The following is a 243,793-nucleotide window of genomic DNA, read 5'->3' as shown; positions in this document are numbered from 1 at the left end:
GCAATGTGGTTTTCATTGGTAAGACGGGAACCTCTGCAGGGGGGAGCTGGGATGCTAATAGTTTTACATTTTTAGGACCCTTGGGATCTATGATTACTTGTCCTGGGGTCCTAGCTGTAAGCCTCCCTGACTTCTGCTTCTGTGGGATACCATGGGCCTTCTATGCAACGTATGACGTCTGACTTCTGGATCTTTCCACTCTCCTTTTTAGATACTTACCTAGTGCCCGTATTTTTCTTTCTTTTATTCCAGCAGCTGCTATTTAAAGTTTTTTACCTGTGTAGAATTCTATTTCCCACTTATACTTGGGATATGTATATAGGTTTTTATACAATTTTTGTTCTTTCCTTTAGGTTATGTATTATTTTGGCACTTAGTGACATGCATTTATGCAGTATTCCTGATGGCTTAATTTTTCGTAAGCTTCTGAGTGCCTTTCTGAGGTGGTCTCCCTTCGGTTTCCGCTTTAGCTAGTTCTACCTCATGCCCGATTTGCAAATGGGTAAGCCAGACTAAGGGCTTCCACTGCCAACTACTCCCTGCGTAGAGCTGGTCTGTTTGGTCCTCCTGTTCTAATACCTTAGGATCTTGCTCCAAGCAAGACATGCGGAAAGTCTATATTCATAACAAATTCATCCCCCAGCTTATTGGTTTTAATTCTGCTGTAGTCAATTCCAGCAAGACTCAAGAAGGGTTTTGTTGGTTTTTTCACCCCAATTTTCCCAAATTTTCTAAAAGCACCTAGTGAGTCAGTGACATGGAATCCTGCCGACTAAGCCAACTTTTGCGGGCGCGCTATAAAGCCGGTACACAAGTGGTGTCTTTCCACAGTGTCAGCTTTATTCAGCCGCAGAGCAAGGTTGACATGATTGTGAAGCAGGTTCAGGCTTCCAAACTCCGTGACATTTCACTGTGCATTTAACTGGGCTTCATACACGTCGCACGAGACAAGCTATAATACAAAGTCACACCACAAACAAGACACCACAAAGGCAAGAAGTTAATGAACCAAAGCGAAGTCAGTTGCTGGGCACCACGGAGGGGAGGCCTCTGCCTGGTCCGGGTCAGCCCTCCGTGGTCCCGCTGGCTGTGATCACACCGCGGGGGATCTCTGTTCTGCTCAGAGACCCAGCAGCCCGAGCCTGCCGGGGCAGCGGCCTCTCCTGCGGGGTCAGACGGGGAAGGTCAGCGGCTGGAGAGTCCGACAGATCGCTGCACAGGTCCTCCCTTCTTGAAGGAGTTCGATCAGTCGTGGGCCTTTGCAGGCCTCTTCTGGTTCCAGTGATTATCAACTCCGGGTTCTTCCAGGTGCTGTGGCCTCACCGATGGTCAGTCCTTGGTGCTGCCGGTCAGTGCCGGTTGGGGTGAGAGCTAGGGTCAGCTGCGGGGCCCTTGGCGGCTCTCCCGATTAGCTCGCTGCTTGACACGAGTGACTCCATCTTGTTCTCTCCTCAAGGCCGTTGGGATCGGGAAGCCATTGCTCCCCTCCGCTCTGGCTGTTGACTTGCACTCAGTTTACTCAGCGGGGAGCACAACCCGCCCAACATTGGTCCCCGCCGGAGCAGAGGTCCCCCTGCGGACGACTCGGGCCCTGCTAGGGGGGCGCGGAGTTATTACCGAGCCCGGAACACTGGGCACCAGAAACTTCAGCCGCCGCCCACCGCGCGGTCTCGAGACCCCGTCGGGCCGCTCCTTCAGGCGGGGGGACGCAGGCGAGTCCTCAGGGCCCTTGAAGTTTTCCCGCGGGCAGCCACGCGGGGCGCCGACCCCGGCCCGGCCGCCTCCCGGGACGCGGCGGGCGCCGGAACAAAGGGCGCCCGGCGGCAGCGGCGACGGCGGCGGCGGCGCGGGCCGGGGCGGAGGCTCGGGGCGGGGGCGGAAAGTGGGAGAGGAGGCCGGGCCGGCCGAGGGCACCGGGCGCGCTTCCGCCGGCCGCGCCGCGCACGCCGCGGTAAATGGGAGGCTCGGCCGGCAGGGGCGGGGGCCGCGCAGCCGGGGAGTTTCAGGAACTGGAGAAGCGGGCGGCGGCCGGAGTCGCCGAGCGCTCAGCGGCGGGGCCTGAGCGCCGAGACTCGGGGCCGAGGCGGAGCCGCCGCCGCCGCCGCCGCCGCCACCGCCACCGCGCCGGGGCCCAGCCGTAGCCGCCGCCGCCGCCGCCCTCGCCCGCCTGGGGCCGACAGCCGCGGCGCCGGAGAGGAGCCGGCCGTCCCGGGCCGCGGGAGCCGCCCGCCATGGCCACCAAGGTGAGGGGCTCGCGGCGCAGGCCCGGTCGGCCGCTCGGGCCCGCGGCAGCGCGGGGTGGGTCGGGGCCGGGCCGGGGGCGCGGGCGGCGGCGGCGGCGGCGCCGGCGGGGCCCAGCCAGAGCCCGCCGGACCGGTCCCAGGGGCTGGGCTCTCGGGGGCTCGGCTCGCGGCGCGGGAGGGTCTCGGGGCGGGACCCCCGGACGCCCGCCGCGCCGTCTGCGAAGTTTGCGCCGGGGCGCGGGCTGCGGCCGGGCCGGAGCGAGGGAAAGTTCCCGCAGCCCGGGAGCCCGCTCGGGACAGCCACCCGGCCCCCGGGATCCCCGGGTCCTGCCCCGAGTGGCGGCCACTGCCCGCCGCCGCCGCGGGGAGCGCCCCTCCCTCCGCCGGAGGGTGGGACCCCGGCCGCGCCGGCCGCTTTGGGGGGGACCTGAGCCCCGCCGGGGAGCACGGGGCATTTCGCGGGACGGCCCGCGGGCTCGCGCTCCCGCTGGGGGGACGAGGCCGACTGAACGCCCCGCGCCTCCACTTCCCTCATTTTTCGTGTGTGTGTGTTTTTTCTTTCTTTTGTTTTGCTACCTTTTCGGTTTGAATGGCATTTCCAGCGTGAAAAAAATACAAAGAGGGAAATGACTGTGCTTTCAGTAACGAGTTCGCTTGAAAAAAGGCGCAGGCCCCGGTTACGTGGTGGAACTTTGACTCGAGCTTGGTAATTGGCCAGAAGTGGTGGTTTGCTTCTCTTAGGGTATTGTTCGGGGCCGGAGCGGTCAGGCTTTGCTACCTGAGCGTCCAGGAGTCTCCCTCCCCGCCTGCCTTTCCTGGGGCGTTTTCTTTAGTTCCTCCTGCAAAGTGGTTAACTGGGAAAGTCAGTCGCCGGGGACTCCTAGTGGGAGACCCCTCCTAGAGCTAGCGATGTGGTTTGAGAAATGGCTTGACTTTAGCAAATAGTTTCTGTGATGTCGCCTTTTTTTCCGCGCTGGCACCCTCTCCCATGTTTATGTTTGAAATCTCTGAGCCTTTGGGTTGGGTAAAACCTAATTTGTTGTTGTTGGGTTTTTGTTTTGGGATCCGGGGTAATTTAGGAAAGGATATGCAGTTTGAAATCCCTTTGAAAGATCAGATTGTCTTATGTTATTTCAGCCTGTTAAAATTTGTGCTTCCGAATCTGCCGAGGTGCAGCGTTTTGTTTGTTTGTTTGTTTTAAATGGAGATTTTCCTCCAGGGAACCTGTCCTCCGCTCTTACTGAAATAATTACCTGCTTGTTAATACATTAATGGCTGTGCTCTTCCTTAGTTTTGTAAGATGTGGTCCAACTCGGTAACTTTTTAACCTAGATAATTTTGTGTTGATCTTTTTAAGAACAAAACTGGAGTCAAGGATCTCGAAGGAAATTGATTTTGAGGTTTGTTGCCAAACATTCCAGAAATGACCAATTACACGTCCTGTTTTGCACTCATCTTGCAGCCTTAAAAGCTGTTTGGGGTAATGTGTGTTCAGTGGAGGTCAGTGTTGTGGTGTTTTGCACTCTGATCTCATGGCTTGTCCTGGGTCCTTTCAGTAGGGCTAGGGTTAGGGTTAGGCACGAGTGAGGGAGGTATGCATAATGAAAACTTGATAGTTAAAACCGAACTTAGTTTTCCTGTAAAGGTGAAAAGAACAGTGATCCTTGTACTAAACTTGAATTGCCTGTGTCCTCCCTAAACCAAGCCTTAAAGCACGTGTCAGCCCTTCCTACCTTATTACCTACACCACCCTGGAGGTAAATTCCTGTGATTCCAAGTCTGTCTGTCTCCTTTCTAATCACTCTGCCCCATGGGATTCATCTCCATATTCACAGGATGGCAAGCCACTTCCAACTTAAAAAGCAAAGGAAGAGCAGAGAAGCATGTGTTAAAAGAGGACCCTAACTCTGATTTCTGGTCTTCCTACTTCCTGGTGATCCTTGTGTCAAACACGTCTGTCTCTGTCTCTGTCTCTCTCTTTTTTTTTTCTTCCCATTGTTACCAGGGAGTAGAGTTGTCCCTGTTTTCCTCCCCCCTGCAACCACACCCCTGCCTTTGCTGACATCTGAGTAGTTTGGGGTTTTTCCTTTCCTCGATTTAGTTGGGTCGGTGGTGAGAACGCACTCAGTAATAACTTCTTACTTTTTATGAAATTTCAGCTTTCTGTGGCACTTGAACTCTGGCTGTAAGCCTCAAGTGATGAAAAACACACACAGTATCTGGCTGGGTTGGGTGGTGTGAGTTTCCCTTTGAATTTACCAGAGAATGGCCTCTGTTCTTTCCAGAAACGAATTTTCTTATGTATTGCTCTGATGTATTTTTTACAAAGATGCAGTTATCTTTGAACTGTCGTGAATTTTAAAATCTGGCATGTTCACAATGGAAAGAAATTATCTTTTAGAAAAAAACTTTAATTGGGCAGTTCTTCTCTGCCAACGAAAGTTAATCAGTAACCGCACATTTTAAAGGGATTATCTTCTTTGTTTCTAATCGCTACTCTGGAGGATGCTGAATTCAGTTGTAAGCAGGTACTTTATTCTCACTCCAATCTTATCTCCCGTAACAAATACTGTGCGGGGCTAACATTAGCCCGTGAAGTCTTGGCTTCTACTGAAAACCTCAGAAGGTCGTATTTTAATCACAATCCCATGTGGATTTGGGAGTAAGTTAAGTCTTATTTATTAAATCTTGGGAAAGAAAAAAAAAATTTTTTTTGGCCTACATATATCAAAAGGAGCATGAAAATAGTTAATGGAAGTTAATCCATGGCTGTATAATTTAGCTGTAATTTCCATGTCAGAGTTAACCTTTGGTAACTAAGTTGGTTCCTTTTGTGCTTACATAGTCACTTTCAGGAGTAATCATTTTAACCAGACTCTGGGAGTCCCGGATGCACTTTTTTTCTTTTCTTTCTATCTCCAGCATCTGAAGTGAAATATTTGTGGTTGTGCTTGGTTGAATTGAGTGGATGTGGAGTATTGAAAATACTGGTAGGAAATGAGTGAATTGCTCAGGTGTGTTCAATGATACACATTAGTGAGAACAGTAAAAAGCATCTTTTGTAGTCTCTCCTGAGCAAAAACCTCTTAATTTGAGTGACAGAATAGAATTCTTTCTATTCAAATTTAATGTTAAGCCTTAAGGATTAATGGTGGATTTGATCCTTTTTTAAAAAACACTGTAGAAAATGCTAATTATTCAATTTTGTATAAAAGTAAGTTTTAAATGTCCCCACTGTGCAAGGGACCCTGATGTGGGTCTCAGTCCCAGGACCTTGAGATCATGACCTGAGCTGAAGACACACCTTTAACTGACTGAGCCACCCAGGCGCCCATAATCGTGTGTTAGCAGACTTTTCCTTTTTAAGTATCCATGCACAATGGAAAATACACATCTATAGTTCAGGTATTAGAAATCTTTTTAAAATCTAACAATTCAGTTTTACTAATGAGGAGTTGGTTCTTCTGTTTTCAGGTACTTAAAACAGACCTCATACTTCTGAGACTGTAACCCATGGTGGTTATAAGTGTGTTTGATTTCCAAAAGTAGAGGGTGTTCCTATTTGTCTTTTTGTTAATGATTTCTAACTTAACTGCATAGTGAACAGGGAATCTGATTGATAGTCATACTATAACTGAAAATTTGTTGAGGCTAACTTTGTACCTGTCCTATGGTCTCCTTCATAAATGTGCCACTTGTTCGTAAAAAGAATACGTATATCCACTACTCAATGTGTGTGTTCTGTGTATGACCATTAGATTGGATTTATTGACTGTGTTGTTCACATCTGTATCCTTACAAACTCTACGTGATCTGTTGTATCTAGCTGATCTTTTGTCTACTTGATGGAGATGTTAATTAAGATAGTGTTCTAAAAAATCTCTAAGTTTAGAGATTAAACTGGGTGGCTCAGTCCATTATGTGTCTGCCCTCAGCTCAGGTCACGATCTCAAGGTCCTGGGATCAAGCCCTGCATCAGGCTCCTGCTCAGTGGGGAGCCTGCTTCTCCCTCTCCCTCTTTCTCTCTCTCTCCCACTGCACAACCTCGTGCTCTCCCTCTCAAATACATAAAATCTTCAAAAAATATTTCTCTGAGTTTGAAAGTAGTATTATCTTCCAGGTGAATTGAGTTTTTTTCAGTGCGTAGGGACCCTCTTTATCTTCAATGTGTTTTTTCCTAAGGACAGTTTGTCTAAAGTTAATGTAGTTTCACTAGCTTTCTTTCTTTCTTTTTTTTTTTTTTTAACATTATTTATTTATTTGACAGACAGAGATCACAAGTAGGCATAGAGGCAGGCAGAAAGAGAGAGGGGGAAGCAGGCTCCCTGCTGAGCAGAGAGCCCGATGTGGGGGTGGATCCCAGGACCCTGAGATCATGACCTGAGCCGAAGGCAGAGGCTTTAACCCACTGAGCCACCCAGGCGCCCCTCACTAACTTTCTTTTGGTAAGTATTTGCCTGGTATATAAGAGCCTATGGCTGAATTTAACCTCTGTCTCTGGTCTGGTGACTAGAGAGTTTTGTCTGTTTTTACTTGTGTTCACTGATGTGTTTGGGTTTCTGGCTCCCATCTTCTGGACTAAATGAGGATTTTTTTCCCTCTTCCTTTTATTCTACCTGTCCCCTCCCCAGCTGTTTGGAAGATTTGTCCTATCTGTCAGTTTTTTTCCAGTGATTATCATAAGCATGTATGTTACCGTTTCTAAGTTAAAGTTGGAAGTTACTCACCATCATTACCCTTCTAAATTACAAAAAGGTCTTCAGATACATAACTCTGATCATGTGTCCCAGTATGGTCAGTTACTGCCAGTATTAGAATTCTGTCTTTTCCCTCAGAAATTAGACATTCTTTTCATTTTTTTATAGAGCTAATGTTTATTTAGATTTAATTGGATTTTACCATATCTTTGGTTATTATTTCTGTTTACATTCCAGTCCTCCTTTCTGGGATAATTTTCCTTCTGGTTAAAGTGGATTCTTTGGAATTTCCATTGGGGACGATTTGTTGTTGGTAATCTTTTGTGTGTGGAAATGTATTTTTGCCTTATCCTTGAAAGATAGGTTTCTTAGGTTGACGGTGTTTTCTCTCAGCCTATTTGCAGGTGGTGGTCCCCTGTCTTCCTTGGGCTCTCCAAGTTACTCCTAAGAAGTTAGCAGTCTCATGTTGTTTCTTTAAGATGGCCTGACTCCTCTCTCTGCCTGTTTTCAAGACTTTCTGGGTAGCATTCCTACCTTGCAGTGTTACCGCAGTCCATCCTTGTGTGGATGGTGTTGATATCATATGAACTTTATTGGGTATGTTGGCTCTGAGGATGGGAATTTCAGTGGTTCTAGGATAGTGCAGAACTTTTCTAGAACTTTCTGGAACTCATGGAACTTTCCATGACCATGGAAATATTCTACGTTTGTGCAGTCCCACATGGCAGCTGCCTGACATGTGTGGCTAACGAGAATTTGAAATGTGGTTAGTGTGACTGAGGAACTGTTGTAAATTTTAACCCAAATAGCTACACATGGGTAATGTAGCCATTGTAGAGAGTTCCCAGAAATGATTATTCCACGAACATGCCTTGTCCCCGTTCTTTCTTGCTGGAACTTGAATTAGCATGACAGTGTCCAGCAGACCTCTAACTTGGTACTTCAGCGTGCCATGTTCTTTCTCTTTGTGCTGCCTTCTGGATCATTTCTGTGGCTCTTACCTTTGGTTCAGTACTCTCTCTTTCTTTGGGCCTCATCTGCTCTTTTATCCACTACTTTTATTTCAGTTCTCTTCTGTTTTTAGAAATTACATTTGGTTCTCTTTCAAATGTGCTTGGTCATTTATAGTCTTATGCTTGGCTCATACATTTAAGCTTCTGTTAAGCATCTTAAACATTTATGGTTTGTGTCTGTTCTGGTGTCTGCAGTCTAACCCAGCCATCTGTGTCTGTTCACTCTTACTCATGGTGCCTTGTTTTCTTGTGTGTCTTGTATGTTTGTGTTTTTTGTTGTTTTTGTTTTGTTTTGGTTTTTTTCTCCTGTGAGTTGCTCATTTTCCTTGGAACCTCATCTGAGGGAGTTCTGATACCCAGATTGAAGTCCTAGTCTTCCAGGGGGAATTTGTCTTTGCTTATGCTGGTCTCCTGGGGACACTACATTCTTGTGGCCACTTGAATTCCTGTATTCTGGTAGAATGGATGTCAGGGAGAAATTTCCCTTGTTCCTCTACTGATAAAACAATTTTCCTTGCTGCCCACTTTGGAATGACAGATTTTCTCTGTTCCCCTTATACCAAAGTCCTTTTTTTTTTTTTTTAAATTTATGTATTTGACAGAGATCACAAGTAGGCAGACAGAGAAGGGGGGAAGCAGGCTCCTGCTGAGCAGAGAGCCTGATGTGGGGCTGGATCCCAGGACCCTGGAATCATGACCTGAGCCAAAGGTAGAGGTTTTAACTCCCTGAGCCACCCAGGCGCCCCATACCGAAGTCCTTTTAGGGTGCCAGTGTCTAGCTTAACATAGGCATCTCTCTCTTATACCTGTCCTAGTATGCCTTCTGCATACGGACTTCAACTCAGGGTCTCTGGGGTCTCAGGGTCTGGAGGAGACTCCTAGAGTGGAATCCTGTCTCAGCACATACTTTTCTCCAAGGGTTTCTGCTCTGTTCCTCTGTGACCTCTCTAGAGGGCTTTCTTTTTGTGCTGACTCAGCAATGTGTTTTAAAGGGTGTTTGTTTGTGTGTGTTTGTGTGTCTTTTGATTTTATATTTTATTCAGCACTTTAGTGTTTAGTCTGGTAGTGGTTCGGGGTGTTGGCCTGCCATGTGTGCTGGAACAAAATCCAAGTCACGTTTTTTTTGTTTTGTTTTGTTTTGTTTTAGATTTGTTTATTTGCGAGAGTGCGCGCATGGGGGGAGGGACAGAGGGAGAGAGGATCTTCTAGCAGTGCCCCCACTTAGTGCAGAGCTCACTGTGGGGCTCCAGCTCAGGACTCTGAGATCATGACCTGAGCCAAAATCAAGAGTCAGACGCTTAAAGGACTGAGCCGTCCAGGCTCTCTCCCAAGTCATAGCATTCTCTTTTTAATTTTTAAAAGATTTTTATTTATTTATTTATTTATTTATTTATTTACTTGATGAGAGAGGGAGAGAATGAGAGCGAGTGAGCACAAGCAGGGGGAGCAGCGGGGAGAGGGAGAGGGAGGAGCAGGCTCCCCACCAGGCAGGAGGCCCCAGGTGGGGCTCCATCCCAGGACGCTGGGATCATGACCTAAACTGAACACAGACGCTTCACCACCTGAACCAGCCAGGTGGCCCAAGTCACAGCACTCTTTGTAACAGGCCACAGAGTGAAGGAAGGGAATGTGCACACAGAGTCAGTCTCCTCGTTGGAGGGAAAAATGTGAAAAAGCAAGGTAGTTAACACATTTTAGGGGAAACCAGACCTTAAGTCAAGCGATCAAAATAACAGACTGTGGGCATATTTGACTTTCCAGTCAGGGTTTCTTTTCTTTCCCCTCCCCTTGTTGACTATTAAGAGCACATGATGGGTTTAGCCCTGCTTATTCATTTTTCGATACTGTAAATACAGTGCCTGAGGATGTTACTCAGTATGACTCAATTCTTCTAAGCTATTTTTAGTCTCTGAAAGTGACGTCCTGTAGTATCATTACCTGCAGAGGCAGGAGGCAAATCACCTGTTGGTGGTGGTTCTTGATGTCCGATAGACTTGGAAACTTCAGGGGTGAAAAATGCCCCATTCATCTGGGAGCTCTTACCTGTCCTCATTCCAGGCCTCCTTCCTGTGACCTCTGGACGAGCTCAGTCCCAGGCCCTCCACCACACTTGGGATGACCGCTTGGGATGATCGCGTGTATCACCTGGTCCTAGCCTCAGAGAGAACTTCCCAGAGTTTCCGGCTCCTGGACCGCAGGCTTTCTCCCCGCACAGTGGCGGCTCCTGTGCAGCCGTTCCAGCCCACAGGGCTTTCTAAGGGACCATGTCTCGAAATGCTTGGTTTTTTTCTTTAGTTTGAGGAGTCAGTTTTTACCCTTATCTGTCACATCGGTCACTTTGAAGATAGGTCTGTGACACATCTTGGCGGTGCGCGTGACCAGATTCTGCTGTAGGGTCCAAGCCGCCCAGTTCAGCAGATACTCCATAGCCTCCCTGTGCCTCCCTGTGCTGGGAGGAGGGCTGCTAACATCTGGATCCTTGCCTGAGAGGGTGGACAGTCAAAAACTAACGAGCTGTTTGAAACGCAGCAGTTAAATGTCAGCGTAAGTGTATTCTCTAACCCAAAATCACAGAAGAGGGCTGGAGAATGCGGATCTTCGTGTTAATGCAGTTTGTCGCTTTCATGGTGGCTGCACTCAGGACCTTCCTTTTCATCTTTCAACCTGTTTTGAATTCTCAAGATTTTGAGTTGTGAGTATTTGTTGCTTTTGTAATGAGGAAGAAACCAAGTTCATTTCCACCCCCCCCCCCATTTAAAAGCTTATTGTCTTTAACCGGGCCCTGAACACAGATTTCCAGACTTACCCACCTTCTGTTAATTTGCTTTGAATTATACTAAGATGAAAAAAGTGTTTTTAACTAATGCTTATAAATAGTAAGTGGCACTTCAGTAGAAAAATGCTAATGCATGCAGGATTACAAATGGAAACTTAAAATTTTATTTTACTTTCTGAAGGACCATTTTTTTCTTCTTTCATAGGGGAGAAAGTATGGTTTTTAAATTTTTTAAAAATAACTAAAAACTTACTAAAAACCAGCACTGAACCGAAGTTCTCACAGAATTGCTGCTTTATACATACTTTTGTAATTTTCTCCAGCCTGACTGTACCCTTTCCTTCAGGAGCTTGAAGGAAGCACAGCCACTCGCTGTCAATGGGCCAGCCTGGGTTTTCATCACTTCCTACATTCCCCATCTTCGTAAGATTTTGGAACCAAGAGTTAAATTGAAGATTTTATAGCCTGTTTATTGATGTGTCAGATTTTGTTTTGTGATTTGCCCTGCCCAGTAAGTAAAATACATTCAGTGTCCTCAAACCACCTCCCCAATTTAGAAAGCCCAATAGCTTCTAGATTACTGAGATCTGTAGTTACCTTATATTGATTTGTCTTAATCATTTAAAGCCAAGAGGATACCAAAGAGCATGGAGATTGTGTCTTAAAATTCTGGTTTCTAAACTGCCCCTAGTATTGACTGCTGTATTTATAACATTTTAAAAACCATTCCCCTTTTTGATAAGTAAAAATATCCCATTCTGTTTCTGTAGTTTGTATTATGAAAATAACAGGTAGGTCTCTAAAATGCAAGTAGTACTGTTCCTCAAACTCCCCTCTTCTCTGACCCATTAGCAATCTCTGCTGTAAAGGAAGATGATGGCAGTGGTAATAAGCATCCTTTTGAGACAGAAATTGGACTCTTACCAAAGTGCCTGGATGTTTTATGAGCTATGATCGTGTCTCCGAGGCTTCAGGCACTGGTGGTAGAGCTGTGGTACCCCAGCTGCATCGCGCCCTGCCCCCCACCCCAGCCCCCGAGCTTGTTAAATCGCAGATCCCTGGGCTCCATCCCCCCCCACCCCCCCACCCCCACCCTCGGTCCCCCACCTCAAGTTTGGGATTCAGGAGGTGGGGCCCAGAACGTGCATTTCTCCCAGTTCCCAGGTGATACTGATGTTGCTAGTTTGGGACCACACTTTGAGAACCACCCTATGGAAGATGGAAAAAGAAGAGCTAGAATCTGAGTTCTGTTCTTGGTTCATCCTGAAAACCTCCTGTGGGCTCTTAACATGGGGGGGGGCACCCACACTAGCCTGCCTGTGAGCAGTGAGGATGGTTTCTTGTTTCAAGGACTTTAACTGCATTCAGTGATGCTGAAAATCAAAAGATTGTTATTCTCAAGGAAAGGCTGGTTTCTGGTCAACTTGTGGTTTTCAGTAACTTTTCAGGGTCCTATTGCTGGGTCATTTGTATTCTATGCAAATGGGTGTCTGATTATTATGGTGGCAAGGTGGCTGCAGCTGGTTATTAACTATTTCCTGTTGCTTTTAAGACCTTATTTCTTTCACAGAGACAGGGAGAGAGGGAACACAAGCAGGGGGAGTGGGTGAGAGAGAAGCAGGCTCCCCACCAAACAAGACCCTAGAATCATGACCTGAGCCAAAGGCAGACGCTTAACAACTGAGCCATACAGTTGTGTGTATCATTAGAGTTCACAGTAATCAGCCTTCATTTATTTGCTTTGTGTAGTGTGTTCCTAATGTGGTTGTGTAATGATAACACTTTCTAATTCATGGGAGGGGGTGTTACTGTGTGAAAAATCCCATTTTTAAATTATTTTAGAAATCAGATAATCTATGATATTTGCATAAATCGAAGCTTTAAAAAAATCTTATTTGTGTAGTATGTGCCTGTTAATTTTGGTGAATTCAAATTGCATCAGGTTTAGTTTTCCTATTTTCCGTTGAGGAACTCTACCTCTCCAGGTTCCTCTGAGGCCCCTGAAAAAGCGTTAAAAAAAATAGAATTTTGTTAAAGAATTTATTAAAGCGAAAGAAAAGGATGAGTGCAATCCCTGAACTAGAAAGTCCACCTTTGAATAATTGATTGGTCTTGGACCCATGCATGAAGGAAAAAAAGGTGTGCTTTGGAGGCTAGCTTTGTGAGTGAGAGCCTGCCTTTGTTCCCATAACTTGCCTGCAGTATCTCAGAATTACCCCCCGTCTAAATCAGACTGGTGCAGACAGCTACTTTAAAATCTTTGTCGGCATTTACGCCATTCAGAGTCTTTCGTTAGATCTGTAAACATTACATACTATTATGGAAGGAATACATTTAATTTTCACTGTCTAATGTTAACATTTAAATATTATACATATAAATATGTATGAGAATTGTTAAGTATGCCAACAAAAATCAAATGCATGGGTTGTCATTTCATTTGTTTCATTCATCAGCCTTTACCCAGAACTTACAAATTCTGTAAGTGCCCATGCATGTATATCTTTGTACTCTGGAAGAACTTACAGACTAATGGGGAAGACACTTCAGTGTGTTTAAATGTTCCGGGTGCTGCTGTAGAGGTACATGCCATGTACAGTGATGGCACAGTATCTGGAGTCAGAAATGAAACCCTCCACATTTCTGCATTGACTTTCATTGGAAACTTAAGAGTAAACATGAATTTATGTCAATAAAGAGACGATAGTTTGAAAAGTTTGTGTAAAAATGGAAAGCATTAGGGGCGCCTGGGTGGCTCAGTTGTTAAGCATCTGCCTTTGGCTCAGGTCATGGTCCCAGGGTCCTGGGATCAAGACCCGCATGGCATCATGGTCCTTGCTCGGCAGGAAGCCTGCTTCTCCCTCTCCCCTGCTTGTGTTCCCTCTCTTGCTGCGTGTCTCTCTGTCAAATAAATAAATAAAATCTTTAAAAAATAATAAAAGCATTAAGTACTCTAACACACATTAGTCATAATAATTCAGAGGAGGATCGTTTCTCTGCTGGAGGATTGGGGAGCGGCGTTGGATAAATGAGGACACGTACTCAGTCCGAGGTCTCTTTTAAAGTGTTCTTTATTAGCGGCTGCCCTTACAGGACAGAAAGTACATTTCACAGAAAGCAGATGGTTTCTGCTTTCTCCCAGAAAGTCTCCCTGGTTGTGGTCTAAAATTTCGTCTTGAGACTGACCACACTAAGCCACTTTCAGGAATCCGTGAGTGGCACGTGCCACACAGAATCCGGTGTGGCTCTTCCCAAAACCCTGTGGTTGTGAACATAGCCTCACGGTGGTTCCAACAGATCTCCTTTTGATCTCCAGGTTAGCAGTTTAATTACAAGGTCTGGAATGTTTGATGTGCCTGGTTCATAGTACCTCTGTTTTATTCTGGGTTTAGGGATTCCTGGCTTCAGGGGATCAGACACGGTCATAGACTGTGTGTCTTCTTCACTTTTGCTGGTTCTGTTTTAAAAATATATGTCCAGTTTTGTTATTAATTAAATATGGATACATTTAAAAATGTTAACGTGGGGCGCATGGGTGGCTCAGTGGGTTAAAGTGTCTGCCTTCGGCTCAGGTTATGATCTCAGGGTCCTGGGATCAAGCCCCTGCTGAGCAGAGAGCCTGCTTCCCCGTGTGTCTCTCTCTGCCTGCCTCTCTGCCTACTAGTGATCTCTGTCAAATAAATAAATAAATAAAATCTTTAAAAAAAGTTAACAACTTCATGGTACTTTTTTGACATTATGTACTTCTTAGCAAATTATAGTGTTATATAATTATTGTTACTTGTGGGGTGATGTATTAATTTTGAGGGGCACCTGGGTGGTGCGGTTGGTTAAGCCTCTGCCTTCAGCTCAGGTCAAGATCTCAGCGACCTGGGCTCAAGCCCCGTGTAGGGCTTCCTCATTAGCAGGGAGTCTGCGTCTCCTGTTCCCTCTGCCCCTCCCCTCAACGTGCACATGTGCATGTGTTCTTTCTCGCTCTGTCTCTCAAATAAATAAATACATAAATCTTTTAAAAAATAATTTTGAGGTTGTTGGCATCCCTCTATGATTCAAGGTTGTTATTGCATAAAAGCCCATTTTCCTTGTTAGTATTTGCTTTACCTTAACTTTTCTATTTAGGAGAGAGATATTGTTGGTTTTTTTGTTAGAGGTGCAATGAACAAATAAAGTCAGTTTCATGTGATTGTGAGGTTCATGTGTTTCAGTGCAGTGGTGCTGGTATAGCACAGAAATGGCAAGTCTGGGCTCAAATCCCAGTCAAATCCAGCTACATTACTTTGGAAAGTTACCTAATGCTTCAGGTTCCTCATCTGTAAAATGCAAGTAATAATATGAACTCAAGTGTGAATTCCACAGTCCAGGTGGGTTTAAAAAAAAAAACAAAAACAACTTTATTTTCCATTAATAATTGACAGCAAATTATGTCCCCATCCTACCGGGGAAGTAGAACTTGAATCTGGGAGTTCAGGGACCTCCTCATCTTGCCTAAGCTTGGGTCTGATTTGAGGATGGGGATCCCCTCCTGATGTCATGGCCTGGGGGGACCCCATCTCGCCCTCCCATCACCTCTCCCTCTCTGCGCAGCGGGAGGCCTTGCTCTTACAGTCTGGGCCCTCCGTGAGGTAGTGCTCTCCACACTTTCTTGCTGTGCCCAAGGGAATGGGAGCCGTTTTGCTGTTACCACGCTCTAGTGGGACCCAGATCTCTGCAGAGCTCAGACACTTTCTGTCCTAAAGCAGTAAATAGCTGTTGCTTCCCCTCTGGTCGATTTGCGTTTCCCTGGGGGCTCTGGTTCCCTGGTGCGGGCCCTGTGCAGGGCTCACCATCGCTTCTGGACTCGCTTCTGGACTTCGCTGCCGTGTCTGCCCCAGGCTTTGGAAGGTGGAGGTGGCAGTGGTAGAAATGGAGGCCTTGCCTCATCTCTCCTGTGCAGTGTCTCTTACAGCTGTGTTCTCTGTGCAGACCTAGTGTTCCCACTGTTCTTAGGGCCTTTGAAACTTCCAGCCAAGAAGGCCGCAGTGTTCTGCCATGCCCTGTCGCTCTCCTGAGGCAGTGGGCACTGCTGGTTTGGGTTGGGGAGGTGGGAGTAAAGACAAAGGAAACGAAAACCCCAAGGATGAAAAATGACATTTCAAAAACCACTGTCTCTACCAAATTATCTCAAGAATTAAGTAAAAATTCATGTAAAGGGCTTACCAAGTGTCTGGCTTATAGCAACGGAGAGTTGTTATGGTCGAGTGGTATTATTCATATTATTGCAAAAATAAACTATAAACTAAGACCTGTTAGACCCCAAGATCAAGAATCCACCTTAACTGTATTCAGGGAGCTGAAACAAATCTCTCTGATTTCATGTGACACTCGTGGAGGCAATCAGCCTGTCTGCTTCATATTTATCCAGAACTTTGGATAAATTTCCCAGATTGCAGTGTCTGACAGTTTGAGTTTGATTCTTTTGCCATGGCGTGCCTTATTAATTCTGGTAATTTGCCTTCCATACATCAAAACAAGATAGAAATGAGGCCAAACACTAGAGGCAGGGAGGACAGAAGTGTGAGTGAGACCATGGAGTGTGCTGTCCCAGCCCGAGTGAGTCGAGCACATCCGTTCACTGAGGTCTCAGATGGCACATCTTGCCGGATCCTTCCAGTGGCGGGTCACCACGTCACCCTGTTCCTTCCGTACATTGTGGAGCCCCTGCCGTGGGCCAGAAACCATTGGGACAGTAGGGATACAACATTGAAGGAAAGAATTAAAAATCCCTGCTCTGGTGAACCTTCCTTTCTGGTGGAGGAGGTGGCAGGAATCTATCCAGTAGAACTTCCCGGATGTCTCCTGGTTATACTGAGATACGTAGACCTGTCAGTCCACTTGCTTATTTGGAGGAGAGGATAGTTGGTTTGGCTGTCATCATCCTATTGGCTTAATGAGTGTTCACCCAGACAATAAGTAAAATATTTCCAGACTGACAGGTTTTAAACAGATATGAAAATATTTATTATCAGTTACCCAACATCATTCTTCCTCTAACTAGAATCACTGCTTGCTAACGCAGTAAACTTTCTGAAGCTTCAGCAATTTTGAGAACAGTAGTGTAAGAAACCAACGGGAACACCGAGAATTGGGTCAGAATGTTCTCACAAGCTTAGAAGAAATGGCACCATCCTGGCTTAGGATTTTGAGATTCAATGAATCTTTATTCTTTTCCTGGTTCTGTGAGTGATTATTCTTCTGCGGGGGCGGGGGGGGTATATGAAATATATTAGGGAAGTTTCATATTATTTATGCTTTAAAACTTCATGTCTGTGATTTTTAGGGTTTTGTCTAAGCAGTTTGGCCTGATGCAGTATTTTTAACTTTTTATTTATAAAAATTCCGAACATAGACAAAAGAAGACTAATGCAGTGAACCCCTCAGTACATACCCATCACCAGCCTCAACAGCTCCCAACTCCTGACCGTGTTCTTTCCTCAGAACTTCCTCTCCCATTTCCCTTCTTTTATTATTTTGAAGCAGATTCCAGATGTGTTATTTCATGATAAATATTTCTGGTATAGAGGCACCTGGGTGGCTCAGTCCAGCTTGATTTTAGCTCAGGTTATGATCTCAGGGTCATGGGATCGAGCCCTGCATCAGGCTCCACACTCAGCATGGAGTCTGCTTGTCCCTCTCCCTCTGCTTCTCCCCCTGCTCTTGTTCTTTCTCTCAAATAAATAAAATATATTTTTAAAAAAATGCTGCAGTATTTATAGCCTCCCCAAATAAGACTTTTTAAAAATATAGCAATGATTCCTATCATACTTAAAAATTGAGAATGAATCCTTAATATCTTGAAATACCCAGTCTGATGGTAAGCAGGCTTGTAAACATTTTCATTAGTTAATAATTCACTGTATTTATATGGCTTGATATGCATTAAGATAAAGACCCTGCCATCTGGTTAACTAGATGCTTAGGCGATGGTTAAAATGATTATTGATGGCATTTGTGTGTCTCTGCCAGTGTGAATCGAAGCAGATTTGACTGTAGGTAGGGTGTTTGCAGCAAACATACCACAGGTTTTAGACTCTGAGCGTTGCTTTCCTCTAGTCAACTCACTGCCCTTATCAGAGTCCTCAGCAGACAAGGCCCTTTGAAAGCCTTTTCGTGCAGTTTTAGGTGGTGCCAGCAATGGGTGAATGGTAGGATTAGGGGAAAATGGGATTATATAGTCATTTATTACATCAAACGTGACCTCCAAGTTATATCTGTAGTTGGTTAAACAGTTGATGAAAGTGTTGAATGAAAATACCATCTTATTTTAACTTAAGAATCCGTAAATATACCATTATTTACCAATCCTGTGATAGAAAGCCAAGGCCTGATTGGAGTTCTAAGTAATCCATCTTGTATAATCTCAGAATGCATTGCTAATGATTTCCATTTTTAGTTTCTTGTAAAGAGCTTTAAGAATTTAAAAGCAGTTTCAAAGCACTGTAAATACAGAATTCTAGATTTTTAAAAATGATGATTTCCCATTTGTCTTAACTGTTGTCTCAGCTATATTTACTTTGACAGTAAACTTTTTAGCAGCTTACTTTTTGTCAAGGTTCCTCCAAACACTCAGTTTATTTTCTTAGAAACAATGACTCCTTTTTCACAGTCTTGTGTGAAAGACAATGATATTTCAGTTGCTCAGCTGCAGCCACCAGTACAACTACATAAACAGGGTTCAGAACCCTTGCGGTATGGATAAAAGGGAGTAGCGCACTAAATGCAAAAGTTACACAGGCTGTGCTTTTTGCGCGGAGCACGTGGGCGAATCCGGGAAGGTGATCCTAGGAGGTACAGGCTGAATGACCCTCTCGTCGTTGACGTTTGTGGCTGGCTTCTTGAGGTTGCTTGGCTTGGACTGGTTCTCCTGGACCCATGGGCTTTGAGGAGAGTTGATGGGACATGCCGGATTCAGTGTTTCTCCCTTACTCTTGTTACCTTGGCCAGCTGCCTTGAGTAAATCCCTGTCCCAGCAGGCCTGTATCATGATTTAAACAATGATCAGAAGTGCTTTTGTGACGTTTTCAGTGAAAATGGTTTTAGGCAATTACCTGAAAAACAACAGAATGTAGTTTACATTCTGTAAACTACAGAATGTAGTTTACATTTAGAAAGTAAGGGAGTACCATTTTCTTTTCCCGTTTTGCAGACGAGAACGGTATAGTAGCTCTTTAAATTTAGAGACCGTACAGACCTTGATTGTTACCATTTCTGCAGTAGTCTTGCCTTCTGCCCTAGAAGTAAGGGTGGACTTAATCCTATGACAAAATGTATCTTCTCCTTGTGGTGATGGCACGTAATCGTTCTCCACATTTCAGTTTAGCCTATGTTCCTTGCTTTCTAGAATTTGCAACTTTAGCAACTAGGTGTACCTTAGAGGCTATAAAAAAAGTAAAGTCAACATAGTCTCTGTCCTTGAGGACCTTATGGTTTTAGTGTTGTCAAAAACAAACAAAGAACAGTGGCCCAAGACCACACTCAACATGAAAGTGAAAGACAGACCACCTCCCTGAGGCTGGGAGGACCGTCTCTCCTGCTGCTTCCTCTGCTTTGTGTCCTCCCTGCTAGCCACCCTCCCTGCCTATGGGCGCCTCTGTTTTACTAGTACCTTCTCTTGATCACACTGTGTGTCTTTCCCATTAGTCTTGGAAGATGATGACTCTTCCTTGCTCCTTTGCGTATCCTTGTGGAGTGGTAAGGAGTAGATACTCAGTAAATGATTTTGAGTAGGAGCCAGGAGTCCCTTGGGGGTGCCAGAAAGGCCAGACTTTGCATCAGACATCCCTGGCTGGAGATCCGGGCTTCACCTCTTTCTTGCTCTTTGAGCGCAGGCCACCAGGCAGTCACTGTAGGCTAGGGTTCCTCGTCTGTAACTGTGCAGGCATGTTAAACTTCTCATGTGCCCTGAAGGTCTCAAAGATTATGCAGAATCGTCCTCCCCTTGCCCCAGTACAAGTTGCGTCACCACTAGGAGACCCTGGCCTGGCCTAGATCAGTCCCTAGGGTAGACAGGGGGTCACCTCACCTGACTCACAAGAGGGAGGGACGAAAACCTTAACAAAAGGGGGAGGGGCATGGTCCAGTGAAGAGGGAAGAAGAGGGCATGAATGTCGTGGATCCTGAAGGTGTCTTACTGAGTGAGAAAGAGTCATGGGCGCAGGGGAGATTTTTAGATTATCAAGGATCTTGAATGCCAGGGAATGAAATCGAGCGTGATCACAGGTGATGGGGTGTCATTAGAAGTTTTTGATGTGTGAGTGATGCCTGTGTGATCAAGGGAGCTTTGCAGCAGCATGCGGAGGTGGCAGAGTGAGACGGAAGGTCACAGCAGGAAGGTCAGTGCAGGAGCTCCGATAGCGCGGAGGGTGCAGGGTAGAGACTGGGTGGCACTTCTTCCACTTACTGGTCATTTGACCTCAAGGCCAGCTACTGAGTGTGTGTGATTGGTGTGAGCCGCTGTTCCTCTGGCGAAGCCCAGTCATTTGCTCCCGCAGGGCTGTTTTGAAAATAAAGGACATGTGTGACTGCCTCAGTCCTGGGGATGCTGGTCCAACTGACCTTTCCTCATCCACTTGGTTTTCCCTCTTGGTCATGTTACTGATTTGCGGGAAGGACCAACAGGAAGAGGAGAAAGAGGAAGCTGGCAGAAGTCTGTTTAGGGGTACATGCCATGCTTTGTAGAAGTGCCTTGTTGGGACCTGGCCACGGAGCTTTCCTGTCTGCCCAATCTTCACGGTCTTCCTGTCTCTCGGTTGCTGCAGAGTCTAAATCTCTTCATGTGACCGCACGCGATTCGTTCTTCTGTTCTCGGCTTAAGAAACTTCAAGTTCACTCTTGGCATTGTGCTTTATTTTGCAAGCTCTGGCAGTCTTATTTTACTACCTCAGCCTTGTGATACAGTAAAAACCTGCTCTAGTTCTGTGGTTTTCTGTTAGCTGTAAAAATCTAGAAGAGAAATTGTCCTCAAGAAGAACCACTGTTAAAAATAAGTCCTGGTTCAGAGCGCCGCTGTCCATCCAGGTAGCAGCTGGGAGCAGACACCCACGGTCCTCGTGTGACCTGGCTGTGTGTGTGTGTGTGTGTGTGTGTGTGTGTGGTGTTGAAGGAAGAGCGTCATTTTGAGTCGTTTAATTTTAAAGATCTGTATAGTTCACTTAACTATAGTAGTGTTCTTGAAATACTTTAATATAAAGATTTTTTTTTTTTCATTTAAGGCAGGGGATACTTAATTCAAACCTGTCAGAGTAATGGACGGTAATTGTATATGAGAATATTTATGATTGTATATTGTAATCGTATACGAGGAAAGGTCGGTAATTGTATATGAGAGTGTGCGCTGCTACAGACAGATTAACTTGAGAGCACAGGGCAGAGCTCAGTATCCCCTCCTTCCTCACCCTCCCCTGCAGCAATGCACACCATCCTCTTCACGGCCCTTCTCTGGGGCATCCATGTCCTCGCAGGCCCCAGAAAACCCTCCTTCCCCCATGGCCTCCCCCACGTACCAGTGAACAAAGGCCCGCGTGGCGTCCATCGGGTGAAACTTGGGTCGCGGCGAGCCCGGGTCTCAGCGATGGCCGTGCCCGCACGCTCATAGCTGGCCGGGCTTCGCCCAGGTCTCCACCAGGTCCCCCAGTGGGGCCTGGTAATTACGCCGCCTTTGAAGCCAGCAAGGCCCTGGTCCACAAACTGGATGGGGCTCTTGGCCTTGACGGTGGCAGTGACCATGCCAACATCCTCGGGAACCGTGCCGCCGCAGTACAGCAGGGAGCGGGCCGTGTGTTTGCCACGCGGAGGGTCCCGTGTCCCCCTCCAGCTGGCTTGGCCTGCACACCGGTGAGCGCTGCTGGAAAGCTGTCCGTAGGAGGCTTTCTCAGAGATGACAGAGTCTGTGGCCAGAGGGAAGTGTGTGCGGGGCTGGGGCACCAGGCTGGTCTGGAATTCTGGGCCCCGGGCGCTCTGAGGGGGGCAGTGACGGAGGACACAGCTTGACCTTTCAGCCTGTTCAGGTCAGTGTAGGGTCGGCGTTCAGTGTGGGGGTTTCCACATGTCAGAGATGGACTCGCTGGCCACCCTGAAGGCAAGTCTGAGCACTCTGGGGTGGGGTGGGTGGTGAGGGCGGGGTCGTGGGGCGCAGCTGCAGCTGGGGGGACCCGGGCTGGGGTGGTGGGCACACGGAGACCTCCAGCATGGACCGCTCGCCGTGAGCGACAGACCTCCTATCAGCAGGGAGGCGAACCTGGAACCAGTCCCCCTTCTAAAGCCGTGGAAAACCAGGGAGCCCCGAAAACCTGTGCGATGTCCTTGCCGATGGCGTCATTACCAGCAGCATCTTCTTGCCTGTGATGAGCTCGCAGGGCGGAAGAGCTGGCGGCAGGCGCCAGTGCGAACTTCGTCGCTGACCGTCGGTCCCAGGTCTACAGATGCCGCCCCCAAAGCTGCTCGCCAGCCCCCGTCTCACTGAAGACCGCGTCGAAGGCGTCCTCTCCTCCCCCAGTGGGCTTGTCACTTGGCATCTGACCGTCAGGCTGGACGCCGCGTTCCAGGGAACGGAGCTCCCAGTAGCTGTTGTGGATCCGGACCCCTGCCTGGCCGGCGCGGATGCACGAGAGCCTGCCAGTGTAAAATATTTCACTGAAATTCTTCATATAGGCCCAAAGGGACTTGCAGGTCATCTAGTCTAACCCTATCGTTTTTTATGTTTGAAAGCTGAGGCCTAGGAGCTCAGTATTTGGCGTCTTTTACTTTATACAATAATCATGGCTATGATGAGGACCTGGCGTTAAGACTTTCTTTGATGAGTTATACTTGCAGGGCAATCTTTTTGAAACCAGGAAAATATGTAATACTTACCAAAGAAGGACCATGAAATATAGATATTTTAAAAATTCCATCCATTTTGATGAGCTTTGCAGACAGAGAGGGCAGGCAGGAGGGAGCTGGGAGGGCATTGCTGAGGACAGAGGCCACACACAGGCTCTGCTGGACAGTCGTGATCTATGCCCGGGCCCAGGAAGGAGCCGGGAGCGATGTGGCTGGTGGGCCAGCGTCTTCCGTTCTGGTTAGTCCTGCTTGATTCCTGTAATCTGCTCTTGGGTATGTTTTATTCGTAGGTTATATACATGGTATCCCCTTTTTCCTTCTGAATGCTAGTGGGTTTTTTTGTCTTTTGGGTTTTTATTTTGTTTCTTGGTTTGTTTTTTATTTTTTTGCATAGAAATGTCAAGGAAGTCGTGCTAAAATAAGGTGTTGTTTTTTTTTTTTTTTTAAGATTTTATTTATTTATTTATTTATTTGACAGATCAGAAGTAGCCAGAGAGGCAGAGAGAGAGAGAGAGGAGGAAGCAGGCTCCCTGCCGAACAGAGCGCCCAAAGCGGGGCTCGATCCCAGAACCCCTAAGGTGTTGATTTTAAAAACTTTTGTAAACGTACCTTTGTGTTACTTGCCCTCTGGTATGTTTCCACTTGGCAGGAAGAGCCCTTCGCTGGGATGTTTGCCGCGGTGCTCCTTCCTGCCGTACCCGGCCTTGACGTCCTTCTCCATCCTGCTTCGTCCCAAGCCAGCTCCCTCATTCTTTCGCTCTCAAAGTGACCTTCCCCGGATCCCTTAAAGTAGCCCTCCACCAGCCCGTGACTCGGTCCCATCTTCTCTCCTTGTCCTTACCACCAGCTGGCATTGGCCTGTGTGTTGAGTGACTGTCTCCTCCTGCTAACAGGCCCTGAGGGAGGGCGGATGCGATGTCACGCTTTTCACCACTGTATCTCCCTGAACGGGGCCAGCAGTGGTGACCGCCCGCGACATTTGATGACCACAGGAACGCCTGTCCACTGTCTAGCTTCAGTCTGGTTGTCCGCCATCCGTTCCAGTGATTGCCCTGTGTCCCCGGAGAATTGCCACTGATGGCATTAAGCTGGAAGGCTAGGATCTGGGGGGAAATTCTTCACCAAAACTGTGGTAGAGTTTTAGGAAAGTCATTAAGAAGTGACAGGGGCTAGCATTGACATTTTGCAAGGTAATGTTTCATGTATATACTTGAGGGATTTATGATTGCCTGTTCAAGGATTGTATTTGGTTCTTGGAGCTGAGTCAGTAAACCTGGACTAATGAAGTTTTTCATCTCAAGAAAAGCGCACCCCTGTAATCTCATCACTGAAAGAGGGCGGTTGGATTTTTTTGGAAATGGCACAGAATTCATTAGCTCGAACACGTGAACACCTGCGAGGTGGTGGCTGCCGTGCTGTGTGGTGAATGGATTACTGACTCATCCAGCCAGCAGCATGTGTTTGAGTGACTGCCGTCAGGCGTCGTGCCGAACAAGATAGAGAAGGAACTGGCAGTGTAGTAGAGGATCGGGTAAGTTAATCAGCAAAAAGTGCGGTATAAATACAGGGATGGGGAGGCACCTGTAGGCCCAGCAGCGGTCCGCAGGAGGGGCGTGTAACAGACCGCGGAGATCTGAGGGCGCTTCCTGTAAGTGGAGTCTAAGCTGGGACCCGAGAGGTGAATGGGACTTAGGTAAAGCAAGAGGGAAGGTCTATACACATTTGGACTTCATCAGTAAACGGATGGCGGATGACATTGTCGGGGTGGGTATAGGATAAGGAGAGCATGGGGCCGGAGGAGCACACACATTTATGGGGGGCTTGGCTCCAAAGGGAGCCAGAGAGAGGACAGGCAGCAGAAAGAGAGGAAGTAGCAGGCACATGTGCAAAGCCAGAGGGAGGAGGAAGTTTAGGGAAGGAAGGAGTAGACAGCAGAGTCAAGTGCAGCCAGAAGGCCTGCAGAGAGGAGGGCACAGGGGGTCAGCGGTTCGAAGGTTGCCGGTGTCCTCGGCCAGAGCCATGCTGGGGGCACCAGCTGGCAAAGCTTGCCTCCCGAGGCTTGAAGAGCAAGGAGCAGGTGCAGCCAGGCTCCCTGAACATGGACCGCTCTTCTTAAAACTGTCATTGCCTAGACTAAGAGAAACATTGGTCAAAGGAGTGCTTGGAGATGAGTGAGGATGATGGAAGGAGATGGGAGAGGGCCTGGAAAGCGGAACTTGGGGAATGTTGTCCCTGTGGGCCTGGGGGTCCGGTGCAGATGATTGCTGTAGTTCCCGAAGAGACTTTTTTTCTTTTCTTCCCCCCTTTTTTTTTTTTAATTTTATTTTATTGGGCACCTGGGTGGCTCAGCTGGTGAAGTATCTGCCTTTGGTTCAAGTCAGGATCCCAGTGGGCGTCCTGGGATCCAGTCCCGCCTTGGGCTCCCTGCTCACTGGAGAGTCGGCTTCCCCTCTCCCTCTGCTTCTGCTCTCTCTCTGTCAAATAAGTAAATCTTTTAAAAAAAAATACGTACTTTATTTATTTGAGAGGGAGGAACAGAAAGGGGGAGAGACTCCTAAGCTGGCTGCCCACTGAGCACAGAGCCCAACTCTAGGCTTGATCCCAGGCCCCTGAGCCAATATCAAGAGTCTGACCCTCAACTGACTGAGCCCCCCAGGAATTCCCCCAGGGAGTTTTCTCCCAGCCTCTCATAATTCTTCCTTCCTTTCTTTGTCTTCTGTCTTCTGAAGTCGGAGCCCGGGCTTACAGGTGGCTCCCGCAGAGGCACTATAGCAGACATCGACAGGGAAGCTTATCACATCTGCTTTACAGTGCTTGGTGAAAGTATGCAAAGTATTTTACTCTGCTTTAAGGCTTCTGTCGACCTCTCTGGGAGCCTGACTTTGTTTCTGTGACTTTTCCAGTCCCAGCAGTGCTAGCCGTCGGCAGTGATAACCCCAACCGTCAGCTACAGAAGATTAATCTGCAGAAGGCAGAAAAGTGCGATTAGGGGGCCATGCGTTTCCCTCACCCCCAAATTGTACATTTTTATTGCAGGCTCCAAAATTGGGGTAAAATATCCATAAAATTTACCATTTTAACCATTTTTAAGTGTGTGATTCAGCAGCCTCAGTACAGTCACAGTGTTGCATAACCATCAATAATTTCCGAGTGGGAACTCCGCACTGGAACTAAACAGTAGCTCAGCCTCTCCCCTCCCAGCCCGTGGTAGCCCCTGTGCTCTTCTCCGTCTCTCCACATTTGCCTATTCGAGGTGCCTCTTGGAAGTAGAGTCCGGCGATGCTCGTCCTTTGCTATCTGGCTTCCTTCACTTGGCATGACGTCTTCTAAGTTCATCCGTGTCTAAGACTGTCATTCCTTTGTGTGGCTGAATAGTCCGCTGTGCTGGTTTCCTCACTGTTGACGGATACTTGATTTGGCTGTTGTGAATAACTGCTGTAGCAGTGTTCAGATAATGTGAAATTAATGTTTAGTTTTTAATGTGTATTTGTTGCAATAACTGACTTAATGCTTAATGTTAGCTGAGTCACAGATGATGGAACTTGTTGATTTCCATCGATTTCCTCTCTTCATTGGGGTCTAGTTTCCTGCTTGGTAATTTTTGGTGGGACGCCAGACTTGGTGAATTTTACCTTGGTGGGTGCTAGATAATTGCCTGTTTTTCAAAACTTTCTTGAGCCGTTTTCCAAAATAGAGTGAAGTTCCTTGCAAACAGTTGGACCCCTCTGCTGCTTGCTGTAAGTTTTGCAGGATGGGATGGGGATACTTGTCTAAATAATTATCCAGCGTCCTGTGTCACAAGCCTTTTCCACTATGGTCGGTGGGAACCCTCGTTGTGCCCCCCCCCAGAGCGAACTTTGGAGATGGTTCACTTCTGTGGTTCTTCCCTGTTCGGGCGGTTTTCTTGGTGCACGGGCTGACCAGTGCTCAGCTGGAGACTCAGAGGAAGGGGCCTCTGCAGATCTCCAGAGCACAGTCTCTGTGCAGCTGTTTCCGCTCCCTCTTTGCCACCCACCCTCCGCCAATGTTGTCTTCCCGTCCTCAGTGCAGAGATGACAGGCTTTGCCCGGGTTCCTTCCAGCCTGTGGCCTGCAGTCCCCGTGGCCGCTTAATCTTGTCTCGCCTCTCAGAGAGCACTGTCCGGGGCTGCCTGTTGTCCACCGCCTGAAAACTGCTGCTTCACTTACTCTGTTCTCTGTCTGAGTTGGGAAAGATGGGAGGCTGGATCCAGGACCTGATATTCCAGCTTCTAGGGAGCGGAAGTTGTCCCCTATTTATTACGACATTCTAAAGTACATTTTGTCAGATTGGCCTTTACGCAGGACCGATTATCTTCAGAGAAAGGGGGCCCTGGTGTCCCCCTTCCCTCCTCCCTGCTCACCTTACCCGTGTCCGCGTAGCCCTTCTGCAGGGACCCCTGCCTGCCTGCTGCTTCCACGCACAGCCCGAGTCTGGTGCCCCAGGCGTGCGTGGATCCGGAGCTCTGGTGGGCTCAGGCGCGTGTCTGATGCGGCTTCCCGGCCTTATCGGCTGGCGGAGGGAGTCTGTCCTGGCGGGCCGTCTGCATCCACTTCTTCTGCCCCTCCCTCGCCCGCATCCTGATGCGAGCTGGGGCCCTACAGCAGCAAGGACCTCTGTTCGCAGCTTCGTTCTTTTACTCCTCGGTCTTCTGTTCTGTTGGTTTCCAGGCAGTTCTGTCTGTAGCCAGCGTGTCGTCTGGGTCTTGCTCTGTTATCATTCGACAGTGTCTCATAATCCGAGTTGGGACCCCTCACATTCTATGCGATGATTGCCTTGCTGTGACTCACGTGTACCGTCTTGCTGTTTCTTCATTTGCTACATGTACCTTTTGTTTCCATTTCTTCTTTTCCTTTTAAAGATTATTTAATCTTTAAATCTCCTTTTTATCTTTATCGTTGGCTTATTAGCTGTTTATTCATACATGTTTCTTTTTCTCCTTTTTTTCCTTTCTTCCTCTGCTTCCAGGCTTGCAGTATGCACCTGTGCCTTACACGCTCTGACTCCACCATCTGGTGTCACATAGAGGAATGCGGTCGCGGGGTACTCCCACTTCTCCCTCCTGTCCCTTATCTGGTTGTCTCGGACGTTGTATTTCTTGATACTGTAAACCCCCCAATACGCTGGCATTGTTCTTGGTTTAAAGATCGGCACCTCTGGGCGGCTCCGTCGGGTACACATCCCACTCTTGGTTTTGGCTCACGTTGTGATCCTGTGGGTCTTGGGATCAAGCCGTGGTGGCCTCCGCACTCGGTGGGGATTCTGGGGATTCTCTCCCTCTGCCTCTCTCCCCACTTCCTCTCTCTCTGTCTCTCTCAAATAAAGAAATCTTAAAATAAGTCAGTCATCTTTTAAAAGTCAGTTATCTTTTAGGGAAAGTAAACAATGAATTTTTTTTTTAAGATTTTATTTTTTTTATTCAACAGAGCAAGAGGGAGATCACAAGTAGGCAGAGAGGCAGGCAGAGAGAGGAGGAAGCAGGCTCCCTGCTGATCAGAGAGCCCAACTCGGGGCTCGATCCCAGGACCCTGGGATCATGACCTGAGCCGAAGACAGAGGCTTAACCCACTGAGCCACCCAGGTGCCCCAATGAGACTTTTTCTTACATGACCTATATATTTACCATTTCTGATGGGGGGGAGGTGTGCGCGTGCGCGAACACATGTGCATTCAGGTTTCTATCCAGTATCATTCTCCTTCTGCGGAAGAGCTTCCCTTAAGATTTCTAGCAGTGTCAATTTGTGGTATAAATTCTCTCAGCTTTTGTTTGTCTGAAAATGGCTGTATTTCACCAGTTTTTGCTATATACAGAATTCCAGGTTGATAGTCTTTGTTATTTTTCAGCACTTGAGAGATGGATGTTGACTTGTGTTGTTTCTGGTCGCTCTCTGTCCCTTTGTAGGTCATGTATCTCTTTTTTTCCTGTGGTTGCTTTTAGGACCTTCCTCTTCATTGCTGATGTTCTTTGATTTGATTATAATGTCTCTTTCTGTGGTTCTGTGTGTGTGAATGTGTGTGTGTGTTTGTGGGATTTACTCGGGTCCTTGAACTTGCAGGTTATTATTTTCATCAAATTTGGAGATTTTTTTGCCATTACATCTTCAGAAATTTCCATATACCTCGCTGCCTCTCTGGGATTCCAGTCATATGTGTGTTAGACTGTGTGGGGCTGTCTCATGGGCCACGAAGGCTCTACCCGGGTTCCAAAGCCTCTTTTCATCCTATTGCTGTTTCTTCAAGTTCACTGATCTTTTCTTCTGGAATGTCTAATTATCTGTCGAGCCCATGTGATAAATTTTTATTTTTCAGAAATTGCATTTTACAACTGTAGTCATTCCATTTGGATCTTTTTTTTTTAACATCCATTTTTCTCATTATAATCATATGTTCCTTTAAGTCCTTAAACATATTTATAGTAGCTGTTCTAAAGTGTCTGCCAATTTTATTATGTCTGTCATTTCCTGATATGTTTCTGGTGACTGATGTTCTTGTCCTAGGTCACATTTTTCTCTTTCTTGGCTTGTCTATTGATTTCTTACTGGATCGTGGACATTGTGTTAGCGTGTTGCTGAGTGTCTGGATTGTGTGTTCTCCCTTTAAAGAGTGTCCAGGTGTGTTTGGTAGGCACTTGAGTTACTTGTCAATTAGTCCAGTTCTTTCAATTTTGTCCAGAGTAACTTTTTCCTAAGGTGACTTGAGCCCCCCTAGCCCTGTTGGGGTCTCTACGGTGAATGCTTTGGGTGCATTCAGTGAAGCTACCCCCTCCCCCACGGCTCCTTGCAGCCCCCAGCTCTGCCAGACCTCTGAGCATTTTCTCAGCCCACAGCTCCCCTGTATTTGTTGTGTGCTTGGTCTTAAAGACTTTACCCTGGGCGCCTGGGTGGCTCAGTGGGTTAAGCCGCTGCCTTCGGCTCAGGTCATGATCTCAGGGTCCTGGGATCGAGTCCCGCATCGGGCTCTCTGCTCAGCGGGGAGCCTGCTTCCTCCTCTCTCTCTCTCTGCCTGCCTCTCTGCCTACTTGTGATCTCTCTCTGTCAAATAAATAAATAAAATCTTTAAAAAAAAAAGACTTTACCCTGTTGCGTGCCACTTAGTATTCATGGGCAGGCCCCAGGACACCTCTCTGCGGCTCTCTGCAGCTTTTTCTCGGAGTAGCGGCTTTCAGAGTCTGTCCTCAGTTGCTGAGCCTCCCGGAATTCTGGTCTTGGTGGCCCTTCACCTTCGCAGGACTGTGTTTTCTGCCTGGGGTTCTTCTCTTGGACTCTTCCCATAGTGTTTGGGTCAGAAGGTCTCTCCAGGCAGAAAGCTGGAGGCGTCCCGGGGTTCACCCCACGGCTTCCCTTCTCGCACAGTTCACTGTCCCCTGCTGCCCTGTTGCTCAACATCTGGAAACTGTTGTTTCATGTGTTTTGACCAGTTTTCTAGCTGTATATGGTAAGATGGAAAGTTGAGTACCTGTCACTCCACTGTGGCCTTCTCCTTGATTTTGATTAATTTTGTTATTTTAACTGCTAAAGTTTGGTGTGTGACTTACTCATTTAATGGACTAGTCTTGCTCTTCTGTATTTTATTTGGTCTGTACTATAGCCTCTTTCATTTCGCTTTCAGTAGTTGAATCCTTCTGAGGCCCTCAGTGGATGCAGGTTATCCCAGGGAAATGATGCTGAAGTTCTAGGGCACGCGACTGATTATTTCTACCACCTTGCTTAGACGCAGTGTCTCCAGGGTTACCTGCAGCGTCTCCCTTCAGGTCTCCAGTGACCGGGAACGCTGCACGTTAGCTCAGATCAACCCTCACCTGGACCTTTCCCTGGCGCACAAGCGAGCCCTCTGGGAGTCTTTGTATTAAGAAATACTGATTTTAGGGGAAATTTCAGTTCACTGAGGAACTGAAGGCATGGAAAATAGTACAATATTTTGACAGATTCCTTTGTGATGACTTTTTCTCTTAACTTTCATGAGATAATGGATTTTTTTCCCAAGTGGGATTGTTGGAGTCTTAGCACAAAGTAATCAGTACAGTAAAGGGCTAAGTAGTACGTGCACTGGATAGAAGGGGCTAACAGCTGAAACAGGAGTTTATCTTACAGGACAGTTTAATCTGAACTAAGTATTTACTCTCATGGGGAAAATAAATATATCAAGGTACTTATGCCCTTTTGGAAACTGTGCTGAATTTGTGTTAAAGAGCTGTATGAAGTGTTGACAGACTTAAACATGGTCCTTGCTTTTGTTTGTGGCTTTAAAGTGCTGAAAACAAGGTGTTGTCACTCTGTATTTCTGAAGTCATAGTGTGTTTCGGGTGCCGTTTGTAAAGTGATCACAGTGTGTTTAGGGTGAGTTTATTTGTAATTTCTCCCCAAATATCCCCTTGGGATTTTGGATGAAACCGCAGTGTACATGTAGACTGACATCTTGATGGGGTCATGCCTTTGTCTCAGGTACATGATGTGTTTCACTGATGGGACTTTCTTCCCTAAGGTTCTTCATTCCTGTGGTTCTCTCTCTTGTGCTTTGTAGTTTGGTTTTTGTGACTTTTGGGAATACCCTCCCAGTTGTATTTTTATCAAGTTATTTACAGAGAAACTATTGTCCTTTGCCCGTTTATCTTAGAATTGGTTTTCTTATTAATTTTTCATTATTCTATTATTTTTGCAAATGATCGGGGTTGACCATCCTCAGCATTGCCCTAATATCCCTACCTGCATGTGGTACTGTGGAGACACGGGGTGAGGGGGCGGCATGTGTTGTGCTGGGAGGTGGGGCTGGTCCTCGCAACACCTGGTGACATAACAGATGACAGCAGGACCTTTTGTGGGAGTAAGGAACCCGGTCCTCAGCTCTGTCTTGAAGCCCAAGTCTGGTTCAGAATACTTGGTGGGCTGGAGAGAGGACGCAGTTACACAACAACTTTTAGCCCAAAACAGAATGTGTGTATAATGTTCAAAAAACCCAAAGGTCATAATAACTGACATTTATTGGGCCCTTGGTACCAGTCACTGTTCTAAGCACTTTGCATTTATGACTTCATTTATCATTCGTGTCACGAGGCATATGCTGTTATCCTTAACTTATTCTGGAGGAATTTGAGGCAGACTGGACGGAATTTGGCCAAGTTCAGAAAGCTGTTGAAATGGTAGAGTAGGGAGTTGTCCCTGCGTGGTCTGGCTCCAAAGTCCACTCATCACCATGGTGTTGTCAGTGACTGCATTTCCTCTCCGTTTCGTGGGGGGAATGAGAACATTCTCAACACGGTGCTGGGGCCCCAGGGGAGGGGGGCACAGACCCTAGACCCTGTTACTGGGAGTGTGTGAGTTTCCCAGTCATCTTTGGAGTTTCCCAGTCATCTTTGGAATTTGGGGTACGGCTTTCTTTTATACTTTTCTGTCCCTTTTTTGCTACAAGGCACGTGACCTTTAACAATCAGGAAAACCATAAAACTTAATTTGGGGTGGGGTGAAGTTACCTTCCTAACCACAGCTAGGTCAGCTCTCATACGCCTTGCCCTGGAGGTTGCCGAGTGGGTCAGTAACCTTGCAGCTGCCCTAGAGGACAAGGTAGACGTGCCAGTACGAACAGTCCCAAGATTAAATAAAACATGGAGCGGAGAGGAACATAGGCACTGTGGTGCTAGTTGGTTCTCACGTGTGCAAACACGTGTGCCAAATGCATGACGTCTTTGAAGGCTACTTTCACATCTCTTAGCACTTTGTGCCCTTTCAGGAGCAGGAGGAGATTTTTGAACTTTTCGTTTTTTAAACTTCATTGTACTGCTTTGTAAAATGTATTATGTATACGTCTTTGTGGGGTGAAAGTCACCGGACTCAGAGCTCCAGGACGATGTAGCCAGTCCTCTCCTAAATTGCACTTTGGAGCCTTTTGGGTTTGTTACAACCGAGAAAGCCTTCCTTCCTGGACCCTGGGATTTTCAGCAGCATTCCGAGCCTTCTAGGGGGAGGTACAGAGCAGTGCTTTCCATTTTTAATTTTGTTGACCAGGCAGTAGCTTTATGTTAAATAAACAACAACAACAACCTGCTAAGAGGTGCAGCAGAGATGAGGCTGGAAATCCTCTCCTGTCTGTCTCCTCCCCCAGCCCGCCAGCTTCTCTCCTAGGGACGAGTGTTCCCTGTTTGTTCTGTCCGTCCAGAGATATTCCGTGCACAGACACGCAGGGGCGTCTTCCCCTCTTTCACACAAATGGTACACTTGCTTTATTTTCGTATTTAACATATTCATTAGAGATAATTGCACCGCTGGTTCTTGCCTGCCCTAGCGGGTGCTCCTTTTGGCAGTGCTGGGACGCTCGCTGCTGTGAACTGCGCGGTGGTGACTACACTTTTAGGCCCGTCACTGTGCAAACGTGTGAGTATTTCTGGAGGATAAATTCCTAGAAGGGGAATTTCTGAGTAAGAGAGGTTGTGTGTGTTATTTTTGAGAGACATGCCGTGCGCTGCCTCTCACTTCCGTCCGGGGATGGGAGTAACCTGCTTCCCTGGACCTACGCCTTCATCACCGTGATGCTGTTCGGAGTTTCATTTTAGGAGTTTCATTTTTGTTTCCCAGCCATGCTGATTGGTGAAAAATAATACTGTTTAGTTTTGTAAGTGAGGTTTTACATTTTTTAGAGCCATCCTTTTTTAACTGACTTGGAGGTGTCCTCTGTAGAGTAGGGGAACTACCCTTTAGTCTGTGATAGGAATTGCAAATATTCTTTTCCGCGTTTGTCATTTAGTTTTTATCTTATTTATATTGGCTTTTGCCAGGCAAGGCAGGTATGTTTTACTTGGGCGAAGAGAAATGTCTCCCTCCTTGCCTTTGGAGGACTTAAGGATTTGTGTTTCACATCAAAGTCCTCCTCTACCGCAGGGTTCTTTTTCACATTCTCCTAAAATTTCATTCGGTACTTTTTACAGTTTCCTGAAAAGCCTTTTCTGTTATGGAGAATGTCAAACATACTCAAGAACAGAGAATAGCATAATGAGGCCGAAGTGCCCATTCCCTAGCTTCACCAACTGTCAGCTCATCTTGTACCGTCCAGACTGCTTCCATTTCCCTGCTCTTACACAATTTCCGAAGAAATCCCAGATCCTTTATCACTTCATCCATAAATATTTTAGAGTCTGTTTCTAAAGATGGGTAGTCCTTTAAAAGTATAACCACAGGGGTGCCTGGGTTGCACAGTCCGTTAGGTCTCAGACTCGATTTCCCCTCGGGTTGTGATCTCTGGGTTGTGAGATCGAGCCCCACGTCTGGCTCCTCGCTCGGCACGGAGTCTGCGCAGCTTTCTCCCTCTTCCCTGTGCACATGCACCCCACACTCCCTTCCTCTCTTTCTCTCCAATAAACGAATCTTCTAAAACAATGATTTTTTTAAAAAACAAAAATAAAAATATACCCACAATACCATGTTGATAGCTAAAAATTGAATACTTCTAAATATCACATACCTCTTGAGTGGTCAGCGTTTTGGTTGCCATATCATAATCTTTTTGCATTTTGTTGGACTCTGAATCTAAATAAAGTCTGTGTATATTGCATTGGGGATCAGTCTCGTGAATCTCTTAATTTATGGGTTCCCCTATTCCATCCCCTCCCCCGACAGGCTTGCTTTGTCTTTGAGATTTGTTAGAGAAAATGGATTCTACAACTTCCTAAACCTGGATTTTCTTACATCCTCATTGCACAGTTGAATATATTCCTGTATATTTCCTATAAGTTGGTATGAGGATTTAGAGCAGCAGTAAGACATAAATTGCTTTTTCAAGTATATTTTGTAACTGGCAGTACTGGCAGTTCTAGTTCTGTTATTCCTTTTTCATTTATTTCGTTTATTACTTGTCCTCAAGTTTCATCCACATTTATGCATGTTACAGAATTTCCGTCCTTTTGGGCACCTGGGTGGCACAGTTGGTTAAGCAACTGCCTTCGGCTTGGGTCATGATCCTGGAGTCCCTGAATCTAGTCCCACATCGGACTCCCTGCTCAGCAGGGAGTCTGCTTCTCCCTCTGACCCTCTCCCCTCTCATGCTCTTTCTCTCTCTCAAATAAATAAATAAAATCTTTTTCAAAAAAATCATTTCCTTCCTTTCCAAAGCTGAATAAAGCACCATCATATATGTATGTATATCACATTTTCCTCACCCATTCATCTGTCAAAGGACACTTAGGTTGTTTCCGTACTTTGGCTATTATCAGTAATGCTATAGTGAACATGGGAGTGCTGATAGTTCTTTGAGATCCAGATTCCAGTTCTTGCGGATAAATCCCCAGAAGTAGAATTATTGGAACATATGGTAGTTCGGGTTTTAATAGTGTAAGACATTCTGTGCACCCCCCCACCCCCCAAAAAGAAATTTCCACATTGATTTCCATAGTGGCTGCACCATTTTGCATTAGCTGGATTGTTTTTATAGAGGGAAACTTCCTATCTGTTACTTGATCAGTTAATGCTACAGTTTGTAAAGGAGGGGCAGGATAAATGCCTCGTTTTTTTCACCTGTATTTACCAGTTTTCAAAATGCATTGGTTCCCTATATCCTTTAATGGTGACCAATTATTTTTATCATTTTGAGCTCACATATTTAAATAAATAAAAATATTAAATATATTTAAATAAATATACCGCAGTCCTTGTCCCTGCTGTGGCTCGTACTGTCCCTTATTTGGACAGCAAGCTCCTTTGCGAGTTGGAGCTTTGTGTCCTTTTGATTAGGTCGTAGCAGGTTTGCTAGTGTCTTTGATAACAGGTAGGAAAAGATGTTCCAGGCCCATCTTTGTATATTGTTATGGGTTTTGTTCTTGTTTGTTTGTTTTTTCTCTTTGAAACCTGAAATCAGCCATTTCTTTATGTAAATCTGATTCCTTTTAATGAAAAATTCTATTTGAAAATTGTATTCTGGGCACTTGCTCTGGGATTCCTCCTTCCCTCCCCTTTGTGTAAGTATTTGGTCCATCTTGGAATTTATTTTGGGATAAGGCATGAGGTAGGGATTCACTTTGGTTTGTTTTTTTGTTTTTGTTTTTAAAATCTTAAAGATTTTATCTATTTATTTGACAGATCACAAGTAGGCAGAGAGGCAGGCAGAGAGAGCGGGGGAAGCAGGCTCCCTGCTGAGATCATGACCAGAGCCCAAGGCAGAGGCTTTAACCTACTGAGCCACCCAGGCGTCCCACTTTGGTTTTTTGAGAGAGATCTATTTGTTGCTGTGTAACAGTATAATATCCTCATAGTACTTTGTTATACTACTGCATAAGCACTGTTATACATGTCTTTGGGACTAGTTGTGGACTTTCTACTTTTTCTAGTCTCTGCTTGTTTTCTTGCTGATTTTTTTTTTCTAGTGTATTTATATGGCCAAACAAATGTTAGGATCAGCTTGTTCTGTTTCAGGGGGAAAAAATCTGTTCACATTTTTATTAAAATCAGTGAAAAAATTGGAGTTGCTATCTCGCTAATCCTGGGGCTTCTCATCTAAAAACATGAGAGGGTTCTTGTATGTGTTAAATTTTTGTTGCATAAGAAAGTACACCCCTCCCCCCAAACTCAGTAACTTAAGACAACTTTCTTTAGTTCTGTAGGTAGGCGGTGGGTGGGTCCAGTAATTTGGAAAGCCTGGCTGGGGCTGGAGAAGCTCTGAGTGGCCCCCCCCACAGCACTGGGCTCTCCTCGGGGCCACTGGGCTGGCCGGGGTGGGATGGCCTCGTCTGCAGAGGCCAACCTGGGCTGGATCAGCGATCGCTGAGGTGGGCAAGACTCCGTGGGCAAGTGCTTATCATGCCTTCTTCGGTCATATTTGTTGTTACTCTGTTGGCCAAGGCAAGCACGTGAACAAGACCAGAGTCAAGAGGTGGTAAAATAGCCTTCACTTCCTCACGTGCTGGAGGACTGGAAGTCACGTGGCAGAAGTGGTGTCCCAGCAGGGCAAGGAGGATTTATTGTGGCCACTTCTGCAAATAATCTGCTGTACTGCCCAGTTCTTCCAATTGTCTGTCTTTCAGGAATATCGTAAAGCTTTTTCCAGGTCGCTTTCTGCTTTCTGCTCCTACTGGAAATGGTGTCTCCCTCCTCCCATTTTAATCTAGAATTCTTGGGCGGGTGGTACATGTACACAGTTAAAAATGGAAATGACATGGGGCGCCTGGGTGGCTCAGTGGGTTAAGCTGCTGCCTTCCGCTCAGGTCATGATCCCAGGGTCCTGGGGTCAAGTCCCATGTTGGGCTCCGTGCTCAGCAGGGAGTCTGCTTCTCTCTCTCTTTCTTTCTCTCTCTCTGCCTGCCTCTCTGTCTGCTTGTGCACTCTCTCTGACAAATAAATAATAAAATCTTTTTTAAAAAATGGAAATGATGTGAAAAGAAATCCACTGAGTGATGCACTCCTCTCCACTCCCATCTCTGTAGGTAACCAGTTTTAAAATAATCTGTTCCTCTAGTGCTTTTTGGTGGAAATGCTGCCAAATACAAATACCCTTCTGCCTAGGAGCAGCAGTGCTGTTCTGTGTGCTCGTTCCGTGGTGGCTGTCCTCTCTCGGTGCCGGTCTCCTTGCAGGCCAGCACCTGCGGACTGTTCCAGTTCTCTGCTGCTGCCTGATAATCCCTTGTGGTGACAGACCGTGGTTCGCTTCACCAGTTCCTTGTGACTAGACGCTGGGGTCGTGTACGGCGCCATCTGTCATAAATACCCTGTGGACAGAAGTGCGTCTAGGGAGGGAAGTCCCAAAATGAGATTTTTAGTCAAAGGATCAATTTATCTCTGCAACTGTCTTGAGATAGCATGTCTCCCTCCCTGGTTTGGCAGAAAATCCAAACATTGGGTAATTTATTCTGTCTGTGAAGCTACAGAGAACCATTACTCATATATATATACACATACATTCATGGCTGGCAGTAATGTAAATGGTACAGCCCCTAATGGAAATCTGGCAGTATCTTCCGAATTAATTTATTTTTCTTTATGTGTGAAATTGAGCTTTTTCTTTTTCATAGTGTAAGTACCATTTATATTTTTCTATGAACTGTTTGTTCCTCTGCCCGTTTTTTTGGGTTGCTGGTCTTTTTTGAAGTTCTAGAAGCTCTCTATATTAGAAAGAGTAACCCTTTGTGATGTGAATTACAGAGATTCTTTCCTTTATATGCTGTGCGATATATGTTAGTGATTTTTTATAACTCTGTTCCTACCCATGTTACAGGGATCAGCAGATTATGGCTCAGGAGCAAGATCTGGCCTGCCGTGTGTTTTCTGTAAATAAAGTTTTATTGGCATGCAGCTACACTCATTTGCATAATGTGTCTGGTAGCTTTTGCACTAGGGCCGCAGAGACAGATTGTATCAGTTGGAAAACCTAAAATGTTTAGTATCGTGCCCTTTACAGTAAAAGGTTAATCAACCCCAATTTAAAGCAACTACATCAAATTGTTTAGTATGATGCAGCCATTTTGATACGGCCTTAAAAATAAAAAAAATATCCAGTTAACTTTTCATGTGTATGTGCAATTATGAAGGACCTGTGGGCAGAATGGGCAGTCACATGTGGGTATCAGAAATGGCTGTTTTGCCACGTTACTTGATCATAGTGATGTTACACACACACACACACCACACATGATATGTGATATGGCCAGTTTGCTGTCACCTAACCAAATAACTATTAAAACACCTTTGTCCAATTGTTCTTATACACAGCACATAAAGAAGCTTTAGTCTGGGTGAGTTTGGGTAGAAAGTCTCTTAAAATCATCCCAGTCTCTAGCAGTTTGCTTTGGTTGCAAGGATTTCCTTGGTCCCAGAGCTTTCCAGAACCATGCTTCATGCACGGGATACAGGGAGAAAGGAAATAGTGTGGAAGTGGATCGTACAATGTGATTTATTTATGATGGCTCCTCAGAACTTTTCTCTTCCTCTTGTGATTGTATAATTGCCCTTTGTTACAGTCAGATTTAAGATTATTCTAAATATGTCTTGGAAGTTTATATTCCTATACTCAGTGAATTTCTATTTATATTTCTGTTTGTCTTGGAAATTTCCCTAATTCCTCATCGAATTGATCACTAGTGAAAAAATTCCTCTAAGTGCATCATATTTCAGGAAAACAGATATAAGCCCAGTTTAGGAAAAAACATTTAAAGAACATAACAATTTCACTGGTAGTTTTGAAATTTTTGCATAAGAAAAGTTTTCAGCCATTCTTTATGGCTGCTACAGTTCTTTGAGAAATTTCTTCTTTTGGGAGATCTTTTACTAGAGCAGCTATTAAAATAAAACTTTAACAGAACTTTATCATCCTGACTGTATTCTTGAATAGATAGTAAACACATTGTTTGTGAATACTTAAGGAGACATTTTTTAAAAAATTTATTTGGGAGAGGGAGCATGTGTGTGCATGCACATGCACAAATTGGTGGGGGGGAGTCAGAGAGAGAGAACCTCAAGCAGACTCCCCGCTGAGAGTGGAGCCAGATGTGGGGCTTGGTTCTAGGACTCTGGGATCATAACCTGAGCCAAAATTACGATGCTTAACAGACTGAGCCACCCAGATGCCCCAGGCTATTTCCTTTGTAAGGGAGAATTCTGTCCCTTCAAGGGTCCTTCTAGCTGTACTAAGAACCAAATTGACCTGAGAATAGATTAACAAGAGGAAATCTAATTTAATAGCATACACCCGGGGGAGTCCACACAGACGTGGAAATTCCAGTGACAGGCAAAATGAAGGGTATGTGCGCTTCTGAGCTAAGGAGAGGGGGGTAGGGGTCTGGGACTTCCAGCAAAGGAATGCTCTTCCCAGGGCTTGAGAAGTTGTATAGATGCTTGGTGATTAGATTGTTGCCTGGCGGTACCGATTGGTCACTCAGATAAAATTTATCTCAACAGATAAACCACATTCTGGGAAAGACCCCCAACTGGATTCTTCTATGTAGTTAATGGAGGGGCAGAACTTTCTCTTGAGCCCTCAGGGCCTCAGTTCCCTTTAGCTCAGAATAATCCAAGTGCCAGAGTGGCCCATTTCGGGGTGGCCTGCCCCCAGCCCTTACAGTTCCTCCTCTGAAACTTCCTGCAGTTTCACACATTAAAAGTTGATACAGGGAGTGCCCAGGTGGCCCAGTAAGCATCCATCTCTTGATCTCAGCTCAGAGCTTGATCTCGGGGCCATGAGTTCAAGCCCTGTGTTGGGCTCCACGCTGGACATGGAACCTAGTTAGAAAGTATTGAGCTGGTAGGTTGTTAGTCCTGACAGTAGGTCAGTTGGTACAAAGTCATCTTGAGAGGTGGTGAGGCAGGTATGTTATCAAAGGTAAGCCTATGGTAGTCAGGCTCCTAGCGACTCTGTAAGCAATGTACCCGGCTGCTGTGTCCAGTAGAGCTTGATTGGATACAGAAAGTCAGTGTTGGTTCCCTAAAACTGTCTGGTTTAATCTGCGTCTATGCATGTTTCTCTCAAATATGGCATTCCAGTCTGGACTTTGGTAATACAGTCAGTGTTTCCAGTGGTGTCTTGTCATAAGGAGAACAGATTATTACTGAACCTATGCAAATAGATTGCTATGAACATATAAGAATACTCACTAAGTTTCTGAATTCTGGAGGGTTTAGCTAAGGAGAAAGTATAAATGTTTCCATTTGTACAAAAAGGTGTGTTTTATCAAATAACAATGAGTTGGTTTAAGAGAAAAAGTTTTCTTAAATCTGGGAAAAACAAAACATTTATAAAAAGTCAGCAGTGGTCCAAACAAAAAGTCATAAAGAGTGCCATTATATTCCTCAACTTAATTCAGTTCCACATGATTAATTTGTCTTCTCAGATCCCCAGAAATTTTTACCTAGTACTGTTTTAGGAGCTGAAGGTTACCAGATTACCGTGGCTCAGCTTTTTCCATGCGTCTCATCAAAGATGCAGCACTTTTGCAGGAACTTCCTATAGAGGTATCTGAGTTACCAAGTACAACTGTCTGTAAATGATGAGAAACTTAAAAATGGCCATGGTTGAAGATCTGATTATAATTCATTACTGTGCAGTTGACAGGGAAATTTGATTATTTTCGTGACATGCTTCAAGATAATAATGTATCAGGGCATTGTATTTCTAGGAGTTTCATATAATTTTTAAAACACATGTTATTTTTTAATAACATGTCTATGTAAGTGCAATGCAGCAAGGTTGAATATCATTTGTTTGACAGTGCTTCCCATTTAATTTAACATACCAAATAAACCTGATTACTTTAATTTCTAAAAAAAAAAATCTTTGAAACATTCTGTGGGCCCTTTGGAACACCTCAGATTATGTGGTCAAAAGACTTTATTTTAGAAATTGTTTTGAGGAAGTATGTCAGAAGTATCCAAAGGTTTGGACAGCTAAATAGAATCACAAGTCATTATGAAGCCATAATTATCCATTTAACCACAATGAGAGTACAAGATTTCAGAGGAGAATACAGGTTCATAGTTGTGAGCAAAATTTAGATCTTTTCCTGTTAAGACTCTGTTTTCTTAAGTAATCAAAGAGCTGATAAGCATAGGAAATTATTTTGGCAAACAATAGTTTCTTATGCAGGTAAACTTAATAGGTAAAGAAAAACCTTTGTTAACATCTTATGGAGAGCAGACCAATAGTTCAAGAGAACTTTGTACTTTTAACAAAGAAAAAAAGAAGTACCAGGGTACTTTTGATACTAAAACTCATTTACTTATTTAAATTTTTTCCTCATCTCAACCAGTACTGACCACAAATAAAGTTCCTTCTGAAGACTGTTTTTTCATAAACCTTCTACAAGTTCATTTTCCCTCTTTAAATAACCAGCTCCACCCGAGGACAAAATTATTTTCTTTTTCCCCAAAAAATATGTATTTTCATTCCTTATATTTTTTCTTACGAAAAGCACTTCCCATTTTCCTTGCTTACCAAGTTGTTTCCCTTGTTGTTTCCAGTGATCTTGATTATATTTTTTAGAATTCTTGATGCTTAGCAATCTTAATTTCTAGTGGAAACTAAGTAGTACTCAATTGTGAATTGTCATGCCAGAATTCTTTAGATTGGCGGATTTATTTTTTTTTAAATGTAGTTTTTTTTTTCATAATAGTCTTTCAGTAAAGCATGAAGTATGATTACTAGCAGACCCAAATTTATCCTTAGTTTCTGCGTTGTAAGACAGAAGTAGATAAGCCATGTTCATTACTGAATGTTTCCTTATTTTATCTTATTGGAAATGATCTTAGATAATCAGTGAACTTAACTCATCATTGAACTTATTAGCAATTCTTTGAAATTTTTAGGTGATGGAAGATTTTGGAAGCTATTTAAAAGTTTACATACAAATCTTTTTGTTTTATTGATATCTGTTTAATTTACTTGTTCTCAACAGTTATGCTTAAACTGCCCATAAAACTTGATGAGGCAGCAGACAAAGTCAGCCGTTATTCTAAGTATTTTTTTCCCTCTGGGAGATTTTGCAACAGAGATACCATGAACTTACTTGACTTGTAGTAAACTAGTAAACAAGCAGAATAAACGTTTTATATTTAACTCTAAATGCATATCTGCTTTAATTAAACCAGCAACCTTCAGTTAGTTTTAATACCAAATATTGCCCCAGATCACTTGAACTTGAAAAATATTTGGCTTAGTTTCTTTTTTTAGTTTTTTTTTTTTTTAAGATTTCTTTTATTTATTTGACAGAGATCACAAGTAGGCAGAGAGGCAGGCAGAGAGAGAAGGGGAAACAGGCTCCCTGCTGAGCAGAGAGCCCGATGTGGGGCTTGATCCCAGAACCCTGAGATCATGACCCCAGCCGAAGGCAGAGGCTTAACCCACTGAGCTACCCAGGAGCACTGGGTTAGTTTCCATCTTAGCTTTAGGATGGCCAGTCCTTACAGGTGCTTGACTCCAAATCAACTAAAGCTCTTTTATAGGCTCGTTTTAGCAATACCATCCAGAGATAGAGAAAATATCTCACATTTACCATGTATGTGTACATGTACACACAGAAAAATACACAGACAAGATACGAACAGCATCTTAATTTTATTTCCACTATTTGTGGAGAGGACATTACAGGCCCAATTTTTAAATATTTCTCTTTTTTTTTTCCTTCAGTCTCAGGAGATTGTGTTTACATTTCAAAGACATGATAAGAGTTAGAATTTCAAGGGATAGAGAAAGAATGTTAAAAAAATTTTTTTTCTTAGACTTTCAGGGTAATTGCTGTTAATTGCTATTTAAAACATTTATATTTTTTAGGTATAGAACAACTAACTACGTTCCAATATCTTGATCTTTTATAATATGTACAAACATTTTTAGAGGACTAGGTGAGGCTTGGGGATTGGTAAAGATTGGTGAGCTTTAACGTGTTTCTAGAGTTGCTGTTCTGATTTTGTACAGATTTATCTATGAAAGACAGTGGTTCCTAATTCCCCAAAGACCTGGATTATAACCTGACACTGTCAAGGGATTGGACCATATTTTAACTAAATTTGCTTGTTTAGCAAAAAATTTACCCTTGGCTTCAGTTAATCTCCAGACACTGGCCTTTCACAGATCATTTGTATAACAGCCAAGGAGAAATTTTGGTTGTCAGTTTCCTCAGTGAAGGCTAAGTTGTCAATATAGTCAAGTAATCTATCTAATTACGTTCTAAATTGGGTAGGGTCTTTTGAAAGTAGAGGTAAAAGGATTTTATAATATAAAAGATCTGCAGCTGTCCAGGGGATGCGAATTCTTTCCCAGCAGGGTCGTCTAGGAGACAGCTGCAGAAAAGGACGTTGTACCAGAATGCCCAAAGCAGGCCGAGGGGTCCCAGAGCCCAGGGGGAGGAGGAGTCAGCAGCCTCGGTGCCTCGGTGCCAGTCTCGGGCGCTTCTGTTAGATTTCTCTTCCGGCTTTCAGCTTTTACATGAGCAGCCCAGATGCTGAGAGCCTAGAGATTAGACCAGAATGATCCCCGTAAACCTTGTAGGGAAAGGGAAGTTAAAACAGGCAGATGAGCCTGGATTTTAAGAAGGGGAATTTACTTTGGGTGTAGACATTTATTTTTAAGTCTTAAGGCTAATTTCTGTTCTTTTTATCTTGTCAGGGAAGTCCCTGAGGCTGGCCATTATACTGATAACACCACCGAGAGCTCTCTCTCCCTCTCTCTCTCTCTCTTTTTTAATATAGTCAATTTTAAGAATCCATTGTCTGGCCACTGGTGAGTAGGATCTATTAATAGCAACTCAAATTAATAAGCCTTTTAGTGGCTTAAGCAAAGTTACAAGAGGTTTCCAGAGAAGCGCATAGGTGATGCGGACCCCGTGATCCAAAAGCTTTACTCCTGAAACTAGTATGAGAAAGCAGAGGCACAGGCAGTAAGGATGGTGCGTGTCTCCGGTGTCCCCCGAGAATGGGAGATGTCTCCCGTCACAGGCCTGCTATCTGGAACACCAGGCAGGTGCTTCTGGAATGGGGCTCTCAAGCCCTGATCAAGCAGCGGCGGTTGAGATGACAAAAGTTCCTCTGGGCTGCAACCTCTCAGGACAGTCACCCCGAAGCGGGCACAGCTGGAGAGAAAGAGCGACTCGGATCCCCAGTCAGTTTGACTGGCCTCCAAGGTGCATGCTCTGGATGGTGGAGACCAAAGAGAATATTCCCACTGGTATAAAGCCAAGCTTTTGGGACACGGAGCAGATGAAAGGAAAACTCTAACAGCTTTATGTAAGCCTTGGGTCTCCCGGAGCCACGCTGATCCCTGCGGGGGACGTGCTGTGCCCTTGGGGACCCTGTGTTGTCTTACAGCATACCTCATTGCGCAGAAGCTTCCTTGAAGTCGGCAGGTGACCTAGTGTCAGTCTACCCGGTTCTGGGACCAACTTCTATCACGGAGTCTTCTTGAGGGGCCAGTGCTTCAGCAGCTTTTACGTGCTCGACCCCTGCCCACTCGTTTTGTGCTTGGGCTTCCAAGATGTCTGTTGGCAACAGATGATGAGAAGCAAAGGAGAACAGAGACCATCTCTGGGAGGAAATAGATCAGGAACCAACTAGACCCAGAGTCACTAAGCCCAAAGAACTAGTTCCACAAACATTTTCTCCTGCTAATCTAAGTTTAGAAAGTAAGAAAAGGGCTCTCACCAGCCTTCCTCCAACAATTCTGCAGGTAAAGATTCCGGGAGGCTGACATGGTTAAGAAATGTCACCCTTCTGTGGCTGCTGGTCACGTGTCCCAGGATCTCCCAGCTGCAGCTGTGTCCAGGGCGCGAGGTGGCCAGCGAGTAAAGTATCCTGCCAACTATGCCCGCTGTCCCAGAGCAAGAATTCCCGTCCCTTTCTAGGGACATTCCTGTCCTTCTAGCTGGACTGGAAGAGGGAGTAACAAGAGAAAATGAAATTTAGTAGCATCCGTACAGGGAATCCACACAGGCAAAATGAGGCATCTGTGTAGCTGGGGTACAGGGGTGCCAGACAGACTGGGTTTGGCCATTCGCCACCGACAGAATCCGCAGGCAGAGAAAGGAGCCGAGGTAAAAACAAGGGATTGGTTTCACTGAGCGCCCCCAACCAGGAAGACGACACCCTAGCATCTGAATGTCGGTCTCCAAAGTGCAGAAAGTACTTCCAGGTTTATAGAAGGAAACTGGGGGGCAAAGGTGGCTGGGCCGGTGCAGGTGGGCCGTGAAGGCCCCACATGTTGGGGCCAGGCATGTGGGGTCTTACTGGCTCAGGGCAGACCTTATTGCTGAAGGGAGTAGTTGTGGTTCTCATCATGCTTTGCCCACAGGGTTTTTTTTTGTTTTGGTTTTTGGTGGGGTTTTTTTGTTTGTTTTGTTTTGTTTTGTTTTTGCCTGAGCTAAGAGATAAGCTGGGCAGAAGAACTTAATCAGTTAGAAAGTTTGAGGTCAAAATGCAGGTGGTTGAAGTTCTCCTTCAAATAGATTGTTGCGGCCTAAGGAGACGGGGTCAGGGGTCTGGGGCTTCAGGGGAAAGAAATTTACTTCCCAGGGCATGAGAAGAGTGGATAACCTCGTAATTAGATGGTTGCCCTGCTGTCCGGGTGGGTCATTCAGATAAAATTTATCTCTGCTGATAACCCTCCTTCTGGGAAAGACCCCCAACGTGGATTCTTCTCGGAAGTTAAGGGAAGGGCAGACCGTTCTCTCGAGCTGCCGGGCCTTAATTACCTTCAGCTCAGAATAATCTTCACGCTCACGAGGTCCATCTTGGGGGCGGCCTGTCCTTGGCCCCTGCATTCTTCGGAAATTTTAAGAGCCACCTACCCAAAATGAGATAATTGATCCGAGTCCTCTGGGAAGGAGTTTCTTAGCGTGGTTGGCCGTCTGGGACCTCAGCCGTGCCCTACTTTAACAGTTCTAGTAATGACCCAGGGGGAGCTGTGGACAGCATGCATTATCAGGCTCTCTGAGGACCGTGGGCGGGAAGGGAGAAGCAGTAGTTGGGTATAGTTGATGATGGCTTCAGAATTCAGAAAACTTAGTAGGTTGGAGCAGTGGCTAAATCTAACAGGATATTTTAGAGGGGTAATTTAAATAAGATTCTCTGATGCAAATTAACAACTGAGCAATTACAGGCCAGGATTGAACTGAAATCACAGATTGTTGTAAACTGAAAAGCATTTAAGTCTTAATTATTTACAATAAGGACAAATACATCTGCGTATATTAAGGCTATAATAATACTCTGAGTCTAAAAAAATAAAATAAAATAATATTCTGAGTCTATTAAATGAAGTTCTTTTTCTTCTGATGGTCTGGATAGTTGTGTAAAAACAAGATAGAGGAAGGCATTAACTGTATACTGTAAAGTTTTTTTCCGGCGAGATAAACACAATACCAGGCAAAGTGGGTGCAAAGCAAGATTTATTAAAAACACTCTCCGGCGAAGTTTCAGGGCTCAGGAGAAGGGGAGCCGAGAAAGTTGCACCGGGAGGAGGTGGGCACCCTCGGGCGAGGTTCGGCGACTCTGGAAAGCAGACTGGCGGAAGTCGCGCCCAGGGCAGGGAGCTTCTTGGAGGAAGCTCAGGAGTCTTTTGGAAGTTTCCCTTATTTGGATATCTCGCCTGCTCGTCGGGATCCCATTGGTCCACAGGAGCCCGGGGCGGGGGTCTCAGATTCCTGCTTGGGCCTTTGTTCTCCTGTCCGAGTTCAGGTCATGTGGTGGGAACTTTTCGCCATCTTGGACCTTTGTTCTTCAGTCCGAGTTCAGGTCTTGTGGCGGGAACTTTTCGCCATCTTTAGTAGCCCTTCCTGCCAGCCCAATATTCCGACCTTTTGCTTAAGATAATGGTGTCAGGGGCGTCCACTGGGTTCTGGCTACTTCCTGCTGATACGGGGCGACATCATAGGGGTAGTCAGAAGTGGGCAGGCGAGAGTAGGGCTGGAGGAGGAGTTGATTGACAAACACTCGGGCAAGTTCTTGTAAGCGACCCTGCAAGTATCGGAAAAGACAGGGAGCAACTGAGATTAGAAGGAGGATTATGCATACAGGTCCCGCCACAAGGAGCAGCCAGGTTACCCAGTTGTAGGGGTCCAGGCCCCAGGAGGACGTGTCTCGCTGCCGTGTTTGGATCCGATCCCTGAGTTCTTTGATCCTGAAGGTAACTATACCTGATTGGTTAACAAAGTAACAACATTCTTCATTTAAGAATAGGCAGGTCCCCCCTTTTTCGGCAGTCAGAAGGTCTAAGGCCCGTCCGTTTTCTGTAGAGCTAAGGCTGCCAGGCTGGTGATTTGCATCTGTAGCACTGTGAGGGAGTCAGCAACCTGTTCCGTGTCATCATTCAGGGCTTGGGAGAGTTCGTCAAGAAAGTCTATGGAAGTCCCTATCTCCGCTGTTCCAGTTGCCACCCCTGTGGCTACTCCTGCCGTTATGAATGGGAGGAAGGCAGCCCTTCCTGCACGGTGTTGGGGGAATAGGATGGATAGCAGCTGGGATTCAGAGTAGATGGTGGTAGAAGGAGATAGTAGAATGAATATACAGCCCAGGGAGTCATTAGTGGTCAGGCAGCGATAGGTTCCCTGAGGGCACGAGAGAAATATTCCCGAGGGAGTACAGTACAGGAGGGAGGAGTTATTGATATGGCAGCTGCTGTGGTAAGGGGGGAGGACACATTAATTAATAATAGGTATGATTCCCCCATAGGACCAATATGGACCCTATTATTTGTGGCCCTGAAGTTGGGGAGCGGCCAGTCAATAGGGAGGGGTATCCCGACGATGTAGGGTGAGGTAAGGTAGATAGGATAAAAGAGGTGGGGAAATGGCCGGAAGGCTATGATTTATAAGAAAGGGCCGGCTGAATAGTAATTCAAATGGGCTTAAGCCCGAAGACCCGCGGGGCGTAGCCAGGAGTCTGGTGAGAGCAATAGGCAGAAGTGTAGGCCAGGAAAGACGGGTTTCTAGGGTAGGTTTGGTGAGTTGGGCTTTGAGCAGCCTGTTGACCTTTTCTACCTTACCGATGACTGTGGGTGGTATGGGATGTGAAGTGTCCAGGTTATGTTGAGGCTCTCAGCTACCTGTTGGGTTACACTGGAGATGAAGGTGGGTCCGTTGTCCGACTGGAGGGTCCGGGGCAATCCAAACCTCGGGATGATGTGCTCGATGAGTATTGGAGCCACCACGTCCGCTGTTTCGATCCAGCCTGTGAATGTATCAACCATGGTTAATAGTTGGTGATAGGTTTTATGGCAAGGAGTCTGAGTGAAGTCCAGTTGCCAGTCTTCCCCCGGCTGATGACCTCGGAGCTGATGGTTAGGTCCTGGTCTGCAGATTCACGGAGGAACAGGTTTTGCAAGCCCTGTGGACAACTTTAATTACCTTAGATAAGGAAGGATGATAGAACAATGGCTGAAGAAATTAGTGGAGAGTCTGTGGGCCACTATGGAGGGATCGGTGGATGTCAGTAGTCAAGGTGTGCACCAGATTGCCTGGCAGGGCAGTCCTGTCCTGAATGTAGATCCACCCCTTATCTGGCAAGGGTGTAGGCAGTAAAGTTGCAGGGTTTAAGCAGGGGGGAGGTAGAGAGAGAGAGATGCGAGTTTTCTAGGAATAGCAGATGGAATAGCTGGAGACGAGGAGGAGTCAGATGGGCCAGGGATCGGTGGCTAAGGTCTGTGAGTCGGCAGGAGAGTAGACCGTGATGGGCTGCCCTAAGGTCATGTTGAGGGCCTTAGAGGGGGTGACTTGATATCCCTTGGCCCCCAGAAAGTTAAGTAGGGTGGAGGTGTCGTCTTGGGAGACCAAGAGGGAGGGGCTACAGAGGAGGAGGTCATCCACATATTGTAGTAGAGTACTGGCCTTAAGGATGCACTGCTGTAAGTCTGTAGTCAAGGCCTGGCTGAAAATGTGAGGGCTGTCCCTGAACCCCTGGGGTAGAACAGTCCAAGTTAGTTGTCCAGAAGTGTGCGTGTCACGATCCTCCCAGGTGAAGGCAAAAAGAAAATGGGAATCAGGGTGCAAGGGGACGGTGAAAAGGGTGTCCTTTAAGTCCAGTACAGTCAAGTGAGAGGTGTTTGGGGGAACGTGAGACAGTAGGGTTAGGAATGACTGGGTGGAGGGGGACCATGGCCTCATTGATAAGCCTAAGGTCTTGTACCAGTCGATAAGCACCTGAGGGCTTGTGTACTGGGAGGATGGGGTGTTACAGGGGGAAATGATGGGGATCAGGAGTCCCTGACGTTAAAGCCGTTCTATGATAGGTTTCAGGCCCCGGCAGTGGGCTAAGGAAATAGGAAACTGAGCTCAAGAGGGAAACTTATAGAGTTATCCTTAAGCTGTACTTTAACTGGGGTAAGGTGGGAAGCAATGATGGGCTCTGAGATGTCCCACACCTGAGGATCTACAGTAGGTAGGTCATCTGGAGCAGGGGTCGAGGGAGTGGAGAGGTGTAGGATGAAACAGGTTGAGGTGGATAGAGGGGAGGTAGGGGAGAAGTAGATAGTTGCCCTTAGTTTCTGGAGAATTGTCCCTACCCAGTAGAGGGACCGGGCAGGAAGGAATCATAGGAACGAGTGGGGGAAGGGGAACCCATCCAGGCTACAGGTAAGGGGAAGGGTCACCCTAGGATTGGAGGAGGTCCCCCATAACAGTAATTGGTGAGGTTCGAGTAAGTACCGAGTAGGAAGGCAGAACAGAGTAGGTAGCCCCCATGTCCAGCAAAAAGGAGATGGACTTACCCACTACCTGGAGCGTAACCCTGGGCTTGGCCGGGGTGAGAGGGGTGGCCGAGTCTGGGCTTCGTCAGTCGTCCTCCAATCCAAGCAGTTGAAAGGCCGGACTTACTGTCTCGGGGGGTCCCCCACGTTGAGGCGCCGAAGATACCCCGAGGTTAGGGCAGTCGGATTTCCAGTGGCCCATCAAATGGCATTGAGGGCAAGGCCGAGTTGGCGTCTTTGGATTGGGGCACTGGCGAGCCCAATGTCCCTTGGCCCCGCATTCGAAACAGGCCCCCGGGGGGTGCGATTGGTTGCCCCTCTCTGCTGGCTCCCGGAGCCGGCCGGCCGCAGGGCTGCTACCAAGGCTTGGGTCTGCAACTGAACCTTTTGCTGGAATCTGGCTTGTCGTTTAAGCTCAGCCGCCTTCTCACGGGAATTAAAGACCTTAAATGCCATTTTCACCAAGTCAGAAATGGGGGTCTGAGGGCCCTCCTCAGCTTTCTTGAACTTTCTCTGTATATCCGGTGCCGATTGAGAGATAAAATGAGTAGCCAGTACCATGGCCCCTGCAGGAGAGGTGGGGTCCAAGCGAGTGTCCTGAACTAAAGCCCCAGTCAATTGGTTAAGAAACATGGTGGGGTTTTCGTCAGGGGCCTGGACAATCTCCCTAATCTTGTCGTAATTAACGGCCTTATTAGAGGCTGCCTGCATGCTGGCTATGAGACATTGGACCGTGCGGTCACGGCGCCGGCGGCCATCGTGGCCATCCTGATAATCCCAACCTGGTTCTACAGCTGGGACTGCCTGGGCTCCAACTGGCATGGCAGCATCAGTGAGCTGGACCTGATCATCGTGCTCCCGGGCAGCAGCCTGGATGTGTTCCCTCTCCTCTGTGGTGAGGGTGGTGGTCTGGACCACATGTAAATCATGCCAGGTGAGGTCATAGGCTTGGGCCAGATATTGGAATTCTTTGATATAGTTATCAGGATCGGCCGAAAAGGAGCCCAAATGTTTCTCAATTTGGGAAAGGTCTTGTACAGAGAAGGGCGGGCGCATGAACTTCCTCAACTCCAGCAACCTCCCTTAGGGGGCAGACTAACTCAGGGGTGGGGGGCTTTCGAGCCCTAGTGTGGGTGGAGCCATACAGACACATTCACGCAGTCAGGCACTCTTCAGATTCAAACATATTGGACACCCTCCTCTTTGGGTATTTCTGGCTAATGGGAGGTGATCAGTCTCCCCTTCCATTCTCTAGCTCAAACAGTAGCCCTGCGGCTGTTACAACAGAATTCAATTAAGTACAAAAGATGTTTACCAACAGATTTCAAAAGCGTAAACCTAGTTCTGGTGACCAGCGCTCTGGTATTTTATCCCATTTGGTTAACGGTTACCAAAGACTTTGAAAGCTACCTTAAGAATTACCCATTAAAACTCTGAGACACACAATTAACCATCAGTTCTAGGCATCTCTTTGCTAGCAGATTTTAACAAATAACAAGAGTCTATTTGACCTTCAGTAAACTTTGGTTGGAGTTTCCCGTTTACTGCGGATAAATTTGTCAGGAGTTCGGAAAGGAGTGGGGAAGGAGAGGAGGAGGGGGTAGACGAGGGCGCCGGTTCAGAAATCCTGAACTTAAGAGACCTTGGGGTAAGGATCATGGTAAGGAGGAGGAGGAGGAGGAACCAGGGGCCCTCTTGTCAGTGGTGGGTGAAGCTCTCCAGGGGTTCAGAGAGAGGAGACAGGGAGGAGAGGTCCGAGTCTTTGGGAGCAGTGGGTGGCAGGGGAAGGGGAGGGGAGCGGGCCAAGAGGACCTGTGAGGTGGAGCAGTGAGAGCAGAGGAAGGGGCGAGAGCGCAGAGTCCAGAAAGCCTGGACATAAGGGACCTTGGCCCATCTGCCTTGGTGTCTGCCGAGGTTATTTAAGTCCATGAAAATCTGATAGTTAAATGTGCCTTCCGGAGGCCATTGGGACTGATTGTCTAATCGGTATTGTGGCCAAGCGACAGTACAATAACGTCGTTTTCGCAGGTCCTGGTCCAGTTCCAGGGTTTTAAGATTGGCCAGCAGGCCTAAAACACCCCCGGGATGTTTTAGGGTCGAATTTGGATTGGGAGGTCCCCACGATTCGTTGCCGGGCAACCCGAGGGTTGGAGGAAGGCGTCCCCTCGTCCACCACTGGGTTGCGGAAAAACTGTGTCGACTGCCATAGAGGTTAGGACGTCTCCTAGCCTCTCGGAGTCACGGAGGTCACCTGCTGACCGGCGGGGTCCACCCTGATGCGGCCGCGATTAGGGCAGGGCTTTCCGGAAGGAGGCGCGGAATCAGGGGAAACTCACCACAGCTTCAGAAGTGGCGTTCAGAAAGGCAGGTCCGGTTTGGCCAGGGAAAGGAGAGAGCCTCCCCACTGTGTGGGGGCTCAATCACTTCCCGGGTTTCGGCACCAAATGTAAAGTTTTTTTCCAGCGAGATAAACACAACAAACACCAGGCAAAGTGGGTGCAAGGCAAGATTTATTAAAAACACTCTCCGGCGAAGTTTCAGGGCTCAGGAGAAGGGGAGCCGAGAAAGTTGCACCGGGAGGAGGTGGGCACCCTCGGGCGAGGTTCCGCAACTCTGGAAAGCAGACTGGCGGAAGTCGCGCCCAAGGCAGGGAGGAGGGGGCTTTTAAGGGGTCTTGGAGGAAGCTCAGGAGTCTTTTGGAAGTTTCCCTTATTTGGATATCTCGCCTGCTCGTCGGGATCCCATTGGTCCACAGGAGCCCGGGGCGGGGGTCTCAGATTCCTGCTTGGGCCTTTGTTCTCCTGTCCGAGTTCAGGTCATGTGGCGGGAACTTTTCGCCATCTTGGACCTTTGTTCTTCAGTCCGAGTTCAGGTCTTGTGGCGGGAACTTTTCGCCATCTTTAGTAGCCCTTCCTGCCAGCCCAACATATACGATTTCACAGAAAGCAAACAGCATGCTTAAGTAAAACGTACTTAGCATTTGAGGGGCACCTGGGTGGCTCAGTTGGTTAAGTCTCTGCCTTTGGCTCAGGTCATGATCCCAGGATCCTGGATTTGAGTCCTGCAATGGGCCTCCCTGCTCAGTGAGGAGTCTGCTCCCCCCACTTTCCCTCGGGCCCTCCCCTGTCATGCTCCCGTGCACATGCGTGCTCTCTCTCAAATAAATAAATTAAAAATCTTTTTTTTTTTTTTTTAAAGCAAGCTTGGCATCTGAAAAGGTGAACTAGTTACATAGAAATATCACATGCAAAACTTCAGTTGTCAGGGGATCTATCCATCCCTTGAAATTTTTCAATTTAATTTTTGAGTGTCTATGTTTTTGAAGTGAGAGGGCTACATTGCTGAAGATTTACTGCTTTTCCCCAAGATTTGATTGTGATTTATGTAAACCCAGAGAAGCAGATGCTTAAGGATGAGGACCTGTCCTCTATATTCTGACCCCCACAGGAACTTTCTGCTGCCAGGTTTTTTGTCATTTTGAACTGTTTAATTCTCTTGTTCATTTTAGGTTCTAAGTGTTTTGTTTTGCAGAATTGGAAACATAGTAGTGTACTTACTATATCCAGTGTTTCTCTTTATTGAAAATGTCTTTTATTTTTTTCTTTAAAGACTTTATATATTAGAGATCACAAGCAGGCAGAGAGGTAGGCAGAGAGAGAGGGTGGGGGAAGCAGGCTCCCTGCTGAGCAGAGAGCCCGATGCGGGGCTCGATCCCAGAACCCTGGGATCATGACCTGAGCCAAAGGCAGAGGCTTTAACCCACTGAGTCACCCAGGCGCCCCTGAAAATGTCTTCTTAATAAATTCTTTGGTTTGGGACTATTGGTTTGTATCAACTTGGACTCCCTCTGTTGTGCGTTATGCGGTAAAATCTGAACTCAGCTTAGGCATGAAAGAAAGGAGAGCCATTGACTCTTGTGTCTGAGAGCAGGAGAGCAGCCTCAGGCTTCCTCAGCGATCTCCACAGGATTGCCATTCCACTCCACCAAAGGTGGACTTTCTCCATACCTCCGCTGGTTAGCCACTGGCAGCATCTTCAGGGGAAAAGACTCATGTTCCCCAGCATCTGTATCATTTTCTGGGAAAAAGTTCTGATTATCCCTGTTTGGGTTATATGCTTACCAATGGCTTGGAGTCAAGCAGGAAGTTTCCAGAAGGAAGGGATATGGAGCAGACAGATGTTTACAATGTGGTCAAGGAGATTGAATACTTTGGGAAATATGTGTTGAGGGTGATGGGAGTATTCACACACCAGGTCTCTTCCAGTGCCTGGGACATGGACAGCTTTGGATCTGCTGATGTCTGTTTTACTGTAGCTAAATAGTGGAACTTGGGTTTAAGATTGCTGTCTATTACTCCTTCACCTTTGTCTGTAAGACTTTTTGGTATTGGCATTGAAGAGATTGCTGTTGACAGTATGTGTGCAGAGAGTTAGCTCCTGAAAACACTTGAGTCATTTCTTAAAGTGTAGCCAACACAGGGGAAAGCAGTATCAAAAAATGGACCTTTTCTCAAGGCCATATGAAGCATAGGGGAACTGATGGGGGACCAGAAATGCAGGTAAAGGGAGATAACGCCCCAAGGATTTCCATTCTAGAGGCTTCCAGGCTAAGCTTGGCACAAGTGGTTGCTCAAATTTGTTTTCTGTTGACATGTTACACTCATTTGGGGATATGCTTTTTAACATTTTTTGTTCTCTAAAATTTCTCTCAATTCTAATTTTTAAGAAGCCTCTCTAGGTTTCTTTTTAAGGCTTAAATCAATGTTTACACAAACCTACAATGTTTATATACATTTTAACGTGGCTGAAGTTCAGTAATATTTAAATGTGGAAGGGAGTTTCCAGTTTTAGTTTTTATCTTGTTCCATCAAGTTGTGCATTTGGCACACAAGAAGACTTAGAAATCTGTAGTGGTCTTTAGTTGGATTTAGCTGCATTTTAAAAACAAATTGTTAGCCAGAATCCCTAAGGAGCAATAACCAAACGACAGGTTACTCATCTGGCCCTTGTGTGCACACCAGGCCCTTCCCAGGAAGTCTGCAGTCCTGGGGGCCTGCCTGGCCCAGGGACCCTCCTCACCCGCCTCGTGCATTTATCTGCATCTGCCCTCCATGCATGAGATTTGAGATTTGGGTGATGTGGTTTTTTAAAAATACCCCACAACGTGTCCAGCAGAATTGTATCAACTTTTTCAGCAGTAGGAGAAAGGCCCGTGTGCTGACCCCTGGAGTTCTCCATGCCTGCAGCCTACCCCCTCCTCCCCCTTCCCAGCCTCTCAGGACGAAGTCCCGGAAGGCCAGGAGCGATGATGCCCTTCTGTGACTGACGGACCGGACCATTTGTTTCTTTCTAACATTTTGTTTCAGAAAAAACCTCAAACATGTAGAAAACTCAAAATCATTTTCCATTGAACACCATCAACCTATACCGCCTAGTGCCTGTAAACAACATCTCACTCTCCCTTCTTTGTTGCACATTCATCCTATAGTCTGTCTTCTTATTTTTGATGTATATCAAAATAAATTAGTATTTGGAGGTTTTGGGGTTTTTTTCTTAACCTTTTTCCAGTAGCTATGAATTCTTCCTCGTTCTGAGGATTTCAGGCATCCTTAAGCAAGTGTGGGGCGAGTGCACTGGCAGGCAGGAAGGCCTCCAGTCCTGACCGTGTGGTGGGTGTTCAGTAAATATTTGTTAAATGAGTGCAGGTCCATTGGTCCTATTTGACTAGCTCTGTGATATGCCTGAACTTGCCACTTAAGGACAGTTATATTTCAAATAAATCGTCGGTTTCCTAGGTACATGTTACCTCCATTGGGTAAGATGGACCTTCTCTAATGAGGTAGTTCAATGAAAGACAATTATTTAGAATTTGAAATGGATTAAAAATTATATTAAGTACTATACATAAAAATTTTAGTTATTTTTGTGAGAAAGTGAGCACGAGTTGGGGAGGGAGGGCCAGAGGGAGAAGCAGACTCTTCCCTGAGCAGGGAGTCCAATGTGGGACTCGATCCCAGGACCCTGGGATCATGACCCAAAAGCACCAAAGGCAGGTGCTTATTGGACTGAGCCACCCGGGTGCTCACAGCAGCGATCGTCTTGGAATACGCACGTAGTGGTGTTTGTGGGAATCATGTGTCCGGGTTGAGGCACTCCATGAGGAGCCTCTTGAGGAAGAGGCTAAAGGAGCAGCCCCACCTCCCGTCACCCAGAGCAGCTTCCCTTTAGTCTGTTTTCCACGGAATTAAGATTTTATTGTAGGAAAAGTTTGAAAATCCCAGCTGTTAGGCTAGCTGACCAGTGCGCACAGCCATGTAGGCCATTGTAGAGTGGGTAGTATTCTAGCAGAAGAACCTAAGTATATCTTGCTCCCTGGATCTTATATTCTGAGGTGAGTTGGCTGGGGGTACAGCTCTGTTAAATCCATCCCAGTGGCTCTAGGTAATAGTGAGCATTCTCACAGCCAGGGAGTCATCGGAACACGTGTGCATCTTACATGAGTGTACGCATGAGTGCATCCGTGGGTTCCTTCAGTCCCTGCGTGTGAGTGTGCCTGGAATGAATGATCTCTGCTTTCACTTCTGACCTCTGTAAGGAACGGTGTTGGGGCGCTTAGCTCAGCGTCTGACTCTTGGTCTGGGCTCAGGTCGTGATCTCATGGTCTTGAGGTCTGACCCTGTGTTGGGCTCGGCACTTGGGGTGGATCTGCTCGCAATTCTCTCCCCCCTTCCCCTGGCCTCCCACCTCTCAAATAAATAAATCTCTAAAAAAAAAAAGAAACAAACAAAAGTCACACTTCCTCCCCCCCCCGCCCCCACCTTGGTGAAGTGGGTGTGTTTTGAGACCATTTTGAGAGCTGATCTCTGAAGGTGGTGTGGGCAGAAACCTTCCCCCCGTTTCCACAACAGAGTGGGGGGCTCTCACTGTTGGTGTCTTCTTTCCTCACAATAGGGCTGATGAATCATTTTGGTAATATGTCTTCCTTTATTTCAAAACAACCACAGCCGCAGTCATGAGCATGTTTACAAAGTGTATGATAGAGATTGTTTGGTTTTTTTACTGTTGAAGTTTACATTTGTAACTTCCTCTGTTCGTCTCTATTCCCAATAGGCGCGGGTTATGTATGATTTTGCTGCTGAGCCCGGAAATAATGAACTGACCGTTAATGAAGGAGAAATCATCACAATTACAAATCCGGTAAGAGGTTTTAAAAAAATTCGATGGTCTCTTAAGGACTCATTTTTAGGATTTTATTTTTTTTTTAATAAGTTGATCTTAAAACCCGCACAGATTTTTGCCCTGTTGTTTATGAAGTACTGATGGTAAATAAAAGTTAAGCCCCCAAAAGGTAGTCGGATAGGGTTCCATCAGGCAGAAATGGAAAGAGATGTCCCAGTCAGGTCCCAGCCTGATCACAGGTGGCGAGATGGGAACACATTCTGTGTTTCTGGGAAGTCGCAGCTGTGGCTGACGAACAACAGCCTGTGAGCCGGGTGTACAGCTGAGCCCTTCTCCCGTATTCTTGGTGTGTTTTCTGCATGACCTCTTCGAGCTAGGGCCTCCTAACCTGTGCTGTACAGATGAGGGTAATGAGACCTAGAGGGCAAGCACGCTTGCCCACGATCATTCTGTCTGTAAGTGGCAGAGCAAGGACACATCTGTTTGACCTCTGAGCCTCTGCTCGACCTCTGAGCCTCTGCTTTTTCTCTCTGCTGGGAACACGGCATGTAAACAGGCATCCCGGGGTACAGGGCGCATCTGGGCCAGTAGCAGACAGCCTAAGAAAACTGGCTGTCCAAGTCCAGTCAGACAGAACCTGTGGGCCAGGATGTAGACCTTGGATTTCATTTGTAAGTAGCGGATTCATTTAAGGGTGTTCTCGTTGATGTTAGGCTGTAACGTCCCCTTGATGTAAGGGCACATCTCATTGGTGTGGTGAGACTTGCATTTCCGGATTACTCTGGCGCACGGTATCGAATGGACTGGTGTGGCTGGGGATGCCCCTTGGGGTCATAGCTATAGGAATTGAAAAAGCGGAATACAGGAGGCCTTGCCGAGTCTGGCCTGGAGGACTCGATGCCAGATTAGATACTGTTGGAGAGAAAAGAGGCAAGGATCCCGGAGATTTGGGACTTTGGCCTGAGTGAATGGTGGATGTATTAAAGTGCGGGAGTCAGGGAGAAAAGCTTCTCTGGAAAGATTAAATGAGTTTACTGTTACGTGAAGAACGGTAAATAATGAACTCTTCCCTACAGCTTTGTATCCGTTTAAAATGGAAATGCGGAGCTGGAGGCAAGGGCTGGGCCTAGGCTGCCTCTGGGACTCCTCTGAGAGTAGCATGTGGAGAAGGTTCTGGGGACAGCGGGGCATGGGGGGAAGGGAAGGAGGTGATGCAGGGGTTCTTCCAGGTGGGGGGGGGACAGGGAGCTGGGCCAGTGCAGAGACCGGGGAGGGAGAGTGGGAAGCGACCAAGAGAGGGTGGAAGCTTTTTGATATTGGAAGTATTTTCAAAACCTTTTTTATATGTTTTAGATATAAAAAAGAATTACTGGGTAAGAAAAGTATATATAGTTTTAGATAATATGCTAGATGTGTGTTAGTAAATAGGTTGTATTTTTAATCATAAGAGAGATTAAAGATTCTTTATCCCTATGACTTTTTTAAATGAAGAAATAGTCTTCATTTCTTGGTAGAATAGTATTGTCTTTAAGTTGCTGGTATGCACAAAAATGGACAAAGTTGGGGCTTGAAGTGATTTTTATTTTTATTATTTAAAAAAAAAGATTTTACTCATTTGAGATAGAGACAGCATGAGCAAGGGGAGAGACACAGGGAGAGAGACCAGCAGACTCCCCACTGAGCTGGGAGCCTGACTCGGGGCTCAGTCCCAGGACCTGGAGATCATGACCTGAGCCGAGGCAGACAGCCAACCATCTGACACCCAGATGCCCCTTAAAATGATTTTTTAAAAAGAATATGTTATCGGGGCACCTGGGTGGCTCAGTCAGTTAAGCATCCGACTCTTAGTTTAGGCTCTGGTCACGATCTCAGGTTCATGGAATCAAGCCCCATGCCAGGCTCCCAGCTGAGTCAGCGTAAGATTCTGTTTTCCTCTCCCTCTGCCCCTTCTCCTGCATGCCTGTTTGCTCTCTAAATAAATAAATAATAAAATCTTCCAAAAAAAAAAAAGTGTTATCTAGATTCAGGTAATTGAGACATGATTTATGAACTTAAGACAACTCTTATTTTAAGGTGAAAAAGTAGAACTTTGTAGAGATAATAGATTGAAAAGTGGGAATTCCAGTATTTTATAATTGAACATTGTTTATCCAGAAGATCAAAGGAACCATGGATGAGTTCGCTTTCCCTAGGGGAACAGGCAGTCCTTAGAAGAACAACCATTTGTTGTCTCGCTCAGGAACCTCTGGGTTGGCGGGATGGTTCCACTGACTCGCGCTCCCTCCTGCGCCTGCAGTCAGCTCTTGGGCAGCTGGGCGTCGAGTGCTTTCACACGTGCTACTCAGGTGTCTGGCAGGTCCCCTGCTGGGGGTTGGCTGGCCTGGGGTGGGGTGTTCAGGAGATGGGGCCTTGTCTCTGTCTTCTGCAACCCACGTTGTTCAACAGCTCTTTTGGAAAAAGTATGCAAAGCCTCTTGAGGCCAGACTCAATTCACCCCATATTATTTCCACCTCACCTCATTCTGTTGGCCACAGGGGTCACAAAGGACAACACAGATTCACCCCACAGAAATGGGGGTGTCATTCTACTTCTTGACAGTTGGGGCTGCAAGCCTTTTTGTCATCTGCCCCCACCCAGTGGATGGAGAGGAATTGCACGTGGACGGCACTCTTGTCTATTGAATGGGCTACTTTTCAGTCTTTGATCGCTTGTTTGATTTTTCTTCTTTTTAGATGATGGCATTTTCTGGAGTAAAGAGAAGCCTTAATTATTTATAACTTTGAGGGCACCTGGGTGCCTTAGCAGTCCGTTAAGCATCCAACTCTCAATTTGGCCCGGGCTGTGATCTCGGGGTTGTGAGATCGAGCCCCGTGTCAGGCTCTGTGCTCACTCACCCTCCCTCCCACACTTCCTCTCTCTCAAATAAACCTTTTAAAAAAGTGTTTATAACTTTGAACAGTGTTATCTCTGCAGTAATAAAGAGCTTAACATTAATTACTTTTCATGTATAAAAAAGTAAAATTCCTGCAGGAAATTTCAACTATAATGTTATCTTTTTTTTTCTTTTTTTTTTTTTTATTAGGATGTTGGTGGAGGGTGGCTGGAAGGAAGAAACAGCAAAGGAGAACGCGGGCTTGTTCCCACAGACTATGTTGAAGTAAGAACTTACTGTCTTACAGTAATTAAACCTGGTCTTTCAGACATGTTTTTATGAATTATGGAAAGTAGCAACTTCATTTTTAATAAAAAAATTTACGCTGTTAAAGTAATATGTGCTCATTATGTAAAGTGTGGAAAATATATTGAAGTAGAACTAAGAAAAAAAATGTTACCTGTAGAATCAAGCTCCAAGGAGTGACTCCAGGTACGTAGATTAAGTTCTTCTGTTATTCTGAATAAATGTCCGTATTTTTTCTCTTTATATTGTGTAATCGCTGCTGCCAATAATACTGTTTATATTACAGGATTCATTTACAAAGTTTAAAAAGATTTCTTTTGAAGTAGCCCCCCTTTTCTTTGCTGGTTTAGGCCCCATCCCTCAACTCCTCGTATCCCCATAGAGGGTCTTGGATGAGTTAGTTCCCTGGGAGCTGCTGCCTGGCTTAAGCTCTGTGCCCCTATAGGCCAAGCAAGGCTAGTGTACCCGCCCCTGGAAGGAGCCTCCCACCTGGGACACACCCACTCAGCTGACAACCCCACTGTGAGCCAATCTCCCGGCGCCCCCTGCTGTTTGCCCGTAGGTCGCTCAAACTCCATGCTGGGTCAGCTTGCCTCTCCCACTTTAGGTGACCAACCAAAACCAAGGTTGCCTGGTGCCCTGTGAGTGAAACAGGAGTGAGATCAGGAACAAGGTGCCTCTGGTTCCCGTCCAGCAGAGGGGAATGTTGCCCAGGGCGGGTATTGACCTGGGCGCTGTCTGCCTGTTGTTCCTGATGGAGACGAGGGGTGGGGAGTTTTGAGCCCTCTGGAGAATCTGATGAAACTGTGGCCCTTCTTCTCAGAAATCTGTGTGTGTGCCTGCATTCCGAGCTCGCCTGTGCAGTTCCAGAGGGCGCACAGGCACCTGGACTCAGCCCACCGCTCGTAGGTTTATGTCATGTTTTACCTCTGTGCACTGTGTAGGCAGGATCCTAAAAATGGACAAGAAAGAGAGAAATCTGAGGGTTTAAGTTGGTGCTAGCATTAATTGCATTTCCTAGAACTCTGCATGCTTCTGGAAGGGAACATTTAATAGAGATGTTCAAAGGCTTACTTACCTTTTAAGAACATAAACCCCTTTTCCGTCGTAGATCACAATTTTTGCTTGTCTTTAGAGGCTCTAACTCTGAAATGCTCCTAATCTATGAAAAATCTATGTCCTTTCTAATATTCAGATTTTACCCAGTGATGGAAAAGACCCATTTTCTTGTGGAAATTCAGTGGCTGACCAAGCCTTCCTCGATTCTCTCTCAGCAAGTACAGCTCAAGCCAATTCATCAGCTGCCAACAGTAACAACCAGGTGAGCCTCCTGTCTTCTGGCTGGACTGAGAGCAGCACATCTGTGAGGGCTTGTGGTGCGTTCTTGCCGGTGCCATTCCCTGACAGCGTAAAGTAGCTGGTAGAGGTCTGTGTGGCATTGCTGTGGGGCATTAACAAAGAACTTGCCTGTTACACTGGCTAACGCCTGTTTCTAAAGCTGATTATGAGAGAATGCAGGGTGTTCATTGAGAGCTGCTTCTAGAAGTCTGGCATGATATGAACATAGACACTATGAGGCCAAGCAGGGGGAGGAAAGGCAGGGTCCCATACTCCCGCGATGAGTGTCAGAGCTCCGGCTGAAACAGGAAATGACTTCTCTGACCTTGGCATGTTTCCTACACTCTCACAGTCGCAGGGCAGGTGCACATGGCCGCAGATCTGGCGCTCAGTGCTCAGTACTGCCATTGTGTTGCCTCTAGGAAATTCACAATTGTGGAACGATTTGAGAAGAATACACTGAAATTCGGCATTAATTTTAATGAGAGTCTGACCAGCTTAGATGACTTTACCTAGTTCAGTTATTGTTAAGTGATTACCTTGGGTGAGCGGCAACAAGGAAAGTCAGAAGATAGAGAGCAAAATGTTACCACTTCCTGCATCTTCAGAAACAAATGGGCTTTAGGGGATGTTATTTCTTGATATTCTTTAACTACATAGAAGGTTTTAAATTATGTGAAGCCTCACGGTCCTATCACTTAGTAATTATTTGCTTACAGAATGTTTATATTTTAACCATCCAAGAGAGTTTATCCAAGTGCTTTTACCATATATTAACTGCAGATTTTATACATTTTTATTTATTTTTTTTTAAAGATTTTATTTATTTGAGAGAGACAGTGAGCATGAGTGGGGGGAGAGGCAGAAGGAGACAGAGAAAACACTCCCCGCTGAGCAGGGAGCTCTGACGTGGTGGGGGGTGGGGGGACCCAGTCCCCGAATCCCAAGATCATGATCTGAGCTGAAATCAGATGCCTAACCAACTGAGCCACCCACGCGCCCCGACTTTATACATTTTTAAATAGCTTTTGGTGGACATTAGAATAGAATAAGCAAAGGAATCAGCAGAGGCAAGAGGTGGAAGAACACTCATCCTATCTTAACTCAGGGACCTACACCTGCCACTGTCCAGGATGGACCGAACCACTCTGACCACAAGTTCACCGTCCGGCTCTAGTCTTGGTCTGTTACGAAGCAGCTTCCTCGGCATTTAAACGTAGCAGCAGGGACCGAGTAACTTAAGTCAAAATGTGTTTTCTTCCAGGTTATTTAGAAAAAAATAAAACGAACTTTTTGAAGGTGGATTTTACTAATCCATTCTAATGTTAAATCTAACCAGATCCTTTAAAAGCAAAGAAAAAGTGAACTAAAACTAGAACTAACAAAATAGAGAAAGCATGACCATAATTAATTAACTGAGCATTTGGATTTAATTTAAATCAAGTAAAAAAAAATTTTTTTTTGAGCAAGAGTAGGTGGGGAGAGGCCGGGGGAGGGAGAAAGAATCCTGAGCAGGCTCCACACCCAGCGCAGAGCCCTGTGTCCCACAGCCCTGACATCATGACCTGAGCCAGATCAAGAGTCGGGCGCTCAACCGACTGAGCTATCCAGGGGCCCCCTTCTCAAGTAAAAACAATTTTAATAGCCATCTGTGCTTTCAGTAATTTGGGATAGAAGAAAAATTTAAATAGGCCAAAATGGTGATATGTTTATAAATACCATGAAAAATGTCACGAATGAGAAGCCAGGCAGGCATTTTTAATTGGTGGCTTTTCAAAATTTTGCTGTCAGGTTTACTCATTCTTTCATTCTCCCAATGTCAATAGGAAAATGCTATTTTTGTTCCAGAGATCTGCCTCTTGGGATTTTCTCATTGCCCCGGCAGTATGTTCTCTCCCAGATGTCAGTTTTACTCGGAGGGCAAGTGTGTCAGCAGGACCCGCTCTGGCCCTCCCGGGTCAGGCCCCGCAGGGCGCACCCCCTTGCCCCGCGGTGCGCCGCTCACTCGGAATCAGCGCGCCTGCTCGCCCAGCGCCGGTTTTCCTGAATCTGGCCTTCTCCCCGCACAGGCAAGCTGCAAACAGCCAATACACATAAGAAAAGACTCATTTGTAGAGGCCACTGTTAAATGGCCAGAGAATTAAATTGTTTTAAGGCCGAGTTGTGAGGGAAGGCACGTGCAGGTAGCGCTCCGTCGCGAAGCTGGGGGAAGGATGAGTTGACGAAGCTTCTGGAAGGCAGTCTGATAACGGGTGTTCGTACTGAAAACGCGCACACTCTCTGACCCAGCAGTGGCTCGCGGAGCTGGGAACACAGCCTCGCGGGCAGAAGCTTCGCCGCGTGCGGTTCCGGCAGCGGGAGGCTGGGACACGCGGGTCACACAGAGGGGCCTGGCCAGGCAGACCCCGGGGCCGCCACGCAGTGGGGAGGCAGCTTCCTGGGATGCAGCGATGTGGGCGTGTGGTGGTTTCCAGAGGCACAGCACTAGGGATCGTGTTACCTCTCCCGGACTGGAGCATACACACGCCACAGACGCCAACTGCAGAATATTCAGGAACGAATCATCGAATTCTCAGTGTTTTCTTACTCAAATACAGATTCTGAGTTGCACGAGGACCGCCCCCGCTGCGCCTTTAGAAAGGCAGAATCGTCTCTAGTGGTTCGCGTTGGCTTCCCTGTTCCTTCTCTGTCCGGGGTTTTAGAGCCTCAGGGGTGACCCACGTGGGCGGCAGGGCGACCAGCTCCTTCAGGGACGTGTGGACAGTTGTCCCTGTCTGGATTTGTGCCCGGTTCCCCGTATTGAAATCACGCCATCGCCTTTGTTCTGAAAAGCAGCTCACGGTAGATCTTTCCAAACCTCCTCCGTGGCTGCCCCCAGATTGTGCGTTAATGGAAGGTTCTGGGAACCCAGACGTTTCCTCTGGAGGTTTGGGAGAGGCTTTTTCTGTCTTCATCAGATGCCGCAGGAACCCCCGAGCCGGCACCAGCTGCTGCTCTGTGCCCCGCGCCGCATCCCCGTTCCCTGGGAGGCTCGGGTCTCGGGCTTGCAGCGTCCTCACCCCGAGCTGCGCGCTCTGCCCTAGGGCCGGACGGGGTCACGGGCCTGAGCCTGGGGGTCACATGTGGGGGGACAGGCCGGCTCCTCTGTCCCAGCCTCTGGAATGGGAGAATTGGACCCCTCGTAGGAAGTGCTGTCAGCACACGAGAGACCTTCCGTAGATACTTCCCCTTCCGGCCTCCCCGCCGCCCTTCTCCAAGGGGGTCTTCCCGAGGCCTTAGCTGGGTTCGCTGCAGCCTTTCTCCCTCTCCCCCAGCCACAAAGACGTCTCTCCAGTTTGCTGCATTCCTGGCTTCTTGTTCTGGCCTTTCCCCCACAAAACTGGCTTCTCTTTCTCACCTTCCCGTGTCATTTCTCTGGAATGTTCTTGCCGCCCTGCTCTCGTTCCTCTGTGAGACCCTCATGGGGACGGTTTCTCACGGACCTGGCCTACGTTCCACAGATGGGGAAGGGCAGGGAAGCATGGCTTCTCGAGCCAGGACTCCCGCTTCCGTGTGACTCGTCGGGCCCCGTCACTTCTGTGCCTGCAGGTCCTCATCTGGAAACTTCCACAGGGCGGCAGGAACACACAGATGGAGAGACGGCTCCGGAGTGTAGGGAGCAGTACTGGGTACTCAGCAGGGCTTCGTAACTGTTTGGTTTGGTATCCTAGATGCCACTGCCTCTAAAACAAGACATTCAGTGTGTCAGCTGTTTGCTTGAGAAACTCTTGGGGCTGCCCCATTGCCTCCCGAACCAAGTGACCAATTGCACATGTCCAGGGAGCGACCTGTGGGATAGGTCATCGTCCTGTCAGTGATCGGGCAGACCTGGCCACGGTGCATGGTGGGGAAATCATGTAAGAAATTCAGCTGCACTTGTGTGACTGATACTTTCCCAACCTCGGTGGTATTGCTCTGACTTCCCAGCATGGCCCCATCCTTCTGCGTTGGGCTCCAGCCAGACGGGCCCTTCTCCAAACGTGCCCCGTGCTAGCCGCCCTTGACTTTGCATCTCTTGCTCTCTCCTCCAAGAAGAACGGAATGACTCGTTCTGCCTTTCAAGTCTGCACAGCCCCCAAGGTTCAGCTCCAATACTGCGCCCCTTATGAAGCCTCGTTTGGTCTTTCCTTCTCTCGATTCCCTTAGCGCTATTTCTGACTCTTCCAGCAAATTGTTTGTGAACTTGCCAGCTTGGTGAGAAGCAGAGATTTTTGTCTTATTTTTCCCATTCCCATAACCCGTAAGAGGCGTCGCACCTAATCGTGTTCTGCACACGTTGGAATGGTGTGATGGTGTCGTTCTTTCCTAAATCCAGCAAAAGTATATCATGGTGGAAAATATTACAAGATGTAGCTTTATGTCCCAAACAGGACTTCGTGCTATTTTAAGACTTCGTGCTAACAAAATAAGTCAGCGCTCTAATACAAATATTTCCCACTTTTTAGGACAAATTAATAAAATAAGTTTTCATTCCCTGTATTTAATTCATTCAGCCTGAATTCTGTCAGGAGAGGTAGTGTTGTTCTCAACATCGGCCTAGGGCTAGGAACCGTCTTAACACCACTTCTGCCGTCTGCTGGTTTACCCAGTCAGAAGTGGTTCATTCCCTTACAGGAAATCCACTGGGATTGCTAATTATTTTAAACCATTTAGATATTAAACAAATGCTCAAAGCTAAGTGGGTATTTAGGGAAATTACATCTTTTTATTCAGAGATTTTCAGTGTAATGATATTTGTTATGAAGGACTTTTAATTGGTTAAGGGGTAAAGAAGGCAACAGTAATTTTACGTTGGAACTACATTTTGCTTTCTCATTTCTAAAAAAAAAAAAAAAAAACATTTTTAGGCCACTTTAAGGCTGTCGTGTAATTCATTTAAAAATAAATCAGCAAAGGAATGCTTTACATGGGTATTAAGTTTGCTTGTTATTTCATTATCTCAGATAAGATCTGTAATGCCGTAGACTTCTCACGATTGCTTGTTGAGATTTCCTCTTTACAAAGGCCTGTTGGAAAGGTTCTCTCTTTGTCCGCACCCCCCAGACGAACCCCTTTTAAAGGGTTACAGGGCTTTGTAAGGAAGGCTGTAGACCTCTGTCTAAAGGATTTGCTGACATTTTTCTCTAGAACTGCATCAGGCTAGTGATACTAACTTTCCATGCTTTTTAATCCGGGTTCCTTGCTTTGAATAAGACTGCTTTATGCGTCTAGGGAACCTTTCCAACCTTTTGGTACACAGCATGTACCAAAAGTACATGCTGTGACGTTCATTGTTGAGGGTGGTTTGTCATTGTTGTTTGTTTTTGTCTAACAGGAAACAAATGACAAAAGGGAGGGTTTGTTGTGTTTTTTACCTGAATATTGCTTTGATGAAGGGCCAGTGAGCATTGTTACAACACAGCCTGTCATCAGAGATGTCCATACGCCCATCTCGTGGCCTTTTATTAGACCCATCTGGAAGCTGCTCGTAGCATCTTCCTGTTTGGGACATAAAGCTACCTATTTTAAGACTTTGTGCTAACAAAGTAAGTCAACACTCTAATACAAATATTTCCCACTTCTTAGGACAAATTAATAAAATAAGTTTTCATTTCCTGTATTTAAAAAATAGATACCTGCGGTTGACACCGATGGGTTCAGAATGTGAGTTAACAAAGGGTTTGTTAAACCAGTTAAGCTTTTTGGGTCATTTCCAGTCAGCACAAACAGGTTTAATTGGTTCTTATGATCTAGACTCATTTTTTTAAAGAAAGTACAAGTTTTATATTCTGACCAGTGGTTTTGTGAAGATAGTACAGGTTCATCTGAATTAAATGAATTACAGTTAGATAATACCCTTTGAGCAAAAGATCTGTAAAGAACAAAACAGGAAATTTTGCATATTCTTCTACAGTCTAAGTGGAGATGGCTGGGCTCTCTACATAAGAGAATTTTGTGCTGTCTGTGGGCCCTTTTGAGGAAGAGTTCAGTGTTTGTCAGGAACTGTTGAATGTTCTTGGGCATCACAGTATTTGCTTTCTGCCCCTACCTTCTGACACATTTGGCACGTGGCCATTACGTGTCTGATGGAAAAATGTCAGCTAAAGACTTTGATGCCCAGTCATGCAGATGAGTTGTCAGAACAAAAGAAGAAAAAAAAACATAAATCACCTCAGTCTTCACAGAGCATGCAACTTTCTTTTCATTCCTGTAGCAAATTCCTGGACAAAGTCTTGCCCTGGAAGGGAGGAAATTTGTGGCTAGAAGCTTCCATCTGTGCTTCCAAGCAGGGAACCGTTCATGAGGGTGTAGTGGAAAGAGAGGCCGTGGCCGGCAAGCCAGTTAACACCACATATGAGCGTGGGACGGAGGCGCTGCAAGTGATCCCTTGTGTGGTGACAGGGAGAACCTTCAGTTGCTTCCACGGCCTCTCCCCCAGGGTAACAGTGTGAAAGGTAGGGAGCCCGTGAGTCGGGCCGCCTCTTCCCTGGAGGACTTACCAGACGGTGTGGTCCGCACTGACCTGTGCTGATGGGAGCGTCTCCTCTCGGGAGCCAGGTGGGCAGCCGGAGCTGTGAGCACCCACCGGCTTCCTTGAGCCGTTGTCTGTCCTTGGTACTCACGTTTGCTGGTTTGGCAGAAAGCAGCCTTGATGAAACATGCGTGTTATCTTTCTCATTAATTCTCAGACCTCAGTCACCCTCAGTGTCCAGCCTAGTGTGGGAGGACCCGCAGAGAAACGTTGGCACCGTTACCCTTCTCGGCGTCTTGTCCCCGTAGCTCCCATGTGGCCGCTCTCGTAATGTCTGTGGCCGCTGTCGTAATGTCTGCAGCCAAACTTGTCCTTCTCAGACCATGTCTCGGCTGCTTCCTGGGAGACCAGTGGGTGAGCCAGATCTCACCACTGTTATCCGAATAAGTCCCTGCCCTCTTGTCGGAAGTAGCAGTGTGCTTCTTACTGGTCCAGGTACCCCCAAAGACGTCCTGTACTTAGCAAAATAGGACAAAGCTAGAGCCTGTCATTTTTATGCACTAGGGTTTTTATTTTCTTTAAGAGCAGTTTCTAACTAGAATACTTTATTATAATAGAAGCAGTACGTATGCACTGTAGAACATTGGAAAATTGGGGCTAGACAACAGAAAAACACCACGTCCCCACCATTCCCTACGGTTTACACCATGGCTCATGCCTTACTTTCCCTGCTGAACATGGTTATCCACGTGTGTACCCATACGAGACACATACAGGACATGCTGTTTGTAGCCTTTTGAAAGTTGGCATTCCTTTTCAGTAAATTTTCATCTTACATAACAGCCAGACCAACTTGAACTTCCCCAGCAGACCCCAGAATGTCCTTTACAGCTTGTTTAGGAACTGGCGTTCGGTGTAGGGCCAAGCATTATGTCTGGTTCTGTCTACTGTGTCCCTCACACGTCTCCTTTCTTTTCCAACACAGCCCCTACTTTTCTGTTCTTAGTAGGTTTTCCTGTGGAATTGCTGTCTTTTGGATTTGTCTGGTGATTCCTTTGGTATTGTCCAAGTTGTTCCTCTAGCCTCTGCCTGTCGTATAAATTGGAAGTTGAATCTAAAGGCTCAAAGGAGGCACAGAACATTCTGGGCAAGAGTATACCATAGGGATAATGTATATTTATGCTACATCACATCAGAAGATGCCGCTGGTCAGGTGGAACCGTCTAGTCATGGCCTCTCCGTGGGACCAGAGGGTAATCTGTCTGCTGTGTATTCAGTGCTGTTAACCGTTCACCTCATGGTTTACCCCCAGCTGACATCCTTGCCTCAATCAGTACAGCGATTTCTTCCACATTTACTGAGCGGCTTTCTTCCCTAAAATAGCACTTTTCCTTTCTCTGTTGGAGCTAGTTAGCCACCTTGGAAAACTGTTTCTGCTGGAATTTGGCCCCACAGCTGTCCTGACCAACCGTGCTGGTGCGGCCATCGATTAGCTTCCTGGGAGTGTGTCCGTTAGGACGCCGTTCCGAGCCCGTGAGAGCCTCCGGAGCACACACCTGAGACTTTTGCTCCTGCGGGCATGGCCTGGCCGGCTGCTCCTGCCCAGCTCTGGGCCTGCCGGGCTTCACGGCGACACCGTCCCCCCTCCATGCCAGCCCAGTGGCTTGGCTCATTTCATGCACCCTGTGGTTTTGAAAACACTCGTTCAGCATCTTAACATTTTGGAAAGCTTGGCTTTGTGTTTCCTCTGGAGTTTCTTCCTTTGGCTGTGTGACGTGCATGACTTTGTTCACCCCTTCTGTGCTGCCTGGGGTTATTTTTGGCGCTTCAGGATACCGCGATGTGACAGCAGCGCTCTCCGGAACGTGCACGGACTATCACCTGCTCCCCCACAGCCGGGACTTGGCTTTTGCACGGAAGGCTTGTGAATGAACAGCATGCTAGAATTTTCTGGTGGCCTTAGCCCTGTCACGAATTTGCTGTTTCCAGTTAAAAGCTTTGGTATGCTCTTTTTTTCCTGCATTCACTGAGCACCCTTTTTGTTTTAAGGTGGATATTTTGGCTCAGATTGGTTGTATTGAAAGTCTCAGCCAGTCACCACCTTCCTCATCTTCTCCTTCTCCTACCATAAATAAGGTAAAATTCAAACCGGAACGCAAGAGGAAATGAACATTTCAAACTCCTCAGAGTGACCCTTTTCCCCAAGCGAGGTGATAGTTTCAGACGAAATATCTTACCGAAGGCCTTCCTGGGGCACGGTGACCTAGGGGTGGAACAGGTAGGGATTGGAAGGGCAGCTGGGATTCGCACCTAGGGGAGCTTGTCACCGAGGCTCGGTGGACAGTCTGTTCCGTGGACAGTGAGCGCTAATGAGGGGTTCACAGAGTCAGGAGCTGTTTGATACCATAAAGGGCAGGCAGGGAAGAGGATGGAGACCTTGCAGAGGGAGAGAGGAAGGAAAGCCAGAAGAAAGGAGAGAAGAGGCCACTCCAGGTTTGAAGCCTTGGCTCAGAAGCAGAATGGGTTGTCTGGCCAAATGCAGGTGGTTGGGGCACAAGGGTTATTGGGATCGAGGACAAAGGAGTCAGAGGCCACAGCGTCATTAAGCCAGGTCACCTTTGCAGGTTGTTACAGGAGGGGTTGGACTTCAAAGGCTCTGGCATCTAGCACCCAGAAAATGTTTGTGCCAAGCACCCCAAGAAGGGGTACTGGGGATCGAAAACAGAGATGTCAGAGACCAGTGCGTGGCAAGGTGGGTTCAGAGGAGGGAGACAGGCTGTGTGAGCTGCTGCGGGTTGTTGGTCTTAGAGGGGGAGGGGCCCTGGGACTCAGTAGAGGCCATCTGAGAGTGAGAGCGAGCGAGTGAGAGAGAAGCCGGTGATCAAAGCTGGAGAGCTGGCCAGTGGGCCCGGCTTTGAAATACTTACCAGCAGGAGTCACCTCGCAACAAGATAGAGGGGATGTCCCAGGGAAAACAAAGAAAAGGAAGCAAATAATTACTAGATTTGCCTACAGGGATTTCATAACATAGGTGGGACCTGAGATCATACAGATGACCAGATAATACCGTTACTACAAGCAATTTATAAATAAAGTTGTTTTATTTATTTTTACCCTAATTAATTTTTTAATAAATTTCATTGATTTATTTTTAAATTTAAGTATAATTCACGTGAAGTGTTATTTTAGTTCCAGATATAATGATTCAGCATTTCTGCACATTTCTTTCTGTCCATCTTGATCAGGCTCTCAATCCCTTCACACAGCTCGCTGGTCCCCTCCCCCACCTCCCCTCTGGCAGCCACCAGTTTGTTCTTTGTAGTTAAGAGTCTTTTTGTTTGTCTCTTTTTCCCTTTGTTCGTTGTTTGTTTTTTTCTTAAATTCTGTGTATGTGTGACATCCTATGGTGTTTGTCTTTCTCTGACTTACTCACTTACTATTATGCTACAGTCCATCCGTGGTGTTCAGATGGCAAAAATCACTTTTTATGGCTGAGTAATATTCCCCCCCATGTGTGTTCTTTATCCCTTCATCTGTGCATGGACACGTGGGCTACAGTAAATAATGCCACAGTAAACATAAGGGTGCATATATCTTTTCAAATCAGCGTTTTCGTTTAAATACAGTAGTTTTCAAAGGAACCATCTTTTGTTTGTTTGTTTTATGGATACTTCCTCTGAATAGTTCACATCTGATTGTTTCCTTGGTGTTGACGAAAACCTTTCTCTGCTAACATTGTAGTCTTCATGTCATAGCAGTGCTGAGCGTCACTCCTGTTCTGCGTTATAACCCTCTGTTCCCTCTCTGTTTCCCTCATGTAACTCCCACCAGCCTTTCCGAATCAGAGGCAGGCTGTCTGGTTTCGAATTCTAGCCTGAGGTTTCCCAGCTGGAAAGAGGTAGAAGCAGAATGTCAGACCGGCCGCCTGACCAGAGCCCATGCCCCCACTGTGCTGCCCTCGGCCCGACACTTCACGGCGGGACCCGCTCAGTCGGGCCTGGGTGGAACTGCTAGACAAATGAGTGCCTATACTCACTGTCCTCTTATTGTCCCAAATTTCTGTACTTTTTGAAGTTCTTATTCTGAAAACCTTACAGTTTAGAGTTTGGAGGGTACAGGGTATATACTGGTAAAAAGGGATTCTTCTAAGCGAAGTGTGCTTGTCAGGCCCTTAGCACGACTGCCTCCATCTACAGAACCCACGAGAGCTCCTTGTGCGTATCACCGTGCGGAATATTCGAGAATATCACAGGCATCTGGGTGAAATGTCCTTCTGTTGGTATTCGACTTAGAGCCAGTCACTAGTAACTTCACTCTTTTTCTTGAAGATAGATGTTTGAATGAATTGTACTTCACATGTAAAACATAGACTCTGTTTTTTATGGTTCTGGTGCGTGGCAGGCAGTTATCAGCACATCTGTCAGTGAAGAATTTTTAAAAAAAAGCCAACACAATAGTATTCTAGAGCATTAGATATATTAGACAGTTTGGGTAACTTTCTTGCAGATTCCCCTCTTTCTTTGTTCTTCTTCTTTTTTATTTTTTAAACTAACACTGGTTTTTTGTCTTTTGGGTTTTTTTTAATGTGAGAAAGAAGACTCAAGGGGAAAATCTGCTATTCCATGTTCTTAGATAAACAGATTCAATACTGAAATTTTTTAAGGCACTATTTGTTTCCCTGATTTTATCTGTAAGTTTAAGGTGGTACAAGTAAAAATCAACACATTTTTCAAAATTTGACATTCTAATGCAAAAGTTTAGATTGTTTTACTTTTTAAATTTTTTTTTAAATTTGTAAAAGATTTGATTTATTTATTTGATAGAGAAAGAGTTACAAGCAGAGGGAGTGGCAGGGATAGGGAGAAGCAGCCTCCCACTGAGCAGACAGCCCAACAGGGGGCTCAGTCCATGAGCTTGAGATCACAACCTGAGCCTAAGGGAGACACTTCACCAACTGAGCCACCCAGGTGCCCCTAGGCGGTTTTACTTTTAAAACATTAAGCTGATGCTAAAGTTCATGGGTAAAAATAAACCGATAAAAGATTTATGCTAAAGTACTGATGCTGTTCTATCTAATGGGCTCGCAAGTCACTTGGTACTTGTACAAATGGATTCCTAGGAGACAAGAAAGAGCCCAGATATAGGTCCAAGGACAGCCTACGAGTAAGGTGACATTTCAGTGCAGTGGGGGAAAGACAGATTTTTCAGTAAATGGTGTTAGGCCAACAGACTGATGACAAGAAAAAATTGAATCAGATTCCCACATTATTTCCCCCACCAAAGTAAATTCCAGGAAAATAAAAGGTTTACAATTTTAAAATCAAGGAAATCCAAAAAAAAAAAAAAACCCAACAACAACTGTAGTTACCTCAAGTGAACGGGGCTGGGGGAGAAGTGGGCTGCAGGTTCTCTTACCATAATAGTCCTTGTAATTGGGCGCCATGTATTGTCTTTTCCAAGATTTTATTTGTGCTGTTAATAATTAAATGGTTAAATTACTTAAAGGAATAATGGGCACAAATATTTTAAAATGAGTTTTGGAGCATGGCAGCCCCTTTTACGCGTGGCAGAACCTGTTGGCAAGTCGGGGGGAGCGTAGGAACGGAACTGTCAAATGGGGCTGCACAATTTCTTTGGCGAGCAGTTTGACAAACTCTGTCCGCTGAAAAAGCCCATCCTCATTAGCCCCCCAGTTGCTCTCCGGGGATTTCAGTGGTTGTGTTGGACACGTGGGGAAGGATGTGCAAGGAGGCGCGCTGCGGCGGTATTTACGGTAGCGAAACGCAGCAGCACGACCCGTGCTGGCGCATCAGCATGTGCCGGGGGAGCTGTGGGGGCTGCAGGCGGCGGAACAGGCCACGGGAAAGAGCCACGGCAGCCGGACGTGCTGCTGGACCACAGAGGACGTGTCGGGCCACCAAGTGGGAAAAACGAATACAAGTGCAGAGCACAAATGTTTAAAAACAAAAAGGGCCCCTGCTTGTGGGAGGTTCGATGCAGTATCTAGAATTTCGTTGGTGGTAGTTGTCAGGAGACATGACTGGCAGCCTGAGCGGCAAGTGTGTTTTTTCAAGGGCGTACGCACCCTTTTATTCTGCTGGCGTTTGGGTTTTTTTTTTTTTTTTACTGGGAAGGTGGGACTTTTCCATAGAAAAATTAAAACCGAGCCAAAATACAGTGGATTTACCCTAAAGCAGTTCAGGTGAATAAAACAGATCCTTCTCAGCATGTGTAATGGCAGGAACATGACTGACGTGCAGACAAGACACACCTCCCGTGTGATGCCGTGCCCGTGCGTTTGAAGAACCCAACGCAGTTGTTCATGACCGTGGACTGTGACGTGGAAGGACGGTCACAGCCGCAGGAATGGCTACGGTGCAGAAGAGTAGTTACTGGGGGAGGGAGGAAGAAAGAGGGAGTTGGGCGGCCCCGTGTCCTAGTTCCGTTGTTACTGGTTGTCAGGTTCCCAGGAAGCAGGGCAGAAGGTTAACATAAAAAAAAATCAGGTTGATGCTGCTCTTTCTGCTTTCCTTAACTGTTTATTTAAATGGAAATTTTATTATTTAAATTTTTAAAATTGTTTTAGGGTCACCTGGGTGGCTCAGTCATTAAGCATCTGGTTTCAGCTCGGGTCATGATCCCTGGGTCCTGGGATTGAGTCCTGAGTCAGGCTCCCTGCTCTGCGGGAGGCCTGCTTCTCTCTCTCCCACTCCCCCTGCTTGTGTTCCCTCTCTTGCTGACTCTCTCCCTGTCAGTTAAATACATAAAAGCTTTTAAGAATATATTTTTTAATTGTTTTAAACTTATCTGTTTTTTTTATTAGTGTTATGTGATTTCTTCTGAATTAAGTAATGATTTTGAGACAGAACAATTATTGTTCCTCTCTCTCTTTTCTTAACCCCTGACAACAGGTCAGCAGTGGCAATGACCCCTGGTCAGCCTGGAGTGCTTCCAAATCTGGAAACTGGGACAGCACAGATGGCTGGGGGGCCAAGCCAGAGGGGGCTGCGGCCCAAAGAAACACCTCCAATAACTGGGACACTGCCTTTGGTCACCCCCAGGCCTACCAAGGACCAGGTGAGGAAGAGGGTTCTGCTGTGATCAGGCCCACCCTGAACTTGGTTCAGGATAGAAGGGACTGGGGAGGGCATCCAAGTTAAAAATAGAATTTAATCAGGGGTGCCTGGGTGGCTCAGTCAGTGAAGTGTCTTCCTTTGGCTCAGGTGATGATCCCAGCCAGGGTCCTGGGATGGAGCCCCCCCACATTGGGCTCCCTGCTCAGCAGAGAGTCTGCTTCTCTGCCTCTGCCTGTCTCTTCCCTCAGCTTGTTCTCTCTCTCTCTCTCAAATAATAAAGAAATAAAATCTTTTTAAAAAAATAAAAGATATTTTAAAAATAGGGGACGCCTGGGTGGCTCAGTTGGTTAAGCGGCTGCCTTCAGCTCAGGTCATGATCCCAGCGTCCTGGGATCAAGTCCCACATCGGGCTCCTTGCTTGGCAGGGAGCCTGCTTCTCCCTCTGCCTCTGCCTGCCACTCTATCTGCCTATGCTTGCTCTCGCTTCTCTCTATGACAAATAAATAAAAATAAAATCTTTAAAAAAAAAAAAAGATATTTTAAAAATAGAATTTAATCAGAGGAGTGCTCTCAGCTGCCCTTGTCATTATTAGCAAACCTAGATTTCTGGACCCAAATGTGGGTAGTCGTTAATTATAATCTGTAGTCCCAGTTCCGTGATCTGTCGTGGAGTCGCAAATGCTTGCGGGGGGCCAGGTTCACAAGGCAGGAGAGCAGAGCAGCCTATGGCTGCAGGAGAGAAGGGGCAGCCCCCCTGTCACCAGCGGAATGATGCCAGTGCAGGAGACCCAGCCCGTGGTCCTGGACCTCCACGGTGCCGGAGACTGGTCATATCTGTTTCTATGTCCTCTTCCCACTCTAAAATCTTAGCAGCTGACACACATTTGTTTTAACACCTTGGGCCCAAAAAAGGTGTTTACAGAGCGAATGTGATTTATCACCTGCTGGTTTATGATCTCTGACTTAATGGTTTTACCTTTTCCTGAACTACCTGTTTTAATGGAAATACAGAGGCAAAAAAGGAATTTATAGGTGGGAAAACAATTCAGGGATTAAGAGAAAGGATGTTCATGCCTGTTCTGAAATTAAAGAAAAAGACAGATATCCGCCCCTCATTTTTTTCATGACTGGTGTGTGAGCACATCACACGGAGAATCGACTGTGCTGGTGGCTCCCGCTCGCAGCCAAGAGCCACGGGCCAGTGGAAGGACTGCGAGCTGACTGCCAGCCCCTAGTTCTGTACCAGCTCGGCCCCGATCTTCCAGTACATTCTGTTCTTTATCATTTTCATTTTGGCGTCTGTTTCTTGGCTTCTTTTGATGGCACCCCGAAGGCAGAGATCCCAGGGCATTTTTCTGCCTAATAGTAAAAGGACACATGAGGTCATCAGGGTGGGAGACAGAGGCGCAGGCCGCAGGAGGAGGGGGGAGGAGGGGAAGCTGGTAGCAGCGTGTGCATCGACAGACACCAGCGTTCGAATAGAAGGATGCAGTCTGCCGATGCCCCCTTGTCTCATTTCTTCTCTTCCCCTTCTTCCGCCCCTCCCCTTGTCCTTCCCTCACCTGTATTAACCTTGGTGTTAAAGAATTCCTGGGAGGCCTGGGTGGCTCAGTCGGTTAAGCATCTACCTTTGGCTTAGGTCATGACCCCAGCTTCCTGGGATCAAGTCCCGCATCTGGCTCCTTGCTCAGCGGGGAGCTTGCTTCCCTCTCTGCCTGCTGCTTCCCCTACTTGTGCACACGTGCTCTATTAAATAAATTAAATTAAATTAAATTAAAAGAAATCCCCATCAAAAATGTATTATCTGCCCTCCATCCTTCCTCCCCAATACTCGTGATATTCATGGGTATTTGATCTGCTTATTTACAGCTTTATACTGAGAGTTACCTGTGCGCAGGCCTTGGCTTGTGTATCCTCCTGGGAGCCGCCTCTAGCCTGTGCTTCCCTGGTTTTGGTTACCCTGACAGCCTCATTATCTAATGTGTCTTGTGCATGGAAAGGCAGACTTTCTGGCTGCAGCCCAGCGCTGATTGGAGAGCCAGCGCGCTGCATCTGCGTTCTAAGCCTGTGCCACATCTTCTCTCCATCGAGCTTTCATTGGCTGATGCAGTCAGTAGTCTTAGCAGAAAATGAGTGGCTACGTATTTCTTTTGTTTTTCTTCACTGATGATCTTCTGTGCCCACCTCCAGCCACCGGTGACGATGACGAATGGGACGAAGACTGGGACGACCCCAAGTCTGCCGCTCCCTACTTCAAGGACTCAGAGGCAGCAGAAGCAGGGGGTGCTCAGCGGGGCAACAGCCGAGCCGGCTCCTCTTCCATGAAGCTGCCACTCAACAAGTAGGTTTGGAGGGCAGAGGGGGGTGCCGAGGCGCCTCAGTCAGTTAGGCATCTGGCTCTGGCTCAGGTCATGATCTCAGGATCCTGGGATCGAGTCTCACCCATTTCCCATCTGCCCCTGCTCGTGTGCTCTTCCTCGCTCACTCTCTCAAGTAAATAAATAAAATCTTAAAAAGTAAAATAAAATAAAAAATACAGGGTGTGGGGGAACATGAACACGCAGAAACAGATGGGAGATCCAACGAGGCTTTCCTCTTTTCAGGAATCTGTGAAGTTTGGGGTGTCGTTTGATCATTTCTGTTTGGCTCTTCGCTCTAGAAGCTGATTGAAAGAATTTTTTTTTCATTTGAAAGTGAAGTATTTGTTGTTTAATGATCTGCCAAATACTGCTTTTACCTTTGTCAACTCCCTGGCACATTGAGGTCTCATTACTGACACAGAAAAGCTTAAAAAAAAAAATAACAACAACTCTCCTTTCAATGTCTTCCTGTTGGTTGCTCACTTACTGTGGGCCAGACGTTGTGCAGAGCGGCTTCTGTGTGCTGTCATGTGACCCTCATACCCCTCTGTGGTCCTCTGTGTTCACTGGGGAGGAACTGAAGCCCAGAGCGGTTACGTGTCAGGGCTTGCACAGGCGGGAAGCGATCTAGTCAGGATCCCCGTCCAGCCCGCCATGTCTCAGCTACTGTGCCTAATGTGTGGTAAGACTTTGTTTTCACTTCGATTCCGCTACGATTTAAAACAAGAAGCGTTTGGGCAGTACTTGGAGACACAGTGCCTGACAGGGGCGCGTGTGGGAAGGGGTGAGTGTGGACAGAGGACCGTGGGATTCCCCGGGGGCAATCCCGCATGAGTGTGTAGTTCACACGGTGTAGCTCAGAGGAGACATGCTGTATGACTTCCCTAGAAATTCTCAAATTCCCTTCTTCCAACAGCCTGCTTAATGGAGTTTTTCTAAAATCACTACCACTATTTGTCCATGTTCCAAGTCCATGATTCAAAGCAGGAAGGACTGCTCATCTGTGTCTGGGAGCAGTTGTAAACAGAAGGCTGTGTACCTGGCTGTCAAGGTCTGGGTCTAGATCTGCACACGGAAGTTTGAGTCCCACCAGTTCCCCTCAGTAGGTTTACGTAGCATCAAATGATTAGATGAGCTGCCTTGTAGCTACACGTTCTTCCTCCTTCTGTAGCCACTTCCTTCCATTAGGTATTTTCATGCTCAGTTGCATGCATAATAAAATTAGTCATTCATACTCACTCTATCCTGTTTCTTAAAGTGGAAGGTGAAGTTCTCAGTGTGGTCTGCAGTGATGTAAATAAGTGTAACTGCAAGTGCATTGAAACCCGTTGTCCTGTAAAGTGTTTCTCAGCCCCATTTTGAAAACGAGGAAGCACAGACTCTGAATGGTGTGCATGGCCTCGCCTTCCCGGCTGCTTAGGGGGGCTCTGGCTCCTGCCGGACTCCTGCCCCTGCTCTCCCTTGCCTCCCCATGCCCTACACTCTTCTGCTGTCTTCTGCTGTATCATCGTGGGGAAGTGGGTTACCCGTTTGAGCCTCAGCTTCTGCATCTCTGAGTGAAAGGGGCTGGCTTTAATTCAAAACTCTCTCTAATCGAAAATTTCAGTTCAGGGCCAAACGAAATCAGAGGAATCCTAAATTGACCCAGAACCTCTTGAGGCATCCCTCTCTCTCTCTCTTTCTGGTGCTGAGAGCTGTTTAAAATCCTATGGTTCATTCTTTATTATTATTATTATTATTACTATTATTTGACTAGACTAATACACAAATAACTCACTTGTAGCAGTCGTAAAAATTTTTTAGCAGTCGATCCATTTTACATGACAGCCGTAGTCCAGTCATGGAGCATAAACCTTACACTAGAGGAGATTAGAAATTGAAGTGTACTCGAGCATTAAAAGAATCCGTCTTGATAATACTGAAGGAATTAATAAATTGCACTGCAGTTCAGTAACTATTAAATGAGTTGGTCCTAGAGGTTTGCTGTGATCCATAAGGATACGGAAGGAAGTGTGGAATGGCGCCTCTGCACTCAGAAGCTTGCAGTCTAGTTGGGGAGTTGTCACTCTGTGTAATCCCCACATTTTCCCATCAGTGTTCTCTAGCAGAAGTATAGGTTCTTTAATAAAACGTTCCAGATTAGTCCTTCCAGCATTTCATGTATTCCCATAACTCCTCTGGGTCCCGGAAATACAGATACTTTCTCTAAAGTGCTTCCAGTCTGCTGTACTGTGCAAATGGCTTATGGTGATTACGCACGATAAATGACAGAGCCGAAGTGTGCTCAGAATGATGAGGAAGCCCAGAGCTGTACGTGAGGCTGTCAGGAATACTTTCAAAGAGATGATGGCATAACTAGAGATTATTTTAATTTAGGAGTACATATACCAGGCTCTTCATATAACACCTTCATTTAGTTCCCTCGTTCGTTTAATTCCCTTATCCTCGTAAAAGGCAGGTCATATTCGTCCCGTTCCTCCCATGAGGAGCCTGGAGCTCTAAAGGTCACGTAGCTGTTAATTGTGGGAGTTGGAACTCAAACCCAGGACTGTTCAGCTCCGAGACCCCTCTTTGTTCTCTCGTGTATGAGCCCTGTCTAAAGACTGTCTAGGGAGACGAGGGTAGAGGTAAGTCGTTTGAGGGTGAAGGAAAAGGCAGGCCCCTGAAGCCATCACATCGGCCTTTAATTTGGGATATGAATGAAAAAGAAGTAGTGTCGCTGGTTTTTTGTAGAAACGATGCTTCTTTTTCTGTTGTAGGGATTTTGCTTCCTGGGGGTCTTTTTTTCCTGCTTATTAAAAAAAAAACTAAAACCCAAATTAATCTTGTCCTCTTTAGAAGTAGTGCTTTGGATGGCTGTGTGTTTATCCCAGCTTTTCTCCAGTTTTAGAATGTGCGGGGGTCTCTTTACTAAGGGGGACACTGGTTTCCTTTTGTGTCTCATAAACCAGTTCTGAGACGAGTCTAAAAGAAAATGGCACAAGTGCTTACGAATAGTGACGGTTTCTCTGGGATAATTGTGGCGTCCTGGAGCGAGTATGCTGGAAAGTGGCTTTAATTTGGATCTAGAAATGCTGGCATGTGGCCACTGCTCCGTGTGTTCTAACGGCGGTGCTGGATGCTTTTCTCCCGTGCCCCAGGGGACAGTTTTCTAGGCCGCCCTTTACGCTTTGTGGGGCGATAGAGTGTTTCTGATCCAGTTAAGCAAACAGCATCCATAAACATCACACCTTCTGGAGTCAGACTGTCCTCTTACCAGATAAAGCTTAATTAAATGACTAATTGGCCATCGGACAATCTGATTACCTTGGGTTTCATTTACCAGTTTCCTAGTCCTGATGCATCTGAGAGGCAGAACAAGGTTAAAACTGTTGCATTAAGTAAAGGTGGATGAAAGTCGTAGAATTCTAAAAGGAAAGACGGAGACTCACGGGCATTTATCTTCATGACCAGATTTCCTGGATTTGCGAAACCTGGAATGGAACAGTATTTGTTGGCCAAGCAGCTAGCAAAACCCAAAGAGAGAATTCCCATCATTGTAAGTTTGCTCATTTTTGTTTCCTTGCTTCGTTTCTAATTAAGCTCTTTTATACTATCTTAAAGCTGAGAGGGTTATTAGTCTTCTGGAGGGTTTTGGTAACACATTTGATGATATGTATTCGTGTTGTAAGAGTACTAAAGATAATTAGCACCAAGGGATGCCTGTCATTGTATGTAGATATTTTTAAATTTCTATCTCTGAGACTACTAGTAATTGAACTAATCACATCTGTAGTGTGTAGTCTTTTCGTAATTTTTCTTCTCTGAAGCGTCTTGATGTTATCTTTTACAGGCTGTTTTCCTACCAACTCTGTGTATTTAGTAAACCCAATTCAAATATTTAGGTTTCTGTCCGGGCAAAGTATGTGTATATTATCCAAATAAGATGCCCTTCCCACTGGTAATGATTAGTCTTTTCCTCCAGTAAACCAGCTGTCAGGTCACAGGAAGGAGCGAGCAAATAAAGGCTAGGAGTTAGTGACACTGTAAAGAATCTCTCTCTTAGAATAACTTGATTATTACATACTATGACACAAGCTCTCTGGGTTCACCCAAATGTTGATTGCTGATAGATTTGCTTTCTAAGCATTATCTAGTGCTGTATTTCCAGATGAATCCTGGAGAAGAGAACTCTGGCTGTCTTTGGACCCTAACGACTTACCCCTGTAACTCTAGGGTGGGGGCGGGGTTGAGTGTAATCACCACAGGCCCAAACAAGGAGGAGGAAACATCTGGTCTTACTCTATAACCTCTAGGTCCTGGGAAATTTGATAAAATGCAAAAATCACACTGGATTTTTTTTATTATTACTTGTTCCTACATTTTGAAAAGTTGGGAATTTTTTTTTAAACTAGTCCTTCATCACATATAACTAGACAACTGGACTGGAGAGGGGGGAATTGTGTTCTGTCCTGCAATACCACGGAGGAGAGGGAAACAGAGCTCTCTTCTCCACGGCCTGAGATGTCCACATGGAGAGCTAGCAAGTGTGTCTCTAAATATAACATTATTAGGAACAGAGAGCATTCATAGAATTTTTCAAAGAGCAAGAAAGACCGTCCAAAGGACTTGTAGTCCTAACAAGAATCATTTGATGATTTATATCAAATGTATTATTTTTCCATATAACAAAATTAACTCTCTCTGAAACGTTTTTGTAGGTTGGAGATTATGGCCCAATGTGGGTCTATCCTACCTCTACGTTTGACTGTGTAGTAGCAGATCCCAGGAAAGGCTCCAAAATGTATGGTCTGAAAAGCTACATTGAATATCAGTTAACACCTACTGTGAGTATCTGAGTTACCAAAAACAGACTCATGCTTGCTTTCCTAGCAAAAATGTGCTTTTTCTTCATTTTCTGTAGTTGGCATTGGTAACGTTTTCTTCTCTTTCCCTTGTATTATAGAACACTAACCGATCTGTAAACCACAGGTATAAGCACTTTGACTGGTTATATGAACGTCTCCTGGTTAAGTTTGGGTCAGCCATTCCCATCCCGTCTCTTCCAGATAAGCAAGTCACAGGTGAGTGCGCGTGACGCTTAGGATGACAAGTAACGAGACAGTGGGTAGAGCATCTGTCCTAATGTAAATCAGTAATGAATTTTCATCTTCTGGAAGAATAAGATGTGCGAGTTTGGAAAATACTGTACATCCGTATATACTGTGTATAGGATATACACCTAATAAGAACATTCCATACAATTTTCCGTCAGAGTTCTTGTATACAATCTTAAGTTCTAGGGAAGTCATTGTGTCATCCTTCCTACGTGATGTCCTATGAAAGAAATACGTGAATTCTTTAAATATGAAAAATAACACCTGGGAAAATAGAAATGATCCAAATAGCCTGAAAGGGAAGTAAAAATATCTGATCCAAATGATGCTGTGCGGTCCGGCCCTGTTGCTCTCATTGGAAGTAGGGAGGCATCAGGTGCAGGAGCCACAGAGCCTCTGGGCATTAACGTAAGAAGTTGCCAGATTTTCCACTCAAGTGTTTTGGCAGCTATTAGTATCTAAGTGTTTTTGTTTCTCATTGATTATGACTCCGTCCCTTTTCTTATTAAAGTGTCCTGTGTGCCTTGCTCCTCCTGCCTCACGTGATCCTCTGGTAGATAATTCACAGCCCCTGTAAACACAGAGTATTTGTTCCTGTCTGCTTTGAGAAGTGTCGCGGGTTTGTTTTTTTTTTTAACCTCCAGCCTTGTATAACACCTGGAATATCAGTACTCAGGGCTCAGTGTGTTTGTCTTGGAATTAATATGGAAAGAAGCTGAGCTTTACTGGAGATGAGGAAGAGTTTTAATACGGGGCTAGAAGATTTGCAGCTAAATGTAACTAATAGGTATAGAGAGTCAAGGCCTAAAAGGTCCGCGCTGGAGGGGTCTCGAAGGAAGAGCTGACCCAAGCCCAGAGTGTGGACGTATGGGGTCCGTGAAGGAAGGCTTCTTTCCTGGGGGTCAAAAAGGACAGAGGGGGCTGAGTCCTCACTCAGCGGGAGCTGAGGTGGTTGTTGGAGAGCAAGTCCAGCAGCCGATGGCCGAGCCAGCTCCAGACGCTTCCAGGGTCATGGAGACGGGTATCGCCTATGCACTGCTGGTGCACGTCTCAGGGCTGAGCCGGTCGGCAGGCTCTGCTCCACACTGCGCAAACAGGACCTGGAATCTGATGCCAGAGCTTGAACGAGTTCCCTGAGGATAAGAACGCCAGTCTCCTTAAAACTTTACTTTGTGCTTTACTTTGGTGTATGTTTAGGTTTCTCTGAAATTTTTTGAAGTTTTGTTTTTACAGAAGTTGTTTCGGTTGTGGCTTTGTTTTGTTTTTTCTGGAAAACTTGTCAAAAATTCCAAACTGTGCAGAACCAAGTGGGGGTGCCTTGCCCAGTGGCTGACACAGCCTGGCCGTCACCTGGGGTGGCTCCCCATGTCCCTCACGGAGCCAGGGCGGCCGGTGTGACATAGATGGGTCGCTGCTTCCTTCTACCCCAGGCGCTCACTGTCCCCCCGGTTCCCATACTCACTGTCCCTCCTTACTGTTCGACATCACAGCTTTCCTTTGGCAAATTAAAGTTGATTTCCATGAAGACTTCAGTCCTGCCTTTCTCCTTTTCAAATTTCTGTCCGTTTTCCTGAATTGTACATTCTTCTCTATCAGCTTGATGAGCACAATACGTGCTTCGTGGTGTCCGGATAAACAGACGAATGAGCTGCTTGAGGGTTGTAGGGATTTCTTCTGTCTTTTAGGCTTTAATACATTGTTTATTCTCGATCAAGATAACTCAGGGCTACTTTAAAACATCGTAGAGTCACAGATGTCCCCCCATACGAAGGTTTGGGTTGGTTTTTTTTTTTTTTTTCAAGTGCAGGCCTGAAGCCAGGGGGGTGTCACAGAAAAGCGAGGAAGCAACAGCCACTCGGTCTGAAGAAAGTTGAGCTTTGATTCACTGACTGGGATATGTGCCGAGGAAACCGAAAAGCACAGAAGCCACTTTATTTCTCCCTTCTCTCGTTTGCCTCCTGCCTGTGGTCCCCACAAGATCGTGATTATATGAACTTGCCTCTCACTCACATCCTGCAGAGAAGAGAAAGGAAGGCCAAGTAGATGATGTCATGGTATTTCTGTGGACTGGATAATCAATCCATGAGAAACTCCCAGCTGGTGTTTTTTATTTGTTGATAGATTTTATTCTTTGTGAAATCATATTGAATGAATCTGGTTTTATTCCTGGGTGCAGACTGGTATACACACAGATTTGGTGAAAACCTAAGATGAGTTGGAAATGGGGAATCAGAAATCCCTCTCTTCTCCCGACCTTCTTTCTAGTTCTCTGGAACCTGATAGGAAAATCCTAACGAGCACAAAATAACTATCTGAAATCAGAGTTTGGAAGCAAACCAACAATGTCAGAAAATTTTTCAGGAATTCTAAGCATCATTGATGAATTAGTTAATTTCAGTTGATGAGGAGGTTATAATTATACTCTTCACTTTCTTCTGATTGGAGAATTGAATGTGACCCAGGATCGTGCTAACTTACTGGGTCTTCTCTGCCCAGCAGATGGGTTGTCTTCTTTCCAAGGGGGCGAAACTTTGCTTCTTCATAGTTTAATCTTCTGTAGCACTTGATCTCTCTCCCTAGGAAGTGCAGAAATTGAAGTGTTTGAGTATACAGGAGTGACCAGACTCGGCATGCTGTTCATGTGATACCTTTTAAGTAATGAGTTTTTGCTGAGTGGATCTGTAGTGCTCTTCTCTCTAAAAGAAATCTGTGCTTACTTGTACTTGTAATTTCTAAAGGAAAGACCAAATTTAAAAATCTGTAAACGTCTGTAGAGTAAATGCATTCCTTTTGGTGTATAGTGTTGAGTTTTGACAACTACCACTATTCTTAACACGCATCACTATATGCAGCCATCACTGCCCCCAATTCCCTCAAGCTGCCCCTTTATATTCAGCCCCTCCCCCAGATCTAACTTGTGATGTGCTTTTCATCTCTGTAATTTGCCTTTTCCAGAGTATTAGTATAAATCCAAGCATATAGACCTATCTCAGGAAGCCAGAAAAAATCTCAAACAACCTAACAATACACCTAATGAGTTAGAAAAGAAAAGAACAAAGGCCAAAACCAGTAGAAAAAAGAAAATAATACAGAGCAAACATAAATGAAATAGAAACTTTAAAAAAAAAAAAATGGACCATATCGATGAAACTAGACCCTGGTTCTGAAAAAATACCAAAAGGAAAATGGCAGCATCTTGTATGTAGTGTTCTGGTGGTGGCTTCTTTCAGTTGGCATCATGCCTTTGAGGGTCACGCATCTTGTGTGTATCTGTTTATCCATTCACTCACTGGAAGACATTTGGGTTTCCAGTTTGGGGCATTTATAAACAAAGCTGCTAGAAGCACTTACATACAAGTTTTTGTATGAACATAAGTTACCATTTCTCTCAGGTAAATACCTAAGGGTAGAATGACAGGGTCATTTGGCAAGTGTATGTTTCACGTTTAAGAAATTGCCAGACTAGGGGCGCCTGGGTGGCTCAGTGGGTTAAGCCGCTGCCTTCGGCTCGGGTCATGATCTCAGGGTCTTGGGATCGAGTCCCGCATCGGGCTCTCTGCTCAGCAGGGAGCCTGCTTCCTCCTCTCTCTCTCTGCCTGCCTCTCTGCCTACTTGTGATCTCTCTCTCTGTCAAATAAATAAATAAAATCTTTAAAAAAAAAAGAAATTGCCAGACTGTCTTCCAGAGTGGCTCTACCATTTTGGAACCCCCACCAGCAGTGGGTGAGAGTTTCGGGGGCTCCACGTCCTAACTTGTACTTTTTGATAGTGTCAGTTTTTCTCTTTTCTAACAAGTCTGTTAGAAATCATTGTTTTAATTTGCCCTTCTCTTGTAACTAACCGTACTGAACATCTTTTCATGAGTATTTTTCATGAGTATCCTTTCCCTTCCATATTTCTCTGGTGAAGTATCTGTTTAAATCTTTTGCCCATTTCTCTTTAGGTTGTTTACTTATTATTGAATTTTGAGAAATCTTTATATTCTGGAAACAACTCCTCTGTCATGTAATGTGATTTGCAAATAATTTGTCTGATCTTGTCTTTCTCACAACAGTGTATTTTGCATAAGAAAAGCTTTTTATTTGAATGAAGTTCAAAGTACCAGTTGTTTCTTTTATGGATTGTGTTTCAGGTATCATGAGGTAAACCTCTTTGCCTAACCCAAGTTCCTGGTGATATTTTCTCCAGAGAGTTCTGTAGTTTTGGATACGTTTTGAGTGAGTGAGTGTGTAAGATGTGAAGTATCATAAGGCAGAGGTTTATGTCACGCATTGGGGTATCCAGTAGTTCTAGCACTATCTGTTGGAGAGAGTATTCTGTCTCTGTTGAATTTCCTTTGCATTTTGTCAAAAATCAATTGAACATTTGTGTGGTTTTATTTCTGGACTGTATTCTGTTTTACTGATTTATGTATCCATCCTTATGCCAATACCACACTGTCTTGATTAGTAAATCTTTAAATCAGATAGTGTAAATGCTCCAGCTTGGTTCTTTTTCAAAATAGTTTTGGACTGTTTTTTCATCTGCCTTTCCATATAAATTTGAGTCAATTTGTAGATATCTGTATATCTCTATTTGATGGGTGTACGTACAGTTTGTGACTGTTATGATCTTCCTGATGTAGTAACTCTTCTGTAATTATGAAATGCATCCTTTTGTCTCTAGTAAAATTTCCTGTCTTAAAATCTATTTTGTCTGGTATTTATTAATATAGTCACTCTGGTTCTGCTACAGTTACTGTGTGCAAGTATCTTTTCCCATCTTTCACTTTCAGTCTGTTAGTGTCTTTTTGAGTCTCTGTCTCTTATTAACGACATTGTTGGAGCTTGCTTTTTTTGCAAGTTTGGCAACCTCTGTATTTTGATTAGAGTTTTTGGGCCATTCATATTTAATGATTATTGACCCATTTAGACTTATATTTGCCATTTTGATATTCTCTGTGTGTCTTATGTATTCCTCTGGTCTTCTTTACTGCCTTTATTTTGTGTTAAATATTTTCTAATGTGCTGTTTTAATTCCTCTAATTTTTCCACTAAATTTTCAAAATTAGTTTCTTAGTGGTTGCCTCAGTGGATGCAATACGCATCTTTCTGGAATGTCAAAATGCACTTCATATTCAATTCTAGTAGAATTCATAGAAACTTCTCTCCAGTATAGCTCTGTTTTCCTCTCTTTTTATGCTCTTATCATTGTATATTTTATATCAATATATTATAAATTGAGCAATATGGATGATAATTTCTGCTTTCTACAGCCTTGTGTCTTTTAAAGAAGTTAAGAGAAGAAATTAGAAAAAAAATTCATCTTTTATGTTAATTGACATATTTCTGGTGCTCTTCATTTCTCTGTGTGAATTTGGGTAATTTCCTTTTAGCCTGAGGTAGCATTTTTTTAGTCTGAAGGACTTCCTGTAATATTTCTTTAACACAGGTCTGCTATGGGTTAATTCTCACATCTTTGTTTATCTGGGGATGTCTTTGTTTTGCCTTTATTTCGGAAGGGTAGGTGTACTGGTTGTAGAATTCATGGCTGACAATTTTCCTTTCAGCATGATGAATTTATCTTTCCCCTGCTTCTGACCCCCATGGTGTCAGTCAGATGACTACTGACAGATTTCTGCTGACCACACACACACCAGACATCATGAGGCATTTTTTATTCGTTTCTGCCAAGATTTTGTTTCTGCCTTTCAGCAGTTTGATTCTGCTGTATCTTTGTGTGGTTATCTTCATATTCATCCTATCCAGGTTTGTTGAGCGTCTTAGAAGTACAGTTAAAGTTTTCCATCAGATTTGGGAAACTTTCCCCTGTTACTTCTTCAGATATTTTTTCTTCTTATTTCTCACTTCTCCTTTGGGGATTTCCATTACCAGTTCCTTGGTGTGCTTTATGTTTTCTTCTTTTTTTTTTTTTATTTTATTTATTTATTTGACAGACAGAGATCATAAGTAGGCAGAGACAGAGGGGGAAGTAGGCTCCCTGCTGAGCATAGAGCCCAATGCAGGACTTGATCCCAAGACCGTGAGATCATGACCTGAGCAGAAGGCAGAGGCTTAACCCACTGAACCACCCAGGTGCCCTGCTTTATGTTTTCTGAGGCCTGTTCATTGTGCTTCCTTTTTTGTTTTTGTTTTTGTTTCCTCTCTGTTCTTCAGACTAGGTAACTTCTATTGATCTGCAGGTTCCCACATTCTTTCTTCTGTCATCCTGAATCTGCATTTGAGCCCCTAGAGTGATTTCTTAATTTCAGTTATTGTATTTTCAACTCCCCAACTTTTCATTTTAATCTTTTATAAGTTCTGTCTTTTTTATAAGTTCTGTCTTTTTCCTGAGAATCTTTGTTGTGATTTTATGTCATATGTCTCTTTGCATTTTTTTTTTTTTTAAAGGCTCCTTGCTTGAGCAGAGAGCCCAACGCAGGGCTTGATCCCAGGACCCTGAGATCATGACCTGAGCTGAAGGCAGAGGCTTTAACCCACTGAGCCACCCAGGCGCCCCCTCTTTACATTTTTTAACATGACTTCCTTTAGTCCTTTGAGTGTATTTCTAGAAGCTGCTTTGTCTGCTAAATTCAACATCCAGAGGCATTTAGAGACAGTTTCTGTTGACTACATTTTTGATGGTACGGGTCATGCCTTGCTGGTTCTTTGCAGATCTCTTAATATTTTGTTGAAAACGGAACAGTTCAAAGAATATATTTTAGCAGTTCTCGATTCTGATTTTTCGTCTCTGAAGGTTGCTGTTTCTAATTTATGTTTATTGGTTTATTTGGTAAGTAACTTGCTCAGGCCAAGTCTCTGAAATCTCTCTTCCCTGAAGTTCAATGATCTTTGTGTTGTTTTTTTTTTCTGTTAAGTTTGGCTTCCTGGGGTTCACCCTTGTGTCTGTGTAGATTAGTGGTAAGCCTGCCTCAAGCCACTAAGACTTCTGTCCTCTGCTGATGGATCTCCGTGTGGGGAGGAGACTGCATTCAGAGCTCAGATAATTTTCAAGTTGGCTCTCCTGGCTTTCACTTTTTTGTGGACCTTCTTGTGTCTCCTTTACAAGTGTGTGCAGCCTCAGAGTTGGCCAGGAGTGGCTGGCTTGGATCCCATCCGGCCTCCACTGTTTCTGCACACAGCGTCAGCCTGGAATATGGTTGGCTCAGTTGTGCAACCTTGGCTAGTGGAGTCACTGGCCCCTTCCGTTCACCACCTCTGGATTGTCCCTGCCACCACCACTGATCACGGGCATGTCCCCCCACTCCACATCAGGCCAGCCTCTCACCTCACCAGGGGACCTGCCGTAGCCTTCAGGGCCTGCCTTTACTGGCAGACCTTCCTTGTCCACTGAGGAGAGGGTGGGGAGGCCCAGGGACAGCCGGAGGGAGATAGTAGCCGCCCCACTTCAGAGTGCCACGGATTTCCATGCTTCTTGCGTAAAGTTCAGCAGATTTGCAAATATAAACACTTCTCAGATGGCTGTTGGCCTTTGGTTGATTTCCAGAACACTTACTTTTGGTGGGTTCTGTCCAGCTTTAGAATTGTTTTAGGGGAATGGGAATAGCTGATTGCCTCACTCGACTGTAGCTAGCCTTTTACCTAATAGTGGTTTTGTTTGGAAGGCTTATAAATTGTTCCGTGTTCACACAATGACTGCTATGTCAGGCTTGTTAGGCTGACTTTCTGCTCTTAAAACAGAAATATCTCTCATTAAGCTATGTTTTAGAATGGTCATAAGTTCTGAGATGGTAGATGGTAGCTTGCACTACTGCATTCATGAAAAATGTCTTTTTCTGTTTTTGGCTTAAGTAATTTTTAAAAACCAAACAGAATAAAGAGCTACAGTCCTGAGTTACTTTTCATAAATACTAAGTTTAAGTTTGTGTATCTGAGATTATATTGTGTTGGGACATACTTTTATAAATACAGAAATTTTATGCCCTTTGTAAGAATTACTTATTAAATTCTGTTCCTCACCCCCTTTCCTGCCTATAGAGCTTCATGTGGTCACACAGAACTGAGATACTCTTCATTTATCAGACAAAGTTTTTCATACCTAGATAAGATTTGCTTTTGAGTTTGAGTACTTAATGGATCCTTGAAGAAAATCGCACTTTGTGGCTGTGATTTTTTTTGTCACAATTAAAAAGTTACTTAATTTTTTAATCAGAATCTCCTTCTTAAAAACTAAAATGCCTGTCATACCTTTCCCATGTCTCTCTGAGCATTCGCTGTGTTACAGCTTGTTTTTAAGTTAGTGAAAAATTGCCATGGTCTTTACCTGTTACTACATTACTTTCTACCAAGTACCCAGTAGATATTTGTATCTACTTTTCCTTTGTGTGACAGTAATTTGCTTTACAGCATGCTCCCAGTCACTCTTGTTGTGCCCCTTCCAGGTCGCTTCGAAGAAGAGTTCATCAAAATGCGCATGGAGAGGCTCCAGGCGTGGATGACCAGGATGTGTCGGCACCCAGTGATCTCAGAAAGCGAGCTTTTCCAGCAGTTTCTGAATTTCCGAGATGAAAAGGTAAGCCCTCTTATGATAGTCTTAGATCATGTTCAGAATCATCACATTCACATCAATTTTATGTCTGAAAGTTAAAACTGTGTTGGTTAGCTATTTCACATTTCCTCCAAAGATAAGAGGGGACCGAAACCTTAGTCCTCACTGTGGGAAGTTAGTCACGCTATGAGGAAGATGCTTGCCCGAGTGGTTTCCATAAACTGGGAATGGCCCAGAGAGGGCAGGAGGTAAAATATATGATAGGGTGAAGAATTTTTTCCCTAGATGGTTCTAAAAATAGGAGAGACCCCAAACTATGCAGGATATTATCCACATAAAGTGAGGGAGATAGAGTGAATGATTCCTTCAGATCCTGTTTTGACCTCGCAGTGTAATAACGTCATGAAAAAAAAAGGCTCAGAAGTGGATCATCCTTCTCAAAACCAAGTCATTTTTCCAGAACTGTAGTTGCCCGTTCAGAGTAAATAATGCTGCTCTGTCTTTGTCCCCGTGGATACTCATTCTGCCAATGGCTGTGTGTTCTTTGCTGAGAATCAAGAAAATATTGGCTGTTTGACATCTCATTATTGTCTGCTTTGGAGACAGCTTTTCCTCTCTCAATAAGCTTTTACTCTATTGTCTATCTTTTTATTCTGTAGAGATGTTTTCTCCATATTTCTCTCATAACAAATATCACATATCTTAGAAAACAATGCAAAGAGTGAAAGCGTAAGTTAGCTCAGATGCCAGCAGCAGATACAAAATACATTACAATCCTAAGAAAAAAGTCTTGAGATTAGTTCCATGTTTGACCAAATACCAGAATATTATATACTTTGTTGGAACTTTCAGACAGAGATTTACTTGCTAAACTGCTTTGTAGTTCCTTACCCTTGTTCATGTGAGCACATTTATGTGTTAGGTGTAATAAGGGCTCTGTGTGTGTTTACAGACGTAGGCACACACGTAACACAGTATGACTGATTGGGCCTCATCTTCAGTTGCTGGGGATTTCTAGACTCGGCAGGCTCACTCGAGTGGGCTGCATGTAACCAGGCAAGAGCTGGGAAGCATGGAGGTGCTTCGTCCCTTCTTGTCTAGTCATAGCTCTAGCCTTGCAGGGGGCCCAGGAAAACTCTGATTTCTCTGGTGAGTTGTCATTATCAGTCACAGTATGCCCTGTAACCACAGAGTAGTGAAACTGGGTTCTTCGAGGGAGTTCTGTCAACCCGTTTTGTTACTTTGTAGACAAAAAACTCCATGTAGTCCCCTCCCAAGTTGATTGCCTTGAACAAAAGTCCTGATTTTCTGAAGATTTGATTCAGAAAGCACTTCTAAAAGTCGTGTTTTGTACAAAATATTATTATTAAAAATAATACATCTAGGGTGCCTGGGTGGCTCAGTTGGTTAGGCAGCTGCCTTCAGCTCAGGTCATACCTGGATCGAATCCCACATCGGGCTCCCTGCCTGGCAGGGAGTCTGCTTCTCCTGCTGATCTCTCTCTCTCTCTAATAAATAAATAAGAAAAATATTTTTAAAAAAAATAATAATAATACATCTAGACACTGGGGTTTTGGGTGGATTTGATAGAATAGGAAAAAGAAAGAACTTGAAGTCAGGACTCTGCTTCTAACTCCTTCTGTGATCTTGGCCATGGCACTGAATCCCTGGTCACAGTTTCCTCACCTGCTAAATGACTGTGTAAAACTAGATAATCACTAAAAACTGTGACTCTTTGGCCAGAAGTAGCTTATATAGATGGATGGATAGTAATTTTTCTGTTACTAGAAATAAATGTTTAGTAAGGTAGCTGGATGGAAGACATTACATATATACATACCTGCAATAATTGAAAACGAAATGAAAGTCTAAAAAACTAACACAGCACAAAAATGTATCTAGGAATAAGTATAAGAAAATGTACAGAGAAACGCTACATAAAAAACTATGAAACATTTTTGAGAGAAATAAAACCTAGCTAAGTGTGCCAGTACTGTTTCATGGATTGAGGAACAGAAAAGATGTTATATACGTGTGACAAATCAAAGCACTAAAAATAGCCAAGGTACTCTTGAAAAAGAATGAAGGGGGAGGGAAGAGGGTTTTACTAGATATGAAGACTCAATACAAAGCTGAACTAATGGTAAAGGCATGGTATTGGTATGAGGGTAGACTAACAGACCAGTGCAACAGAATAGAATGGACACTTGATTTATGCAAAGATGGGGCTAAGTACAAGGGGGATAGGACAGCCTGTCCAGGGCATGGTGCCAGGTCAGCTGGATGGCGTCATTGAGGAAAAGTGAAATTCAGTCCCTACCTCATAACGATCTTCTATTGATTTTGTTAGGGTTGACCCTGGAATTGTGGTTCTATTGCTAAAACATGGCCTTATCTATTCAAGGTACTTACAGGTGAAATGATACGATGTCTGGGACCTCCAGGAAAATCTGGACGTTCCAATAAAAAAATAAAATCCGCAAGAAGAAGAAAAAAGGTAGAATGGAGGAGAATAGAAAACCCAGGACCCGCAAAATGTTGATACCTGTGACAGCTGAGTCTGGGCAGGATTAGACTTTTCTCTGTACTTTTAAACGTCTTTGAATGTTTCCATTGTATAACTTAAAAAAAAAAAATTAGTTCTAGCTAGTTTGAAGGTCTAATGTGAAAGGCAGCATAATAAAGCTGTGAGAAGGTAGCACGGGGTGTGGGGGAATATCTTCATGCCCCTAAGGTAGGGAAGGATTTCTGAAATCTGACACAGAAATGACTGGTCACACGGAAAGGAAGAGGCTGATAAATTAGACTACATTGCGATGAAGAACCGCTGTGTGTCAGAAGAAGACTTTAAAGCTAAAAACGAGCTAAAGATCTGAACTTCTATCACCCACAAAGGGCGGTGTTTTGGAACATAAGAAAACCCATACAGATCCATAAGATAAGCCAGCAGAAGAAGAGATTCGGTGAGGTAGCTTTGGTAAAAGAAGGGTCTGGGTCATCCACAAAGGTAGGAAAAGGCTTAACCTCCTCAGTCATCACGCACAGGCGAGGGAAACCTACAGTGGGAACCCCTGGGCCCGCCGGACCCCTGGGACGGCGGACGTGAGAAAGACCGAGAGACCAAGCTCCTGGCGGGCTGAGCGGCTCTCCCACGGGGCTGGCGGGCGTGCGAGTGGGCCAGACCAGTTCGGAAAAGCGGCCGGCATTACCCGCCCCAGTTGAATGTTTTCCACCCACGTGGCAAATGGGTGCACGTGTGTCCCGGGAGACCCGCGAAGAGCAGCTGTGCTCGTCACGTGGGGAGCCCTGTGGGGGGGGGGGTCCCAGGAGGAGGATGGGTAAATAAACTGGGGAGTGTGCCCAGAATGGAGCGTCGTGCCCCAGTGGCGTCCAGAGACGGCGCCCCGACAGCACTGTGACCCTGACTCCTAAGCTCGGCCTGAGCCCAGGACTCCCGAGAACACACCCAGAGTGGTCTTTGTTCAGAAAAACCAGCAGAGCCAGATGAGGGACGCGCACTTAGATCATGCCACTTGGAAGGAACGTGAGGAACTGGGAGGCATTAAAGAGAAGACAACTGGTCACCTCAGTGCAGGAGGGAAGGGACCCAAGGGGGCTTCTGGAATGCTCGCTTTTTACTCTTGGCCTTGGGGTAGTTTACACACATACTCACTTTGTAAGAATGGTTGCTGTGCACTAGTGTTGGGGCACTTTATTTTTTTAGAAGATTTTATTTATTTATTTGACAGAGAGAGATCACAAGTAGGCAGAGAGGCAGGCAGAGAGAGAGGAGGAAGCAGGCTCCCCACGGAGCAGAGCCCAATTCGGGGCTTGATCCCAGGACCCTGGGATCATGACCTGAGCTGAAGGCTGAGGCCCAACCCACTGAGCCACCCAGGCACCCTCCCTTTTTTAAAAAAGATTTTATTTGGGGGCACTTTTCTATGTATATATAGAGCTATATATTTATAGGTGTATCTTGCAAAAATAGTTTTTTTTTTTAAATAGCTTATGCTATTGGTTCCTATCTTGTGTTTTAAAAAGTTTTTGTCTTTTTCAGAGAACATTTAACCTGCAACTTTGAGGCCCTTGTTCAGGATTTGTAAGGGTGCTCATGTTCGCTGTGTTCCATTGCTGTGCACGGGGAAAGAAAGGGATGGAACTTCAGCTCACCAGGACCCCTGGCACCTCGGCACTGTTCGCATACCGAGATTGCATTTGGGATGTACAAATGTCCCACGGTACAGAGGACAGTGGCGTGGAGCTGCTGCTGAAAATTAGAACTAGTCCGTCGGCGAGCTGATTGCCTGAGGGAGTTGAAAGATCAGTTTGACTCCGATCTCCACTGTGACATGATGATGTTCTTCTTTGCAGGAGTGGAAAAGTGGGAAGAGGAAGGCCGAGAAAGATGAGCTTGTGGGAGTTATGATATTTTCCACCATGGAACCAGAGGCCCCCGACTTGGACTTAATAGAAATGTGAGCGCTGTTGTCCTACTTGCCTTCTTCCCAGCCGGGCCCCTCGTGTGCGCGCGGGCCTCCGCAGGTGTGACCGAGGGCAGCTGGAGTGGGGGTGTGTCTGTGGCAAAGCGTGGGGACCGCAGTCAGGTGACCGGGAAAACCTCCCTTGCACAGGAAAGCACGGTGTTTTTAGCTGTAGCATCAGATTAAAATCTGCTTCCTTTTTACCTTGAAGTCTGTGGTTTCCTAGCAGACAACAGTGTTTCTAGTCATTTCTAATAAAGCACGATAAAAGTAGCCCAGAGCCAGCGCACACCCACATAAATGTGAACAAAGCAGAAGTCTCTGAACATCACCTTGAAAGAAGGAAATGTCAGCCTGCTTTTTTGTGCTATTTTTCAATTTGTTGTTTTTAATTATGTAATTTTTAGAAAATAATTTTAAATTTAAAAAAAATTTTTAATTAAATTTTTAAAAAATTTTATTTTTCTTTGAAAAGTAGTTCCTTTTCTATGCAAAGGCTAATAAGAAATCTTGGGTTTGTTTGTTTTTTAAGAAGTTTTTTTCTTATACAATTACCACTTACGTGTTACCAAACGTAAGAAGAGAAGAAAAAAGAAAAACAAACACCATTTTGCAACTATGCAGAGAGGAAAATAAATGTTAATATATTGGCCTGGTTCTGTAGTCTTCTGAAATGTCCTCTGCACATACGTATGTAAGGGGAAAATTGTTGAAATAGGAAAGACCTCACACTGTGTGTTCTGTCTTATAATCTGTTAGGGGTTTCTTTTTGTTTTTGTTTTTCCATTTAACATGATTTGGGGATGAGTTTTTCAGGTTAGTACTTTTTACATCTTCTAAGAACTGAGATGTTCAGTGTCAGTGTCACTGACGTGGTTGGTATTGAGGTTACCTGCGATTCACTAACATACTTGCTGGAACGCATGAAGACCCACTCAGTACCACCACTGATAGAATTCTGCTCAATCAGATAGTCAGGAAATCAGTATTTGGTGTACTTTAGAATAATTTTAGTTTAAATTCATAGGGATTTGAGGGGTGAAGGGGAACAGTTAAAATTTAAATGGCAGATTTTTAAGTAATTCTTCAAAGGTATGTTGGGTTTTTTTTTTTTAAGATTTTATTTATTAGAGAGTGTGAATGTGACTGGGGAAGAAGGGTAGAGGAAGAGGGAGAAGCAGACTTCCCACTGAGCGGGGAGCCCAATGAGGGGCTCGATCCCAGGACGCTGGGATCATGACCTGAGCCGAAGGCAGCTGCTTAACCAACTGAGCCATCCAGGCGTCCCCAGGCACCCTTTTTTAAAAAATTCGAATCAAGGCTGGTTTAAGAGCAATTATTACAATACAAGAAAACAAGTCCCCGCATATCAGGTTTGGTGTAAGTCTCCCCTGACTGTATTGGTTTTTTTCTTCCTACATGTCACACTGTTTGACCATTTGGTAGCAGAGTGAAGGACACGCGTTCTTGTGTTTTTGCCCCACAGAGAACAGAAGTGCGATGCCGTCGGTAAATTCACCAAAGCCATGGACGACGGCGTGAAGGAGCTGCTGACCGTGGGGCAGGAGCACTGGAAACGGTGCACAGGACGTAAGTGCCATCCTCAGGCCGGCTCGGGGCTACAGGCTCCACGTGTGGTGGTCCCGGCTCGGTGTTGTGACCTTGACCGCACTGAGGAGCCTTCTCTCAGAGACGCCTATGGTGAATGCAAGTCAGGTCACAGCCACAGCCCGGGGGTGAACCTCGCTTGTCAGCCCTCCTCAGACAGCAGAGAATTGTCTCCAACAAAGCCCGTTCTAGAACCCGCATGAAACACCATGTTGCCTTAAACGTTTCTAGTTAGTTGGGGTTTGTAACGTATGGGCGAGTCATCTTTCTGTGTGTTTTGAGAGTGTTTGTTGTCTGTACTCTCAGGACGGTACTGCATGTCTTGACTTGGTAAGACGTTGTATACGGACTCTTCCCGAGCTTACGCGGGGTCTGCAGCCCGGTAAGCCCATCCTAAGTGGAAAACAGCCCAAGTCGAAAATGCATGCAATAAGTCTGATCTCGCACACGCCGGGGCTCAGCCTGGCCCCCCTTCATTGTGTTCGGGACACTCGGAAGGTCAGCCTGCACGTGGGCAAAGTCATCTCACACGAAGCCTGTTCTATAGTCCGGTGTCGAGCATGTCCTGTACTGAAAGTGGGGCACGGGAATGCTGTCCGGGTGCAGGATGGTCTCCAGCTGGTGGGGCTGCCGCGGCCCTGCTTCGCGGAGAGGGTCCTCCCGCAGATCAGCAGCCCTAGGCAGGAACCAGATTCTGAATTCCAAGTACAATTTCCCGCAAGTGCACATTCTGATCTCTCGCACACAGTTACAAAGTCTATAAATTGCTAAGTCAGGGGCCGTCTGGATTGGCTACGGCCCTAATTTTTTTTAAAGAATTTATTTATTTGACAGAGTGCGAGCACAAGCAGGGGGAGCAGCAGGCAGAGCAAGAGGGGAAGCAGACTCCCCACTGAGCAGGGAGCCTGGCGCAAGGCTCGATCAAGACCTTGGGATCATGACCTGCGCTGAAGGCAGACGCTGAACCTCCTGAGCCACCCAGGCAACCACTACAACGTAATTTTTAGGAAAGGCTGGGGTTGTTGGCTGTGGAGAGCATGAGCTGGGTCAGACTAGGAAAGTGTGAACCCCGGTGGCTCCTCCAGCCATGCCTTTCCACCCTCGAGGACTTCTTATCCCGACCCCCAGCCTGCCACACCCCCCTTCCCTTTGTGTCTAGACCATCACTCTGCTGACCCATGATGTCCCACATTCTCCGGCCCCTCACGTCACATAGCGTAGGCTGAAAACCGGCCCTGTCAGCCATGGGGGTCACACCAGCCAGCTGCCCTCCCACCTCAGAGGCCCCACAGGCTCCGGAGGCCAGGTCGCCACTGCGTAGCATTCACAATGTCTTTGAGAGCCACTGACTCTCCGGAGTTTCCCCCCCGTTCTTCCAACCCGTCCTCCTTATCAGCAGCACAGACATCTGAGTCCCAGAGAGGAAACTGAGCTCTGGTTATGGGGAGGCCAGCAGGCCGACCGTGAGACCTGTATCTGAGACATTCTGGCCTTCCACACGGACGCCCTACAAGAATACTGTTTATATTCAGTTCTGTTTGTCTTTCTCTTAAAAATGGCTTCTACTTTGAATAATGAAAATCGTATATACCCACTATTAAACCGTGATCCTCAGCATAGGAAGGAATTTGATTTTATGTTTTGTAAAGATTTTTCAACAAGTGATATTTTTCTTCTAAAGGAGGGAAAAAGAACAAAATTTGAAGTCAGAAAAGAATTTCAGTGAACAGGAAGCTGAATGTGGGGTGACTTGTGGCTGAACTAAGATAGCAGAGCACAGTTAATAGTAATAAAATCTAAGCCTTACCAGGATTTGGCCAACCGTGGCCGGGCGGCCAGATCCATCCTCCTGCCTGTTTCTGTAAGGTGGAACCCAGCCTGGCCAGCTTCCCTACATGCTAAAGCTGTGTCTCCTTTCCTGTTACAGCAGCCGAGTCGAGTACTTTCAGTACAAACCTGTGGCTCCACAGAGCCCAAAATATTTACTGTCTGGCCCTTTGCTGTGGGGAGAAAAGGCCCTGCTTCTCAGTGCATGACCCTGTGCCATTCCCCTAAGCCTCGATACCAGCAGAACCGCGTGCTGGGGTGGGACAGCTGTTCCCGCTCGAGGACGGTGGCTCCTTTCTCACGGCGCAGAAATGCGATGCCATGTCCTCGGTGCGGCACTAATTAGGCCCAGAACGGTAATGTACACAAATGCAGCGCTAGAGAACAAAACCCACCACCAGCCTGTGGTCACACAGGGTCAACTCATGAACAACAAGGGGAATGGCTCTTCTCTCAAACAGTGATTTCGTTGTAAAATAATAAATTTGAGCTGTAAGCTCTTAAGAGGCCATAATGGTAGTTATTTGTTGAAATCTGCATATTCTTTGAATGTTGTGCTCTATTTTTAGAAATATTTTGAGTATAAATTTTAACAATCAGAATTTTAAGGATCTCACAGAAATCTGGGCTTATGATTTCTTTCCTTCCCTGGGATGCCTGGGTGGCTCATTGGGTAAAGTGTCTGACTCTCCGTCTCGGCTCAGGTCCTGATCTCGGGGTCCTGGGTTGGAGCCCTGCATTGGGTTCCACGTTGAGCATGGAACCTACTTTAAAAAAAAAAAAAGTTAAATCCCTGTGTCTGACAACATCTGGTCAGCTTCATGTCCCATATAACCCATCAGGTCAAATCTATGAAATAGAGGATGTTGGCTTCAGGCCGCTCCCTTTTTGGGAGGAGAGCAGTTTGAAGCACTTGGTTTAGGATTTGAGGTAAGCATATTTCTTTCCCCTTTTCTTTCAAAATAGAGTTTCTTAAGATTCCTTATCTATAAAGTGAGAAATCTAGCACATAGTACGGTGAAGCACATAGCAAATGTCTTTAACCTCACGTATATAGTTAGAAAAAGGCAAACAATTTATTGAAGTTAAGCTAATGGAGTTTAAAATAGTGTCTCCTGATTATTGCAACTTAAAGACCATGTTTCAGATTTCTCTGAACTAGATTTTGTAAAAGAAACATTTGAATTTTTCTTAATACTGCACTTTAAGTCTTCAAATGCAAATAAGGCATTCTGCTGAAAAGCAGTAGATGTGTATAAGGGGACTATTTATAGATGCAAACAAAAAATAGTCTAAAATACAGAGACTCTTCTAGAAAGTTCTCCAGAATGATCCTAGAATCCTAGAATTTTAGCGCTAGAAGGACCCTCAGAGATCATTTCGTTCATCGTGTTACAATGTTATACAGATGAAAAAACTCAAATCCGTCCTCCCTGGCCCTGTGAGACCTTCTGCCTCATTTTTCCCCACACCTTGTGGCCTTCAGTCTTGTTTCGCAAATAATCAGTCCCGTGTACGTAACCTCGGGGAAAGCAGGTGTCTCAGAGGCCACATCCGCCACCTGTTCCCCATGCGACCCTCAGCAAGCCCGTTTACTTAGCGAAGCCTTGTTCTCCTAGCCTGCGGGACAGAGACAGTGTGCCTGCCCCCAGTAGAGAGGCTGTCATGGTGGTCCTAAGACAAGGCACGCAGGAGGACTCTGGCCGCTAGAAACCCTCCTCCAGATGAGCCCCCGGCGGCTCCGGCCTCGCCCCATGAGTGAGGTGGCGCTCCGGGGTGGTCGTTCGTAATGAGCGCGTCCACCATGAACTGAACAACCAGTTAATAGCCGATTTTACTGAAAAAAATCAATAATTTTAAAAAGCTGACAATTTTGCTAAAGGTTTCTTTTATGATGAAAGTAATCACTTTGGGGAAATAGATGTCATTGCCGTTCGCTCGGGGGACCCATCACCAGCATCTTCCTTTTTCTCTTTCAGCGTTACCCAAGGAGTACCAGAAGATAGGGAAGGCCTTGCAGAGCTTAGCGACGGTGTTCAGCTCCAGCGGGTACCAAGGTGCGTCCATATTTTCTTAACCTTCGGGCCCGTAGCGTCCGGTGCTGACCAGCCCCCCTCGGGCCCTGCACCCCCGCAGGGATGCTACAGCTGGGGACCCTTGTCACTGCCCCTTGACTGGGCCGCGCTGCTCCCCCAGCGCTCCTGCCATCTCCCTCACTGCTTCTGGGAAAGTGGAGGTGGAGGCTGCTTATGTCCGTGTTTCTTGCTCGTTCTTTGCCTTTCTCTGCGCTCGGAGGCGGCTCTTGTGTTTTGCTGGAACAGACAGCGGTGACTGGTCACCCCCGGCCCTGGCTTTCATCTCTCTGCCAACCTCGGAGGCCGGATACAAAGGCCGGAGCTCGTCAAGGCCTTTGGGAGGGAACATTCTGACTAAGGAACAAATTCACGTTGCCGCAGGCCTCGCCGTGACCTAGAGTTACTTTCGGTGTGTCCCGTGCTGTCTGACCGACCTGTGGTGTCTGGAATTCATTGTCCCTTTACATTGACAGCACTCGTGAGAACAAGCACATTTTGGTGAACTTTTGCTTAGTTCGCTCTGTGGAGCGGGTAGCAAGTAGAAGTATTATTTGTCAGGTGAGCGGCACTGGCTGAATTTGAGTGTGTCCGGTCGCTTACAGAAACGGTGGAATTGGTACCTTGGTCTCGGTATTTATTCTGATGCTCAGGGGACCTGGGTCTGTGGACGTCAGTGTCTGAGTATTTTCAGGAACGAGCAATGAGTCTCTGGCCTGAAGAGCCAGGGCTCCCACGTAAGTCCTGGCTCACCGTCCCAACTTTCGGATCGGATGGGAGCTCTGAGGCTTGGTCCGTCTGGCCCCTCATGTTGAAGATGAGGAACGTGGGCCTGGAATGACCAGCCCTCCGGCCACCATGCCGCCGGGGGTGATGGCGGAGCCAGGTGTCAGGCCCCACCAATCGCTTAGGTGCTGGCAGGACCCCCAGAGTGCTCTTGGCTTTGTGCTTCTCTGGCATCTCGACCGGAGTGAAGATGCAGGGCCCCATCATGTCCATGTCGGAGCCCACCCGAATCTCACCTTCCTTAAGCCTCCCCCGGGGGCGCTCCATCCAGCCCTGCCCCCACTTCCTGCCATCACCCCTTAGTGTCCAAAACCCCTGTGGGCAGATTGGCTCTGCATTTGGGGCTCCCCAGATGCTGGTTCCTCACACCAGCCCCCACACATCTGGTAAAGGCAGAGCAGAGCCTCCCGTCCCAACAGAGCCCTTCTGCCTGTGGAAGGCTCCCTTCTCCTCCCCCGGGGCCTCCAGACTCTGCGGAGCTTGCCTAGGGTGCAGACTCAGGCCTTTCTGAATTGAGTTCCTTTGGATTTCTTCATCCCCACACAATGAAGGAGACTTGACGGAGAAGGCTGATGTTAGCTTCTTTGGTATTATTACACCGAGAGCAAGAGTCCTGCAGTTATCCCCATTCCAAATAGAAATGGAACCGCTCCAAGATGAGCTGTGTAGCCATTGTTAGGTCCTTCCGGTAGTGTGGACCCAGACTTGAGGACTCTGTTCCTTGACGTCAGACAGAAAAACGTAAAAATCATTCAGAGCTACCGTGCAGTGATTCACTTGTTCTCCTGCTCGATGCCAGCAGAGACAAACACTCACCCTTCACTAAGTGTGGCGTTGGTAGAGGGTGCAGATCATTGAACCGGAAGTCTTGGAAAGGGGGCAGGAGAAGGCAGTCGGTAATCTGGGAAATGGGTCCTGAAGATGTTCTTGGGTACCTTGTACTCTACATAAATCTTCTCATGCATTTGTCATTCTGTGAACTTCGGTAGAATCCACAGACCTTCAGAACAGTCAGCTTCTCTGGAGTTCCCTGTCCATAATTTCAACGCAGAGCACCCCGGCAGAAAGGATAGGGCTGCGAGGGGCAGTGGGGGGAGACCCCTGCAGGATGGGGACATCCTGGGGCGGGGGGTGCAGTGAGAGATGACCCTGAAGGCGCTGTGCCTTCTCCACCGCACCCACCCGTGCGAGCCGCACAGAAGCACCATTCGCTTCCTTACGACTGGCCCTGCTTCGGGCTGTCAGTCGGTGCGTATCCAGCGTTCGCGCTGCACGTGGCCCTGGGTCAGGTGTTAACAGTAGTAAGTCAGTGCAGTGTGCTGTGCGGGGACTGTCCTTCAGCTTCCTAGAGATCTTGTTTTCAAAGAACTTCTCAAGTCCCCCTGGCCTCACTTTTCTCGTTTCAAGGCAAATGAAGGTCAGCAGAGTGGAGCACTGTGTCTTATCCCGTCCTCCTTCGCTCAGACGCACTGGTGACGTGCGGCAGTGCTGCGCTCTTGATCTTGCAGTAGTTCGGAGGGTTCCAGCCTGAAAAAGTCTCGGATTATGTTAAATTTCCACGCTCCCTCTGGGAGTGCAGACACACGCAGAGCATGCGGAGACCGTGCGCATGGCCTTTGCACAGATCCATAAGGCACTAATCCTCACGGGTTATCATGGAAAATATTTGACAAAAATATTTAAGTGGTTAACTGTAGCAGAGGAGAGGAACAAGTATAGAAGCAAGACCTCTGGTTTTAGCTTCTTTTATAGACTTGACTTGAGAACCATGGGCATGTTTTACATGTCTTATTTATTCTACATTTATTACTAGGAAAAAATTTTAAATTAAAATGTAAAGAAAAATCCTAAAACGCAAAAGCAAAATAAATCACTTGATACATCAGGGTGAAGGCATAGCCATGTGGGAAAGAATTATTTCACATCACTGTAAAACACTGGATTTTGATTATACATCCCAGCAGATGCCTTAAAAGTCCAAAAGACTTCAAAAAATCTTTTGTTTCCAGTAATCATATAGTTAGCAATAAAATGTTAATATTGTTATTCTAAAACCGTCTGAAACTATTTTACAGGGCGCCTGGTTGGCTCAGTGGGTTAAGCCTCTGCCTTTGGCTCAGGTCATGATCTCAGGGTCCTGGGATCCAGTCCCACATCAGGCTCTCTGCTTGGCAGGGAGCCTGCTTCCTCCTCTCTCTCTCTCTGCCTGCCTCTCTGCCTACTTGTGATCTCTCTCTGTCAAATAAATAAGTAAAATCTTTAAAAAAAAAAAACTATTTTACATATTGTACGGTAAAGCAAACGTAATTAAATTTCTGTTGTTTAGGAACTAAGTTTTTTAAATGAAAGAGCTAAACATAAAAATGAGTTCTAAAATACATTATGAAAAATCCTCAAGTCCTAAATTTGAATTGGAAATATCCATATGAGCTCATTATAGTTTGGCTCTTTTTAAAAAAATACAATTTGCCTTGCTCTGTTCATTGAAAAGTCCCTGAAATATCCAAGCCAGTTGCAAGAAGCCCCTCTAGCGCCCCCCACAGGGGGAATCCTCAGCACTGCGTTCCACGCAGAGGACCGGAGCTCCTAGCTGAACCGAGATGCTGATTTGAAAAGCCTTCCACTGGCCAATAAAGAGAAAAGTAGAGCATTAATGAAAATAATACTTTCTCTGCAGTGAAGCTTATCAAGTACGTTTAAATCCAAACTTGCAGTGATACTTTTTTAAAAAGTTAATTTGTTACCTCCGGGGAATGGTTAGAGAATCAGCTCATTATTCTGAAACAGTAAAGAGAAAGAAAACGCTTAATGTGCTTTTTCTCTGCCAATACCCCAAGGTAACCAGATAGTCAATAAAGGAAAGTTTCTCTTTATAGAAGCGCTTCAGATCAAGAAGGAATACCAGGAGTAGAACAGCAACACTTTGCAGACCTTTCCTAAGATGAAAGATCTGGATGGTACGGGGGACAGAGGACTGTGTTCTCACCACAGACACAGTCAGCAAAACCCAGGCTGTGGGCACCAAGGCAAAGACCTGGTTTCTTCAACGCCCCCAAAAGAAATTTGTGGGAAAAGAGGAAGGGAGGAGAAAGAACCTATAGATGGAAGAAACGCTTCAGCTCTGCCACGTGGGCTTCTCTGTGCTGGAAAGTGGCCAGCTTGATTCCAGATACCAGGAGCCTCCCACTGACCCGACATTTCTGTCAGGAGCCGTTCTCGCTTCCCCAGGGTGGTGTTGGTATCGTCTTTGCTTTTTGAAGAGTGCTTGTCTTTGACGTAGAGTTTATGGGTGCGTTGCTCTGTGGCCAGCGAAGGGGGACGTGAGGGGTGGATGGTGCAGGTGCAGAGACTGGCCACGCGCCGTTCGTTGGGAAGCCCGGGGATCAGTAGAGGGGGACTCGTGACACTGGCCTCTAGTTTTGAAAAGTGCAGTGTTGGCTGTAATAAAATTTTTCAGTAAAATCAACCAAGTGAAAATACTCATGAGCACTGACGTAGCTGTACTGATTTCCAGGCGAAACAGATCTCAACGCTGCGATAACAGAAGCAGGAAAGACTTACGAAGAAATCGCCGGTCTCGTGGCGGAGCAGGTATCCCCGCACACACGGGCTCCCTGAGCGGACTGGAGGCTGTCGGACCCACGTGTTCAGTTAGCCGATTGGTAGAACAAACTTTGCAGATAGATCCCCTCTTCTCTCTTTGTTCATTGTGTATGGCCGTCGTGTTTCTCCGGGTAAGCCGCGGTGGTGGACAGTAGACACACTGACCTGGAGAAGTGGACGCGAATGCCTTCTGGTGTCAGTGGCTCGGACCCACCCTCCACCACCTTGGGGGTGTTGGGATGTTAAAGCAGAGCTGCGGTCACCCCCCACCCCCCGTCTGGACCCGTAGCCTGTCTGAGGCTTGCTTTACTCGGCTGGTAATGGCGGTTGTGGACCCCGCCGTGACAGGCTCTCCACCTTCGGCAGCCACGAAGGAGAAGGGACCCGTGAGGGCCCTGGCAAGGGGCGGGTCTTTGTTCCAGCCACGTGGCTTTTACTGGCACCTTCAGTGGTCCAGTTCCCAGTTGTTTTTTTTTTTACCGATAACCGATAATAGACTCCCTTAAGGGGAATAGACACTGATGTTGTTCCAAGTCCCCGAATTAAAGTTTCTCAGGTGACCTCCTGAAATAACATACTTCTGCACACACACGTACACACACCCTCATGTTGGTCACGGACTACCGCTGCTTGGAGGAAAAGATGAATTTTTAGAACTGTGCCTAACATAGCTATTAAAAATTATAATTCAGAAAAATAGAAAAATTTTAAGTTGCCACTTAAGATAACTACCAGATTTTTAATAATAATTTATATTCTCTGTTAAAATGTAGACATTAAATGATTACGTCTTATTTGCTTATATATAAATAGTATTAGTTTTTTGCCCATACAGTGTCATATTTTAAACCACCTCAAAGTAACTAACTTAACCAGCCTAAAAATTATCTGGTATTTTATTTTCCCTCTAAACTACGATTGAGAATGTAATAGCCTTGAGGGTTGTTTTCTTGCAGGAAAACTATGCTGAATGCCTTAGCCCTTGATAGACAGTAACTCATACCAAGGGCTTGGCCCATACTGTCCTCCAGTACGACCCTTTTCTTATCCTCAACGGTCTAGATTTCTCTGCCAGTAATAACCAACCTGTGTCTCGTTGTAGCCAAAGAAAGATCTCCATTTCCTCATGGAATGTAATCATGAATATAAAGGTTTCCTCGGCTGCTTCCCTGATATTATCGGCGCCCACAAGGTAATTTGATCGCAGAAGTGCAGACAAGATGATATGGGGAGCCGGGGCCACGGCCCACGGCCACCGCGTGGGCCCTGTCACCTAGCATGGTCCTGCGTGGGGGGCAGGAGGAGGGAGCTTTCTGAAACCGACTAGAGCCCCTTGGGCTGTTGAAACACTATGCATAGTTTCTGGTTTCTTCCATTCTGTAAAGAGATTACATTGAGGAAACAAAAGCGTGGAAAAAAGATTCCTTTATGCCTATACTTAGGCCAGGTAGCAAACAAAATAACCACGCTGTTGCAAATTCAAGATAAGATTAGGAATACAGTTTGCCCTTACTAATGAGACCCCTGTAAGCTGCTGGGGCGGGTCCTCAAAGACCCTTCCCCGTGGAGACAAAGTCAGATATTCTGTCCCCCTAGGCCTGACAAAGGGTTTCCTAATAAAAATTTAAATGATCAACATCGATTTTATATTTTTGTACTAATAAGAAAACTAGAATTCCCACCATAAAGGTATTTTTAAACTGAGTTTCGAAATGTTTTGGGTGTCCTCGCATTTCAACTCTGGCTTGTTTGTTTCAGACTCTACGTATTAGTTCAGAATAGGGGCATTTTATCAACTGTCATACTCCAGGGGACTATGATGCACTTGGGTTTGTTAGGAAAATCTCTACAGAGGGCTGGTCTGCGGCCCTGGTAGTCCTGGCATGTGGCCGTTTTAGCGTTCAGCTTAATGATCCGAACGTCAGGAAGGGGTAGTGTGCAACTTCAGATTCTTTAATATAAAACTGAGAACATTCTCTTTACCAAACCATCCACCAGTGGACACTCAGACATTTCCACACCAAGGCTGTTGTGCCTAAGGCTCTGGTGAGCCTCGGAGCACAGGGTCTCTCAGAGGTAGTGATTCTGGAAGCACAGATCTGAAAAAGTGTCCCCACAAAGGAAACACCAGACAGACTCGTCTGTGTGGGAGGTGACGGCCGTGAGCAGCAGTCGCTGTGGCCGCTGTCCGGGGTCCAGACGCCAGGCCATCGTGGTTGCAGTCACCTTGAACTCACACAGTGCTGAATGTCAGTTGCAGCTCAACAGAATTAGGGGGAATTAACATAAGTAAATATAACACAAGTAAAAATCTCAGTTAAAAGAGCCAACTCAGAATAGTCAGCTTGTCCTAGGGATTGAGGCCAGCAATTGAGAGTTTGGGGCAGGGCGGCTGGTTCATGCACGAGCATAAAGTTTTTCTTCCCAGACCGCTCTCACGAGCACCGTGATGGTCCTGGAGTGGGAAACGTTCAGCAGCGCTCTCCTTCCGCCTGGGTATCAGTTTGAAATCAGGGCAGCGCTCCTCCCAGAAACCAAAGTAAAGGTGACAGCCCGCACGTACCAGCACCCCAACCCGCACACCCCGAACAGAGAGAGTGCACAGGTGCAAGCACAGACTGTCCCTCATCATTCTTTTTTTTTTAAGATTTTATTTATTTATTTGACAGACAGAGATCACAAATAGGCAGAGAGAGAGGTGAGGAAGCAGGCTCCCCACTGAGCAGAGAGCCCAATGCGGGGCTCGATCCCAGGACCCTGAGATCATGACCCAAGCCAACGGCAGAGGCTTAACCCACTGAGCCACCCAGGCACCCCGTGTCCCTCATCATTCTAAACCCCGATGCCTGTGTCGGTCTCCTGTGCACCTCTGGTCCTGGCACGGGCTCGGATGTTACAGAAACAGAGCGCTGTTTGCTTTTCATGCTGCTGTAGCAGAAAACTGTCCATTTTGGCTTAGCTCTGTTTTTCAAGACTAGCAACCCTTTTGCTTCCAAGTGACTTGCCGGAAGTTACATTCAGGCGCCCTCCTACATTCTTACTTTGTGGGGACGTGTTTCTGTTCAGTAGCCGGTCAGTTGGAGAAGACGTTGGCGTCGTTGCATGTGAAATGAAAGGCTGGTCCTTTGAGCGTCATTCTGTTAACACTCTTGTGTTCGTGTCTCACAGGGAGCGATAGAGAAAGTGAAAGAAAGTGATAAGCTGGTGGCCACCAGTAAAATCACCCCCCAGGACAAACAGAACATGGTGAAGCGAGTTGGCACCATGTCTTACGCATTGCAAGGTAAGGCCCGGGTTTGGGTGTCGCTCGCAGAGACGCTTTCAGTCCTTGTTGTTTCCCTGGCTGGAGAGAAGGCCCTCCGTGGACCACCGCTGAGCCGATAAGAGCTGATTCAGAGATTCCTCCCAAGCCCATTGTTTGCAGGGTCCCAGTGTTAATGCAGGTGGACCCGATTGAGACAGCCAGGAGTGCCAGCCTGAGGAAGCCCGTGCTTCTTTATCATGTCTCAGAGACAGGGAAGATCCTTCCTTCATCTCAGCTCCTGTCACGATGCCCTGTTAGGTTCCAAAGTTCAGCTTTCAGCAGTTTGTAACCTCTATCCCCCAGGACCAGAGAATGTGAAGGGAGTTTGGACATGGCTTTTTCAGCAAAATTTGAGTGTTAGTAAAAAGATACTAAATAATTTTTATATATTTGAGTACTTTCCGGCACACGGGAGCCATGAACGGGTTTTTCCTGTTTCGGTAGACAGAGCAGGCACGGGCAAAGGAGAAAGGGGAAGGATGTTCTAGTTTGAACAAACCCACACAAAATAGCGGGACAAGATTTTCTCACTGGTCTTCAGGAGTCAGATCAACTTACAGGCTGTTGGAGGAGAAGTGGCAGTGATGGTGGCGGCCTCGAGAGCTGGCAGAAGAGCCTGGTCTTTCTGGGGGCATTAAGAAGCCACTGGAAGGCTTTATGGTGAGGGGCAGGGAGGTACACAGCTCAGGGAGAGGGTGGGAGAGGTTGGCGGGCAGTCGTCAGAAAGCCCACGCGGGACACCGCTGCCTCTGTGGTCTGAGAGTTGGAGGCACGAAGAAGGCATGGTGCTCGGGGAGGGAAGGAAGCGTGTTTGCAGACGCGCCCCAGGAATAGCCCTCAGGGCTAGGAGTGCCTGGGACAGAGGCAAGAGTGTCTGAAAGGGTTCCAGAGCCGAGGCAGCTAGGGGCGGGAATGGAAAAATCTGAGAGAAGATCTGGCTTCCGAAGGGGTTGAAACTGGGGATTTGGCTTTGAACTTGTGTGTGAAGTTTTCCAAACAGATAAATGAGAAGCTTTGTATGACTTCAGATAATACGAGACTCAAAACAGCGCCCTTACGGTGGGCGTGTATGCCAGCAGCTGGCTTTCTAGGTGCACAGAATGAGGGAAGAGGCAGGTGGAGCTGTGATGAGGCCTCTGCTGAGGTGCTGGGGGGCGCGGGGCTGGTACCGAGGGACAGAGGCGGTAAGGGAGCCATCTGTGAGGACAAAAATTCAGCAGAGCTGGAGAACAGGGGTCCACAGCCTCTCACCTGGCAAGAGGTTGGGTTCTGGGATCCCTGATACTCCGAGCAGCCAAGTCCATCCAGAAGAGGGTCCCCCTGCATCTCCCCTATCCCTACAGCCTTTCAAGGGCGCCCCGAGAAACCTGTCCAGGCAGCTGCAAGAGGGGACGGGGTGGGACCCGCTGGGTGCCTCACTGGGTCCTGTGTCACCGACAGTCTGCAGAGAGGGAGCCCCACGCCAGCCTCCTGCTCCGTCCCTTCTGGGAGAGCAGAGTCCACACGTGGGTGGTTGTGTGTGTTGTGTTGCACAGTGTCTCATCTGCACGTCAACAGGAATCATCCCTCTGCGGGGAAGTACGGTTGCCCTCAGCAGTGCAGATGATTTTTCTAGCCTCTTTGCAAAGGGATCTGTCAGGGACTGGCCCTGCCCTGAGGCCAACCGGGGCAACGGAGCAGAGCAAGCCTGCCTGCTGGCCTGTGGAAGGCCAGGGGGACTGACTGATACCTTGGTTTTGGTTGTAGCTGAGATGAATCACTTCCACAGCAACCGCATCTACGACTACAACAGCGTCATCCGCCTGTACCTGGAGCAGCAGGTGCAGTTCTATGAAACAGTAAGTCGGCCGCCCGCCCCAGGCCCTTTGCACACACACACGCACATGGAGGACTCGTGCTCACGTAACTTTGACCATATATAAAGTTAGTCTGCCTGTATTTTTTAATCCTACGTAATAAACCAAGGGAGGTTAGTTACAGAGTAGGGGTTTTTTAAATCCCTTTGAATTATATCTGCCTTTTCCTTTTTGAGTCCCACTGGGTTAAAAAAGTTTTCTCGTAAGGAAGAAGGGGTAGTGGATGCTAGTTGTGAGGCCCCTAGAAGTCCTACGGGGAGGTCCCCACCCCCAGCCTCTCTCTGCCCCGGGACAGTGCAGGACAGGAGGGCCCCCAGCTCTGCAGGCCCTCAGTGGGGATGGAGCTGGCACCGCGGGCAGACTTCGTAAAGGAGCTTTCGTTTTGCACCAGAGGAGCCGCAGAGAGAAAACGAGAGGGAGAGAAACCTCACATATTTTCAGTTAGGGAACGATCACTGAAATGTAAGCTTTTGTGCTTCGCATAATTTTGTTGTTTACTGGCGCGTGCAGAGAACAAAGAGGTAGCGTGTAAGCGGATACTCCGGCACGTGAAGGCAAGTTCCCGAACCGTATCGTTGACCCCGTACGGGTCACCATGCTCAGTGTCCCACTCGCGCCATGCTCTGCTCCGCATGCGTTGAGGCGATGGCAGACCAGCCCCACACTCAACGTCGGTGCACGTGTCCCCTTCGGGCGAGACCGCGCGGGAAGTGTGGGGCTGCCGCAGCAGATCCTTGAACGGCAGCTGTGACCAGGGTGCTTGCCGCAGTGTGAATCGTGTGTGGGAAGCAGCTGGTTTGGGAGCTGAGCTTCCAGAAGGAATTCCCTTAAGCACGCTTGTCCCTTCCAGCGTGCAGTTCCTGGGCTCTCTGTGTTAACTAGCACTGCCCACGGTTGCCTTCGCGTACTGGAATCCAGGTTGCTGTTGTTCTGCATTAGAAGAGCCTTGAAGGGCACCTCTTCAAACTCCGATCATGTTGATTTGTTAGATAATCTCAAGCCCAAGTGAGGTTTAATTATCAAGGACATTGTGACTTGATGACACTTAATCAGTGTCCTTGTCGGATGTAACAGTTTTAGGAGAAAGCAGTGCTTGAATGCTAAAGTTCACTTGCTTTTCGGTGGAGCAAACCTGTATTAAGTGCATAGTTTATACTAAGCACTAAGCACAGATCCTTGGGCTCCAAGAACGGAGCTCCAAGAGCGTGTGTTCTCCTTGGGGGAGGCCTGGGCACGTAGCCAGGGTTGCGGTCCCGCACCGGCTCCGTCATGGGGGCGCCGACGGTCTGGGAGGCGTGCCCGGCAGCGGGGGCCCGGGAGTCCACGGGTGTCTGACAAGACAGGGCAATCGTGCAAGTAGGACCCCCACCCCCGCCGGACCCCTGGTCTGGAGATGCTGCTCCTGAGAGAGACGGGGGCTGTGCTGGAAAGAAGGGTGGCCTCCTGCAAGCTGGGGGCACCATCTGGGGTTGGGGAGGGCTCCGTGGCTGGTTGGTGCTGGAGGAGACTTGAAGCTTAGCCCAGTTGAAGCCTTTGAAATGTTTGCAGTGTCTAACTGGTAGGAGGTGGGAGGAGTCGAATGCCGTCGGGTCCTGGTGGGACTGGGCGTCTCAAGGTTGTCTGTTTCTTCACCAGATCGCAGAAAAGCTGAGGCAGGCCCTCGGCCGCTTCCCGGTTATGTAGAACACAACAGAACACCAAGAGGACTCCGAAGTGCTTCTTTCTGACTTTGGGCAATGCAATTTTATTTCTTCCCCCTTCATCAAAAGCAAAAAGGAACAAAAGACCGAAAACCAAAAAGAAAGAGTTGCAAAAAACTGTGTCTATTTTATTAACCAACCTAAATGCCTCAGTTCGTGGGGTTAGTCTTCTTTGGTTCGTTTCCACATCCATTACTGAAAACAATGGAAATTGTCTCTATTTTTGGAAAGTACTTAAAGTTATCAGAATTTTGAATGGAAAATTAGGGGTTCCCCCACTGATATTTTACATAAAATTGTAATTTGTACGTCGTCCATGATCTTCTGGGTCTTACCCAATGTCAGATAATTACTAATTGCTTTCTTAAAAATATGAAATATACCAGAATAAAAAATATATATGTTTGTATATTTTTATAACTCTTTTCAGTCCCGTGGGATTCCTATCTACTTAGGAAGCTCTACATGCCTTTCACTGACATATTTATGACTCCAGTGCTTCTGTTTCCAGGAGGGAGGAAGCCAGGAGGGGCCTTGGGGGCTGCCGGCGCCCTCCCAGGAGGCTCAGGGCAGGAGAGGGGGGCTCACGTGTCCCGTCAGAGCAAGCAGTGCGGCAAAAGCCCAGGATCCCATTCACTGCCCGCACTTCCCTCAGGAACATTGCTGACTGTCCCCTTCCACAGGGGTCGGGGGGCTTCCTCCCCAGGCCTGGTGAAGGCATGGTTCTTGCCAGAAGGAATACATTGACAGGGGTGGGCACGTGTCTACAGGGCTCTGACTCTGCTCCCAGGGCTGGAGCTGCTGCGCTGGGGCCTCTGCTCGGGGGAGCAGACGTCCTCCCCACAGAGCTTCGCCCCGCATTGGTGTCTTCAGCTGTTGAGTCAGAGGTACTGAGACCTGTTTCCGAGGCCGTGATTTGCCACTTACTTTGGAGGGCAGACAAGCGAGCGGGGGTGTTACCTGAAAACGTGGAAACCACAGCGTGGTAGGCCTCTCCGTCCCTCGGGTGGAAGCGCTTAGGGACTGATAAAGGTCACAGGCTGAGTCGTGCACAGCGGTCCCTGGAGCTTTTGGTCTCTGTAAGGACAGCGTGATGGTCAGTGATGTGTTCCTGACCGCACCTGGAACTTGCGACGGGATTTTTCTGATCACCGGCCTCCACCCGGAGGCACACAGCGAAAGCCAATCGTGGCCGGCTGTCAGCTTTAAACCCGAGCACTCAGACACGCATGTCGCCCGACCGCAGCCCAGTGAGCCCATCCCCCACACTTGCCTCACGACCGCTCCCCACTGCTTTCATTCTCCTGACCTAGCGATGACAGTGTAGACGATGGAAGGTTTGGGCCAGCACAAATAAAATGAAACCAAAAAATAAGTAGCAGAGGAAATCGAATGAACATGAGTATGAGAATTTCTTGCTCTTTAATATCACGGGTTTTGTTAATGTTTTATAAGTAATTTTCCCTACTTGATTTTTCTTTTATAAAATCTCATAGAACAATGTTTATGATACAGCCATTTAATATATGTACAAATTGTAAAGAATATGTATAAATGTTTTACACAAATGTAAGAGCATGTAGAAGCCAACATATAAGTAAATTGTTTAAAAAAAAAAGACTGTACAGTAAATTCTGAAAGCACTTTTTCAAAAACATTTTTTGGTGTTTGTGTGATTTATTTTCCTCCTTCCTTTTTTTTTTGGATAATTGCTTCTTGCTTCCAGCTCCTAAAAATAGTCCAGATAATGAATTTTTCCCCAAAACCTAATTCTCCTGATATGAATTAATATTTTAATTCCTTAAGTCAGAGTCACCAGTCTTAGAAGCACCTCTTAATCACCAAAGAGCTGTAAGCACAGATCCTAATGCCGACCGAGCTTATTAGCGATCCGTAGAGAAGCAGCTGACGGGGGTGTGCGTGTGCGTGTGCGTGTGTGTGTGTGTGTGTGTGTGTGAGAGAGAGAAGTGATGTTGGCTTGTCTCCATGTGCTGTAACCTAATCCTGTGGTGTAAAAATCTCATGTCACAAGATAAGAGAGTAAGAGGGGAAAGAAATCAAATACTTGCTCTACATACACGCACACGGTATTCAAACAAAATAAGAAAATTTGACAGTTAAAACCCTTTCATGGGCACACAGCAGTGGCTGTGGCCGGGTCCACCTTGGTGAGCGAAGTGGACGTTGCCGAGCCCACGCATAACCTCGGTCCCTGCCACCGTGGCACTTTGTTCAGGAGCCCACTGGGACGTGACCAGGGCAGCTGGGGAAGAAGGTTTACTGGTGTCCACAGACTGGGTCATCCTAGCAACTTGAAGATTAAAATCCTCCTCTGCTGAGGCCATCTTTCACGGGCATTTTTGGGACACAGAGATCTTCACTTTTGAGGACAGGTCTGTCCACATTCCTCTTCCCCAAGTGTCTTTCTCACCAGTTGTCCAGTCCTGTTCCTTTCAGGTACCTGCCATCCGTCAGCCCGACCATGGCCACAGCCCAAGAATGGACAGGGAATCAGTCGCCCATGAGGCCATCTGTCCTTCCGAGCTGCGTGAGCAGCCAGGCGCACTGCTCGAAGTTCTGGCCACGGGGAGGCTGTCCCTTCACTGTGTCCTTCAGGGGTGTCCCGGGAAGATGGCGCCGTAGCTGTCTGCTTTCAGGTGGCGTCTACATCCCATGCAGAACCATCTGTAAACCAGGCCTGAGTCTTCTCTTCGTCTCTTGGCTGACCTTCGACAACTCCCCGGGCAGCCACAGAGCAGGCTGGGAGAGGGAAGATGGTGTAGCAGAGTGGGGACCGTGGGCATGTGGGCCACTTGTCCCCATAGGGCCTGTTCACATACGTTCCCCTTCCCTTTGCTGATGGGGTGCTGCCCTGTGTGCCCAACTTCATGGCCCGATGGGACAGATAGCACCCAGGTCACGATGGCAGCTCCAGTCACGATGGGTAGCTTGGGGGCCCATGGGTAGGCGTTTAGTCTCTGCTGAGGCCCAGTAGCAAACTCAGAGCTGTTTCTCACAAGGGGAATCATTATCTAGGGGGGCGGGGGTGGGGGGGGTTGACAGCAAGGCTTGGCTCCAAAATCCTAAGGGCCTGCTTTATTACTCACCTCTAGGGTCCTGCCAAAGGCTCCAGATGGCATCCCTGACTGCTCTGACATTCCAGGTGCCACTGGCGGTGCTGGATCCTACGGCCCCAGCCTGGGAGCAGAGCAGCCTGTGTTGGCGGCCTGGACCTGCTGGGAAGCTCTCTCTTGTTCTGGGCCCCACATCAAGAATCTGTACACCCTGTACAGATGGCCCTATTGGTGGCCCTGTTGGTCTGAGGAAGAGGCCAGGAAAATGAAAAAGGAACCTAAGGAAAAAGGATGGCAGGAGATACTCAGAAAAATTGTAGCTGGCTGTGAGCCAGGGAAAGTAACAGGAATTTGAAAGTGAAAAAATTACCCATTGCAACATTGATGCTTGGAAAATGCTCCTTCAGGTTGCAAAATTTTAATGACCTAGGGTGGATTTTGTGGTTCCTATAGGATATGTTGATTTTTGATTTTTATTTGTACCAATCTTTATCACAGAAGAGCTATAATTACAGAATAATTTATAATCTTTACAAATCTCGACGCTATAAAAATCAGTATTTGGAGAGGAGAGGTGAAGGCACAGTGAAAGAATGGGGTCAGTCTCTTTGCCAAGGCCGTCCACACATGCCTCTCCTGCAGCAGGCAAAGGGTCCAGACGGAGCAGGGGACGATGAGCCAGTTTGTCTAAAGGCCGTGGAACCTCTGGAGAGAAGACTGTTCCGCTTGGCAGTCAACAGTATGTTCAAAGGTCCGGAGGTGGAAGTACGGGCCGCATCTTAGACCAAAACAGGAAGTTGAAGGAAGCAATCGGTCTTTGGGATTGGCAGAGCTCTGTGGGGAGGTAGAGAGACCAGCAAGGGGTGTCGTTTGGGCCAGGCCAGACCAGCGGCTTGAAGTTGCGAAGGTAGTGTTCTGGGGAGTTCCACTGCAGAGGGAGTGCACGCAGCAGAGTTGGGGAAGCCGGCGCAGTGGGGTTGGTGGTGAGTCATTCATTCTGGAGAAAAGCCACTGACTTCCTGAAAGTAATGTTAAGTTTACCAGCATTCCGGAGTCATGTGCTCCTCCCTGGGGATAAAGTGACGTCACAGCATGTGGCAGGGAGCGGGGACACAGCCCCCTCGGCTGTCCTGCAAGGCTTCTCAGCCTGAGGTCACGGTGTCTCCAGAACGCATTTCCTGAGGCTGGTCCTCTGGTCTGGTGGGTAGAAGTCCGAGAGGCCTTAAACGTCCTCCAATGTAGAGAACAGCCCTCACCATAAAAAATGATCCACCCAGGATGTCCAGAGTACCCAAACTGGGAAGCCCTACTTTAAAGCAAACAGACAAGGGGCATCTGGGGGGCTTAGCCGGTTCAGCGTCTGGGTCTCGGTTTCAGCTCAGGTCATGATCTCATGGGTGGTGGGTTCGAGCCCCAAGTTGGGCTCTATGCTCAGCAGGGAGTCTGCTTGAAGCCTCTCTCCCCCAGTCCCTCTCCCCAACTCAGATGCATCCTCTCTCCCCAATAAATCTTTTTAAAAATATATAAAGCAAACAGACAATTACTCTTTGCCTGGGGGCTAATAGATGGTCCCGGGTCCATACACAAAGTGCTCAGTAAATGCACGTGGACGAGGATAAATGCAATGCTCAATAAATGCACGCGGTCATCGGTAAAATATAAAAGAGCCCAGGGTGATGGGGAATAGAGGCAGCAGGAGATGCGGTGAGGCTAAAACCACAGCACTGGGACCAGGGAGCAGAGCTGAGCGCTGGACAGACTCCCTCTACACCACACTGCTGGGTTCAGCCCCCCGAAGTGTGAAGACCGGCCTTCCCCTGGAGGAACCCTCCGTAGCATAAAGACACCTGAACTGTGAGGTGGCACATCAAGTCTGTGACAGCAACGTCTGTCACCTTGAACAAGTCTCACAGGTTCTCTGCCCTCAGTCCCCTCCTCTGCGGAGAGCCAAGACGAGCATGGGCTTGTCCCAGAGCCCCTCCCAGCTCTGGGAATCTCCATGAGTCGCTTAGAGAGAAGGAGGCTGGGGGCCTGAGGACCACGGCCTCCTGGCTTCAGCTGGGGCCAGCACCTCTTTGGGACAGCCACCCCAAGGGACCCCTCTGGAACCCAGTCCCAGTGGGCTTCAGGCAGGGTGGGGTGTGTCCCAGAACCTTCTCTCATCCCCCGTCTCCCCTGCCGGTTCACCTGCCACCTTCTGCCACCAGTTGCACCAGCCGCTCCAGACGCGTCACCGAGCAGGAGACAAAGGGGGGCCTCCGAGCAGGTGCCGTCCAGGCTGAGTGTCGGGACACCTTCTTTCTGCTCCAGACCTTCTTGATCTCAAAGCGGTCAGCAAGCACGAACTCACTCCATAGCAGTAATGAGGTGAGGCGTGGCTGCCCACGCTGTCTTCTAGAATAGTCACTGCCTCTTTTCACACACGGAGGTGTCCGAGTCCAGGAGGGGCACCCCTCTGCTCCAGGCCTCTCCGGCCCCTTCCACATCTGGAGCACATTTCCTGATTCCCTTTGCCTTGGCAGACCCTGATGCTTCACGAATGCCGGCAGAGCCCTAGAACCTTCCTGCTTCCCAGAGTTGGTGTTGGCTGAGTTACAGGGAGGGAGACCGCTTCTCCCCAAGGCTTGTGGGTGTGCTCACCTGTGCCTTCCCAGCTGCACCCTCAATACCACGGCCCCCTGGGGGGCATCCACATCAGCTGAGGCCCTTTGGGCTTACTGTCTGGACGTTCAGTCCAGGGTTGTGGGACGCAGTCTGGCTGGAAGGCTAAGGTGAAGCCTGTGACAGGCCCGGAGGGAGGCTGTTCCATCCTGGAGCACCCCCAGCCTGACGGCCGCCGCACCTGCTCGCCTCCCGCTCCCAGGGTGAGGCTTCTCCCCTCCGGTTTGCCTACTTCGGGGAATCTTTGTAATTGATTCCATTCTCTGGCACCTGCATACATTTGGCAGTCAGATATCAAGAGCAGTTTTCTATTTTGTTTCTTAGCCATCAGAATAGAAATAATTGTCCAGTGAAGATGAGAAAGAAAGTGAGGTCAATACTAGAAAAGTTAGGGATGCAGAGTCCCTAGAATCACACGTACAGAGCGATCAGTTCACTATTTCTTTAATACATGGGGGCTCTTAGGATTATGAACTCACCTGGACCTCAGGGAGAGGCCACGTGTCAGGCGTGAGAGCCACGGTCCATGGAAGGGACAGCCAGCAGGCCGGACGCTGCCAAGAGCAGCCGGAGTCACTGTGTCAGGCAGGGTCCTGTGTCCAACAATGACGGGGGCCGCAAAGGACCGCAGCTCCCACAGATCACAGGGACCAGTGCCCGCTGACAGCGTCCCACAACCGAGAAGGAGCAGAAGCAGAGGAGGTCTGTGCGGGCCCCGTCTGACTCGGTCCCTTTGAAAAGGGAGGGTTTTGCAGCCGTCAGACCCTTCAGACCCTGGTCACTTAAAAAAGGCAGTGGCCCCAGGAGGTTCTGGCCCATCGGTCGCGGAACAGAACCGAGATCCTTCCTTCACGGCTTGAACACAACAAACACTAAGGGCCGCGAGCTGACCCGGCCGGGACGGGGGCCTCGTCCCAGCTCCGGGCCCACAGGCGGACTGCGGGTCTGGGTCGTTGCCTTCCTACTTTCTGTGTTGCCTTTTTTTTTTTTTTTAAAGATTTTATTTTTTTTTATCAGAGAGGGAGAAGGCGCACACGCGTGAATGGGGGAGCAGAGGAGGCACAAGCAGGTCTGGCGACAGCGTCACAATCTGCTCACAGTCTCCTCGCATAGACGCGGGCCACCCTCCGTGGCCCGCTGTGGCTTTCTGGGGGCCGCACACGGGCAGCGCCCCCAGGCCCCCGTCTCTGTCGAATCCTCTCCTCACGCTGCCCTTCCCGTCCTGGCTGCCTGGGCGCCACCCCCCACCCAGCGTGGATTCTCTGGCTCCTCTACTCTGCGAGGCCACAAAACTCAATCCAGTCTCCCCCTCCCCGTTCCGGGCCTGGCATCCGCGTTCGGGCAGGAATTCGGGGCCAACATGGGGCTCACCCCGCTTCTTTCTCTTCTCTCAGGGATCAAAGTCCTGCACCGCCTGGTGTCCAATATCTGAACCCATTTTTCACGTATTCTCTCCATTTTTCTCTTCATTTAAGGAGGGGTAGCTGGCCTCTAGTCCGCCACCGTTGCTAAAAATGGAAAGGATATTGTTTATTTTTAAAATCTAAGGCCCGGGTAGCTTTCCTGCTCACAGAGAGCACTTGGCACGCGCACCCCTCACGATCTCTTCTACTTTGAAGCCGGTTCCAGCTGTCCCTGTGAAACCACTTAAAAGCATAAAGTTGAACAAAAATCAAAATAGCTGCATGAATGCTTTGGCGGGGCTCCGTTTAATTTTTCTTTTAATTTTCATTTTTTTAAAATTTAAAATTATTTATTTATTTGACAGATCACAAGTAGGCAGAGAGGCAGGCAGAGAGAGGGGGGAGGAAGCAGGCTCCCCACTGAGCAGAGAGCCTGCAGCAGGGCTCCATCCCAGGACCCTGAGATCAAGACCCTAGCCAAAGGCAGAGGCTTTAACCCACTGAGCCACCCAGGTGCCCCTAATTTTCATTTTTTTAAAGGTTTTATTTATGTATTAGAGAGAGAGCATGAGCAGGGGGAGGGGCAGAGGGAGAGGCAGGCTCCCCACCTCACAGGGAACCCAATGTGGGGCTCCATCCCAGGACCCTGACATCAGGACCCGAGCCGAAGGCAGACACCCAACTGACTGAGCCACCCAGGCGCCCCTGCGCTCAGTTTGAAACTGAGTAACCATTTTTCTTGCTCTCGTCTGCAAACCTCCCCTCCTTCCTTAGCCTTCTGTTTCAGGATCCCAGGATCCCCGGATCCCCACCCTCTCCCAAAACATACGAGGCTGACGGCAAGTGCACAATTCCTATGGAAACCGGCTAGATCCTGTATCTGCCTGTAAAACCCCGGTCCCTTTCTGGGCCAGGGTGGGGGTCGTAGTTTTGGAGACCTTCACCTGCTTCGGCCTCCTTTGCCCGGCGAAGCAGTAAAGCCAGTGTGTTCCTCTTTCGAATCCCGTCTTCAAGTTCCGGCTCAGCTGCGAGGCCCGGAGGTGGATTTTGGACAACACCTGCGGGAGGCAGTACAAGTTTAATATGTTGTGGCTCTCGCCTTCTCTGGGCCCACTGAGGCACCCCGCTTCCCCGTCTCCACAAAGTCAGGCGTCCCTGTGGGCCTTGCGCCAGCCAGAGAGCACTGTGCGCCCTTGCACGTGGACGCACGGGATGGCGGGAGCGCGTCTCCCAGTTCTCTCCGCGGCCCACAGGGACAAGGGGAGGGGGCGCTGAAGGGTGCACGGGGCTTAGATGGCAGAGGAACACACAGAGGGGAGGTGGCCCGGGGAGCGGCTGCGCCCCCCCAACAGCACCACAGAATTTTCAGGAGCTAGAAGTAACCCCTGCCACGTTGAGCCACTGAACCGGAGATGTGTCTTAACGTAGCACGGGCTACACCGCCCCCGCCCCCCCTCTCCAGGCCAGTGTAGCCGCTCACGATGGCCCCAGCGTGTGAACTCACCTTGACCCTAAGCAGGTGTCTGGAAACATGTTGGCTCAATGAAGCAGACATAGTTGAAAATGAACCATTTGGAAAACTCTCCATCCTCCTCCAAATAAAGAGCAGAAAGAAGCAAAACAAAACAAAAATTTACGAAAGCCAATAAAGCACTTTGGGGAGATTGAGTTCTTCGGTTGATGTGTTTAAGTCACCCCAGACAGATGGATCATTGTACTGCAGATGGGCCTGGTGTTCCCGCGGCACACCTCTAAACAGAAGGGACAGTGAGTTCCCATGAACCGTAGCCAGATACCTACAAGAGAGGAAGCACTGACGCCTTCCCCCTCCCCGGGGAATTAAGGTTTTTCTTGAGGAGCCCTCTATGCTCTGATAACATTAACTTCTTCTGATAACATTAACTGCATTTTCTAGTACCTTGAAAATGTCTTTGTAGTTAACATTTACTTCCCACCAGGGCGCCTGGGTGGCTCAGTTGTTAAGCGTCTGCCTTTGGCTCAGATCATGATCTGGTCCTGGGATCAAGCCCCACATCGGGCTCTCTGCTCAGCAGGAAGCCTGCTTCTCCCTCTCCCACTCCCCCTGCTCCTGTTCCCTCTTTCGCTGTGTCTCTGTGAAGTAAATACATAAAGTCTTTGGGAAAAAAAAAAAAAAGATCTACTTCCCACCATCTTTAGAGATACTTGTGTGAGCAGCTTTTTCTAACTTGCTTCTAAAATAGGAATTCTTGGCCTTGTGGTCCACGTAATATCAGGTGTGTGTATCAGTGAGTTGTAGCTGGGGTGCAGGGGTGCAGGGGTCCCAGACGAACCAGGGTCAGCCACTCACCGCAGACAAAACCCAAAGGCAGAGAAACAAGTGGGTCGTGGAACAGGAAAGGGATTTACTCTAGTGAGGCCAGTGCCGGGAAGACAGTGGACTAGCATCTCAAAGACAGTCTCTGAAGTCCTGAAAGTAATTCCAGGTTTATCCAAGGAGAACATGGGGCAAAGGTGGGTGGGCACGTGCACGTGGGCTGTGAAGGTCAAGTCCATCCCTGGCGTGGAGTCCATCATGGCCAAGGATGGTCTTGCTGGCTCAGGGCAGGCCAAGTTACTTGGGGGCGGAGAGCGGGGGTGGGTTTCGGTTCCCATCATGGGGAGGCTTCGCCCACAGATAGGGTCTTCTGTCTGAGCGGAGAGACCAGCTGGAAAGTTTGAGGTCAAAAGGAGGCGGCCGAAAACCTTCTTCAGAACCACGGACGATTATAGGGTTCCTATTCATGTGCATGCCTTGCATTTTTCTCAGATGGGGAGCCCCCACTGATGCTAACATTTCTGGGAAAGGGCTTTATACCTTGCATTATCTTTTGAAAGGGACGGGTGACTCGGCTAAGGATTCAGAGCTGGTGCTTTCCAGAAAGAGTCCAGCTCACGTTTCGTCCACCGCATCCTGGTCTCCTTCCTCCTTCCCTTTCCTTATCACACACGGACTGACGGAGCGCTGTGAAGAGAGAGATGGGTCACCTCGCAAGTGGACAGGAGGTAGTTCCCTCTTGGCCCTCAAAGCTTCCAGCAGTTTCCCCCAGTCAGCTGTCTGAGTAAGACCCAGTATTTCAGTCCGTGGGGTCACTGTGGAGAGCACCAGGGCTCCGGACGCCCAGAACTTCATGGTAAGAGGTCACAGACGGCAGAACGGAGATCTGCTCTCCACCTTTGGCCAAAGGGGAGGTGAACGGGAAAAGAGCTGAGCCCGGAGGAGAAAAGAGAGGCTCGTTCTGCTTCAGAGCCAGTGGCCCTGTGTGGCTCCAAGTAGGGTGTGAGATTTTTGTAGGATGGGTTTTGGAAAGGAGAAAAAGTTATGGCAGAGAAGGGAAAAGAGAGGGCAGTAAAGAGAGTGCAAAGACCCTGGCTGTCTTTGTCCCTGTAATGATCTAAATAAATCCGTGCAGGCCCGGGGGTAGGGGTGGGCTGGGCGGAAGGGGGAAAGCGGGCGGAGCTTGGAGATGACTCGCTGAACGCAGACACTGCGCTCAGCCTTCAGGGATCCGGATGTGGAGTCACCACTAATTTCTAATGTAAGTAGGCTTAGAAGCACAAACTCTGGGGCATTTTTATAGGTCAAAAGCCATGTCTTGGGGTTCCTGGGGGGCTCAGTCAGCTGAGCATCTGACTCTTGGTTTCGGTTTAAGTCATGATCTCAGGGTGGTGGGATTGAGCCCGTATTGGGCTCTGCACTCAGCATGGAGTCTGCTTGAGATTCTCTCTCTCTCCCTCTGCTCCCACTCATGCGCACGTGCTCTGTCTCTCCAATAAATAAATAAATACATCTTTTTAAAAAAGGCCACGTTCTTAATGAGAAACAAGCAGAATACCTCTTTTAACAAGGAATCCTTTGGGAAACTCCAGAAATAAGGACCTAAGAGGGATAGGAGCTAAGTGACCTGAGGTCACAGTTCCCTTTTACTTTCTGTCTTGCTCACAGAGCTGTGACAGACCCTTTCTTAGTTCTCATTTTTGTTCCAGCTTAGGTGGATTTGTGTTCAGTTTTGTGGTTAAAACAGTCACAAAGGTTGATCTGAGAAAGGCTGTCGTGTTTATTCAGTTGTGGTCTGCTTTGTCTTTCATGCTCCCTGCGGGGACACGTCTGTGAGTACATGACAAGGTGACCTCCTGCTTCTAGAGCTGTGCAGAAAATACCCATGATCCGTGCCTTCCTCAGCAAAAGAGAACAAACACTCTGGCCTGAAATTATCAGCAGCACCATGGAAAAACCAAGTTTTCTCAAAGAGAGAAAATATGAAATCAGAGACCATGTAGCCAACAGAAAAAAACCCAGGGTGAGAAGTCTGGACAACTGGTGTCTAATAGCAAGTCCTCTCAGGGCTTCAGTGTCTTATAGCAAATCAGAAATCATTCCTGTCCTTTCCACTTCAGGATTGCTTTGGGAGGAAAGAAATGACATATGGAAAAAATTAAAATAACATAACTGTTTCTAAGACAGCACTAAGCCTTATGCCACAAAACAGCAAGAGAGATTATCTTATGCTGGCTGTTCTAGACACAGGAGACACTGTTGGTCAGCCAACCACAAACCCATTCTTTCCCATTCCTTTTTCTCTCTTGTCCATCTCAACCAAAGAGTTGGGAAAAGTCCCTTTTATAACTAATGCCAGGCATGTGACACAGTTCTAGCCAAGGAGACTTCAGTGGAAATTTGTGGGGGCTTCTGGAGAAAGCCTTTTGCCTTTTTCTTACAAAAGAGACAGAGCTGCTTGAGATTCCTCTCTTCTTTCTATATTGAATATCAATGTAATGGCTGGAGCTGAAGCAGCCATTTCGTGATCATCAGGACAACAGGCTGACATGCTAATGATGTAGTAGGTTGGGTCTGAGGACCCAGAAGGGGCCCAGCAGGACCAGCGAAGGTGGTCCTCAATTTTGTGCAGGATAGAAATCAAATGAAAGCCAAGAAAGTGAAAGCAGAGTTTATTGAATAGCATAAGTGACAGGTAGAAAATAGCAGACAGAGTGTCTGGGAGACTTGGAGAGGATATGAAAATGAGTCTCTTTGTTATTTGGGGCTAGGGGCTTATATGGGAAAAGGGTTCTAGAATACATGTTCCTTCAGAAATCTTTGATAGGGTCTGACCAAAGGTGAATGACTGAGTAATAGGTGTTATTTTATAAATAATGGAAGGTAGAGGGTGTTGATTCCAGTGTGGGCTGAAGTTTTATCAAAGCTAATGTTCTAAAACACGTTTGGGTTTCGGCTTTCCCTAGACATGATGAGGTATTGGGTGCCTAGGACAAAAATGTGCTTCCCTTTTGGAGTGGGAACATAGCTTCTTAGGTTTTCAGACAGAAATATAGGGGGTGCCTGGGTGGCTCAGTGGGTTAAGCGTCTGCCTTTGGCTCAGGTCATGATCCCAGGATCCTGGGATCAAGCCACACATCGGGCTCCCTGTTCAGCGGGAAATCTGCTTCTCCCTCTTTCTCTGTCCCTCCCTCTGCTGTGTGCTCTTCCACTCTTTCGCAAATAAATATATAAAATCTTTTTGTTTTTTAAAGATTTTATATCTTTATTTGACAGAGAGAGACAGAGCGAGAGCATGAACATGGGGTTGAGGGGAATTGAGGAAGAAGCAGGCTTCTCGACGTGGTGCTTGATCCCAGAATCCTGGGATCATGACCTGAGCTGAAGGCAGATGCCTAACAACTGAGCTACCCAGGTGCCCTAAAATCTTTAAAAATATACATCTAGGGGTGCCTGGGTGGCTCAGTGGGTTAAGCCTCTGCCTTCAGCTCAGGTCGTGATCCCAGGGTCCTGGGATCGAACCCCACATCGGGCTCTCTGCTCAGCAGGGAGCCTGCTTTCTCCTCTCTCTCTGTCTGTTGCTCTGCGTACTTGTGGTCTCTCTCGTCAAATGAATAAATAAAATATTTTAAAAAATAAAAATATACATCTAGAACATGAGAAAATAGGGCCTCATGGGAAAACAGCAAAGATGGAAACTTCCTAACATGGAGTCCCTTCAGCTTCCCTACCTCACCAAGAATTATGGTGCAGAAAGAAAGAGCTGAGAGCTGCTTTTTTCCCTCTAGATGACCTAGCTCGAGTCCTGGTTCATCTGAGACTTTTAGAGTTGAATTTTCTGTTGCTTCCAGCCAAAGCCTTCCAAAGTACTCCTGATACACCTGCTACAATATGTTATTACTGAAAGATTTTACTAATTTTGTTCAGAAGGAATGACCATGTAATGATCCAAAATTTCACTGTACTTTTCAAAACAGTATTATGAAGCAAAACTGAAGAGAAAATTTTTTAAGAATTTGGGGCACTGGGTGGTTCAATCAGATAAGTGTCTGCCTTCAGCTCAGTTCGTGATCTCAGGGTTCTGGGGCTGGACCCAGGGAAGCCTGCTTCTCCCTCTCCCTCTGCCTGCCATTCTGCCTGCTTGTGCTCTCTCCGTCTCTGTCAAATAAATAAATAAAATCTTAAAAGAAAAAAGAGAATTTATATTTTGGCGCACCTGGGTGGCTCAGTGGGGTGTCTGACACTTGGTTTCGGCTTAGGTGGTGATGTCAGGGTCTGAAGATAGAGCCCCATGTTAGGCTCGCTGCTCATTAGGGAGTCTGCTTGTCCCTCTCCCTCTGCCTCTTCCCCTGCTCCCACTCACTTTCTCAAACAAATAAATCTAAAAAATGCGAATTTCTATTTCAATAACTTCTAAACATACAGAAAAATGCATGGTTGTAGATGCATACTTTATATAATTTATGTTTTTAAATTTTTTATTTTATTTTTAATTCCATTACAAATTTATATTCTGAAAGTTTTCAAACATGCAGAAAAATATACGCATCCAGAAAGTGTTTCCTTTCTCACACAACCACAGAAGGGGTCATCCCCCAGCCTCCCAGCCTGCCTTCCCCCAGAAATGCGGAACTTAGCTCTACACAGGGCAGCCTTTTTTCTTTGTTGACCCCTCATTGCTAGAAAAGTCTTCTGAACATTGAATTAAAACTGCTCTCTGGATTGACGATGTGCAGACCTTATTATAAAACCCCTTGTGGCATTTCTTTGTCTCTGCATCTTGGAACCCGCTCAGAAAGGAGGTATTTGGGAGGACGGTCAAGGATGCAGCGGAAACAGGCTGAGGTGGGAGCACATTCCAGAGGCCTGAGCCTCCTCCTGAGCCGGAATGTGGCCCCGCCCCCTTCCTCCCCGCCCCGCCCCCCAGCTAGCTGCCTGCCTCTAGCGCGGGGCATACGAGGGGTGCGGGAGAAAGACCTTCGCTGTCAGAGCCACTTGAGCCGACAACCCCTGAGCCGCCTGAACCCAGTCCAAATAATCGTCCGCCATGGGAGGTGCCCCCCGAGTGTGGAATCGAGCACGCAGGCAGCCAGACGCGAGCTGTCCGCGGCATCTGGCCCCACACCCCGCCCTGGGACCGGTGGGCTTTGTGTGGGTCATTAGCTGTGATGCGGGATGCGGGCCTGACCGGCAGCTGCTCTGCCTGTGTGCGGGGCTTGGTCTTGGCCTCAGAAGTGAAGAAAGCGCCCCAGAGCCCGCAGGCGCCCACGCAGGCAGCCTTCGTTTCAACCCATCCAAGCAGCAGGTGTGTTGACCTTCACTCGGAGACCAGGAGGGAAGGAAGCCGCTCAGGGCCCGAGGGCAGAGAGGGCAGGCGGTGCACAAACTCATGGGAGAGCCTCTGAGTCACCCGCACCTGGATCTGCCGCGCTCAGCGCCGCCGGGCACCCTCCCGCGCTCTGAGACAGTCCCCCGGGGGGCCAGCCTGCTGGAGGGGCGCTGTGGAAAAAGCAAAGCAAGCCCTACCCCATTCCCTGGAGCTCAGGTCCTATGTGCAGCCCTGTGTGTGCAGGTGTGTGTGCAGGGGTGTGTGGATAGTGAGATTCAGAGGCATTTACTCCTTTTTCACAAACACGATAATGAACTTCCGACCACCCTCCTATGAAGGCCTCCTGACACCCAGCCCACCGCATAAAGGCCAGCTCTCCCAGGGAGACCTGAGAGCCCAGTGGGGTCTCATTTCTTCCCTCAACAAGGACCCCTGGAACGCCAGGCACCGGGTGTCCTATGGCAGCCGTACAGATGCAGCCTCGCTTTGCAGAGCAGCGGGACGGGGGTTGGGGGATGCTCGGAGTGATGGCTAGTACCTCCCTAGGGCCCCCACCAGCCCAGCTCTGTCCCAGACCCCTTCCATGCATCTTCCTTCTCATAAATCCATGCAAAAGCATGTGAAGCCCCAGGCAGGTAAGCAATTGCTCAAGACTGCCCAGCGGGGAAAGGGTAGATCAGGCCATCAGGCTGCAGAGCTGCCTTTGACTCCTATGTGCTTTTGTCTGGGAAGGCAGCTCAGGAAAGCCCAGACACATGAAGGACTCAGAGTGACCGCTAGCAAGGGGAAGGGCAGGGAGTCGTGGCCAGGAGAGTGTAGGGTCAGAGCTCTGGGAAGGATCATGCGTCGGCTGAGGAAGGGAAGCTGGCCAAGGAAGGAACTTTCCGAGCATCACTGAGGATAAAACCACAAAGGGCAGGAACGATGAATGTGGAAAGACGAATGAATTGGTCACCATTGGAGGATGTCAGTGGAGTAATTCACGGTCCTGAGTTGAACACTGAGTTAAACAAAGGAGAAGCATCCCACTCTGCCTGCTGTGTTGGCACGCCCACTGGGTAACACAGTTGATGGGAATTTCCCATTTCTGGAGGAATCTTGGCTACAAATGAAGAAGGAATGAGAGAATAGAACCGAACTGTTGACAAGGGTTACAGCATGGAGGGTTGGGGCCCCTGCATCACAACGAGGAGAAACCAGACGTATGCTTCCTGATGGGAGGCACACACCCCAGCTACGAGTCAGAATCTGCTTGAGCTTCTGTCTCTCGCACCTCCGCCCCTGGGCTACAGATCACACAGAGGACAAACAACCCTAGCGACCACACTCAGCGGAGTCCTATCTTCCCCTTGATTAAGCTCCACGCCAGCCAGAGCCTGGCCAGAGAAGTGTGTCCAGCGTGTTCACGGGGCTTCCAGGAGTGGGGGGCCTGGAAGCCAGCCCAGGGGAGCAGTGAGTGTACCGGAGCAGACCAGGAGGCATGCGGAACAGCCCCAGGAGCCTGGAGGTTTCGCCAGGGAAGCTAAGGGGGTTCAGAGTCCCTGCCGCCGAGTTTCCTGTGTGCTTTTCATCCTCTGAAGTCGGTAACTATATCTTCAGGCACACCGAGGGTGAAGCGGGAAGAATCGAGATGTAAAGAAGAACCAACGTCAGCTCATCTGTGTTTGGCAAGTGCTCCCATTGGGCCGGCCATGACCGGCACCCCACAGGACCCCAAAGACCGGTCTTTGTCCTACCAGACCCATCACAGACTTTGCCGTCTGCTCCTTGAGATGCTTCCTTCCCTGGGACTCCAGGCCCCCGTCCCTGCTGGGCGCCCTCCCACCTCGCGGGCATCCCCCCACCCAGGCCAGCACCCAGCCCCTGGGGAACCCATCCAGGGCCCAGGCTTCAAATGCCATTGGATGCCCATAGCCTCTATATTTCCATCTCCGCCCAGCCCCCACCCTCGGACTACAGGCCTGTGTAGCCTACCGCCCATGGAACACCTCCACCGGCGTTTGAAGGAAGCGCCCCAAACACGTGACCCAGCCACCTGCTCCTCCGTGCGCTGCCTCCATCGGACGTCAGTGCCGTCCTTCCAGTCGCTCTGGCCAAAAGCACAGGGTTGTCCAAACTCCTGTCTTTTCCCCATATTCTTATCTGCTCTAACAGCAAAACCCATTGGCGCACCCCTCAAAAGCCTACACAGACTAGGACCGTTTCTCTCCAGCCCCCTCCCACCCTCCCTGCGGCACCCTGGCCACAGCAGCCTCCCTCTCTGCTCCCTGCTCTCCCTCCCTCTGCCCTGCGCTCCGGTTTCAGTATCCCAGACCTTGGGACGGTCTGATGAAAACCGCTTCTGAGCTCGGCTCTGCTCTGCTCCCATCTCTCAGAGCAAAGGTCAGTGTAGCGAGGACTCGCGTCTCCTCCAGCCCCTCCTCAGGGATTTGCACTGGCTGTTCCCGGCACCAGAAATGCTCTTCCCTGAGACACCCACGGGGCTCTTTCCCTCCATTGCTTCAGTTCCTAAAGCAGATGTCACTTCTCAGTGAGGCCCTCCCTGACCCCCATTTAAAATTGTCCCCCCCCCCAGCATTCTCCTGTGCCCCGCAGCACTGTCACCATCTACCATGTTAATGGGCAGGTGCTCAGAAAATATCTGTTCCCTAAATTCATCAGCCGGGGTCAGAATCACTGCCACGGGTGACCACAGAAGTTGTGACTCTCACGGGACGAGATGGAACTAAGGGGACTCATTGATTCACTGGGCAGGCTCTCTGGTTGCCACTAGGAATCAGCATTCCTGATCCGTGAGCTTATAATACAGTGGGAGGAGGGTGACAGAGAAATAAGGAAATAAACACAGGATTTCTTCTGTTGGAGAGGGAAGCGTGCGAAGGAGGAAATCGGAGAGGGGAAGAAGACAGGAGATAGCGTACTGGTCTGCTCCAGGCCACTCGAACAAAGTTCCACAGACGGCGGGCTCCAACAACAGAAGTTTATTTCTCACAGTTCCGGAGACTGGAGGTCAGAGAACCCTGTGCTGGCAAGTTGGGGTCTCCAAAGGCCTTTTTCCTTGGTCTGTAGGCGACCAGTTGTCTCCTCTCTGGGGCTTCACGCAGTCTTCCCTCTGCACCTGTTTGGGGCCTGATCTCTGCTTCTTATAGGGACATAGATTGGATTAGGGTCCATCCACATGGCCTCATTTTAGCCCAATCGCTTCTTTATAGGGCCTGGCCCTAAACACAGCCACATGCTGAGTGTGAATTTGGAGAGACACAATTTAGCCCATAACCGGGGGTGAGGTGGGTGGAGAAAATTGAGGCAGAGACTGGCCGACGGTTACAGGACGCCTCCAGGGACCATCCCACTCTGGAGGTCCTGGGGGGTCAGCAAGGCCAACAGAGCATTCAACTTCATTCTCTCTTCCCCTGGCGTGGGGCCCGAGAGCCCCCCAGTCCACCTCCCACTCGCAGCTCCCCATGAGCTCCGAGTCTGTGTCAGAGAGAACCAAACCTCAGCCCATGGGGAATCTAACACTGGTCAGACCCTGGATATATTTTTAAGGCATTGCTGACAGAATTGAGACATTCTCCTCCTTTGGCAAAGAACCCAAGAGAAGACCAGCTGAGGTTGTCCCCAGTTTTAGGATCCCAAGATCTCCTCAAGCCCAGGGGACTTGGAACACACCTTCTAGAGACAACTGTGCCACAGCAAATGTTCTGGGCCTTTCTCACTTTCCTCAGTTCCCATTCCCAACCCCCTTTTTTGCTTATTGTGGGTTCAGCTGGGGCCAGGTCCTTGAAAGGATGATGTCTCTTACCCTCCTTCTCGACCCTGCCCTGCCACTGTCCTCTCTCTCCCTACAAAGGGCCCATCATTCCACCTGCCCTGGGGGCCTGACCGTCCTTCTCATCTCTAGAGGGAAGGGATGCAACCTCTCCACACTGGGGCTCTAATCCCCCCCCACAACCTGCAAAGGCCTGGGTCTCAGAAAGCCTCTACTTGCCCCTCGGGCTGCATCGTATCTGTGTTTCTCACAGCTGAGCTCCTAGAGCCTGCCCACTACCCTTCCTGCCTGCATTTCTTCCTTAATTCTTTGCAAGCTGACTTCTCCCCAGCCCTCTAATAAAACTAAGCACTCGAAGGTCATCAAGCCAAGGATCTCTTCTGAGTCCTCATTCTTGAATTTTTAAAAAGTTTTTAAAGTAGGATCCACAACCCCGGGGCTTGGACAGATGACCCTGAGATCAAAAGTCAGATGCTTAACCGAATGAGCCACCCAGGTGCCCCTGAATCCCTCTTCATACAGACCCTTCCGAGGTTTACAAGCCCTCACCACTCCCTCCTTCCTCCACTCCTCTCTAATCTCTCGGGCTGCTGTGTTGGGGCTTTCCTCCCTCCCTCCCAGGCTCAGAAGCCCGTCTCCACTCCCCTCCAGAGACAGCCTCTCTACCACCTCCACTGCTCATGTCTGGCCTTTTCTACTAGCTGACCTTGCTCATCTTTTTTTTTTTTTTTTTAAGATTTTATTTATTTATTTGGGGCGCCTGGGTGGCTCAGTGGGTTAATGCCTCTGCCTTCGGCTCAGGTCATGATCCCAGGGTCCTGGGATCGAGCCCCGCATCGGGCTCTCTGCTCAGCAGGGAGCCTGCTTCCTCCTTTCTCTCTCTGCCTGCCTCTGCCTAGTTGTCATCTCTGTCTGTCAAATAAATAAATAAAATCTTAAAAAAAAAAAAAAGATTTTATTTATTTATTTGACAGAGAGAAATCACAAGTAGACTGAGAGGCAGGCAGAGAGAGAGAGGGAAGCAGGCTCCCCGCTGAGCAGAGAGCCCAACGTGGGACTCGATCCCAGGACCCCGAGATCATGACCTGAGCCAGAGGCAGCAGCTTAACCCACTGAGCCACCCAGGTGCCCCTGACCTTGCTCATCTTAAGCTCAGCTCAACCCCAACCACACCCACCAGCCTGCTCCCTGGTTCTCCCGTCTCTGTCAATGGTGCCGCTCTGTCACTGGCTTCCTTTCTGACTCCTCACTGTCCTTTTCGCCTCTCATGCAATCAGGCCCCACGGACACAGCCGTTCATTTCTTCCAAAGCTCTCCCCTCTTTCTTGCTCTACTTTGAGATTTCCCTGGACTCCAGACTCCCCAGGTCCTGCTTGCCTCCCCCCCCCCCAGCACAGCCAGCTTGAATTTCCTGTGGGGGAGGGGGGAGGACCCCTGGCCCAGCAAGGCAGTGTGCATGTAAGACTGGCTCTTTGTCCGCTACCCCTGTAGACGGTTCACTCCAAACCTGAGGGGAGCGACCTGAAAACCCAGCAGGCTCCTGGCTCATTCAGCCACTTGTCAGAGATGAGGGGGGCGGCCACTATAGTTCACTGAGTCTAAGATGCACACGGCACCATTGCTGCAGTCTGGGCACAGCCAACAATTTACACAGGTGAGGAGGCAGCATTGCTCCTTTCTTAGTGGTTCCTAAAACCGTGGTTTGTCTTATCCCTGATCATGTCTTAGATTCTATAAGCTGTAAAGCTCAGGTGCTGGTCTTCACCGTGGGAAAGTTTCTACAGTATGGACAGCGTGGCGCTAGGCAGAGCTTCGAACGATGTGATGCTAGAGAAGGGACAAAAGAGCGTGAGAGTTAAAATTTTAAAAGCCTGGTCCTCCCTGAGATCTTACCCCTAAATTGTGAAACAGAGCTAAGAGAAAAGAAATATAAAAACATGTCTCAAGCAACCCATGAGCACATGAGAGCTGAAATGTACATCTGTGAATCTGAGGACCTACATATAAACGCTATTTCCTGGGACCTCATCATTCCAGGAGGGCTTCCTGGAGGAAGCGAGCTTCAAATTTAAAAGAAAAGGAAAATGGGCCGGAGGGGACTTTGTATCACTTCGTGGGTACACTGTTCTCAGGAGGATTATATCTCCATTTCACAGAGGAAGAAACTATGTGGACAGCTTCTGAGCATCCTACCTGGGACAGCCACACTTCATAACTGAATTTGTGAGCAGAAGGACAGAAGCCCAAGGAATGATATGAGTCTCTGCCAGTTGTTTACATTTACTTTATTCCCCAGTTCATCACCTGGGTGGTTGTCCACAGTGGATTGAATATCTGGTCATTCCCAGTCTTTCATGAATGTCTGTAAGGGGCACCACAGTGTCCCGCTGGCCACTGGGGACAACTCCTTCCGGAACATGCTCCAGAGACAGAGCCTGACCCATAGCCTTCTCAAGGTGAGCAGGTTGGGGTGAGAAGAGCCAGGTTGGTTTGGGAGCCTGATGGAGGTCTCCGGGGCTGTGCATACACACCTGTGACAGGAGAAGGAAACAAAACCTTCAAACCCAAGGCTCCATTCCCGGCAACTCCCCTCTCCAGTGAGGAAGCAGGGATACGTGCTGGGGGCCATATGTTCTGAGTACAAACAGGCTAACTGTAGTGTCTGCCCTGATGTCAAGGACTATACCCCAGAGTGGGGGGAGGGGCTGCAAGCTGGAGGGGAGAAGGCAGCTGCCTCCACCAGCACCTGACGGCTGCCCTGACCCCTGACTTAGCACCCATCAGGTAAGCGGGCGGTACAGGTACTGCCTCCATCTGACAGGTTAGGCAAGCTGGTTCCGAGAGTCAAGGTCACATAAGGAGCCCGCGTCATAGTGTCCATTCTCTCCGGGGCATCACGCCTTGGATCCCCCCAGATTCCCCCGGTGTGGAAGTGGACCACAATATCCCACGTATAGAAAGCTAATAAAAGGCTGAACCCCTTTGGGGAGTTAACTCGATGCTCAGTGCCTCCTTAAACCCGCTACACCCGCAGGGCAACTGAGGCACAGAGCGTTGAAGTGACCAGCCCAGGGTCGTGCACCGCCCGGGCGGGGACTGGGGGGAGGCAGGCGGCGGACTCCCGCCTCGCGGCCCCGCGGGCCAGGCCCGGGCTGCCCATATAAGGCCGCGGCGCCCTGCAGCGTTTCCAGGCTCCATGGGGCACCCCGCGCCCGCGGCCTCCTGCGCGTCCAGGAATGTGTGGAATCTTCCTCCCCGGCTGCCGCCCGCCGCAGGGAGGGCTTCCCCTCCGGCGCGGGGCCCGCGATCAGCCCCCGAGCCAAGCCCCGGGCCCGCCCGGCCGCCCGCAGCAGCCGCCTGGCCGCTGGGGGGAGCGCGGCGCCTTCCGCAGCCGGACGCGGGGGCGGGCGGCGGGGCGCCCTCACCTGCCCCGGGCGGGGCGGGGAAGGCCGGGGAGGAGGCGGGGGAGGAGCTTGCGCGGGGCCGGCATTCCCGGCCCAAAGTGAAACTCCGGGCACTTGCGGGAGCGCGGGGAGCGGGGACGGGCTGCGCGCCCTCGGGCCGGACGCGCCCCGGCGCCCATGGCGCTGAGCAAAGGGCTGCGGCTGCTCGGGCGGCTGGACGCCTCGGGGGAGTGCAGCGTCCTGCTGGAGGCGCGCGGCCGCGGGGACTGCCTGCTCTTCGAGGCCGGCACGGTGGCCACGCTCGGTGAGTACGACCCCGCCGCCGACCGGCGGGCTGGGGCTGCGCTCCCCTGCTCTCCCGTCCCGGGGTAGCGACGCCCGAGGCGAGGGGCACCTCCCGTCCCCGAGGTGACCAGCCCCGGCGGGGTGGGGGGCGCGCCGAGACAGCTGGGGCGTGGGGGGCGCGCGCGGGCTGCAGGAAGCCTGTTTGAATGAAGTGACCCCGGGGACACCGGAGTGGCCCTCGGGCTCGGCCCAGGGCGCGGCGGCCCCCAGCTCCTCCTGGGGGGCTGCCCTTGCCGCGCCGCCGGTCGTTGAGTTCTTGGAGAGCGGGTGTGGCCCTTAACGCCCAGCGCTCCGCCAGGACACGTTCGAGGTTCACCGCGATCCTAGGGGACTGACTTAAACCCCCCAGACCCCGTACCTGGTGCTCGTTTTCCTTTGCACCTGTTGATGAAACCAGTGATCGCCTGATTGCCGGTTGGTTTGTGCTGGCTAGCTTCTGTTCCGGAGGGATTGGGGGACACAAGCACGGGAACATAGACCCCGGAGAAACCTCTGATCGTAGATATTTGGGCGAGAAGCGTCAGTTCTGCAAAGTGCGGAACTTGTAAGCAAACGTGCTAGCCGGTGACCCTACCTTTATGCTGGATGTATTTGAAGTTAGACGACACCAAGCCAGTGCATTTCATGTCGGAGCTTCAGGAAGTGTGGATACTGGCCTTGTGCCAAGGACTTTAGTGATGATCTCATTTAACTTTCACAATTGCGCCAAAGAGCTACTATGTATCCGCATGTTGTAGATGAGTAGACTGGGGCCTGAAGAGACTGTGAGACTTGCTTGCCCCAAGGTGACACACCTCTACCTGAGTCCTGTGCTGCGTTTTCAAAGATTTATTTATGGGGGCCGGGGCAGAAGGGGAGAGAGAGAATCTCAAGTCGACTCCCAACCCCTGGTGGGACTTGTTCTCACACCCGGGGATCATGACCTGAGCTGAAACCAAGAACCAGGGTCTTACCCCGCTGAGTATGTTGTGTTTCATACAATGCATGGCTTCCTTGGTGTCACCAACCAGTCACCCTAACCCCTGTTTTGTGGCTAACTTCATGGGGAAGGCCAAAGTGAGCAAAAGTAGGTGAGATTGTTAGAACTTTGAACTTGAACTTAAACAAACTTAAGTGAGGAAGGTCACTGTCCTCCCTCACTGTTCTGGATGACCAGTGCCCTCACTCCCACAACACTTTACAAATATTTCCAAGTCTTTTTGCACCCGGCATCGGTATGCATGGATTCTTCAATTGGGATATACATCCTGAAAGAATCCTCTCTTCTACTGCAGTTTCCCTATAATCATTTCATTAGCATATAGTTATCGGGCTTGTTTTCAGTGGCCTGGTTACCGAAACAATGTCTCCAGTATTGTCAGTACTGTAGTGTGCCTCTGATCCTTGATTAAATTATTATCAGATTTCTCTGGTGTGTGCTCTGTCCTGAAAAAATCCAAGTTTGGTCATTTGCTAATGTCTTGAAAGAAAACCACAGAAATTTCCATTCCATTTTAGATGTCTACTTCATACCACATTTATCAGAACCGAGAGATTCATTTCATGGTACAAAAATACTCCTTCATCAAAGAGATTAAAATGTCCATCACTTGGATTACGGCGACGTGAAACAAGGTTCCTGCGCATTTAAGGGTTCTTTTGAAGCCACTTGGAGAAAAAGACTTCATTTTTTCAGAAGAGGAGACTTTAAAATGATGGATGAAAAGAATAAAATGCATATTTTCCATTTGGAAATTCAGTTCGGGCTGCGATGCGTGTATTTCTGTGGGGTTTCCAGAGCTCCGGATTCTAGTAGAGGGTACGTGGAAGGCGTTGGCTGGTCTTCAACTCATGTGCAGCTCACATTTGTCACTTAACGTAGCATTCATTTTTCGGGAGAACTTAGGCTCGGATACTTAATTCTTCAAGTCTGCTTTTCTTCAGTGAAGTGAAACTATTTTTAAAAAGCAGCTGTCCCACCCTTGGTGGCGTTGCTATCCTGGTGGAGGCGGGGCGGGGATTATCCAAGCCTCCTGTTACTAGAAAGTTGTTGTTTGAGGCTTTTCAAGTATCCGAAACGCGCCGCATTTGGACAGAATGGTGCTGAATTTGAAATCCCGTCTGTGCTTCAGAGGGCTGGCTTCTTGGTTTGCCTTTCCTTGTCAATGAAAAGCGGACTTTCATTTTTTCCCCCAGAAGATTCTAGTGTCTTCTCTTGCCAGCGGCCAGATATCTGTGGAAGCCAGCGTAGCTGGGGGGGGGTGTGGGGTCCTGACCGCTCACCCTTTCCATGAGGTTGGCAGCTCTCCCTTGAGCTGCCGTCTCCTCTGATGGATGTTCCCCGGAGGAACGAGAGGCCAGGATCACTTACGTGGATGGTTTATGACCATGTGGGTGGGGTGGTTCCCCCCAGCCCGGGAATGTTCCTCCTGCTCCGTCCTGCTCTGAGGCTGGTTTATGCTGCTGCTTTTAGGGGGAGCCGCGGGAGAGTGGCTGCAGGACAGCTCTTCAAGGGACACGTGAGCCCATAAGGATCCACACTTGAAAGGGCCTCTCCCAGCTGGTCGGGGGCTCACAAACAACGGCTTTGCATTTGCAGGCGGTGCTCAGAGAGGCTTGAGCTGGGCTGGGAGTTCAGCAGAAACTGGTGATGCTTGGCTGGGCTGTGGCTGGGCGCGGTCCCTCTGTTCGTTCTGCAGTGACTCTGGGGACCATCTCCATGCCAGGCCATGGAGCCTGCCAGCGGGAAGGTTGCTGAGGGGATACTTCTAAATTCCTGCTTCTGAAGGAATTAGGTTGAGAGTCTATCTTCAGAGAAGTTCAGTGAGAACAGGGATTCGGAAACAGAAAAGCCAAACACGGTGGCACCAATTACAAAAGGTTTTGTTACGTTTTCTCGTTTTCTCGGTGACCTGATTCCAAGACAGGAGGCTTCCCAGGCACAGGTGTAAAGAAAGCCATGGCATAGCATAGCTGGGGAACAGCTCCCCGTGGCCGGCAACCCACAGTTAGCACAGATGTTCTTTTATTTGCACATCTGGAGGAAAAGTACTTGCTGGCTTTCCTTTCATCTCTTTTAGGCTTGGTGCGACCAGGGGAAGGGAACTTTGCCTGTTGTCCACGGATTTCATTTTCAGAACGAGCACGGATCCTCCAAGTCCAGCCTTCTCCAAACAGCCCCCAGGGCGGGCGGCCCGCCAGCGTGCGTGCATTCGCACAGGTGTTTGTGAGCGAGGGCAGCCCGGCCTCTTTCCCCCAGCCGCACGTGCTGTTGCACAGGGAGCCGGGGCCATGGGGGGGTAGGGTGGGAAGGAGGCCTGGGAGACTTAATTAACTTAATTAGCGAGTGTCCCTAAATTACGCTGGGCTTCTGGGGGGAAAGTTTCTGTGTAAACACCGGGCCTGGGCTTTCCCAGCCGATGTTTATATAAAGGCCACAATATCCTGCTTTGTTTGATTTGCTGAAATGGCCACGGAGCCCAGCAAGGCTTCTTGCTGTGGCCTTGCTCACTTTCCCCGGCCTTGCGGCCCAGAATCAGTCAGTCGGGGCCATCACGTGTGACCTGCTTCAGGGCACCTGAGAGAATCCGTGAGTGGCCAGGTTATCCGCTCTTCTAGGTGGAGATTGCACGGACACGTGGCACCCGGCAGGGGCTCCGGGCTGCTGACTTGGGACACCTGGGCAGCCCCCGCATGTCGGCCTCCACGGCTCATGCACGGGTCCTTCTTCCTACTTGGGGGTAAGCTCAGCAAGGGAGCCGCGAAAACGCAAACGGGGTTACTGTGTACTTCTGCCTGTCGTTTGCATACCCCGCCAGTAGGAGTGCGATGTCCTGTCTTGCCAGGCTCCTGTGACTCAGACACCTTTCCCGTACGTAACCCTTAAGTGTGAACATTTCCCAGTGTAGGAAACTAGAAGGAAAAAAGAATCCCCCGTACCTGTCATTCAACATTGGTATCTGTCAATATATTTCAATTCTGTGGCACTTGTCCCTGTATTTTTTAAAGATTTTTAAAAATTTTTTATTTGAGAGAGAGAGAGAACATGGGTGGACAGGGGAGGGGCAGAGGGAGAGGGAGAAGCAGGCGCCCAGCTGAGCAGGGAACCCTATATGGGGCTTGATCGCAGGACCCTGGGATCATGACCTGAGCCAAAGGCAGAGGCTTAACCAGCTGAGCCACCCGGCACCTCTGTTCCTGAATTTTTTATGAGAAATGAATCTCCTAAAATTTAGTTGGTTCAATGCCAAGCAAGATTTTAATGTATTTGACTTGGCTTCCCCCCCAACCCAATTGCATTTGTGTCTATGTGTTTAAGTTCAAAGTTTACTTGACAGACTGAGATGTGGCCAGCTACCGAGATGGTGGTGTGAATTGATTCTGAGATTCTGGCCAAGATACTTTTTTTTTTTTTTAAGATTTATTATTTATTTGTTTATTTATTTTGGAGAGGGGCAGGGGCAGCAGAAGCGGAGGGAGAGAAGCAGACCCCACTGAGCACAGAGCCTGATCCCACAATCCTGAGTTCCAGAGATTGTGACCTGAGGTCACGACCTGGGCCAAATCAAGAATTCCCAGCGTAACCAAACGTGCACGCAGATGCCCCCTCTGGCCAGGCACATTTTTAAAAACAAAATGACCACATGGGATGAGTAAACCTTTGGCTGGAAGAGCCGGATGTCCCCACCGTGGGATGGCCCTGATGGGCTCATAAGGAGACAGTCTGAGCTCTTTGGTGGCACTGCCCTAGATCATGGCTGGAGGGGGCCTTGCCCTGTGCCTCTCATTGAAATGAGGAGTTGGGCTAAGGGGCCATGTCCTCCTGTCATCTGCAGTCCCCTTTCTGGACCTCACTGCAGGTACCCAGGGCCCTAGAATCTTCTACCCAAGCAGTACCCAGACTGCTTCCATCCTGCTGGTGTCTCTTCCCAGGGTCTGTGACAGACTGCAGCGCCCATGTCCCCTCTGGGTCCCGGAGAAGGGGGTGTGGCCGGGCTGAACCGTATGGAACTGGACACAGGACACTGGCTGGGGTGTCCCCAGGTGTGCGCATGAGGTCCCTGGCAGAGTGGTGTGAAGCCCAGAGGCGGGAGGAGAGAGGGGAGTCGTGTTCGTGGAAAGAGAAGGGCCCAGGCTAAGGGCAGCCGCCACCACTGGCAACATTCTGGACTGATCTTCCAGTTAGCAACAGGGGAGAATTTCTCAAGCTAAGAGGGTAGAACATATTTTGTTGAACAGAACTGTGGCAAGGGTCCAGGGCAGTGGGTCTCAACTCTGGGGTGTTCCTCAGGTACCCAGGTCCCACTTTGGGACTTTTTGGCTGCTCAGCATCTGTTGCGAGACTGGGTCAGCCTTTCCATCTGAGATGAGGAGTATTTTCTGTTGTTGCTGGGTTTTCTGCCCACACCTGAAGTGTCCTTAAAGCCCTGGGAAACTGCCCCCGGCTCAAACTTGGGAATTAGATGGGGGTCCCCAAGCATTTCTGGGCAGCACAGGTGGTGTGGTCACCAGCTGCCTCAATCTGAAAATCAGATCCATTTTGCAGGGGTGTCTGCTCCTGACCAAGCCGAGGGCTTGCAAGCAAAGCCCCCAGAGCTGCACTAGCATTTCCAGGCCATATCTGCAACGGGCATCGCTTTCATTTTCCATGCACTGGTGGGTATTGTGCAGATACTGGTAGATTTGTCTGGGCGCTGGTGGATAGGGGGCTCTCAGTGGGCCGGCAAGGGTTCACCCTCAAGGCCAAGGCAAAACAGCCCAGTTATGGGCACTTCCTAACTGTGTTCAAGGAACAAGGAGGCTTCGGGTACTGTTTTGTACATTAAGTCATTCTTGGGGACGATTTAATGCATACCTTGAGAAATACACATGTCCTTGGGGCACCTGGGTGGCTCAGTCAGTTAAGTGTCAGACTCTTGGTTTTAGCTCAGGTCCTGATCTCATGGGCCCTGAGATCAAGCCCTGCTGGGCTGTGAGCTCAGCGGGGAGTCTGCTTTCCTTCTGCCCCTCCTCCCACACTCGCTCAGGGGCACATGCATGCATGCACAAGCTTTCTCAAATAAATAAATAAATCTTAAAAAAAAAAAAAGAAATATGCATTGATCCTGTATTAAATGGATAGAAAATTATTTCAGGACATATTCATATATCATATTCATATAACATTTTGCTTTGAGGACGTTCATTGCAAGCTGCTTTGAATTTTTAGCTGATCACACAAACCCTGGTCCAACTTGATAATTAATAGTGAACATTTATGGGGAAAAAAGGGCTGACGTTTATAGAGTACTTACCAGGTACCCGGCATTGTTCTAAGTGGTTTACATGTATTGATTTATTTAATCCTCACTCTGAGGTAGGTATTAATTATCCATTTTACATCCAGAGAAAGCGAGGCACAGACCAGTATAAGAGCTCACATCCCTTAAAAAAAAAAAAAAAAAAGAAATTTCAAGGGCGCCTGGGTGGCTCAGTCAGTTAAGCATCTGCCTTCGGCTCAGGTTGGGCTCCCAAGCTCCTAGGATCGAGCCCCACATCGGGCTCCCTGCTCAGTGGGAGGCCCGCTTCTCCCTCTGCTTCTCCCTCTGCCCAAGCTCATGCTCTCTTTCTCTCAAATAAATAAATAAAATCTTAAAAATCTTAAAAAAAAAAAAAACAGTTCAGTGTGTGTATGAAAAAGACTAGGAGTGTCCTGTTGTCTCTGTGAGTATTTTGGGCTTCAAAACATGTGTGTCGGGGCGCCTGGGTGGCTCAGTGGGTTAAGCCTCTGCCTTTGGCTCAGGTCATGATCTCAGGGTCCTGGGATTGAGCCCCACATCAGGTTCTCTGCTCAGAGGGGAGCCTACTTCTCTCTCTCTCTCTCTCTCTCTCTCTCTGCCCACTTGTGATCTCTCTCTCTCTCAAATAAATAAATAAAATCTTTAAAAAAAAAAACATGTGTTATCAGTCAGTGAAGATCAGGGGTGCTGGGGAGTTGAAGTAGGCAGAGCCTCCCCTTGGGGACTAGATTTTTACTCGATCCTTACGTCAACAGGCGGGGTCAGGCTGGGGGAAGCATTTGCCCACTTTCCGTGCAGCGTGTGGTTATCAGGGAGGGGGCAGCTTGCAGAGAAACGTGGGCTTTGGTCCTGCGTTCCAGCGAGCGGAGGCTTTGCGCTGGGTAGTGACCTTCCAAGAGGATGGCCCAGCTCCTCCAACAGAGCCTGATTAGGACTCCAAACTCTGAAGAAACTGCTAGGGCCATAGGCGCAGCCACGAGCCACAAGGCTCCCTGAGGACATGCTTCTGGATGTGAGGCGTGTCAGATCGATGACATGTTGGACTATTGTCTTCCTGAAGATGTCCTCAGAAGATGTCCTCAGTTGAGTGGAGAGAGATGCCTGAGGGTGTGACTGTGTCTTCCTGTCCCAAGTTCTCTCGTTCTGGAGGACTGGGAGTGGGGGACAGGAGGGTCTGGCAGCTGGGTGGACAGAGCTGCGTTTTGCACCCAAGGTGGGCATCGGGCATCTGTCATGGGCCTGGTGCTCAGCAAAGGGCCTGTCCAGGAAAGCTGGATGTGCCTGGCCAGGTCCTGGGGGAGCGGCTGTCCGCATGCACACCGTGGGAAGTGGGACAATTGCCACCTGCTTATAACGCTTCCTGGTTCAGAAAATGACTCTAGTGGGAGGAGTCACTTCGAGTGCATTAGCTAAGGAGGGCAGGCAGAGCAGCTCCTGGTGACCCAGTTCTTGGGAGCAGTTCCACAGTACGAGTACAAAAGCCTGGACTTAATTTCATGGCAGCGTTTTGAGGCTCAGGGACTGTCCTGGAGAGCCTTCTGTGATACCACGGGAGCTGGTGCTTCCTTCTGTTCCTTCTATTTCTGCATCTCTGGGCCTTTCTGGCCCACCTCCCCCCTTCTGTGAGACACGGCCTGATGGGGCCCCCCTCCCCGACTTCCCTGTCCAGCCCAACCACAAGCCGCGGTGCCAGACACGTCCGCTAGTTGAGAACAGGCCTCATCTTTTGTAGCTTCTGCTCCTTGACAAGGTCTGAGGCGGCGCTCAGGGCAAAGCTGGTGATAAGAAAAGGGGCGGGGGTGGGGGATAGGGTGGCCGAGGAACTGGGTGGCTCAGTCGGTTCAGCGTCTGCCTTCTGCTCGGGTTGTGATCCCAGAGCCCTGCATCAGGCTCCTGGCTCCGCGGGGAGTCTGCTTCTCCCTCCACCTCTGTGATCGCTTTCCCTCTCTCCCAGATAAATAAATAAAATCTTAAAAAAAAAAAAAAAGAAAGAAAGAAAGAAAAGAAATGAAGAGTGACCTTCCTCTGTCCTTTAGAGCAACGTAAGGTCTCGGAAAATGTACTTGGGCTACCAGAGCGCTCCTAGTTTTGAAACTGATGTGGGATTTGGGGGGTGAGGTGGGGAGAGGGCAGCGTGGTCACAGTGACGCTCAGACCAGCATGGAACTGGGGTGGTCTGGACACCCATTAAGCGCTAGGAAAATGGCCAGATTTAAGCAGGGCGTGAGGTACATTTCTTATCTCTGCTGGCCAGCTGCCTTTTTGTATTCAGCTTGGGTTGACTATGTTACTGATTGATGGTGGTAATCTCTACTCAGAAAAAGCAAAAAGCAAATTACTTCCCTTTCCTCACCCTAGAATGTTCCAGTGAGATCCACTACATGCTTTACCTGTTTCCTCTGCACTCTACCGGTGGGAGAGACAAGACCGGAATTCTAGCCCTGGCTCCTGCGAGTCCTTATCTGTTCTTATCTGAGGGAACTAACCTCACAGGCCTCAGGGTCCACATCTGAAAACCAACAAATGACAAGCAGCATTGCCTTTCCTTCTCTGGAATTCCATGTGTCTTTTTTTTTTTTTTTTTGATAGTGAGACAGATCACAAGTAGGCAGAGAGGCAGGCAGAGGTGGGGCAGGCAGGGGTGGGGGGGTGGGGGGGCAGGCTCCCTGCTGAGCAGAGAGCCTATGCGCTGTTGGATCCCAGGACCCTGAGACCATGACCTGAGTTGAAGGCAGAGGCTTAACCCACTGAGCCACCCAGGAGCTTCTCCATGTGTCTTAAAAAAAAAAAAAAAATTAAGCACTAAGTATGAGCAAATAAGCAACACCTTTGCCTTACACACCTAGTAAAAATAATAAACCACCCAGAAATTTGAGTCTTAGGAGAAATGATCCAGCAAGGTAAAATTGAAGATGGTTCAGATCTAAGTCTGAGCTAAGAATCTAATGCTATACTTCTTATTTTTATTAGAGACTTATGAATTAACTAAAAGGCATAAGATTCTTTCTCCTTGGTTCTGCCCCTTTCCCAATAGGCACAGAAGATTTTCAAAAGGCAACAATAATTTAGCTTCAGTTAGGGACACAAAGTAAGGTATTTCTTAAAATACCATAAAATGTGCCAAAGTAGTAGTTCCTTTAGTTGGTTCTTACTAGCATCCCTTAACATTCCGAAGCTCCTGCTTTCGGTCATAATCATAACTTTGCTTTTTTAACCATCTGCTCTGCAAGGAGGAGTTTGTGTTTCTGGGAGTGTGTCTTTCAGCGGCTTTACTGACTGGGGCGTGAACTTTGCTTCGCCTCAAACCTTATCCTGGCTGACAATCCAGTATGTGGGGAAAAAACTCTTCAAGCGGAGGAGACCGTTTTCTGTAGCTCCTGCTTCCCGGTTAGGCGACATCGAGGTCGGGTGGAGCCAAGCCAGATCCTGCTGGCAGAAGGAGTGACAGAACGTGGTCCAATGTGGCAGTCCCCGGGCTCTGGCCCAGCGGAGCTGTGGCACTCCCATCCTGGCCTGCTTCAGTCATGGGCTCGTTTTTATGTAAATGATGTAGATGAAGAAAGGAATATTGGAAAGCTTGGGCTAGAAATAACTTGCCAGCAGCCCAGGCCTGAGCCAAGCCCTTGTGATAAGGTCGATCATAGGGGTATCTGCTTCTCTTTTACCCGGACCACCAGCAAGGGTGAAGGTGGGAGCTGGGGTCCAGAGGGGCAGGGCCTGCGGCTCAGGAAGTGGGGCCGGCAGACCAGTCTCTGATACATTGCGCTCTGTTCCTCCACCACCTCCCTTGCTTTCCAAGCTGACCTTTTTCCCAATTAACAGAAAGGCACCCAGTGGGCTCTAGGCTGCCTTGGAGAAAGCAGACCGGAAAGGCCTTTTTTTTTTTTTTTTTTTTTAAGATTTTTATTTATTTATCTGAAAGACAGAGATCACAAGTAGGCAGAGAGGCAGGCAGAGAGAGAGAGGAGGAAACAGGCTCCCTGGCAAGCAGAGAGCCCGATGTGGGGCTCGATCCCAGGACCTCGGGATCATGAACTGAGCCAAAGGCAGAGGCTTTAACCCACTGAGCCACCCAGGCACCCCGGAAAGGCCTTTTTCTAACTTGCATGGCAGTGATGAAATTTTAATCCAACCGTGGAGCTGGTATTTGCATCTCACCCCTGTGACACAGGGCGCATCATATAGGAGCACACACCGGAAGGGAGGAATTGTGCTGAAATGCCATTGCCTGCGGACGGTGGCTGCAGACCTGGCAGGTTTCGGCCGTGCGTCTGGCTTCAGCACTCTCGGCTGTAGGTTTCCGGTTCGGTCTTGGTGTTAGGAAATTGAGGTTGCTAAGAGCTTACTAGAATTTTGTCTTAAAAAGAGAAAATAGACCCAGATCCCAGACCGGGGAGTGATCCTGGAAGAGAAGTTGTGAGCTTGAGAGTCCGAGTTTCCTGACTTTAGTTCGCCACCAGCTTTCTCCGGGCCTTGTAGGAGGGGCCTCAGTTTTGCGGCCTCTGTGTGCTCCCCTTCTGCGCACCCTTAAGTCTTTTGGGTGCAGAGGATACGATTGTGCACTTAGAAGATTCAGGAGACAGAGCCTGAAGGATCTGTCAGTGGAATGGCAATACTGAGGGAGGGGGATGGACGGACACGCGCAGGGGAGGGCAGGGAAGAGGAGGAATGAGACTGGGAAAACGTTGGTAGCACCTGGGGTTGGGTGACAGGCATGTGGAGGTTCGTGAGACTTAGTGAGTTAATAAGCCGGCTACTTTTCAAGCTCGGCAGATAAAAATTGATGGCTTTGCAATACACTATCATGAGTCAAATAGAAATTAGAGTATCACATGGGAAAAAAAAAAAAAGATTCCACTCCTAGGGACAACAGTTTCCAAGAATAAACATCATAAAATATGCAACGCCTAAAAGAAGAAAGCTATAAAACTTCACTAAAGCACCAAATAATTGGAAAGGTGTACTGTGTTCTTGGATAGGAACATTGACATTATAAAGATGTTCTTCTCCAAGTAATCTATAAATGCAAGTATCTGTGAGTAAAACCAGTTAAATTCCAATAGGAGTTTGATGTAAAACATAGGGGACTGACTAAGAAATATCTGGGACTCCCCCCATACTTAAATGGCAGCCCCATATGGGTGGGGTAGGGGCTTGGGGACAATCATGTCTGACTCACCCTGGTCCCACTGTCTTCCTCCGCTCCGCCCAATCCCCCCGCAAGTCCAGGCTTCTCTACCCCCACACTTCACAAGGATCTGGATGCCGTACGGTGCTCCTCCAACCAGTCCCTCCTTCATTCGGACTCGAGGCCGCCACCTAACTGGTGTCCTAGCCACCACGCCCAGGGCTTCCCCAGCCCCCACGCAGGGAGGGGGACCTGCTTAAGCCTGCACTTCCTAAGGCCTCTGCCCTGGCCTCACCATTTCCTAAGCTCACTTCATTTGAGCAACCCTGGCTGGCTCCTGCCTTGGCAGCTTTTACGTGCTGTGTCTTCTGCCTGCAGTTCTCTCCTCCTCCCCCAACTCCGGACCTCTGCCTGGCTGTGTCCTCCCCATGTGGGGCTATCTGGATGATTTGGGCGAAACTTTCCTGGCCACTCTAGCTGATCTGGCCCATGGCGTCCACAGTCCCCACGCCCCCATTGTCACGGGTCTATCGCCTGCTTTCTCTCTTTGTCTTACCAAAAGCACCTTCGTTGTTTGCTTGCCTGTGTCCTGTGTAATATTCATCTCAAGTGTGCAGGCTTTCTGGGAGCAAGAGGTTGCAGGTTACATCGTGTCCCGCAAAAAGATCTGTCCAAGTCCTATAGTACCATGATAACGGAATGTGACCTTATATAGAAATCAGGTCTTTACAGCCATAATTAAGTTGTAAACTAAGGTGAAGTCATATGGGAGTAGGGTGGGCCCTTAATCCAGTAGGACTTAGTGTCCGTAGAAAAAGAGAAGACACAGAAACAAACACACACAGAGGGAAGACGGCCATGCGAAGACAGAGGCAGAGATCAGAGTCATGTGGCCACCGGCCAAGGACCCTGGGGGCCCCCAGAAGCTGGAAGAGCCAAGGAAAGATCCTACTCTGGAGGCCTCAGAGGGAGCATGGCCCTGCCAATTCCTGAGTCTGGACTTCCAGCCTCCAGAGCTGTGCATAAAGTGTAGTTATTTCCAGCACCCCCGTCTGTGGTACTTGGTCTTACGGCAGCCCCAGGAAACCACAACAAGGGGCATTTTCTGTCTTGCTCAGTTCTGTCTTCTCAGCCCTGTCTGGCGTGAGGAGCAGCTCCAGAAACACTGCAGAATGCTGAAGGAATGGCAAAAATAGCCAAGAAGATTTTGAAAAAGATCAGTGAAGACGAACTTGATCTAGCAGATAGTAAAGCATACTATAAAGCCGTAGGAATGTTATAATAGAGGGCGCCTGGGAGGTTCAGTCCACTAAGCGTCTGCCTTCTGCTCAGGTCATGATCCCCGGCTTATGGGATCAGCCCCACATCTGACTGCCTGCTCAGCGGGGAGCCTGCCTCTCCTTCTCCCTCTGCCTGCCGCTCCCCCTGCTTGTGCGCGCTCTCTGTCAAATAAATAAATAAATCTTCAATAAAAAAAGAATGATATAATAGACAAAAATCAATAGATTAGAAGAGAGGGCTCAGAACAGACTTAGGTAAATGGATTTAGTTTATTATAATGGTGACGATTTAATGAGCCAGGGGAAGGGTGACTGTTCAACAAATTGTCTTGATACAATTGACCAGTGCTGTGCTGGGGCGGTGGGGGGGGGGCGGGGGGCAGGGGGGGTGCTCCTCCTTTACTCAGCCGGATATTCAGACCGGGTTCCCCTTGGACTGTCTAGTCTGAAAGGAGGAGGGCAGAAAGCTCAGCTTGTCCCCGGGACTGTGTGGCTGTCCCTGTCCAGGAGACCGAGTGTTCTTTGTAGGAGTTCTGGGAGGTGACTGCATAGCCACCCGGCTGGTAACTAGCTTCTCCTTTGTGTCCTGTTGGAAACCGCATCTCTTAAAAAAAAAAAAAAAAAAAAAAAAAAGATTTTATTTATTTGAGAGGGAGAGAGAAAGAGAGCGAGCAAGCACAAGAGCGTGGAGGTGAGGGGGGAGCAGACCCCCTGCTGAGCAGGGAGCCCAGCACAGGGCTTGATCCCAGGACCTGGGGTCATGACCTGAGCCAAGGCAGACACTTAACTGACTGAGCCCCCAGGCGCCCCCGAGCCAGTATCTCTTATCAAACCCCCGGAAGTATAGATTCCAGGCTTCACCCAAGCCCAAGCCTGGTGTCCTCATCAGCAGGTGTCTTCCGTGTCCAGGAGCAATGGCTCACTCACGGTCATTTTTGCCACAAGCAGTGTTCTCTAGTCACATAGTTGATGACTGACCGTTATGGGGTTCCTAAGTTTTGTTAAGCCCATGGGGATGCTAATTAAATTAGAACCCTACATTATACCATGTATTAAAGCAAATTACAGAGGCCTTTACGGTGAATTCTAAAGAGCCCCAACTTTTAAAGTATTAGAAGAACATAGAAGAGAAACTTTCACAGTTTTGTGGTGTTTCTAGAAAGCCTTTCTAAACAAAGCATAAAACTCAGAAGTCAAAAAGATAAAGAAACCTGAGAGACTTAAAGAAATATCTCTTTATTGAAGTACGACACATGTAGAACAATGAGCAAGCCCCACCGCCCAGCTCCTGGGTTGTCACAGAGCGAACACACCCCCATGACCAGGGAGGGATCTGGAAACAGAGCCCCGGTGGCACCCTGGGAACCCCTGCACAGCCTTTGCCCTGTGTCCAACCCATAGATGGGACTATATAAATATGTAAATCTCCAGGATATCAAAAGACACCATAAAAGTGCTTTAGAGATGAGCAACACCCTGGAAAGAAATCCTGTACACCCGTGTGCAACATAGAAAAGGGTCAAAGACTGGCAATCATGGGATGTAAGAGAGCGCCTATAGATCGTAAAGAAGGACAAATAGTTCACCAGGGAAGATGGCAAAGGATACGTATCCTAAGTCGTTCCCAAGAGGAAAACTGCAAATGGCCCACGGAGCCAGCGCGGCCCACTCTGCTCTAGGCCGGAAGCCATCTCCTCGGTTCTTCTCGCCCTCTCCCTCCTGTGACTCAGGCGTGGAAGGCCCAGGACAGACACTACGTTCCACCCAGGTGACTCCTCCCTGCTGCTCGCCCAACCCCCCCAACGCCCCCGCGGTGCCCTCCCACCTGTCTCTCCCTTAGGCCTTGACCCGTTTCCCAGGAGACATTTGGTTCTCTCCTGCACTGGCTCCCGGGCCTCCAGACAAGCCCAGATCTGACTTGTCCTCTAGGGACACACCTGCTCAGGTCCCCGCCAACCTCCGTGCGGGGGACATCAGGGCGGGGCTCAGGTGCTTGACACAGGAACAACAACTGTGGCAAAAGGTAGGAGGGGGCCGTCGTTGCTGGAGGTTGGGGCAGGCGGTAGGTTTGGCCTCCCATTTTTAAAGGCTAGCGTCGGGGGGGACCACATCGGCCCCCAGAGAGGAGTGTGGGACAGGTACCAGCAGCAGCAAAGTGTTTGTTCGGTAAAGGTGAACTTCCTCAGGGAGAGGCTGCTGAACAAAGGGACTTCACAGGAAAATGACTGGGGGAGTCTGGACCTGACACCCCCCGCCCCCCGAGGAAATGTGCAACTCAGGCCTTGGGGTCCGTTCAGCTCAGGGATCCCGCGTATGTTTGACCTCTGTTCGCAGAGTACACATCAGCCTCTTAGGGGACACTGGGGTCTGTTGGGGACTCGCCGCTATGAAGTGATTAAGATTCTAAGGCCAGGTTCTGACCCTTCCACAGACTTTCCTATTTCCAAGGCTGGAGCTAATTCCAAGTACAGAAAGCCTTTGGCCGGTTGGTCAGTCAGAGGAGGCAGTCCCCAGATTGAGGAAATGACCCGAGCTGAAGGCCGACGGTAGCTCCACCGACTGAGCCACCCAGGCGCCCTGCCCCGCGTTTTCGTCCTCTGGCTGCTCTTCTGCTCTCCAGGATGGCTGTTTCACACCTTCTCAGCCTTCAGCACCTTGGGCCTCTTTGCTTCCTATTGTCCCCACAAAATAAAAGGAATTTAAAGGAGAATTTCACAAGCCCCACCGGCTGACCTGTTTGCCCTGTGCACGCGCTCTCGCCACCTTCCCTCTGTCACAACAATGACACCGGTGTCCCTGGGGGTCCCCCTTTCCTTCCTAGCCCGGTGATTTCCACCATTAAACCCACAGACAGTCAGATCTCACTTTGAGGAACCTACTCCCGCCTGGGTGGCTCAGTGGGTTAAGCCTCTGCCTTCAGATCAGGTCATGATCCCAGGGTCCTGGGATCGAGCCCCGCATCCGGCTCTCTGCTCTGCAGGGAGCCTGCTTCTCCCTCTCTCTCTGCCTGCTGCTCTGCTTACTTGTGATCTCTGTCAAATAAATAAATAAAATCTTTAAAAAAAAAAAAAAAGGAACCTACTCCCTGCCCCAGCCCCTCACCTCCTTCCTCCATTCGCGTACATGAGGGGGTGGTGCACACACGTGCCATCTCCGCTCTCCCTCCCCTCATCCTCCCGGGCCAGGCTTTGGAACTTGCCGCTCCTCTGAAGCCCTTCATCAAGGCCGCCATGACCTCCGGGTCCCGGGATCCCGCAAACATCTCCCTCAGCAGCACCCGCCACCCAGCCCATCCACCTTCCCGAAGCGCTGCGCCTTCCCAGGACGTGTTCCTCGCTGCGTTCTCCGTTCTCCCCGCTGCTCCAAGCACCGCCCTCCCGCCCCCCACGGCAGAGGTGCGCACCTGGAACCCTTGCTGAGCGATGGAGTTGAAGCAGGACAGGGTGTGACTTTCCCCTGTTCTTCCCATGCCGGCTGGGCCTCTGGCGCAGCACAAGAAGATAAACGTGGATGACACGACATGGCTTCTAAAAGGGTGCGCGTGTGCTTGCACGTGTGCACACGCACGTGCCCACACCCCTGCATGCAAATAGGGCTTCTCTGCAAGGGGGGAGGCTCTGAGGAGACGCGGTTCAGCTGGACGGATAACTGAGGAAGGAAGAAGGAAGAGGGATGTCCGGGGAAGCTGGTTTGGCTTGTCGGAGAGGAAACTGGGAAGGTGGCTCTCAGTAGAGCCTCCAGTGCCAGGCCAGGCCCGTGGACCTAATTTGTGAGTCACAGGAAGCAAAATGAAGGGCTTGCGGTAGGAGGAAGTGACACATCAGGACCCGCTCCAGGAGGAGAGCTTGGGGGAGAGGGCGGGGTGCAGGGCCTCGGGAGAGTCTGGAGGCCCAGGATTGAGATCTGCGGTCGGCCAGGAACACTGCCCCCAGGGAACGGGTCTACAGGATCGGCCCCGCGTATACAGTGAAAAGGCACGTATTTGGAGAGAAGTAGGTATCGTCAGGCTTTGCTCTGCCTCCCCTCCCGGTGCAGCGCCCCGCTGCCCCCCATCAGAAGCCTGCTCAGTGTGGGCGGAAGACTCCCCCTAAAGTCTCAGTGTCCAGCCCTGTGCTCCCGCCCCCTTGTCTGAGGACGCGGCCTCCTCCAGCTTGGTCACAGCCACGGCTGACCTCCGTGCAGGGAGCGGAGTGGGGAGGACCCAACCCAGCCCGCAGATGTTTTTCCAGCTGTGGCTGCAGGAGATCATACATTTCCCTTTTATTTTCTCTGGTCGGTTTGCACAAGCTAGCACAGCCTTGGTGGGAGGCCGTGCACTTGCTTAGGTCATGCGTTTCTGCGTGCCCGCCCCCGCTCGCCTCCCCTCCCCCCACTGGCTCTTTGGTGTGGTCTGGACTTTCGTGGTGAGAGAGAGAAGCAGCGGGGAGTACAGGAAAGTTTCTTCTTGGGGCTGACCTGGGTCTGCCCATTTGGCTTTCATCATGGCCCACAGGCTTCTGTTACAGACCGATGTTTTTGATTTGCACTTGGCTCAGCAACCCTCCTGTGCCTTCCTCCGCCCGCCCCGGGAAAAGTCATTGTCTTTCGGAAGAGCGGCTCTGGCTCTAAGCTGGTGACTTTGGAAGGAACAGCCATAAGCCAGTCTGAACGGAACTCGCGAAGGCCACGCTGACCTTGATCTAGCCTAGGCTGTCCTCTCCAGAGCCTGAAACACGAGGAGAGGGTTTGAAATCCTGCTGGAGAATATGCAGCTGCAAGTGGTACCTCGGTCTTGGGCTGTCTGGGGCGTTAAATTGACCTACTTGTGTTTGTGACATGTGGGCTGGGCTTCCCTGGAATTTCCCGATGGCGAGTTATTGTGGATTAGATTATGAAAGAAAGAAACGTGTGTGGTTGGTTTGGTGACTGACCCGGACTGGCTGTGTGCGGCCCGGGAACACGGCCTGCGCGGCCTGGGTTTTAAGGAGCAAAGCGCGCTCGGGCTCCACGCGTGACTCTGACCCCTGGTGACACCAGCCCCACCCGCGGGACATTAGGCCAAGTTCGCGCTGCTTTAGGGCAAGCCACCCCCTCCCTGGCATCCTAAGTGGCGGCTGTTTCTCGTCCACTCCCTTGGCCCACTAGTCCTGGGGGTGGGATGTGTGTCCCCTAGGCCCCTCTTTGCCACCTCCGGACCCTCCTTCCCTTCTTCATAAAAGCACTCAACTCTGAATAGCCTAATGGGATCTTCCAAGGTCATCCAAACTTCTAGACTGTCAAGAGCCCCCCGGGGATTTAGGACGGGAGCCATAGCTCGCCACCACAGGGTGGTGTGGGGTGTTCCCCGGAACCTTGACCCAGCCGTCAGGAGACCCCAGGCCCATTTCTCTCACCGGGTGTGCGCGCCAGGGCTGCTTGCAAGCAAGGCTCACCCACAAGGTCCAGCGTTAGGTGGCTGAGCTTCTAGGGTCCCCTCAAAGGACAGGCTCGTTTGTTCCAAGAGTGTCCACATGGCCCCGTCACAGTTCTTAGGTCACTCGTGTTTCCTCGCAGCCCAGATGCCTTCTACCAGTCAGGACGATTTTGAATGGCAAGCCATGCTGCCTAGTAACATGGATAACTGACCTCAGGTTACCAGGGACACAGGACTGGATGCTAACCTAAGGTCAGTTCTCTTGCAGGCTCTGTTAACCCTTTGCCCACCCACACCGGGGACACTGTCACCCGTTGCCCTGTATTGGGATTACCTGGTGATTTTACCTTGTTTTCTGCCAATGTTGCTGATGCGGAGGTTTGCCCTTATTTTTGGTACCTTCTGCATCATGGTGAGCCTCCTGAAGCCCTTGGCCTTGGACTCCCTGACCTCTCCCCGTGGGCTCCTGTCCCTCTTTGCTTGGTCCTGCTCGCTTGGTAATACACCAGTGAGATCCTCTCCTCCTTGCCTGAATCCTTCTCTGTGTGGCTGGAAGTTTCCAGAAACCCACTGCCATGCTGATAGGGATCATTGCCACTTCATGACCCCTAGGTGCGGGGGGTGGGGGGATCCTGCGGTGACTGTCCCAGTGGGCTCTGCCCACTTTCCCGCCTCCCGGCTGTGCTGCTCCCCCACCTCCTTTTCCTCACTCTTAGCTGATGGACTTGCCTCTCGCTGCACCGAAGCCCTGAAGCATTTGGGGGAGAGGTCTGCACACTGCCTGCGCCCCAGTGGCCTGCCCACCCCATTCCCGCCTCTGTCTGTTCCCGCTGTCTGCTCCCGCGTCTCCTGGTAACTGCTGGACTGCTGGACTGTTTTTGAGGGTGGTCCCCACTTAGACATTGGATTCCACTGACTTCTGGAGCCTCCCTGCAGCAGCTCCCCCTCTCCTAGTACATTGGTTTTTACTGTTCTAGAGTGTTTCCACCAGCACATGTGTGTGGGTGCATACGCATACACAAACACACACACACGTGTATGCACACATGTATGCACACAGAGAGTAATATATACGTGCATGTATATACTCATGCACATACACATGTACAATATACACATGCCTGTACACACATACGCGCACATACAGGCACACACATGTGCGTATATACATACATGTATGCATGCACACAGCTGTATATACATATACAGACACATACCTGCTTACACAGACATACACATGCATACATATACACATACGTCTACATACATACATACACACGTGCACACAAATATATGCATGCACACACATGTACTCACATACACGGGCATATACACACATGCATGAACACACACATGTGCACGCGTGCACACACACACACACACACACAGAGTTCCTTGAAGAACTGTCTGTTTCTCCCTCTGCAGTCAGCTGCCTGCCCCTCCACTCCACCGACACTGCTCCTTGCTGGGCCCCAGTGCCTAACTGGAAGGACGGACACTCTGTCCTCATGTCACGGAACAGAGAGCAGCACCTGAACTTGCTGACCCCTCCTGCCTCCTTCAAACACTTTCTTCTCCGACCTCCAGGACGCCACACATTTCACATTTCTGGTTTTCCTTACATCCTCTGGGGTATTTCTTTTCATTCTCCTTGATTTCTGAAAAAGCTGTTTCCAGTACTCAATTCCCAGGCAATTCCCCTCCAATCTCCAGATTGTAAATACCTTCTGTTTGCCGGGACCCTGTTCGCACCTCCGGCTGGGCTTCTCTGCCGGACTCCAGGCTGGTACAGCGCCGCCCCCGATGTCTGTGCCGGGCCGCCCGTGGGCACCGCAGGCTCGTCCTGAGTTCCTGATGCTCCAGCCAGGCCTGGCCCGTCAGTTTCTGCCCCCCCGGGGACCGGCTGCTCCAGCCCTCCCGCTGTCCAGGAGGAAGACTTGGCCTCATCCTTAAACCCTGTCTTTCTCTCATATCCCACATCAAGTCCACAAATCCTTTTGGTCTGACCTTCCAAATATATGCAGATAGCTTGTGATGTTAAGGAATTATGGTCAAGTTTTTTAGATGGGATCATCGTATTGTGGCTATATTTTTATTTTATTTTATTTTAAATATTTTTATTTATTCATTTATTTGACAGAGAAAGAGAGAGAGCACAAGCAGGGGGAGTGGCAGGCAGAAGGAGAGGGAGAAGCAGGCTACCCGCTGAGCAGGGAGCCTGCTCTGCTGTAGGACTCAGTCCCAGACTCTGGGATCATGACCTGAGCCAAAGGTCACCAACTTTGAGCCACCCAGGTGCCCTGTGGTTATTTTTTTAAAAGGAGCCTTTATCTTTGAGAGAGTCTTACAGTTTACATTTCTTTACATGCTAAGAAGGTTGGAATTTACTCATGGTAATCTAGAGCAATGATTTTCACTTGGAGGACTTGTTAAAACAGATTTCTGTGTCTGGAGGCCAGAGGTTCTGACTTCGTAGGCTGCAGAGGACCCGATCATTTGTATTTCTAGTGCAGGTTGATGCCTATTATCTGAGGCCCACATTGAGACCCACTGAGGGAAGGTAGAGGAGAGTGGTGGGGAGTCTGAGTGGGCAGGGGTGCACGAGAGCTGATAGCAGGGGAGTCGGTGGGACGTGGAAGTGTGGGTCCATAGTGTTGTTCCAGTACTCTGCTTTTCTCTGGAAGTGTCTGTAGTAAAAAAGTGTGTGTGTGTGTGTGTGTGTGTGTCCAGAATGACAATTTCTCACCACCTCCCCTGTTACCACCTTGGCCCAAGGTAGAATCATCTCTTGCCTGGATTGTTGTAGGGGTCTCCTTGATTTTCCCCTTGACCCTGTGGGATCCGTTTTCAACAGAGCAGCCAGAACTATCCCCAAAACCCTGCAGTAAATCCCTGTCACTCAAAGTGAAACCCCAGGACTTTCTATGACCTACAAAGCTCTCTACAACATGTTCTCCACTCTGTTTTCTCTGTCAGACACGGAGCTCCTTGCTGGTCCTTAGAGATGTCAGGAATGCTTCTGCCTCAGGACCTTTACACATGATCTCCTGAGCCTATAGTGCCCCCTTCCCACTACCAAACTTCAGCTATCCCTGTCATTTCCTTCAAGCCTGTGTTTGAAGGTCGCACTTGCAGTGAGGTATTTTACAGTATGTAAAATTTCACAGACACACACACACACACACACACCCCACACACACTTCACACCCCTTTCCCTGATCACTTTTTCTCCTTGGCTCCTCTCACTGTCTGTATCGTGCTTATTGGTCTTGTCTATCCCCCTTGGCAGGAAGCTTGCACGGTCGGTACCTGGCACTGAGTAGGGCCCGCCACTCCGCCTCTGTGGCTGTGCCTTGGCCGTGCCACGCTGTTCCCGGCTCCCACTCCCTCCCGACTTGGCCTTTGCTGTCATCTCACATCCATTCACGACACACTCCTTCTTTGCCACTGCCGAACGCCTGCCTTGGCCAGCTCTGCTGAAGACGGGTTTTTGTCGGTTCGGTTCACCCCTATATTTGTGTCCAGGACCGTGCCAGCCGTGGCGGGCTCTCAGCACGCGCTCGCTGGGCATGTGGCTGCATCCCAGGGGCGAGAGGGGGACGAGGAAGAGGGTGGGAGAGCAAATGAGGGGACTTTCCCTAAAGGTTGGAAATCTGCGGCCAGCGGGAGGGGAAGCAAAGGCATTCTAACATGGAAAAACCTACAGGAAATGCAACGAAAGTGTGAAAGACAGGAATAGTCTATTTTCAGAGCATTAAGGAAGGGACGACAGAAGTTGCAAATGGGCAGGCCGAATGCAGTCTGCAGAGGTGTGTGCTCAGCCCACACGATGCTTAAAATAAATTTGGATTGGTTGCCAATGCTGAAAAATCAGGAGTGTCCTATTTCTCTCGAAAAACTGGAGAATCTCGCTGGCACCGGGCTGGCCTGGGACTGACCCTCGGTCCCCTGTCAGAGGGGGTGTGTGTCCTCGGGTCAGCTGTGCCCCCTCCAGCAGCTTCATTCATTTGTCACCTACCTGGTGCTTGGAGACATTCCATCTGCGAGCTCCCTTCTGAAGAGCAAAATGGATTTCTTCTTCCTTCAAACCTAACTGAGGAGGTATCGTTGTCGGGGGCAAGCAGGGGTGTCGGGTGACCGGGGAACGGGCTGCTCCAGAGGCCAGGAGGAGGCAGGGAAGGACGGTCCCCCCGAGCCTGCAGAGGGGGCTGGGTCCTGAGGACACCCGCTGCAGACTTCTGGCCTTCCGTCGTATGACATGGTCGTGTGCTGTTTGAGGCCAGTAAGGTGGCGACTTGCTGGGGGCCCCCATGTGTCTGGCAGAAGGCGTTTCTGTCGCAGGCTTCGAGGGGGACCTGGTGGCCCTGGGGTCTTGTGTTGGTTTGTCTGCTACATAAGAAGAGCCTTTCGTTGCTCATATTGGCCCCATGTTCCTGGGGACAGGCTGGGACACGTGCCCTTGTCACCTGTCCCCCATCAGGGCAAGTGGCCAGTTGCCTTTCCAGAACTTCCCCTCGTGGGCACGTTCCCACCTCTGAGGCGTGGGTCAGACCCCATCACTTCCGCGAGCCGTTTCCCGACGTCTGACTTTGTTGGCTCAGGATGGTCGTGCAGAGGTAAAGGGACACACGAAGTCCTCCTTGTTGACATGAAAACGGGCTGATGCTGAGGCTTACGGATCCTGTGTGAGGACTTTTGTAAAGCTCTGAGGGTTGGAATATATATTTCTGGGGTCAGAATCATTCTCGTGCTTTATCAGCTCGTGTCCTGAGAGGAGGGCTGGGATCCTGCTTCGGCGGCACGGGTCCCGGGTGCCGCCGCGCGGGCCGTGCCTGCGGTCACGGGGGTGGAATTTCACAGGGTTTAGCTGTCCTCGATCAGGGCGCAGGCCCATTTCCCAGAGGGCTCTGTAGGCAGAGGACACTGCGGGCTTGCCTTCGCCTCTGGAGGGGCCGGGGGGATGTTGTTCCTCTCGGCCAGGAGCAGATGCAGGGAACAGAGAGGCTACCTCGCCCCCGTCACCCATCATCAACATGGGAGCGGGAAGCCTGTGGCCTCTGAGAAATGTGGGCCCTTAAGAGGTTGGCAGCCTAGTCCTCAGCCCCTGTGACACCTTGCATGGCAAAAGGGACTTTGCAGATTTGATTAAGCTAAGGGCCTTGACATGGGGCAATTGTCCTGGGTTATCTGGGTGGGCTCAGCACACTCACAAGGGCCCTTCAAAGAAGGAAGAGGGGGGCGCCTGGGTGGCTTATTCGGTTAAGCGTCTGCCTTCAGCTCAGGTCATGATCTCAGGGTCCTGGGATTGAGCCCCGTGTCGGGCTCCCTGCTCAGTGGGGAGTCTGCTTCTTCCTCTCCTGCCCCATGCCCCACTCATTCTCTCTCTCTCTAATAAATAAATAAAATAAAATAAAAAAAAAAAGAGGGAGGAGGGAAGCAGGAAAGGGAAAGGGAAAGAGAAGTAAAAGTGGGAGGAGAGAGCCGAATGTGGCTGTTGTGGGCTTTGAAAAGTGGGGTGGGCAGGGGCCAGGAGGCCCAGAGCACAGAGCACCGCCTGGAGCTTGAGATGCTGCGAAAGGCCAGGAAACAGGTTCTTTCCCAGAGTTTTCAGAGGAATGCAATCCTGCCGACACTGATTTTAACCCAGTAAAGCCCAGTCTGGAGACTTCTGACCTGCACAGTCGGCAGCTCACAGACATGTGCTTTTCCGAGCTGGGGGGTCTGGTCATTTGTTACCGCAGCCGCAGCAGGAAGACCGGGGAGGGACGCGCCTCACGGCCGCTCCTTCTCTGGGCCCGGTGGAGGGAGTGGTTGGGACGGTCCCCAGAGTCCTCAGAGTCAGCATTAGGTTACTAGGCCCCTCTGCCCTCCTCCTCCTTTGCCATTCTGACAGAAACTGTGGCTCCAAGCCCCATAAAAAAATAGTCCGAAAACTTGTGCACAGTTGTAGGGGTGATACAGACCCCCCCCCAGATGCTCCCCCGTGAAGCTGCAGCATCTGCTGGGCCTTCCTCTGTCCCGGGATGAAGAGCCCATGCAGACGCAGAGGGACTGCTTTCCCAGGGAACCTCGCTGACTGGGTCTGCCAGGCCCTCATCCGGGGACTCATCCAGGTCCCCGTTCCATTCCCTGCGTATGGAAACACTCTTCAGAGGAAGCGTCCAAGGGCTTGCCGCCTTCAGTGCCAGATGGGTCTCTGGTGTCCTTGAAGGTCAAGGGCTCCCGGCTCCAAAGGGTCCTTCCCTCTGTCAGGTCAGCTTTCTTCTTTTGCTTCCTCCCGAGGCTCTGTCTTGTCCTGGGCACCGGACAAGGACAAGGACAAGGGCTCTGCTCTGACAGCGTGCCGGGGGGGATGCCCCGGGCCCAGGCCCGGAGTACCTGGGGCGCGTGGGCTTTCTGCACAGCCTCCCCGTCTGTTACTCTGCAGGTCCCCGCGGGCAGGTGGGCGCTCGTGCGATGAGCCTGCAGGGGACCTCATTTAGGAAGGACGGTCCTTCCCACTGGGTCACAAGGACTCGAGCCTGTTCCTGAGCCTGCAGACGGGGCTGGGCCCCAGGCACCTGTTCCTGCTCAAACCCCAGCACCTCCTCGCAGCCAGCCGGGGACTCTCCTCACCGCCCCCCCCCAGGGAGCTGTGGGCGCTCCCAAAGAGCAAGCTGTTTGTGGGAAGGTCTAAATATGCAGCTCAGTGATTCGCTAGTCCTAAAACCTCCACACGCATCCCTTGAGGCCGAGCTATTGTCTCTGCGTTTTCTTTTTCCAGTGGGTGGGGACCCAGATGGAAAGGCAGCCGTGAATGAACTCGGGCCGGAGGAGACCCAGGCTGATGCTGTCTGTGATGTGTTTCTCTCCCAGCTCCGGAAGAGAAGGAGGTCATTAAAGGCCAGTATGGGAAGCTCACGGACGCTTACGGCTGCTTGGGGGAGCTCAGGTTAAGATCCGGTAAGTACCCGTTCAGACAGAACAGCAGCTGTCAGAGCGTCTCCTCCTGCATTCGTTTGGAAGGACTGCCGGGTTTAGACATTTTATTTTATCATCTTTTAAACTGTGTCTGTATTTGCCTGAGCCCGCCGCTCCGTGCCGGGGAGGAGGTGAACCCAGCCTGATTCTCACCTGTCTGTGCCCGTGGCAGAGGAGGTGTGTGTGAAGGATGCTCACCTTCATGGTTTGCCCTCCAGGACCTGAGTTTTTCCAAAGTCAGGTGTAAGGGGGGGGTACCCCCAAGGGGGCCGTTTGTTGTTGACAAGGACTCTGTATCTAGAAGGCGTGGATGCAGGGAGTCCGACAACCCCGGACTCGCGGGGTGGCTTGAAGAAGAGCAGGGACTGGGCGTGTGTGTTAGTGAGGAGAGAAGAGCTCCCAGCACCTGGGGGCCATCGGATGCCGGCGGTGGGGGGCTGGGGAGAGGAAAGGAAAGTGCATCTGGAAAACGGGCCGCGTAGTCTGACTTTGGAAAAGGCTGAGAACTCCCAGGAACCAGCGGGCATCCTTGTCCATGTGAGACCCTCGGGGCTGAGCTGTCAGCTGGGCTGTTCCTGGAGGTCACAGCCTTCCCCTGCATTGTCACCTCTGTGGCCCTGGACCTCACTTTGGGGTCTGCAGCCACCGTGTCCCTCCTCCTCTCTCAGTCACCTCATTTATGCCAGCCCCACCCACAGGTCTCCAGGGATGTTTGGGGCCCGGGCCGGAGCACAGGTGACATCTCTCCTTCTCAGTCCTGCACCCCAGAATGAGAGTGGCTGGGAGTGGATCAGATTGGGGCACACGGCTTCCCCCAAGCCGAGCATGTTCCCTCGTGTCCCGCAGCAGCTGCGTTCACAGACGGGGAATTTTTTTTAAGGCGACAGAATGGCACGTTGTCTGTCACTACTTTTCTGGGTCTTTTCTTTCAGGGACGGGTTCTCCCGAGCTCTATTCCACCAGTCATTTCCAAATCGTGTGTAGGGAAAGCGCTCCGTAGCCCCACGACAACATGCATGCCTCTGATGTCTCTTTTGTTCCCCGGGGCTAGATGTGCGTTAACTTATTTAGTCCTAAAAATAAGCCAATATGATATTGTGTCTCTTCCACTATTCCCAGTCATGGAAACAGGCTCAGAGGGTTAGAGTGATTGCCTCGGGTAAAGCGTAGCTGGGATTCAAACCCAGACGGAGTTGCCTCCAAACACTTGGCTTTTTCCCTGAAAACGTGCTGCCAGGTTTTCTGTGGGACTTTTCCCCTTCGTGATTTTAATGAGGTCACAAAAGAGTCCAGTGGCCCTTGCCTCCGCGACAGTGATGTGAGGACGCCAGCTAACCTTCCGTAGCATGCACTCCGTGCCGGGCACTGTTGTAACGTATTAACTCTGTTCTCCCAACATGCGAGGCGGGTGCCTGTTCCTGTCCTGCTTTACCCAGACAGAGAGGCTTGGAAAACTTAAGTGCTGTTTTTTTGTCTCTTCTGTGACTTTTTTTTTTTTTTTAACATATTAGAGCGTCTTGGCTCTTAGGATGTGTTAACCGTTGTTGACATCTTACAGTTATAACCGGCCGTGGTTTTCCGCTGCATGAATCAGTGATCCGTTTTGCATCTGACCCAGACCTGGATTTTGCACAGGGCTGTAACTTGGCCAAGGTCAGGCAGTTCTCCAGGGGTGACCTGGGTTTTAAACATGTGCCTTCTGGCGCCTGGGGCTGTTGTCAACCACCTGGGGCTGTTGTCAACCTACCAGGCTATTCTGTCTTGAAAGGGGGCAGAGAAGGTTGAACTTCCAAGGTTTCCTTCATCCCAGAGGAGGGCGTCTTTTCCCTGGACTAGGATCTGAGATCGGCTACAGGGAGTTGCTCTCAACAGCCCCCACTCTGAATCCTGGCTACACTTCGTGCCTGAGGCGATGACTTTAACCCTGAGAAATATTGTCAGAGTGGGCCAGGGTGTCTGTGGGGCTCCTGGCCCAGGGTCTGGGCAGGCTTCCGTGGAATCACCCCAGGGCAAGGAAGTGGAGAGAGAAGACCACCTGCTGGGGAGACCCCCCCCCCATCTTGCCCTTGCCTGAGGCAAGGCTGCTCCCTTCCTGTGGCCTGTGCTCCCCACCCGGCCCTCCCCCAGGAGTGAGTGTGCAGAGCCCATGGGGGCCTGGCATGAAGGTCGCTCAGGTCCCCAGCACCGCCCCCCCCCCCGCCGTTCTCCTGTCCTCTGTCCTCTGAATACCCCCAGCCCTTCCTGCCAGAGTTGCCCTCCTAGGTGGGCTGCCAAAGCTCTCTCCAAGGGGGTAAGAATGACTTCCAAGTTTTGGAATGTCCGCGTTCTTTGGCCCATTTTCAACACATTCCTGAAAGGGCCCTCGGATATCTTTAGGACAGATGGAAGGATTGGGCCTTATTGTCCAGTTTTTTAAAATCCCCTTGGATTTCCTGAAGGAGACCATGGCTTTAACTGATTTTCTTTTCCTCCTGCAAGTCCCCAGTCCAGAGCTCTCCTGTTTTCTTCTCATCTGTTGAGGGTGTTGGGCAGTGCAGAGTGAAATCCCAGTTTGGGGTTGCCACCGAGACAACCAGCCCAAGCTGGGGATCGGCCTCCCTTTTGACTGACTTTTTTAGGCCGAGGGTCTCTGTACTCTCAGGCTCATAACAGGGGCTGGTTGTTGAATTTCAGTCTGCCTCAGTGAAGATAGCTTTTTTCCTGTTAGAAACTAAGAAATGTGCACAAAAATGGCTAAAAGCTTTATTCCAGGTTCCTAGGTTTTCATGGAAATCGTAAGTTCCTCCTTCCTCCCAGAAATGCCAGCAGGAAGGGGGCGGAGCCCCCACAATTAGTTGGGGAGTCAGGCTTCCTGATGTAGACATGATACAAAGCAAAGAAAGTGAGAGTACAGCAGCTGAAAGAATCTATCCCAACGATTACAGGATTTAACTCCCTTTTAACCTAAGCTCTCACAGCCTCCCTGTTTCATAGCCTCGAGGGTTGAATACAGTGAGGTCTTTAACGAGCTCTGGAGCTGTGCAGTGCACAGCCTGTGAAGCCCTACCGGACAGCCCTCCCAGATTCTAGTTCCAGCTTCACAACACACTCACCTTCTGTACTTACTCATCTCTCTAGGACTGTAGTCTGCAAAACCAGGAAAACTGCCTCACCTCTGTATTACATAATTCCTAAGAGATTTATAGGGGAGAGTAAACCTGGTTTGGAAATGGGTACTGAGCAGGAGGGAGCTGGCGTGCAGAAGGGTCCTTCTGGGAGAAGGGGGTGCAAAGTAGAGGTCAGGGCACTGAGTCCTGGTGGGTGGTTAGCCTGCACAGGCTATCGGAGAGCTCACTGCTGGGCAGTCACTACAAAAGGCGAAGTCTCTGGGGAGGGAAATGGGATCGTCTTTAGTCTGGAGATTCGGGGTACACAGTGTTCTCTGGAAAGTCTTGAAACGATACGGCCTTTATCAGTCTTAGGATCATTTATGACCTACATCCAGTGGAGTGCTGGTGAATATTGGACGTCCAGCTCTCTGGGGGGAAAAAAAGCCCTGCTAGGAAGCGTCTGCCAGTTTCCATGGTGCGACTAACCCACCCCTGGTGGATTTTGAGCTACAGAGTGGGGCTGGGGAAGGAGGGGCAGGCATAAGCTCCCGGCTCAGACACACGTGCCACCTGCACGTTCCAGAAAGGGAAGGTGAAAGAGACCCTTGCACCCTGTGCCATGTGGATGCAGGGTATTTAGAACTCGAGCTGGTTGGTACTGGGGGAGCCTTGAGGACCCCCACTCCATGAGTGGGCAAGCCTAGAGCTCCTGAGTCCTGTGTCTACAGCTTTAAAGTGTGAGGGGGCCCTGCATAAGCAGGAGAGAGAAGGGGGTCTGTCGGCAACCTCAGGGTGGAGATTGGCACAACCTGGCGGGGAGTGAACGCCAAGGCTGAGCCAACGGAGAAATGCGGACGCAGGGGAAGCAGGAGGCCCAGAGGCCAGAACACACCCAGCATTGTCCCGGCACAAACAGCATTGTGTCTGCCCATGACTCACCGAGCTCCCAGCGCCAGCCCTTCCCAGCCAGATGGCAGTGGCCGCAGCGAGACAAGACAGGGACCCCATCGCTGCTGGGCTCAGGGGCCTGAGGACAGCCGGGCCTTGGAGTTGGGTTTTAAAGGCAGCCCCCTCGAGGAAGAGCATTTCTGAATCAGCATGGAGGTCTCCGAGGATTTTGTGCACGTAGCAAAATACAGAGACAATAAAAATGTACCATTGTGACCAAGTTAAAGTGGACAGTTCAGGGGCACTGAGGACATTTCCATTGTTGTACCCACGTCTTTCTCTAGAAGTTTTTTCATCTTCTCAAACTGAAACCCTGGCCCTCCTAGACAGTATGTGGTGGGGGAGTTGCCTCCCGCTTCTGCACCCTGGTTGCCCAGCCTGCAAGACTCGCCTGAGAGTGGGCCTCCTGCCATCTGGAGGGGTGTACGTGTCCCTGTGTGCATGTGTGGTCCCTTCTGGCTCTGCTGTACCTTTGGGCCCGTGACCTGTTGCTTGTCCTTCCTGTCACCTCTCCCTGACTGTGGCCAGCGACCTCTGACCCAGGCATGCTCTCCGCTAATAGATACTATTTTCCCGTGGATGTGCAGATCCAGAGGTCCCATCCACCTTCCCAACAAGTCTCGATTTTTTACGTTAAATTACTCTTTAGCAAAGCACTTTGTTTATATTGTTTGACTCAAATCATTGCAATGATGGCGCAAGTCCGAGTCTTCTAAACACGTCAAGTGTCGGGATCAGATTGCTGCCTGGCATGATCAAGAGACACAGAAGCACTAAATATGACATTAGGATGCAACTCCAGGGGGCATGGAATGCAAAGAGAAGGGAAATCCCATCTGTTGAAGAACTGATTCATGCCTCCCCTGATCAAAGCAGGATCTAGATCCCGCTGCATCCCAGTAAAGAGGCCCACAATGGTTTTATTGTCACACATCAATGTTTAGCCTATGCTGTAAAATGTATTATTCACAGCCATTTAATCTATTGATGAAAACTCGTGGTGTCCAGTGAGCGAATGGCACATTAGTCAGCCACACCCCTTGTGGGACAGTGAGCCAGCAGGACTGAAGGCCGCCAGACCTGGGAGCCCGAGGGAGCCGGGAAGGGGAGACCCATGTGTGCATTGTGGGTCCAATGGCAGATCAGCTATGCCTCGGGCAGATGATGTGGCTTCCCCTGGGGACAGTCCCTCGCATGTGAAATGGCAGCCTTGTCAGGCACATGAGCTGTCCTTCAGCAAGGATCTAGGTATAGAGTGCCGGATCTGGAAGCAGACTTAGCCTGAGTCGCTTGCCCAGGTGGTAGAGCCCTAAAGTGGATTCGAATCCCAGCTGCCCCACTCTGTTACCTTGGGCAGGCTTCTTAACCTCTCTGTGCCTCCATCTGCCTCTCTGTGAAATGGGCTAAAAGTGGTACCTCCTCCCCAGCCCCCCATGAGCTTGTCCAGAGGAAGTTCAAGGAACAACACCTAGTGCCCAGGGAGCACCAGAACCGAGAGTCCTCTGTTATCACAGTGCTTGGTTCCAGTGCGCTTCTGTGGTGGCTTTTCTTAAATTCACCTGTGCCCTCTCCTGAGCCCCTCATCCCAGGACTCAGGAGCTCCAATTCTCATTTATTTTAAGAGCTTTTTCCTGCCTGCTGCAGCCACCCCTCCGTACCTCCCCCGGGCCACTGCCCTGCGCAGGAAATGCCTACTGTCTTCAAAGCCACCTGGGACTCTTGCCAGGGACTCGGTCCCCCCACGCAGAGGCTGTTGAGGAAGGACTGCTCGAAATCCACTTCACAGCTTGGCTGGAGAGACAAAGTTTTCTGTGCTTCTCCTTGACCCCACTCTCTACAGAACCCCTTCTCGGGCTCGCAGCCTAGACCGCAGGGGCTGTCCCCTGGCCACGCCTCTGAACAGTCTTGAACTCTGCTTTCCCTGCGCTGAGCACATGGAAAGAGGCAGAAGAGACGCCTGGGCATGGGTTCTAGCACAGGTTATGGGAACATTTGTGTTTGTGAGGCTGTAATTCGAGGACATCCAGCCCACATTAACCCCACCTGTCGCCCAGAAGTGATACTTATCCTGCTTAGGAAACCCAAGCCCCCCACCCCCTATCACTGTCCACAGCATAGCTGCCTTATTCTTATGTTGCTTTAAAGTAGTTTCCTGGTAATCGGCCTGGGGAGGTAGGAGGGGAGCTGACACGGTCACTCTGGGGTCCCCCAGCAGGCGCGCTAGGAGTGGTGACACAGGATGAAGGCAACTTTAAGAAAAATCCAGGCATGTCCTGGCCCCGAGCAGCACCCTTCCTCCTACCAGGTGTGGGGAGGGAGTAGGGGGACAGAATGAGCACTGGGGCTTAAGGGTCTTTTATCGGAGTGTCTGAAGCATTGGTCACCATGGGCTCAGACAATGACCTCTGACCCCTGGGAGTAGCCCCTGCTGGCTACAGGTCCTTTAAATCTTAGCAGGGTGGGAAGACTGTCCTCTGGACCAGAACCACACCAGCGCCCCCCAGAGGCCAGCTGGTCACCCCAGTGATTGGGCCCTCTCCTGAAACGGGGCAGGGGCACCTGTCCCCACTGTCCCCAGAGCAGAGCCTTGCCACGCACCCCTGGCTCCCATAGCATGTGCCTGTCTGCCCCATGCAGTGGGGGGTGCAGAAGACAAAGCAGGTTTGATGGGGTCCCTGGAGAGGTTCCCTTGTGCTCCTGGCAGCCCGGTGGGCAGTGATATAGGGGATCATTTCACGAGGAGTGGGGAGGCCTGAGCTGCCCTCTCCCTGGCTGATGTAGGAAGTATTCGTCTGTTAGCCGTGTGCCGTGCTGGGATATTACAATGTAATGGGGCCCTGCCCCAAAGAAACCCCAACCTACTGGGAATACATTTGGGAACGAGGTTGTTAGCTTTGCATGTAATAGGGCTAACAGGGATGCTGTTGGCCTGTGGCAGGGGGCGGGGGGGGGGGCACACAGCCATGTCTTGAGAGAGCAGGGCAGGCTCCCTGAAGGGCAGAGAGAGAGGAGTTCTGGAAAGGAGGGACTGAGCTAGGGCGGCCCTAATGAACCCCGGAAAGGTTTGTGGCTCTTCTGGAGAGTGGAGACAGGGAAGGCGAGTGGGGAAGGCCTTGAAGGGCAGAATGTGGTAAGGTTTCCCGAGCAGAGGCCCAGGGGTGTGAGGGCATAAGGCCTATTTGCAGAGCTGAGGGACCATGGGTGTCCATAGGTGGGGAGGGATGGGTGGTTGGCCTGGGAGGAGTTCCCCTTTCAGTCCTGGGGGAGGTGGGAGCTGCGGAAGGATCTAAGCAGAGGGGGAGGTCTTCCATCAGGCATCTTGGAGAGGCTACTCCAGGGACTGAACTTGGAGGACTGACCCCACTGGGGGTCCCTGAGTCAGGTGATGCCCGAGGCTTCGTGGAGATGGCGGATTTGCAAGGCTTTGGGGTGCAGATAGGGGGAGAGGCTGTGGGTCCAGGAAGGCTCCAGGCCGGAGACCCTCAGGCTGGTGGGCGGAAGAATGGCCTGAATGCATGTTTCAGCACAGGTGCCTGGCCCCTGGCCCCGCCCCACTGGATGGGGCCAAAAATTCGCATTTCCAGTAGGCTGCCAGGTGGTGGCGCTGCTGGCCAGAGGCGACCCTCGGAGAAGAGGCTTCAGGTTCTAGTGGGTTGCAGTGGCCACGCCTGCTTGCCCCTGGCACCCCTGGCGTCCTGGCGCCCACCCAGTGTGGTCCTAAGCCCCCTTGTCTATTTCCCTTCCAGGTGGCGTTTCCCAGAGCTTCCTGGTTTTGGTGACAGGCTGCACATCTGTGGGCAGAATTCCAGAGGCTGAAATCTACAAAATCACGGCCACCGACTTTTACCCTCTACAGGAGGAGGTCAAGGAGGAGGACCGCCTCGTAGCCTTGAGGAAAATCCTCAACTCGGGGGTCTTCTACTTCTCATGGCCCAATGATGGGTCCAGCTTTGACCTCACCGTCCGGGCGCAGAAGCAGGGCCATGACAGCGACGAGTGGGGGAGCTCCTTCTTTTGGTGAGGGCCCTGGGCCATCGCCTACCACCCCGCCCCCTCGCCCCCATCCCCCTTGGATCACATCCAAGGCAGGCTCTGATTGGCACCTGCGTCCTTGCTCTCTGCTTTACACCATCCCCAGGATCCTGGGGCACCTCTGAGAGCCCAGTTGCTCTCAACACAGTGAGAAGAAAGCTAAGCCCCCATTCGCACCCCTGGGCTCCGGGAAGTTGTCCAAAGCAGTCAAATTAGATTTAGAAGAGAAACTCTCCGTGAGTAAAGAACATAAGAGCCCACACCCACCGGGTGCTTCCTAAGTGCCGGGCCATGCTCAATGCCCCTGTGGTCCTCTCAGCGATCTGGGTTACCCTCTGGTGCACACACATTTATCACAAATGCTTATATTCGGTGTTCCTATTCTAGTAACTTCCTTGCTGGTAATAACTCAGAATCCTGGGATGCCTCATGGGTGGCTCAGTGAGTTAAATGTCTGCCTTCGGCTCAGGTCATGATCCCAAGGTCCTGGGGTCAAGTCCCACATCGGGCTCCCTGGGAGCCTGCTTCTTCCTCTCCCTCTGCCACTCCCCCTGCTTGTGCTTGCTCTTTCTTTCTCTGACAAATAAATAAAATCTGTAAAAAAAAAAAAAAAAAAAAATAACTCAAAATCCTCAAGTAACCTATGGGGTAGGGTCTATTTGTTATGCCCATTTTACAGATAAGGAGACCGAGGCTTGAACAAGTGAGGAAGTTCAAACCCAGCCATTCTGGCTCCAGATCCTATTCTGTTAGTCGCCAGGCCAGACCAGCTCTTCCAACAATGGGGAAACTGCCAAGTCAGCCTGCGAAGGTACCGAGCAGTCATGTGATAACACGTATCCTGAGGCCCAGACCAAGGCGCCCGGATTTCTGTATGTTTAGGGTTACTCGGGTGTTCCTCCACAGGCATAGCTAGGTGTGGCTGACTGTATAAATATGTAAATTATCTACGGCTCTTTCTGGATCCTGGGGGTCATGACCCTGGTAAGTCCTGGAAGGTAGGGCTGGTGCAATGATCTCCATGGACCAGTGCCAGGCCTAGGTAGTCAACCTCTGTACCCTTCGGATTTTCCAGGAGACAGGTGAGAAGTAGGTCAGAAGCCAGTGGGATGAGCATCAAGCCGTAGAAATTGCTGCAATATGCCTCATATCCTGAATGTTCTTAGAATTCCAGGGCTGGAATTTGGAGCCACCCCAGTTTCCCAGCCCTCAGATAGAGTTGATGAGGCTTATTTACAGCCATAATTTGTGCCTGCCTCCCTCCCTTTGCCCAATCCCAGGAACTCGGAGGTCTCCTTTAATGCATACATTTTTTCCTCCCCTGGTGCTTGGGCCCCCCCACCACTGCCTGACCTCTGCCTGGAAAAAGAGGCTTCACCATATTCTGCTGCAGGCCTTGGTGCTCCTCACCCCCAGGCCCTCTTGGACCGTCTGGTTTTGTTGAGTTCTTGGGGCCATCCTGTGCTCAAACTTGAAAATACCTGTGAGTCTCCTGCTACACTTGTTCCAATGCAGATTATGACTCGGCTAGTCTGGGCCCCGGGACCCAGACTCAGCATTTCCAGCCAGGTGATGATGGAGGCCCCTGTCCTGGGGTTGGAGGACCCTTCTCTGAGAAACAGGTCCAGATGATGGTGTTTCTAGGAATCACTAAGTCCATTTTGCAGAGACGAGCTTGTACCCCTGAAGTCCAGGAAGGGAGGGAGGCGAAGGCTGGGGATTTGGAGGGCTGTCTGTGCTAAGGACATGGGGCCACCTCCAACAGGGATTGTCGGGCAAGGAGAGGTCTCAGAGGCTATGACGTTTCTTGGCAACATCATAGGACGGTAGGGGATGCTTAGGAAACCGGGTGGCCCTGGTGTCAGGCCTTCTGCCAGCTCTGGGGCTGGAGACGTAGGGTCCACAGAGAGCAGCAGGAAGGGTGCAGATCACGAGGTGGAGGCTGGGACCGGGTGGGTGGGGGGGTGGCTGGGGAAGGGGCCAGACTCTATCTTGAGCTGAGAGGAAGCGGCCGTCTGGAGGGTGCCAGGTCGCTGGGCGTGGTCTTTGGGCGGCGCCCATGGAGTTGACCGCAGCTGAGTCAGCCCCGACCCAGCAGTCACAGGCTTGGTTGCCCGAAGCCCATTGAGGGTGCTGCGTTCCAGGTCTGGACGCACATCTGGAGTCAGATGGGGTCCACACGGAACGTGGCTGGTGAATGGGGGGTGCAGGGCGGTGGGAAGTTCTTTTTCCAGTCTGGTGATGGACCGTGCCGAGAAGTGCTTCCCGGTGGAGAGCGAGCCTGGGAGGAGACGCACAGTGGTTTTCCGTTGTAGATCTGGGTCTCTTCCTCTGAGGACAAGAGCTGTCCTACAGCGCGCCAGGCCAGTGTGGCTATAAACAGGGACTCGGCGCTGACAATATTTAGCAAAAGCCTCCCTTGCCTGACCCCTGGTGACTGATGGCGGCCATAGCTGTGTGGCTGGAAGACTGGAATATTCGGGAGGCCTTGCTTTGATGCCATATGCGGATTTAATTTGTTACTAAAGCTGGTTCGTCATCTGAATTTTAGAGAGTGACTCAGAAGAAGAAAACGTGTTTTTGTGAAGGAGTACTCCATCATGATTTTTGCGGCGGACAAGCACAGTGGCTAGGAGAGCTCAGAAGGGGCCCCACGTGGCTGCTCCCCGAGGGGTGGGGTTTCTCGGTGTCCTGCTCACGGTGGGAGAGGCTGGCCGGAGACCTCGGGAGCTCACTGCTTGGAGAAGAAGCCACCTGAGACATCGCAGGGCTCACAGGGCCCTTCTGGGGAAATGAGAGCAGGCTGCTACCCGGGAAGAAGGCTCTCTCTCGGGCAGGGCAGGAACGGCGCTGCCTTTTTAAACAAATAGGGCATTGTGATCTAGATTTGCTTAGCACCCCGTGGGAGAGAGCGTTCTGGGAAGGTTCCTGCCTCCCTGGGAGAGTCTGAGAGGACTCGGAGGGTGTGAGGTGCTGCTTGGGTCTCCTGAGCGCCCCGAACAGACCGTGGCCTGGAGTGTTGGGGGTCCTGGCACCCCTCCAAAGCCTCCCTTCTCAGAGCGCCCGCTGGGGCTGAGTAGGTCAAGTGGGAGTTGGGGAAGCTGAGTGAGGGCAAGAGGGGGCAGGTACTTGTGGGGCCTTCAGTGAGGGAGGAGGTAGGCCTGGGGCTGGCGGGGCCAGTGAAGAGCACAGGCTCCCAGCTCCTCGCTGCCGTTTAGTGGCTCAGACCTCGGACAAGTCCTTCACTTCTCTGTGCCTCGGTTTCTTTATCTGTAGGATGGGCTGAATGATAATACCTTTCACGTAGGGCCTTTGGAGGATGAAGTGATTTAATTCATCCCAAAGCACTCAGAATGTTTCTCGGCGCACTTGGTAAATGTTGGCTTTTATCCCCATCCTTATCGTCAAGGACACCAGGGGTCCCCAGACCCCCAGAACAATCCACCCGATATGGGGACAAAATACTAGAACTTTTGTTGCTCTTATTTCCATCTTAATTTTTTTTAAGACTTTATTTATTTATTTGACAGAGACACAGCAAGAGAAGGAACAGGAGCAAGGGGAGTGGGAGAGGGAGAAGCAGGCTCTCCACAGAGCAGGAAGCCCTATGCAGGGCTCGATCCCAGGACCCTGGGATCATGACCTGAGCCGGAGGCAGACGCGTAACGACTGAGCCACCCAGGTGCCCCCATCTTATCCTTTAAAAAAAAAATATTTTACTTACTTGAGAGAGAGAGTCCAAGCAGGAGGGAAGGTCGAGGGAGAAGCAGACTCCCCAGTGAGCAAGGAGCCCAACGCAGGCTCTATGGCAGGACTCCGGGATGCCGACTTGAGCCAAAGGCAGACGCTTAGCAGACTGAGCCCCCACCCCCCCACCCCCCCCGGCGCCGCCCCTCTCATCCTTTCTTACTTATTTTGATTCGCTTCCTAGTGCTCTCTCTGGCATAGGCTGCACCTCATGGGATATGTATGTCTTTTAAATGAGCATCCATATATTTAGTGATTATTTTTATCATTTATTATTTACTTACAAAGCCTATGATTAAATTTTTTTACTGATGGGATTTCTGATTTAAAAGTGGGGCGGGCGGGGGTCTGGAGAAGGCTCCTCCCACGTTCCCTGGAAGGTGGGGGGTGGATCGCGCTCCGCTCCGGGACTTTCCATTCCCCCCCCCCCCCCGACACGGACGCCCGCTGTGGTTTAGGGAAGGAGTCCCGGGCTGATGCTGCTTGGCCTCCGCTGCCCTGCAGCTTGTGGGGCGGGAGTCCCACAAGCTCGGGAACTTCCCGGCCCCACATCCCGAGCACCCAGGTCACTGGGAGCGCCTTCACCCCATCCCTGGCCGGAGAGCCGGCCGTGCACCTGCCCCTCCCCCTCTCCCTTGGGCGCGGTGTTACCTGGAGGAAGCGTTGACCCCAGTCGCTGTGGGGCTCCGTTTCGCAGGAACCAGCTGCTGCACGTGCCCCTGAGGCAGCACCAGGTGAGCTGCTGCGACTGGCTGCTGAAGGTCATCTGCGGCGTGGTGTCCATCCGCACGGTGTACGCCTCGCACAAGCAAGCCAAGGTCTGCCTCGTGTCGCGCATCAGCTGCGAGCGCGCCGGCGCTCGCTTCCACACCCGCGGCGTGAACGACGATGGCCACGTGTCCAACTTCGTGGAGACTGAGCAGGTCAGTGCCCCGGCCGGTCGGTGGAGCTCTGTGGCTCGGAGGGGACCCAGCGGTGCACATGCATTTCCGTTTGGCCCAGAAGTGGTCCGGACATGTTGGAGGTCGTCTCTGGTCACTGTGGTTTCTTCCTCTGGAGAACAGAGCGTCCCTGGGGCTCTGCCTGTACGTGTGGCCTCAGGTTTGCCTGGGGTGGCTTTCTCGATCCACTTTTGCTGGGCTAAAACTGATCCCCAAGGTACTTCCAGCTATAAGGAAGCAGGAATTCTTGCCATGGTCATAAAGGGTGGGGGTTATTTGAGAGGACAGGTGAGGGATGAACCCACAGGCTTGGAAAGTTTTCCTGAGACAAGTAAATCAATAAAACAAGGATGAGAGGAGAAACCATTTTTCATCCTAAATCAGACAAGCCTGTCAGCACCTGGGAGTTGCGAAATTGGCATGCTGGGCGGCACTTGGTTTCAGCTTCCATGAATATAACCATCTGCTTAATTTCGCACTGATTTCTCCCCCCTAGATTCTGTTCTTATTCCCAGAGATGCTGTCTTACATTGGTTTTTGTTTTTCGTTTTTTTGGTTTTTTGGTTTTTTTTCTCTCTAGGTTGAAAATCTGTAGGGTAAGGCCGCCTTGTAGACTAACAGGTGGAATAAATTGTAGGAAAGGCACGGCCCGTGAAAGGCACAGGTGTCCCGTGGCTGCGGGTGTCACACGGCAAACAGCCCATGTTTATTGCATCCGATTCTTCCTGCAGCTGTGAATGGTGGTGTCTACCAGGCCTTGAGCCAGTTTAATTCAGCACAGATCTGAGCACCTGCTTTCTGTGCGAGAGCCACCGCCAGCTTGGGCTTAAGGTGAGGAGGTCCTCTTGGAGTCGGATGCTGAGTAGGAGGACTTTGGAATGGGAGCTTTCAGGTGATGGGCACGGGCACTTGCTTGCCTCTGACTTCTGTTCATTCTCTGCTCTCCTGGGTATAAATAAAATCTAGTTTAAAATGTCAGGAAAAAATGTGGCCCCGAGATGGAGGGCATTTTCGTATTTTCTTGCTCATGTCCGTTCCATGAACAGTACTTCCTATTCTTTGCACGGCCTCACGCCTTAGCACCGTCTTGTCCCCTTGCTTATCCTTGCGTGGTGAGGCTCTGAGTCAGGGCATTCAACAGAACTTTATTATTTCTCTTCTGTCAGGGGCTGAGCACTGTGTTGGGAACTAGGGGCCGGCAGTGCAAAGCCTATTTGTACAGATCAAAATATCCGTGCCCCCGAACCTAGTAACTGAGCCAGATGGGAGAGGGTTTCACTGGCAGCACTGGAGCTTGGCCCCAGCCTTGCTCTCCATCTCGCTTTTCAGTAGATAGTCCCTTATATACTCTTTTTTTTTTTTTTTTTTTTTTGGTGCTCTCCCGAGTTGTGAGTTTTAACCACATTTTTAAAAAATTGGGGTCTCATCTATTGTATCTTACCAAGTAAGTCATTGGAAAAGCACCTGCCCTCCTTTTGGGCTTTTTAACCCTGTAGATGTCGGCTGCTAAAACAAAGTTCCACGGACAGGGTTTAAAACAACCAGAATTTATTGTCTCATGATTCTGGAGGCCAAGGTCCGAAATCCGGGTGTTGGTAGGACCATGCTCCCTCTGAAGCCCCTAGAGGAGGATCCTTCCTGTCTCTTCCAGCCCTGAGGGCCCCCTCGTTACGGCCCTCCTGTCTCTGCCTCACCTCCCTGTGGTGGCCCTCTCCCCTTTAACGAGGAGGCCCGCCCTGTCCAGTATGTCCCATCTTAACTGCTTCTGCAGTAACGGTCTCTAAGTAAGGTCACATTCCAAGATGCTAGGGGTTAGGACTTCAACATCTCTTCTGGGGGCACATAGTTGATCCATAAAGACATCAGTGTTAAGGGACCGTACTTTTAATGCAGTACATTCAGCTTTGTGAAAAATGTCGATACTGTACTGCTTTTCTCATTTTTCGACGGACCAGGGCTGGGAACGTTGCTCTGGTTATTTCATCTATGCAGACCTGGTGACTGGCTTTTGTCCCATGCCCTGATTGCTTGGGCTCAGAGACGGGGACCTTGTTGCCTTGTGGCTGGCCTGGCAAGGCCTTAGAGACACCCCCGGCCTGCCCTCTGGCTCCTGGAGCTCACAGCCCCGTGATTTAAATGGCCGCCACCTGCCTCCCTTCTCAGGACAGAGGAGGGATTTCCTGGTTCACGCAGCCTGTCTGGTCTTCCTGCTCTGTGTTTTCTCTCCCATTTCCTCTTCCAGACTCTGGATCAGGCAGAGGTTGCCTTGATGAAACCCTCAACCCTGCCTTGCTCCAGAGGCAAGCCGACAGGCAGCCGGCACCCCCACCCTCTGCTCCCCCAGAGATGGGCGGTGAGTGTGGACCTTCTCTGGGACTGGCATGGCTCCCTGGGCCCGTGGTGATTCTGTTTTTATGAGATGTGTAATGGGGCGAGGGGCGTCATGGTGGCTTTGCACCCGAAGCTCTTTGTGGGGCTACTCCCAGCAGCCCCTGTGCTCTCCCAGGATGACTCATGCCTTCTGAGAGCCCCGACAGTGTGACCACCATGGTGTGGGGTGGGGCGTGGCGAAGAGTAGGTCCCCGTAGCCGACTCCAGGTGTCTCCTTGTCAACAGGGGAGCAAACTCTGAGCCCCTCGGCTGAGTGCGGGTGCGAGCCCATTCAGGCAGGGAGGCAGCAGGAGCAGGACAGGCCCCCTCATCGTCCTGGGAGTGCTCCCCACAGTGCTGCTTGCAGAGGGATGGGGAAAGCCGACAGAGCAAGGGAGGGCAGGGGCCCGTGGGGTGGCCCTGGATCGAGAGGAAGGCACAGAAGAGACTGCGGGCAGTGGTGAGGGCGTGCGCCTCCCAAGGAAAGCATCGGGTTCAGGGACACCCTGACCGTGCCTTGGGGAGCCAGCCCAGCCTGAATGGGGGGGTCAGCCACTTCCTGAAGCGGGGAGCATCTGCCCCTGGGGCTCCTCCTCTCTCCTGAAGTGTTTTCAGAATAAGCAGGCATGGCTGGAGGGAGGCAGCTGCTCCCCCCGAGACCAGAACCTCCCATTGCTCCCACTTAAACAAGACCGCCACTTTCTCCGTCTCTGTGGTCCTGCAGTGGTTTTGTTTACGGCCCTTTGTAGCCATAGGTTGATCTAAGTTTGTTTTTAGCACAGAAATCTTTTCCTGAGTGGAATGTGCACGTCACCAGTGTTCCCGCCAAGCACAGCTCTGCCTCCCTCCCTCCGCTCTCTGCTGCCCAAGGGGCTTCTGGGCACCGGTGCCTGGGGACACACGCAGCCCGCAGGCACCTGCGGCCCTTGGGGTGGCTGGGGAGGGGGAGCGGCGCAGGAACCAGTGGGGGGCCTGCTGAAGCCCATGTTGAACTTGGCCCATCAGGGCTGTGGTGATGTGCTGGGCACCTGGGGGAGTCACTCCCAGGGGCCCGCCTGGCCCAATGCCAGGGCCTGGCAGAACTGAGATGGGCTGGCCAGGGTCAGGACAGTGCTGTGGGGTCGCGTGCACCTCCCTGTGGTCTTGCTGGCTTTGCTCAGGGGGATGGCAGAGTGCGGCTTGCATCCTGAGGCCTTCGAATCAAAGGGATGCCAGAGGCGGAGTGGGCTTGACTCGTTCCGGCTCATGGGGCTGCCTGCTTTGTGACCCACAAAGGGGCAGGCTTTGGGACACAGGCTTCTCGCTAGAGAGTGGCAGGCAACTTCTTGGAGGAAACGTGCTGAGCTGTGGCAGGGAAGGGTCTCAGCCGGCTCTGCTCGGCTTCTCTTGGCTGTTGCCCACAGATCCCAGGCCCTTGCTGGGAAGTGAGGCTCTCCAGACTCCAGCCCGTGGCCATATGCGAGTGGGGGTCCTCTGCTAAACGCTTGAGGGGGGCTGATGAATTGCGGTGCTGTGCTCCTTTGCAAATGGTGGGACTAGACGGAGAGAGGGTGAGTCCCTGAGGCAGGGTCTCTCCTAAACTAAACGCTCAGGGAGCCAGAAGAGGGAGAGGTTTTCGGCTCCACCGGCTCTGCCCTGCTTCAACATTTTCCCTAAGAGGAAGGAACAATTTTCTTCTCTGAGGCGGACCGTGTGTGTGCGCACGTGCATGTGTATTGTGTAAGTGTGCATGTTGGGGGGGCTTCGTGTGTGCGCATGCACAGGTGTGTACATTGGTGTGAGTGCGTGTGTGGGGGGGTTGTTTTGTGTGTGCGTTTGTGTGTGTGTGTGTGCGTTTGTGTGTGTGTGTGTGTGTGTGTGTGTGTGTGGTGCATCCATGTGTGGACTCATCTCAGTCTTCCTGGGAAGAAGCCTGGAGTCCTTTCAGCCCTGTTGTGAGTCATACCTGGTAGGATTGCTCTGACTCACCAGGCAGAAAAACAAACCCCCAAAAGTCCCTTTGCTCTACTAAAAGCCAAAAATAAAAAAAAAAAAAAAAGAGGAAGAATATTTGTCCATTAAAGATAAGGGCACGGATCAGTCCGGACAGGTGAGGTCAGTGGCATGTCCTCCCAGGAATGCAGCCCGCTTGGAAAGCACTGGTTTGCAAACCCCTCGCCTGGAAATGGGAATTGAGCAAAAGCCTTTCAGATCAAAGAGTACCTGTTGGGTTGCGAGAGTCCCTGCCTTATCCCTTTGTTTTTAGGGTCCTTGGGTTTCTGCTCCCACCACTCTGTAGAAAGGGGCCGCTCCCGAGTTGCCAAGACCAGGCAACGGGCCCTCCGGGCCGTCAGTCCTCCGCAGGGCCTCATTCACACTCCTGGCTGGCGCTCTCCTGCCCTCAAGAGCCACGAACCACCACCAGGCACTGGGATCACCTTCCCTCATTATTCATTTACTCCTCCCTGTGACCGGGTGACGGTAACTCCACCGAGAGAAGGAAACTGAGGCCCAAAGTGGTTAAAGAACGTGCCCAGAGTCACCCTGCAGGGCACCTGGGAGCTGGCAGGTGGAAGGTGCTGTCCCAGAGCCCACATGCTAACCCACTTTCCCCCCTCCACCCTCCTCTCCCCTCCCCCTGGACCCCGACACCCTCTGGGAAGACTACTTCCAGGCTGCAGGGAGTATCCAGGCTGTGTTCTTCAGCTCAGGAAGGAAAGCGCCACAAACCCACTGCTGGTTTTGTCTTATCACCTTGGCAACAAAGAAGGTGGCCCCGATGATGAATGGGACTCAGCACTGGAATATCTTCCCGTGGGAGGGAGGAGTGGAGAGAGTGAGAGGCGGCTTTTCTTCCCGTCCTGGGGTGGGGTCTGGAGTGTGGGGCCTCCTGGTGGGTGTTTGCTGAAACCCGTTCTGCCTGTGCAAGTTCTGGCTCAAGAGGAGTGTGGTCTGATGCTAGAAGCAGCTCATTTAGCGCACGTTTAAGTGAAGGGTAAGCGTTCCATAGCCTAAATCAGGTCCTGGCGCTGGTAAGGGCTATCCCGATAGAGAAATGTTGGCGAAATCGGTTTCTTTCTCAGTCATCTGGACCTGTGTGTTCTTGATCTCTCTGTAGTCAATGAGGCCTGCGTGAGTTTAAACAATCTGCTTCTTTCTTCTGTTTTTGGTGGTTTGCTTTCTTGTGTTTTAAGATTTATGAGAGAAAGAGAGGGAGCATGAGCTGGGAGGGGGGCGGTCAGAAACGGAGGGAGAAGCAGACTCTGCGCTGAGCAGGGAGCCCAACGTGGGCGTGGATCCCAGGACTCAGGGATCATGACCTGAGCCGACGTCTTAACAGACTGAGCCATCCCGATGCCACTGGTTTTGGTTTTGGGTTTGGGGTTTGTTTGTTTTTGTTCTTATTTTGAGCAGAATAATAGGGGGAAGCTCATTTGCTGCTAGTCCGTATCCAGAAACAGACTAGTTCTTAACCCGATGCTTTTCCCTTTGGAAAGAGGAGTTCAGCTCAACTCCATAGGTGCCAGCCTCCCGTAATTCCCGTTGTCCCCGGGAGCTGCGGGTCCGATGCTCAGGTCCGCCACTGAATTACTAATGCATGTGTGATCTGAGCATGATCTAGCCGCTCGGAAAGCTACCCTGTAAGGGAGCAGGCTGGTAAGAGATGGAAAGGATCAGCAGCGCTGCCCAGACTGGCCCTGCCAGGCCAGGGTAGAATTACTCAGATAAAGGGCCGTGCGTCCGATCAGCCCAGCAGCTTCCCCTCGTGATTCTCTCAGCACTGCACTTCTTGTCCCTGTAACGCTCCCTTGCATACAGTGTTGGGGGGGACCTGCAGGCAGAGGAGCTGGTACCCCCCAAAATAACAGTGTGTGGTGGGGGGGCAGGAGATCCGTTCTTTAGCCGGTGAGTATCCCCTGCTTCCAGGCAGGAGCCCACCGCGCCCCCCGCCCCCTGGAACCCTATGAAAGCTGTGCTGTGTATGTTGACTTCGTGGCGGGTTTAAGAACACGGCGGCACACGGCCAGCAGCGACTGCTAGTTCAAGTCAAGTCCTGGCCTGCAGTGTCCAGGGCAGACTCCGGGACTTGTGGGGTCACCCAGGTCTTTTGGCCATCGCTTGTTGGTTTCATCCCACCCTTTCCAGTTGCTCTCTGCTGCTCAACTAGTTGACAAGGTGAAAACAGAAGGCTCTGAGGAAGGTCTTAGTTTAAATTCCAGAGCACATTTGCCTCCGGCCCTGCGCGGCAGCGGGGAGGTGTTGCTGGCCTTCCTTAGTCCTGGGCAGCTGCGGCTCCCCCCGAGGCCCCGTGCCCGCCGCAGACTCCTCGGAGGCTGGTCAGTCGCCAGCACGCCCGTGACCACACGGGGCTGGCCTGTGGGTCGGGGAGCAGCGAGGCCAGGCTGGCCAGGGGAGCAGAGGGCGCAGAAGTCTGCTGCCTGCTCTTCATTCGGGCTGGTGTCGGGTCTCAGGCGGCCGGATCCCGTTACCCGGCCCCAGGACATTCGGTTTCATTGAGAAATACTTTCCCTTTATGTTTCCTTGCGGTGCAGACGATTTACATGGATGACGGAGTGTCGTCTTTTGTCCAGATCAGAGGCTCCGTTCCGCTGTTTTGGGAGCAGCCAGGGCTTCAGGTAGGTAATGAGAAAAGTAAGTCCCCTGCCTCTCTCTTCTGAACAGCTGTGGTTTGTTGCTTTTAACCGTGTTTCCTTCAGTTTCTCAGCTCATTGCTCCGGCCCCACTGGGTTGAGCTGAGCTGCCGAAGTGTGCACACGTGTGTGTGTGTGTGTGTGTGTGTGTGTACGTGTGTTTAGATACTGAAATGTATACGTTGTATCTGATTTTCTGACCCTGAACTTGCTGTCGATGCCCGTGACTTGGGAAGGGGGGCTGTTGCTGAGAAGCGAGCCACATCGCATAATAGAGTAGAATGACTTTGTTAGCCCCCAAGTTCAGTGTATTGGGAACACGGCCAAAGATGTGTTTTGAGAGCTGTGACTGTCCCACGGGGCTTTGAGGGGTTTTCGGACCCTAGGGGCCATACAGCAGGTCCGATGGCCAGAGGTCCCTGCTGTGGGGACACGTGAGAATGGCATGGAACTTTCCCCTGATTTCTAAAAATACACCTTGCGGTCTAAAACAGGACTCTGGCCTGTGCCAGAGTATTTGGCATTTTTTCTCCCAGGGAGCATTCAGGGCGTGGTACCACGTTCCAAGGACACGTTTGTTGTCCGTGAACCAAGGCACTGTCTCGTTCGCGAGCTCCTTCCCCGCAGGTCATGGGCCGAGTGGGTCTGAGGTTCCTCAGCGTCGACCCCAGATCTTCCCCCTCTGGCCGAAGAGGTTGTCTGTGCGCCCGGGAGGCCTCCCCTCCCCGCCCAGGCCTCTGTGGCTTGGGCTCCTCTTACGCTGTGTGATGGCGGTTGGAGACTCAGGGCCGTCTGCCGGGGGCTTGGGGGGTGTTTGACACCACCGGGTCTTTCCCCGGCCCTTGACTTGACCCCATGGCCATCGTTGTGCCATGGGCAGGCTTGATGAGGAAACATATCAGCTCTTGGAGAGAAGTGGAGGCGTGCGGGTCTCCTGGGGGTCTCACTTCTGGGGGAGGGAGAAGCTTCTCTGGCCTTCGGTCTTCCCATCAGAAAGGAATGACTAAGATGTGTGAGGACGGTTGGTGGTGTTACGTGACGGCATAGATACCCTGAGCCTGATTAGGAGGGCGAAGATGATTCTGGAGCTCATCCCAAGACAGTTTTTCTAAATGGCTTTATTGTGATCTAATTTACATACCATAACCTGCACCCACTTAAAGGTACAATTCAGCGGGTTTTGGTGCATTTACAGAGTCATGGAACCATCACTGTGACTAATTTTACAGGGTTTATCACCACTAAGAACCCTGTCCCCACTGGCTGTCACCCCTCCCCGGGCCCTCCCAGCTCTCCTGGAGGCCAAAGCAACTGTCATTCTACTAGAAATTCTCTATAGTATGATTTACCCATTGGAGACATTCCAAAGAGGGTTTCTGAAACTTGATTTTCTTTAGGTTTGGAGTTTTCCTTCTGGAAGTTCTGGAGCTGGGTATTTAGAAGACTAAAAAGCAAACATCAAGTGAGGAGGGATAAAAAGGAAGCAGGAAACAAAGTTAGGTTTCACATGAAGATTTTAAGAAATCCAGAAATGGGGGTGGTCATGATAGTCTTGGAATTGGGAAGGAGCCTTTGAAATTCATCCCCTTTGCTCCTGCGTCCAGTTCCGGGTCCTTCTAACCCCTGACACTGACCTTGAGACTGGAATTTGGGATGACCACGATTACCCGCGGACTCCTCCTTGCCTTACAGGCTGGCTGTCTTCGGGGTGTGGCAGGGGATGCATCAGAGTGACTCTGATTCCCCAGATCTTCAAGAAGGTTTCTCTCTCCCTTGTGTCTTGTCTGAGGCCTTCCAGCCCTTTGTCATGTTCTACCCCGTTCCTAGGACTCCCCATGTTCTGGTCTCCCTCTTCCCAAAACAAAGCAAAACTGGTTTGTCGTTCCCCTCTTTAATTTCAGTCCCCAGCTTGACCCACTTGATGCCGCCTGACCCTGCCTTGAAACAGCTGCCCCTCAACCTGACACAGGCAGCCTCCGTGAGGGTCCGGGGGGCTCGCTTTTTGACAGCTGTGGCACCTTCTAGATTCATCACACTCGCTTCCCTAGAACCACCGTGGTTTCTTCAAAATAAGCTTCCAAAGGCTCTGGTGTTCATTAATCTTACAAAGGATTTGCTAACCTTTGGGTCTCATACCCATGCTTATCCTCTGAAACCGTATCCACCATCAAAGAGAGATTGGGTCCTCTTCGCAGGGCGACAAGGAGGGCAGCTCTCGGGGACGGTGTGCAGTCCCCCTCCTCCTGGAACTATCCGTGGCAAGCCCGAGGACTGATTCGGGTGGCTTTCCTCCCCTCCTCCTTTACTTACGTTAAATGAAAAATGCCCGGATTTTTAGGCCAATAGCTAGCATCTTAAGTTGCAGTGTTGCACCCTCTGGGGGCTCCCCGGGGAACCAAGGTGCCCTGCTGGAGATAGGGCATAGGGGTGGGGACAGGCAGAGAGGACTTGGGACGATGACTTGTCTGCACGTTTCCACGGCAGCGATGCCTTCCCTACGGGCTCCTGGATCTTGACGCCATTTCGAGCCACCGTGGACCTTCCACAATTTCCTCTTTACCATGTAAACAGCTTTGCAGTTTATAAATAGCCACACTGAAATCTTACACTTAAAGCTAATTGCTCTCCTGGTATGGTTAGCGAGAGTATATTTTCTGTATACTCGTGGTCCGTGGACTCTTCCTCGCCTGTCACACGCGTGTGCAGACGGGTCTTGCCAAGGTGACTGAGGTGTCTGTCTGAAGCGTCCTATGACGTCAGCAGCCAGAGGAGGTTGCAAGGTAGACTAGTCCCTCCGCTGCTCCCACCTTGCCCACACCCGCCCCCTCCCTGTCGCACCGTTACCAGGCTCTTGGGTACAAGGCCCTTGATGTGCTCCTTTGTATGGGCATGATTTTTTTTTTTTTTTTGTCCCCAAAAGGATGTGACATGGCTTGTAGCACAACAGTTTCAAAAGTAAGACGTTGGGGTGAGGAAAAGATCCTTCTAAGGCAAGTGACCTGAATCCGGGATAGAGCCGCGCGCACCGTGGGTCCGGGTCTGTGTTCGCGCCCGCTCCCGTGTTGACCGGCAGCCGCTGCCAGAAGGATCCCGATCGCCAGGAAGCTTCTCCTGTGACTCGGAGCACAAGCTTTGCGGGGACAGGACCTGGTTCTAGTTCAAGTTCCGGCTCCCTCACTTAGGAACCGTATTCTTTTGACAAGTTCGGCTCAGGTCATGATCTCAGGGTCCTGGGATCGAGTCCCGCATCGGGCTCTCTGCTCAGCAGGGAGCCTGCTTCCTCCTCTCTCTCTCTGCCTGCCTCTCTGCCTGCTTGTAATCTCTCTCTGTCAAACACATAAATAAATAAATATCTTTAATAAAAAAAATGAAAAGTTTTTATCTCAGAAAAAGGTTCTTATCAAAACAAAAAACAAAACAAAACCCCACAAATCTGAGAAGTTCCTATCTTTGCTAAGCCTTAGTTGACTCTTCTTTTTTTTTTTTTTTTTTTAAAGATTTTATTTATTTGACAGAGAAAGATCACAAGTAGGCAGAGAGGCAGGCAGAGAGAGAGAGGGGAGAAAGCAGGCCCCCTGCGGAGCAGAGAGCCCAACGCGGGGCTCGATCCCAGAACCCTGGGATCATGACCTGAGCCGAAGGCAGAGGCTTTAACCCACTGAGCCACCCAGGCGCCCCTTAGTTGACTCTTCTGACGTTAACAGTTAACAGCCGACCTCCTGGGGTTATGGGGAAGATGAGCTGTCACAGCGCATAGTTGAATTCAGCGCAGTTTCCAGAACCCGGAGGGCACACAAGTGGTAGCTGTTAATGTTATCAACGTACATTCTACCGTCTAGGAGACGAGAACACAGGTTGCACTGGGAAAGCGTGGCTCCCCGGAGTGAGCGTTGCCGTCTCCACGAGGCCTGTGAGGTGGGACAGTGTCCACGCTCTCTCTGTCAAGATGAGGCCCGAGGACCAGGCTCCCAGCTGTCCCGTCACCCCGCCCTCAGAGCAAGCCTTTCGTCCGTCCCACAGACACTCACTGAGCACCTGTGGGTACATGGGGGCACTTTACGTCACAGCCCGTGCCTTCGGGAGGAGGGGACAGGTCACGGCGGGGTCACGGGGTGGTGTGAGGAGAGCCCCAGAGGGAGGAGGCCCAGATCCCTGGGGCAGCTGTGGGGAGGCCCAGCTCGCCCAGACTCCAGTTGGGAGGGATCGGGCTGCATCGGGCAGGGAAGGGAGCCTCAGAGGGGACCACACACGCAGGCGTGGTGGCCCAGTGCTCACAGTGTGACCCGGGAGTGGCGAGGCTAAGCTGCTTGCAGCCCGAGGCATGGCGGTCGTGGGCAGGCGTCAGACAGGAAGGCCAGGCAAGGGCCAGTTGGAGACCGGGCTTTGTGTGTGAGGCTGAGGAGTTTGCATTTTTTTTTTTTTAAAGATTTTATTTATTTGACAGAGAGAGATCACAAGTAGGCAGAGAAGTAGGCACAGAGAGAGAGAGAGGAAAGCAGGCTCTCCGCCCAGCAGAGAGCCCGACGTGGGACTCGATCCCAGGACCCTGGGATCATGACCTGCGCCGAAGGCAGCGGCTTAACCCACTGAGCCACCCAGGCGCCCCTGAGGAGTTTGCATTTTACTGCGGGAGCTGCTGGGGGGAGGCACCCCAACTTGGCTGTGCTGGGTAATTTATAAAACACCTGATACTGGGGTTGCCTGCTTTCCCAATTAAATCGCAGCGTCCAGTCGTCTGTGACTGGGATCTCCTCCTGCTTGTGGAAGAAGCAGCTCTGGGTTGTGATCCGGGGGGAGGCTGACGTGTCCAGTCACAGAACTTGTCACGACTAAACACCAGGCTCTGAGCCCTGACCCGCTGTCTGCCCACTCTCCCCTTATGCCTTCTCCTGGGAAGGTTCCAGGGCAGACTGTCACTGACAGACAAGCTGACCGCAGCAAGCAGCCCCCCTATCTTGGGCTTCAGCCCTCGGGGATCTCACACACGGTGGCTCAGAGGAACGAGGGCCGCTTCCTGCCAGCGCCGCCTCATGAGCTCAGAAGACAGGAGCTGACCGGCCGCAGAGCGCGGGGGACAGCCGTCTTCGCGGGGCGCAGCCCGGGTCTGGGCGGTGAAGTCTCGCATGTCCTCAGCCAGGGGTCCGTGCCTTCGGGAGCAGGAGCCCAGGGTAAGCCCGGCCGCGGGCTGAAGACGACTGCTGGAGCTTCTCCTCGGGCTTCCCAAGGCTTCTTAGGACCTAAAGGGACGTGGGACTTCGTGGAATTATTTAGATGGACATGCCTGACCCCAGGATCTCTAAGTCTGTTGCTGAGAAGCCCGTCGTCTAGACTGGCTTTTTCCCAGGCATGAAGACGGACGGATGTGTGACGTGTGGCGTGAAGACTTGTAGATAACCCTCGGTCCACACCCAGCAGGGACGCTCGATGGTGTGGACGAGCCCCGTAACCGGCAGAGCCGAACAATACTCTTCAAGAACGTTCTTTCTTAAAATCATTCCAGACCTGCAGAGAAGTTGTAGGAACATAGGGGAACTCCCATGCGTCCTGTCCCAAGATTCATGGGACACGAACCCTTGCTGCCCACACACATGCCATACGCTCCTTCCTAAACCCCTGGTGGTCGGGCTCTGTGTATGACGCGTCCTTACTTAATATGTCGGGACTTTTTTCCTGAAAGCAGGTGTGTTCTCTTGCATCAGCACGGTCAGCAGGTGTGGCACAGTGCTCCAAACTCACCTGCGGTCCACAGTCCAGATTTATCCATTGTCCCCATGCTGCCCGTCACCTTTCCCCCTTCAGTCAGGGATCCAGGACGCAATCCTGCTCTGCCTCTCATTATCACGTCTCTAGTCTGCTTTGATCCGGATCCTTTCCTCTGCCTTCTGGCTCTCGGGCATTGACATTTTTGGAGGATGCTGGTCTTCTCTTTCTTTAGATCGAAGGTGCCTCATGTGAGGGTTTCCAGGTGTTTTATTACAGTCAGGTTCAGGGTGTGGATCTTTGCCACGACCCCATCCTTGTCGGGGTGTCCCATCTCTGTCCCACATGTTCCCTCGTTAGTGATGTTAATTTCCAGCACTCAGGACGGAGCTGCTCTGTTTCTTTCTTTAAAGTTAATATGTCTTCCTTTTCAGCTGATAAGTGTCTACAGAAGACCCAGACCATCAAACTCTCTCTGAATGTTTATGATCAACAGGTGATTTTTGCTGAACCGTTCTTTACTATGATGGTTGTAACATGGTGATTTGTCCACCACTGTCTCCACATTTATCGATCAGTGTTCCGCAAGGAAGAACCTCTCCCTTTGCCCCTGTCCACCAGCCCACCTCTCTGTCCACTCATCTGTCCATTCAGGCACCAGCCGGCTCTCATCTGTAGAGGTTTATGAATTCCTATCTCATTTATCTGATCATAATCCATTACTGTCACTTACAGTCCGGCATTCACACTGTCCCAGATTCATCCAGGGAGAGCCTTTTCGAGCTAGCCCCAATACCACCATGTAGTTTTGTCTTTTAAACTTTTGATGTTCAATAGGTAGTTTGAAACATAAGGCAGATTAGTTTGCAGGTAGCCATAACTCAGATTTTAGGGGTGGTCAAGGTCCCCAGACTTGCAGAGGAGGCTGAGAAGTGGTTTCTCTCCCCCTGGTTGGCTGGCGTTCACCTCTGCACTGTGGAAAAGTCTCCCGATCTGACGTGGGCCTCGTGGGCTGACCCTGAAGTTTCTCTTCTGCCTTTGGAAGAATTCCAGCCAGCACAGGACCCACACAGCTGTTAGGAAAGCCTGCTTCAGAGCCAGACTCAGGCTTTGGGACCTGAGTTCAAAGCCAGCCTTCCAGATCTGTGAATGTGCCACAGAAGGGGAGCCTGGCTGGCAGCAAAGGGGATGGGGAGCACCATCCTTTCCTGGGTTCACGGAGCAGGAGGAATCACTAGTGTTATTTCTCTTTGCTTTAGGTTGGCTCTCATCATCTGAGACTCAACAGAGGCCTCGAAGCCAATGCCCCTGCTTTCGACAGGTAGGGTTTTCTGACACCACCCTAAGCCCCCCATCCTTTTAGGAGTCTTCCGCCAACCAGATGGGACAGTGGGAGGGGGAGGACCCCAAATCCTGGCCCTGCCTCTGCCTTTTACTTTGGTTCTTTGGGCAAGAGGGGAATTTACAAAATGGAATTTTTTAGTGGCTCTCAGGTTTTCCCGAGGTCACTGAGGTGACCGTTGGCAGTTATTTTATCTTACCAGCCTGTTCTTTAATGAAGCTTTATCCCTTTGTCCTAGTTAACAAGGGATAACGTAAATCATAGGATATTTGTGACTGCTTATTTTTCTTTTAAAAGCAATATAGTCCCAGACTTAAAAAGTCATAGTCTAGAAAGGTATAAAGTGAGAAGTAAAAGTAGTGTTAACTTCCAATTCCCACTACTAAAGATTTCACTGCTAGATTTTCATGTATCATTCTAGAAGACCATTTGGCAGATATACAGCTCATTTTCTGAACCACAAACTAGACCATTACGCATTTCCTGTTACAGAACTTTCTTATGAAAAGCCATCAGTCAACTGAACAGTAACTCGTATTTGACATAGTTAATCGCTTCTTAAAATATTTGCATGTTTAACCTGAATACTAATTTTAAAAATTTAGTGAATGTCATAAAAATTTCAAGAGTGATTTTTTTTTAAAGGGTATTAGTCATTTTGCCTAAAGCTTGATTTGGACGTTAAATCCACACGCGTCCTTCCTGTGTGCCGCAGACTAGCAGTGGCAGCCCGTGACTGTGAATTAGCACATCATCATTAGTGGGCTGTCACTCTAAAGAGGGTTGTGTGTGCACTTGAACATGCTCTTGCCTGTGTTCAGGACTGTTCATGTGTTCTGTGCATTGTGTATATGGAGTTGTTGTAGGAGACTTTGAGCTGCCTTAAATGTCCTTAGGAAATTGAAAACAAGATTCCTCCCCAGCTGACCGCAGTGGAAGGGAAAGGGCATGCATGCTTGGCTTGTTTCAAAAGCTTTGTGATGAGCTTTTTAAAAATACACACATTTTGGGACGCCTGGGTGGCTCAGTTGGTTAAGCAGCTGCCTACGGCTCAGGTCATGATCCCAGCATCCTGGGATCGAGTCCCACATCCGGCTCCTTGCTCGGCGGGGAGCCTGCTTCTCCCTCTGCCTCTGCCTGCCTCTCTGTCTGCCTGTGCTCACTCTCTCTCCCTCTCTCTCTGACAAATAAATAAATAAAATCTTTAAAAAATAAATAAATAAAAATAAAAATACACACATTTTAAGAATGTTTACACCGATGTAAACATTTTTGAATCCTGTTAGTGTGCAGTGCGTGCCCAGAGAGGATAGGCTCTCTCTTCTCACAGGAGCCCCTTCCAGACCGGGAGCCCTTCAACAGGCAGCTGCCGCTGGAAATGGGGCCCACGGCACACTCCTTTCCTAAAGTGGCCGAGCCGGGGATCCCTGTGCTCTCACAGGCCTGGGGCACAGCTGCCCGGCCTCACGTTGGGTGCTGCCCCAGTGCGCCCATTTCACTGAAGGGTGGGAATGTGGGCATGTGCTTCTCCAGCAGACCCACTGAGGGTGTGCCGACCCCTGGAGGGGTGCCCCCACCCCTGGAGGGGTGCCCCCATCTCTGGGACATCAGGGTACTCTCAGGAATTTCTCCCTTCTTTGATGTGTTTGGTCTAAAATAAATCCCTCAACCCATCCCCACAACACCCCTTTCCCTGGGTACTTCGTGTACACACAGAACACCTGTGGCCAGGGCTGTTCCGTTCCCTGGCTTGTTCCCTGTTTCCTCTCCTCCACCTGCTGTGCGGGGTGTGGGGCGGGGAGGAGATGCCCTGAGCAGGCCTTGCCTATGCTGGCCTGAGGAGGACCTCGTCTCGCTGGTAGAGTTTGGGTGGCAGTGTTAACCTTTCATGGGGGGCGGCGCCTGGGTCTCACTTGGGCAGGATCCTGCCCTCCCCTTCCTCCCTCTCTTTGTGCGGAGCTGCTTGCCTCTGCGGTCCCAGGGTGGACGCTAGGGTGCCTTTTCCTGCTGGCTGCTCTGTTATGCTCTGCCTACCCGACTCCACATGCCCTAGAAAGCCCCCTGGTTCTCCAGGGAGCTCTGCACCACAGTAATAGATGGACAGGCAGGAGAAGGACCCAGATGCCCAGAGCAGGGAGACCGGGCTTGGTCTCGCCGGCTTCAGGGTGGGCTTCAACATCCCCCCGGGAGCCCTGAGGTGAGTCTTAGTGTATCACTAGTAAGTGTATTATCTCATTTTAAAATTAAAAGGAAGGAAAGTGGGGCACCTGGGTGGCTCAGTCAGGTAAGTGCCTGCCTTCAGCTCAGGTCATGATCCCGGGGTCCTGGGATTGAGCCCCAGTCAGGCTCCCTGCTCAGCGGGGAGCCTGCTTGTCCCTCTGCCTCTGTGCACGCTCTCTCTCTCTCTCTCTCAAGGAAATAAAAATTTTTTTAAAAGGAAGGAAAGGAAAACCAGCTCTCCTGTGCCAAGCCCTGACTTGTCCCTTTTGTCTTTTTAGCCCTCAAAACCGTCTTTTATAGGAGGAGCATTAGCTTTATGGTACAGACAAAGGAGTAGCTCAGAAGGGATGGAAAATCTGGTCAAGGGTGCTTGGGGCTGGTGTGATGGGCCACATTGTTTCTCGTCCAGCTCTGGGTTTGGAACCCGTTGAGACGCAGGGTCACGTATCAGCCTTATTTCTAACAAGCTTCATTGTGGCAGGTGACTTGCATTTCACCCCCAAATCATAGGGCTCACTCAGTGACCGACAGAGCTGGGCAGCTCAGACTTGCCCCAGAGCAGAGCCTGCCCTCTGGCTCCCTCTGTCTGACCTCTGGGCAGGACATACCTTCCCCAGGCAGGCAGACCCAGAAGAGCCCTGCGCACGCTCCGTTTGTTGTCGGACCTTCCCCCAGAGCACAGGCTTGTGCAGAAGCCCTATGGCATGAGTCAGACGGAGCCCTACCTTCTCCCTGGTCGGGGACACCGTGGGGAGGGCGGGGCGGCCAGGAGCTCACCCTAAAGGAGTCAGCAGAGGACCTCCATTCAAACTCGGCTAAAACTGGTTCCTTAGCACTAATTAACTTAAAAAAATGTCAGCCTAGAAATTTGGAAAACGCAAAATGTATAAAGATGAAAACGATTTTGAGTCACATACAGTTCTACCAGTTTTAATACTGTGGCATGCTATCTTCTCTTTTTTCTATCTCCAGGCATGAAAATTGCATGATGAAAATGCAGTTTACATCTCTTTTTTGTATTGTCTTCCCCTGTATTTTTTTAAAAATTACATTTAAGTAGTCCTAGTGTTAGTGAAGTTATCGAGTTAGCTTTTCACAAAAGCTGGTGATAAAAGACAAATATTAGTCTTTCCCTAATATTTCAACATATGTGTTTTTTTAAGATTTCATTTATTTATTTATTTGAGAGAGAGAGTGGGCAGGGGGAGGAGCCGAGGAGGGAGGAGAGGGAGGGAGAGAGAATCTCAAGCAGACTCCCTGATCGGACACGAGGCTCGATCTTAGGACCCCACGATTGTGACTTGAGCCAAAACCAAGAGTCAGACGCTCAACCAACTGAGCCACCCAGGCACCTCACAACATATGTATTTTTTAAAATTCTCTGATCTATGAATGCTTTCCTAAAGCCTGAAATTTTACCACGCCTTCTTGCCTGGATCACACGTAATTACACATAATGAAATACGGCACTTAGATAACAGACACTGAGGTTAACAACCCTCCTACGAGCTTTTCTAGCTTCAAGAAAGAAGGTCCCAAGTGAAATTAGAGATGTATTTCAGAAACACGCGTGTTGTGCTTCTTGGACCCCGTTAATAAAGGGCCAGGTTAGCTGTTCTGGATTTAACAGTGGTATTTTACAGAAAGTCTGGCATGTCCGTCATCTGATGTTAAACTTATGTAGAAGTCTGATGTGCTGTGAATTATTCTTGACCTGAGCCTTGCGTGCAAATAGGCTGTTGCCACGCTTGTCCCTGACCTTGGGGTTGGTGGCCGGGAGAGAGTGGTGGTCTCCCCTCCACCCCAACCAATTTTGGGTCTCGGGGAACATCTCCACCTGGACCTCTGGTGCCAAACAGGTCCTTCCTGTGCCCCATGCCCTCAAGGGTGGGGTGGCAGTCTGTGCACTGGCAACAAGGGGTCACGTGCTGGCCTGTGCCTTTGCAGGCATATGGTGCTGCTGAAGGAGCAGTATGGGAAGCAAGTGGTCGTGAACCTGCTGGGGAGCAGAGGCGGAGAGGAGGTGCTCAACAGAGCCTTCAAGGTAAACGCTGCTGTGCTGCTTTTCAGGCCCGGTGGGGCGGGTGGCGGTGGGTGAGGGGCAGGACGGCCCCATGTAGAGGCACGCTTCCCTGCAGGACTGGGAAGAGCACTGTGTCACCACGCCTGGGGGGGCTCTTTCCCACCAGCTCTGTTGCATGAGGTGATTTGGGCTCCTGAGGTACAAAATTTAATTTTTGTGAGCTGACAGAGAATGTGCTCCAACACAACATCCCCCACCTCCAGGGCTCCCTCTGGGGCTTCCAGGGCTCAGGAGAGCCAGGCTCCCTCCCTGGTTGTCTTGGGGACACACACACGCGTGCACATGCACACACACACGGGGGCTTTGCCCCTCGGTCCTGACCACTCAGGGAGCCCGAGCTCCCTTCCTTCCTTGGTCTGGCTCTGCCTCCTGGCGCGCTCACCGAAACACCTGCAGCGCCCTTGGCCTGGCGCCGTCCCTCAGAGCTCCTGCTCAGTTGAAGGCAGGAACCTTAACGAGATTTCCTCCCGCTGACGTCAGCCTTCAAATCTTCATCCCTGTCTGGGCTGCCCCAGGGAGCAGCTCCCCGTGCCCAGCTCCCCGTGGGCTCCCTGTGGCCTCTCTGGGCACTTTCAGGAGTTGGGGGTGTGCAGAGGTGGGGGGGCAGACAGGGAAGGAGCCGGGGAGCTGAGGGGGCAGCTCCGCCCACCTCACCAGGGCCTCTCCCTGTTCCCAGAGCTCCCGATGGTCTCTGCTTTTTGCACGGCTCCAGAAGGAGCTATGGGCGATGTCCAAGCTCCTTTCCCAGGGGCCCGTGTCCCCCGCTTAATGGGGAGGAGCCCACTGGTTGTTCTACAGTCCAGGAAGCCCCTTCTGGGGAGAGTGCAGGCAGACCTCGGCTCACGGGGAGCAGTGCTTGCTGTCCCCCTGACTGCTGACCTCGGGCCGGCGGGCAGAGAGGCCATGTACGCAGAGCAGACTCCCTGGTGGCCAAGTTCGTCTGGCCAGACCTGCTTTTCCTGTTGGGTTTGTTGCCGTTGGCAGTCAGCTTGCTGAGTCTCTCCCCTCCCAACCATCTTGGCAGCAACGCTGACGGCTTATATTAAGGGAAAAGAAGGAAAGAACAGAACCTCTTTTCCCTTTATGTCTTGAGTGCTGGAGAGGGCATGTCCTCAGCCCCCTGTCAGCCAGCAGCAGTGCACCCTGTGGACGGGCTCTTTGTCACGAGGGGGCCAGGAAGCGGCAGGGGTCCTGTGGCCCACGGGGAGGGCAGGCTGCTGGGCAGGGAGGCGGCAGATGCTGCCTAGGGGAGACCCGCTGGTGTCCCGTCGAGCGGCGGCTCCCTCGGCCCTGAGCTCCGTGCCCCGGCAGCCTGCCGCGGACCTCAGTCACAGCCCGACAAGGTGCTCCCTCCAAACTGTGTCATCACGAAGGGGCGAAGGGGACACCACTCAGCTCGGCCAGCTGCTTTTATCTGGCAGTGCTCTCCGACGGCCACCTCCAGGCACTCGCTGGTGTTCTGGCTCCCAGTGGTGGGCACTTTGAGTTGCAGGGACCAGAGGGCCCAACGCTCTTCCAGTTTTTCAAGTTCATGGACTCTCTGGACAAGTCGAACCTGAAGCTATGCGGGAGGATCAGGGTGGGTTGGGCCTGAGGCTGGGTGCCGGGGGAGGCCGCGGGCCCAGTTTCTACCCCAGGGCTCCTGAGAGCGCTCTGGAGTGCCCCAGAGGTTCCTTGTGTTGGGGGGAGGCCTCCATCAGGAGCCCCAAGCTGCCTGGAGCCCCTGCTACGCACCCCCATCTCTGGCCTGGCTTCCCCCCCAGGTCCTACGCCAGCCTGGGCCTGCTGGCCCTGACCCCGCGTCACCCCTTCCTGCCATCTCACGGGGCCGTCTGTCCGGCACCTCCCCTCACGGGGACCCAGAGGACCCTGGTGGGAGGATGGGGCACCGAGGAGCACACCCGCCTGAGGCTGACGCTTGTCTGGGTGGCACCGGTTACCTGGCAATGGGAAGCTGGATTATGAGCCCCCACCCTGTGGGCTGCCCTGTCCCTGAGAGGCCCATGGCACTTGGGGGTCTGCAGAACAGTGTGGTCCTTCCCTCCTTGGCGCCCTCCCAGGAGCCCCGCGGGGGCGGGGGGTGATGTCATTTCAGAGCTGCGAGCCGGGGAGCCACGGCCTCCCCAGCTATCTTCAGCCCGGGCTGGCCCCCTGCCCTGATGTGGGCAGGATGCTCTTTGCAGTGCTGCACTCCGAGGCTCTGTCCTTCCGTTTCAGGGTCGGGGTGCGTGAACAGCTCGGTCCCCCATGTGCCTTCAAGCCGGAGCGTGGGCCCTAGCCGGCGCGGTTAGCCCCCCCTACGCCGCCCCCCACACGCCCCCCCCCCCACCGACTCCGGCCACCAGAGGTTTGCCGTGTCCCGGCCCTTGCTCCCTGGCCACCCTCTCCCTCTCCACTTTCAGAAGTTGCTCTGGGCCTCTTGCCACGCCGGCGACACGCCTATGATCAACTTCGACTTCCACCAGTTTGCCAAAGGTGGGAAGCTAGAGAAACTGGAGAACTTGTTGAGGCCGCAGCTGAAGCTGCACTGGGATGACTTTGACGTGTTCGCCAAGGGCGAGAATGTAAGTCCACGGTGAGTCTCCCTCCACCTGCCTCCTCCCCCCTCCCCCGCTCTGCAGCCGCACTTGCGGTCTCCGGGGCCACAGTGTCAGGCATGGGGGGGCTCCCGGCTTCCAGTGCCTTCAGACCCCTCCTGCCTTCAGACCATGCTCATGAATTTGGTGACTGGGTGGCCAAGTGTGGTTTTCTGGCAAAATAAATGATAATTAAAGGGACCAGGTGAAACCATGGAGCTCTGGGAACCACAGAACTTACTGTCCGAACTGGTGAAGCCCACGAGAGCGAAGAGGGACAGCTAGCGCCAGCCCCGTGGCCCGAGGAGCCTGGGGTCGATTTTCCTGCTCAGCGCTGAGCAGAGAAAGGAACCCGCTTCTCTCAAATCACAACGCAGTCGACCCTTGTTCTTCAGATTCTATGTTTGCAAATTGGCCCATCGCTAACACTGATTCGTCACCCCAGATCATCACTCACGGCCCTTTCAGGGTCATGGAGAGACGTGCTCCGAACTGTGAGAAATTTGAGTTCCTGAGTGCACCCTGTTCCCAGCCGAGGGGGAGCAAAGCAACGCCTGCCTTTTGGTTTTGACTCTCCTACGATCGAGTGTCCTTTTTGTGGTCTGTGTGGTGCCCCGGGGTCATAGCTTTGTGCGTTTTATTGGTCATTTCACTGTTTAAAATGCCCCCCCCAGTGTAGTGCCAAGAGCTGGCCAGTGTTCCCAAGCACGAGGCGGCCGTGCTGGGTCCGACAGAGACGGAGAAGCTTGACGCAGCTCTCAGCACGCTGGCTCGGAGTCCGCGTTAAGCAGCGATTCGTGTTAAAGTGCTTTAAACAGAAACGCCCATATAACAGGGTTATGTGTCGTGCAGTTGGGGAAAGTGTGAGCGAGCAGAGGCTTGCAGGAACCCGACCCTCATTTTCCCCTGGGAGCAGTAGTTCAGCCTGTGCTAATCTGCTCATGGTTCAGTTGGCTAATCTATTTTCCTTTTTTAAGATTTACTTATTTATTTGTGACATAGAGCAGGGAGGGAGGGGCAGAAGGAGAGGATCTCACATGGGATCCCTGCTGAGCAGGGAGCCCAGCGCGGGGTTCAGTCTCACAACCCTGAGGTCATGACCTCGTGACCTCAGCCGAAACCAAGAGTCGGATGCTTCACCGACTGAGCCACCCAGGTGCCCCTCAACTCGCTGATTGGTCGTGGCCCCTGTGTAGACATAACTATGGTGAATAACGAGAATCGGCACGTTTTCTAACGACCCAGGTATGCGTGCCGCTCCAGCCGTGCTGGGGTCCCTCAGGTGTGCGCTGGGGGTCCTGGCCGGCTACCAGAGTAGGCAAGGGTTGGCCCCAGTTTTCCCGGAGGCCTGCAGTCAAACGTAGGCCATCATGCTGTGGGCTTTGTTCCTTCAACAGCTTGTAACCATTTGCGTTTCTTGTCCCCCTAAGTTTTCAGAAAGGCACTTTGCGGATGAACTGTCTTGACTGCCTGGACCGAACCAACACGGTGCAGAGCTTCATAGCACTCGAGGTCTGTCCCTACCGTGCGAGGGCCCTTGGGCCACCTGGGTCACGTCCCACGCCTCCATCGGCAGGATGAGGGGACATCACTGGGCTAGCCTATTAACAGGGGGAGCGTGGGGCAGAGACGTGCCAGGTGTCTAAGAGCAAGGTCTGCCTGGGCCGTGGCTTGCCCGTACCGCTCGATGCCTTTGCCTTATTTGTACGCACACTTTGTGAAATGCACTCCGGACATGGTCACCCCGGGGAGCCTGGTGCCACCTTGAGAAACAGTGGTTCTGTGTAGTGATTGCTGTGAATATCCAGCTGGGCGAGGGCAGTGTGAGGCGGGCTCAGATGAGGTGGGATTTGATGCCCAGGAGCGAGACCTGAGTCTGCCTGCTGGCCCGCCCAGTGCCTGGCTGACCTCTCCTGGCTCACGGCTGGGGGGAGGGGGTGGGGTCACTGCCGGCTCCCAGGCTGTCCCTGATTGCTCTCATTCATCCCTCTGGTGGTCGGGGCTGGGCATGGGGGAGGAGGTCAGGAAGAAGGGGCGCAGAGGAGGGCTGCCGGCACGGTGAAGGCCAGGTTGCCTCAGGTTGGGTGAGTGGTGGTTGGAAGCCCCACTCTTTGCTGCCAGGATCCCCGTTCTCTGGAGGAGCACAGGGTGATCCACGGTCTGCCAAACAAGGGATTCACGGGGATGGTGCCTCGTGACGCAGACCCGAAGCAGCTGTGGGTGGCGGGAGCTTCCAGGTGGGAAGATGGTGACATCTGTCTCTGCCTTGTCATCAGGTCCTTCATCTGCAGCTCGAGAGCCTGGGTCTGAACTCAAAGCCCATCGCGGACCGCTTCGTGGAGTCCTTCAAAGCCATGTGGTCTCTGAACGGGCACAGCCTTAGCAAGATGTTCACGGGCAGCCGGGCCCTGGAAGGGAAGGCCAAGGTAGGGGGAGACCGCAGGGAGAGAGGGAGGGCCTGCGTGGATCCCTCTCATGGCCTCTGGTCTGGCCCGTGGCAGGTGGGGAAGCTGAAGGATGGGGCTCGGTCCGTGTCTCGCACTATCCAGTCCAACTTCTTTGATGGGCTGAAGCAGGAGGCCATCGAGCTGCTGCTGGTCGGGGATGTCTGCACCGAGGAGTCTGCAGACAAGGGAAGGACGCTCCTGGACAACACGGCCCTGCTAGGTAAGGGGGCTCCCGCTCCACGTGCATGGATGTTTCTAGCTGCCCGGCCACCCAGAGGGAGTGTTGGGGGTGGGGGTGGGGGTGTGCCAGCCAGCCCTTCCCTCTCCTCCTCACATAACCCCAAACAGCAGGTAGCAGACACTCCCCTGAGCGGGGCGTCCGTGCTCTGCCCTCTGGCCCGTGACTTCAGCTGGACCGCGTGCCCTGAGTGGCCGACAGGTGTGGTTTGCGTTCTTTTATGAGACGACCAGTCGTGTGCAGCCACAAGAGGAGGCTCAGGAAAAAACAGTTTATTCTTCAGACGGAAGGACATACAGGAGCGCCTGGGTGGCTCAGTCAGTTAAGTGTCTGTATCTTGATCTCAGGGTCATGAGATCGAGCCCCGCATCTGGCATCAGGCTCCACGCTCAGCCTATGGAGCCTGCTTAAGATTCTCTCTCTCCCTCCATCCCTCCCACTCTCACTCGTGCTGTCTCTCTCTCTCAAGAAAAAAAAAATGTACAGAGCAAAGGTGAAAGGATGGAAAAAAGTTTTATGCAAATGAAAATAAAAAGAAAGCTGGTGTAGCTGTACTGCTAGCCGGCAAAAAGAGACTTTAAAAACAGACTAAAAAGAGACAAAGAAGGGCATTACATAAGGATAAAGGGGTCCATTAAGCAAGACGACATAACGTATATAAATGTATATGCACTCAATGTACAAGCACTAAGATATTTAAATATTTAAATATTAGATATTAAATATTAAAAAGGCTAACAGGAGAAATGTACAGCAACATAATAGTCAGGGACTTTAATATCCCACTTATATCAATGGATATCGTCCAGACAGAAAACGAATAAGGAGACACATTGGCCTTAAGCAACACATTAGACCAGATGGGCTTAACAGAACATTCCACCCAAAAGCCAGCAGAATACACATTCTTCTTAAGTAAGTGCACATGGAACATTTTTCCGGATAAGTCATATGTTAGACCACGAAACAAGTCCTGATAAATTTAAGAAGACGGAAATCCTATTGTGCATTTTCTCTGACTGCAGTGGGATGAAACTAGAAATTATAAGAAAACTGGAAAAACAAAAACGTAGAGATTAAACAATTGCTACTGAACAACGAATGGGTCATCAGAGAAGCAAGGGAGCAATTTTTTAAAAGTACCTAGAGATGAACAGAAATAGAAATAAAACAGGCCATAATCTTTAGGACGCAGCAAAAGCACTTCGGTGGGGAAAGGGCTTAGCAACCCAGGCCTGCCTCAAGAGACCAGAGAGAGCTCAGTCTAACTGTACAACTGAAGGAACTAGAAAAAGAAGAGCAAATGAAGCCCAAAGTCAGGTGAAGGAAAGAAGTAATAGAGATCAGAATGGAAAATAAATGAAGATTTAAAAATAGCAGAAAAGATCTATGAGTTGGTTCTTCGAAAAAAAAAAACAATTAATAAATGTTAGCTAGACTAACCAAGAAAAAGGAGACGTCGCTAATCAGAAATGAAAAAGGAGAAATTACAGCAGACGCCATAGAAATACAAAGGCTCATAGGAGACTACTACACGTAATTCAGACAACCTACAAGAGATATGTAAATACCATTCTTCTAAGACTGGATCATGAAGAAATACAAAATCTGGATAGACTGATTATTAGGAGATTGAATCAGAAACCAAAAATCTCCCAAGCCCGGCAACTGGCTTTCTCAGTTAGTAGAACACAGAACTCTTTGATTTCTCAGGGTCGTGAATTTGAGCCCCCTGATGGGCAAAGAGATTTTAAAAAAAATAAAATAGAGTGGTTACAAATTAAAACCAAAACCAATACACATTAAGTCCCATGTCCTGAAAGCATCACTGGTGAATTCTGCCAAACATTCGAAGATGAAATACTTGTCCTCCTCCACTCTTCCAAAAAATTCAAAAGGAGGGACTACTTCCAAACTCATTTTATGAGATCATCACTACCCTGTTATCAAAACCAGACAAGGATGCCACACATCCACACTAAAAATTGCAGGCCGGTGTTGCTTATGAACACTGACACAAAAATCTACAGTAAAATATTAACAAACCAAATTCAACAGCACTTCAAAAAGACCAGTTACAACAATCAGGAGGGATTTATTCCAGTGATGCAAGGATGGTTCGACATCCACAAATCAATCAACTAATACACCACATTAACAAGATGAAAGATAAAAATCCTGCTGATCAGGGGGTCTGGGTGGCTCAGTCAATTAAGTGTCTGCCTTTGGCTTGGGTCATGATCTCAGGGTCCTAGGATCGACCCTCCAAGTCAGGGCCCCAGCTCAGTGGGGAGTCTGCTGCTCACTCACTCTTTCTCTGCCCGCCCCCACATATGCTCTCACGCTCTACCGTTCAAATCTTTTTAAACATCCTGTTGAAAATAAATAAAAATTAAAAATCCTGTTCATCATCTCAATAGATGTAGAACAAGCACTTGACAAAATTCAACTGATAAAAATTCTCAACCGAGTGGGTAGAGGGAATTTGCCTAAACGTAATGATGGTGGTTGTCTATGACAAGCCCACAGCCAACATTACACTCAGTGGTGAAAAGCTGGAAGCTTTTCATCTGAGATCAGGAGCAAGACAAGGATGCCTAGTCTGGCCACTTTTATTCAGTGTATATTAGAAGTCCAGCCCACAGCAATTAGGAAAGAAAAAGAAAAATTTTCTTTTTCTAATTCCAATTAAAAAGAAAGAATTAGAAATTAGAAAGAATTAAAAAGAATAAAACTGTCATTATTTGCAAATGACATACTATATATAGACAACCCAAAAGACCACCCCAAAACTGTTAGAACTGATAAATGAGTGAAGTAGCAGGATACAAAATCAAAATACAGAAATCTGTGGTGTTTCGATACATTAATAACAAATTATCAGACTGAAAAATTAAGAAAGCAATTCCAATTACAATTGCATCAAAAAGAATACCATACTTTGGAATAAATTTAACCAAGGAGGTAGAAGATATCTGTACTCTGGAAACTGTAAGACACTGATGAACAAAACTGAGAAAGAGGCACATAAATGGAAAGCCCTCCTGTGTTCCTGTATTGGAAGAATTAATATTGTTGAAATGTGCATACCATGTACAGATTCAGTGTAATCCCTATCAAAATTCCAGTGGCATTTTTCACAGAACTAAAACAAATAATGTTAAAATCTGTACGGAATCACAAAGGCCCTGAATAGCCAAGGCAATCTTGAGTAAAAAGAACAAAGCTGGAGGTATCCAGCATCCTGATTTCAAACTAAACTATAAAGCTGTATTAAAACCATGTAATATTCAGGTAAAAACACAGGGCAATGGAACAAAACTGAGAGCCCATATTTAAACCCATGCTCGTATGGACAGGAAATTTATGACAAAGCAGCCAAGAACATACAATGAAGGAAAGACTGTCCCTTCAGTAAATGATGTTGGGAAAACTAGACAGTGGTACACAAAAGCCAACTCACAAAAAATGGATTAAAGACTTGAATGTAAGACTTGAAACCATAAAAATTTCTAAAGGAAAACACAAGTGGTGAGCTCCCCCGCCTTGCTCTAAGCAATGTTTTTTTGGATCTATCTCTAAAGGGAAGGAAACAAAAGCACACATAAATAGATGGGGTTACATCAAATAGTAAAGCTTCTGCGCAGCAGAAGAGATCATCAGAACAAAAAAGCCCGGGGCGCTTGAGTGGCTCAGTTGGATTAGCATCTGACTCTTGGTTTTAGCTCAGGTTGAGATCTCAGGGTTGTGAGATCAAGCCCACATCAGGCTTCATGCTGCGTGTGGAGTCTGCTTAGGATTCTCTCTCCTCCTTTCTCTCTCCATCTCCCTCAAAAAAAAAAAAGGAAAGTCAGCCTACTGAATGGGAGAAGATTTTTGCAAAGCCTAATTGGATAAGGGGTGAATATCAAAATATGTGAAGAACTCCTACAACTCTCCTACAACTCAACAGCAACAACAAAAAATCAAGCAACCGAGAATCTGAATAGACCTATTTACAAAGAAAACATATGGGTGGTGAAGTGGCCCATGAGAAGATGTTAGCATCATTTGTAATAGGGGATGCAAATCAGAAGGAAATAAGGTCTCACCTCACCCCAGTCGGAAAGACGACAAGCACCGGAGAAGGCTGTGAAGATAAGGGAGTCGTTGTGCACTCTTTGTGGGGAAATAAATTGGCATAGTCACTCTGGAAAGCAGTACGGAGATTTTTCAGAAAGTTAAGAATAGAACTACCATATGCTCCAACTCTCCCACTTGTGCGGATTTATCCGAAGAATGGGAAAACATTGATTCAAAAAGATATGCACACCCGTCTGTTTGTAGTGGTGTGCCGTGGTGCAGCTGAGTTCCCATCAGTAGATGGATAAAGAAGGTGTGTGTGTGTGTGTGTGTGTGTGTGTGTTTCCTGGCACTACCTGGCCAGGAAAAGGAATGAAATCCAGCCATTTGTAGCTACCTGGATGGACCTTGAAGGTAGTAGCTAAGTGAAATAAGTCAGGTGGGCAAAGACAGTTACCTTGTAATTTCACTCCTGTGGAATCCAAAACAAAACAAAAGCAAACTTACAGATACAAACAGAAACTTACAGATACAAACAGATTTATTGTTACCGGGAGGGTGAGGGGGTGGGGTGGGCAGCTGGGCAAAGGGGCTCAAAAGCATGGTGATAGATGATAACAAGACTTCTGGGGGTGATCCTTCCATAGTGCAGACAGATGGAGAGTTGTAATCATACAACTCAGCTTCTACCTGAGACATATAGTGTTATATACCAGTTTTACCTGTTTAAAAAATCTATTAGACTTGCAGGTCCTAGGCATGGGGAGCGTGCCACAGGGGGGCTTATTGGGGTTTTCTTTATTGGGGTTTCTGCAGGAAAGAGAGGACAGAGTAAACAGTTCAGGCTTGGCCAGTTTGAATAATTCTGGTAGGCTTTGGGTGAGAGGCATGGACATCCCCCTGGTCCTGGCATGACCAAGGCAGAGGAATATACAAAATACGTACACAGTAGCAGCTATCACTGTAGCTCCTGGGGGCCTGGGCTTTAGGCCTTGAGTGTGAGCCCGCTCTTATACGTTCTTGTGTATTTCCAAACCGAAAGAAGGGGGGAAGTCGAGAAGATGCTTCAGGAGACCCAGTACTGTTCTCCGTGTCCGTTTCTCGGAGTGCTGGCTCGGACTGAAACCCTTTCTCAGCTCCGGTGGGTTCTGGGTCCCATCACCAGTCATCATTCATCCCTGGGAGTCCCCCGTGAGAGTTGCCTCCTTTTGTTAAGCCCACAGGACCCTGTAGAGCTAAAAGGGAGAAGAAATGCTTGTCTCTGAGGATCAGGATGCCTCCTGCTCTCAGGGGCCAAGACTCGTGCTTCTGTCAACAGCTAAAGGTTTCTTCTTGTTACTTGAAATACAGTTGACATATGACATTGTATGACTCTCATGGGCACAACAATGATTTAATATGTGTGAACGTTGTGAAATGATCACAGCAAGTCTAGTTAATATCTATGCACACATAATTACGAAAAAGCTGTTTTTTTTTTTTTTCTTGTAAGACCATTTCAGAGCGACTCTCTTAGCAACTTTGAAATACGCAACACAGGATCATAAAAGTCTGGTGTCGCTGCTGTATGTTCATCCCAGGACTTACTGATGGTATAATTGTACCTTTTGACGCCCTTCACCTTTTCCTCCCCCAACCCCGTCACCCCCCAGTCTGTTCTCTGTATCTGTAAGTTCATGGTTTTGGGGGGGGGGTTGGTTTTTGTCTTCCACCTGTGAATGAGCTGGGCAGGTGTCTTTGAGGGAATTTTTTTTTTTTAAGATTTTATTTATTTACTTGACAGACAGAGATCACCAGTAGGCAGAGAGGCAGGCAGAGAGAGAGAGGAGAAAGCAGGCTCCCCGCCGAGCAGAGAGCCTGATGTGGGGCTCGATCCCAGGACCCTGGGATCATGACCTGAGCTGAAGGCAGAGGCTTTAACCCACTGAGCCACCCAGGCGCCCCTCTTTGAGGGAATTTTAATGGCACTTTATCCTCTAGACCCTATAAATGCTATAGAGCTCTCAGTGGAGAAGAAGAAGGGAACCCAGCATTTTTCCTTATAAGAATACGTAAGCATTAAAGGATTTTTGAAAAATGAATCTGCGCATGCTCTCCATGGTTGAATCTGCGCGTGCTCACCATGGTTGAATCTGCGCATGCTCTCCATGGTTGAATCTGCGCGTGCTCACCATGGTTTCACAGCCGCTTTGCTGCTCTCCTTCTTCTACGGGGTCTGACTCTCACTTGGCTTCCGGCAGCCATGGTGGTTATTTGTGTCGACCCGCAGACAAGGCCAGCTCGGTCAAAGCTGCGGGAGGGTCTGCGTAGGACAGCACGTTGTTGAGTAGACAGGTAGGCATGACTTCTATTCGGGGTAAGTCGCTAGTTTAAAAATTGGACTGTATTTTGGATATCCAGAGCATGGACCTGGTTCAGAGCAATGATTTGTTAAAGGCTTGAGTCCAATATAAAGCCAACGAAACATCTCCTGAGGGATGGTGGGTGAAAAAAGGCAAAGATAGGGTAGGTTGTTTCAAGTTTTAGATCAAGATGTTTAAACTGTGGTAGGTCGCAGTGTCCCCTCGCTGATGTCCCCCTGGATCGTGAAGGAAATGCCATGGCAGAGACTCCTTGTGGGGTCTGGTCAGCTAATGCGTGTGAAGGAGGAACATCTGTCTGGTCCTGTGTTTTCAGGACTTGGTGGCAAAAATGCCCCAGGGAAGTGAACTGGTTATGGTGGCTTTAGCCTCTTTTTTTTTTTTTTAAGATTTTACTTATTCATTTGAGAAAGAGAGAGAGCACAAGCAGGGGGAGACACAGAGGGAGAAGCAGGCTCCCCGCTGAGCAGAGAGCCTGATAACGGGGTTCGATCCCAGGACCCTGGGATAATGACCCGAGCCGAAGGCAGATGCTTAACCGACTGAGCACCCCAGGGGCTTCTGGCTTTAGCCCCTTCCCAGCTTCTCGTGGAACACCCCTGACCCCGTCTGTAGGATCGCAGCCCCCTCCGACAGGGAGCCCCCTCCGTGGTTTTGCACGTGGCAGTGCAGCGCGGACACGCGGGCCCTCTCCTGCCTCCTCGCAGTGACGCCCAGGATCCTGAGAGCCATGGCCGAGCGCCAGTCAGAATTCACGACTTTCAAGCGGATCCGCATTGCCACGGGGACCTGGAACGTGAATGGAGGCAAGCAGTTCCGGAGCAACCTCCTGGGCACGGCCGAGCTGGCCCACTGGCTGCTCGACTCCCCCAGGCTCGCCGGCCTCACGGGCTCCCAGGGTGAGCACAGCGGCCTGGACCGGCCCATGCAGAGTCCAGGGGGCCCTCGGCTTGACCTTTCCCTGCAGCCTATGACTCTCGCGATTTGGTAGTGGGTGTTCTCACCCAGAACGTTCAGGAAGGTCTCGGGGCTTCCAGAACACATCTGGAAAATCGTGGGACACCTTGTCTCTTCCGAACGTGTGGCAGGGTAGTCGGGGTGGGGAGTCTCCTGGAATGTAACACGGAATGGCCTCAGAACAAGGGTTTAAAGCAGGAATGCTCTTCTGCGGGCAGCACGGCTGTGGGGCCGCTGTTTCCAGCTCCCTTGGACCCTGCAAGAGAGCCCTGATGCGCCTCTCGGCTGTACCCATTCTCAGCAGCGAGCCTTGCTCAGAGCCCATCCCGCAGTGTCCCGGGCAGTCTGTACCCCCACCTCTGCCGCCTTGTGGCACATGGTGGCTTGAGTCCACGGCCCAGGGCTCCTGGGGTTCCTGTGGTGGCAGCGACCATTCATGGTGTCCCCGGGGCAAGCCCTATATGTGCAGAGAACATGAGAGCAGCCCCAGTTGAAGGAGCTTCCCTCCCCTTTCTCGGGTCTCTCTTTCTGCAGTGCTGGGAGCCACGGCCTGGCTTGAGGGCTCAGGGGCTGAGTAGCAGTGGCTGTGGGGAGGGGTTCTATTAGCCCCTCCGCTTCCCTGTTAAAGGGGACATGCCTCGGCTTGCTGTGCTCCCCGTAAAACACATTTCCACAGCAGACCTCTGTGGTCCCCAGCTGGACAGGGTTTCCCCTCCTCCAGCCACCAGGAATGGCAGTCCCCCGGGCCAGGACCCCATCAGTCCGTCATGAACCAGGCAAGGCCTGGCCCCACTGTGCAGAGTATAGAGGGACACGGGCAAGCGTGGAACATGCCTTTGGGTCTGATGCCTGTGTTGGTGGCCAGGAAGGAAGAGGGACCCACAGGGCAGTGCCCTTACTACCTGCAGGGTGGGGTGGGGACTTCACACATGTCCTCTGATGGATGCTTCATGATGTCCTTGGGAGATGGCAGCTCCTGTCCCTTCTGAAGACAAAGGAACAGGTTTAGAGAGGTCACTGATATGCCCCAGGATGGACACCGGGAAAGGCTTTGGGCGCCAGGGAGGTGAGGGAAGGTGGGGATCAGCACGGAGCCTCTCGGAGCCTTCTGGACAAGTGCACCCAGGCAGCAGCCCACCCGGGCTCAAATGGGTCATATGGGGCACCCCACAAGTCCACGAACGCAGGTCTTGTGCTGTCTGATTTCCCTCAACTCCTGCCTTCCCCCAGATGAGGACAGCCCCGCTGACATATTTGCCGTGGGGTTTGAAGAGATGGTGGAACTGAGCGCGGGGAATATCGTCAATGCCAGGTGAGCGTCCGGGCACGGGGGTGCAGGGTCGCACCCACAAACTCACCTGAGGTTCCCCGAGCCAGGTGCCAGGCCGGGAGTGGGACCCTGGGTCTGTCCTGCTTCTGCCTTTCCTGCCCTGTGGCCCTCGGTGTGTGGATTCTCCTGATGGCACTCCTGCCCCGCCCACACACACTCGCAGATGTGCAGCTCCCGTTCCTCTTTCTTCACAAATTAAGGAAATCGAAGGAAGGGCCGGTTACAGCCGTAGGTGCTCGGCTGTGTGCGGAGGCTGAGTCACGCTGTGAGCTGGCGTGTGCACACCTGGAGGGCGTGGCTGACGGCCGGGCGGGGGGGCGGGTGTTGACTCACCTTTCCTGGGGAAGGTGAGAAGCAGAAGTGTGGGGAGAAGGTGCATCTCTTCTCAACACCAGATACAAAGGAAAGGAAACCGCTGCATTGACATTTTGTATAGGGTCAACTGCACTTTTTCTTTCTTGTTTAATCTCAAGGAACTTTCTGAACCAATAACACCTGATCTCAGCAGCTCTTAGGAGCGAGGTGCTGTGATGGGTTTTAGTGGCAGGGGTGGGGTGCAGTATGAGCGATGATGTGTACGACACAGCCAGAAATACGCGGACAGCCCGCTGCGGAGATGAAAGCATGGCACTAACACGGGAGAGGGGACAGTGTGACAGCAGTCCTATGAGAAGAATAGGAGTTGAAGGAGTGTGTCAGTGGGAGAGCCCATCTCCAGCAGAACGTGAAGCGTCATTTCTTTCTCGTCTCCAGTACCACCAACAGGAAGATGTGGGGTGAGCAGCTCCAGAAAGCCATCTCACGCTCTCATAGGTACATTCTCTTGACTTCGGCACAGCTGGTGGGCGTCTGTCTGTATATCTTTGTACGTCCATACCATGTCCCATTCATCAGGTAAGAACATTCGGTTTATGAACATCTGGGGGACGCGGGGTTGTTCGTCTCGGTGTTTTGTTCAGACTTCCTCTCCCTCCTCCCCTCCTGCAACAGGAATCAGGACTCGCCGTTATTCTAGATAAATGTAGCAGCCCCCGAGGAAAAAGCAGGCTGAATAGAATATTGTCTGGAGATTAAAATGCCACAGTGGGAACCTTGCGGGCCAGGAAGCTGAACTCCTTCAGAAGGAGTGATTGTTATCCTCCCAGGCTCAGTCTTGTGCAAGGAAAGGGATTCCTTGTTGAAGTTTTAGGCAGGAAACCTGTGACCGAGAGCTGAGTAACCCGGCGGGAAATGCCAATGCTTTTTTGTCTCTTTTTAAAAGCGTTCTGAATAAGACGTGTGCGCAGAACGCCTCTACCGCTGTCCCCCCACCGCAGCGCCGCTCTAGTGGCTGCTGTGTGTGTGTCAGAAAGGGAGCCCTCAGCAAATGGGTGCCCTCCTAGGAAAGAGTGTGCGCGTGTGTATGCGTGTGTGTGTACATGTGTCTGTGTGCTTGCGTGTTTTAAGGTTTGGGAAGAATTCACCTTTTCCCTCAATGACTCAACCTCCCACTGCTACCTTCTGACTCATGTCCATAGACTCTCCTCCCATGCCCAGCTAAACTCACTGCCCATGCCAGGCTAGACCTTGCCCCCTCCTGGTTAAACACCTCTGAATATTTAGAGGACAGAGGCATACCAGGGGCTGTGCTGGGAGAAGGGGACTATGCTCCCCGTTCACAGTCCTCACCTATGACTTTGGGAAATTCCTTAAGTCCGTGTCTCCCCGACTGTTTTTTCTGGCAGTTGGGCGGTATCCAGAGTGCATGAGTGGAAGTCGGCAAAGGTCAGGGTCAGGGTAAAGGTTAGAGTTGAACCGTGAGTGAGGAAGCTATCCTCAGGAGCTCCAGATTTCCCTGCAGCCGCCCTGGGACCCCAGCCTCTCCTCCAGTCTTAGCTGGCTTAGCTCATAGGCTTCTGGGCCGTTTACCCCCTCGCGTCATCTGCCCACTGATAGTCCCAGGGAGCAGGTGTCGGCCTCCGAGTGCCTCAGGCTCCGTCCTGTAGACCCGTGCACTCACATGTGTGCGTTGTCACCTGGCATCACGTGTGAGCAGGTGTGTGCGAGGAGGCTGCCTAGGCACCAGGTAGCCCAGCACCAGTCACTAGAGGTTTCCTGTTTCTTAATGCAGCCGTGATGGGTGGGCAGGGGACGGGGCCATCCGCATGGCCTCAGGGGGACGGGGACTTGGGAGAACTTGGGAGCGCAAAGCAGGGCTAGGGTTGGAAGCTTCCCAGGTGCCTTTGTGAGCGCGGGGCCCTTGAGAGCTGGGGTAGTGGAGAGGGTCCCCTGGGCTGCCACAGGGAGAGGAGAGAGGTCCGGAGTCACTGGGTGGCCTGGCTGCCCAGAAGGCCATCCAACAGCGCAGCCCCCCGCTGCCACAAGCTGGTTCGCACTCTTCCTTTTTAGCCGCTAAGGAGCCGCTGCGTGTGCACCTTGTGTGTTGCAGGGACGTGGCCATCGACACGGTGAAGACGGGCATGGGGGGAAAGGCCGGGAACAAAGGGGCCGTGGGCATCCGCTTCCAGTTCCACAGCACCAGCTTCTGCTTCGTGTGCAGCCACCTGACGGCCGGGCAGTCCCAGGTGAAGGAGAGGAACGAAGACTACAGGGAGATCACCCAGAAGCTGAGTTTCCCAATGGTGAGAGCACACGGTGGCCTGGGATGTGACCCGGGCGCGCGTGCTAGCTGCCTGCTTGCGGCGGCCACACACGTGGTTTCCGGAGCTGCTGATAGAGGCCGGCATGGGGTGGGGGACGGGAGGCCACTCTAGGAGGGTCCCTGCTACCCCCGCCAGGGGGCTCAGCTCCCGGGGAGGGGATGTGACCTGGGATGGGACAGTAGAGCGAAGCCCCGGGGATGTCCCTGGAGTATTCTGTGCCCTGTCTCTATTATATGTTTCCCGAATGTCCTTATGCACCCCACATTTCTCTTGGCATTTTTGTGCGTTTTCTGGTTTTCTTATTCACTGTCCCTGCTTTGTCCAAGTTAGTGAAGAACATCTGAATCCAAACAGTAGGAGACTTGTCTTTCTTGAGAGTCATGGTCTTCAGACCTACCTACTGTTGCAGCTCAGATAAGAATGCCCATTTTTTTGAAATCTGTGTTCATGACCAAGGGGTCTGCATCCACCCACCTGGGCGCCGGGTTGCAGGCAGCCTGCGTCATGCTGCCCTCTAGCCGTGGCAGGCGTTTCTATCCCAGAGCCAGGGCATCTCCAGACTCCGATTGTTCCCCTGCCTGCAAGGAGACGATTGCCAGCCTGGTGCAACCCCTGTCTCCCTGCAGTGAGCGGAGGCCAGCTCTTTCCATCACGTGTTCTGCCAGTGTCTGTGACTCAGCTGGCGGGGTGGTGGAGCTCCTCCCCGTGAGGCCAGATAGACCGGTAAACCTGACATCCTGTGTACTGGGCTACACTAGTACTCAATACTCAAGGCGAGCGCCTTCATTTTCGCTAATAAGTGCTGTAATCTCTGCCGTGGTTTTTATTTCTTGGATTAAAGAAGAAACATGTAGAGTTGGGAAATTCACGACATGAAGTCTTCCAGACCACAGAGGACACGATGCATGTTTTCTTTGTGTGTTCCTTTAGTTAAAAAAAAAAAAAAAAAAGTCCAGCCTTTCTCACTTAAAATGCTATTTGAAATAGGAAACTTAGGACACATGCAAAATATTCAAAAGGCTTAAAATAGAGCTTTTTTTTTTTCAGTAGAAATATTGAGGATACCTGTATAAGTTAATATTTTACATCTGAGCTGCCCAGCAGACTAGCCACAAGCAGGGATTTAAATAAAATGAAAAGTTCTTTGGTTACATGGGCCATGTTTCCTGATGGCCACTCGGTGGCTGCTTGTGGCCGCTTGAGGCTGGTGGCTCCTGTTTTGGACAGCGTGGATGGAGAACATTTCCATCACTGAGGAATGTTCTGTCGGGCAAGCAGTGCTCTACACACTTATTGATTTGGTTGTGGTCATGTTAATCTTCTGTCCCGATTAGACTGGAAATGCCACATGAGGATAGTAGAAACAGATTTTGGAGTTAGGCAGATCTGAGTCCAAAGTTGCCTTTATTATACATTGGTATAACTGCAGCAGGTTCTTTTGAACTTTTTATTTTTATCTAAAGGAGAACCAACAGTGCGTGCCTCACAGGGTTGCTGTGAGGGCAGTGTGCGCCCAGAACAGAGCCCAGCACAGGTGGATGGGCGATAGGGGTGGGGTGTTGTGGCTGCTGTTGTTGGCGCTGTGATTCATGGCAGGGAAGGAAGGGCGAGGGTCCCACGCTCTCCAGGGTTGTGCTGGGGACCACAGGCTCAGGGTGAGCCAGACAGGGCAGGGGGAGGGAAGAAAGGGATAGAGTGTCACAGGAGGAAAATGGATAAAATCCGTGACATTTTACGAAGTTGCACATTCTGGACCTTTTGATGTTTGTAAGCCTCATAACACTGAATGTTTGGACAACTCGTCTTTGGATGTAGATGTAAGGAAAGCAGGAACACAGCCTGATCTCAGAGCTGGGACCGGCGCAGTGAAGATGGACAGTCGTGGTTCCCCATTAGATAGGAACTTTCCCTAAACCACTCAAAAACACCGTCATTTAAAATGAAGATAGCTAGAAAAGCTCCCCAGCAGGTGTACAGGATTAAGGAGAGATGAGGTACTCTCTGTGAAGTCTTTGGTTAAGTAGCTTTTTAGGGAAAAAGACATCTTTATCGTCTGCCTGGTGAGCTTTCCTCCCCCTCTCCCACCTCCTTTGCAAGGTGGGCCGGAATGACTGTGATTTTCTTGAAACAGGGAAGAAACATTTTTTCTCACGATTATGTGTTTTGGTGCGGCGATTTCAACTACCGCATCGACCTCACTTATGAGGAAGTCTTCTATTTTGTCAAACGCCAAGACTGGAAGAAACTTCTGGAATTTGATCAGCTGCAGCTACAGAAATCAAGTGGGAAAGTAAGTTGGACTCTTAAGTCTATAGTTGCGCTCCATTGGAGTCAGAGCTCCTGGGGGTGAGGGGTACACGTCTGCAATGAGCACAGTGTTGTGAGGCTGCTGAACACCGGTGCGGGCAAGCCCACCCCACCCCGTCCAGGCCAGCCTCACAGGGCTGGCTGTCCTTACATATACTTGGCCATCAAGTGACATTCCAATACTCTGTTTTCATGAGATCTCTGTTTCTCATTGGCAAGCACACTAACATGTTAGAACAATACTTGATATACTTTATACACCAATTTGGGCGGATAATCCTCAGGGCCATCCTATAAATTCGTTATTGTACCCATTTTATAGACAAGAAGACTGAGGCCCAGGTCCCATGAACCCAAGGTCACACAGTACACAGAGCCATGATGCTGCCCACAGCTGTCAAGCTACAGAGCTCACGTTTATCCCCTACATGATCCATGTGCGGTTTCTTTTTAAAGATTTATTGATTTCTGGGCACCTGGGTGGCTCAGTGGGTTAAGCCGCTGCCTTCGGCTCAGGTCATGATCTCAGGGTCCTGGAATCAAGTCCCGCATGGGGCTCTCTGCTCAGCAGGGAGCCTGCTTCCTCCTCTCTCTCTCTCTGCCTGACTCTCTGCCTACTTGTGATCTCTCTCTGTCAAATAAATAAATAAAATCTTTAAAAAAAAAGATTTATTGATTTCTTGTAGAGAGATGGAACATGAGTGGGGGGAGGGGCAGAGGGAAAGAATCTCAAACAGACTTCCCACCGAGCGTGGAGCCCGAGACAGGGATTGATCTCATGACCCTGAGATTATGACCTGAGCAGAAATCAAGAGTCAGATGCTCAGTCAAGTGACCCTCCCCCGGCCATGTGCTTTTTTTTTTAGTGACGTGATAGGAAAGATTCAAGTATGAATCTGCTCTCAGTTCCTCCAGGTCACCCTGGCCAACCTCCAGGTGACCCAGAACATCTTCTCCAGCTAATACTGTTGCTCGTTTGGGTGCCTGTTAGCTCTGTAGCCGGCGGGGCTGAGATGACGGGAACACAGCAGCGCTCCGTTTTCCTTCTTTTTTTTTTTTTTTAAAGATTTTACTTATTTGTCAGAGAGAGAGGGAGAGCGAGCGAGAACAAGCAGACAGGAGGGAGAAGCAGGCTCCCTGCTGAGCAAGGAGCCAGATGTGGGACTCGATCCCCGGACCCTGGGATCATGACCTGAGCCGAAGGCAGCTGCTTAACCAACTGAGCCACCCAGCCGTCCCCCGTTTACCTTTTGAAAATAAAGCGGCTGGTCCCGTGTCCAGAGGTGTTGAGGTCTCCCCTACAGCAAGAGTCAGACATTCTTTGTGGTTCCCTGTTCACTCCCGGCTCAGCCTGCCACGGACGTGGATTGCCAAGGGGTGGCCCGACGGAAAAGTAACCACACCTTCCCTGTCTAGAGCAGGTTTTTCTTTCTCCCCTCTACTGGTGCTGTCCACACCCTCCCGCAGGTGCCCGGAGAGAAGTAGTGAGGTCTTGGGACGCCTGGGTGGCGCAGTTGGTTGGACGACTGCCTTCGGCTCAGGGCGTGATCCTGGAGTCCCGGGATCGAGTCCCACATCAGGCTCCCAGCTCCATGGGGAGTCTGCTTCGCTCTCTGACCTTCTCGCTCATTCTCTCTCTCACTGTCTCTCTCTCTCAAATAAATAAAATAAAATAAAAATCTTTGAGAAGTAGTGAGGTCTTTCCAGGGTCTTCTCACAGCGCTGGGGCTAGATCTAGAGCCAAACAGAAACAGAATTCAGTTTCAGGTCTGGGCTTCCGTTTACGCAACTCACTGAGTTAGCGAATGTCAACGAAGGCCTTGTCGGGTCGGGCCAGGCATTGCGCTCGCTCTGACGCTGAGCAGATGGACAGCTGGGAACCTCGCCTCGCGCCTTCCCCTGTCTCCCGGGCACTCACGTGGACGGTGGTACCTCGGGTACCCGAGCTGGGTGGGAGATCCCGGGGTGGTGTGTAAGTCAGCGGAATGAGCAGCCATCCCTCTCCTGCTAACGAAATAGCACGCCCGTGTTCAGTTGTAAACATACTTACAACTACAAGGCAGATTCTGTATTTTTTAGGACTAGAGCACTCCGGAACGTGCTTTATTATTTGGGGTTTTTGCGTGCGACGTACAGAATGTAGAAGAGCTAAGGTGGTCTTGGTCTTTTCTCCCGATAGATTTTTAAAGACTTTCATGAAGGCGCCATTAATTTTGGACCCACCTACAAGTATGATGTTGGCTCGGCCGCCTACGACACGAGTGACAAGTGCCGCACCCCTGCCTGGACAGACAGGGTCCTGTGGTGGAGGAAGAGGCACTCTTTTGACAGGACAGGTGCGTGAGATGTGCGAGCGTTCGGAGGTGGTTGAGGCTGCGCGCTTGATAGTGCAGAGGGGAAGTCGGTCCCATTCATTCAGCGCGGCGCGCTTTGCTATATAAATGACAACTGTCTTGACCCAGAACTATAGGAAACTCATTCCAGTTGGGAGCCTCTAAGCTTTGGGAGATGTGTCTTGGGGAACCCCCTGGCTCTCCCCGTCCCTGCACCATGGCTGTCCCCTTGCCCCTGCCTGACACACACACCCCGTGCCGTCTGCCTTCTGTTCTGGGTGGACAGCAAGGAGAGAGGCCTCGGCTCTTGCCCTCCAGCGACTGTTCCTCTTACACACGAGCACGTCATCCCTCACATTTCATTCAACCAAACGCTGACCTGCTCCAGGCCCCAGCTCTGCGTTGAACGTGAGCCAGACGCAGGAAAGGAGTGTTTTCTCTCAGTCCGTTGTCAAGGACGTCTTGAATTGCTAGTGACTGCCCACCAGGAAGGGTGGTGGATTAGGGCACCGGGAGGTGAAACAGTTCTGCTTTTCTGGCAAGATGGGCGCAGAGATTTCAAAGCCAGGGAATCCCGTCATTCAGATCAGTCTCTGGACGTCTGTGGATGTCGTCCAGGCATCAAAAAGCAGGCATACTGTGATGTCCTTGGCCTTGGCTTTGCCTACACACAGGGCTGCAGACGTCCTGTGTTCCTGTAGCCCCTGGGATGGGAACCCCACAGCTACGTCTGCATACCCACTCGGGTTGTCCCCTGGGAAGGACGTAGCAGCACTGGATCATCTACAGACATTCTCTACCCCAACCCCCTCTCCCCGACCCTGACCTCCCTCCCTCCCCACCCCCGCCCAAGCCAGCTCAGGTTAGAGCAAACGGGTCTGAGACAGGCATGTCTGTGCGGTAGACTTCTGGCGCGAGCTTCCTCTGTCGGCTTTCCCGTATGTTGATACCGTTTCGTGTTGTGTGTGGGTCTCTTGATTGGAACCTCTGCAAGCAGCTGGAGAACTCAACCTTCTAGACAACGACGTAGATGCTGACAGCACTGTCAGACATTCCTGGTCTCCTGGTGCCCTCAAGTATTATGGCCGAGCCGAGCTCCAAGCATCTGATCACAGGTACAGTCCTCGCTGCCACCGGCACGTTGTCTTGGGCTGTGGAAAGTAGCGTCTGCTGCTCCCTGCAGTGAACGGACACGCTGTCCCCTGCGGAATGCATGTGTGCACACGTGTGAAAGATATCAAAGAACAAAGAAGAGGGTGACCACTAGCTGTGTCCCCTCCACCAAGATTTAATCCATGTTGGCATGGCAACTGCTCACATCATAAATGACCTTAGGGATAAAAATTGCAAAGGTGCAGCCTATTTTGTCATTGAAATTCCCATAAATGATGTCACTGCACAACTTGCTTTTTTTTTTTTTTGGTCACTTAATGGCTTTGAGACACAGTCACATTGATATTACAGACCTGGCTCATTCCCTCGTAATTGCTGTCCAGTATTCTACTGAATATATCCATGGAATGTACCCATTCACCTGATGGTAATTTTTTTTTCTGATTTTTTTTCTAATATATTTTTTCTAATTTTTAAAATTTAAAAAAAAATTTTTTTTTCTCTAATATTTTATCATTGCAAATGCCAAAGGGTTTTTAAGTGTTGGATCTGAGTTCTTTAATGCTCTGAGCTGTCGGTGTGTGCTGGGACCAGCCATGGAGGGCGATTAGTCTCGTGGGGTATCTTGAAGGAGACCGAGGATGGCTATGAGGGTGCAACGGTCTGAGGGAGCAAATAGGAAGGATTTGCTCTTCCCATGGCTGCTACCAAAACTAGCCTGTCGTTTTCAACTTCTACAAGGAAAGAAATTAGGAGAGATTTGGTGTGAAGAGCTGGTCAGCCAGGAGGTGGAAATCTTTAGATACTCTAAATTCTTAAGAAGCCTGTTGTTGCAAATACACACCTAGAAACAAACCTTGGGGAATCTCCGGTTATGGGACTGTCTACAGAGAACTATAGGTTTGCTAGGTCAGTGAGTGTCTTTAGAAGCAACGCCTTTAACCACTGTTCCCTGAAAGACCTCGTATACTGGGCCCTGTTGCTGGCACTGAGGATTGACAGAGAACAAAACAGACAAGACCACATTCCCGGGAAGGTGTCTAGTGAGGACAGACAGACAGTAAACAAACGTGAAAGGAAAAATGGTAATGGTAAGACTCAGAAAAAGGGTTGGCGTTTAAGGAAGGCCTTTCAGATAGGATGACCATGGAGGCCAGACCTGAAAGGAGAGAGAGCGTGAGCCATAGCGGTGTCAGGGAGAGAGCATTCCAGGGTGAGGAGCAAGGCCATGAACCTTCAGGGATCCAGAGAATCGAGGGGGAATGGAAAGAGTAGAGGAAGTCCTAGAAGCTGGGGAGCAGCGCAGGCCGTGTGGAAGCCTGTGGGCCCAAGAACGTGGGGTTCGGGTTTTCCTCGGACTGAGGAGTGGCCTCATCTGACGATGTGTTGACAGAGTCCGCCAAAGAGAGTGCAGTGGGTCCAAGGAAGAAGCTGGCACAGTAAGCAAGGGAAGAAACAGTGACAGCCTTGGACCAGGTGGTCACGGGTCCCCATGGCGAGACGTGGATGGCTTCTGGATAGACTTTGAAAGTGGAGCCCACAGAATTGCCTAAGGGTGGATAGTGTGTCGTACGCATGTGTGTGTGTGTGTGTGTGTGTGTGTGAGAGAGAGAGAGAGAGAGAGAGAGAGAGAGAGAACTTGAGGAGGCTCCCAGAGCTGGGTCTGAGCAGCCAAAAGGACGGAGTTGCTTTCGCTCAGCTGGGACGCCAGGAGCTGGTTTGAAGAGCGTCTTCAACATTTGCGGATCTTTCCGATGACAAAAGCAGAGCCCTCAGTTACTGGCCGTTAAGGGAGACATACGGGCGCAAACAAACCCTCCGTAGTTCCTCTGAGACAATGTCTATAATGGTCTGTTAGGTGTCTTCTGCATTTTCCAAGCGTGTTAGAAGCTTTTACACCAAAATGTTAGCCTGTGTGTGGTGTGTGCCCAGTGCTGACACCTTTTTACACACACACACACACACACACACACACGCATAGAGAACATTAGGATTATATCTTGCAGACTTACCATGTGGCCTTACTGCGTTTATTTTATTTTCTTTAAGATTTTTTTTTTATTTATTTGACAGAGATCACAAGTAGGCAGAGAGGCAGGCAGAGAGAAAGGGGGAAGCGAAGCAGGCTCCCTGATGCAGGGCTCGATCCCAGGACCCTGGGATCATGACCTAAGCTGAAGGCAGAGGCTTTCACCCACTGAGCCACCCAGGCGCCCCTGCATATATATTTTTAAGTTAAACGTTTTATGTTGAGATAATTCTAGACTGGCGTGTGGTTGTAAGGAATAATACAGGGAGCGCACATGCGCTTTCCCCAGGCCCCATGGTGAGGAGGTCCTGTCACTCTGTAGCAACAAAGTCACTGTCAAGATACGGAACATCTCCTTCACCACAGGGTGCCTCCTGGCGCCTTTCCACAGCCATCTGCTCCCTAACCCCTGTCCGCCACTGCTCTTTTCCTCTCTTTCCATAATTTCATCATTCTAAGCGTAAATGGGATCAAAATGAGGGGGACTGGCTTTTCCCTGCCAGCCTCATCTTCTGCGGATTCGCGCAGTCGTCCAGCTTCTCCGTAGCCCATTTGCATTCCTGCTGCGGGCGCGACCCGCGGACACCTGCACCTGCTTCCTCTGTCACCGCGCTTCCCATCTGCACACGTGGCTCGTGGAAAGAGGTTTTCTGCCTCTCACTTAGTGCATATCCCGGCATCAGATTTTTCCCATCTTTTTTCTTCTAGATGCCCCCCCAAAAAAACCCCAAAACCAAAAATCTAACAATTGCAACATAAATGTGTGAGAAACACACTGATTATCATTCACATCTCCTCATTTTTGCCGTGTCCCTGGTTTTCAGGGTTACCATCATATGATCTACTATTGTCTCTTATGTTTTGTTTCCTCTTAACACTGTATTGTAAATGTCTTCAAGAAGATTACATAATCGGGGCACCCGGATGGCTCAGATGGTTGGGCGTCTGCCTTTGCCTGTGGTCATGATCCCAGGGGCTCTGGGATCAAGTCCCGGGTCGGGGCTCCTTGCTCAGTGAGGATCCTGTCTCTCCCTCTGACTGCTTCTCACTCTGCTTGTGTGCGCGCTCTCTCTCTCTCTCTCTCTCAATCTGACAAATAAAAATCTTTTTTAAAAATTATGTAATCTTCATAATAGAGGATTTCCTAAATTTTTGCAAAGGGAGTAAATCCACCCCTGTATCACAATGGCAATAAACAATGACTGCATTATTTCTTGCTGATCTATTTTCCTGGGTATGTCAACTTGGCTTCTCTGACATTATTCTTATTAGTTGTATAAAATATTATCAGATGGTTGCACCATCACCGTTTCCCTATTATGGCACAGTTAGTGTTTTCCCTTTCCACTTCCATCAACAGTGCTGTAACGATCATCCTTGTGTACAAATCTTTGTATGCCTCTCTGATCACTTTCTTAGAAAAAAGGTCTAGAATTAAAATTAGTAGGTTGAAAGAGATGAACATTATTGAGATTCTTAACAGCAATTGCCAAATAGCCCTCCAAAAACTTGGACCCCTAGCAGAGGGGGAATTCCCACTTCTCTCCATCCTCGGCAGTGCTGAGTAATACCACGTAGAAAAATCTCAGCTAAGAGCCAGTGCTGTTTTCTCCAAATCATCCTTAAGCAAGAATGTCAAGGCAATGCTAAGGTTGGCCAAAGATAGAGTCGGAAAGCCTAGGACAGGACAGCCAGCCTCCGTGCCGGGCTGGGACCACACCCACGGGCCATGGATGTTCCCTCTTGACAGTGGATCTCTGGGGACTGGGCCCTCCTCGGCCCTGTCACCCATCACCTGTCTTCCCTCCCTATCTAACACAGACCCGTGCTGGCAGTCGTGGAGGTGGAAGTTCAAGAAGTTGATGTGGGTGCTCGGGAGACGGTGTTCCGGGAAGTGTCCTCTTTCCAGGGCCCCCTGGATGCCACCGTCGTAGTCAACCTTCAGTCACCGACCTTAGAGGAGAAAAACGAGTTTCCTGAAGATGTGCGCACAGAGCTCATGCAGACCCTGGGCAATTATGGGACCATCGTTCTTGTCAGGTACTAGCACCTGGCTGGGATGGGTTCCGTGTGCCTCTTAGATATATCACGAGCCAGAACCACGAGAGCTGCCGATTGTTCTTGCCATTGACTTGGTACATCTCATTTATTCCAGGATCAACCAAGGGCAGATGCTGGTGACTTTTGCAGATAGTCACTCAGCTCTCAGCGTCCTGGATGTGGATGGTATGAAGGTGAGTCATGCTCGGTCCCCTATGGCACGGAGGCTGCTTACTCCCCAGAGTTTTCTTGGGCACCACATGAGGGCAGGAGCTAACCAGCACCCTTCCTTCTGGTGTCTGTTCCTGGTCTCCTCGTTGAGGTCTCTAATGTCCAACCCTAGCCATTTGCAGAATCTGGAAGGAAGAGCAAATGTTAGAGGGTAGATCCCCCCGAATCACTGGATCTGTCCCAGCTCACACTTGCACGTGGGAGAGCATTTGCTGTTCTTCTCATTAGACAGTGTATTTTGGAATCTACAGTGTACAGGTAGTTTCCATTTTGATAATATCCTGGTTTTATGTTCACATGGGATGAAAAGCCGGAAATGATGATTCAACTTTTAGTTAGACTAAATGTGAGCTCTGCAAATCTTGCCTGAGGTGTAGGCCCTCAACTTTTCTTGGCAAAACAGGAAGATTGGCCTACTCCTTATTCATGAGTTTGAGCAGGATGCCCTTTGAGAGCAAAGGAGGTGGTTCTAAGGTCTATACTCCTTCTCAGATGGCCACTCTGTCCTCGCAGGTGAAAGGCAGAGCTGTGAAGATCAGACCAAAGACCAAGGACTGGCTGAAAGGTTTGCAAGAGGAGATCATCCGAAAACGGGATAGCATGGCCTCCATGTCTCCCACTGCCAATTCCTGTTTGCTGGAGGAAAACTTCGACTTCACAACTCTGGACTACGAGTCAGAGGGTGAGTACCTCTGCAAGGACCTCTTGGTCATTGTGGCAAGGCTAGCAGGCAAGAAGTTCCCACAACCCGCATGAGATTTTCAAGACCCCTTCTCACACCTAAAGGTGACAGAGGGTCCTTGGGGCACACGCACTATATTCCCAAGCTAAGCTGGGCACTGCGCACATCTGAGGGAGATGCCTATAGCGGTCAGTAAGCCCTGGAGCCGTCAGAAATGACAGTGAGAACAGTGGCTTTGAGGCTATCTGGGCTGGGCTTACTCGGTGTCTCAGGCCTGAATGGAACTGGGGTTCTGTACCAGTTGACGTGTGGGCGCCCCCGGGCTGCCGGAAGCTGGGCCGCAGGCCTCCTGACGCCCAGCAGCAAGCCCAGACGGTGACAGACCCCGTGCTATTTACCCTCATTGTGCGCTGTGACATTTCCTCCCCAAGGGGATATCCTCGAAGATGACGAAGACTATTTGGTGGATGAGCTAAGTCAGCCTGTGGTCTCAGATGGGGAGATGGGCGGGGACAGCCTCTCTGAAGCCCCCAGCCCCACAGCCGCGGTGCCTGCCAGCAAGTCACCTGCGCTCAGCAAGAAGCAGCAGCACCCGACCTACAAAGGTAGCTTGGCCCTTTCCTTTTCTAAAGAGCCTCGGGCATCGAATCCACTCTCTCTCAGTGCCAGGGCTTTGCACGAGGCCACAGTTATGTGCTCACAGCCCACGCCAGGGCTGAAACCACAAGTCCTAGCAAGTGGGTGGAAACCGGGCTCTGGGCCCATGTCCAGCTACACCACATTGACTTTCTCCAGTGCTTTTTATTTACTGTTTTTTTTTAACCGCTGGTACCGCCGTAGCACACCAGATCCGTGGTAATTCCTGTTTCCTCCGGATGTTTAAATGGCCACAGCCCTGAACTGGCTACACATTTGTAATTCCGTTTTTCCTCCCCACGATGTTTGTTTCAATCCCGTAAGAGACATAATTATTTTTTTATTGAAATATAATTGACATGCCACGTTATATTGGTTTCAGGTGTACAACTTAGTGAACCAGTAATTCTGTGCATTACACTGTGTGCGGTTACCATCTGTCCCCATATAATGTTGAAACAGTGTTACTGCCTGTATTCCCTACGCTATACTTTTCAGCCCTGTAACTGACTTATTTTAAATTGGAAGTTTGTGTCTCTTAATCCCCTTCACCTACCCGCCTCTCACCCCTGGTGCACCACCAGACCTCCGTAGGTATGAGTCTCTTTCTGGGTTTGGATGTTGTTTTTGTTTTTGTTCTTGGCTGTTGTTTGTTTTATTCTTTTAGATTCCACATGTAAGTGAAATCATGCTTGTCTTTCTACATCTGATGCATTTCACTTTAGCACACCCCCTGGGGTCCAGCATCTATGTCCTGAGTGCTGGGGTCTTGTTATATTCCTGTAACATGTTATTACACGGGAATATGATACATTAGCATCATTCTATCATTTGAGACTTAAGCAAAGAGGGACTGAAAATCCCGCAGATTAAAAACTGCAAAGCCCTAGGTTACATAGTGTAACGGCCCTTTGGAATAAGTTGTAAAGCCCGCTGGCCTTTTCCGGGCTGGAAAGGAGGGCTGTCTGTGCTCCAGCCCCGACTCTGCCACGGCCACGAGAGCCTTCCCGCTGCTGCTCACGGTGCCTCCCCCGTTGGAGGAAAGCTCTGTCTACTAGGTTCGAAAAGTTGCCATGAGCTGCAACTGAGAATACAGAATGGGCTGAAAGTGAATTGAGAGGCTTCCCAGGGAAGGTAATTTGCCGGGGGAGGCGCAGACACCCCAAGTCCCTTTGTGCCATGGTCCCAAAGGTGGTTAGGAGCCTGGCTGCACTGAGCCATCGGGACCTCTTAAAGGTACACTTGCAGAGCTCGGTCGTGGAGATGTGGGTTTGGCGGGGGGTGGGGCTGGGACGCTGGAAATCTAGTATCTCATGAAGCTCCCCAGGTGACTGAGATGCATGGCTGGGTTTGGGGACAGCCGCCCAGCCGAGGTGGTTCTGTGCCCTGCACGTCCAGAGGGCTCCTGCCCGGACAGAAGGGGCCGAAGGGAATGCCCTTCAGACAGCCGGAGGTCCTTTTCTGCAGGAGTGGCCGTCGTTCAGGAAGCCCTTGAGAGGGCACATATGGGCACATATGGGCACCAAAGCCTCTTGGAATGAAAAATTAGGAGAGCACGGGGCTATGTGGGTGACCTTGCCACCTGGTGGATGTGAAGTCATGTTCTCGATGCTTCCCATTAGAAGGAGAAGCCCTGCCTCTTCCCAGCTCCAACCTCAGAATTACATGGGTTTGAGCTGGTGGAAATGTGAGGGGTGGAGTGTCTGAGTGAAAATAAAATGCATCAGGCTACGTCGTAGTGTGGGAGAGGAGACCTGCCGTGTTCCTGAACTTACATGTCATAAATGTATAATAAAAGTCAGAGCGGTCACCTCCTCACGCGCCTCCTAGCCTTAGACGGTATTTGCAGGACGAGGCAGGAGGTCGATCACCTGTGCAGGAGCTGGCAATGGGTGACAGTACTTGGGGCTTGATGCGTGAGCAGGGACCCCCCATTCCAGGAGCTTGCCCCGGGATGGCAGGGGCAGAGGCAGTGACAGATCTCAGCCTCCAAAGCAGCTGTCCTGTGTTAGAGTGAGGAATTCAAACCGAGGGGCTCTGGTCTTCCAACTGTCTCCTCCTCTCCGTGTGAGTCTCCTTCGTTATTTCAGAAGGAAATAACCCTAACCCTACGCTTGGACACATCTCCGTGTCTCTCGTGCCTGGACAGAAAGCCTTGTCTACAGTTCATCTCCTGTTCCAAGCAGGCACTGGGTGCTGCCCCGCCCTCCCATGTCAGCAGAAGCAGAGAGGGGGGACCCCTGCTCTGCGGGAGGGAGGGGGACCCTCCTGCACAGTCGGTTCCGCGCAGACAAAAATCTGAGCCCTGCCTCACGCCTCACTCGCGTTCCGCCGTGTCCTCCAGATGGCGCTGAGCTGGTGGCAGTAAAGCAGGAGCTGGAAGCAGGTGGAGATTTCCGGCACCGTTCTCCAAGCAGGTCTCTGTCGGTGCCCACTCGGCCTCGGCCGCCTCACCCACCGCAGAGACCCCCCCCTCCAAGTAAGACTCTGTTGCTTTCGGCTTGCCACCGTGCCTGCTGGGAATAACCACCCCTTTCCCGCTACTCAGCACCTGCCTCTGAGTCGCTGCTGCCTCACCCGGGTTCCCAGCATCTTCTCCTCAGGCTCCTTTCTGGGTCGATTCCAGAAATAGTTGTGTTTCTCACGGCGAACTATGTGGCTCTTTTTACCCAGCTGTTGGCTTTCCCATAGCTGTGGTTTGCTCTGGGCTTTCTGTTGGAGATGATAGAGAATGGAAAATTGAGGGGGGGCCCAGCAAGCAAAGACTTTCTAGCACCTTCCTCTGCAGCCCCACAGAAGTAGCCTTCTGTCTGCACCTGCTGTCCCCTCCCCATTTCCCAGGGCTCTAGTGAACCTTTATATCCGACACCCCAGGCGTCCTGGCTCCTGTGGGCCCACGCTTGCTGTCCCTGACGTTCGGCGGCCTGAGGATGGGCCTTCTCAGCCCAGCTCGGAGGACAGCTCTCCTCTTCCTGTCTCTTCCACAGCTGTCTTTGGCCCCTCAAGCTTCCCTTAATGACCTGAAAAGACACTGGTGATGTGCTTTGGAGCACTTTCTGTTTTACCTCTATTGTTTACTTCCCTCCCTGCCCCGCACCCCAAAAGCATGGCAGTCAGACACACGGATTTTCCCTTAGGCTTTACCTTCTCATTGGGTTCATCTTGGCTTATGTCACAATAGTCCTTGATGGCAAGCTGGAAGCACGTGACTTCTTAAGCATATTCTTTCCTTTTCTGAGTTAACACTCAGACAATAGAACAATAAATAAAAAGTAAAATTTATATTATATTGTGGAAATTTATAAAAGTAGGTAAATACAAAAAATAAAATTTTTAAATTCACTTGATTGTCTACAAATAGCAATTGTTAACCACAAGACTTCTAGCCTTTTTCTAATTATATACATCTGTATCTGCACGTAGTTATTTATTTTTTTTTTACAAAACTGGTATCCATTGTTTTGTCCTTTGTCTTTCATCTAATGTCTGTGTCTTCACATGTTCTTTTTTTTAAGATTCCTTTATTTTATTTATTTATTTATTTATTAAAGATTTTATTCATTTGTTTGACAGAGAGAGTGATGGCAAGTATGCAGAGAGGCAGGCAGAGAGAGAGGGGGAAGCAGGCTCCCTGCTGAGCAGAGAGCCCAATGCGGGACTCGATCCCAGGACCCTGAGATCATGATCTGAGCCGAAGGCAGAGGCTTAACCCACTGAGCCACCCAGGAGCCCAAGATTCCTTTATTATTTTTAGAGAGAGAGCATGCAGTACTGGTCAGCCCCAAGCAGACTCTGCACTGAGTGTAGAGCCCAATGCAGGACTCAATCTCACAACCCTAAGATCACAATCTGAGCCAAGACCAACATGCCCCTAAATGTTAGAAATCATAAAATATGATTTCTCAATGACTATAAGTGTCATTTCATATCATTTATTCTCCTGCTTTGGGATTTTTTAGATTTTGCCCACGAACCATTTTTAAAATGGGGTCCGAATAATAAGAGTCTATTTTAAAATTGACTTTTGTGTCAGATTTTTTAATTCCTCTCCCTCCAGGATGTTAGATTAAAACCTGCACTCAAATAATACTTCTTGAGAGAATAGGCACAAACTGAGAATCAAAAGCGAAAACATTGACCCTGTTGGTGCCCACTTGCCCGCACGGGCTCAGACCCTAAGCACGTCCGCGGTTGGCCTGGCTCTCGGCTGGCTGGGAATGGGCTTCAAAGCAGCCGTGACTCACCGAGATTGAGACTCTGCCCTCCTTGGTTTTCACAGCTGGTTTAATGGTGAAAAAGTCGGCATCGGACGTGTCCATCTCGTCGGGCACCCACGGGCAGTACTCGATCTTGCAGACGGCCAGACTCCTGCCGGGGGCGCCGCAGCAGGCAGTGAGTTGCCCTGCGTTCGGCTCAAAGCGAAACAGACCAGCATTTCAGACCCGAGGGACCTGCCCCATGGTTCATCTTCAGCCCCTGAAACCTTGTGGGATTGCCTCTTCTCAGTGAACACAGAGACCTACACCTCTTTACCCTCTGCCTGACCACCAGCTCTTTCCCAGACCCAGAACTCAGGAGCAGATGTGTTATCGGGTTTCTACGTGGTTGTACAGGGTGTTGGAGAGAAAATCTTATTTGATGAAAAATCCCACGTGTCCCTGTGTGGTGGAACTGTTAGTTTCCAGACTCTTGTTCTCTCCTTTCCAAGGCTTGCCTTTGACCTTGGTGTATGGAGCAGGGCTCGGTAGAGGGCAAAATAGAACAAATTCAGATCAGTTGTTTTGAGGGAAGAAGCTAAGAAGAGGAGGGGTGTATGGCACAGTAGGGGAGCACTAGTAATGACTAGTAATGAGTGAGGGGGGATTTTAGAGATGGAAATTTCCAGAGGACGGCTGTGAGCTGCTCAGGAGGACAGGAGTTAGCAGTCAGTGGAACGGAGGTGAGGGAGGTGAAGCCAGGGTGCTGGGTGGGGGTGAACTGTCCCAGGAGGCTGGACCAGATGCCACATGTGACAGTAGGAGGAGGGAATGACTCAGGAATGGTTGGTTGATGGTAGTGAAGGCAGGTCATCAGTGGCAACCTGGAGGTTTAGGTTAAGAGGGAGAAATGTGAAGAGGTAGAAAAAGCACTTTCAAGAAGAGAGTGGAAAGGGTTTTAATAACTATACTGAGCTATGGGAAAAGTGGCTTCTGATGATGCTTTCTTGGTATGACCTGGAAATACATAGTGGTTTATCCACATTGCAAAGACCTGTAACCACCCGGTTTGGGAGAGGAGGCTTGTCAGCTAGGAATTACTGCATTCCGCTTCTTGGTATGAGAGAACTTCCTGGAGGAGGAGCCTGGAGGGATGTGGTCTGGATTGGAGTTTTTGTTTAACTCCGGTCTGATGGAGCCCCGTGCCCCCCACCCCTGCAAGCTGATCAGTAGGCGGTGAGCGCACCAGGAGAGCCTGTTTTCCTGCTTCTGTTCATATGCTTTTCTTCTTGATTCTGTCCTGAAGCCCAAAGCCAGGATGGGGATAAGTAAACCCTACAACGTGAAGCAGATCAAAACTACCAATGCTCAGGAGGCAGAAGCAGCCATCCGATGTCTCCTAGAAGCCAGGGGCGGTGAGTGTTCTGCTGGCTTCTCCTTCTGGTCTTTTCTATGCATATTCCTACTCAAAGGGGCTTAGAAGAGAAAGTAACTCCCCTCCCCCCACCCCGCCGGAGGCAGTATTAAATTAGAAGCACCTTTTAGCAACATTTTATAAAATTCCACTACAAATGTTATTGTCCATTTAAAATTCAGCAAGAATATGGAAATAAACCTTGGATTATTAAGAAGCACGTTAAGGTAGAGATTGAAATAAATGAAAATGAAGTTTAGAAAAGGATAATGCTCCAGGCATGAACTCATTCTGCCAGCTCCAAAAAAAGAGACAATTTGAGACCCATCCCTATTTCAGGCACAAAACCTTTTGAAATCACCAGCAAGTACAGATTCTTTACTGTCAGGCAGGGACCTCTTCCCCACTATGCCGCCTGTTAAATTTTTGGTGCTGTTACTTCTCAACCCATGTTACTATTACTCATAATCAAATTCAAAATTGCTGGTATGAATATTTTTGAGGTTTTGTGGAGGTTTTTTTGTTTTGTTTTGATTTTGTACAAGTATCTTTTTTGGAGAGGAGAGATCATGCGCTCCGAAGAGCCCTTCACAGCAGTCTACTTGCTTTTAGACAGGATATGTAACTTATTTGGAATCCCAAGTAACATTGAAGGAGGACATGAATTAAGAGGTCAAGAAACACCATGGTAGGATAACAGTATCATGAATGGTTTCTTTTTTTATTAAAAAAAAATAATAATACAATGGTATGGATGTAACCAGCCATGTGACCACCAACTGATTAATGAATAAAAGGGAGTATTACCATAGAATGGAATATTATTCAGCCATGAAAAAGAATGTATTCATATATATGTTTTACCATGGGTGAATCTTGACCATACTACGTGGAGTAAAAGAAGGTAAGCACCAAAGCTTATTTATTATATGATTTCGTTTGTTTATTTATTTATTTGAGCACATCAGCAGGGTGGGGAGAGGAGAGAGGGAATCGTAAGCAGGCTCCATGCCTGAAGAGCCCACTGCAGGGCTCAGTCTGACAACCCTGAAATTATGACCTGAGCATAGATCGAGTTGGATGCTTAAATAACAGAGCCACTTAGACACCCCTGTCTGATTCCATTTATAGGAAGTGTCCAGAATAGGCAAATCTCTACAGAGAGAAAATTACTAGTAGTTTCCAGGGCTTGGGGGAGGAGGGAATGGAGGGGTGACTGCTAATAGGAACAGGGTTCCTTTTTGTGGTGATGAGGATGTTCTAGAATCAGATAGTGGTGACGGTTTGTAAAACTCTGGGAATATACTAAAAAAAACACTGAATCGTAACCTTAAAAAGAGTGACTTTCATGGCATGTGAATTATATCTCAGTAAAGCTACTTGTTAAAAGTGTTCTGCGAATGTAGAGGTTAGGAGAGGTTTGAGTTCTGAGATCTACCTAGGATCCCAGCCTAGCATTTGCTTGGTCAGAAGCCCTGCTGAGATTTTGAGACATTTCGGATGATCACTCCTGAGAAGTGCACACGGCCATAAAACGTTGCACATGATTTCTGGGCCTCACTGATCCCCTATGAAGACCATCCTCGTTGAGAAGGGGAATGTGAAAGGCGGGACCTGAACCCAGCTGGCTGGACCTGACAGCCCTCAGATTTTTTTGTTTTTAGAAAAAAAGGAATTATGTTGATTTATCAAATTACTCATAGGATGTGGACTGCCTGAAGATTAAATCAGACCGCGAATTTCCCTGTCCTGCCCACTTCAGCTGTCCGTACACCTGTGTGTTTCAGGCGCCCCAGGAGACGCCCTAAATGCCACAGCCCTGAGGGACCCAGGCCCTTCCAAACCAGAGCCCTCAGCAGGGGTGGCCCCGGTCCTGCCCCGGCGGCCTGCGCCTAGAGTCCCTGCCATCAAGAAGCCAACCTTGAGGAGGACAGGGAAGGTAAGAAGCTGTAGCAAAGCCTCTTGCTGCCGAGGTACTCCCGTATCTGGGGAGAGGAGGCCCAGACACGGCCCCGTCCGTGGGGACACTGCGTGGCCATCGCTTCCTCTTTCGCATCCCTGCCATGTCCTTGGCTCTCGCTGAGCAGAAAAACCAGGAGTCTCTCCCAGCTGGAGGTATCAGGCCTCCCGAATGTTCTATTGGAGCCTCCAAACGGAGCCCCTATGGGATGGCGTGTGTCCGTGTCGTGTGCACGTGGTTGCATGGGTACAGATTTTGTTCGCCCCTCGGTGGATTCGCAGGGTGAACGCACTCTGCGCGGCCTCTGGTACCGGGGCCTGGACACTTCTCTTGCCACTTTTCTTGCAGATTGTGTTTTGCTCTCGCTCTCAAGCTTCTCAGCCTTGCTTGCTGCTTCAGAGACATGAGTTTGTCAGGACAGTGGCAGCCCAAAGACTGGCACCTCTAGAGACATCTGGATCTTCCGTTTGATCTCGGTGTTCTAGTAACGGGACGCTCGGTAATCCGCCGGCTGGCCCTGCCCCAGCGGCTGCCGCTTTTCCACCTGTACTGCGTGTGTGATGAGGCTCTGGCGCTTGCTCCGTGTTCTCGCACTGGTCTGCCCCGCGTTTGCACCTCGTGTCTGTCCATCTGTCCTGCCTCCTTCCAGAGCAGACCTCCTTCCTCCTCCTCTTCCCTGGGCCCGCTCTGTCTTGTCTTTTAAAAACCGGGACAGAAATGGTTCCTTTTCCCAGGCGGTGGAGCAGGAGTTCACGGTCCGAGGCTGGTGGGGAAGGATTGTGTCTGCGGTTCGTTTGCTCAAGGATCGGAGGGAATGTGGGGATGCTGCTGCTTTAGGATAGAACAGCTCCTTTGGTGCCAAAAGCTCCCTTTTGCCCCGTGCCATTGTTTTAAGATCCTTTTGAGTCAGAACCGAGGAAGTGACGTTCCTGGGCGAAATTTGCCCTTTACTTTAGTGAAATATCAAAGATTTAAGGAGCCAGCGGCTCTGTTAGCCTTTCGATGAGCCTAACGCCCTCACATTAGGGCGTTAATGTGGAGGCTGGAGGAACTTACGGCCCTCATGTAAGTTCCTCCAGCCTCGCATGGCACACGTTGAGTTGTCAAAGCTGGCGCCCCAAAGAAGATAGTTTTTGCAGGTTTGAGTTTCATAAAGGAAGAGCATAACCCCATTTCCTCAGGTAACCGAGGACAAACTAGTTTGAGAATATTGACCGCGGGGCCCTGGGGTTCAGGTTTGTTCTCCTCTGTCGTTGGACCTGCTGCACTTGACAGAAGTGTGTCCCTCCTGTGTTCTCTCCTATCTGCTCACACTTCTGAATCCCAGACATTCTCAAATCTCGAATTTGCTAGAATGTTCGCTGAGCCCCGTCTCTGAAACCCTGCGGACCCTGTCTGGGTGCTGCCTCCGCGTCCCCAGTGCTGGCTGCTGACAGACTGACTGACCCTCTCTGTCCTGCCTTTCCTCAGCCCGAGTCACCGGAAGACCAGTGTGGGCCGCAGACGGTCCTTTTTACCATCGGGCCCCCAGAGACGAGCGCCGAAACCTCTCCTCTAGCAGCCGCCCCTCCCGTGCCCAAACCGAGATCGCTGCAGCCCGGGAAGGGCGCCGAGAGGAAGCCGAGCTGGGGGCGGCCGGCCCCGGACGATGCCCCCGCCGCGGCCGCCCCACCGCCCCCGCGGGAGGAGCCGCCCTCCGTGCCCCGGGCGCCCCCGAGGAGGAAGAAGTCCGCCCCCGCCGCCTTCCACCTGCAGGTGCTGCAGAGCAGCGATGGCCTCCAGGCGCTCGCCCTCGGCAGCCCCGACGGCCACCGGCCCCCCGCTCGCCCACCCGAGGGCGACAGTCCCCTGTCCCCTCCAGCCGCTGGCCTCGGCCCTTACCCCGCGGCGAGCCCCGACACCCACGGCGCCAGGGAGCCCCAGGCCGAGACGGCCTCCCTTCTTGGGGACTGTCGGGATCCCTTCTGGAGCCTTCTCCACCACCCGAGCCTGCCGAAGAACGCCTGGCTTTCCCAGAGCAACAACCCGCCGGACTCGGGGACCCGGGGCCCGCCAGGAACACCCACCGCCCCCGCTGCCCAAGAGCTGCCATCGGGGCGCGGGCAGGGGGACGTTGGCGCCTGCGGGACCGGCGGCGACAAGGACCAGAGGACGGTACTGCAGGTGTTTGACCCGCTCGCGAACACATGAGGAGGGAGCGGGGACAGCGGCGGCCGCGCGAAGTGTGCCCTCTTCCCGGGGCGGCCCTCCGCAGGGAAGCCCGGCCTCGGCCCCCACCCCCACCCCTACCTCCACCCCCATCCGACACCCCCGCCCCCAGCCCCATCTGACCCCACCCCCATCCGACACCCCCCCCCCCCACCCCCGCAAGAGACCTCTGTTTAAAGGCGCACTGAGAAAACACTTGTACTTCAGTCACTCTGGTGTCGTTTACAGAACTTGTGTCCCATATTCAATCCGATGGGGGTTTTCCAGCCCCCAAGACGGGTTTTAGTCCAGACTCGTGCATCTTAGTTTCCTCTCCGGGGTCTGAGAATCCTCCGGTCAGGTTCGCACGTGTGGCTCTGAGGACAGGGAATCCAGCTGATAACAACCGACAAGTTCTGTCAGTGCTTTTGGGGTTTATGCGCATCTGTGGTGTTTTTAAAATGTTGTTTGTACTTCAGAGATTGGGGATGACTTTTTGGCGGGCCACCTGCAGACGCGGTAGCACCTGAAAGGGGGCCGGGCTCACTGTACGTGGCCTGCTGACCCCAGGATTTAAAAAAAGAAAGAAAAAAAATCAGTTGAAAGCAGCCGCAGATCAACCAAATGACCAGATGACACATTCCCGTGAGCCCTTGTATGTATGTACAGGTGCAGGAAGCTTGATTGCGTGGGCGATCACGTCATGCCCTGTTTGGGGCTGGAAGCCTCTAGTGTTAACTAGGCGGGCGGCAGCTGGCCGAAGACCCCTCCCCACGCGTGTCAGCGGCTTTGTGCCCCGCAGCGTGCCGCAGTCTTGAGCCCAGGTGTGCGAGTTAAACCCGTTTTTATACACTGGCTCTTCCGTCTTAAAGGATGCCTCTCGGCTTCTTTCTCCCCTTGCATTCCAAACCGAAAAAGCACCAACCTGCAGACTCCAGCTGGCCTGTAATACTGGTCCTCATCCTTAGGGTCAGAAGACTATTTCCTTTAGTCTGGGCTGCCTGGCTGTGGCTTCAGGAGGGAAAGTACCACCTGTCCCTGTAGGTAAGAGATCCCAGAGCAGCATTTTGGGGTTTGCTTATCCATATGTTCACTGGTTTTGTGTTTTTTGTTTCTTGGGTTTTTTTGTCTGTACATTTGCGACACCACTTCTTGCCTAGTCAGTCTTTTAGAAAGACATCACCAGATGATTTTACATTTTAAGAATAATGTTGTAAGGCCTAGAATCCATTTGGAGCAGATACCATGTTTTTGCTCACAAGTTCATAGGTGAAATCTGAGGGTGCCACATACCGCATTTAAGGGATTTAATATCCTAGAATCCTACAGCGGTGACTCTGTCTTATCCCTCATGTGACCGGACAAATGGTTAGGATGGCAGGAATGGTCCTGCCTGGGGTGGGGGAGGTTACCACTCTCTTTCCTCCTCTGGGATTTCCGGATGATCTCTCATTGCCACCTCAAGGTACGCTGCAGATTCTTTAAATCTGGCACGCAACACAAAAAGAACTATAACGTGCTTCGCATTTCATTTGAAAACTGATTTTAAAAAATAAATATTGATGACCCACAGAGATAAACAGATAATATATGCAGTTGACCAGTCTTAAAAAGAGGGTATTTCTGGCCTTAGCTGATTAGCATTCTTTCTGTAGTGTGTAAGTAATTTATATCCCTTTTACCTCTCACGAACACGAGTAAACAACATAATTCTTGAACAGCTAGGGGCCGAAAGAACACAAGATGGGTAAATGGCTTGGAGAAGTTAAATAATTTGCCAGCATTCACACTGCTACTAAAAGTACTTCGAAGATTTGCTCATTCAGATGTTCCTTCCTTCGGTCACCTCTTTTTCCCACCAGAAGGAGGTGAACTTTGAAAGAAGATATATGCAACTCAGCGGTTGCTTGCAAAGCTGGAAATAGGACGAATTTTCAGGTTTCTTCTTTGTTCTAGATGCAAGTAGCCAATAAATGGGACAGAGAATTTAATTTTAATGAAGAAAGGTGCTCATCACACAGGAGGCTCTTAAGGATCTGACATTCAGTATTAACACAGAATTGTGGTGACCTCAGGAGGCAGGTCGCAAGAAAAAGTCTAAGTCATTTAGCATAAAGAATCGAACAAGTATTTGATCAGGGCTGTTCAAATTTTGTGAAAAACAAACTGGATTTTGAGGTGATCATATGTAAGGTTCACGCACCAATGTTCTCTTAAAAAAGACAATTGGAATTGCCTTACTTAGTTTTTAGATCAGTATTTTAAGAGGCAGTTGTTTTCTAGGTTAGCAGAGTTGATTAAATATCCTGAACAACCAGCAGCTGCCACCCTGGGGATTTCTCTGTGTGGGTTTTTTATTTTTGGGTTTTCTGTGCCTCCACACAAACCTTGCAAGTGTCTTTCATTACCGCTCTGTAAGACAGTGCACTTCACCACGGAGAATTTGAGGCACAGAACTTTACAATTCAGCATTGTCTCCGTGACCCCAATTATATTCCCTTTTCCAACCTAATCTTCTCCGACTTCTTGCCTATTTTTAAAATACGTTCCAGTAAATGACTGAAATTAGGACATCTGCTCAAGCGATTCCTGTAAAAGTTGACAGTTGTTGTATTTCAAGATATAAATTTTCCAGATACATAGAAGTACAAGGGAAGTAATGCATCAAAACGTTCGCTTTGTAATGAAATAATTTTATCAGAAAGCTGCAAAAATTATTTATTGGGTGACTAGTAATTAAAGCCCTGTCATGTTTATTTGAAGTGATAATTTGTACTGCAGTTGTAAAAAATGCTTATTAAATATTTTTTCTCTTTTTTAAAATATGGTTTGTTTCTTTCTGGATATGAAAGAATGTTGGGATATCTTCTTTATCTTGCCTTCTATTCCGAATGAAATGTGATTACTAGTTATTCCTCTGAGTTCCTCTTTTTTTTTAATGGTGTGAAGTGGGGCCAACATCACCTTGCCGAAGGATAGTTACACTATACCATTCATTAAATAATAAACCGTTGCTCTTCCTTCCTTTTAACTAGGTTTCTCAAGGGGTTTTTCAATTTCATTGGCACTTTCAAATAACACTGGGATTTATATAGCCTATTTTTTTTCTGTTGATTTTTACAACATTTTCATTAACTTCAACTTTAATTCACATCTTTTTTCTTTTTAATTTTCTAAATTTCTTCTTAATTCCTTAATTAAAAGTAGCACTAGATTCCATTATCTTTAGACTTTCTCACTTAACAGTAAAAATATTTAAAGTTCTATATTTTCCCCAGATTATAGCTTTAATTCCACCCCATGCATTTTGGTATGAAATATGCTCCTTTTCATTACATTCTAGATTAATTTGCTTTTATTTTCTCTCTCATCCAAGGGAGACTAATTTTCCAACAGTTAAGGGTTTGACATTTAAAAATTGTTTACTCCTCATATTTTGGATTTTGACCTGAGAATATGACCTAGATAAACTTGCTTTTTAAAATGTGTTAAAGTTTGCTCTGTGGCCAAAGGCAGGATTGATTTTTGAAGTGTGTTCATCAATATAGAATAATTTTTTTTTTTTACTGTAGGATACAAAATTGTGTGTGTGTGTGTGAGAGAGAGAGAGAGAGAGAGAGAGAATGTGTGTGCACAAGAGACATATTTGATGTTTCAATTCCTCTATACCCCAAATGGAAGGGTTCTTTCTATAAGGCAGATCTCAAGCAGGAGGAGGGGGGAGGGGGTACACAGTTCTCCAATGTAACAGCCTCCTACCTCCTCCCATTATTCTTTTTTTTTTAATTTATTTATTTTCAGCATAACACTATCATCATTTTCACCACACCCAGAGCTCCATGCAATCCGTGCCCTCCTTAATACCCACCACCTGGTACTCCTCCCATTCTTCTTTTTTTTTTTTTTTAAGATTTTATTTATTTATTTGAGAGACAGTGAGAGAGAGCATGAGTGAGGAGAAGGTCAGAGGGAGAAGCAGACTCCCCATGGAGCTGGGAGCCTGATGTGGGACTCGATCCCGGGACTCCAGGATCATGACCTGAGCCGAAGGCAGTCATCCAACCAACTGAGCCGCCCAGGCGTCCCTCCTCCCATTATTCTTACCAAGATTCCTTGGGTTTTGTTGAATTAACACTAATCAGTTTGTTTAAGCCTTTGGTCAATCTCTAGACATGTTAAATGATTACCTTTGCTAATTTTGACGTTTAATAGATGCCTCTCTGAGGGAGAGATACCCTGCATTCCTCACCCTGCCATTCTAGACCTTGTCCCCTGGGCAGTCTGTTCTGTGCCACTGGATTTCTTGTCAATACCTGTGCCAATCCTACATTGTCTTTTTTATGCTAATTTTTATTAAGTTTTAATTTTCTTTAACTTTGGTATCTGGTAAAACAAGCCCTCCTACCTCATTCTTGTCCTTAAGAGGAACTTGGCTACTCTTGACTCTGAAATTGCATATAAATTTCAGAAGCAATTCATCAATTCCATTTAAAAAATAAAACCTATTGGGAATTGTTTACTGGGAATGCATGGATTAGAATAGACATCTTTATGAGATTGACTCTTCAATCTATGACCGTAATGTATTTCTTCCTTTAAGGATGTCATCATTTCTCCAAGTTTTAAGCATAATTTCTAAATATATATGAAATCAGAGGGAATAGTTTGAACCCTTATATGTCCCTCACAAAAATTTAACAGTAATTAATGTTTTGCTATATTTGCTTTATATTTTTCCTTTAAAATATTTTAAATGAAGGAATTCTGCTATCATGACATTTGAATTCTATACTAAGCATTTCTATTATGTACCTCTAAGTAACATATTTATAATCTTAATACCATAAGTATATCTACCAATTCTTTCTTTAAAATTCATTTGCTGTTTTTTGCCGGTGTACTTAAATATGAGTTTGTTGTGTATGGACTGTATCAATCTCGTTAAACTCATTAAATTCTAACAATTTACTCTATTTCAGTATGCCTACACCACCATGCATATACCACATTATACCATACCATTAGAAGATATGTCATATATATTCTATTATTCTTGAGAAGGTGCTATGGCCTGAAAGTTTGTGTGCCCCCCAAATTCATATGTTGAAATCTTAACCCCCAGAGATGACTGGTGTTAGGAGGTGAGGACTTTGGGAGGTGCTTAGGTCATGAGGGAGGAGCCTTCACAAATGTGATTAGAGTTTTTGTAAAGGAGACTTCACAGAGACCTCTTGCTTTCTCCACATGTGAGGACACAGCAAAAAGGTGCCAGTTTATGAGCTAGGGAAACATGCCCGTGTTAGTGCCATGACCATGGACATCCAGGCTCCAGAACTGTGATTATTAGATGTTTGTGTTTATAAGCCACCCAGTCTGTGGTATTTTTGATACAGCCGCCTGAAGAAACTAAGAGAGGCTTCTAACTTAATTATGACTATCTATTGTGAAATGCAGCCCAATTACAAAGCTATTAAAATAATTTTAATGTGTCTTAAAATTGATAAAATATGGTCTCTGTAGCTTCTTTTGGATTTTCTATGTAGATAAGCATATCCTCTGCAAACAAGTTTTATTTCTTGCTTTCCTATCCCTGTACTTTTGTATGCCTTTTTTTTTTTTTTCCTTCTAGAAGTAGATAGGACAATTAGTACAAGGTTAAATAAAAGTGTTGGTAACAGACATTCTCCTCAAATGGAAAGTGTTGCATGGAGCACTGGGTGTGGTGAAAAAATAATGAATACTGTTTTTCTGAAAATAAATAAATTGGGGGAAAAAAATAAAATAAAATCTTAAAAAAAAAATGGAAAGTGTTAATATTTTTGCCACTAAGTATGATGTCTATTGTTTTTTCTTCTCTAGACATCCTCTTAATTAGGCCAAGGAAATTCTTTTTGTGGATTGCTAAATTCATCTTCTTCATGAATAGTTTGAGTTTTATCAGACATTTTTACATGAATTGAAATGATTATGATTTTTCCCCTTTTGTTCATTAATAGGGTGAATTATGTTTATCAGTTTTCCAATGCTGAACAACCTTGCATTCTTGATATAAATCCAACTTGAACAGATCATATTGTCTTTTTTTAAAAGATTTTATTTTAGAGAGAGAGGCAGATAGCAACAGAGAGCAGAGGTGGGGAGGAATGGGAGAAAAGCAAGCTCCCCGCTGAGTAGGTAGCCCAGTGGAGGGCTCGATCCCAGGACCCTGGCATCAAGACCTGAGCCAAAGGCAGATGCTTAACTGACTGAGCCACCCAGGCACCCTGTTCTTTGTTTAAACTGTTACTGGAGTTAGATTGTCAATATTTTTGCTTAGGGCTTTTGCAACTATATTCATAATTGAGATTCTCTTTTTTGTACTGTTCTTGGTATCAAAGTTACACTAACCTCCTAAGTTGGGGAGTATGCGCTTTTCTATTAACTGGAAGAATTCAATATTGAAATTACTTTATCCTTAAATTTTTGGTAGAATACACCAGTAAAGTCAACTGGGTCTATAGCTGCTTTGTGAGAAGATTTTTTAAAATCACTGATTCTGTTTCTGTGATAGTCCTAGGAATGGTTTCTACTTCACAGGCAAGTTCTCTACATCATGGACAAGTTGGGTAAGTTTATTTTTCTTGGAATTTTTTATTCTAAAATTTAATAATATTGACCTAAAAGTATTCATAATATCCTCTTTTGATGTTTACATTATAGCGATAACTCCTTTTCATTTTAATATTGGTAAATTGGGCCTTTTTTCTTAACTGGTCCACTAGAGGTTTGTTGATTTTATTAGCCTTTTCAAAGAATCAACTTTTTTTGAGATTCTATTTTGTGTTTGTTTTCTGTTTAACTAATTTGTGTTCTCTTAAAATTCCTTCTATTTTTGTATTTTGTTCATTTTTCTAATTTCTTGAGATCAGTGTTTACCTCATTCAACTATTTGGTCAAATTTGAAAAGAATGCATATTCTCCATCCTTTCAGTACAGTGCTGTAAATATTATTTCAGTGGCTCAAGTCTGGAAAGCATGTAATTCAAATCTTGTATTCGCCCCATAATTTTCTGGTCTGTTTGTTTTATAAGCCATAGGTTTAAATCTCCAATGGTGTCTATTCTTGTAGTTTTCTCCATTTTTGAATTATATAATTTTAGGTCATATACTCATATTAAAATTTACTATTTTCCAGGTGAATTTAATCTTTTATAACTATGAAATGACCCTCTTTTTCTCAAATAATTCTTGTCTTAAAGTATGTTTTATCTGATATCACTAAACATCTTTCTTTTGGTATTTGCAATACATGTCTTTTTCTATCTTTTAAATTTTGAACCTCTCTGTGCTGTCATGACTCAGATGGGTCTATTATAAATGACATATAATTGAGTGTTGTTTTCTTACCTAACCTGACATATTTATCTTTTAACTGGGATATTTAGTCCATTTACATTTAATGTAATAATTGTTATATTTGGGTTTAAATTTTTCCATGCTGTCTATATTTTCTCTTTGTATTATCTGTTCTTTGTTTCTTTTCCCTTCCTTCCATGCCTGCTTTTGGATTTTTATCATGCTTCTTTTTCTTCTAATTTATATGTCCTTGTATCCTATTTTTGCTGATTATATTTTTTATTTTTTTATTTAAAAAAATTTTTTTTTAATTTATTTATCTGACAGACAGAGATCACAAATAGGCAGAGAGGCAGGCAGAGAGGCAGACAGAGAGAGAGAGGAGGAAGCAGGCTCCTTGCCAAGCAGAGCCCGATGTGGGACTCGATCCCAGGACACTGAGATCATGACCTGAGCCGAAGGCAGACGCCCAACCCACTGAGCCACCCAGGCACCCCCCCCATATTCTCATTCTTAACACAAAAATAAAACACATAGGTTACTACTGCTGAGCCACCCAGGCACCCCGTTGACTATATTTTTAATTGGTTATCTTAGAAATTACAACACGGGCCATTAAATTCACCAAGTCTAATGTTAACCATTACTTTACCTTTCTCTTGAATAGGGCAGTGACCTTGGAACACTTTAACTCTGTATATACCATCCTAAATATTGTTGCTATGTATTTTAATTTTATATATTTTAACAACCACTCAAGTCTTTATTATTGTTTTGCACAATCAATTTTCATTTAATTTATCCAAATAGTTGCCTCTTTTCTTGCTCTGCATTTCTTCTAGAATCTCAGCACCTCTGGAAAAATCACTTATTTATCTTCTATCTGAAGTACATCCTTTAATATTTTCATTATTGAAAGTCATTTTGTGGTAAACTGTTAATTTATATAAAATGTCTATTTCATCTTAATATTTTAAATGTCATCATTTTTGCTGAATGTATAATTCTAGGATGGGATGGTTTTCTTTCAGCACACTGACAATACCATTGCAATGTCTTCAAGCTTCCATTGACTGATGACTTAGTAACGATCTTAAGTGTTGTTCCTTTAAAGTTTTTGCCTCTTGTCTTGGCTTTTCTGCAGTTTCACTGTGCTGTGTATAGATGTGGATTCATTTTTATTTGCTTACTCTGGAACTTCTAATTTGCTTACTCTGTTGAACTTCTAGAATCTGTGGGTGGGTTGGTGTCTTTCATTAGTTCTGGGAACCTTTCAATCATTTTCTCTTCTAATACTGCCTCTAGGACATTCTTTTACTCCTTCCTTTCTGGAACTCTCATGAAACATGTGATAGAATTTGTTATCTTTTTATTTGCCTATACATTTATCCTCTCTTCTATATTTTCCATCTTCTGGTGTCTGTTGAATTCTGAATAATTTTTCTGACCTCTCTTCCAGTTCACTAATTTTCTTTGGTTGTATCTAATGTAATTTCAGCTTTCTTTTTTAGAAGCTACTTTTGGTATTTTTAAAAAATCGAAGTCACGGGTGCCTGGATGGCTCAGTCGGTTCAGCATCTGCCTTTAGCTCAGGTCATGATCCCAGGGTCCTGGGATTGAACCCCAAATTGGGCTCCCTGCTCAGCAGGGAGTCTGCTTCTCCCTCTGCCTCGCCCACTCCCCCTGCTTGTGTTCCCTCTCTCACTCTCTCTCTCACTGTCAAATAAATAAAATCTTTTTAAAAATTTTTTTTTAATCTAAGTCACTATATAGTTCCCTGTTACTAGAAAACTTTCAACCTTTTATTCTTAAAATAGTAACCATAGTTATTTTATCATCTATATCTGATATTTCCAATATCTCTAAACTTTTTGGAGGAGGGGATTTTTCTATTTGTTCCCATTTGTGGCATCTTATTTCCTTGTATGCCAGTTATCTTTGTTTAGTGATTATGCCATTTGGAAAAGTATTTTTAGGAATAATTTAAGCGCTGGTATGAATGTGTCTTCCTCCTTTCTCAGATGTCTGGGGACACCACCAGTATGGGATCTCTGATTTAAACTGTCAGCTTGCAATTCCCTGGATCACTCAAGAGTCATGAACATGGGATGTTTACTTCCAGGTCACCCTTATTTCATATATATAGCCCTTGACAGTCCCAACTTGATGAATGTGTTCGGTTATCAGACTGCCTTGGCCAGTCCTAGTCTTTGACTTCTGTCCCCTTTACCTTGCAAAACCACAACTCAGTCTCTCAGTTGTTTGTTTTGGCTTTAGAAATGACCACAGAATGAGGCCTTGCACAAAAATGCCCATCTAAGAACGTTAAGTGGGATCAGAAATATAACCCTGCCCTATGTCACAAGCCATGTGCTCGAGGATGAAGGGCCTTTTAAAAATTATCTGGCCACGGGGAACATTTTTTTGTAAATACCTAGGCAGAGGGGCTGCCAGATGTGCTGGTGCCATCCTTTCCTCAAGCAAAAGGAGTTTCAACTGCTGGTTTCCTCTCTGGTTTCTTGCCTTTTCCTACATTTTTGTCAATAATTTTTTTGCTAGCACTTTAATCGGTTAAAAACATTTCATCTAGATTTGTTGGTTGTCCTCAATGGGAGGTGGTTCCAAATTCTCTAGCCTGCTATTACTGAAGCAGAAGTTTAGAGTTTAACTTTGTAAATAGTTATATTTGGGGTAATCTCATTTACAGAGAAAAATCTATAAGTACAGAATTACTATTCAAGAGTCATTTTTTTAAATTCATTTCAGAGGTAGTATTTAGCCATTCATCAGTTGCATATAAACCCAGTGCTCATCACATCAAGTGCCCCCCTTAATGCCCATCACCCAGTTATCCCTTCCCCCCACCCAGCTCCCCTCCAGCACCCCTCAGTTTGCTTCCTAGAGTTCAGTGTCTCTTATGGTTGACCTCCCTCTCAATTTTTATCTTATTTTATTTTGCCTTCCCTTCCCCAGTGTTCATCTGTTTTGTTTCTTAGTTCCACATGTAAATGAAATCATATAATATTTGTCTTTCTCTGACTTATTTGCTTAGCATAATACCCTGTAGTTGCAGCCACATCATTGCAAATAGCAAGATTTCATTCTTTTTAGTAATATATTTTATTAATATATAATAATATTACTAATACAATATTAATGTAATTATATTCGTATGTAATTATATATTAATACATTTTAATAATTAATATAATAGATTATATATTTATTTATACACACATATATACATACATACATACATACATACATGCATGCATACCACATCTTCTTTTTCCATTCATCTGTCAATAGACTTCTGGGTCCTTTCCATACTTTGACTATTTGGACATTGCTGCTATAAACATTGGGGTACATGTGCTCCTTCCAATCACTATGTTTGTATCATTTGGATAAATACCCAGTAGTGCAATTGCTGGGTCATAGGGTAGATTTATTTTCAACTTTTTGAGGAATCTCCATACTGATTTTCGGAGTGGCTGTACCAGCTTGCATTCTGTTGCATTGCACCAACAGTGCAAGAGGATTCCCCCTTCTCCACATTCTCGCCAACATCTCTTGTTTCCTGAGTTGTTAATTTCAGCCATTCTGACCAGTGTGATGTGGTATCTCATTGTGATTTTGATTTGTACTTCCCTGATACCAAGTGATGTTGAGCATCTTTTCATGTGTCTGTTGGCTGTTTGTATGTTTTCTTTGGAGAAATATCTGTTCATGTCTTTTGCCCATTTCTTGACTGGATTTTTTGTTTTGGGGGTGTTGAGTTTGATAAGTTCCTTATAAATTTTGGATAATAGCCCTTTATGTGATAAGACATTAGCAAATATCTTCTGCCATTGTTGTCTTTTGATTTGTTGACTGTTTCCTTTTCTGTCCAAAAGCTTTTTGTCTTGATAAAGTCCCAATACTTAAGATTCCCTTTTCACTGATATTTTAACTTATCTTTTTTCTTCTAAAATATACTCTAGCTTATGTATGTTGCAATAACTTGACTAATAGAGGCTATGATTTGAATTCTGACTTCTGTAGAGCTACCTTTTTAGAATAGTGTATCAAAACATATTCATAAAAATTCAGCATTATAGAAAAGTATTAAAAGCTAAAAATTCACCCAAAATCTACCTAGAAATAATTAGCTTTAACATTATCATTCTGGAAATTTTCTCTGTGTAATGTACAATAACATCAGATTATTAATATTTTAACATCACACTATATGTCATTGTATAATAGTAATAAACTTAATTTATTTGAAGTTAACCTAAGAGGATCAAACTATGAGAACTGATTAACAACATTTCCTGGGCTCCTTACCCTTGAGCATGTTTTTCATTACCTGGCACAATTTAGCTGAGTACATAATTCTTTCTTTCCAAACTTAGTATTTTCTAACACAGGGAGGTTTTGTTTTTAGGCTATTTGTTTGCATTTTAAAGTGCAGTATTTTCATCCTTCCCTCCCCCACCTTTGCAAGCCTGGATTTAACCAATAAGCAAATTTTTCAGAAGGGGCACATGGGTCCCTATTGCCTGAGTTTATACTGGCAGTGTAAGTCTTCTGCCTATATTTATAGTTGAGTGATGACTTTTTATCTATTCTAATTATTTTCCTTCTATTTCTATTGTGGTTCTGCATCCATTAAGCCACCACTCTGTTGAGAGGATTTTCATCTATGTCTTTTATTCTTTAACATGGTCTCTACTTTATTCTGTAATTGTACTAATGTGGTTTTCATTTTGTTTCCATATTGCCACATTTTCTCTGTATATTACTTTTTGTGTTGTTCTTCAGGGATTTTCTTTCCATTTAAAAGTGAACTTTCAGGGGCGCCTGGGTGGCCCAGTGGGTTAAAGCCTCTGCCTTCAGCTCGGGTCATGATCTCAGGGTCCTGAGATCGAGACCCACATCAGGCTCTCTGCTCTGCAGGGAGCCTGCTTCCCCCTCTCTCTCTGCCTGCCTCTCTGCCTACTTGTGATCTATCTCTCTCTCTCTGTCAAATAAATAAATAAAATCTTAAAAAAAAAAACTGAACCTTCTGTCTTTATATACTTGTTTTGCTACATTATGTTGCTTAAGTGTCATGTATTTTCATCTTCCTTGTGCACTTCATCTAGACCCATTCGGCCAAATAAATAAAGGGTGAACTCTTCCAAACAACTCTTGCTCCTTATCCGAGACTGCTTTGGGCCATCTCTGTTTGACATAACCACTTGTTCTCTCTTCCTTTATCTGGAGGTGGGAGGGGGTATGAGTTGTCCCAACAGCACAGTTGGGGTTAGTCCTATAATATCTTTGTTAGGCGATCTGGCATCTGGTCCCTCTTTTGAGGGTTTGTTACTAGAGTCCACCTCACTTAGAGTGATTGCATTTTATTTCCATGAGGGCTTTAGACAACAAAGCCTTACTGTTTTGGTTTTTGAGTGTTTTAATATTTTCAATGATAGATGAGGTTTCCAACCTCAAGGCTTTTTCTTTAACTTTGCTCAGCACCTTGTTCCTTCTCTTTTTCCACAAAATACAGACCTGTCATCAAAATTCTCAAGATTATATTGATTAACCTTCTTCCCTAATATCACTTACTTTTCCTAACCACTGGTTTTCAAAGTTAATAGCATGAGCTTTTAGTCAATCCTTTCTTCTCCATCTTTTTTTTTTCTGTTGAATTATTTTTTCCTACTTTTCCTCTTTTTCCCCCCTAATTTTTCTCCCTTTAGTTAGGTATTGGGGGAGAGAAATTCTGAAAAACTGACTTTGTCAGTTTTTAAAGTTAATGATGTGTGAAATGTTTTATGAAGATATTGCAACAAACATGCATAGATTTTAAAATCAAAACTGGGTTTAACCTTTGTTCTCAATAGTTTTGAGACTTTGTACCAGTTTTATGATTTTTTTTAATGTTCAGTTTTTCTCTCTCTAAAATATGGCTAATAAAGGTATTTTATATTTATATATATAAAATACACCCAAAAGTGATACACCCAAAAGTATAGTTACTATCCATCACCCTACAATTTACCTCCTTTCATCCACATATCCCTCAACACACTCTCCTTACCCCGGAAACTACCAACTGTTCTCTGTATCTGAGTTTGTTTTCAATTTTTGCTTTTTCAGACTTCACATATGAGTGAAATCATAAGGTATTTGTCTTTTTTCTTCTGACTTATTTCACTTAGTATAATACCCACTAGGTCCATCCATGTTGTTGCAAATGGCAAGGTTTCATTCTTTTTTATGGCTGAGTAGTATTTGAGTGTATGTATATGTGTGTATATGCACATCTGCTTATCCATTCTTCTGTCAGTGGACACTGGTTGCTTCCATATGTTGGCTATTGTAAATAACGCTGCAAGTAACAGAAAGATACATATTTCTTTAGTGTTGCCTTATTCTTCAGAAAAATACCCAGTAGTGGATGAGCTGGATTCTATGTTAATTCAATTCTTAATTTTTTGAAGAATCTTCATACTATTTTCCATAGTGGTTGCACCAGTTTATAACCCTACCAACAGTGTACAAGTGTTCTTTTTCTTCTACATCCTCTCCAACACCTGTTATATCTCATATTTTTTTAAAAGTTTATTTATTTAAGTAATCTCTACACCCGACATGGGTCTTGAACTCACAAACCCAAGGTTGAGAGATCCATACTCTTCTGAATGAACCAGTCAGATATCCCATCTTTTTGATAATAGCCATTCCTGTGGATGAGGTGAAGATCTTATAGTGATTTCGATTTGCATTCCCCTAATAGTTATGTCGAACATTTTTTCATATGCCTGTTGTTCATCTGTATGTCTTCTTTGGAAAAGTGTCTATTCAGATCCTCTGCCCATTTTTTAGTTTGTTTTGTTGTTGAATTGTAGCAGTTCTTTATTTGTTTTGGATATTAGCCCCTATCAGATGTATGACTGCAATTACCATCTCCCACTCGGTAGGTTGTCTGTTCATTTTTATGATGATTTCCTTCACTGCACAGAAGGTTTTTAGATTGATGTGATCCCATTTGTTTTTGCTTCTGTTTCCTTTGATTTTGGAATTGGACCCCAAAAAGCACTACTAAGACCAGCATCAAGGAGGTTACCACCTATGTTTTCTTCTAGGATGTCTGCGTCTTCAGGTCTTCTATTCATGTAATTGATGAATTTTAGTTAATTTTTGTGGATGGTCTAAAATAGTAGTCAAGTTTTTTTTTTGTTTGTTTTTTGTTTTTTTTATGTGGCTGACCAGTTTTCCAAAACTTTATTGAAGAGACTGTCCTTTCTGCATTGTATACTTTTGGCTCCTTTGTTGTAAATTAACTGTCCATATATGCATGGGTCTATTTCTGGGCTCTCAATTCTGTTCTATTGATGTTTGCTTTTGTGCCCACACTGTACTGTTTTGAATACCATAGCTTTGTAATATAGTTTGAAAATAGGGAGTGTAATACCTCCAGCTTAGTTCTTTCTCAAGATTGCTTTGGCTGGTCTAAGATCTTTTGTAGTTCCTACAAATTTTATAATTTTTTTCTGGTTCTGGGAAATATGCCATTGGAATTTGATAGGGATTGGATTAAATCTACATCATAGTCTTATATAAAGCAACACTTGGTACACAGGAACTCATTCTTTACTGCATTACAGTTCTATTTTATTATTAAAATGAGAAGCCAACTAGGAGGTTATATTCCAGGCCAAATGTGAAAATCTGATCTGGAGACTGTGGCAGTAGAAATGGAAAGGGATTCTGGTCCTTTTAAGTAGACCAGATAGCATTTGGTACTTAACCATATTTGGGAAAGAGAAGTCAAAACAATTGAAAGGAGTACCGATTGAAGGAACATAATAGATTATCTAAAATAGAAACAGAAGAAATGGACCTGAGCATAAACAGACTATGTAGTTCTTAAAGCTTTCAATGAATTTTAAATTCTTTTAATGAAAAAAATTTAATTTCAGCTTTATTGGGGTATAATTGATGTATAAAACTAAGATATTTAAAGTATACTTGTGGTGATTTGATATAAAATGTGAAAGGGTTTCCCCCATCTAATTAAACACATTCATCACCTCACATACTACTTGTATGTGTGTGTATGTGAGAACTCTGGAGTTTTACTCTCTTAGGAAATTTAAATTATA

At 48.8% G+C, this 243,793-nt stretch overlaps 2 protein-coding genes and 1 long non-coding RNA gene across 7 annotated transcripts; 2 read left to right on the top strand and 1 right to left on the bottom strand.

The window, feature by feature from the left end:
- Positions 1-1,300: 1,300 nt before the first annotated feature.
- On the top strand, positions 1,301-113,833 carry SNX9 (sorting nexin 9). Of its 3 annotated transcripts, none has more exons than XM_044243209.1 (18): positions 1,301-1,328; positions 56,843-56,929; positions 59,994-60,068; positions 61,285-61,410; positions 74,829-74,994; positions 77,184-77,334; positions 80,807-80,891; positions 82,054-82,179; positions 82,299-82,416; positions 90,830-90,960; positions 95,311-95,414; positions 96,907-97,010; positions 100,835-100,912; positions 105,228-105,304; positions 106,419-106,508; positions 108,485-108,599; positions 110,367-110,458; positions 112,112-113,833. In XM_044243209.1, exons 1-18 carry the CDS (start codon positions 1,326-1,328, stop codon positions 112,157-112,159), a joined length of 1,776 nt encoding a protein of 591 aa, XP_044099144.1. In that variant the 5' UTR covers positions 1,301-1,325; the 3' UTR covers positions 112,160-113,833. The 3 variants fall into 3 exon arrangements, with proteins under 3 accessions (XP_044099144.1, XP_044099135.1, XP_044099153.1); XM_044243200.1 differs by lacking the exon at positions 1,301-1,328 and adding an exon at positions 2,159-2,243; XM_044243218.1 differs by lacking the exon at positions 1,301-1,328 and adding an exon at positions 2,935-2,949.
- Positions 113,834-132,482: 18,649 nt separating this feature from the next.
- On the bottom strand, positions 132,483-135,101 carry LOC122902940. The gene is made up of 3 exons (XR_006383894.1): positions 134,819-135,101; positions 133,016-133,242; positions 132,483-132,538 (listed from the first exon to the last, which is right to left on the bottom strand). It is a non-coding gene; the product is annotated as an uncharacterized LOC122902940 (long non-coding RNA).
- SYNJ2 (synaptojanin 2) lies at positions 134,257-228,442 on the top strand. Of its 3 annotated transcripts, XM_044243175.1 has the most exons (28): positions 134,257-134,419; positions 159,373-159,459; positions 167,261-167,531; positions 171,991-172,216; positions 179,137-179,220; positions 186,195-186,256; positions 190,445-190,541; positions 192,983-193,155; positions 194,587-194,668; positions 195,433-195,582; positions 195,658-195,823; positions 202,971-203,162; positions 204,451-204,532; positions 205,304-205,444; positions 206,979-207,171; positions 209,324-209,482; positions 211,679-211,835; positions 212,830-212,947; positions 216,796-217,014; positions 217,130-217,208; positions 217,759-217,927; positions 218,359-218,532; positions 220,908-221,042; positions 222,843-222,955; positions 224,066-224,174; positions 225,961-226,112; positions 226,482-226,632; positions 227,604-227,683. In XM_044243175.1, the coding sequence occupies exons 1-27, from the start codon at positions 134,293-134,295 to the stop codon at positions 226,602-226,604; spliced, it is 3,840 nt and encodes a 1,279-aa protein (XP_044099110.1). In that variant the 5' UTR covers positions 134,257-134,292; the 3' UTR covers positions 226,605-226,632; positions 227,604-227,683. The 3 variants fall into 3 exon arrangements, with proteins under 3 accessions (XP_044099110.1, XP_044099091.1, XP_044099101.1); XM_044243156.1 differs by lacking the exon at positions 226,482-226,632 and having other exon boundaries at positions 227,604-228,442; XM_044243166.1 differs by lacking the exons at positions 220,908-221,042; positions 226,482-226,632 and having other exon boundaries at positions 227,604-228,442.
- Positions 228,443-243,793: the final 15,351 nt, after the last annotated feature.

This window comes from Neovison vison, chromosome 1, assembly GCF_020171115.1.
Source record: "Neovison vison isolate M4711 chromosome 1, ASM_NN_V1, whole genome shotgun sequence".
NCBI lineage: Eukaryota > Metazoa > Chordata > Mammalia > Carnivora > Mustelidae > Neogale > Neogale vison.
This window is presented reverse-complemented; position numbering and strand designations above follow the sequence as displayed.

Coding starts and splice junctions, on each gene's coding strand:
- SNX9 (XM_044243200.1), top strand. Junction 60,069..61,284: donor TTCCCACAGACTATGTTGAA/GTAAGAACTTAC, acceptor TCTAATATTCAG/ATTTTACCCAGTGATGGAAA. Junction 100,913..105,227: donor CAGCTCCAGCGGGTACCAAG/GTGCGTCCATAT, acceptor ACTGATTTCCAG/GCGAAACAGATCTCAACGCT.
- SYNJ2 (XM_044243156.1), top strand. CDS start 134,293: ATGGCGCTGAGCAAAGGGCTGCGGCTGCTCGGGCGGCTGGACGCCTCG. Junction 172,217..179,136: donor ACTTCGTGGAGACTGAGCAG/GTCAGTGCCCCG, acceptor CTTGCGGTGCAG/ACGATTTACATGGATGACGG. Junction 193,156..194,586: donor GGCGAGAATGTAAGTCCACG/GTGAGTCTCCCT, acceptor TGTCCCCCTAAG/TTTTCAGAAAGGCACTTTGC.